Source organism: Sinohyriopsis cumingii, chromosome 1 (assembly GCF_028554795.1).
Source record: "Sinohyriopsis cumingii isolate HCF-2022 chromosome 1, ASM2855479v2, whole genome shotgun sequence".
In the NCBI taxonomy this organism is placed as follows: Eukaryota; Metazoa; Mollusca; class Bivalvia; order Unionida; family Unionidae; genus Sinohyriopsis; species Sinohyriopsis cumingii.
In genome coordinates, this window is record NC_142961.1 from 15,443,610 (window position 1) to 15,731,967 (window position 288,358).

Sequence of the window (288,358 nt, forward strand, 5' to 3'; positions counted from 1 at the left end):
GTTTCAAAATATCGGAAACTTAATTTGGATTTTCATGCTGCCATTGTTAGCGATCGCAAGCATAACATTTTTGTTGTTGCAAATCCAAATCACAATGAAAAATTTAAATTTGTTGCCGACAGCCTTTGATCAGTGATCTTCGGTTTGCTTTGATGAAGGTGCATGTGTTACTGAAGGCACCACTAAAGGCCCTATTTGAAGGACCAAAGAAATTCCCTTTGCTATATAGCTATGGCAGAATCAAATAATTGTAAAGCATTAACTGACAGAATTTTTTATTATTATTTGCTTGGTATATATTCTGAACACTCGATGCTTCAACAATAATCAGCTTTCTTTCAAGTGTCAGCAAAACTATTTTTTTTCCTGGTACACATTTATAAAAATTATTTACATCGTCTGTTCGATTGTTGTCATTCCCATTCTTGTCTTCAAAGGTGGTCGATTGTAGCTAGTCAGGTAGCATGGCTCTTTGGGTTATAGTAAAGCATACACTACTTAGACCAGACATCAGCATAAGCAGATTTTGATACAACAATGCACTGTTAAAATGGTTCGTCAATATGAACAAAGGATTTGTTTATAGAAATTCTAGTGCATTTAAATCCAAGTTTGCAGCTTCCTTTCATGGTGCCTTTGAATTTCATCAATGTAAAGCCAAGACTGTCACAAAAAAATGTAAATGGTGTATTTTGTTGCCAATAAGGGGAGAAAAAAAAATCACGAAGCCCAGCAAGATCCCTTACTGTGCAATTGGGGCAAGGCAGAAAATGTACTAAAAAGACAGCCCCCAAGAGTAGGAGACCAAATTTTGGTCAATAAAATCTATCCACAAAGTTGAATGACTCTCTGGCGAAAGATTCCAGAGAAACCTCAACACAAAATTCAGCAAAGATGCATACATGGGGTGGGGACAGATGGATGAATGGATATGGCAATACTTTCCTCCAACATTTATGACGGTGCATAAATATGGAATAAATCTTGTTTTCTATGCAGTAAAAGAATGGCACAAGACACAGAGTTTCTAGTACAGGCTTTAATGTGATTCAACAGATACACATTTTTGAAGACATGATGTGAAAAATAGTTTATTGACATTTGGAAAGCAAGGAAAACATCTGAAGGGCATACGTTCATTACCTAGAGTTCATGCTTCCACAGCATTCTTGTGTACATAATTTAACACTAAGGAATCCTCCTGCAATCCATCACATGACGGTAACAACCAATACAAAGAATTTAGAAATATACATAATGATGTTTACTCATGCTCTCAATCCCATGCAAGAATTCGGGTAATATACAGGACAACTGATGATTTCGGAGGATGTGATGTAGCCATAAAAACAAAACCACAGAAATTTGTTACACTCCTTCCCCTTTTGATGCTTCATCGAAATTCTCAACCAGATCTGAAAAATGAAATAGGAATAATAATGTAAATTAGCTAAGTATAAGGCAAACTTGATGTCATCTTGATTTTATTCATTTATACCATCTTAAGCAAAAATTCTTTTTAATTAATACTTATGATCTTGCCCATAATCAAAGTCATTCAAGATCTTGATTTCAACCTATATACTAAGATTGATCCAATCAGATCCAAAATGGAATGGTAACAAGCTTAGTCAGTCAATGCAAGATCCCCTAAAAAAATACACTGATCTGGCTTATTATTGACAGTCGAAGATGTTGATCATACAAGCCAATACTCAAAGTTTGGGCTCAATCAGATCCAAAATACTGATTCCCGAGTGGCAGCAGTATCAGAGGATCTTTTCATTAATATGCATGGATTTTGCTCTTTATTTAATTCAAAGATCTGAAAGATATGAGCCCATATTCCAAGTCTGATGAAAATCAGCTCAAAATGTATCACTTTCAGAGTGGCAATAATTCCAGCCATTCTAATTCAAGATCAATCATGATCAAAATTGATGATGATAATAATATAAGCTTATGTTTCCAGTTTGATGGAAATCAATCCAGAAACGGTATCCAGAATTTTTCAACAAGCTCAGTCAATCAGATGCAAACTCATTTATATGCATGGATCATGCTCATCATCTCTACTCATCTGAGATCTTCACGATGTATTCCAACTTTAAGGAAAATAACGCTCTGATGTCCGAAATTAATTTCCAGTAATTCAAGACAGATTTTTAGATCTGTTTTGAAACAATCTCTGACTTTTGAGCCAAAGAATGTTCAAATCAACCACTGTGACAGCCATTATAGACATAAGCAGGACATTAGATCAGCACCGTTTTCATTTAGGACAAACTAAATATGAACGTTTAGAGAAACTACCAATATGGCCATCCATTCAGGAGAATTAGTGAAACAATTTTCAATATTTTGATTGTGGCAACCTTATTGGATGTCTGCCAGGTACCATTTTCATCCAGTGTAAAAATACACATTATATTAAAAGGTCGTTAGTAAAAAAATAAAATAAAAAATAAATTTTAAAAAACCATTTGATAAGAAGATGGTTCTCAAGGAGTAGCATTAACAAGTCATTGAAGCATGAAATACAGTAAAGTAACCTTTGGTTCTAACAAGGTTGTATTATTCACTCTAATGCATGCGCTCACCAAGTTTCATGAATCTTGGTATAACAGTATGTTTATGGGGGGTAATAAAAACATTTTAGGTTACAAGACAAATGCAAAAACACAAGCCATTATCATCATGACCTTGCTTGTTTGTGGTACTAACAGAAACGTGTACAACCATCTACTTTCACTTTCTAACATCAACAAATCTTGAGATATAAACTTGGCCCACAAATTTAATCAAATTAGAGGTTAAAACATAACTCGCTGGGACTTGCTTATATCACATGGGTGCAGTATTCAAATAAATACATCTGGGCATTACAGTATGTATTACAGGGTGCTAAGAACCTAACTGGTCATGAAACAGATACTTATCCTTTGCCAGTAAGTTGTGAAAGGTAATGCAACAGTGTCAACCTTTTATTTGATAAAGGTGTGTTTCGGACAGTTACCTACAACCATCTTGTTTAACAACTCTACTACGAACAGAGCATAGAAACAACCCACAAATGTAACCAAAGCCAGTGAAATAGGAAATATAGGTCAGCGACTTTAGTCATGGGTGTAGCTCTCATGAATATGCATCCCCTACCAATGTTTTGTGAATCCAAGTTTTATAATATAAATATATACAAAGTGTTAAAAACCTTATCTGGTCAAGAACTAAATGCAGGAACATTACATCAGCCAGTAAATTTTGAAATGTAGGTCAGAAATACTTTCCTAGATGTCCAGGGTGAAGTACAAATAGAGATGCATACATAAAATTATTTAGTTTCATGATTCTAGCATTAACATGGCTCAAAAAATAAACTTGTCCACAAATTTTAACCCAAGTCACAGATACAAGAAAAAGATTAAAGTGACCAACTTTACTGATGAGGGTGTATTCATCAAGATGAATCCCATCACCAAGTTTCATTACTCCAGAAGTATTTAGCCAGTGCGACCCGCCCCCACTCCCAGAGCTATATGCAAACACTTGACCTGGGATGTGCAAGTAAGATACAGGAATGTACGATGTTATCACTCTCCTGTTAGATTGGTGCTTTGAAACACTCAAAAGACCTAGGAACAATAATGGTTGACATTCATGGAGTTAAGAACATCTGTATATGCTTTTCTTTGTGCAGTACAACAGCATGTCTCTACTTTTAATAGGTGAGCCACTGACTAATATTGGGAGAAGTCATCTTAAGTTCCACTGCATTTAAAAATTATGAAATGTTCCTTTACTTGACTAATAGTCCATTGTCAATGATCCAGAATCTATTACACTTTCCCATAAACAACATAATGAAGAAACACAAAGGCAGTACTTACTGGTACACCAGTATCATCTACATCACAGCCATCATATTTTTATTACAAGTCAGAAGCATGGGAATTTAATACTGACAATAATGTAGATAAATTGGAACCCTCATCTATGTCATGGACCTTGTTTGCTTATACACCATTAAATTGGGACCCTCATCTATGTCATGGACCTTGTTTGCTTATACACCATTAAATTGGGACCCTCATCTATGTCATGGACCTTGTTTACTTATACACCATTAAATTGGAACCCTCATCTATGTCATGGACCTTGTTTGCTTATACACCATTAAATTGGAACCCTCATCTATGTCATGGACCTTGTTTGCTTATACACCATTAAATTGGGACCCTCATCTGTCATGGACCTTGTTTGCTTATACACCATTAAATTGGAACCCTCATCTATGTCATGGACCTTGTTTGCTTATACACCATTAAATTGGAACCCTCATCTATGTCATGGACCTTGTTTGCTTATACACCATTAAATTGGGACCCTCATCTGTCATGGACCTTGTTTGCTTATACACCATTAAATTGGAACCCTCATCTATGTCATGGACCTTGTTTGCTTATACACCATTAAATTGGAACCCTCATCTATGTCATGGACCTTGTTTGCTTATACACCATTAAATTGGGACCCTCATCTGTCATGGACCTTGTTTGCTTATACACCATTAAATTGGAACCCTCATCTATGTCATGGACCTTGTTTGCTTATACACCATTAAATTGGAACCCTCATCTATGTCATGGACCTTGTTTGCTTATACACCATTAAATTGGGACCCTCATCTGTCATGGACCTTGTTTGCTTATACACCATTAAATTGGGACCCTCATCTATGTCATGGACCTTGTTTGCTTATACACCATTAAATTGGGACCCTCATCTGTCATGGACCTTGTTTGCTTATACACCATTAAATTGGGACCCTCATCTATGTCATGGACCTTGTTTGCTTATACACCATTAAATTGGAACCCTCATCTATGTCATGGACCTTGTTTGCTTATACACCATTAAATTGGGACCCTCATCTATGTCATGGACCTTGTTTGCTTATACACCATTAAATTGGGACCCTCATCTGTCATGGACCTTGTTTGCTTATACACCATTAAATTGGGACCCTCATCTATGTCATGGACCTTGTTGGCTTATACACCATTAAATTGGAACCCTCATCTATGTCATGGACCTTGTTTGCTTATACACCATTAAATTGGAACCCTCATCTATGTCATGGACCTTGTTTGCTTATACACCATTAAATTGGGACCCCCATCTATGTCATGGACCTTGTTTGCTTATACACCATTAAATTGGAACCCTCATCTATGTCATGGACCTTGTTTGCTTATACACCATTAAATTGGAACCCTCATCTATGTCATGGACCTTGTTTGCTTATACACCATTAAATTGGGACCCTGTCATGGACCTTGTTTGCTTATACACCATTAAATTGGGACCCTGTCATGGACCTTGTTTGCTTATACACCATTAAATTGGGACCCTGTCATGGACCTTGTTTGCTTATACACCATTAAATTGGAACCCTCATCTATGTCATGGACCTTGTTTGCTTATACACCATTAAATTGGAACCCTCATCTATGTCATGGACCTTGTTTGCTTATACACCATTAAACTGGAACCCTCATCTATGTCATGGACCTTGTTTGCTTATACACCATTACATCCCCAAAATTACATTTAGCTTACATAGCATTTTTCATACTTTGAAAGAGACAACAATTTCATGTATGAAAAATTTATTAAGTTTTACCTGGTACACCATCATCATCTTCATCTATGTCATCTGTTGAAGGTTTACTCACATCACCGGCTCCTGCTAAGAAAATACACATACATTCAGTTCAAAAGACAGTCCCTTGCAAACTTAAAAGATATACAGGTAAAAAATAAAGTAGCACAGTGGCAACTGTTATGATAAGTGCAGGGTTTGTTACTGATGATAGCACAGATAATCACAATTCTAATATTGTTGGTTGAGAAAGAATTAACTACAATGACTAAATGTTTCTTGCAAAGGATATATTGGAAATGATTTTTGCAAGCTATAAATATTAAAACTATAAAAATTCTGCTGGTAGTGAAAGAAAAGCTCATTCTGAAACCTGCATTATGCATGTTTCATGCCCCAATTGCTTCCTCCGAAAGGTTGACAAACACACTGTAACTAAGCCAACTAAAAATGTTTATGGAATATTGAACTTGGAATAAGTGCAAAATCATGTTCTGTTACAGATGTACTTCAAGTTTTCATTACCTGATGTTAAGTATGAATTGCAAACTTATATAGGGAACCGATACATTCCCTAATTTCAAGATTTTAGAAAAGAAGGCTTTGTTGTTCAACTCTCACCTTTATATATATCAATAACCTGGTCTCAACAGCCATTCCAATTTCTTTCTGGCAAATGTACTATGTAACTGCCATGTATATAATGTTCACCAGAGCTGGGTACTTTTGTACTGTGCTATACCACAGCATTTCAGAATGCAAGAGCATATTTACCACAGTATACAAGGGACCAACAATATATTGCTCGGAGGAAGGGGCCTGACAGTTGTTTTTTTTTGGATATATATATATATATATATATATATATATATATATATATATATATATATATATATATATAGCTGGAAAATACATCTTTCTCTGATTAGTGCAAGTAATGCCATATTATATCCAATGTATTTCAAAGAAAACAAAAGAAATTAACAAAACTAAAATTGCAGCCACGCCCCCATTTTACAAAAATTAAACAGTATATTACCTTGTAGGTTAATTTTGCTATGTGTCTGTTAATTGCTGTACAAGTTGTAATCTAAAAACTTTCACTAACATGGAGTGATTAAACCTACACTATACCCTGTGAAAGGCATTAAGATGATATTAGAGACCCTGTTAACAAGAACAGGAAGTGTTGACAAAGAAGACTGCAATTTACTAGCTACACCACTGATATAGACAGGGATGCCAACACCCAATCAAGAAATTTATCAGACCTCTCTGAATAAACATAACTCTGAGCAAACAAGAAAATATTTAAGACTAGACAATTATGTCAAATTAGAATAGAAAACACCTGCTCTCCTAAAAATCATGGGACAATTTACAAATACATGTACTTAAAACATTAACATATGCTAGTAAATCACGATAAAAGGAACTTTGGTTTGGCCCAACTATCTTTCACAACATTCCATTTCCACGTGTCAAACACGATTTAAAGGATCAAAAATAAAAATCGGTTTACAGTATTAAAAATTAATTTCTGACATCTGTTATGAATTAATTTGTCATGACAAATGAAAATATGCTGTTAATATCATTATATAAATTTGTAACAAGGTTACTCAGGAATTTTAGTACTGAAGGAAACTTCACAAGTACTAGCAGAGTAAGAAATTAATGTGGTACACCACGCATCTCTAATGGTCACATTTTTTTCAATGTCAGTGACCAGATGTTTCATAACTAAACAGTGGTTTATCACTGCTTTCAGCAGTCAATGGAATGTAATAATAGCGACTGCTCATTGTAATCAAAATAAACATTTGCTTCTGTTGGATTGTAAACTTTAGATAAAGGCATATAACGTAAATTGATATGCAAACATTTCTCATTCTGCTTGTATTCACCATACACCAGACACATTGTCAGTGTAACAAAGATCTGTTTGTATTCACCATACACCAGACACATTGTCAGTATAACAAAGATCTGCTTGTATTCACCATACACCAGACACATTGTCAGTGTAACAAAGATCTGTTCGTATGTTAAATTCAAATGCAAGACAATTTTCACCATTAGAGTAGAGGATCAAAGTAATTCGTTTGCTGGATGATGGAAAAACAGTTGCTGTTACAGCATAAATGGGAGTCACTTTTTGTGCCAGTGTGACATGTCTAGTTCATCATCTAACTGCCTGTGAAACAAAGCTTTTCAATGAAAAAGTTCAACTTAGAGGAAAGATAAAAGTTACATCCCTTTTCATTTGGGCCAAAGGTCATTCAATATTTAAACACTGCTGTCCATAAAGGCAGGTGAAGGTCTGGTTCATGAGTTATCAGAAGTAGCCATACAGGGCCATATAATGCTTCCTTTTTTATTCCAATTTATTACTGTCTGATTGCATACCCCGAAAGTCTTGATTTCTGCTCATCTTAGTGTTTTCAGTGTGAACATTTGTTTCTAAGCCTTAATGATACAAACTGATGTAGAACTAATGGTATGTGCAGAAAACAATTTCTCTTTTGACCTGGAGCTTCAATCTTTTGACCACAATATTACAAGCTTCTTCCCCATTTCAGGTACTAGTCCAGGTGTGTTATGTACATGTGTTATTGTGAAAAGTCTTTTTTAATTCTTTTAGGCAGTGACTTCGTCCTTTGACCAGGTTTTTTGTTACACAAAAGCCACCACAAGGTCTAGTAATGAAAGACAGATGGACATCACAATATGCTTGTGGCTTAAGTATAAAAAGTAATCATTTTTCAGATTTCTTCCCTATGCAGGTCACAAACTGAGTCTCCTTTCTATCCAATGACATCTGGAAAAAAACATCTATGGGGAAAAATACTACAACAATCAAATGGATGGAGCAGGAACAGAAAACCAACTTTAGAGCTAAATGACTGCTTAAGTCATATCCATACTATAGCTTCAGCTGACTGGTCAATTCATGATATGAATTTATGAGGTTGGACATGCATGACATAACCAATTTATATTGGTACGATTATTGTCTGAACTTGAAAGAGTTATAAAATTATCAAACAACATGTCTGTATAAATATGTTATGAAAAAAGGGAACAAATAAGTCAGATTTCCTATCTGCGGCGAGCGTCAAACTGTGAATTAAAAAAAATCATCTTTGTATGAAAATGTCTTTGTTCAATAACTTTACTAGTAAACTAGTAAATTAGTCCCTTGTTTATCTGGATAGAAATATCTTGTCAACAGTCATATATTTTATTAAACTGTAATCAATTAGTCAAAATGCAGGTATTTAACGATAGCTGAAGGCGATTTCTCAGTTACTTAGTGAAAAAAATATTATAAATTCTTTTCAACCTTAATTGAACTGAACGTGCAATGAATGACTGTAAAGTACTGATTATCAAGCTTTTCTTAGACCTTTTTTAAATTAACCAATTATCAATGACATTTAATCATCAAGCTTTTTGTCTTGTGGTAACTTTGTTGTTGCACGTTATTTAAATGAATGTCATTTTTTAAAATCTGGCACTGGTGTGTCTAATGATAAAAAGGTTATAATTAAGCTAGTTCTCTCTCTCTCTCTCTCTCTATATATACACACAACTTAACAATGATCTATTCTTTCCAGCAAATTTATTTCCACACTGAACCATAAAAGGTTCAGATATTTTTCATAGTATCTCTAAATTAGTGGAATGAAACAGATATTTATTACTCATCTGTACGTACCTCCTGCCACCGTGGATGCTAGTTTCTTTAAACTACTTAAACTTTCAGCTCCCAACTGGTTCAAGATGCCAGGTAACATTTCTGCTATTTCTGTTCACAAGAAAGAAAAAACAAATATATTTTTAAAGGTGATTAAATGTCTTTATTCATTGAAGAAGCCATTAAAATGAAGAAAATTTTCATACACAATTATATGACACTAAATTTTATAGAAGTCTGAATGCAGACTTTATGTTCCTTTGATTAGGACAAGAAAACAAAGCATAACTTCACAAATGCCAGGCATTGCAGGTCCAAAAATTTGTTGGATTTTTCGTTGATCCAAGGTGGCAGAATAGAGAAAGCATGATAGACAATGCACAGGCCGTTGACTAGTATTCACTGCATTCAATGAAACTGATTAAGTCTTTGTGTGTGTGTGTGTGTGTGTGTGTGTGTGTGTGTGATTTGGATTTTTTATGTAGCTTTAAAAAAAAAAATTCAGTCATATTGCTAAGATGTCTGCAATGTGACAGTTTAATAGTGATGTCTAGTACTGGGACATCATGCCACAGAGGTGTAGCTTGATGTACCACCCAGTCACATTATCCTGACACCAGACTGACCAGTCCAAACACTAACCTTTTAATTTTGAGCGCCAATCAAGGCTGCTGTTAGTACCATTTTTATAAGTCTTTGGTATGACTCAACCAGGATTCGAACGCCTGACCTCCCACATCCAAGGCAGATGATCTGACCACTAGACCGATTAAGTCTTCAGAGTTGGTCTTTTCCTATAATTTAATTAGGCATCATGCATAACATACCAAACACGAGTTTCTCAAAGGGGATGGTCTTCTAGAGAAATACATAGGAATTCAAAATAAGTGTTTCTCCTCTCCTCATATCTCTTTTAATTGCCAAGATTGAAATCATCTCTAATATAACTGAAAAACTCCAAAGCATCAGATTTAATATAAAAAAATATTTTCTTAAATTTTAGAATTAACATGTTCAAGATAAAAATCTTTCTCATGGCCTTTGACCACAACTCACAAAATGACAGTAGAGCCAAAATAGCTGCAATTCTTGTGTGCTTTATTTTCTTAACAGAATAAATATTCCAAGCAATGAAGTTACATACTGCTTCATTGTCTTTAATCCTGAATAAACTTGCCAACACTTGCAAGCAATTTCTCGTCCTTTTTTAAAGGCAGAATCTTTCTCCTTCTCTACCATCATTGAAATAACTATCACTAAACTTTTGTAAAGCACCTAAATATTCTCAAGGGATTCTTCGCTCATGGAATACATGTAAATCTGTTTTTTGAAGCAAAGTCTTTGAACATGGACAGTCAAAAGGTGGATTTTCAATAATCCATGACAGGCTGACTGTACATCTCATCATATTTATATCAGGCAAAGATCACTGATATTTATATAAAGTTTAAATTTAAGATCAGTTTGTTATAGTTGTCATTCATGGGGACAAAATCAAATCTGTCATGAGGGACAGTAAAACATTTAAGAGTGTAAAAATTTCTTATAAAAGTGATCAGTGTCATTCCCCCATCAAGGCAAATTCTTTATCTTATTTGATTGCAGTGATAATATCTGGCATTTCATGCGACAATCACTAAAAGGATCAGGATCATAAACTGTGTATAAATAAATTAAAAATGGTCACAGTAAAAGAGCATGCCGGTCAAATGTGAGCTAGGGGTGAAACAATTCATCGATATACAGATGCATCAATATTTTGCAATACCATTTACATTATATCAATAAAAGAGCTGTAGTAACAATATAAAGCAATGCTTATCCTAGACAAATTATTTTAACATTCAACAGTTATGAACAAGTACGGGTCATTTACCTGTTATTCTTTATATCAGAAATTTATTGGAAAAGACACAGGCACTTTTTTAAAAGCAAAAAAGAAAATCCTATTAACAACTACTGCTCGCATTCAACAAATAAACACAAGGTGATGGGATTTGCAATGCCCGCCTCCTCCCAGCTCATTTCATGCTAATTATCTTATCCCAAATGCATGTTAAGCGTAAAGGAGGCATACCAAACGTGTTCCACAGGTATAACGACATACCTTACTCCCCATATAATAATAACTAGTATTTAAAAAAAGTTTATTTATCTGGACTAGTTGGGTCTAATTTGATGATTACACCACCAGCGTGCCAGGCAGTGAAATAATTCTAATTATGCATGACACACAGGAAGTATTGGCTAAGCAACAACAAAACTTTGCACAAAAGTGTTTTTTAAATGATCTGTCAAGTACTTAAATCGTACATGGCGGGCAAATTTGGAATGTCTCTTTCTACGTTTAGATATTTAATTTAGAGAAGAAAAAAAAAGAATGGGAGTGGGTGTTGTTGAAAGTTTTCCTTCTTCACTAACAAAAACGAGTGCCTTTGCCCATGGCAGTTGTTTTGCATTTTCAGGGAGTACAATGTGATAGATTTTGTTAGTATTCATCCTCACCCCCACAACCAGACTTATTCTACATGAGATTTTCCTTGCAAGAGCAAATGACACTATTTCTTCCATTTTGAAGATAAGGCCATAATTTCTTCAAGTTTAAGACAATATTGGTAACATTTAAGCCATTCCTGCAGTGCAAAACAAAGGCCTTGCATGAATTGACCTAAAACAGACATGATTTTGGTCTGCCATAAAAAAAAATGCTGAAAAAATTTAAAGAGGGGTTTGGGGGTCCTCCCGGAACAGGGTCTTGATGGGCAACGCCCGTTCTAGGGGGCCCCCTGCCAAAAGCTCATAAAAATCTGCCCCTTGTGCAACTTATGATCATACAATAAACCAAAATAATCATATGAAAAATTAAAAAATTTGACTTGAATAATTTCACAATATTTATAGTCACACAAATTTGTTCTCCAATACTATTGATGCTGAAGTTATTTCATGTGCATTTTAATGTTCATATCGTAATTAAGTCAAAATAATTTCTCAATTTTTGCACCAAATATATTATACTTCTCTCTTTTTCATAACAAATCTTAAAATAAACACCCAAGTACATCAACTATATACAAATAATCCCATACATTCACTGGTCTTTTACTCCAAAGGAAAACCTGCTGATATGCCAGTTGAGTTCTTTTTGCAGCTTTGGCAAAGATTTCTTTAACTTTCCTTTTTGTCACCACTGATTTTTCTTTTGCTCAACATGCCCTTGTTTCTTTTCCTTCTCAATGAGAGCCTTTTTCCTTTCAAGCTGGTGCTTGTATTGGCGACATGCAGTGCGCATATTCTGACAGAGGGCTACATCTGTTCTCTCATGAAAGAAATCTTTCTTCTTATAGTAATTAAATGCACTTTTACCAGATGCCTTCTGAGCTTAAATTTTTCGGTATACAGCTTCTTTTTGTAGGTGCTGTTCCCAACTTTTCCAACCGTGATTACCGTAGAACAGAGGCCATAAAATGCCAGTCCTCTAGCATTCAGTTTTCTTATAAACTAAATTTCAGTCAACTTTTCGCTCCAGCCATTCCCATTTCCATACGTTTTTTTAAACATTTATGCTCGAGACACCATGTTTTGAAAGTATGTTTCTTTCCATTGCCATCAGTTTCAATTACATGAAGATTCATTGGATGAATTAAAACCTTTGACCAATGAGAATACTCTTTACAAGAGTGTTAAGTAATATATGGAACGAATAACTTACATTGGTTGTTGCGGAATGGGAGCAGAGAGACAGTTTTTGAAAGTCAGGAGAAAAGCAGAATTCTTCTTAAAATGGAAAAAAATCATGTCTGCTAAAAGGTTGAATTAAAATCAGTCACTAGAAACAGGTAGTCTGTTCAAATCTGGTCATGGACGGGACATATAAATAGATGCCAAATCTATTTCTTTCTCTAATCTGCAAATGAAATGAAAAAATAACCAATATGTCAACATTTAAAGGGGCACTAACGTCCAATAACAGACCTTCTAAAGATGGATAGGTCATCAAACTGATATGTGTATTGATAATGTACCATATAGATGGCTGTGTATTGTGAATTATATCAATATGTGGCACAGGTTTATCATTGCACCCCTACTATGTACCCTTTGATATTTCTTTCTTTTAACCATTTGATCCTGAAAAAAGATATCTCATGTTTCTTGCAAGGTACTGAAAAAGTAGGCGGGAATCACACAATTGCTAGGATGTTTTTGAAAAGTCTACAGTATTTTCACATATGTGATGAGACAACTAGGACTTACGTTTTGTTTCTGCATGTCCTGTTATGGCAAATGTATTTGCTTGTAAGGATGCCTGTACTTTGGGGTTGTTAAAATGGATAACTTGACCATCTTCTTTGATCATATTAACCTAGTATGAAAAGTAAGTAGATCAGACACGTACAAATGTAATTTTAACACAACATTTTAAAACAATAAAAACTATACAGTATTATAAAGAATTTGCACAAACGAAGTTCTTCTACTTTTGTTACTATAGACAAATGAATAGCCAATTTATCGTTGCCCATTATGCCAAAGCGTAGCGATACGACTGAAAAATTGTTAAAGCTATATAAAAAAAATCCCAAACCAACCCGATCACAAGAAAAGATCTCAATTTAGGCCGAGTACAAAAAATTTCCTTTATGGCTGACCAATGGATCAATATGCATGTGTGATTTACATTTTTAATGTTTTAATGTAGCTTTAACAATTTTCCAGTCATATCGCTACGATGTCTGCAGTGTGGCAGTTTAAAAGTGATGTCTAGCACTGGGGCATCATGCTACAGACATGTAGCATGATGTCCCACCTAGTCACATAGTCACATTATCCTGACACCAGGCTGACCAGTCCTAACACTAACCTCTTAATGCTGAGTGCTTAGCAAGGCAGCTGTTAGTAACATTTTTATAAGTCTTTAGTATGACTTGGCTGGGATTCGAACCCATGACCTCCCGCATCCGGGGCGGACACTCTAACCACTAGAGCAGTAGATAAATATGCTACACCCTTTTAGGTGACAATTCAGTCAGAACTCACTGATAGTTTTTCACAAATTCCTAAGTTCTCAATCATATGAGCATTGTATGCACACACTTTGTCTGCCCAAGATATATCAATTGAGATCATGGACAAAAAGATGATGATTCACCAACTAATTATTTCTGATAAAACATTACCTCGTACACAGGACCACATGGAGTAATTTGCACAATCTTTTCCCCTATTTGGTTTTAAAAGTATTACACTTGGTTATGCGAGAATCCCACAATCTTGTTAGTAGGTGGCATATCTGGGTATTCTTTTTAAAATCTATGCAATGCAGAGGCATACCATTATAAACTAAACTACCTTGATTGACTGCCAAAGAAACCTATTGAACAGTCACAGTCGTGAACAAATATATTAAAAGGTATTGTGATTGGCCCAATATTTCTTAAATATACCATGACAACACAAGTTATTTCTTAAATACACCATGAAAACACAAGTTATTTCCTAAATATACCATGACAACACAAGTTATTTCCTAAATATACCATGAGGACACAAGTTATTTCCTAAATATACCATGACGACACAAGTTATTTCTTAAATATACCATGACAACACAAGTTATTTCCTAAATATACCATGACGACACAAGTTATTTCTTAAATATACCATGACGACACAAGTTATTTTATAAATATACCATGACAACACAAGTTATTTCCTAAATATACCATAACACAAGTTATTTCCTAAATATACCATGACAACACAAGTTATTTCCTAAATATACCATGACGACACAAGTTATTTCCTAAATATACCATGACAACACAAGTTATTTCCTAAATATACCATGACAACACAAGTTATTTCCTAAATATACCTTGACAAGTTAGCCTCAGGGAAAATATAAGTGGCCAAATAAACTAAGCATATCACTTGCAACTATCCGGATAAAACACATTTTTAAAGCCTTATTATTTTCATTTTTAAAGCCTATTATTTGCATTTTTACAGCCTTATTATTTGCATTTTTAAAGCCTTTTTATTTTCATTTTTAAAGCCTTATTATTTGCATCCAAGTAAAAAATCAATTTTAAATATGCTAAAGGAGATACCTCTTCAATTCCAGGGATATTATTTACAGACAATTTCTTCAAGGAAGACTGCAGCTTTTTATCGTCTGTGGTGGCTGTCCTATGTACAACCTTCTTCTTTCTTCTGGCTGTACCCTGTGGAAAAATGGATACATACAGAAATGGTACATATAGATGATAGAAAATGTATGCCATGCAACATCGTATAACTGATTTAATATACATTTTCTTGTAAGTACTTTAAGCAATGTCTGTCAGTATTTTTTTAGAAGGCAGGCAGTATTTTCATTCAGTGTTTCTAACATCTTAACAAAGCAAACATCACATGTGAAACAGGGCAGAAACAGTAGACACTATCAATACACTATAATTACCATTATGTAGTAGACACTATCAATACACTACAATTACCATTATGTAGTAGACACTATCAATACACTACAATTACCATTATGTAGCAGACACTATCAATACACTACAATTACCATTATGTAGCAGACACTATCAATACACTACAATTACCATTATGTAGCAGACACTATCAATACACTACAATTACCATTATGTAGCAGACACTATCAATACACTACAATTACCATTATGTAGCAGACACTATCAATACACTACAATTACCATTATGTAGCAGACACTATCAATACACTACAATTACCATTATGTAGCAGACACTATCAATACACTACAATTACCATTATGTAGCAGACACTATCAATACACTACAATTACCATTATGTAGCAGACACTATCAATACACTACAATTACCATTATGTAGCAGACACTATCAATACACTACAATTACCATTATGTAGCAGACACTATCAATACACTATAATTACCATTATGTAGTATTGCACGAGATACTGACTATTCAATATTCTATAAATAGCTCCTAGTTTGTAAAGACGCTGATATTCAGGCAATTTTGCGTTTCTAGGCAAAATCTGCAGAATTTGTCCACTGAATTAAACATCATGTTTCCATTATTGTGATAAAAACCACACAAAATATACCTCCCCACACCCAAATTCTTTCCGTTATTTACCTGTTACTTTATCTAGAAAATCTATTTTCTAAGCTTCACACATCTCTGTAACATTTTAAATAAAGCCAATTCTCTATACACGGTTAAGGAAGACTTGATACAAAACCTTATGATAGACATTGTTATCCACTCAGAAAATAATAACTTCATCTAAATAGGTGAAGGCAGTCTTATTATTTCATAAAATCTAGTATCAGCTTTGTCAACATTCACTAGAATGGATTGTTTCTAAATACCTTTTGTAATTTTGGAATCTGGGAACATATTTTTCATTGCTTCCATTAACTTGTCAGCTGTGCTCAATGACAAATTCATATTTACGATCAACTCACATAGAATCGCCTCAGCATGTGCTAATTGCTTTTGAAATATGTGTTGATCATGGAGTTTCTTTCCCTTCATCATTGACAAAACATTTCTATTTCCCTTCACTAATGATTCCAATTTTGCAAGATTTTCCAATTAACAGTCATTCCTTCCAAAATGTGCACAGGAAAAGTCTAAGTTACAAACAGTGCAGAGCACAAGCTGTTCTCCTTTAGATGATGGTTTAAGGCATGGCCACAGGGTATTATAGACTGGTTTAAGGCATGGCCACAGAGTATTATAGACTGGTTAAAGGCATGGGAACAGAGTATTATAGACTGGTTTAAGGCATGGCCACAGAGTATTATAAACTGATTTAAGGAATGGCCACCGAGTTTTATAAACTGGTTTAAGGCATGGTCACAAGAGTATTATAGACTGGTTTAAGGTATGGCAACAGAGTATTATAAACTGGTAGAAAATGCTTTCTATGTTTAGAGTTTCCATTTTCATCATCAGTTTCATGCTGAAACTTTCTTGTCAGTGGCATTTTCTTTGTTTAAACAACCAGATGTTGAGAATGTTAAAATCAGTGATGTAGCACAGAGTGCAGACATGGACCAAAGAGATGATACAACAAATTGGAATAAAAACCACTTAAAAATTAATTAAAAAATGTAATAAATGCAACCTCAAATCGTAGTTTCAGATCAATGACCATACCGATGGGCTTTATTCCATACAGATACGGTAAAATACGGACAGGCAAACAGGTCTGCTACATCATGTATATTTTTAAAAAATAAACAACGCACTTGTATTTTCTGTTACTGTATAAATTGCGCTTAAGTATGTTTATAAGCCGACCACCCAAACTGAATACAAAAATATTATAAAGGGCATGACCTGCACTTGAGCCAACCCACACAGCAATGACATCACAAGATGCATGCATTAGGTTCTAAATGTGTTTATTTTGGCAAACCATATTATAAAATAAAATATTATCATCATGCCTAATGAAAATGAAGGACAATCATTAATTTTATGTGTGAAATATTTTTGATTTGCAAAACATATAAATGAGCACAACTTTCTATGTTGGATGATAAACTTCTGAAAAGATTTGTTTTCTGTATAACCTTTGTTTGCTGCCTGAGACAGAAACAATACCAGTTCATAAAATGTGATTCAGTTTGCAAAAATATGACTGTGGACATAGTTACACACAAAACCACATATGGCTTTGATTAGAAACCATGACCCTGCTTTATTGCACTAAACAACACTTCCAGAATCGGTATGGATTATTAAATTCATTTGCACTGCGCAACAAAACAAACCCATCACCCTAAGGCATGCAAATAACACAAACCATTACGGACCATCATACTCCAGAGTAACCATCATACATTCATAGTCTCAAAACCAAAATATTTCTGTTACAAATACCTTCAGAATCATAATTCTTACATCTTTTAAATTTATTTTCATATCTTATTAAAATCAAAATAAACCTATCATGTGTTTGTAAGGCACCATCAAGTTTTAATGATCACTAAATAGCCGAGGGTTAAATACTTGATCGAGAGATTAACCGAGACACTGAAACATGAATTTTTGGAACAATCTGACATTAAAATGTTAATTTTTAAACAATACAATGACTTGGTCTTGGATCTAATAGAAGCAAAAGGCTATCATTCATCCATATTCTAGACATTTATTTTTAAACATATTTTCCAATTTCTTGTTATCATTCTTTGTCAAATTATTCAAGGGATATGCTTTGCCAACTTCAATGCCACAAAAGCAGTTGTGGTTCTATTGGTTTAATGCCATTCTCAGCACATATGGAGGAGGAAGAACCTGAGAAAATAACAGGAAAAACAACACGTCAAAGGGAAGCTACAAGCTTTCTCAAATAACCACATTGACCGAGACAAAGATTTCTAAGGACAGAGGTGAGATGGCAATGACTGGCGAGGGTGAGCACCTTTGACCACTTTGCCACCTGTGGTCTCAAACACATGTCAATAACCATCAACAGTGTATACATGCAGCTAGTCATTATCCAAGTTTATCTCAGGTTTCAGGGAATGAATAAATCAAACTTCTACATTTAAACACGCTGGATAGATTTACAAAGGTTTCCTGACTCATTATCAAAATTATCAACCAATCAACGTACCATTGCAAATTTTATAAATATTTACGATAACCAATTCATTATTGTGACGATCATATTCAGGAAGAAACTGGCGGATGTAGACAATGTCTGGTGTCATGTCAAATTTAGTCTCGCCGATTGGTTAATCCAATAGTGTGATTGACAAGTGGCAACAGGTGCCATGCTACTCCAAACAAGTATAAATACAGGACCTGAACTTCAACATGATCAACATCAAGAGAGACAATCAAATCAATATAAGAGAAACAGTAAAGTACTGTTGTACTAATGTAAACAAATAAAAACATCACATAAAATATGACTATCAGTGCATTATCTAAAATGGCAATGTAGTTTTATGATAAAAAGCACAAAGTCTCAATAGACGATATCAAACTCATGTTTGTGGAAGAAATAGTTTTTCCACAACATGCCAAGTCAAAAATCAGAAAGTGCATCATATATCAAAATAAGTATGAGGCTTTATTTTAATTTTTATTTGTTTAGACAATTCACAATTTAGCTTGTTTAAAGACAAAATTTCCCAAATTCAAGGTCCCTCAGTTGTAATTTAAAATTCTATGAAAATCTTTGGATTCCTAATTGTCAGATAGTTCAAAATGACTCAAACTATGGAATTCATTCCTTAATCCTCAGAAAAATACAGCCATGAAAATATTTTCATGAAATCATCAAACGGTAATTCCAAGTTTCATCACAGGATTGGAATGAGCTGTCAAAAAATTAAACTGTAATTGAAAATATTCAAGAGAGAGCAATAATAATGAGGTCACTAATTACTGGCTTCATTAGTAGAAAGCTGGATGAAGAAGTAAAATGTTCAACATAAAACCTAACTGTTCCATGGATACAATGATGTCAACTCCAGCTTTTGGATTGAAAAATGACTAAATATGTAGAGCAAAACATTTGCATACACACCCCTACTGAAAATCTAACATGGGACAATTGCATTAATGTACTTGTTTCCCAACCCAACAGTGTTTCAGTTTATATAATGTAGGCACATTTGATAAACAAGGGTAATATGACTGTTTTGAATTTCTGTTAGTGATCTAGGTTAAAAGCCTTCTATACTGCCATGACTTTGTTCTCACATTACAAGAACTCACTTAACAAAGTTAGAAAGATATGCCATTCAAAAAGAAGTCATGTGGGATAGTAGACCTCAACCAACAAAACCCCCCAGTATAATACTACTTAGCACGTCAATAAGATTGACAAACTCTTTGGATGTGATGAGTACAAATACAGAGGTAAAAGCAAACACGATTACTTTACAATCACTGCATGGCGAACTTACTGACCAGGTACAACATAACTGGTATACAGACAGCCACACCAAGTTGTTTGTGAATTGCCTTAAGTTATGCAGTTAGTTCTTCCTTGGTTCTTAATTCTTCTGTCTTCTATTTGCCTTCCTTTGATTATTATTATTATTTTGTAGTGAAAGTGTCCAGCTACTGTTCACAACATTGCTTTTGAATCTCTTGATTTTTTTAAAATCGAGATCTTATATTTTGTCCTCTTATTTGAAGATCATAAATTGTGGTCTTTAGCTGTTTTTTTAAATATAAAATATGGGCTGTAGAACTTTTTTGTCAATACCAGTTAAATGTAAAATACAAACACTACTTCTTGTTTTCTTACAAAGTGGTCCAAAAACACACAAGTGAGGTTATGGGTTACAATGAGCAAGTGATACCTATCTGCTAGAAATGTAAGTGTAAATTCAGTGTTTTCTTTTATTGTTGTGTGTTTTTAACTAGAACCTGCTGAGATCTGGAATTTACTTGACCATACCTAAGAGGATTACTTTGGGGGGGGGGGGGGGGGCTTTAAAAAAAAAAAAAAAAACATACACAAAGGTAGTTACCTGAAATGTTTATTGGATATTATGTATACTTTGAGTAAAAGACTTGTTTTGGTGCCCTTTTATGGAAAGTCTGAAATTTTGGCACCCATGGCATCCACCCGACACTTGACCTGATCTGGCCCTGCTTCATGCACCAGCTCTCAGTAATAACATACTATTTCTTCTGATTTCCAATCACAGGATTAAAGAACGGTGATTTAAACTAGAGATTTGTATTACAAATAAGACACCATGCCATTCCTTTTATTTGAAATAAATTTATCTTGTGATATCTGGTCAGAAAGAACAATCTAGCCCCATAAATTAAATGACCAGTCCCTTACAGTACATGTTAAGTTAAAATTGAACAAGTATGTATATTCAGCCTTGTGACTAGGTCAATATGTGGTTCATGAATTACAATTTGCTCTTGTTTTTGTTGGGGATTTTTAAAACAAAAGTGGCTGTCAACTGGAATTTAATTGTTCAAACCTTAGAGAAATAATTATCATGTTTAAACAGCAAGTTAAATTAAAGAGAAAATACAGTGTGCCACTCATCAAGTCAGGGCCAAGTTTGTTCAGGTTACTTTGAATAAAGTGAAAGTGTAAACATACTGTAAAAGAAGTACAGAATAAACAAAACTTTTACTCTTTTTTTTTTATCTCCCAATATGATAGAAATTAAGATCACTTGATTCTTGAAATGTTATCTGATTGTAAATAACACATGATGTCTCAGTCTTACAGTGGGTGGTTCTTCATTCATTTTTATATGATTTAAGGTCTTGAGAGAATCATTCACTATCCATTTGGTGAAGCAGTGTGACCAACCATATCAGACATTTCTCAACCTACCAGTACATTTTCATAAACATCACCAATTTGAATTTGATGAATAATCCAAATTCAGTGTTGTCAGCTTTGACACTGGAGCTGATAGCTGTACACTGACACTGGAGCTGATAGCTGTACACTGAAGCCTTCAGTAGTAATTCTACCCATCCAAACGTACATGCTGAACAAATCTGCAGCCTCTATTTTGGAGAAGACTCCAACCTAGGTACTTTAAAAAAGATTATGACCAGATCTTAAATAGAAACCATATGAGGTGACGTAATGGTCTTTTACCTTAATGCCTGTCATTTCTAATGGGAGGTTTTCCCTGAATGTGATACAATGAAAATCAGCTCAAAATTGAATCCTGATTACATTAGGCATCCAAAACATACTCCCATGTGGATGGTGTGCAGGCATCTAAACATGAACATGATTGAAGATATTAATCAGGTATAGACATCCACTAGCGGTTGCAAGAGAATGGGCAGAGGTGTCCAGAAGAGCTTACATGAGGTACAATTAGAATGGCCCAAACTTCAGAACTGGAAAGAAAAACCCTGGCTTCAAAAAGTGAACTTGAAGTTGAATATAATGACATCCAAAATTAATCAAAGTATGGGGTTCATTCCTATATCCTCAGAAAATTACAGCCAATAAAATCTTTTCAAGAAATCATCAAATGGTAATTCCAAGTTTCATCACGGGATTGGAATGAGCCATCCAAGAGCTGCATAGTTGCCAACCCTCCAGGTTGCAATTAGTGAAAATAGTGGTACTATTTTGGTATTTTTATGTTCAAACCTAGTGAATTTTGACATGAATTCATGAAGTAATCTTCGAGACTGGGAATATATGCTGGAACAAATGTTTAGCATGGTCTCCAGCTGATAATAGTAGATCATGTTCAACAAGAAAACTCACAAATGCTTCAGCACTGGTAGTTTGCAGGTCTTCCGTTGATGGCTTAAAATATTCCAGAGCTTAAATCTGCTTGAATTCTTAATTTTCCCAACCGCTATGTGCTTTTTGCTACCAATGTGCTTCCTCACATCATCTCTGCCACCATGCCCAGTGCTAAAATATTTAGGCACACTGCATGCAAAAATCATGATGTATATTGGTGTTTGATGGCTGAATGCACGGCTAAGTTTTGGTAGATCCCAAAACTAAACTTCACTTTTTGTTGCAATACATTTCTTTTTCTTGTTGGAGTGGATATTTTCAAGAAGTGATGCAGAATGGTAATTCAAATTAGTGTTTGTGGCGCATGCATGGAGCAAAATTCCGGTTAGGCCCCAGTTTCTCTCAAAAGCATTTGTAAAACTACTCTAATACATATAGATTAAAATATGCCAAAATGCTTGCTACTGGGCCAACTGTACCAATCAGCTATAGTTCACTAACATCACAACCAGCAGTACTGGACTGTTTCAGCAGCTGCCTATATCATGACTAGCACTTAACAGGAAATTGGTTATTTTTTTTTAAAGATTTAAATTAATTGAGAATTGGGGAATTCGTGATTTTTTCCAGCGTAAAACCGTGAATCGCTGAAAAAGTCATGAAATTCACGCCAAAATTGTGAGGGTTGGCAGATATGGAGATGACATATTCTTCAAGAAGATTCAAGACTGAACAATTGTGTATACAAATTATTGACAAGTCATAGTGACTAATTAGTAGGGTTTAAGAAATCTATCTTTATAGTTGTCTATTTTTCACAGGTAAATTTTTTTAAAGCTTTCAAATCTTGAGAGAACTCGTTCAATGTCAAGTTAGTGAAGCAGTGTGACCAACTGTAGCTGACATTTCTCCACCTCAAAATTTACATTTGTTTTCATCTAAATCGCAAATTCATTCAAATTTGATAAATTATTCATATTCAGCATTGTCTGCATTGAGATTGAAGCCATTATCTGATTTACTGAAGCCTTCATAGTCGTAATTCTAACCATCCAACTTTTTTCACTGAACATAATCCATGGCTTTAAAAAGATTAGGAACAGATCTTAAATAGAAACCATATGATGTGATGAAAAAATAATTTACCTCAATGCCTGCAGTGTCTAATGGAAGTGGTTTCCCCCAAGGTACTAACCAGCTCAAAATGGATGCCATTCAGACATCCTAACATGCTTCTATGTGGAAGATGCAGAGCACCTGTACAAGTATGTGAATCAAGTACAGGCATCCACTAATACTTCCAACAGAATGGGCAGAGGTATCCAAAAGTGCTTATACAAAGTAAAGGTTAAGCACATATTTTCCCAATTACACTGGCCCCAACCTCAGATCTGGAAGTAAAAACCCTAGTTACACAAGATAACTTGGACTCAAGATCAGGTCATCCAAAATAAATCCAAATATGGGGTTCATTCCTATCTCTTCAGAAAATTACAGCCATGACAATATTTTCATGAAATCATCAAATGGTAATTCCAAGTTTCATCACTGGACTGGAATGAGCCGTCAAAGAGATGGCATCTTCTTTAAGAATATCCATGACTGAACAATTATGAGGGCACAAATAATTGACAAGTCAGAGACTTAATCAGAATAGATCAAGAAATCTGATCTTTAAAGTTGTATCTTTTTTTTCATGGAAGATTTTTTTTACATGCTTTAAAATTTTCAAAGAACTTGTTCACGGACCTGCCAACCCTGATGAGTTCGTCTCACTAAGGCAGTAGATTTTTCCCCAAAAGTTTGACCAGTTTTCAGTAAGATTTAACAAAGCATCATAAACTGTTATTGTCAAGCTGGAAAACATAATAAAAAGTTTGATATTCGAAACACGCTGCGATGACAAACATTATGTTCATTTGAAAAGTTTGTAAAGTATGCATAAACTTTATTTACCACTAGTACAGCTGCACAAACTTTAGTTCCAAACCCTATGCAGCTAAATGGCTTGTTGCTGTCTTTCAACTTGACATTTCAATCATATCTCCTGCCAAAGTCATACTCAAATTGGCATATGATGTCCAATACACATAAATTGTGCCCCTTCCTGCTTTATATTCACAAGAATCTGAATATTTCTTTTTATTCTTCTGTGTTGATTATTAACACTTTTCAAGAGGCTTATTTTCTTTTTTGCCTTAAAGCTTGCTGAAAGCCATTTTAAAGAAATGCTATAATCAGCAGGTTGATCATGCAGACGCTTTATAAACAAATAGGTAAATTTTAAAGTATCTGAGGAACTGCTGTAAAGTTAGTCTGGTTCCCTGACCAATTACACTAATTCTAATACAAAACCTGGATCCATATACAATACGGATGAACAAATTTTTCTGGATATTTTGGCAATGATCATTTTTTAAGTAGTTTTTGCTTTTATGTCGCAAGTCCGTATTTTACGGGTAATTTTTGTTAAACTTATGGCAAAATTGTAATGGGTTGCAGGTCTGCATTCATCATCAGGTGTGACCAAATGTAGCCTACATTTCTCAACCTTGTAGATGTACTAGTTCATTTTTATCTATATTACCAATTCACTAGAAATTTGACAAATTATCCAAATTCACTGTTGTCTGCATCAAGATCTGATTCATTATCTAATTATCTGATTTACGGAAGTCTTCATAGTTGTAATTCTAACCATTCAAACTTGTGTGCTGAACAAAATCCATGGCCACCATTTTGGAGAGAGATTCGGACAAAGGTACTTAAAAAAAAGAATATTACCAAGTCTTAAACAGAACCATATGATGTGACAGTTGTCATTTACCTTCATGCACGAAGTGTCAAATGGGAAGGTTTTCCCTGAAGGTGGCACTAACCTGCTCAAAATGGATGCTGTTTAGATGACACATGCTCCCATGTGGATGGTGCAGAGGTGCACAACACACGTGCATGTGTGTGTGTGTATATATATATATATATATCTGTGTGTGTGTATCAGGTGCTGGCATCCACTAGTATTTCCATGAGAACAGGTAGGTGTCCAAAAGTGCTTACCCGAGGAAAAGTGTTCAGCAGTTCAGCACAAATTTGTACAATTTCAATGGTCCCAGCTTCAGACTAGAAGGAAAATCCCTAGCTACAAAAAGAGAACCTGAACTCCAAGCTCAGGTCATCCAAAATAAATCGAAGTATGGAGTTCATTCCTATATCCTCAGGTCATCCAAAATAAATCGAATAATGGAGTTCATTCCTATATCCTCAGGCCATCCAACAATGGAGTTCATTCCTATATCCTCAGGTCATCCAAAATAAATCCAACTATGGAGTTCATTCCTATATCCTCAGAAAATTACAGCCATGACTTTCTTTTCATGAAAGCATCAAATGGTAATTCCAAGTTTCATCACTGGATTGGAATGAGCTGACATCTTTAAGAATGTTCAAAACTGAACAAATGAGGACACAAATTATTGACAAGCCACAGAGATTTAATTAGTAGGGTTTAAGAAATATGGTCTTTATATCTGTATCTTTTTATTTTGCAAGAAGAATTTGTTATATGCTTTAAAATCTTGAGAGAACTCTCCGTCAAGTTAGTGAAGCAATGTGACCAACAATAGCAATATTTCTTAACCTCAAAATATACCAGTTCAATGTGTTCTACATCAGTAAATCATTCCAATTTGATACATCATCCAAAAATCAATGTTGCCTGCATTTACATCAGAGCCTATATCTGACGTGTTTCAGCAATCATACTTGTAATTCTTATCATACAACTTAAGTGCTAAATGAGATCAGCAGCTGGAGTGGAAGAATCCTACCCAGGTAACTTAAATGGAAACTATGTGTTGCAACATAATGGTCCTTTACCTCGACGCCTGCAGTGTTTAATTGGTTGTCCCTGAAGGTAGCAATATGAAAACCAGCTCAAAATGGAAGTTTCCTGCAGGAATCCACCATGCTCCCAATAAGGATGGTACAGAAGTGCCCAAACAGGCTTGTATGCAAATCAGATACAGGCATCCACTAGTGCTTCCACAAGAATGGAGTATGTGTCCAAAAGTGCTTACATGAGGTATAGAGCTAAGCACAAATTTTACTAATTCCAATGGCCCCAACATCAGAACTAGAAGGAAAAGGCTTGGTTACAAATAAGAACTTTTAGATCAGGTCATCCAACATTAATCCAACAATGGAGTTCATTCCTATATCCTCAGGTCATCCAACATTAATCCAACAATGGAGTTCATTCCTATATCCTCAGGTCATCCAACATTAATCCAACAATGGAGTTCATTCCTATATCCTCAGGTCATCCAAAATAAATCCAACAATGGAGTTCATTCCTATATCCTCAGGTCATCCAAAATAAATCCAACTATGGAGTTCATTCCTATATCCTCAGAAAATTACAGCCATGACATTCTTTTCATGAAATCATCAAATGGTAATTCCAAATTTCATCACTGGATTGGAATGAGCTGACATCTTTAAGAATATTCAAGACTGAACAAATGAGGACAAACTATTGACAAGCCAGAGATTTAATTAGTAGGGTTTAAGAAATACGATCTTTATATCTGTATCTTATCTGTAGCAACATTTCTTAACCTCAAAATATACCAGTTCAATGTGTTCTACATCACTAATCATTCCAATTTGCTACACCATCCAAAAATCAATGTTACCTGCATTGATATCATAGCCTATATCTGACTTGTTTAAGCAACCATACTTGTATTTCTTATCATAAAATTTAAGTGCTAAATGAGATCAGCAGCTGGAGTGGAAGAATCCTACCCAGGTAACTTAAATAAGAGATCATAAATGGAAATCATGTGTTGCAACATAATGGTCCTTTACCTCGATGCCTGCAGTGTTTAACTGGTTGTCCCTGAAGGTAGCAATATGAAAACCAGCTCAAAATGGAAGTTTCCTGCAGGCATCCAACATGCTCCCAATATGGATGGTACAGAAGTGCCCAAACAGGCTTGTATGCAAATCAGATACAGGCAGGCATCCACTAGTGATTCCACAAGAATGGAGTAGGTGTCCAAAAGTTCTTACACGAAGGTACAGAGCTAAGGACAAATTTTACGAATTCCAATGGTGCCAACATCAGAACTAGAAGGAAAAGGCTTGGTTAGATCAGGTCCTCCAAAATAAATCCAACTATGGAGTTCATTCCTATATCCTCAAGTCATCCAAAATAAATCCAACAATGGAGTCCGTTCCTATATCCTCAGGTCATCCAAAATAAATGCAACAATGGAGTTCATTCCTATATCTTCAGGTCCTCCAAAATAAATCCAACTATGGAGTTCATTCCTATATCCTCAGGTCATCCAAAATAAATCCAACAGTGGAGTTCATTCCTATATCTTCAGGTCCTCCAAAATAAATCCAACTATGGAGTTCATTCCTATATCCTCAGGTCCTCCAAAATTAATCCAACAATGGAGTTCATTCCTATATCCTCAGGTCCTCCAAAATAAATCCAACAATGGAGTTCATTCCCATATCCTCAGGTCCTCCAAAATAAATCGAAGTATGGAGTTCATTCCTATATCCTCAGGCCATCCAAAATTAATCCAACAGTGGAGTTCATTCCTATATCCTCAGGTCCTCCAAAATAAATCCAACAATGAAGTTCATTCCTATATCCTCAGGCCATCCAACAATGGAGTTCATTCCTATATCCTCAGGTCATCCAAAACAAATCCAACAGTGGAGTTCATTCCTATATCCCCAGGTCATCCAAAATTAATCCAACAGTGGAGTTCATTCCTATATCCTCAGAAAATTACAGCCATGACATTCTTTTCATGAAAGCATCAAATGGTAATTCCAAGTTTCATCACTGGATTGGAATGTGCTGACATCTTTAAGAATGTTCAAAACTGAACAAACGAGGATCAAATTATTGACAAGCCACAGAGATTTAATTAGTAGGGTTTAAGAAATATGATCTTTATATCTGTATCTTTATTTTGCAAAAAGAATTTGTCATATGCTTTAAAATCTTGAGAGAACTCGTCATCAAGTTAGTGAAGCAATGTGACCAACAATAGCAAGATTTCTTAACCTCAGAATATACCAGTTCAATGTGTTCTACATCAGTAAATCATTCCAATTTGATACATAATCCAAAAATCAATGTTGCCTGCATTTACATCAGAGCCTATATCTGACTTGTTTCAGCAATCATACTTGTAATTCTTATCATACAACTTAAGTGCTAAATGAGATCAGCAGCTGGAGTGGAAGAATCCTACCCAGGTAACTTAAATGGAAACTATGTGTTGCAACATAATGGTCCTTTACCTCGATGCCTGCAGTGTTTAACTGGTTGTCCCTGAAGGTAGCAATATGAAAACCAGCTCAAAATGGAAGTTTCCTGCAGGCATCCAACATGCTCCCAATAAGGATGGTACAGAAGTGCCCAAAACAGGCTTGTATGCAAATCAGATACAGGCATCCACTAGTGCTTCCACAAGAATGGAGTAGGTTTTACCACTAGAATTACCAGATCATCCAAAAAGTAATCCAACTACAGTTGTTCATTCCTATATCCTCAGAAAAATACAGCCATGAAAACATTTTCATGAATTCATCAAATGGTAATTCCAAGTTTCATCATTGGACTGGAATGAGCTGTCGAAGAGAGGACAATTTCTAGTCAAGACTGAACAATTATCAGGGCACAAATTACTGACTGTCACAGTGATCTAATAAAATAGAATGAAGAATATAAAGGTTAAATTATAAACTCAACTGTTCATTATCAAGCTTCTGATTGTATCAACAGCAACTTTGATGGTGTACCACCAAAAATACCAATAATGAGAAGACGTTTTAACCAGCAGGAGGAGATTTCAATTAATTCAACAGCGTTCTTTTTAAATGATGCAGGTACTTCTGATAAACAGTTCACAAAAGATGACTAGCAGGAGAAAATTCACAGCTTAGCTTGTTTATTCTAAGTTTTTCTCAATATCATGGTCCTCAGAATTGGTATGAAAATCCATAGCAACAACTAAGACCTTCAACTTCTAGAATTACATACATGCCAACTCCTGACGAGGAAAAAGTGTAATTCAAGTGGACAAAAAGAGAAATTCAAGCAGAAAAAGAGGAATCCACAAATAACATGCTGAAAATTCAATAAATAATGATTTACTTGCCCCTCTCGTCTTTTAACATCATTTACTGCTTAAAGTTTTCATATTTAACACTTTTAGTTTTCGAAAGCAACAGATTTTCATGTTGCATTTTAGAACACTTTGTACCAGCTGAGACCATGGATGTTTTGCACACCAGGAGAACACAAAGTACTGGGTTACAGAGCTTGGATCTGAATTCACTTTTATTTTTGTTAACAATGCTGAACAATCTCTCAGTCAGCATTGGAATGGTAAAGAACCAATATCCCTTTCATAACCTGACAAAGAAGAGGAAATTTATATCTTCCAGTGATTAGGTCTTTTAGCTGCACATCAAATCTAAGTGCATTAAGTATATTGTCAGGTAGAATCCCAACTTTATACTGCAGGAATTCTCCTTCCAGATGAGCCAAGGTAGGCAAAGATGGTAATAGAAAGGGATATCTCTTGACAAAGAATCTAACACTTTTGAAGCTTTTTGACTGTCTCTCATTTACATCAGCAACTGAAGCATTTAAAAGCACTTCATCTCCATATGGGAATTTCTGGAGCATGTAATCACAGGCTGTAGCATAATAATCTCTAACATTATCAAACACCTTCACAACTAGAGTAGAATTGTGTTCTACAAATTCTCTTGCTTCTGCACCAATAGCCAGATCTTCATTATCTTTCTAGAACTCAGTAAATAACACTTCTGCATCAATTTCCGCAATTTAGTTCTGCTGTAGATAAAAGTTACCTTAGTATTGGAGTTCGTAAGACTAGCTAATTCAATGCTTCTTTGTTTTCAAGTGTTTCTCCACTATATAGTACATGTATGAAAGGTAAATTTTAAGCAATGATGCAAGCCCCTGTGCCCGAGAATGGAATGATGTATTATGCTATTCATGTATTCATCTTTGAAGGATTCGTTTTGTTCTTTTTGGTCTTTTTCTGAAATTCTTTGAAAAAATATATGTACTCTAACACAAACATCGACTAGAACACATATGATGACTTTTAGCGCCAAATAGTAAAATTATTTCTACACGGCCTGCAATAGACATCACGTGATGCTGCCTTTCGTGTCCTCATCTTTGTAGGATTCTGTTATTTTATGTTTCATTTATTATTGGCCTTTTTCTAATCAATCTGTGAAATTATCTGAAAGGAGGTATTTTTGCTCTCATACACGCATCGACTAAAATAAATTATACTTTTTAGCACCAAATACCTATAGACTGGTTCTGTACTAAATATAAATTATAAGAAACAAAATCTGCGAGTAAAGATTAAATATTAGAAAACCAGTCTGTTCTCTCCTCACTAAGCCATACAGCTGCTATAAATACAATACAAGGTCGAAAGTTTGAAAGTAGAACCAGCATGTTTCTGGGTAATAGGATAGTTGCTATAAATAGAACATAATACTGTTAGGAAAGTGCACGGACAAGTGTACTCTTATAGTGTAGTTACATAGAAGCCATCTTTTCTAAAATACGGTATGTGGGATTAATGGGATGTTAATAAAAACGAGAAAACAAACAATTTATTTTTTGGGGAAGGTGGATACATCGAAAAAGCGTAATACATACATGTTTACGTGTAATTTAGTTTAAAAAAGCTTAATGATTACGCCAAAAGCGTAATGGTTGGCATGTATGGAATTACAAGGTCATCCAAAACTTAATCCAACAATAGATGTTCATTCCTACATCCTCAGAAAAATACAGCCACAAAAATCTTTTCATGAAATCATCAAACGGTAGTTCCAAGTTTCATCACTGGATTGGAATGAGCTTCATCACCACAAATTCCAACGAATCAATATGTTGTAAGGTGTATTTGTGTTTTGTTAGGTTTTTTTCTCCAGAATATATGCTAAGTATAATTATGCTTTAGACTTGGTCCAAAAAACACGTTCCTTGTCAACCTGACCAGTAATTGTTATTTTTGGTAAACAAATAATACATAGTTAATATTTCCTTATTGGTGTGGGTTAAATATTAGGATCATTATCTTGGTCCGAATCAAAGACATTGTTTACCATGTTCTTCATTATAATTTTAGTAACATATTTTATCTTGTAAACACTGTGTGTTAAAGGATGATAAATTCCACTAAATATAGATTTTTATAAAAATGCTAATTGTGACCTAGGTTAGGTATGAGATTATAATCTTGTTGAGACATTACTCATTCCTGTGACAACATCAGAAGCAGAAATCATTGTGTTCAGTTTTTGATTTGGATCATTTATTCAAATTATTAGTCACTGGAAATATAAAGTCCTCTTAAGTAATATTCTTGGACAAACATTAATTTGAATTCAAACAAGGACATCATGGATTATATTATTGTGATTAACTGGAAGACTGTGAGTACATCATCACACTTCAGCCTACTGGCACATTAGTACATTCAAGACAACAGGCACATCCATGCCTTAAGTGCTGGATCGTATTTCAAACACGACTGTTATTCAATTAAAACCTTATTCATTAAGACGTGATAAAACCTTTTGGCCTATCTGGGATATAATCTGCAATAAAGTTCTTTTTACATTTTCACTTTGTATACTAGTGAAATAAATCATTTGATAATTTTAGAAATCATGTTGGTTTTTTATATTTTTCTATTACTTAGTTTGAGACAATAGAATCATAATGTTTTGACTAAAAGGACAAGATTTAAATTAATTCCCAACCAAAAAAAAATAAATAAAAAATGTAGGAAGACTTGATAAACAGATATATGATCAGCATAACTTGATACCAGTATGCTTCGTTTTCATCTTAAAAATTGTGGTCAACTTCCGTGTGATCTGAATTTTTAATTAAACTTTAGCTATGATGTCTGAAGTGTGGCAGTTTACTGCAGCATCATGCCACGTGAAGATCAAACATCATGTCCCACTTACTAACACCAGGTCAACCAGTCCTAACACTGACCTCTTAATGCTGAGCAATTTGTGAGGCAGCTGTTAGTGACTTTTTGTAAGTCTTTGGCATGACTTGGTCAGGGTTCAATCACACAACCTCCTTCATCTAAAGTAGGTGTTCTAACCACAAGGCCATCACAGCGGTTTGTCATATGTAGGTAAGTATTTTACAATGTTTGTTGTCAAACCTGTCATACTGCCCATGACTGTTTGATAATAAACCATCAAGAAAATATTGAAAACATCAAATGCTTCCATAGAAGGAGACCTTATCTGCTGTAATGCTCAGCCGGACACTCACCTTTCCACCTATTCTAACTTGTTCCTGAAGCAGCTTTAGTTTTTCTGGATTCATTGCTGCTGATTCTGAAAGAAAACAGGCATAATTATTTTCTTTTTTTTGTTGTTGAAAACAGTTCCTACTGTTCAGCCAATCATGTCAGTAGCCTTTCATATTGAGTTTCGAATTCCTAGTGCTTAAGACAAGTAACTATGGAGTTGTAAAGTAAAATTATTTGTGAATTTGGAAATAACAAAACTTGTAAAGATATCTGGCTGGATTAGGTATGAAAATAAAGGTTAAAAATTAAACTGAATGACCAATTCACTACAATTTGCATATCTATTAAAACTGTTAAAATACAGGTGCAAACAGGAAACACATGCTCTTCAACGGTGTCCAAGCTATTTAAGATCGGACATTTTTATAAGACAATGAAACTGTCCACTATGATCCTTAATTCTTTTTTCTTAGGAGTTTTTTTTAATTTGTTCGATGGGTGCCATAAATAAAAACTTTCTTGCACCAAAGTAATATGGATTGCTAGTGCAAGGGTGTAGCCCAAAAACAAACTGTTGATGACCTCACATCTCATCTTATGCCTACAATGTACAAATTTAAGTTTGAAAAGGATGTCAGAGTTAAAAGTGGTTTAAACCCAGTCTTGCCGTGTCAATTTTTTTAAAGAAAAAATTATTCTTATCAATAGAGGAATAATAACTGTTCTGGACCAGCTGGATCCCACACTGCCTACATCCATATAAGCCTAGGTATGGTACAAATTTCAAGTCTGTACTTGTTACAGTACATCAACATTAAACCTCTGCTTTTCATCTGCACTCAAACTTTGTAAAGGTTTCAACAGCTGGGGGTCTTGTGATGGAAGAGGGGCATGTTTGATTTGCTAGCAATAACCTTTCTGATGCAATTAATATGCTCTTTGCTTCAAATGCTATCAGTTGTAAAACTGGATATACATCTGAACAAAGCACTAATGCTTCGCTGAGCCTAGGCACCTTGCCTTGGATATTCCAAGTCTTTGCAGCAAGCATGGGAGGTCCAAATACTGCCATTTTTTGTTATAGTTTGTATCCTTTTAGACCTGATACAATTAAGGCCCTGCAGAGCAATATGTCTTGTAGCAGATGATTTCTCAGTCAGGTTGCAAGATTTGTATAGCCACACGACTTGGAATGCAAATGGCTAGATCCAGGTCAAATTTCAGCAACAATGTACTTTCATCTGTCAGCAGATTAAAGACATGACGAATGCTATGGAAAAAAAATCCTCAATCGGAATTATATAGTAACAGTGCAACTTTATCATGGGTAAATGTTAAGTCAGACATTGCGTGTTCATCATCTCATCTTAAGAGTAAGTTAACAAAATCAACAGCATTTGGATTTAGTTCAAATTCATCAGACAACACAGTCACTGAACCTGATGTTATACCCAACAGTCCAACATCATCTACATGTAGTGATGGTAGTAATTCTTCAAGTGCAACACCATATCATGATGAACGGGTCAAAAGTTCCCAAACATTTCTCGACAGCTGGAAACTTGGTCGTCCATGGCCAAGATATGAAAACAAAGTTAAAGCAGATGTTCTGTGATATATGAATCAAGGCACAAGTCGTCAATTCATTTACAACTGGTTGTGATATTCTGACTAAGGAGTGCGTCACTAAACAAGAATCCAGGCGGGGTAAGTAATATATGTTAATTTTGCTCATTGATCTTTTACTTTTGCTGTCAATCCTGTGTTACTACTCAAGTGACTTAAACTATGCAACAAGAAATAGCGAAAACAAACAAGTTTTGCATAACTGAAAATAATTTCTCGAAATACGGGAGTAAAAGAATTAAATTAACTTACAGCATGGTAAATGAATTCCTATTTCGTGAAAGTCCTTTCAATTCCAATTGTTCCAAGAAATCCGAGTATGTTCCAACGAAAAATGCCCATTCTGTGTCAAAGTTTTAATTGTACAGAAAGATTTCCAAAGAATTCATATAGTTGTTGAATAAATTAAGTTAATACCAATCAGTTACTTTAGCGTGTCATGCAAAAAATAAATCTTTTCAAAAACCAAGTTGAAAATCGGAAAACACGCAGATTAGGATTACCATTGTGAAGTTTTTTGCATCATATTGAAGCATTGTTTTCAATAAATATCCACCAATTTTTCAGTTCCAATACACATCAAATTCTCAAAAGACATGTCGTTTCTCCCTGTGGAGTGTGTTATCCCCCTCCCAATGTGCCCCCATTTCATATTCTGGTCAGCTGTACCCAAGCTGCACAAAGGTTAGGCTCAAGTCTCTTTGACATAGTTTAAAGAAACCCCGTTGTACAGTGAGTGAAAGCACTAGCAACTGATTGACAAATAAACAGTGCCCTTTTTTTGTTATAACTAAAAATGCCTAAAATGGATGCGAATTTATGTTAACAGTTCAAATGTGGTCTCAAGCCACTTTCTTACATCTTATATTCCACCTTATTTCCTTAACTCATATATGCATGTAACACTGCTTACTAAATAACAATTTTATCCTGAATTATGGGGGGAGGGGGCACATATGCTGTGTGATATGTTTCTTCATTCCTTCTTTTAGTTTAATGATGGTACTTAATGCTTACATACACGGTACATTAATGCCAGGTGTTGACACATGTAAGTTTCATTGGTGGGAATGGAGATCCTAGTTTGCTTGTCGAGAAAAAAATCTACAGCATTCAGTGATATTCTTGGGATTTAGGAAGCAATTCACAACAAGTAAAGCATGTAAAGTGTAGCAAAAATAAATTTCTTAACTCTTGGTTGATGGATATGTACTTTGAAGCTAGCTATGAAGGGGGAGGGGCCTTTAATTTCTGAATGTCTAAGGCCCCCCAACCAAAAATGCATTTTACAATCATAAAAAACTGCTCCTCGTGCAACTTATCATCATAATATATAACAAAATATTCATTTGACAAACTAACAATATTTTCAACACGAATAATTTCACAATATTTATTGTCACATGAATTTGTTCTCCAATACTATTGGTGCTAATGTTATTTCATGTGCATGTCAGTGTTCACATCATAAAGTCAAAATAATTTCTCAATTTTTGCAGCAAATATATTATACTTCTCTCTTTTCATAACAAATCTGTAAAATAAACACCCAAGTACATCAACTATATACAAACAATCCCATATTTTCTCTGGTCTTTTTCTCCAATGAACAATCTGTTGATATTCCAGTCAAACTCTTTTTGCGGCTTTGGCAAAGATTTGTTTTGCCTTCCTTTTTGACTGAATTTTTTCGCTCCAGGTGCATTTGTTTCTTTTCCTTTTCCTTCTCAATGACAGCCTTTCTTCCTTTCAAGCTGGTGCATGTATTGGCGTCATACAGTGTGCATATTCTACATTTGTTCTCTCATGCAAGAAATCTTTCTTCTTCCAGATGGCTTCTAAGCTTCAATTTTTCTGTTTGCAGCTTCTTTTGTAGGTGCCCTTCCAAAATCTTCCAATCGCGATTGACGTAGAGCCGAGGTCAGTTTTCTTATAAACTTGGCCAACTAAATTTCGGTCAACTTTTCGCTCCAGCCATTCCCATACATTTTTTAAAACATTTATCTAAACTTCTCGTGTCATGGTCTCTCTCAACAACTCGGGACGCCATTATTTTTGCTGCAAGCACGCCGCTTCTTTCCACTGCCATCAGCTTCCATTACACGAAGATTCATTGGATGAATTTAAACTTTTGACCAATCAAAATACTCTTTATGAGGCGTGGGCTAAATAATGCGTTACAAGGGTCGTTGCAGAATGGAACCGAACAGATCGGGGTTTTTTAACAACGGACTATATCAAGAAAAAATCTGAAGTTACGAGAAAAGTGGATTTCCACTTTAAAAGGGAGAAAAATCACGTCTGATCTACATAATATAGATCTGCTTAATACCAGACATTTTTAAAACCAAAAGAAAGACTGTAGATGTCACGAAAGTAGATATTTTACATTTGATAATACATTTACTTCAGGTGACAACAATCATACCTACGTATTAACGGAGATGTGGGATGGAAAGACCATGGAAGTAGTGCAAAACAGTCATGTAATGATTTATTTTGTAATATTATGGCTGTATTGCTTGTTGTCAATAAATAACCATCCCATCTTCTTCAATTCTCATTGCCTATTACATTAATAGACTTTGAAAATATTCACTACTTGTTCTGGTGACATTTTTTGAAAATTGGCAACAAAATATTGATGTTGGTGATCTTTTTGGTAACAACTTTTTAAAAGCTGGGACCATCCCTGCTGCACCCTAACATTAATGTCCAAATAACAAAAATGCAGTAGCAAGGGTCAGAGGAAACTCGGACTACATATTTCTGTGATAATTGCCCCGTACTATTAAATCTATACTTCAACCCACAGTCGACCATCTAGGACAGTGTTTCCAGGCAGTGCACCCCCAGGGTTATTCCAAAGAGTATGTGACGGACTAAATGTAAGGCACATATACATATGACTGACATCGAAATGAGCATCCCAATTTTCAAGAATTATCTCACACATTTGGAAGTACATATTGAAACTTTCCCACAAATTAAAGTATTGCTGATTTATGGAAACTTTATGCATTTTTTCAAATAAATTGAAATTCTCATGTGCAAATGGACTTGTTTTCAAGTTCCACTGACGGAAGCGGCAAATGTTGAAACGTTTAATGGGTGTTAAATATCTAGAATAAAACAAAGCTATTTAAGCATTTTCTTTAACATTAGTATATTTTTTTGTTCATTTTCTTAAAGACATGTTCTTGAACCCAATCCAATTTTGGCATTCCCAGCTTCCATTGCATTCCAACCAACCAAATGGAACATGAAAAGGCATTCATTTGCTATTCAGATTTTGATTCCATCAGAATAAAGACAGCTAAGTAAGTAAAATCAATTAAATTTAAATTTTTTGAAGAGTGTTTATATGGGCTGCCAAGTGTATGAGATATTCCCGAAAATGTTAACTCTCATTCTTCTGTCAGTCCACTTGGGAACACAATACATAAGACCTTTATATAGGCAGTTAAGACGTAGTTCCAAAACAAAAGTATCATGTGATACATCTTATGCTGAAGGACTACATATATAGCATCCACAGATCCCCTTTTTTTAAAATTTTTAACCCCCTACATATTTAAAAATTGACAAATATAAAGTATATAAAATAAAATCATAAAACTAAATAACACTGTCAACCTGTTCGCATTAAAAGCGCAATGGAAGCTCTTAATGTAAACAAGCAGAATAATCACTTTTTATAACTAGAACAGTCCATTTCGATAAAAACTGTCTAGACTGCATCCAATACTTGCATGTCTAGTTTTAACATTTCGAGCACAAATTGAGCAAATATGAACTCCTGTATATCTGTGTTCAAAGATATGTAATACAAAAATTGACGGAATCACTGAGATTATTCAAGACGGTGAACTATATCACATCTGTTGCTTGAAAACAGACTCACCCAAGCAAATATGGCGACCATGTTACTCCAAGGTTTGATTTAAAACGCCGAGATGATTACCGCTTTTCGAGCTCCTTGTCCATCAATCAGGTTAGAAATTATAAATTGATAAACGAAGTAACTAATTTTTGTTCATTGTTTATATCCTTTATGCACTTTGTTGCTAAATTTGGTAGAGGTACAAACAAACAGGAGGGTGTACGAATACTATGGGATATATTTATAGGATACTTTCTAAGCAACGATGCGACTGAAACCATGGACTAAAAAAGGCAAGTAATTTCAGTTGTTGTGCTAGATTAAAGTTATCATGAATCAAACCTCTCGAACAGAACATACAAAGATTGCAACGTTCCCTCTGTTGACTGGAAACATAAAAAAAACAACAACATGAACAAGCTATGGCAAGATTTGATGAAGTTTGAAATGCTCTCCGATAAAATCAAGGGCACTATTAAACAAAAGGAATATAAAATTTAAATTTATAATTCACGAACGTGAATTAAACTGTTGAACAAATTTCTAAAAGAAATAGTTACTTTATATTTACTTTGTATTTAGTTGGTAAGCATGTGCGATATCCACGAGGTATGATGGCCGCCGGAGAAAAAGACAGAACGTCATCAATTAACGATGAAAACGTTACAAAATTGGCTTATAGCTTTGAAACCAAAGGCTCAAAGTATTGCATGTTAAAAGGTTAACCTATATTGGCAAAGATATGCATGTAGAAATGATTTGTTAAGTTTTATATTTAAAAAAGACTTACATTTAAAATAGAAATATTGCACTAAGAGAACTGTATAGTCATTCTCAAATTATGAGTATCCTTTATTGACGTCATCAAATCTGTTGTGGAAAAAGGAAGGCGCGAAATATTCTCGTGAAATTCGTCGAGTGAGCTAGGAGAATAATTATAAAGATTACAGAAGGATGGCTGCCGAAGTGTGTGCGGGTACATCTTCAACTTCGGACAAAGAGAGGTATTGTACAAAAGATAGAGACATTTAATATTCCGTAAACAATATGAAGGAGACGGGTGCTTGTTTCATGCAATTTTGTTCTGTTGGAAACCAACCGACTGTCAATACAATGTCACTCTTTACTGCAAGATGATGAGCACCATTGTACTATTTGTACAAAATGTTCTTCCCTTCGCTTGTTTTGGAATTGTTTACCCGCTAATGTTCTAATCAAACATTGCCGGTTCAGTAAATGCAGCGTTTACACGAAACCTAACTTGAGAACCAATTTTTTTTTTTACAAATAATGGCCGGTTCTTTGGGATTTTAAATATGGTGGACATGTAGGCGCATCAAGTTTAGCATTAAGTTGGATTATTTATAAATTGTCGGAGCAAAGTAGAATTTTAAAACGGGAGTACAGTACCCTAGTTACGATGTGGTTAGTCCTACAATGCCAGACATAGTACATGTTTTTGTTTTAAGTGCTATGTCTTACTATCAAAAAACGGGCTTGTATAGCGCACAGGGGCTCGTGTCGTTGCAAATTGACCAGTCATACATGTACTATATAATAACTAAAAGGGAGTACACTTCTCAGGCATTCGACTGTGTATCTCTACACAGTTTCATTTAATATCATACCTTTAAGGTATGCCAGATCATTTCCCCATGGTACTGTCCTCTCATTGGTTAAAAGAAAATGACGTCCTGTATTTATTCATTACTTTTTTTCAGTTGGAAAATGAGAAGGTAGTATTTCATTCAGGGCGTTGTTTTTGATAGGATACACAGCTGAATACCTGAGTTAAACATCGATGCAAAATTTATTATGCTACGCGAAATGTGGCTTGAAATAACAGCTTTTATTCCTAAATAGGTCATGCGAAAAAGGAGAGAAGTGTCCTCCCTTGTAATTATTATATTGTACATGTATGACATGCATAGCTGCCAACCCTCACGAATTTGGTGTGAATTTCACGACTTTTTCAGCGATTCACGCCGTAAGACAAAAATTCACGAATTTTCCAATCCTCAATTATTTTAAATCTTTAATAAAATAACCGATTTCCCGTTAAGCGCTAGTCGTGATATTCGCAGTTGCCGAAACGGTCCGGTACTGCTGGTCACGATATTAGTAGATCTACAGCCAATTAGTACAGTTCGCCCGGTAGCAAGCATTTTAGCCTATTTTAATCTATATGTATAAGAGTAGTTTTACAAATGCCTTTGAAAGAAACTGGGGCCTAACAGGAAATTTGCTCCACGCATGCGTCAGAACACTGATTTGAGTTACCGTTCAGCATCACATGTAAGATCTTGAAAATGTCTTCACCACCAAGGAAAAAGAAATGTATTACTCAAAAAGTGATGTTTAATTTGGAATATATAAAAAATTGGCTGTGCATTCTGCCATTAAACATTGATATTCATTCATGCTTTTTGCACTCAGTGTGCCATCGCAGAGACGATGTGTGGTAGCTAGATGTGAGGAAGAATGTCGGTTGCAAAAACTCGTAGAAGTTGGGAAAATTAAGAATTCGCAGATTTCAGCTCTGGAATATTTTAAACCATTGGCGGAAGACCTGCAGACTACCAACGCTGAAGCATTATTTGTGAGTTTTCTTGTCAAACACAGTCTACCTTTTAACCTTTATCAGCTGGAGACCATGCTAAACATTTGTTCTGACAAATCATCAAATGTTCCCGGACTCGAAAATCGCTTCCAAATTTTCCTGTGGAAGAACCAAAAATCTGCACCTCCTGTGCATTCCTCACAGCAACAGTGACAGCGAAAGAGTATTTTCTTTAGTGAGGAAAAATAAGACAGACTTTAGGACCCCCTAGCTGCAGAAAATTTTTCAGCAACTTTAGTCTTCAAGATCAACCAGCAGGCAAGAAATCGGAACTGTTAGAAAACAAATTTACGATCAAGCAGTTGAAGAAGTTCAAGTCTGCCACAGTATCATGTCTTGATAAATATTTCTGCATATATGTAGTGTTTTATTTTTATTTTTCGAACTTGATGTAGTGTAGTATTGACAGTCGGTGTGGATGGAGTGGTCAGAGTGGATGGAGTTATTTTCATGGTATTTTTCACGAATTCATGTCCAAATTCACGACTTTTTATCCCTGTTTTCACTAATTGTGAGCCTGGAAGGTTGGCAGCTATGGACATGTCTATTTTAAGCACATTCGTATTATATTAAAATTCATATGCAAACTTGTCCCCAAAATGACAATAACCGTTTTGCACGCTATTTCTTGTACTTAAAAAAATTCTCCCTAGTACGAGAAAATTACACATGTATTTAAAATTTCAGGAACCACACTACGATCATATTAAATTTGAATTCATGCGTGTGTGAATGAATATACAAAATTTCGGGAGCCATGCCGTGACCGCGTTATAGCGGGGTTGCACTTTAGTTCCATTTTCAAAACAGCTCGATGCACTTCGTTCAATGTGACATAATGGAAAGTGCGATAATTGTTCACCGATTTTGGTAAATTTGGTGCTGATTGCTGGTTATATTGTTGCAGAGTGCATTGTTAACTCGTGAAACATACTTATTGTTGAACCACAGACTCTAGGTTGTTCAGATCTTACCTTTCAGTCAGTGGTGATATCCAAGACTGGGGGAAAGTAAGGGGCATCACAGGGAAAAACGGCATGTCCTTTGTGACTTTCACGCATAATGGACCCGTAAAATCTGTCAATATGTAGTGAAAACAAGGTTTTTAAAATGCCATGAAATATCTTTCGATTTTAGGTCCCAATCTCCTTATTTTCTATTCAGTCTCCCAATTTGGATTTTTGACATGTTTACAGGTATGCCGTACACCTTGTTTTACAAAACAATGGTAATGCTAATATATGATTAACTGGCCTGTATTGCTGTCTGAAAGCATGAGACAAATCAGGCCAACTATCAAGCTTTCCATTGTGTAGAAAATTGTGTTGTTCAGCCAAAACACAAAACTAAAGTAGATTGATTACTTGTTTATAATGAGAATTTTACCTTTTATTATTACCTGTCTTCATGAACATGTAAGTTATGTTGGTTTTGTGCCTTGTACAATTAAACGTGCGTACATTTTCATAAGTATTACTTTAGTTTATAGGATTGCTTATATCATGAAAAACGAGTAGCTTGTGAGCACGTGATTTAACATAAATGAAACAGCTATATTTTTATTATCACTTTTTTTTAATTTCACTCGTATAAATTTAAGAAGGTGGCTACTGTGTAAAAACAATGTAAGAGTACTTTCCTTAGTTGCTATTTATGACAGCTGTATGACCCATTTCCAAGAAAATGAACATGTTTCTTCAAAAGTGAACTTTGCCTAACATATTTATTTTATTCAGAAGCTAGCTAGCTAATTAATGAACCAGTCTGTTTTGAAAGAAAATGGTATCAGATGTTAAGTGACATGCTTTACAGTGTGAGTTGTGAACATTATATTACAGGAAATGTTAGAGCAGATGGATCTTTTCAAACTTCAAAACATGTCAGGTCAGAAAAAGGCACACCACCCTGCAAACTTTAAAATAAGAATATGAGAGTAATATAACCTGGTTCTCAGTAGATTTCAAAACTGACGTATCAATTGACACCCAAATCTCGGAGTCGAAACTGAAATCTCTAATCAGTTCTTTTGGACAGTCATGAGCCAATAGCTCTGATTCCTCATTATTGGTGGAAACAAATGTTTAAGATTTGTTTCGTGCTAAATAATAAATGAGAAATACGTGTACAGTATTTTGTAAGAAACAAATCTGATTTTTGTAAAGGCGCTTCTCTTTAAATGTTTTACTTTGTGTATAATTTGAATACGAAACATACAGGATTATTTTTTATTATATGATCATTTTTTCCCCCCATTAACTTTACATTGTCAGAATTGTGCACTCTTACCGGATACTGATACTGAACCTGCGCGTCAATACATGTATAGCATTCACGTGCATAAAGGAACTACTTTCTGTTGTAAACAAACACTGGTCACAGATGCCAGCACTTTTGATTTGTAAATCATGTACACTCGCGTAAGAGGCGCTTTACGTTGTGGTTGTTTAAATTTGTTTCTGAATGAACTAAAACATGTTTCGTGGACTGCCACATACCAGCTGCTTTGGCACATTCCACGTTGATACAATGTTTTGGAGTTAGACTAGCTACATTATACAACATGTGCAAGAACAGGTCCTTACAAATAACATACAAGTGACTAGTCATATACTGTCTTCTTTAGCTGGTGATAAGAATGGCCAAAAAAATATGCTTAGTTTTACATCCTGAATTTCCTTAAAATGTACTTTTTTAATTCAGCAAATCCAAATTACATTAGCTATGTCGTAGGTTCTCAATCTTGATTACACATTTCGAAATTGTACTATAATTTCGATAAGTGCAATTACATCCTCCTTACTGCACTCAAAATTAAATGAGCATTAAATTCCATAGCGTCTTTTTAATAATTGCAATTGAAAGACTTCATATTTTTCCCCACATTGATTTCAAACATTCAATGACAGAAACAAGTTTGCCAACGTAAACACGCTTCTTCAATACTATGTATTTCATGTGGAATTGTCACATACAGGTCCAGTCCATAATCACGAAATTTTGTAGAATTAAAAAAAATTACCAAAATCTATTCATTCCAGATCAAATGGAAAAGTTGTTGCAATGCACATTCATTGTCAATATGACTCCAAATTTCAATTTTAACTAGACACATCATTTTCTTTCGAAAGTTATGTCGGGTGCGCAAGTAAGTTCAAATTTACAAACACAGATATTTTATCACAAGTGAAAAGTGTCAAAAATATGCATTAAGTTCCATGCCTCCAAACCTGAGGGTACACGGCTCTTGAAAACCCTGATGTAATACAGCACACGGAGCACCTGACCTGACCAGAAACTTCAGAAAGTTCAAAACACGGCTGACGGATCATCCTTAAAATACCGTGATCAGAACACACCACCCCGCTGCTCTGTACCCTACACTGGCTATCCATTTGATCCAGAATCAAACACAAAATTTGTTCTCTGTGCTACATTTCACTAACGGACTCCAGTCCAACATACCTCTCCGACCTCACCCATGTGTACACACCAGCAAGATACCTATGCTCCTCTTCTGACAGTCGTATACTCATTATTTCCACTATGAAAACGACGTCATATGAACAACGTTCTTTTGCATACTAGGGCCCAGCAACGTGGAATGAATTGCCCACTGAACTTAGACACAAAGACAGTGATCCCATTCAAGAATGCTCTTAAAACTCACCTATTTCGTCTGCAAGAACAAACTTAAAGACCTAATAATGTTTCCTACTTTAAATATTTCAGCATGTTTTTATGTTTTCTAATTTCATGGTGTTTGTTTTTTTGTAATCATAATTTTTTATGTTATATATGTTGTCTAATGCTGTAAAGCGCTTAGAGCTTCTAAAGATCAGACGCTATACAAAGTCCTCTTTATTATTATTATTATTATTGCAGGATTCTTGTTCATGGTCATTCAGTGAAAATTATACATGTAGACTAGTTGAAGTGAGTGCTGAATATGAATAATTTTTCAGTACAATTGTATTTGCACTCTGGTTCTAATGCATATTGATTTCATACTTTGTAAGAATTTTGACAAGTTGTAGAGCCAGGTTTATAGTAACAATGTATCTTTCTCAGATGTACTGTAATTTTGGCATGTAATATATAAATTACATTTTTACACCCAAATTGCGTTTTTTTTTTATAGCAAAGACTGGTATAGGGTGTATTTCATGCTATCCATTACACAATACTTGTATCTACATTTATTTGGATTTTAATAATTTTAAAATATTTTGGATATTTTAAATACCATCAATTGAACTTGATTAAACAATGAGGATGAGGTTTTGAACTTTGTACTGTATGTCAGAAACATTTTTGGGATACTGTGAATCACAAAAATGTGGACCTTATTCATAGCTGCCAACCCTCATGAATTTGGTGTGAATTTCACGACTTTTCAGCGATTCACGGATTCACGCCGTAAGACAAATTTTCACGAATTTTCCGATCCTCGATCATTTTGAATCTTTAATAAAATAACCGATTTCTCGTTAAGCGCTAGTCGTGATGTTTGCAGTTGCCAAAACGGTCCGGTACCGCTGGTCACGATATTAGTAGATCTACAGCCGATTAGTGCAGTTGGCCCGGTAGCAAGCGTTTTAGCCTATTTTAATCTATATGTATAAGAGTAGTTTTACAAGTGTTTTTGAGAGAAACTGGGGTCTAACCGAAAATTTGCTCCGCGCATGCGTCAAAACACTGATTCGAGTTACCGTTCAGCATCGCATGTAAGATTTTGAAAATGTCTTCACCACCAAGGAAAAAGAAATGTATTATTAAAAATTTGGAATATATCAAAGATTGGCCGTGCATTCTGCCATTAAACATTTATATTCATTCATGCTTTTTGCACCCAGTGTGCCATCGCAGAGATGATGTGAGGAAGAATGTCGGTTGCAAAAAACACGTAGAAGTTGGGAAAATTAAGAATTCGCAGATTTCAGCTCTGGAATATTTTAAACCATTGGCGGAAGACCCGCAGGCTACCAATGCGCATTATTTGTGAGTTTTCTTGTGTCTAACACAATCTACCTTTATCAGCTGGAGACCATGCTAAACATTTGTTCTGACATGTTCCCGGACTCGAAAATCGCTTCCAAATTTTCCTGTGGAAGAACCAAAAATGCTGCAGATCCTGTGCATTCCTCACAGCAACAGTGACAGCGAAAGAGTATTTTCTTTAGTGAGGAAAAAAAAAGACAGACTTTAGGGTCTCCTTAGCTGCAGAAAATTTGTCAGCAATTTTAGTCCCCAAGATCAACCAGCAGGCAAGAAGTCGGAACTGTTTAGAAAACAAATTTACGTTCAAGCAGTTGAGGAAGTTCAAGTCTGCTACAGTATCATGTCTTGATAAATAAATATTTCTGCATATATGTAGTGTTTTATTTTTATTTTGCGCACTTGATATAGTGTAGTATTGACGGTCGGAGTAGTCAGAGTGGATGGAGTTATTGTCATGGTATTTTCCACTAATTGTGAGCCTGGAAGGTTGGCAGCTATGCTTATTTGTAAGGCATCTGGATTTAACATATTACAGGATATTGTAAATCTAACCATTCAGTACTAATGCCAGTATGTTACCTATAATGAATTTATCAAATAACTGGATTTAAAATGTCAAGTGTTATTGATTTTAATGGTTTTAATTACAACAAATTAAAATTTGTGAATTTGTGACATCTTTCGCTCGATAATAGATTCTATTTAATGCTGGCTTTGTCTTTATTTTTCTTGTCTATCCATCCATCTTGTAATTCCAAAGTGTAACTCGGACTCATGCAGATCTGACTTGTAAAATTGTCCCCAGCTTACATGATTTCTAGACATCAATTACTTTAACAATGAATGGTGAAAAAATTGTTAGCTGGTAGCTTCTGTTAAGACCCATGCTTGTACTGTTAAGACCCACGCTTGTACTGGTGGAAATTTACTGCCATTGGAACATATGATTACTGTTTGTGATTTTAACAATTGCCAGTGCCAACAGTGTTTTCAGAAACAAAGGAGTTAACTTGTCATTTATTGAAACCGTCGTAGCCATATTATGTTAAATTCATTTTCTCTGAAAAACTTTCCTGGATATTTGAAAAAATTCTACCTTTGACCCTGGTAGAGGGTCTAAAATCCAGTTTGTATCCACGAGTCTACTATACCAACTGTTTCTTAGTAATTGCCTATAACCAGCAGGTACATGCCTCCAATTAACCTCAGAACATAAGTTAAACATTGTAATAATGGCTGAAATTTATTTTGTTTCATCTTTTGGTTTTTAGAATGGAAGCAACAGTGACAGCAATGAACATGATCGCTAATGGGAGAAGGAATGTGGTCTGTGGTGAAATCCCAACAGCTGTGAACCAGTTTCAAGAAGCCTGCAAGTTACTGTAAGCTGGCTAAAATGTTCTACATTGTGGATGATAATTATGGTTGTTATAAACATAATTTATTTAATTGATTTTGAAGTATCTTGTTTTAAATGGTTTATTTGAGGTTAATTAAAGTATGGTTGATGTATGTTAATTTAGGCATCCAGAGATATTGCTAGGATTTTAAAACTAGGAGTCCACCAGCAAAAGTTGCAGTACTCTCCCAGAAGCATATTGGGCATTCCTAAAGTGGCTTAATATCCAGATGAAAAGAACCAGTGGTTACCACTGAGTTTAATTGTCAAATTTCTTTACATCACCGACATATAGCTCATTTGTCAACCAGACTGACTGGCTGAATTTTATCAATAGAAGGTCGTATTCCAAACATTAATCCAGACATTATGCACTTTCTTAAACTTGGCTATAGTTCCATCCAAATTATCAGTTCTAGCAACTTAAGCACTCTTCTGAATCTCATTAAATCTGACAATTTCTGTTTACCCCTGAAATATGTATTCAAATTTGCAAACAGCATTTTGTCTTAACCCTTTACCTCATAGAGCAAAGTTACCTGCTCGACTCTTACGCATAGGCCTGCCTGTTAACTGTTAAGCAGTGTAGTGTATGTTATGTTTAACAGCAATTTTAACCATTTTACATTTTTGGTATACATCTATTATGTGTGGAAAAATATAAGAGTAGAGTCCGATTGTTATAGCTGTGTGATTATTTTCCATGGAATAATTTTTATGTGCTTTAAAATCTTGAGAGAACTCGTTTCTTCATCAAGTCAGTGAGACCATGTGACCATCTGTAGCTGCCATTTCTCATACTCGAAATTGACAAGGTTTTTTCTGCGTCTACATCACTAAGTCATCTGAATTTGATAATTTATAAAAACTAATTGCTGCCTACATCAATATCAGAGCCTTTACCTAAGTTATTGAATCTTTCATAGTTGTGATTCTAATCATGAAAACTTCGTACTGAATGAAATCCGTGACCTCCATTTTGGAGAGTGGAGATTACAAACCAGTTACTTTAAATAGATATCGACCAGAGCATAAACAGTGACCACGTGATCTGAGATAATTGTCATTCGCAGAAATGAATGTAGTATTTATTAGGGGGGTTGTCCCCGAAGGTGGCGCTATGAAAACGAGCTTAAAATGGCTGATGTTTACAGCAGACATCAAAAGGCACGTGCATGAGGTAAAGGATTAAGTCTTGACATGTCTTTTTTTAAAAGTCAGATGCACTACTTATTCAGCTATAATTGGAAACGAACACAATAATGAAAGCTAAATTTGTTCATTAGATGTACTCTTATAATGACCACATGTACATCTCGGGGACTTTCTGCTGAGTTCAGTCATTGTTAGCATCAGTACATTTTCCCTCCACTCACCTGTAGTCGAAGCCTTTGAACTTACTGCACAACTACTGCATCATGTTCTATTGATGTACTGTTATAATGACATGTACATCTGGGGTCAACCAGCCACTGAATTCTGTCATTGTAAGTAACAGCATAGCTAAAATGATCAATTGATAAGCATACTTTCCCTCTGAGCAGATGGTACAAGCAAGACTTGAATTTGCCACCCAGCTATTGCCTGTGTACAGAAACTCTTGTGTAAGTGATTTTCTATGTCCCATAAACAAAATTTGTGTCAAAATATACGTAAGCATTTCCAAGAGGAATGGGCATCAGGAAGGGATTCTTGGCTTGAAAATCTTGCTGGTGCTAAAGCCCCCCAAAAGGACAGTCATATTGATATAGGGATTTTCACCAAAAAGACTTCAAATAATGTCTGCTTGGACATAAAAGAAATGATGCCAATCTGACATTCACTATATGCACAGATTGCGCTGGTGGCCTCAGATGCTCGAGGTAGCCAGTTTGAAGCCCAGCTGAGTCATACCAACGACTTTTAAAAATGTTACTAACAGATGCCTTGCTTGGCACTCAGCATAAAAAGAGTGTTAGGACTGATCGGCCTGGTGGCATGATGCCTCAGAGCTAGACATCACTATATATGCTGCAATGCTGCAGCAAGCCACTCGTGCTTGTGCTGTCTGAAATATTTTTGGACCACTGACATTTCTAGTTTTGTTGTTGTGTTTTTTAGGGCTAAGGCTTATGGAGAGACTGCCAAAGAATGTGCCGAAGCATACTTCTATTATGGACAAGCGCTGTTGGACTTGGCTCGCATGGAAACTGGAGTCCTGGGAAATGCTTTGCAGGGTGGTATGGCATTTCATCACTGCTTAATTCTGATACTTCCACAGGGTTGCATCAAGGATGTGCAAAGTTGTGCAGATATTTCCATGAAGAACATTATTTTTACATGTTTTTTGTTTTATTTATTTAAAAGATCCCAGTTGTCACTCAGTAGACATGTTGTCATTGTGTATTTGTGAATCCTGTCACATACATGCATGCTTAAATCTGATTGGTTACTAAGAAGATATGAGATCATGTTTCATGCTCAGTTAGAATCGTGCTTTAAAAATATATAATTTCATTTTGTTCTTGAAAACCTAATGCATGAAGATAAAAACTGAAGACAACCAGGATAATAAAACTAAAAATTTGGAAATGTTAAAAACGAGCTCTACTCCAACCCAACAAATACTTTTTGCAACGGTTGCTTGTTAGTCTAGCCTAGCGGTTGAGAACTGGTTGGAACTTGCAGGTATTTGTTGTTTAATTGTTTATTAAATTGCAATTTATCTTATTTTCATTTTATTTAAAAATAAACACAATGCATTCTTTATCAAATGTTTAATAAATTGTATCTTCACCATAGAGATAATCTAGTAACTATTTTGTTTTGAATAAAAATTAAAACTTCTTTTTTATTTAAATTTAATTTAACTTGTAACCCTAAACCTGTTCAATGGTAAAACTTCTTTTTATGGTGAGTGTATAGTTTAGAAAACATGAGACTGATTTGTGTATAAACTGTTAGGCTTCAGTACACTGAACAAATTTTCAGTGCCCCAATGAGCTTTCATATTTTACTGTAAAATATAAAAAAAATTATAAGTTATTTGGGGATTTTTTTTTCAATTTTAATTGGTACTAAATTAAAATTGAAAGAAACCTAATGATTTTATTTATAGTCTTAAGCAAAATTAATTTCCTCGTACTTGTGTTGTCCTTGCAGATACCCTTTCTACTAAAGACTTGTGTATTTGGTACATTGCATGCTCTTTCTCTGTATCACATCAATTACTTCCAAGCATGGTGCATCTCAGCCTCCATTAGTGTTTTGCAGCCTGAAGGAATGGAGATATATTTGATTTTATCCAGTTAGTTCAAAGCATTGGTTGATTCCTGGTGTTTTGGTTTTGTCGATCCCATCTTTGCATTCACTGTTGTCAGAGGAAACATGGGTGGGGGGGTTTACATGATTCATTTGGAAATATTTCCTGATATCAATGTCCATCTCTGCTTCCCATATCTTTGCAGTTTGCTTAGCATATTTTGTAAAAGTTTCTTCCGCACCAGCCAGCACAATATACACATTAGAAACACAGACAATCAATGGAACTTTAAAGATAGTTTTGGACCACAAGGTTAAGAGGTCATCCAGCAATAATGGTTTCCCACTGGATGTTTTTGGCAAAATGGTTTTGAAAAAAAGAGGTTTACTGTCATTGGTATTGTTCAGGCAACTAATCCCTAATTATTGAGAATTTTATGCCTTGATGGTGATCTTTAAGGTCTTCATTATTACATAAGATTACATGAATAATATTAAATGTTTTGACTCTGACATATGTGGAAAAAGTACATCTTTTATGCTATCGAAATTAATGACAGATGCTAGTAAGGAATAACATAATAACTGTGTGGAAATGAATGTCTATGTATACATGTTTATTTTTTGCAAACAAGTCCACAAAATTAGGTACACACGAATATGTACTTTTCATCCAAACCATCAAATTTGAAACCCAATGAAAATAGTGTTTCACAGTAGTTGCTACAGTCAGCAACCCAGGCTATTGGTACATAAATTAGAATTCAACATTATACTCCTTTCAGTCCATAACCCACCCTCCTTACTGATAAAATAAACTTAATAACTGATAAGTTATGACTGATATTAATGTTGTTTTGTGGAGTAAAACTTTAATTATGCCTCCTACTGCATACATGCCAACCATTACTCTTTTTTTTACACTAAATTACTCCTTGCATGTAAATGTATTCGGATTAAACATTTTTGGTATATCTCCCTCCCAAAAAATTATTTGTTTTCTCATTTTTATTAATACCCCATTAATGCCACAGACTGTGTTCTAGAAAAGACAGCTTCTGTGTAACTATGACATAAGAATACGCTTGTCCATAGACTTGCATGCACTTTCCTAACAATATTATATTCTATTTATAGTAGCTGCCCTATTTCCAAGAAATGTGCTGGTTTCTACTTTTTAACTTCTGACCTCGGTTTCTATTTATAGCAGCTGTATGGCTTAGTTCGGGGAGAACACACCAGTTTTCTAACTTTTAATCATTCCTTGCAGATTCTTTGTTCTAATTCATATGTTACAGAACCAGTTTGTAAGTATTTGGTACTAAAAGTCAAGTCGGATTTATTCTGGTTGATGCGCTTCGTTAGAACAAAAATATTTTAAAAATAATTTCACAGATGGATTAGGAAAAGAAAACAAATGATTCAGAGATGAATACATGAATTACACAATACAGCGTTCCATTCTAGGGCAGCTTCACGCCCCTCGCAGGCTGTGTCTAAAGGATTTTAATATTGGTCATGGTGGTAAAAACAAAGAAACTTGAATTAACTAAATTTACTAACTCCAGTACTAAGGTAACTTTTTTACAGCAGAACTAAATTGTGGACACAAATTTTATAAATGCAGCAGCATTATCTACCAAGTTCTTAAAAGAACACGACTACCCCTGTCATTAGAAGATTACATTGATCAAACAGATGTTTCCTGATTCCAAAATTGCAGAAAATATGTATGAGTAAGAATAAAATTATCTAATATTGTTAGGTGTTTAGCAGTAGAAACTTCACTTAAAATTGCAGAAGCCATGAAAATTGGTCCATTTAATATTGCAACAGACAGGAGTAGTGATTATGACAAAAAGTTTTACCCAGTCTGTGTAAAAGACTTTGACAACAAAAAATGGCAGAGTGAGAGTGCTCTTCTTTCATTACTAGAATTATCAGTAGATTCCATTGGAGAAAATGTTTTTTATTTTATTTATTTTTTGATAATGCTTTGAATAAACCTAAGTTGGCAGAACTGTATGGGGTTTTAGCTGATACTGCATCAGTGATGTCTGAAATTCATAAAGGAGTTGCATTCTATATTTTGAAAAATGTCTCCATTGTACATATTAGGTTGTCTCTGTCATATGATGCACGATGCTGCAGGAATAGCTGCTAATAAACTGAAGTATCAAGCACTCTACCTGATAATGTACTTAGTGTGGACAGGGTTGATTTTTTCCATCTTATTTCTCGGCTAAAAGACTCAATAACTGGAAGATATAAATATCCTCTTCTTTGTCAGGTTATGAAAGGAGTATTGGTTCTTTACCATTCTGATGCTGACTGTAAGAGATTGTTCAGTATTGTTAACAAAAATAATACTGAATTCAGATCCAAGCTCCGTAACAGCTCTTCGTGCTCTACTGGTGTGCAAAACATTCATTGTCTTAGCTGGTACAGTGTTTTGAATGCAGTAAGAGAGTCTGTTGCTTTTTAAAGCTCAAAATGTTAACTACGAAAACTTGAAGAAGTAATTGATGTTAAAAGTCCAGAGGGATAAATAAATCATTTTGTACATGTGCTCATTGAATTTTTATGTTATATGTGGATTACTCTTTTTCTGCTTGCCAGGAGTTGGCATGTTTGCTTCTGAGTTTTAATGTCCTTCATTAGCCAAAGGTCCTGAAAAAGCTCATGGGACAATGTCATCTCAGACTGAGTTGATCTGTGTTGCTCTAAGAAGTCTTTAGAACAAAGAGTTGATGCATATGGGGTATTTCCATTGCAGATCGCTTCGTAATAGTGATAGGACATAATTAGTTTCACTTCCCTCAGTGGTATAGTAAGACACTGGGAAAATACAATGAGATTTATTCTGTATATTATTACACTGGTCAACAGTGAAATCATTACTGACTTGAAAAGGCCCTAATCTGTAGTATTTTGGTGTGCCGAACACGAATATAACCGTGAAAAATTTGTATTGGCTCTCGTTTTGAAGATATTCATATACCTCATTTTCTATGTTTCACTGTGTAAATTTCTCCAGTAGGACTGCAGCAACATCCGGAATAATGATGTAACATTGCATAATACCATCATGCTCACATCATCCACAGTTGATTGCATCATTTTCTGATGCAATGCAATACTAATGCCATGCGGCTGCTGAAGTAAGTTGACGTCAGCAGTGTACTATACATGTGTAGGCCTATTATACTAATGCCAGGCGGCTGCTGAAGCTGACGTAAGCAGTGTACTATATAAAGCCCAATCAGATAGGTTCAGCATTTAAAATATTTTAGACGTTGTGCGAGACAGTTCAAGCTACTGTTACATAAAACTTATTATTTTATCCATTTACGTACAATAAAGAACAGTAATGCCTCGAAAGTGTGTTAATACCGCGGACAATTTTTGCTATATTTGTGGGGAAGTGACATTTGCCAACCAGAAGAAAAGTATCAATTCTCAAGTGAAGAAGGCATATCATCTTTACTTCGGATGCAAGGTTGGTGACCAAGACAAGCCTTGGGCTCCGCATATATGCTGTGCTACATGTACAACACAGCTTTCACAGTGGTTGAATTGCAAAAGGTCATCAATGCCGTTTGCAGTCCCAATGGTGTGGAGAGAGCCAAGCAACCACCTAAATGACTGTTACTTCTGCTTGGTTCCTCCTCTTTCCGGCGGAATAACGAAGCGAAAGAAGTCGAGAATAGTCTACCCAAACATTCCGTCTGCATTGAGACCAGTTCCACATGGTGAGGGACTTCCTATTCCAGAACCTCCAGCAGAATATTCTCTTGATTCATCTGACGAAGACAAAGGTGAGTCGACCTGTTCTTCTCCTGGTCCATCAGCATGCAGTGATCCAGATTTTCACTGTGGTGCATCATCAACCCCACACAGAATAACACAGGAAGAACTAAATGACCTGATTCGTGATTTGGACTTATCAAAGAACAAGGCAGAATTGCTAGGATCAAGACTCCAACAATGGAATCTTCTAGAAGAAGATGTCACAATTACTGCATATCGAAAGCGCCACCAGCAATTGGAGCCTTTCTTCAGAAAGGAAAGTAATCTGATATTCTGTTCCGATATTGAGGGCCTCATGAATGCTTTAAAAATCACTCATGACCCACAAGAATGGAGACTATTTGTGGACTCTTCGAAACTGAGTCTCAAGGCTGTGCTTTTGCACAATGGAAACATTCTTCCATCTATTCCAGTAGCGTATGCTGTCCACATGAAAGAGACATACGATAACTTAAGGCAGCTACTGAATTCCATTGAGTATAACAAGTACAGCTGGCACCTCTGTGGTGATTTGAAGGTAGTTGCCCTTTTAATGGGACTGCAGCAAGGATATACAAAATACATGTGTTTCTTATGCGAGTGGGATAGCCGAGCAAGGGAAATGCACTACATGAGGAAGGAATGGACTCACAGGCAGAATGTAGCCATTGGAGAGAAGAATATCCAACACCCAGCTCTGGTTGAGGCTCAGAAAATCTTGCTACCACCCCTTCACATCAAACTAGGTTTGATGAAGAACTTCGTGAAAGCCATTGACCGGACTTTGCCAGCATTCCGATACCTGCATGAAAAATTCCCTCGACTCAGCGAAGCAAAGATTAAAGAGGGAGTTTTTGTGGGTCCTCAGATTCGAGAGCTTTTCAAAGATGACCGGTTCAACAACTTGCTGGAAGGTGACGCGAAACAAGCATGGAATGCTTTTCGCCTAGTTTCTACAAACTTCCTCGGAAATGTTAGGGCAGAAAACTATAAGGAACTAGTAGAAGACATGTTGATGAAGTATAAGAAACTTGGCTGCAATATGTCTCTAAAGATTCACTTCCTTCATTCCCATTTGGATTTCTTTCCTAGCAACTGTGGTATTGTTAGTGATGAACACGGCGAACGTTTTCATCAAGATATCGCAACAATGGAACAAAGATACCAGGGAAAATGGTCCACTACAATGCTGGCTGACTACTGCTGGACACTCCTCAGAGATGCTCCCGAACAGCTGTACAAGAGACAGGCGAAGAAATCTAAGATGTAGTCAATGACTTGATTTTTTATAGGTAGGCTATTACAGTTGACCTTTTACTATTGGAATGCATTTCGTTATGTAAACATTAATTTCTTGCAGATTACAAAAAAACTAGAGCCAATTTTGCAATTTGACTGTCATATTCGTGTTCAGCACATAAAAATTGATAAGAATTGACTAATTTTATTTCAGTAACATGACTTTTGTAAAAATTTGTTGTCCAGTGTTATTATTAACTTGATTAAATAAACACAGTAACCAGTTGAGGAAAAACAGTGATTTGCTGATCCTTGAATTTTAATTTTAATTCTTTGTGTTTTAGTACCAGACACAGATGAGGATGAGGAAAACAAGAGCAGTGATGATCAATTTGAGAAGGGTGACAGTTTACCAGGTACTTAGTTTTGATATAAAAATGTGTAATGAGACGGGTTTGAAATGGTTTTTGTCACACCATTGAGGCATAGATATCACATTTCTTATATCATTATTATTGGTTGTTGTTGTTGTGGGGTTTAACGCCATTTTTCAGCACGATAGGCTATACATGGCGGCCAGTATTAATGGTGGAGGAAGAACCCGGAAAGAACCACCGACCCACGAGAAGCTACTGGCAAGCTTTCTCACATGCCCACATTGGCTGAATCTTAGACTCGAACCGCCGCAGACAGAGGTGAGATGGCAGTGATCCGTAACGAAGAGCGCTTTAGACCACTCGGCCACTCGGGGCCCCCATTATTATTGGTATTTGGCAGCAAATCATTTGCATTTATTATTAATTTTGATGACAGTGTTGCATATTTGGTCATGATACTTGGTAGGTTTATTCATCATTGAGGGGTACTGATGACATGTAACATTGACCTACTTTTCATGCTCCAGTTATTACTTTTTAGCTCACTTGACTGTAAGGCTGTTATTCGTTAAGGACCCTGCACTCATTGTGAATTGTTCATCATCAGTCCACATGCTATTTTTGACTTCACAAGAAACTGTTGGGCCAAATGGGTAAGAATGTTGCTTATAAAAAAACTATGGGGTGGTGGGAGTGCATTAGTCGTACATTGTAAGACATAGCAAATGTTGGTTTTGTTTTAGTGCTATGTCTTACTATCCAAATAACGAGCTTGTGTAGCGTGTTCCGATATCAACATCGGAACGGTGTCAGAGATTCAGGAATATCTCACACATTCGGTAGCATATATTGACACTCTTCCACTAATTTATGTGTAATTAATATACTTACTGTGCTGTCTTTATCCTGGTGGAATGAAAATATAACACTTGCAAATGGATGCATTTTCATGTTCCGTTGACATACATTTGAATTTGTTGCAATGAGACAGTTGTTGAGGTATGCCAGAGTATGTTTAAGTAAGTTCTTGTGGCGGATATGTTTCCTGAACGAAATGAAACGTTGCTTTACAGTCCCAATATGCATAATATATTTTATTTGTTTTGTTAAAGAATAATTTTTCAACTTAATCCAATTTCTGCATTCCCGACTTTCATCACTTTCCAGTCAACTGAAATGTGGGCCAACGAAACTTGAAAACCAGTCCGTTTCTTTTGTGAGAATTTGAATTTGTTAGAGAAAAGACGTCAGAGTAAGTAAAGTCCAACTAAAACTTTATGACTACTTTGTAGAAAAGTGTCGTTATTTTAGTTGCCAGTTGTGTGAGATATTCCTGGAAATTTTACTCGTTACAGTGTTAGCTGACATCAAAACACTACACAGACCTGTTAGCTAGGCAGTAAGACCCTGACACCCAAAACATAGATATCGCTGTCAAGGTCTTGCATGTAGGACTTAGGGTGCATAACAACCAAAATAGTAAAACTATTTAACTTCTTTGCTAAAGTGACTTAACCATTTTTTATTAGACTAGTAAAGTTTTTTTAAATAATGTTTTATCAAAGTTGCGTCTTGAGTGCCTTCCATGGCAAACTTTATAGGACATAACTCTTTCTTTGTCTATGTTTGATCTGGCTCGGCTATGTTCCACTAGTGCCTTCATAGAGAATCGGGCATATAATGCCCCACTCGTGATGCTTTTGTTGGATTATGCTATGCAATTTGGCAAGTAAATTAGACCAGACCTGCCAACTCTTATGATTTGGACGCAAGTTGTACGAAAATTACCCTTAAAATACATACGGCATACAAGCAAAAACTATGGAAACATGATAGTTGCCCAAAAATCCAAATAATCGGTTCATCCGTGTTAGATATTGATCCGGGTTTCATATTAGGATTAGTGAAATAAGTCAGGGAACCAGACTAACTTTACAGCAGTACCCCAGATGCTTTAAACTGCACCTATTTGTTCATGTGAACTGTATTCATGATCATACTGTTGATTATAGAATTTTTAAAAATGGCATCCAGAAAGTGATGTTTAAGACAAAAGGGATAATAAGCTTCTAGAAAAGTGTTAATAATCAACACAGAAGAATAAAAAATGGTATTCAGATTCTTGTGAATTAAAGCTGAAAAGGACACAATTACGTTTATTGGACATCACATGCCAGTTTGAGTATGTCTCTTGGCAGGAGATATGGTTGCCATCATCATGTGAAATGGAAAAGAATTTCCAAGAATTATGTGAAGTTGAGAGAGAGCAACAAGCCATTGAGCTGCATAGGGTTTGGAACTAGAGTTTGTGCAACTGTACCATAGCTGCCAACCCTCAACGAATTTGGTGTGAATTTCACGACTTTTTCAGCAATTCACGGATTCACGCCACAAGCCAAAATTCACAAATTCTCCAATCCTCAATTATTTTAAATCTTTAATGAAATAACCGATTTCCCGTTAAGCGCTAGTCGTGATATTCGCAGTTGCTGAAACGGTCCGGTACTGCTGGTCGCGATATTAGTAGATCTGCAGCCAATTAGTACAGTTTGCCCGGTTGCAAGCATTTTAGCATATTTTAATCTATTTGTATAAGAGTAGTTTTACAACTGCTTTTGAGAGAAACTGGGGCCTAACTGGAATTTTGCTCCGCACATGCGTCACCAACACTGATTTGAGTTACCATTCAGCATCGCATGTAAGATCTTGAAAATGTCTTCACCATCAAGGAAAAAGAAATGTATTACTCAAAAAGTGAAGTTTAATTTGGAATATATCAAAAAGTGGCCGTGCATTCAGACATTAAACATTGATATTCATCATGCTTTTTGCACTCAGTGTGCCATCACAGAGAAGAATGTGAGGAAGCACGTCGGTTGCGAAAAAAACATGTACCGGAAGAAGTTTGGAAAATTAAGAATTTGCAGATTTCACCTCTGGAATATTTTAAACAGTTGGCAGAAGAAATGCAGGCTACCAACACTGAAGCATTATTTGTGAGTTTTCTTGTCGAACACAATCTACCTTTCTCAGCTGGAGACCATGCTAAACATTTGTTCTGACAAATGTTGCCAGACTCGAAAGTAGCTTCCAAATTTTCCTGTGGAAGAACCAAAAGTGCTGCAGCTCCTGTGCATTCCTCACAGCAACAGTGCAAGCGAAAGTGTATTTTCTCTAGTGAGGAAAAAGAAGACTTTAGGGCCTCCTTAGCTGCAGAAAATTTGTCAGTAATTTTAGTCACCAAGATCAACCAGCCGGCAAGAAGTCTGAACTGTTTAGAAAACAAATTTACGTTCAAGCAATTGAGGAAGTTTATGTCTGCCAGAGTATCATGTCTTGATAAATAAATATTTCTGCATATATATAGTGTTTGTTTTATATTGCGAACTTGATATAGTGTAATATTGACGGTCAGAGTGGATGGAGTGGTCAGAGTCATAGCTGCCAACCCTCACGAATTTGGTGTGAATTTCACGACTTTTTCAGCGATTCACGGATTCATGCCGCAAGCCAAAAATTCACGAATTCTCCAATCCTCAATTATTTTAAATCTTTAATAAAATAACCGATTTCTCGTTAAGCGCTAGTCGTGATATTCGCAGTTGCCGAAACGGTCCGGTACTGCTTGTCATGATATTAGTAGATCTACAGCCGATTAGTACAGTTGGCCTGGCTGCAAGCATTTTAGCCTATTTTAATCTGTATAAGAGTAGTTTTACAAATGCATTTGAGAGAAACTGGGGCCTAACCGGAATTTTGCTCCGCGCATGCGTCACCAACAATGATTTGAGTTACGGTTCAGCATCGCATGTACGATTTTGAAAACGTCTTCACCACTAAGAAAAAAGAACTTTATTACTCAAAAAGTGAAGTTTAATTTGGAATATATCAAAATTTGGCTGTGCATTCTGCCATTAAACATTGATATTCATCATGCTTTTTGCACGCAGTGCGCCATCGCAGAGACGATGTGAGGAAGCACGTCGGTTGCAAAAAACACGTAGAAGTTGGGAAAATTAAGAATTCGCAGATTTCAGCTCCGGAATATTTTAAACAATTGGCGGAAGAAATGCAGGCTACCAACACTGAATCATTATTTGTGAGTTTTCTTGTCGAACACAATCTACCTTTATCAGCTGGAGACCATGCTAAACATTTGTTCTGACAAATGTTGCCGGACTCGAAAATCGATTCCAAATTTTCCTGTGGAAGGACCAAAAGTGCTGCAGCTCCTGTGCATTCCTTACAGCAACAGTGCAAGTGAAAGTGTATTTTCTCTTATGAGGATAAATAAGACTTCAGAGCCTCCTTAGCTGCAGAAAATTTGTCAGTAATTTTAGTCACCAAGATCAACCAGCCGGCAAGAAGTCTGAACTGTTTAGAAAACAAATTTACGATCAAGCATTTGAGGAAGTTCAAGTCTGCCACAGTATCATGTCTTGATAAATAAATATTTCTGCATATATGTAGTGTTTTAGTTTTATATTGCGAACTTGATATAATGTAGTATTGACGGTCGGAGTGGATGGAGTTATTGTCATGGTATTTTTCACGAATTCTTGTCCAAATTCATGACTTTTTATCCCTATTTTCACTAATTGTGAGCCTGGAAGGTTGGCAGCTATGCAGAGTGTATGGAGTTATTGTCATGGTATTTTTCATGAATTCTTGTCCAAATTCACGACTTTTTATCCCTATTTTCACTAATTGTGAGCCTGGAAGGTTGGCAGCTATGCTGTACTAGTGGTAAATAAAGTCTACACATACTTTACAAACTTTCAGTTGAACATAATCTTTATCTTCGCTGCGTCATACCTGTTATTACGTTTTCCAGTTTTACAATAGCAGTTATTGATATTTTATTACACCTTACTGAAAACTGATCAATCTGATGGAAAAAAATCGACTCCATTACTGAAACGGATGTGTCAGGGTTGGCAAGTCTATGAGACACAGGATTTAGTTGTTCTTGCTCTGTCATGAAGGTATGCAGTCTCAAGCCAGTTTGGGCATGTTTTTTTTCTTCATTCCAAGGATGATTTGTAATAGTAATATCCAACATGTTTTATTGTATGACTGCAAAACTTGTGGGTTTTTTTTATTTTATTTAAATGAGATGTATCATTAAGCACACTTGATTAGCTGCAGTCCAGCTAATGTTCATTTTATGCCCTATATCTGAGGCACAAATAGAATGTTGAATGTTATTTCTTCAGAGTAAATGACCTTAAAATGAAAGTCTGAATTAAATTTGCATAAATCCAGCAACACCTGTATACAAAAGAACTTTAGTGAAGGAACTGGCATACCTTGGGGAAGTCAAAAGTGAACTGGCTTTTGTGTTATGGGCACCATCACTTTCAAAATTGTCGGAACTGTATTTTTTTGTTGTTGTATGTGGATCTATTTTTCTCGTGTAAAACATAAAGGCATATAAGTTAAGTCTAATTTTTTGATTATCATTGTGAAATGGATGCGTAACTTCAGCATAAATATTGATTTACAATGATACAAGTCTTAATTTCAACCAAAATTTTTTGCGCATGTAAGGATTTTCTTCCATTTTCGTATTTGTGTATATTCTTCATTGTTTGAATAGTAGTTTTCCAATGAAGCATTCATAATAGATAACAGATATGTTGACATTGTTTCCATGCCATTATTAAAGCCAAAACAAATGTTTCCATTTGGCCAACCATCCCTGTTTCTCACTGCTTACCCTAGCATTTCTCTCTCCCCCCCCACACACACACAGTTTAAAAAAAATAGACCCGCCTACCCTAATTATAAAACCAGTGCAATATGAAACATTTTTTCATTGGCCTAATCAATTAATTCAAAACAAACATTTCTGAGTAAGAGCTTGCAATATGCAAATTTTCTTGGTCAGTATGTAAAGTTAGCTTTTAACCCAGCTGGATCTGAGTTGGGCATGTTCAGCTCTCTGGTCCTGAAATATTACAGCCACTTCAGAGTGGTGCATACAACTTAACCACTACAGAGTGATGCATACAACTTAACCACTACAGAGTGATGCATACAACTTAACCACTACAGAGTGATGCATACAACTTAACCACTACAGAGTGATGCATACAACTTAACCACTACAGAGTGGTGCATACAACTTAACCACTACAGAGTGATGCATACAACTTAACCATTACAGAGTGGTGCATACAACTTAACCACTACAGAGTGATGCATACAACTTAACCACTACAGAGTGATGCATACAACTTAACCACTACAGAGTGATGCATACAACTTAACCACTACAGAGTGATGCATACAACTTAACCACTACAGAGTGGTGCATACAACTTAACCACTACAGAGTGGTGCATACAACTTAACCACTACAGAGTGGTGCATACAACTTAACCACTACAGAGTGGTGCATACAACTTAACCACTACAGAGTGGTGCATACAACTTAACCACTACAGAGTGGTGCATACAACTTAACCACTACAGAGTGGTGCATACAACTTAACCACTACAGAGTGGTGCATACAACTTAACCACTACAGAGTGGTGCATACAACTTAACCACTACAGAGTGGTGCATACAACTTAACCACTACAGAGTGGTGCATACAACTTAAGCATTTTACCAGTTTGTACCAAATCAAGTATGAATTTGAGTAAAATCTATGTCATAAATAAAATGTTGCCATTTGTTTAATTTATTCACAGTGAGGGTAATCAAATGTTTATGGTCTATTGAAACTGCCTCTGTTTATGGCTGATTAGATGAATAGTCCTTTGGGGCGATTAATACCCATATTTTTGTGTAAAAACAGATTTCTTCCATATTGTAATGTGTGTTGAATTTAAATTTAATAACAGTAATACCTTATCTGCTATTATTATTTTGTATCTCTTTTCGTTGCACTCTACTCCAGTCCATAGTAAACCATCCTTCCCACCATTTATTAGAAGCTCTAGAACAATATATAAGAAAAAGTCCCAGTCCTATTCCATGGTCATTTCGATTTATTGGAATACTGAACTCCTATTCCTATTTCATAATAGTTACAAAAATGGTACTAAGAGCTGCCTCACTTGGTGCTCAGCATTAAGAGGTTAGTGTTAGGACTGGTCAGCCTGGTGTCAGGATAATGTGACTGGGTGGGACATAATGCAACATGTCTGCAGTATGATGCCCCAGTGCTAGAATTCACAGTAAACTGCCACACTGGAGACATCATAGCGATATGAGTGAAAAATTGTTAAAAGTTGCGTTAAAAATCCAAATCACACACACACACTCCTCCGATTACATTGTTTTCATGGGTTCTGATTTTTCATTCCACCAACTGTTTTGCCTTTGTTTCTTTCAGTAGTCATTTTTGATCTTTTTGCCCTCTCAATTTTATTTCATTATCAGTGTTCCTTGAAAGTCAGTTTTTTGAATTTATAATGTATCATGTGCATTGTCTAGTTGAAGTGTGTTACCACAATTTTATTACCCTTGTGGGTAGCATTAAGGTTGTTTTCACAGGATTTCTTTCAGCCTTACAATAGCAAGATGACAAATGTGGCTATAAAACTGCAGAGATATCCACCACACTTGTTTACCATGTAGCAAGTGTATACACTTAGATAAACTTTCTGCTCAATATACTTTCTCTGCCTCGTGGGCAGACAAGTTTGATATTTAACTGAAAGCTGTTGTGCTTACAAAGGCCTGGACAAAATCAGTCTCTTCACAGATGAACCCTTTTCATTCCATGGAGGGATCAATGGCACTTCCCATCTCGAGGAGGTAAAAGTTTGGACTTGTCAATCCTACCTCCATAAACATTTATTTCAAATGACTGGGCAGTCACTATAGGCCCTAATCCACATCTTTGTCACCCACAAGAAATTCCAGTGAGTCTGTCTTTAACAAAATGCTTCTTCAATTTCATGCGCTTCCCTTCAGCCTAACTTCCTTGGCCAAGAATTTTTTTACTGCAAAAGTGCTTGTTTGCTTGTTTAATATCACTGAGTTCCTATCCAGTATTTCTGAGACAAATGTCGCTTTGAAGCTGATTTAATCTCAGATTTGGTTAAGTCAGATCCAAGTGCTTGTCAAGACTTAATACATGAAAATAAGTGAATTTCCTTTTAAAAAATCAGGGATAGTTTGTATTCTTCTGACATGACTGCATAGATTTTCCCGTTTCTCATGTCTAGTAGGTCCTAAATAAACATTGTGCAATTTGATGTTCAAAATTCCTGCCATGACAGCCATCTTGAAAATCTTATTTCATCTGAACAGTTGTATCAAGATGGGATTTTCACTAAAAGACACTTTATAATAATTAGAGTCTCCTAAATAGCAACTGTCTAAAAATCTCTTTTGTGCTACTCCTCTTGAATGGAAAGTCATGTTGGCATGGGGATTCTCTAAAAGATATCTGATGTCAGTTGGTAGTTAATAAAAATGTTGACAAGCTGACATCCAGTATGGCCACTGCAGGAGCCATCCTGAAAATTTTGTTGTTGCTTTTCTTCCTAAACAGTAAGTAACATCAGCATGGGTTTTTACAAAAAGACAGGCTGAGTGGTCCATGATATATGTCTTAACAAATCACTCGAGCATCTCACTGCTATCTGTGAGTGTTCAAGTCTCAACTTGGTCAGTATAGGGTATGTTTTAAAGCTTGACTTGAGCTTTCCCTGGGTGGTGGCTCATCCTTGGTTGTTCCTCCACCACATATACTGGCCATAATGTATAGTTTTGTCTGCTAAAAAATGGCATACACCTCACAAAACCAAACTAGATGACTTTTTATGGTGTGTAGTTGGATTTAAATTGGAAATGGTGCCAGTATGACAATCTATTATAGCATTCATCTTGAAAATTTTGTTGCTTATTCTTGTTGACATTGGGTTTTTACCAAAATAATTTTAAATCTAATTCATCCCTTATGAAATATATGCCAATCGGATCACAAATGTACAGGGTCCATAAGGGACAAATTAATTGTTCCTTCAAGGCCTTGAAAACGCACTGAACATTCTAAATATTGTCTGGCTATCTTGAAAAGCCTTGGTTTTCTTGAAACCAAGAGGAATTAATAGTTTGTTTTACAGAATTAGATAAAAAGAAAAGGAAAAAAAGCAAAAAATTAGACAATCTCGCACTTATGAAATTAGTTCAATCCAATTCTGTTTTGGGATTGAATGGAAATAGGACAGACGATAATTGCAATGAACAGGATAAATCTAAAAATATAGAATACATCTAAGCTGAGAGAAATATTAATATATCTAATATGAAATAATTTAAATATCCATACACTGTTTTTAAATAAGCAGTGATATAAAAAAAAATCTTTACTTTTTGTTTTTTGTTTATGGGAATGAGTGAAGAAGAAAAGAAGGTAATGAAAAAAACATTGAGACACTGACAGCTGCTGCTGCTAACTATGCATTGAAAGCAAAGATCCATAGGAAAATTTTCTTTATCATGACATCAAAATAATTTGAGAAAAAGTGAAAAGGCCAAAATCACTGATCTTGGAGCTCTTGAAAACCAGCTTGATGACAAGCTACAAGAACTGAAAAATTCACTCTAAAATGTTTTGGACTTTGTAAATAGTGTAATGTAGATGTAGTAAAATGAACTTTGTTCATTTGCTACATTATTCTAATGCTCAGAAGTAGGATCTTTAATATTAATGGGAAAGATATCAATGATCACACTAGTGACTTAATGGGTTTTTTTTGTTTTTTTAAAAATAAATTTGCAATAAATGTTCCTTGTTTGGAGTAATAGTAAGTATTCATTTATTTATCCTTTAAAATTAATGTATTATTGCACCTTTGAAAACATGATTTGGAAACTTGAAAATTTTTAATGGAATATGCTACTAACCCTGAATGTAGCTGCTACAAGGAACATGTAGATAATCTTGTCACTAATTCTCCTGAATGGATGGGTTTTCACAAATTCTTCAGGTGGTGTTTAGCTTGTTGTGAATAAAGTTGCTGCACATCTTGTATTCACTTTAACAAAGCTGGTTTCAGCAGACAGCAATTACAAAGAAATAATCATTCCTGGAAATTCCTTCTGTCAGTAGAAGATCAGCCCATTTGAGGGACTTGTTGAATGAGTCCTTGACCCCAGCAACTTCAGAAATTGTTGGAGGCTTCTGCTAAGATGTAATGACAGGCTCTTTGAATGTGGATTGCTCTCCCTGTAGAACTTCTCCACCTTTTGAATGTGGATTGCTCTCTGTAGAACTTCTCCACCTTTGAATCTGGATTGCTCTCTCTGTAGAACTTTTCCACCTTTGAATGTGGATTGCTCTCTCTGTAGAACTTCTCCACCTTTGAATGTGGATTGCTCTCTCTGTATAACTTCTCCACATTTGAATGTGGATTGCTCTCTTTATAACTTCTCCACCTCTGTAGAGATGCTATTTTGGAGACTCCAACGATTTTTCTGGCACACAGCAAAAATGTTTAAATGGCTACCCCACTTGTTGTGGAGACACACTGCGGTCTAATTCTATCCCTAACAGCAAGATTCTAGGGATCAGCAATACCGTTGCAGGCTGCTAATTGGTGCCTATTGAAACCAGCCAAGGAGATAAGCAGTTTGTCCTACTTGGGGGTTCGTAGGGACCCTGAAAACCTGTTTAAAAAGCTTAAAATTTTTATAAGAAACTGCACCGGAAATCAACTACAGTAACTTGCACATTCGGTTTATCCTGGCTTGCAGTAATGGCAAGCAAGACATGTTTTCAGATGAGTTTGCTGTCCAAGCCGCAGTACACTCCTTGGTTGGAAAAAAGATGAAGATGTTTTTTCTGCTAGATGTAAATTGTGTTAAAAAATCATTCGGTATTATGAGATTGGGTGAAAGTGGCTTATGAATACACAAAAGGAATAAAACGTCAAGCGAATGAGAACAGCATATCCTCCATATTCGTTTTGAAGAAAGTCTTGACTGTGAGTATAAATATACATTATCTAACTTTTTCTGTGTCTGAATTAGAGTGTCAAAAATTTGCCGAAATCACATTGAATTTGAAGCCGGTCAAACTGTTGACCAGAACAAAGGAAAATACTTGGAGCAAAACTAACGAATGGGTTTAATTTTCTGATTTACTCACTATTTTATTATTTTCATAATATGTATTTATTTTAATTACTCTTTTTTATAAGTTTGCTTTATTATCATCATTATTATCTGTGACTTAAGTAATTGTAAGGGCATTAAAAGGGAAACAACTGTAATAACTGTAACAGTAAGCTTATCTCCTGATTTCAAATTTACAATTTATATATAATTATTCAAGGTATTTACCTTTTATTACTTTTACAGCAGGCTCCATTTAGATTAAAAATGATAAAACTAAATGAAGTTAGAGAAGTGAGTAGAAGTTGCGATGAAACTCTTCCAACAAGCTATACATTGCAGTACATTAAATGCGTAGAAAGTACCAGCAGTATACAAATTATGGCATGAAAAGGGCAGAATTAAAAATTACAATAAAATAATATATAATATATTCTTAATGAAATAAAAATGTAAAGCTTCAGTTTCTTTTCTTTTTCTAGAGTCAGCAGTCTGATTCAGGAAAAGTACTGTTACCACAAAATCTGAATTCTCAACCACCCTGTCTGGTACTGTCTACTACCCTCAGCATCTATGCAAGATCATGTAGCAAAAGAAGATGCAATAAGAGCAGAAATTATTTGGTCATTGCATACAATAGAAAACACTGCAGCTTTTCATCAAATTCCGGAATAAAACGAGTATTCCAGCACGTTTCCTGATAGTGCAGTTGCCAAAAAGTTCAGTCTCAGACGGGAAAACATCATATTTAGCTTCATTTGGATTGTGATAAAATGTGAAGAGTTTGTTTTGCTCTTTGAGAGTATGAATGAACTAAACATGGATTTCCATGTTCGTTTTTGAGATGAGAGCACAGTCAAGAGCAGGTATTTAACATGGAACTTTCTTAGTCATTGTACTGCCTCAGATATGGTCTCAGCATTAGAATCTGTGACAGCAAACCTGAATTTGAACAATTTGATTACGTTCTCTATGGATGGGCCAAATATTAATTGGGCTTTTTATATGATTGATTCAGCTCTGGCTGCTGAACATGTGTCACAGTGTTATATGCAGGAAGTTGTTCACATCACAAGGTCCATGGTGCATGTAAGACAGCAATGGATGCTATTAATTGGAAATTAGATAAAATTCTGAGATCCTTTTCCAGCCTTTTCATGACACCTGCAAGAAGAGATTTTGTTAATGTTATTGGTACTTCCACCTTTCCTCTTCAGTTCTGCAAACATGGGTGGTTAGAGAACATCGTTGCTCAGAGGGCTTTAAATCTGATTAAATCTTTAAAAAAAAATGTTGGTGAGGTAATGAAATAAAGTGTTTCTGACCCAAAGACCTAGTCCTTTAAGATTGTGAAAGAAGCTCCTTTGAAAGATGAATTTTTGGCACCTAAATTGGCATTCTTTATTTCACTTTCCAACCTTACAGAATACCAAAATGATGCACAGATGGTACAGTTTGCTCATCATGATTTAAATGCTATTGACATAAGTCTTCTAAAGAGGTTTGTTATCCCAGAAAAGACTGAGGAAATCAAAACAATAAAGACATGGTTACATTTCAAGTGACTAACCCATTAAATCATGTAACCAGACACAAGGTTGCTGTTGGCTTTGTAGCAGATTTTTTGATTTATGAACTAAAAATGGCCAAAAAAGTGAGTGAGATACTCATCTTAGAATTTAAGGATGCATGTAAAAGTATTCTTGTTTGTTTTGCTGACACATTTCTCACAAAATCTCCACTTCGCTATGGTTTAGTGAAACACATGGCATGCTCTGACTCTGCTGCCATTTTAGAAAGTAAAGCACAAGCAGAGGCTGCCATTTTAGAAAGCAAAGCACAAGCAGAGGCTGCCATTTTAGAAAGCAAAGCACAAGCAGAGGCTGCCATTTTAGAAAGCAAAGCACAAGCAGAGGCTGCCATTTTAGAAAGCAAAACACAAGCAGAGGCTGCCATTTTAGAAAGTAAAGCACAAGCAGAGGCTGCCATTTTAGAAAGTAAAACAAGCAGAGGCTGCCATTTTAGAAAGTAAAACACAAGCAGAGGCTGCAATTTTAGAAAGCAAAGCACAAGCAGAGGCAGCCATTTTAGAAAGTAAAGCACAAGCCATTTTAGAAAGTTTAACACAAGCAGAGGCTGCCATTTTAGAAAGCAAAGCACAAGCAGAGGCTGCCATTTTATAAGGCAAAGCACAAGCAGAGGCTGCCATTTTAGAAAGCAAAGTACAAGCAGAGGCTGCCATTTTAGAAAGCAAAGGATAAATTGAAGAGAATCATGCACTCATTAGTCAGCAAGAGAAAGTTCAATATTAGTTGTTGTGATGCTGCTCTTAACGGGTTTTCAGCATTTGTTGACTCTACCATTAACAGTGGATCACTTGGATCTTTTTCAATCAAGAAAGAACGTATTGACACTTTTCTTTATGACAAGCTTGCTCATCAGCAACAATATTCCAACCTTTGGCAAGTTGTGAAGACCTTGCTTCTCTTGTCACATGGGCAAGCCACTGTTGAGTCTCAGTAAATAAAGAAGTGGAAGAGATAAATAGAGCAGAAAGAACTTTGATTGCCAAAAGGATCATTATTGACACCGTTAGAGCTGCTGGTGGAATCAATAAAGTTGAAATCACCGCAAGGCTGATTATCAGTGCCAGCACAGTGCATAAAGGAGACTGAGACAACAACTAGGAAAAGAAAAGCATTGGACGCAGAATTCATGGATTTGAAAAAGAAAAAATCAGCACTAACTTATATAGAAACAATGAACAGTTTAGCTAATGACTCTGCATTAAAAGCTGAACATCAGAGGAACCTTATTTTCATCGGCACATTAAACAGCTTAAGGACATCTGTGGGATCTGGACAAGCATGTCGGTGATAAACTAGAAGCATTGAAATATGTCTGAATTTTGCATGACACTTTGTGCAGTGTATATTGCTCTCCTTTTGTGTGTGTGTGTGTGTGTATGTATGTATGTGTATATATATATATATATATATATGATATATGATATAACCTTTCAATGCTTTGTTCGTTGTTCATTTAGATCTTACCTTTCTATGGATGTGGAAAACAAGTTACTCTTATTATTAAAATTAATGTAAAATTGATGAGTATGCTATTATTTGTGTGCATGAATGTATGAACACTGCAATTCTTTAAACCTAAAAAATTTCACAAAGGCGTTTTTAAAAAACCTGTTAAAAAAAGCGTATAATTTAGAAATTGCTGCTAACCCTACCTACGGAGTCGCCCTTATTCCAGTGTCAAAGAAGGGCTGATATTAGCTCAGTTTTCTGAGGTTGATTGGATTTCGAATGGGTCTTTTCAGTGGAAAGGGTGGGTTGTCGTCTTCACTAGCAGAACTGTCAACCACTCTGAAAGACTCCCCTTATGTTACTTCGGTCTTGGCTGGTTTCTCTGTCGGAACTTCTATGGTACTTTGGGTATCCATTCTCCACTATGACTGGCTGATGCAGTGTATTTGGAAGTTTTCTTCTGAAGGATTTGTCTTGTCTACCTCTTGGGAGATTACAAGTCAATAAGGCCTAATCAGCAACAAGAAGTTGTATTTAATCCCATCTCATAATTGCCTTTGAATGGGGATCGATTTTCTCATCTGTCAAGGAACAATCTGTTCAAAAGAATTTCAGATACTTGATCTGTTCACAAGAATTGACAAGGGGACATTATTATCTGCTTTCCTATAACCATCCTGCTGATTTGGAATGTAGCAGCAGTGGATATTCAGATCATTGGGGAAAACAACAGGAAGGGTGACAATTATGTTTTGTAGATGTCATGTGTCACATGGTGGGGAAAATGATTGCAGTCATCATGATCCATGTGAAATTTAAATTGTTTTAAGGATTATATCAAGAAGAGAGATAGTAAGAAGCCATTGAAAAATAGACTGCCTTACTAAGAAGGTCTTATAAGGGTTGGCAGGTCTGATCCTCTTTCACACCAGGCTCAAATCGACCTATCCTATTGGACTATTTGAGCAAAATTGCCAGATGCAATGCAGTCAACATAATATTTTATGTCAAGTGGAGAATTTTGTGAATATAATGCAAAAGGAAATGCACTGCAACTGCCTTGTCTTTCCCCCAACAGCAGTTGCAAATAGTTTTCTTTTTTAGCTTTCAAGAAAAGACTGCTCAGCTTCCACTATTAAATGTAGGGCAACCCTATCTAACATGTTTAAGTTCTCTTAGGATTATTGTGTCACCCCCACTTCTTTAAAGACTGTTATGGTACTTGGCTTGGTGACCGTCTCGCTAGACAATGCCAATGTTGTGTGCCTTGCTTGCTATCTTAATACCCATATGAATCTTTGAATGAACTATGTTTGAGAATCCTTTCCTTAAAAGTCTTTCCTTTCCCTTGCATTTGAAATTAAAGTGAAATTCATGCTTAATCAGTGGGAGAAAATTGTTTACATTTCAGTAGTAACTGATTCAATCTAGTCTTTGCTATCTTGGGTTTCTGGTAGCTTCCGTTCCTGTTGAAATTGTTGATGATCAAACCTGTGACAGACTCCTTTCACAAGTTAAGAGATTCATAGTCGTGTCTAGTTAAATGAGGAGGAAAAGAAAGCGTCTCATTAAAAAGTACTTGTGATACTTTGGCAGCCACAATCTCGAGGTTGATTATTCAAACTATTGTCCATTCATGAGAATCAAAATTTAGACCTCTTGGAATTATTCATGTGTGGACGATGTAATGAAAGCTGCGTTTTGATGTTTGCACTCCACTTATAAGTGTACCTTGGTCTAATGGCACATGGTGGTGAATGTATACATGGTTTTGTCCTGGCCCAGCAAGGTATCAAGTCGTCTTCCAGTTAGAAAATCCTACTGCACTGACAAATTAATTAATGCATCTTACTGCTATTAAAATGTTCTTTTTGTTGCGTAAAACTGGAGTACGGAATATCTGGCTTGGACCGGGGACGCACATTCAGGAAAATGGTATAGGTGCAATAGTACCTTGTAAGTATTACATTATTAGAATTGGTTTTACTACACACACACACCACCAGCACCAGCTTCATATTAATGTGAAAGCAGTAAAGTTTATATACCACTCTGAGCATGCCGTTGGGTAACAGGTACCGATCAATTTAGACCTACCAGTATTTCTTATTTTATATATTTTTTTTAAAGTCTTATTCCAAAGAGTTGTAAGAGAATAGTCCCATCAACAGCATGAACAACAAAATGTTCCAAAACAACAAAACTGGTAACTGGGATAACTTGGCCTGTAGCATTAGTTGGCATGTCGGCAACATGTTTCAAGACATTTCATATTGGTCTTTGATAACTCAAATTGGGTATTGTTTCTTTAATAGTGATATTGTTTTTATAAGTAAAACCAAATAATTCTTACAAGTGAGAGTAGTTTGCACTCTACATTTTGGAAGAAAGATGAGAAAGCAGTCATGTCTAGAAAGAAAGAGTAGATACTGGTTTTACAACAAGATGTCTCAGATAGGTATTAACATCAAAGGCTGGTGTCATTGATGTCATGGTAAAGTTGTCATTGGTATAGAAAAGCAAGTAAGGTTTAATTTGTAATGCATTTGTAAAGATTTATTACCATATGTGTATGTTCCTATGATGTCTTTTATGAAGACAATCCAGTTGGTGCGTTGTATGATGGAATTGATTGAGTGGTATATTATGTCACTCTCAAATCCTCTGACCTATAAATAATACAAAACAAATTTTTGGGTGTTTTGAAATAAAGCATGTACAACAAATGAATTACAAAGTGAAATTTCAGTTTAATAATATTCCTGCCATATGCACTCGTCTGATTTTAAAACTAGCTTTCATCTTGATAGTCAGTGATGAACTTTTCCCAGAGCAAAAATTATGTAACATATATATTACAAGTCAAATCAACTGCAAGCGACATAGATCCTGATCTGCCATATGATAATTTACCTGCAGATCTTAGTCTGCATTTAACTCTTCTTCTAAGCAAGTATATACAGTACATTCAAATTTGTCCATTACTAATACTGCAAAGTTACCTATCATAATAACTTAATTTGCAGGAGAGATGAAAGTGTGGCTTTGTAGAGTCAAAACTTGCTCAAATAGCTTAATAGTTTGCCTTTAAATACACAGGCCCTGTGGTATAACTACCGTTCAAAAAATGTTTGATATCCAAAAAAGTTACATAACAGTTTAATTATACTATTTACTACATGATGAACATACAAGGTCCTGTTTGCTCTTGGCTTCAAGTTGAATACGGTTAGAGCAATGAACAGTTGGGTCACCTCACTGCATGTTTAGGTCTGTGATGTCATCATGCAGTAAGGCAGTTCATACTTTAGTTTTTTTATAATGTATATAAAATTTCTGAATAGAAAGTGGATTCTTCAAGATTGTGATGTGGAAAGTTCTATTATAATAATATTGCTTATTGTCTCAGCGGATGAGAGGGAAAAGCTGAGGGACGAGATTTATGAAGCCATGGCTGACCCTAAGGAAGACCAAAGCAAAGCAAAAGATGTGAAGAAAGATGCAGAGCCTGCTTCTGAAGAGACTGTAGAAATGGCAATGGATTTTGATGAAGACAAACCTGTCACAGTGCCAGAGGGAAAAGTGAAAGAGTCTGAAGAACAAGACAAGGCTGAAAAAGAGGAGGGTGAAAAGGACAAGGAGAACAATCGAGATGTTGAAAAGAATGGTAAAGCTGAGAAGCAAGAGGAAGAAACTGTTGACGTCGAAATAGAGGAAGACAATGCTGGTCAAAAAGATAATGAGAAAGAGGATTCCAAGCCTTCTTCTGAGAATGGTAAAAAGAATGATAGTGCAGACATGGAAGAAGGTGATAAGGAGAGTGAGAAAACGTCAGACAAGGAGAAGGAACCAGCTGAGGACAAGGTTGCACCAGAAGACCCAAAAGTAGAGAGAGAGGATGAAACGAAAATTATAAAGTCAGACAAGGATGATGCTGAGGACAAGGATGCACCAAAAGTTGCAGATGAAGAGAAGGAACAGATCAAGTCAGAAGAGAAAGAGGAACAGGTTGATGATGGGGATGAACCACAGGACACGAAAGCAAATGGAGAGGAGAGAAAAAAAGGTGACATTCATCACCACTTTTTCAAGTTCATGGCATGCCCAATTTAACTGTCACTCTTGTTGGCCCAATCAGGGACTTGCATGACACTTATTTTCTGATTATTTTAGCACATGTTGAATTTCTTAACAAAAAGTCTTATTTGACATCGTTGAGTTGTGCATGCTGTTGTTGCTCTGTTTTAATTTTTAACCAGTGGAAGGAAATATAACGACTATGTTTTACAATTTTCATCTAGCAAGTTTTTAAAAGGATATTTTCTGGGAGTCCATTGAAGTTGATAGTGGGCACCTATCCCATTAAATGTCCTGCACAATTCCAAATGTTTTCAAATTCTGACATTGTCTTTAACCATACACACACACACAAAGGGTTGTGGTTCCATTTACAAACACCCTTGAAAAAATTCATTTATTCTATGCTCTACAAATTCAGTGGAAAGCTTTGATTGGTGTTACTGGAATCTTGTTAACAAGACTGTTTTGCAACACCTAATGAGATTTATACCAAGCAAGTTTTTTTATCGTGGTATTCATGGCAAATGGGGTCAAACCTCTTGATTGGTTGACATGCTAGTTGGTGGTGTTAAAATTACTCGCATCTGTGGTGGGGTCATACACATAAACCAAGATTCACACTTTACTGCAGGTTGTATTGACATGACCCTTAAATAGTAGGTTTTGGAATATTAGTAAAAATTGGGAAAATCAGATCAGTGCAAACGAATCAGGGGCTGGCTTGGCTGAAGTAGATCTAGGTTTCATAGTAGGTTCAATAGAGTTGATGAGGGAACTTTTACTGTAGTTTTCTGCTTTAAACTGCCCCCATTTTTCGTGCATAATGCATGCATGATGAAATTGGTGCTTATAGCATTTTGTATGAAAAGTACTGATTGAACAAAAACACTTCAGATGAAAGGGTCAACAAGCCTCTTAAAACTTGTAATCAGCATAGAAGTATGAATGGTATAGGTCTCCACAGAATTGAATGATTTTAACTTAAGCAAATTTAACATGAACATGATTTCATATGAAGTTGTTTTTAATTTAATTTATGCAGTAAAGAAAAAAATGAAAGTATTTGTCTAAAACAGAAACTTTTGGATTCGTAAATGGCCATTGTGAATGGTATTGTAATTGTTATGGATTTTAATGCCATTTTTCAGCACTAGATAGGCTGCACATGGTGGCCAGTATAATTGACTAAAGAAGAACCTACTGTCAAGCTTTCTGTATATCCATCTTTGTGATAGTAAAGTTAATTAAATTTAGGATATTTTACTGACAATTAAAGGAAGTGAAACCAAAAATTTGCATGGACCACTCTTGCAACTACCACACAAATCAGGATTTAGCTGTATTCAGGTTATCACACAAGTAAGGGGTTTAGCTGTATTCAGGTCATCACACAAGTCAGGGGTTAGTTGTATTCAGGTTATCACAAGTCAGGGGTTAGCTGTATTCAGGTTATCATGCAAGTCAGGGGTTACCTATATTCAAATTCATTATCTTTATTGGACCTATGTCATTTTGGTTTGAGTATGTCGTGGCAAGATTGTCATCGCCCACCTGAAATTGAAGAGACAAAATGAAATGAACCAAATGAATGTCAAATTGAGGGGATTATCGTGAATCCTTTCAGATCCATCGCTATAGAACTGCATTTTCTGAAACTTTACTGGAGGTAATTAAGGTCTAAGTGTACTTCGGAAATTTCTTTAGTTGAATTTTACTTTGCCATCACTGCATTAATCCATATCATACGTCAGGACTTTTAAGAGCACCTTTACAACTTTACAGTACATGATATTTTGTTACAACTTACTCAGAAAACCGCCAACTGCATTATGGGGGCCTTGCTAGGTTTGGCAGGTCTGAGTCATGGGGACACAATTTTGTTCAGGTTTTTTAATCACATATTTCTGTTATCGTTTGTCCAACTCACTTGACAATTAGTCCATCTCTCAAGACCACATTTGCCATTCTCCATCCACATGGTGTAGCCATGTGATAAAGAAATAAAATGGGGACACATTTCAGGTGAAGCTTGTGTTTTTGAATACATTTTACATGCATATCTCTCTTGCTCCTGCTGAAGTGTTCTGCCCTGGGTTGGCCATGGGACCAAGAATGATCTTGGACACCACTGGTGGTAAAGTTTCTTGGTGTACGTTATTGTTCCCATCACTAAATTTCCATAACACCTTACCCCAAGTCTCTTCATATTGGAAAATAATAGTGTCACATACTCAGTTTTGCTCAGTATCACACTGCTTTGCATTACAAGGTTAGTGTTAGGACGGGTTGGCCTGGTGTCAAGATAGTGTGACTGAGTGGGACATGTCACTTCTCTGCGGCATGATGCCCCAGTGCAAGACATAACTATAAACTTCCACACTGAAGACATCTTAGTGATATAACTGAAACATTGTTAAAGCTACATTAAAAATCCAAATCACACACACACACTAACAAAATGAGTTGGCATCAAGAAACTTGGTAATGGGAGGTGTGTACCTTGAGTACTGCAGTTTCATCTCAAAATTGGTCACTGTGACCCATATTTCATGCCTCGCCAACTAGAGTTAAGTTGTTTCAAGTTTATTTCTCAAGCTGTGGCTTTCGCCCAGTAAAATTGTGATGGGCAATGTTAATAGCTTATTGAATGGATTTTGACAACCAATATATAAAATTATTAAAAACATTATTTTATCAGTGTTTATATGATAGAATAGAAAAAGATCTTGTTTTATTGTTTTATCTTTTATGTATGTCATGGATGATGTTGGATTTCAGCCTGATGGTAGGTGTATAGTGTCAGTTAAAAGTTAGACATTAAGATGTATGGAGAAAAAAATTGCAAAGGGGCTCCAACATTTTATTGTCTGGAACATATTTTTTTTTGATAATTGATATTTACAGTGGCTACTTGGGTATTGTGTAATCGATTACATTCTGGTTAGCCCATGGCAAAATGGTTTATAAAAGTTTCTACATAACACATATAACCTGTCACTTTTAAAGCATTGTACAACCTTAAACCATTCAGTTTAATGGAATAATCCTTGAAATGTCTTGTAAACACATTGAATTTCAAACAACCTGCTTTTATCATTAAAAGGTCCTTGAAGGACTCGGGGTACTAATTCAGTTCCCATAGTAAACCTGTGCAAACCAGTAACTTAAAATTTCTGAGTGCTCATGATCAAATCTATATTTATCAGTATAGATGAATCCTGGATGTCAGCTTCTATGTAGAGGAAAGGATATGAGCCGAGTCATTTTCTGGACCTGCATGTGTTTGAAACATGTGTTTTCAATTCTGCAGCAGAGTCAGGTGCTATTTTTGTAAGGTGTGTTCCAAACTCAAGACTTAAAGAACTGAAATTCCATCAATAAAACAATGTCTAATTTTTTTTTCTCACTTACAATTAGGATAAGCTCTCAAAAGATTCTTTTTCCTACAACATAACTTACATTATTAACCAATCCTGGTCAGCCTAACCCATATATACTCTATTTTATGTTAACCCATTTCCAGGCTGGTTCCCATTTTTCCATACCATTAGTACCATGTGTCATGAATCTTCTAAAACTTGTTCTTGAATTTAGATCACTTTTAAATTAAGAAATTTTTTTTTTTTTTTTTTTTTATGTATTTCAGAATATAAGGAGGGTGAGATAAAATTGGTGGTTGAAATAACAAGCAACAGCTCACAATGTCATACATCATAAAACTCTTGCTGTAGGAACCATATCTTTTCATTAATTAATAAGTTCTGCTATTTGCTATTGTGTATTGAAAATAAAATTGACCTTGGAGTCATGAATTACAGTGATTACATGTATTGCAGTCCGCCAGTCCATACGATTTGACCCCAAGTTTGATTGAAATGACCCTTAAAGAATGGACTAGGGGAATAATAGCAAACTTAAGAAAATACGATCATTGCCATCAGGTAGTGGTTTGTCCATGTTTGATCCAGATTCAGGTTTCGTACTAGATTCATTTGAGTTGGTAAGGGGACCAATCTAACTTTACATGATTACTAAACACACTTTAATGTATGAAGTTTAAAGTCACCAAATTCAAATATTCCTTGCGTATTTAATTATTTGTGCTTCAACATTGCACATAAATTAAAAAATTAGTGAAACTTTTCCAAAAACTATGATAAACTGCCCATATATTTAATGATGAAGTTGATGCTAGGTTTTGCTAGCAAGGTGTTAAGAGACAATAAGACTCTTAAACTGTTTAAACAATCAACATTGAAGAATAAAACTGAAATAGTTAGATCCCTTGGGGAACAAATTTAGGAAAGGCAACAATTTTTGTCTGTATGATTTATGGTGCAAGTGATAATTACTGTTTCCACTTGAAAATAAAGAGAGAAAAAAAAGCCCTTGAAGAGAGGAGAAAAAAGCCCCAAAGATTGTTTGTTTCAGCAAGAAGCTTCTGAGTAAAATGTGATTTGGATTTGCAATTTCTAGAAATGTACTGGAGGTAACTGAGGTCAGAGTGTACAGTGCAAACTTACTTGCTGCACATAATGATCCCCCTCACTGTGTAGTGTGATCACATGTCTGAACTTTTTAAATGCATGTTTCCAAGTTGGCAAGAGCGGTACATGATATTTGGTTAAACCTTACCTTAAATTGGTCTTTTGGAAAAGTTCTGACTGCATGCTGAGGTCTAGTTAGGGTCGGTAGTTCTCTGTATTGGTTTGTATTTTCATAACCAGTTCACATGACATCATCCTTCAGTTTTCTGTTTAAAACTTTCGTTTCACCTTTGGAGCCATTTGAGATGAAGGGATGAAACTTGGTGGAATTTATATACCATCGCTTGAAGATGTTGTGTACCTCATTGGGGGTTCTAGTGATGGGTGAATGACTGCTTCATATTTTCACATTGGCTTTCAAACTTAACATCTTTTTAATTTCAGATGAAATTTGGTTTACTATTGTATTTTTACCAGAAGATGCATTACAGTCCATGTTTGAGAGCTTATCCTCTAGTTCAAAGTCATTGGACAATATTTTATGATGAAAGCTGTTTGAGATACATGAATGAACCATGGTAAACTTGTGCTTCTCAGTTTTATGGCATCTCTTAACACAGTTTATCTCCAGGGTCACTGATAATTTATTTTGCCACTTTTTTAGCAATTTTTCTCTAATGCTTTTTAAGCAATGAAACATGGTACTGCTGTTTTCAGCCTCCATCTATTGAGTTCATTTGCCTGGTCTTGCCTCTCCGCCTTGGACTCAGGGGATATTGGCTGGAGCCTGGGCATGTCTCCCAGTTAAAACCTCGGAGGCCTTATAACTTTAGGCCAGTTTTCTAATGATCACCTTTAATTCTGAAAAGTTTTAGCTCCTAGTTTATCTTTCTGCTTTGAACAGATTTACTTGGGAATAATGATTCAAGATTGAGACTACTTCCTTGATCAGAAACCCCATAAGGCACCCTGACTCGGCTGTCTTCAGTGATTTTAATAATACATTAGTTCATGTCCCAATCTTTGGAGAAAATGCCTCTGGTTTTGTCTTGACCAGGAGGTATTTTAGTTCTTTTCAGTGTCACCTTAGCACCCAGAGCTTTACCAAGGTCATGGGAAGTGGCAGCTCACTTAAGGTTATTATGATCCCCCTTTCCTTCATTATTTCAATCACTGGTTGATGCACATCTTCCAAAATTCCTTTCTGAGAAACTCTCTTGCTTTTGATCCACATTGTCCCGTCTTTGTCTTAACCAAAACCTAGAATCAGATCTTGTCCCTTCTCAGGACGTCATATATGTGGTGGTGAATTTTCTCACAGCATACAGAGTTATGTTCCTCTGGATCCGATTTTCACCACCACTAGCTCCCTAAATTGGGACCAGATTCTTAGTGGAGCCATAGTTTACTTCATCCCACTTCTTTTTATACACCAGTATATTGGATTTGGGATGGTGTGCTCACCTGGAGCCAGTGGGTGTAGTTCTTTACTGGTTCTGGTCTAAGGAAGAAGCAACCTCTTCATATTAATGACTTGGAAATATGGTCAGTTTTTCTAGCCTTACAGTGTATACTGGCCTCGTAACTCTAACCTTCATTTACAACCTTTTGGAGATACCTCGTATCATCTGCCAGACAAGAGCAATATCCTGGTGAATAGTCCATCCAGAATGGCCACTAAACCAGCAAGTGTGGGGAGACTGGAGTTGACTTGTTCACTACAAGACTCCATTCCCAGATAAGGGGGCCTGGAGGATAGATGCTTTCACTCTAAGTGGGATCAACTTCCCACAATCAAAAATAATGCTGCAAGTATTGCGCCAAGTTTGGCTTGTCCCTTCTACATTTGTATGGGTAGCTCCCGTAGTCTAGACTGTCATGTTTCAATAACCTACTTGACCTGTTGGACAAGCGGGCCCAGGAGATTACCACTGAGGGACCTGCTGTCACAACAAAGATTTTATTTTGCTTCTTCTAAAGAAGCAGGATTTGGAAGTGATTCTACCTACCTCTGGATTCCTCTGATATTTTAGGGAGCCTCAGTAACACAGCAGATAATCAAATTTGTAATCCAAGGATTTGGTAATTCTGCCCAGGTCAGCACAAGATGAATGCCTGATTGTGTTCGTTGGGACAGGCACGTAGCTTCTATTTCTTTGGTATGATATCACCACAACAGTGTTAATAGTACCAACAAGCCACAAAACGAAACATCTCCATTATTTTGGCATCCACTATTTCCTGTTGGGTTGTCCTCAATATTAGGAGAGCTTGTCAGTCCAGTTGGCCTATTTAAATCGCTCCTGAGCGATGTGTGATCTGTGTTCTTGTAGTGTTGCATTACCTTTTACCTTTGATCTTTAGTGCTTGAGGGCAAGATCGTTTTTACCAGTGGGCTTCTGTGGCACAACATATCAGCTTGCTGTTGTGAATACTTCTACTGAAATGTTAAGTACTGTAGTATTCTGAACCAGATTTTTTGAGGCCATCATTATCCCTCCAGACTGGTAAATTCAGCAATTGTAGCAAGTTATGTATTGCTGCAAAATGTGGCACTGGTGTGGAAGACCAATTGTGATAAGTGCTTTTGAGAAATGATGGTATGGGAGGAGTCGGCTAGTATTTTATTTTCACCCACCAAGCATAAAATATAACTGACATCACCCCTCACCTTGAATATGTTTCTTCAACACCATCACATATACAATTTCTGTGTGGATATCAAGCCTAGCATGAAAGCATTTTATTTGTTAAGATGCAAGAAGGTCCCTAGAACAGCTTGGTTTTTATGAAATTTTCAGGATCTAGAGTGTTTATTTACCGAGACAACAAATTTGTTCAAGCCTTCATAGTCGGTTTCCTGTAATGCTTCCCACCCACTTTTGATAATTGGATAGTTAGGGTATAGGGTCAGAAGTTTTAATTTGCCAACAACGCTTGGCGTTGGCATTGTTATGTGTTTAGGCTTTTTCAGATAATAACAAGAAAATAATAATGAATCAAATCCAAAAATAATCCAAGAATTAAAAAATAGAAGTCGTAGTAATAAAAAGTCCTAATGAAACTGAGGTTGAATCCCGATGAAATCCAAAATGGGAGGTGATGATGTATGCTGTGTTCTTCGTTGAATCACAGAAAATAATATTCTAGTGTTTGAATTCTGTGTAAATTTTGATAACTGTATTCGTCCAAGAATTAAGTTAAAGCACAAGTATTTCCATGGAAAAGTAATCTCTTGAAATCCAAGTAATTTGAGGAAAACAAAATAATTAGCAAAAAAAACTGGTCACAACATAAAACACCTGGACATCTCCAGTGTTAAGGTAAGTAATGACTATTCTTTCTCAAAACATCAATAATAAATCTAGCTGTGGTGCAAAACAGATGCCCGGATGTGGATCAGTCCTCTAGAAAAATCTGATATATGTTATTTGTCATGTACTCCAAAGTATGGCCTTGATTTCATTTATGAATCTTACTCTGAGAAATAATTTTAATGTTTTTTAAAAGTTGTTTACTTCAACTCTTAACTGATTTTGAATCAATGTCAGGAACTAGGTCAGCATTATATACAAAGTTTCTATTTTTTATGAAAAACAGGTCAAATAGAACTGAACTGAATTTCTGGAAAATGTAAAATCCAGTAAATAAAGTACATTACAATAGCATGTAATGGAATAATAATAAAAAAATAAACAGACATTTAAATTAAATCAAATATACATAACAGTGTATGGTAGCTGCATATTAGGAGGCCTAGCAAACTTAAAACGAGTTTACATCAAACAAAAGCTGCATCAAATTGATAAGAGGATTTATTTTCTGAGAAATGCGATTATAGCATCTGTTGTGTGTTTAGACAGCTGTGGTTAATATTGTTGGAAATCATAGTAAATGCTGAGTACCAAGTCAGATTTAATCACTGCTACAGCTTCCTTTCATCTCCATCCATTTAACACATAGCATATGCTATACTCAAATTTTCTGAGAAAATAAATCCTATTGAAGGAAGGAATAATATCCAAGGAAAAATATAGCAATACATTAATAGTATAATTAAAATTAATTTTAAAACACATGCACACCCAATATACATTTACTGGATAAAGACAATTTTAGAAAATCATCTTATAGTTGGGACTGTACAAAGATTTATTTTAAGCATAAATATGAATGTTTATTGCAGAAATTAATAAATCAATGATGAGACTGCCTGTAATAAAGTTTCAGGTTCTGAATCAACTGGTACAGGTATTTTGTGATCTCTCTTCCACCCCCACCCCCCACCCCACCCCCCCTTTTTTTTTTTTTTTTTTTTGGTTTGTTTTTCTTCTAAATATCCCACTTTTTGACCTGGTAGTTCTTAAGAAATTTAGAACCAACTTGATCAAACTTGATCGGAATGTTTCTTAGAATGTGATGTATCAAACTATTCTACAGGGGTAATTTCTCTGAAAACATACACTTTTGAGAGTCCATTAGAGGCTAATGCATCATTTCATGTGACATGGGTGATACAACACATTTTGCAGAATATTTGTCTCTGGTTTTCTAAACTACAAGAATTCAGTGCCTACACTCTACAATACCCACAATTGGTTGTGTTAAAACATTGGTGTAACAAACTACTATTTGATGCAGAGTCCAGTGAAGGGTCAGAATCAACAGAGAAAGAGAATGGCACTGAAGAAGAGGAAGGGGAGGAAGAAGAAGGGGAGGAAACTCTGGATGAGGGAGAGACGTCCCAGGATGAGAAGGAACCTAAAGAAGGAGAGGTTGGTGATGTATGTATATGTGGGTGGATTGGAGATGTATTTTTATTTTTAACTGCACTTTCTTTTTACGTATCATTGGCTTTATCATGTTAAGAAGATGTGGGCCAAGTGCCTTTTCCAGGGACACTGCAGTTAATTGGTTCAGGTAAAAGGATAATATTCACAGTTACGATTTATATCCAGTATTTGATCGTTCATTCTCAGAAGATTTGCATCTGTAAAGTGTCGGAGATATTCTGTATTAAAGATGCCAGTACAATACTTTTGTATATTATTTATCCTGAGTCACTAAGCTGATTAACTGTTCAGTAACCATGTTCAGTAAGGATATACGCAGTATTGCATCCATGTTGCATTTCATAGAATTCTCCCATTTTGTGAGCAATTCGTAAAAACATGAGAACTTGACCACTCTTAGATAAAATTTGAAGCTGTTATAATCGGCCTGTATCTAAGAAATTTTGTTTAACACTTCCATTGTGGATAATGCAAAAACTTGAATGTGGTCATGTATATAGGAGTTAGTTTCACAGGATAATAATGTATTTTATATTTAAAAAATAAGCACACAGCATCCTTACTTTTTACATCTTGTTTTGAATTATTGAAATGGCTTTGTTAGTCTTGTATAAATTTCATTATTGGATCACAAAGAGTTCACATTGTTGCTAACATCATTTTAGGACCAAAGTCTCTCTCTCTCTCTCTCTCTCTCTCTCTCTCTCTCTCTCTCATGAAAATGAAAAAAAAACAGTGCAAGTAATGTTTTGTTAATTTATGTATATGTAGAGTGTGATTACTTTACCATGTGTCTTGAGCGATAGACTTGTATCATGTGGTGTTGGTTGGTTGTTTGTGCTTGGATTTTTCATTTATTTGTTATGCAGACATAAAAATAAAATGTTTTTCATGGGACAGAATATAAAAATTTGAAACTGTCCAAAAACTTCCAGAAAATGTGGCAAGATAGACTGAATAAGCAAATTCTGCCTATGAAATTCAGTTAATTAACCTGATACTGCACTTACTAATTAGCTCTACTGGACAGAAAAGCTTATGAAGTGGCTTATCATTTCACCTGTCATCCGTCTATTTGTTTTTTTCCTTTTTGTTTTTTTTTGTTTTTGTTTTTTTTTGCTTCTCCAAAACCACTGCATGGAGTGTCACAGAACCTATTGTCAGAGTTGCTGAGACTGGGAGGAGAAAATTTCCAAAATAATGTTCTTTGTCTGTACATTGACTAAGTGGTTGGGATGACTTGCCTTTAAGATCAGAAAGACACCTATTGATAAGGCAGAACATACCAGTCTTGCAATGCAGTGTTGCCCAGCAGCAGACTTACCAACACTTACGATTTTATAGCAAGTCTTAGAGAAATGACCCATAAAATATGGACTTGTAGAATAGAAGATACAAATTAGAGAAGTATGATTGCTTGCAGTAAAATCCAGTTACTGACTAGTCTGGGTTTAATTCATATTCAGGTTTGGATTCAGTGGAAATGGTCAGTGGACCAGACTAACTTTAAAGGAGTACTTCAGACACTTTCAACACAGGAGAACCTCAGATGCTTTAAACTACATGTGTTTTGTGATGCAAAATGTCTGTATGATCAAGCTGTTGCTTTTTTAAAAGCAACTTTTCAGGCAAAAAGAGACAATAAATTAAGTCACTACAGAAGAATTAAGGAATATTCAGATTCCTGGAGGGAAAAAGCAGGAATGGCAACAAATATGTTTAGTTGACATCTGTTGATTTGAGTGTCACATGGCAGAAAGGTAATGTCACAATGGCCCTAGTTAAATTTAAATTTTTTTCAGTATTACATCATTTTGAGAGATAGCAATAAGCCTTCGAGCTCCTTTGGGTTTGGAACAGCAGTTTGTGAAACTATGGAGGTAATTCAGGTTGAAGTAAACTTTACAAACTTTTTTTAGCTGAACACAATGTTTACCATCCTTGTATCAGTCGTGCATTACACTCGTTGACTTTTAGTGCATGTTTTCATGCTTGACAATAGTACATATTTTGTTACACCATACTGAAAACAGGTCTGACTTGAGGAGAAAAAAATATACTGATTTAATGACGTCTTGTTTGGTTTGGCAGGTCTGTAGTAATAACAAAATTCATGGTTTGATGGGTACCATGTCTTTCAGTACTTGATTATTTGACCAATGATAGAGGGTTGTACATAAAAAGTATAATACTACTATTTACTACATAGTGGGCATTGTGACCACACTGTGACTAGGTTGCAGCCACCTTTAACACTCATCAACAGATACATGCAGTTCAGCATTGAATATTGAAGCAGACTGAAATGACCTGCACCATACAAGTTTGTTACTGCAGTTGCCCACAGGGTAAACAGGAATAAGAGTCTGGAGCATAAAGGTTAAATTTTCCAGACTGGATATATTGCTTTTAACATTTTTCTGTTAAGACATTAGTTTCAAAAACATTATTTTGTACATCAATCCTTCTAGATATTTTTTTTTTCTACCTCATTGGTGGAACATATCTAAGTTTACTTTAGCGTTTCGCTCCAATATGTTAAACCTGGTATGTGCCTTAATTGGAGAGCATATGCTGTTTTGTTGTTTTTTTAATTTAGAGTCTGAACTAATATTAATAATTCTATTAACAGGAAAACGCAGATGATATTTCAAATCTACAGCTAGCCTGGGAGATGTTAGAGTTAGCAAAAGTTATTTACCTCAAGTAAGTTATATTCATGATTAATTAGCTCTACTACCATACTTACCGGCCTATAAGTCGATGCAGAGTATAAGTCAGATGAATCTTGACCCCAAACAGGTGTAAGCTTGGAAAACCTGTCTACAGCTGTAGGATATTTAATTAGCATTTAAATACCACTACGAAATCCACTGTACTTTAAAGAATCAAAGTGAGATCTTTGGATTTTGAGTTGTCCTCCATATACATTTATGTAAATTTGTTAATAGATTGCTACTGGAGTAAAGTAGAACCCTGTTTAGGTTGTCTGCACGATAATTAAAGGTCATGGTAAGTCATTGAAAATTGAACACCTCATTTCAAGGCCTTGAAAGTCGTTGATTTTTAACTTGGGTCATAGAAAATGCATAAAAATAATATATGATAGAAAATTTTACTTTCAAGTCATTAATTTTACATTGCATCTGGATGGAAGTACAGTTTGATTTTCCATCATATGCTAGCCATTCCTTCATTATCAGAATCCACAGGAATTAATCGGATGTCATGCATAGCACACAATTTCATGTGATGTCTTTTAACAGATAAACATTTTCACTTACTGAGTTTCAATTTTCCACCAAGCAAGGACCGTTCATTTTCATCATTTTTTTTAATGAACAGTCATAAGAAAATGCAGATTCAAGGATAGTTTGTTACAAGACAAAGGCTTTATTAAGTGGCTGTGAAAAGATGCACAGAGGGCTTTGCACAGTGTGCAAGAAAAGCAGAATGGGCATTGCAACTCTAAGTGGCCAGGCAAAAAGAAAGAAACACTTGGAATTTAAAAAACCTGAGCCCTCTGTTTCAATGTCAGCACAGAAAAATCTGATTCTTTGTCATTGCTGTTGTCTGCATCAGAAAAGCTGGTTTCATCTTCATCAGCAGGTTTTGCAATATCAACAACTGATGATAGGGGTGCCGTTTCATTGATAGGTTTTATGCCAAGCAATGTGATATGCTTTAGGCTGCAATATTATGGACTTCAAAAGTAGTTAATAGTGATTATTCACCTGCAGTGACAATGGTGCACTTTTTCGGTCACTGTTTCCTGACAGCAAAATTGCTCCACAGTACAGTTGCAGTGACTAGAAAACTGCCTACCTTAATTTTTGGCATCACCCCCTACCACAAAGCCAAGCTTAAGTTGATAACTGTGTATGAAAATTTGAACAAAGATGTGCAGGACAAATGTGCATAATATCTACTCTTCCGTTACCAATTTGCTTGTTATATGAATCATAAAATGGATCTTGTATGTATTTGTTCAGTACAGCCTTATTGGAACAGAGAATCAGCCCCCTGAGTGGGTAACTCCCAACATATATAAAGGTAGCTAACTTTTTTAGCATGTACATGCATATGACATAGTTTATGATTCAGTGGATGTATACGTAATCTTAACCCATATAATTATTTTAATGCAAAGCATGTTTCACATTGAATTTAGTAACTGACTTTCAGGAACATTTATGCTTTTCTTCAAGTCTGCTTTTCTATTTCAGAGAAGATACCAAAGAATCCAAAATTAAAGCTGCAGAAGCCCATTTGAAACTTGGTGAAGTCAGCCTGGAAACAGGTAAGTTGCATGCACTACAGTGATGATATAATGTAATAATCAGATCAACACATTTGTCTTTGAATAGCATGACATATTTTCCAGTGACACTATTTCACAATGGCAACATATCAGTGTTAAGGTGTTGTTTTCAAATTGTTGGTGATGAATATGTAATAAATCAGTGGCTGTATGCAACTTAGATTTTGCTTGAATAGTGCCAACTTTATAGCATGTGTCCTGAAATACTAAGATTACTTTTTTTTGAGAGAAAAATATTTCTTAATAATAAATAAGTCTTATGTGCATTTTGAAAATATCTTTTCAGAGTTAACTTCAAATGCTTGTGTGTCTTAGCAGAAGAAAAAAATTGTATTAGCTTATTCTGACCTGCCACTTATTCCAATTTGCTCTTGATTTTTTTTGTATAAAATGGGAAAATCACAATTTGCCATTTTTTTTCCCCTTCACCAAATCTCAATTTTTTTAAATGTCGGACCTATTCTGGTGTAGATGCAATTGAACAAATTTATTATATCCTTCATCTTCTGACAGATGAAGCTACAGCGTTGCTGAAATTGGACCTACTACTTGTCATTTGTATTGCTATAGTAAAAGACATATAGGTCATGTATGCATTCACTATCTATTATTTCTGTAATGAGTGTCATTTTTTATTTGATTCTACATACCACCATGTCGGCTAATTATGCGCATTGGGTAATTCTGTGTAATGATACATCATTTCTGTAAATATTGGATCACATGTTATTTTTGTTAAAAAAATCTATTTTGTATTGAGAAAGAATGATCGTACTTTAATAAAGGAAAGTGATATTCATAAAGTGTACAAAAATATCTTGCATTTTGACTCTAAATGCATATGAAAATGTGATTTCTAAATGTCAACATGAAGACCCACTCCATGACCTTCTTGAACTGGTAACTCAAAATATCTTTTAGAATCATACAAATAAATGCATTATATAAAAGATGGAAATGTATACCTTAAAACAATACTGCATTTTAATCCAGGTTTCCAATTTTGCAAGTTGTCCCACATGTACAAACTGCCTGCTACCCAACATGTCAACTTGCCACTAGAATATAAAATCTCAAGAAATTCCCCGGCCTATTGTCTGTTTCTAAATTCTTAGTAATTTTTCCCCATCAACACATTGCATCCTATTCTTTGTTCTCTTCCACATAATAGCTTATTTTTTATAAAATGTTGAACTTTACTAACTTTTTTAAAAGATCAATTTAGTTTGAACAATATCTCTTGCCATTTATTGGCATTGTTACATTGAATTTTGTAAAACTAGCTATAAACCTGACCTAATTACTCGACTGAACTGCTGACAGAAACTGTCCAAATTAATGTATTTCAATTATATTTTCCGATGGATACACATTAATCTTTTCAAAGCTGCGCGCAGAATAGGCCAACATATCGCGAGTCAGGAAGATATGGGGGTGGCATCCCCTGTGTCCAAGATTAATATTATTTTGAACAGAATATTCTGGTGACAACTGCCTCTTTTCAAATGGTAAGCATTGCTGTATTTTGGTCAATTGGTCGAATTCGGTATGCATTTTGCTTCAGTATTGGAGATGGAAACTTTAAGTGCGCAGAAATGCTTGACAGCATTGTACCTTTAAAAGGCAATTATTCATTTTATTTGGATCCTCATACAAACATTTTCCTTTTCATTATTTCGACTCCCCAAGAAGTACATGCAACAAAATCAGTGTTAAAAGTACATGGACAAGGCCAACTACAGTTGTGATCCAGTCCAATCTGGATTGAATGTCATGTGATGTCACTGTGAAAACTGCACATGTTGATGAACAAATTCATACTACCCTATATAGTGACAACTAGTCTGCTTTTCTCTGGATTGAATGTCATGTGATGTCACATTGAAAACTGCACATGTTGATGAACAAATTCATGCTACCCTATATAGTAACAACTAGTCTGCTCTTCCCTGGATTGAATGTCATGTGATGTCACATTGAAAACTGCACATGTTGATGAACAAATTCATGCTACCCTATATAATGACGACTGCTTTTCTTCTCTGGATTGAATGCTTTTCTTCTCTGGATTGAATGTCATGTGATGTCACAATGAAAACTGCACATGTTGATGAACAAATTCATACTACCCTATATAGTGACGACTAGTCTGTGCTCTTCTCTTAACCCAATTTTAGTACCTGGCCACCATTTGTAAAAGTCCATAGCTATTGTTAATTTTTGTCTGGAAGTCACTTGGTGACAGTTAAGGTGCAGATCTTTCAGTAAGCAGCATTGAATAGACCTAAGTTAAACAATATAGCAATAAATTTTTAAACAATTTATTTTTTATTTAACAAAAGTAAACAATAACCCATTATGCTTTTCACTTGAAACATTTTCAGATGCCATTACTATTACTAATCCAAATATACAGGCCTTCTAATTTTCAAGGGGGGAAAAAAAAAGTTAATGATATCATGGTTCACATTTGGTAAGGGGGAGGGGTTTAGTAAAAAAAAAAATTCTATCTGACCAACCCAAGTTTATTTTGCATGAAACCAGAAACACAGATAGGCCTAACAGATGAAGTAGCATCTAATTGCTTCAACTTTTCCACTCCAGTTTGAAGAGATATATGAATTTGGTTTCACAAGCTTGTGTATACAAGTTTTCCAAAATAAAAAGAGATGTCTTTTTGGTGTCCCAATGAGACTATCCTACTGTAAATAAGGTTCATTGCTGACATTGAATGATTTATTAGAATGGAAGCATTTGTAGAATATTGTATTTTACCAACACCCACATCCAATTTCCCACAGGTTAATTTTACATCCAAATTACAACTTGGCCACTATTAAATAATAGCTAATTGAAGTTGGCTTTGGTTGCAAATTATTGTCCAGATAGTTTTTAGTAAGGGAAAAAATGCAAGTCACCTGAATGTAAATGATGTCAATCTTCATGCCTGTTTTGATATCCGAAGGTATTTATTTGGCATTTTTATACTTTCTTTCCTTCTAGAGCAATACGAACAAGCAGTTGAAGATTTTAACCAATGCCTGAAAATACAGAAGGAATACATGGAACCTGAAGACCGGGCCTTAGCAGAGACGTATCCTTTCATATTGATTGGCATAAATTTATTGATGTGTATCAAGGTCTATTCAAGGTCCTATGATTGCAGAATTTGACAATATCTTGAAAGCCACACAAACCTCGACTGAAAGCACCCTTATATTTGCAGTCCATTTCCTTCATTTCTTTATTAAATCTCTCCTACGTTAGAAGTTTCAAAGGTCTTTAAATATATGCTGAATTTGTCCTCAAAATTGGTAAGTTCTATTTATGGACCCAGCTTGGAAGAGGGAAAATGATTTTTTTTTTTTTTTTTTTTTTAAATTTATCTGACATAAACCATTAAAATCTTTGAAATAATGAAGATGTTATGTTTAAATGACATTTAGATGTTCAGTTTACAATCAAGATGTTCCATCTCTTAATTCAGTTAGCGAAGTCGCACATAATTCCATTCTTTAAGAAAGTGGGTGAACTGTGTTTACACGAAAACTAAAAACACAGAATGACGAACAATCTAATAATAACGAGATGCAAGCACATTTCATGAATGGATTTGACATAATTTCCGATGTAAAAAAGCCCTTTCATGTGGTATCCAAGCTTACAATCTTAAGATAAATAATTTTGGGCTCTTAACAAGCCATGACATTGTTTTTGAGGTACATGACGTTCACCATAGAATTAATGATGTGATCACTGGTGAATGTATCTGTACAAATTTTTTTTGATAATTACTCAACAACTTGACAAGTATATTGTTTTACATTTAGAACATTTCTAAATATGCTTTTATAATAATCAGTGCAGTCGTGCAGTTTATCCATTTGCTGTTCAAGTTTGCTTTCAACAAGGCAAGATACAAAGCATAGTTTATTCCCATTAACACTCTTAAAAATGGAAAATGCTCCTTATGTAAATGCATTTCCATTTCTTTTCAAATAATTGAAAAAGGAAAAGAATTATCAATAGTAGTGATAAATGCAAAATCAGAATGCATTTCTCAGACTCCGGGAAAAAGGAAGTGAATAGATAATTGAAATGCAAGCATAAATGGAATGCAAGCAAAATGGAGATTTGATAAAATTAATCATTTCAGGATCTGTAAGGGCATATAGTTTTACACTGTCATGTAGCCATCAGTCACATCCTTTTGCATTTAGGCCATTTCAGGCACTTTGGATGGAGGAGAATCTGTGTTAATGCTGATGTATCTGGTTTTGTTTTTATCAAACATTTGCATGAAGATTGGTTCCAGCTGTAACTAGACTTTAGGATATGCATTGAACAATAGCTTTTCATTCTACATGCTATGGGAAAACTGTTCTGTATAGACAAATACACATGCACATTTAGGCCATATATTAGTGGTAATACATTAATATTGACCTTGACCTTTCCTAGATATTATCAACTAGGATTAGCTTTTGGTTTTAATAAACAGTATGATCAAGCCATCGAAAGTTACAAAACAGCAATCAAAACAATTGAAGATAAAATTGGTAAGTAAGATTACGAATAGATTTACTGCAGCTAATATGAATGTCTTTTTAGTTCTGCAGGCATGCTGCTTGGACATCCAGTATGGTAACCACAGTGGCCATCTTGAAAAATCTTGTGACCACTCTTCTTAAATAGATAGTTGTATCAGTATGGGGTTTTCGCTAAAATATGTTATGTCTAGTTGGTTGTAAATGAAAATGGTGCTGATCAGACATCCAAAATGGCCACCATGGCAGCCAGTTTAAAAATCATACTATTCTATTCTCCTGAACAGAAAGTCATATTGACAAATTTTTCATCTGAAGATTTGTTATAATTAGCTGGTCTAGAATGAAAATATGCTAATCAGACATATTGAAAATCTTGTTATCACTACTTGTGTTGAATGGACTGTCATGTCAGCATAGGATTTTTACAGAGAGGTTGTTGTGGTATTGGTAAAGTATGAAAATGGTGATGATCTTATTATGCCCAGTATGGCTGCCACAACAACCATTTTGAAAATCTGTTGTTACTACTTCTGAACAGAAAGTCACATCAGTTTTTCAATAGAAGACTTTTTAAGGTGTCTGGTTGGTCTTAAATGAAACTTGTGCTGACCTGACACATCCCTTTTGAAATTCAGCTCTTGCATAAAAGTCATATCAATATTGGGTTTTCGCCAGAGGTCTTCTTTACGATGTCTTGTAGGTTCTCCTGAAAATTTTCTTGTGGCTACCTCTAATAAATTGAAAGTCTTGTTAATGTGTGGTTTTTACTTGATGGCTTTCTATGGTGTCTGCTTGGTGCTAAATGAAAATGAAGTGGATCTGACTTTCAGTATGGCCACCATAATGACCATAATATAAATCTTGTCACTGCTGTTCCAGAATTGATGTTCATATTGACACAGGGTTTTCACTATCAGATTGGCTAGGCTTGCTTGTTTGTATTTTATTTTTCATGGTAGCTTATACTGTGTCAGTTTCTTTTATCTAGCCAGGAAAATGTGAGATATTTCTGTATTAGTAATGCTAAGATTCTTGGTTCAGATTTTGGATGTCGTACAATTTCTGCATCAGGGGCTTTATCTTTGGTATGATATTTTTTTGCATGATGTTTGTGTCCTAAGCAAAATTGTAGTGGCATTTATAGGAGAAACACAGCTTCAGCATAACCCTTATTATCTGGGAAAAACTTGATTAAATATTTTATTGTCTTGTAGATTTTTTGTTAGTTTTATTTGATATACTTTGACACTGTTGCATGTTTTTCTTTTTGGTAGGGGGGATTGTTAACATGCAGTGTATACTGCATACAAGTTTGGTACAATTACATAGATGCAGATCTGCTCTCATATTGTGACAGCAAATCTGGGTGCATGTAATTTGGACTAGAATATAAATGGTACATAACCTGATTATGATATGACGTTCCCAAGTTGGAAGTCAGATATGTGGTAATCCATTTGGTAATGGCAGGGATTGGTGACAAATCCTGTGTATCATCAGTTACTTCTTCACTAATGCCAGGTCAGCATACTGACATTGACACCTTCCAAAGACACACACTCCTTGCCCTTTCATCAGCTGAACGATTTCGTAGTGTTTCTCACCTTTGGGAAGTAAATATTTTTTTCATCATAAATATGTATGTTGTCTATCCTCATGATACGATGATCTAGATTGTGCTACCTTAATCTCCTGTCCGATGGTATATTGTATGGAGTGGAATTCAGACTATGAATGTTATGTGCAGAGACTACTTACAAGGTCATTGGAAGGATCCCGTGGGGGCTGTGAAGTGGTACCTGAAGTGAAATGGGTTGATCAGAAGAGGGAGATCACTCCTGTTAAATCAGGAAAAAGGGATGATGTTTCCCCTGGCACCTCTAATCCTGCGTACAGTGGATTGTCCTCTAAGCCCAGAAAGAACTAACCCAAACCAGATGATTTCCTTGCATGCAGTGGCTAGTATGGGAAGGGTGATTACCACAGGCATTGCACAACTTCTCCCTAACTGATGTCATCCAAGCCTAGAGATGGACCTCCAGAATTAGATTCTCTAGGTTTTTTGACACGAACGTTTCATCCTGGTGTGATCACTTTCGCTCCATAGAATGTTATCAGCTGCAAATGGATAACCTTCCCAGACATTGAAGCAGCCTCATAACATTACTTCTGCTGGATTATATGAGAATAAATTTCTCCATAGATGACATGCTTATCCTTGCTGCAAAGCAAGAAGACCAGAAATTGAGCAGTGGCTTTGGGATGCAGCTTGCTTCCTTATCTATTTTCCTAATATATTTTGTTATAATGTATTTGAAGAAGCCAGACATCTCAAACATTTTTTTCTTCTCAGTAGTTACCAATTTATAGTAATCCTGGAAGGGGATTTGTCACCACGACTCTGAGGAGAGACCACTATAGTGTGACTTCTGCCTTGGCCAGTACCTAGGTTGTTAAGCTTTTAAGATGGGATGGGTATTTTAAGTGCTATCAAAGAAACATATTTTACTCTGAAATTGTTTTTATTTATACAATACAGTTGAAGTAGTTGGTAGTGTTTAAAATCTTGTTTTATAACACTTTTGTTTTCTTAAATATTCTTTAAAGACATTATCCATCAGTTAATTATGAATCCAGATGACACTGAGACCAGTCTTATTATCTTTCAGCAAAGCTTACACAATTTATTGAAGAGAAGTCCGCAGAGAAAGGAAAAGGTAATTCTTGATATTGTTGTTTTTAGTTCTACTGGTCATAGACCAGAAGAGCTTTTGGGATGACCCGTTACTACAACTAATCGTATTTTTATTGCTAAGATGCTGCCAGAGTGCATACGTGTGCAGATTGCATAAAACCTGTACAGATTTGCACACTTGGATAGCATTGATGTGCAACAACTCTTGCAAATGTATAGCATAATTTTTTCAATGCAGCTTCACTTTTAGTTATCTAATAGACGAGAGGAGCTTAATTATATGGCCTGTTGTCTGTCCTCAGTCTTTTTGTTGGTGCAAGTTTATTATTGATACTTCTTCTCAACTACTTGGAGTATTATCTTCAGGGTTCCCACGCTACCGGGAAATCGGGAGAAATGTTAATTTTTTTTCCCAACTGTGAAAAGTCCTTGAATTTTGCAGATATTGATGAAAGTCTAGAAAAACTCAGGAATTTTCCTCCACAACTTAATGCCCGAAACAATTACATAATAGTCATAACTGAACTGATTGTGAGTTAAATTTATCGATTTCTAACCAGAATATTAGAAGGTTACAGTATGGATCATTTGGGTACTTGCCATAAATAAATTTGTTGAGACAATCCAAACGCTCAGTGGATTAGATTCATCTGGTAGACTTTTTGTTTCACAGACAGCTTGATATCCGTTTCTTTTTTTTATATGGAAGGTATGAAAACCAGTCTTGCAGCACAGGAGGCCAACATGGTGGCATTAAAGCATAGCAGATTGGCTAGCAAACTTTAACATTGTTAAATCGAGTTATACCTGGATGAAAATGATATGAACATTATTTTCTCAGAAATGGCGATAGTATTAAAATCTTTGTCTTTAATCAGCTGAAAGACGATGAAACTAATGCGTTAATGAAATTTGAGCTGGTACTAGCATGTTGCACAAGTACACAGAATCTCACAACCGTCACTTTCAGATATTGTAGAAATTTTTTAAAATTAAATTCCTATACTGGTTGTAATAATACAAAAACAAAAGAGCACAACATTCTCTATATTTATTCCAAGACCAACATCAGAGTTTTGTTGCATCACGTGACTACCACGTTGACGTGCTCTCTGATGTAGGGAGCATATGAAGCAGGGGACCCAGACTACTCTGCTTGTTGAATCAGACTGGCTTATTGTAGTTGTTCTCGAAATAAATATGTTGAGAATTATATGTTCTTTCTGGTTTTTAAGAAAGGTATCAGATTTTCATTTAATGTTATTGAAATTTTGTACAGCATTAAAAAGGAGTTTGTTGTTGATATCACATGACTATTGAACTTCCGATGTCATTGAGATTTGTGAAGTAATGTGATCGTTAACGCAAATGGGGAGTAGTGGGTCAGGTTTTTTCTTTACTGAGTTTCATCTAGTCTGTCAGCAGAATAAAGACCTAACATTTATACTACTTGCCATTATTGAGAAAATAAATAATTTTCCTATTGATAAGTCGATATAACCTAGTTTAAATTTGCTAGGCCCACTAGTAAGCTATCTTACAGTGGTGGCAGATTCCAGATTTTTTATATGTAATTGCTCTGAACCCACACTCCATCCAAAATGTCCAAATGTGAAAAATGAGGTTGGAATATTCGGCGGAAACCCGGATTAGAAAAATTGTATCTCTGAGCTGAACTTTGGTGTGAAACTATTACACAGGTACATGTAGCTTGAAGCATTGGTTTCAGATCTTAAATGAAACGCATGAGAAATGGGAAATTGTCTTCCCTTTTATTATATATTAAGAAACTATAAGAGCTCATGTATCAATACAGGTTTGGGGACTGGTTTATTGAACAACAAGAAGACAAGTTGATTTTGCAGAAAATTCAGTCCTTGTTTATACAACAATATGTAAGTTTGAAGGTCTTTTGTCTAAATTTAAATCAACCCATTGTAAATGTCTTTAAATGATGGAATTTTAACCAAATAGTCTTAAGGAGTTTAGGTTGGTTGAAAAATCTTGCGATTTTATTGGCACAAGTAATTTCAGGGTTAAACTTTTTTGTAACAAGATAAGATTCTAAAACTTTGCATTTATTGGGGTTTTACATACTGTAATAGGAAATGTTTACTTTGTATAACATGCACACATATTGCTCCTTCTTTGGAATTAAAGGTTTGAAAGGAAACGAAACAATTTATGCTCATTATGTTGTTTCCATGTAGCAACATAATGCAGGTCAGCAAAGTTAGAATTTGTATTCTGTACATTGAAATGGCTTTAAATGCCAACTTATGGGAATATAGTCAGATTTGTTTCGTGTGACTCATCTTGTGGTTTTGAACATGATCGTCTTTTCTGACGTATGTTTTGGAGAGTCTTGAAAGAGAAACATCTTCAGATTTGGAAAATTAATGTTTTATAATCTAAAATGTTCTTTAATTCCATTCATTAATGGTCGTATGTCAACCTTGAAAAAATTAATTTCATCCTAGAAAAGACCTGGAAATTTATATTTAGAAAAGCATGGGAACCATGTATCTTGAATCTGTATACACACATTCTTTCATAGGTCCACTTCATCTTAAATGAAAACGCTGCTGCTCAGTTAGTTATCACAACTACTTCTAAACGGATGGTCATATCAGCATGGTGTTTTCACTGAAAGATTTCTTGTGATGTGTAGTTGGGCCTATGGCAATTTGACTTGCAGTATGACAGCTATCTTGTAAATCTTGCTCATGCTATTGATGAATGGATAGTCATGTCAACATGGGGTTTTTATCAAAAGACTTAATATGATGTTTGGTTGCTCCTAAATGGAAATGGTTCCCCTTGATGTCCAGCATGGCCACAACAGCAGCCATCTCTAACATGTTCTAAACAATTGACTCAGAATTGTCACTAGAATACGTTTATGTATAATTTGTCCTCTGAAAATAGTTCTTTTCAAAAAGCTAGTATCGCAAACACAGTGGAAAAATGTTTTTGAATGGATTGTGATATCAGCATGGGATTTTCACCAAAGGACACTTATCGCGTTGGTCTTTAATGAAAATGGTGCTGATCTGACTTCAAATAAGGGCATTTGGAAAATCTTATAATTTCTTCTGAACAGAAAGTCTGGTTGGCTCTAAATGAAAAGAGTGCCTCTAGGACATCCAATATGGCCACCATCCACCTTGAAAATCTTAATTGTTACTCCACCTGAATGGATAATCATGTCAATGTGGGGATTTCACTAGGACTTACTACGATATATGGTTTGTCCTAAATGAAAATTGTGCCATATCAGCATTGAATATGTCATCACAGCAACCATCTTGAAGTTCTTTAAGGCAACTCTTCCGGAACAGAAAGTCCCTTCAGTATAGGGTTTTCATGAGAAGCCTTTAAATGGCATCTAGTTGGTCTTCAATAGAAATTGAAATTGCGCACATCTAAGCTTCTACAATAAACATTGAAAATGGTCAAAGCAATGTAGGTTTTTTCACCAAAATTCTTCTAATATTGTTTAGTTTGTCGATATGAAAATGCTGCAATCTGACATCCAATATGACTGACACATTGGCTAAGGAAGATAGTCTTTTCATGAAATCTTAAGACAGTATTGTCAGTCCGTTGGAAGAACTATTTAACTTTTCCTTTGGGGATACAGGGTTTTATTCATTAAAGCAAATTGCTCACCATTCCTGACTTTTTTTTCTCTTTTTTTTCTTCCAGTAAATATTCCAACTTTTTAACCTGACATCTATTTTCTTTGAAGAAAGCTAGAGCAGGGTAGCAATAGAAACAATTCATGATAATGGTTATAACCATAGTGTTTGTACCCAGTGTTAGATCCAACCAAGTAAACAGAAGATCAGTTGAATGCTCTCCTCCCACACTTTTCTGTCCCTCACTACTAATTTTCAATTCAAATATTGCAAATATACTTGTGTAATTTCAGAGCCAGTCGACTTTGATGACCCAGTAACTCAAGCCATACAAGAGGTCAAAGATCTAAAGGATATCTTACCAGATATATGTACAAAAATTGAAGATATAGAGGAAGAGAAGAGACAGGTTGATGAACTTAAAGCTGCTGCCAAAGAAGTCATTGGATTTGTGAGTATTTATGAATGTCTTTCCACTTTTAGATACTGTGCTTACACATTTGAAACTAGTTTTAATGGTCTTGGAACAGGAGACCGTATGTGTTGGCCTGTCATTCATCATTTAATGTCTTCTTACCTCTGTCTGTCCGTAGACACAAGTTTGTTGTTGCTTTTCATCCTAGGCTACTTGGAGGATTACCATGGAACTTGACAGATACTTTCGTCTAAAGGTCTAGTTAGTCCTAAATGAAAAAGGTGCGGCTTGGAAATACAGTATGGCAGTAACAATAGCCCGCTTGAAAATTTTGCTATCACTACTCTTGAATGGATTGAATCTGAAGATGAATGTTTGGAGTCGGCCAGTTTGGTGTTGTACGTAGCCTATATTTTAAACATGCCACACTGCAGACATCTTAGCGATATGACTGAAAAATTGTTAAAGCGGCGTTAAAAGTCCAAATCACACACATATAGCATTGAGACAGAGAAGAAATCGGGCATAATAACTGGTAAAGCACCAGTTTCAGAAAGTGAAACTTGGCAGAGCTTATGTTAGGGAAAAATACTATTTTGTAGCAGAAATGTATTCAAAAGATAATACCTATGACTTGTACATACCAGTGTCAATGAACAATGAACAGTTTCCCAACTAGTGCAAGCTGACTAAGCTAGTTATGTATATTTCCATTCAGACATAAGACTGAAGGGGGAATCTTGGCACGGAACAATATTAAATCACAGGTAAGGCACAGATTAAGCTTAGAAACAATCCAGAGTAATGCTTGTACATCTAGAAGTGTCATGTTTGAAAGATTTTGATGTCAGTAGAGCTCTAACAGTGGAGCAGGAAGAAAGATGTTGAAATGTTGTGTAATTATTAAACTATGGCTATTTCCTCCTCCCACCCGCCTCTTTTTTTCCCCACTCATCTCATTTTGTGACTAGGAGGGAGCTCCCCACTTTAGATAAGACGTGCGTTTTCTCACCAGAAGACTATTTATGATATCTAGTTAATCTCAGATGTGTATTCAGGATAAACAGCATACAATATAGTATTGAAGCACATACCAGCATGATGGACTTTTCACCTGTTACTGGTAGGATGAGCAATGACACCTAGCACATTGATAGCAATGGCATAACTCCAACTGAAAAGAGAAAAATTCTAACACTGGAGGAAAGAATTAATGTGATTCAGAGAAGTGAAATGAGGAGACCACTTGCAAAATAGCAGTTTAAACATTGGTAAAACAAATTCAGGGTGTTGTAAAGGATTGGAGTAAATGAGAAACAATGGTCAAACAAATATGATTCGTGATTAATGATAGATGTACATTTTTATCACTATATAATTTTGTTTTCAGAAGAAGGATTGCAATATTTTAACAAGAACTATGAACAAAGAATAGAATATATGTACAGTGATTGTGATTATTTTTCCTTTAACAGGGCCAAGTTTAACCTTGGAAAGTGGTCTTTTTATACAAACCTGTTACAAGAGACCACCTGTTTAGAGAGACTATTTTTATGTTGATAGAAGAGTCATCAGTCTCAAGATAGGTTTTACTGTATCATGGTTTACATGTAGGATTATCCATTCTACAATACCCTTGTAGTATTGTAATATTTCCAGTATGGTAAGCCATGTACAGTTGTTGTACTTTATAGAATATATGTATTAAGATGCTTTCCACAAAGTCTTTGTATTGTAATCTTACCCGTGTGGCAAGCCATGTACAGTTGTTGTACTTTATAGAATACATGTATTAAGATGCTTTCCACAAAGTCCTTGTATTGTAATCTTGCCAGTGTGGCAAGCCATGTACAGTTGTTGTACTTTATAGAATATATGTATTAAGATGCTTTCCACAAAGTCCTTGTATTGTAATCTTGCCAGTGTCGCAAGCCATGTACAGTTGTTTTACTTTATAGAATTCATGTATTAAGATGCTTTCCACAAAGTCCTTGTATTGTAATCTTGCCACTGTGGCAAGCCATGTACAGTTGTTGTACTTGGTAATACACATGTAGAATGATGCTTTCAACCAAACCATTCTGTTGTAATCTTAACTGTGGCAAGCCATGTTCGCGAGTTGTACTTGGTAGTCAGTGTTCCCTTTTACACACATTTGTGTGTCGGGTATGCACATTGGAGAAAATTGACACCCATTTTGTTGCCATGCGTTTTTATGGGGTTTTTTTTACACAGAAGATTCACATAAATCGATCATGATTTATTTAATATCCATTATTTTGGATGAGGGATGGCATCGTGTATACTTTGAGCATAGGCATAGTCTGATTCCCTGCTTCGTATGCTCCCTGTGTTGCTCTCCGCTATTCGTATATCAGAGTGCAATGCAGAGAGCATACAAAATGGGGAACCAGACAAGCATAGGCAATGTTATGATGGAGTAGCTTTCCCTAATCTCACGAGCTCTCATGCAACTTCCTTTGAACTCATCAAGATGTCATCCACATGTTTAACATCAATACTTGTTTTACTAGAAAGTGATCACCAGGTTAAAACAGCTTGGACTAAGAATCATTAGTGAAGAAAGTGAAAGAAGCAGAACACAAAGAGTGGATCCAACTTTAATGAAAAATGGAGGAAATAATTCCCTTGACTGGAATACGACACATCCATTAGGATTATCAGTGACTTCTGATCACATGATTTCAAAAGTGAATAATCCTTTCATGACAGGGTTTAAGAATTTTTTGCAAATCTGCAGTTTGTTCGCCACAAGATATCTGGAGAACACATTATCACCCAATACATTCTTCACAACAAAGAAATTAGTAAACTTGCTGAGACAGATGTGTTATTAGCATTATAAAGTCAGGGTGTCATTGCAGATTTTGTTGGTTTGTAACTTGCTGCAATAAAAAAAAGTTCAAGTGTAACTTATTAGAAACAATATGAATCATTAGCCTCCTTGATTTTTGGATAAATTTGTTCTAGGACGAAGTACAATGAAACCGATGATAGTACACATTTTATGACAGGCAGTAAATTAACTGCCATTTGGTTAAAAAGATTTAATTGGCTTTTGTATTGGCTTATCTGTAATGTGTTGGTCTATAATATTGCTACAAAAAGATTATAAGAAGACTTTAAACTAGAAGAAAAATGAACAATTAAAATTCTTTGAATGGACAGTGTATTTGTTTGTTAATTGTGCATGTTGGTTTAATTGTATTTTTAGAGAGAGTGAGAGTATGTTGTGCAAGTTGCAACATCCTATTTGAAGCTGAAAAAGTTCGGGTCAGATGAAAATATGTCACTACATCTTTGACCCCCACATTTTTTTTTTTTTTCACCCCCAGTTCTGACACCAAGGTTGCTTTTTTTACCCTCAATTTTACATCCCTGGGGGATACACTGATAGTACACATGTAGAATGATGCTTTCTGCAGAACTCTTATTGTATGCAAGTGACATTGTCGTACATTTTTCTTCTCGGAAGCGGAAGGCCGTGGGTTTGAACTCTGGCCGAGTCCTACCAAATACTGGTACTAAGTGGTACTTACAGAGACTTAAAAATGATACTAACAGCTGCCACAGGCGCTCAGCATTAAGAGGTTAGTGTTAGGACTGGTCGGGGTGATCTGACTGGGTGGGACATTGTTTTGTTTGAAAATTAATTTATTTGATTTATTTAATGCAAGTACATAAGTTTTCCGGTTTTTTTTAGAATATTTTGTGCTTGTAATGTTGAAACCTTCATTATTAAAATTATCATTCATTGAGGTCTGCTGTATTGGATCTTTAATCCCAGGTTTGCTTTAATATTTAAACATTTTATACACTTCACCCTCTTCCTTTTTTGTCTTCAGACATCAAGTAGTGTCTCTATGGGTCAGACGATGGAAACCTCTTCTGCAACAAAGGTATGACATTCATTTTTATTTCAAAAACACAGTAAACATATACTGCCATTTCTGAAGTTATTTCAAACTAATTCCAAGAGATTAATCAGCCTCAAGTAATATTCCCTTGGTCCATCTTCAAAAATTAACACTAAATATACCTTGGAAAAATGGAAATATTGGAAAATAACTTTCCACGGTAACGCCTTCAAAGTAATCAGCACCCAACAGTGTTTATGCAGTTGTATTGATTAGACCTTGGGCAAGTTTAGTTTTCAGTATTCTGTGCCATCATTGTTTTTATCAGTGATGTACATTTCCTGATGAAATCAAGACAAATTGGTTTTTAATGTTGGACCATGTTTAGTTTGTAAGTTTTACATTGACTGTTTTAGACCAGAAGAGCTTAAGCAATTGTTTCTCATGTGTCACACATCCATTAGTACAAGTTTGTTACCACTAATCCTAATCTACTACTTGAAACTTCACATTGATCACATGATCTGGTTAGTCCAGATTAAAATAGTACCACTAGGATATTCAATATGGCTGCTACAGGAACCATATTGAAAATCTTGTCACTATTCCTCCTCAACTGATGTTTCATATCAACATGGGGATTTTGCTAAAATTGGTGTTAAATGAAAATTGTTTTGATCTTGTTGCTACTTCTCCTGAACAAAAAGTCTTAACATCAGGTTTTCACCAGAAGAGCTATGATGTGTACTAAATGAAAATGGTGCTCATCTGATATCCAAGATGGCCACAACGAATGGTCCTTTTTAAAAATCTTCAAAATACTCCTGAATGAAAGATCATATCATCATGAAGTTTTCTCTGAAATACATTAAATGCCGCCAATGTGACCACCACAAGGGTTGTAGATAGTTTTATCATTGTTACAGATATTTGGTCAAATCAAGATTGTGCTTGCACTAGAAGACTTGTTATGATGTCTGGTTTTGAGTGAATGGAAATGGTGTGTATCTGATACCCAGACTTCTTATGATGTCTAGTTTTTAGTGAATGGAAATGGTGTGTATCTAATACCCAGACTTCTTTTGATGTCTAGTTTTTAGTGAATGGAAATGGTGTGCATCTGATACCGAGACTTCGTATGATGTCTAGTTTTTAGTGAATGGAAATGGTGTCCATCTGATACCCAGACTTCTTATGATGTCTAGTTTTTAGTGAATGGAAATGGTGTCCATCTGATACCCAGACTTCTTATGTCTAGTTTTTAGTGAATGGCAATGGTGTCCATCTGATACCCAGAATAACCACCGTAGCTGCTGTCTTAAAAATAAACAGAAAGTCATCTTGGTGTGGAGATTTCATTAGAAGACTTCTTATAATGTCTTGTTAGTTTTAAATTAATATGGTGCTGATCTGACATCCAGTATAGCCAGAACGATGGTCAGCTGGAAAATCTTGATTTTGTTACTCTTACATGGAAATTCATTTGACATGGATTTTTCATTAAAGAGTTGCTTTGGTGTCAGGTTGGTCCTAAATGAAAATGATGCAAATTGACCATGGTGGCCTTCTTGAAAATATTTGTATTGTTACTTCCAAATAGATGGTTATATCAGCTTTGGATTTTAACCAGGAGCTTAGTCCCAAATGACAATGGTGCCAATCATACATTCAGTATGGTGGCCACAATGGTTGTAATTTCTCCCCTTGAATGGATGACCAAGACCTGCCAACTCTTATGATTTTGCCATAAGTCTTACAAAAATGACCCATAAAATACGGACTTAGGCATACTAGCAAAAACTACGAATAAATGATCATTGCTGGAAAAATCCGGATAATTGGTTCATCCATGTTTTATTTGGATCCTGGTTTCATCATAGAATTGGTGAAATTAGTCAGGGAACCAGACTAACTTTACAGCAGCACCAAAAGATGCTTTAAACTGCACCTATTTGTTCACGCGAAGTGTCTGCATGATCAAACTGTTGACTATAGAATTTTTCAAATTGGCAACCAGAAAGCGATGCGTGTTTAAGACGAAAGGGAAAATAAGCTTCTAGAAAAATGTTAATAATCAACACAGAAGGATAAGCACAAGTATTCAGATTCTTGTGAATAAAAGCTGGAAAGGACACCTTACTGAAAACTGGTCACTCATACGGGGAAAAAATCAACTGCCTTACTGAGACTCGTCAGGGTTGGCAGGTTTGATGACCACATGGAATGTTTACCTTCCAATGATGACTCATTAATATTGACATATTATATATATATATTTCGTATAGCAATTGAGTTTCGTGAAATGGCCCAGGAAAAGTCATGGTATTTGTTTTTGTTAAGTCTGCAGGAACCCTGACATTAAGTGAAAACTAATACAGTATAGAGGTATGTACTAGCACATGTACTTAAAGAGAGAAAAAAACTATGCTAAAATGACAATTGTTGATTTTTTTAAAATTATGTGGCCCCAATGGGGTCATTTGTTGGCAGAACACACACACACACACATATATATATATATATATATATATATATATATATATATATATATATATACACACATACATACATACATACATACATACATACACACACACATACAAACACGCACATGCAAATACAGGCTCTAGATAGATATGGGTTATTGAGGTTATAGCTCTATTTTGGCATGAACAAACACTATTTTAGATGTGGCAAAAACTCTCCTGTATTTTTTTATTTTATTATCACTTGGACTGTTCAAGTAAAAAATACCCAAGACTCGGGGAAGGCACTTTTAATGTGGGGTTCTCAGACATAGATGCAATTTAGAATTGTTTTATTTTTCCTATAACTCGTTGAAATGAAAGTACCCTGGCGTATATTTTTTTAAAAACTGCCTTCCCTGGGTACCATGTATGGAACAGCCCTTAGTGGATATTTAAAATTGTGTTATGATCAAAATGCATAAAATTCTGAATGCTTTACAGGGTTTGCATCCTTATAACCTGACTTGGTGTGACTGCTCAGTTTTCCAGCCCTGTGCTTATGTTGTACATATTTTGAGCTTTTCTTTTGCAGAGCGATGTAAAAGTAACAGATATCAGCCATTTAATTAAAAGAAAGGTAAGTAAACAACATATTTAGTTCCATAATAGAGATTCTCTTTTAGTTTCTTAAAATTTTACACCACACAATATTTCATGCATTCATTGTAATCATTTGCAGGTTCTGATAAGCAGAGTCATTATGTACATTTTATAATGAGCATTCCTTCCTGCCTGCCCACCCACACAAGTGTAATATGTGTGATACAGTTAATATTACAGCTTTGTGTGTCTGTCTTTAATCCATCAGTCTGTAAACTTTTATTTTTGGAGCATAACTCTCGATAGATAAAAAATATCACTATGAAAATTACATATTTTAGAATTGTGGTTAATTTTTTGTTCATCTATCCATTATTACCACTTTCATTTCAAGGACACAATTCCAAAACTGTTTTTAAGATATGTTGGTGAAATTTGGTATTTGACCAGTGAATAAAGTGCATTTTGCTATTGACAATTCTTCAGTTTCACTAGTTTTATTCATTTGTTTGCCCATCCATCATGCACACTTTTGAATGTCCTCGTGGCCAAATGGTCCAAAGCACCTGCCTTTACTGATCATTTGCAACTAACCTTTGTTTGCATGTGTTCAAGTTTTGTCTCAGCCATAGTGGGTATGTGAGAAAGCTTGCCATTAGCTTCCTGCGAATCAGTGGCTCTTTGATTTCTTAAACCACCAAATATCTTATTGCTTTCTTCCACCACCAAATATACTGGCAGCCTATCATACACTGAAAAATGGATTTAAACCCCACACTTTTGTCTGTTGAGCGTGCAGAACTCCAAATCCATACAAGATATCTCTGTGAAATAGGTACACATTATATTTGTGGTCTACATGTACCTTATTATTTTCAGTTCTCTTCATTTTCAGTATATATAATGTTTTGACTAGTTGTCTTCCCAATCATTCATCCATTATCGACTTTTTGTTTCTGGACAAAGCTTCAAAAATCTTGAGCTGACTCTTGCAGAAAAAAGAAGATCCTCAATCCTCAGAATTGCTTCTTCTCTTGTACATTTTAACGTCATTTTGTAATGGAGAAGGGACATTCAGTTTGTGGGGGCCCCAAGTGGTCTAAAGCGCTCACCATTAGGAATTGTTGACATCTTTTCTTGGGTTCTTCCTTCACCATTTATACTGGCCACCATGTATATCCTTTCTTGTGCTGAAAAATGGCGTTAAACACTATAACAACAACATTCAGTTTGCACAACTGTGCTTGTTTTTACGCCATCACTGGTGCATTGTGCCGTGACTTGTACGCAGCTTGCATTGGTGCATTCATGCACATCTCATTGCTTACCCAGAAAGCATGGTTTATGCCATAACCTCAGGAACTCGTATATGCTGTAAATCGAACATCACCTGTAGATATTTATACATTTTTAGAAGTAAGCCATTTTGACCTACTGCTACTTAGTCAGGGTGAGGACCAACTTGTCATTCTTTATATAGCAGGGCAGTCATGATGTATGAACAGTAGAATGCATTATTGAATTAGTTCCTTTATTGGATAATATAATCTGATTCTCAGAGAAAGCCTGAAGAAGAGGAGGAGCCTGGAGAGGAGGTAAAAGAGCTGAAGAAGACCAGACAGGAGGATGGATCTGGAGATGCTACAACCAAGGAAAATGGAAATGACCATCCATCAGAAAAAGATCAGGTAGCTGTCAGATGCCCCCAAATGCACCTTTTTTTAAAAAATATTGTAGGCGTTAACTTTTATTTCTTTTAGATGTTCTGCTGACAATGACAAATGCAATATGCTTTTGATAGAATTCCCAGTTGTATACAAGTCTGATCCAATTGCAGGCAGTATCGACCATGACAATGACAAATGCAATATGCTTTTGATAGAATTCCCAGTTGTATACAAGTCCGGTCCAATTGCAAGCAGTATCGACCATGACAATGACAAATACAATATGCTTTTGACAGAATTCCCAGTTGTATATAAGTCAGGTCCAATTGCAAGCAGTATCGACAATGACAATGACAAATACAATATGCTTTTGATAGAATTCCCAGTTGTATCGACCCTGATCTTGTTTTTTAAAAAATGGGAGTTTCAATGTTGGGTGGGTGGTGCTTGAAATAAATGTGCCTACCTTTTGAAGAAAAAAAAGGAATTCTTGGGGTTTTTTTTGTGAATCAGCAGTAACTGAAACATCTACATTTTGGAAGATAACATATAAGTATGTTAAAACTTATTAGGGTCATGTTTTTAATGAACTTTGAATGGATGGTTCTCTTGAAAATAAATGTATACAAAGAAGCAATAAAAGCATTTATTGACACTTGTTCACACACATGCATCCATCTTGTCTTCTCGTTGTTGTTGTCTAGCTAGGATGGTATTCACATCATTTTTCAGAGGTCCCTCTGGAACTTGTGCCTGCACTGATTCCTGCAGTATGTTTTTGGTCCTTGTTAAGTTATTGACGGAGAGGTCTATATCATAAATGTAACTGTTAATTTATTCTGCTGCATATATGTTTAGTTTGCATAGAAACAACTGGTCAGGTATATCCAAACATATATATAGCAGTCATGCTTTGAGGATTTTTTTATTTTTTTTACTAACTGGAAAGTAATCTGTGATGCATCCTCAACTACAAGATTCCATTCCATTATTTTTGTTTAGAAATTATTAAACTTACTACTTGATGTCACACAAAGAATGGTGACATCACATTGTCAACATTAAGTGTCTAATAGATATTACTTAATACTTGTGTTGTGACTCTATGGTCTAAAACTAATAGAAGAGAGAAAAAAACTAACAGGTTTGATAAATACTTTCCCTAGAATACTAAGTCAATTTTTTATATATTTTTTTTTTACAGTATTGTGAATTAAATCCCTAATAATCCACAAAGCTATATCACACCGATCCTAGTGAAAATAAAGTTCTAATTAAATTCCTGTGGTGTTCAAAATAAAGTCCAATGGTGAAGGTGTGAATATGCCTGTAGTCTTGAATGCACTAAAGTACTGTTGGCCTGAAGTGTTGTGTAAACAGCCTTTTGATGACTCAAAAAAATGTAATGCAAGATGGCCTTGTCTGAATTCACTATAAATCCAAGTTAATGTCACTGTCCAAGAATATTGTTAAGCTCTTTGTAATTCCAGAGAATAATTTGAATAAATAATTCTACCTAAATCAAAAACGGAACACTGCAATATAAATGATTCTGCTTGTGATGTTATCACAGGAATAATTTTTCAAGTAGACAATATTATATAGAAACTAAGACACCAAATTAGAGCAAGAATGTAGGTCCAAAGTTCCTTCTAAATAAGTTGTAAACTGATAAAATTTGTTCCAAAAATTACAATAAAGAACACTGGAACATCAGGTAGAGCAGGGTGTTCATAATTGAATTCCAGTATCCTAGACCCAGGCCCAAATCACTAGGTTTTCCTCTATTGATAATGATCCTGATATTTAAGGATACTTTAGGAGAAATTACTAGTTATGTCTTATTTGTTTGCAAAATTAAAAGCTACTGGACAGGTAATAAATGAACTTAATTTTGGACATGGTCAAGTCCATAATATAATTATACATACCATACAATCATAGAGGGAAAAAAATAAATTAAAAACATTAAAATATACTTGATGAATTAAAAAGCATTTTACTTTACTTCATTAATACAGTTGCACAATTGTAGCTACTCTGATTAATATATTCTGAACATTCCAGCCTCAGGATGTTCCCATGGAGGAAGCCAATCCAGCAGAAGTTACAGCCTCGTGAGCAGTGGACTGCAACATATAATGAAATTCAGTTCTACAGGATTTTTGCTGTACAAAATATTCTCCTTGCAGTGTAGGCCATTCACTCCTAAATAAACTTGTGCTTATTGACAATTTTCAATGAGGAGGAAAACCAGGAAAAGATGTGTTGAATGATGTTCAGGTGTTATCAAATGTAACGTTCAAGTGTTATCAAATGTCGAATATCTACTCAGCATTTAAAAATACATAGATGAAATCTAAATTGAGCAGATTATAAACACTGTTCTTATTAAAACATGCACAAAAGAATTTACAGTGTGAAACTAGACTGTGTTACTTACAAGTTGACTCATTCGACATTAAATTTTTGCATTTATGTTGTTTTGTTATTGAATTTCCTCACCAGTATTTTTTCTCACTATTAAATGTTTATTTATACATTACCTTCATTAAGGCCTAGTTCATAATTGTACTTGGCTTCAAAATAACTGCTTTAAATGCATCATTTTATCTCCTGATTTTGACCCCATTTCAGTTGCCATTTTTCCTTCGTATCCTTGAAATCTCTAAAATTTGGCAAAGCAAATAAGGCTTCCTTTAGCAGCAGTTTATAATAAGGAACCTAACAAAAAGAGTTCATTAGATATTTCATTATGAAAGAAATTGAGTTCCATAGTCAAACAAATACTTCCAAAGGGTTTAAAAAGCACACATACCTCTATTGGGTCAAAGATCTTTTTAAAAAAATACGTTGACATTTTCATCCCAGCATGCCACAAGGGATGCAGCTGCTTGAAGTTGCCAGAAACACTGATTTTCTTTGCACTTATTACCATGGTCTTCTTGGAACCTACTACCATGGTTTTCTTCGCTCTTACTACCATGCATGCCTTGTAACCTCTTGCACCTTTTAGCTCACCTGGCCACAGCATAAGCTTATGACATGGTCCTGTATCAGTAATACTTCTTCAACAATTACTATTTTAAACTTATGACATGGTCCTGTATCAGTAATACTTCTTCAACAATTACTATTTTAAACTTATGTCACGGTCCTGTATCAGTAATACTTCTTCAACAATTACTATTTTAAACTTATGTCACGGTCCTGTATCAGTAATACTTCTTCAACAATTACTATTTTAAACTTATGACACGGTCCTGTATCAGTAATACTTCTTCAACAATTACTATTTTAAACTTATGTCACGGTCCTGTATCAGTAATACTTCTTCAACAATTACTATTTTAAACTTATGACACGGTCCTGTATCAGTAATACTTCTTCAACAATTACTATTTTAAACTTATGACATGGTCCTGTATCAGTAATACTTCTTCAACAATTACTATTTTAAACTTATGTCACGGTCCTGTATCAGTAATACTTCTTCAACAATTACTATTTTAAACTTATGTCACGGTCCTGTATCAGTAATACTTCTTCAACAATTACTATTTTAAACTTATGACACGGTCCTGTATCAGTAATACTTCTTCAACAATTACTATTTTAAACTTATGTCACGGTCCTGTATCAGTAATACTTCTTCAACAATTACTATTTTAAACTTATGACACGGTCCTGTATCAGTAATACTTCTTCAACAATTACTATTTTAAACTTATGTCACGGTCCTGTATCAGTAATACTTCTTCAACAATTACTATTTTAAACTTATGTCACGGTCCTGTATCAGTAATACTTCTTCAACAATTACTATTTTAAACTTATGACACGGTCATGTATCAGTAATACTTCTTTAACAATTACGATTTTAAACTTATCACATGGTCATGTATCAGTAATACTTCTTCAACAATTACTATTTTAAACTTATCACATGGTCCCGTATCAGTAATGCTTCTTCAACAATTACGATTTTAAACTTACGGCACAGTCCTGTATCAGTAATATTTCTTCAACAATTACGATTTTAAACTTATCACATGGTCATGTATCAGTAATACTTCTTCAACAATTACTATTTTAAACTTCTCAAAATAAATACTGGACTTTACTGAATTAAGCCATACATCAGATTTTGTTTTTCCAAGATGTAACTACTGTAATGTTTTGATTTAGACAAGGGTATTATTAGTCTTGCAACATGATATGTGGAAAACCGCATTACTGTTCTATTTATATATGATTAACACAGAACGGACAAATTGATGGTTGGAATGCTACTTATGGAGAATATAAAGACAGATTTTTTTGTAAAGATAATTAGATGATTATGATGAATTTAAAAAAATAATTTTATTGCACAATAGTAACAAAAGCAACTGCAGTTAAACCATTAAAGCACTTTATGTTCCCTGGTTCTTCTGCACTGAATTATTTACACTGATTATATATGCCCTCCAGTGGCTTCTTCTCTGCACACGTACACCTTCCAATGGCTCCATAGTGTAGGTGCACCCTCCTATGGCTTCTCCACTGTGTAGTGAATTATAGGGTAGTTCTTGTAACTGAGGCTCCCATGTCCCAACGTTCTTAGGATGTCCCAGGTGTGTCAGCCGTTGTGGCAGGATTCCCTGGTTCGCACAATTCATTTTAACAGTCTCTCCAACTGGTCCCAACTAAGCAATTCATGTGATGGGGGATCCCATGCCCTGATGTGGTTGGAAGTGGCTTAGTCTGGCCACTCTAAATGTCCGGGTTTTAGCTCCTTTCCATAGTAATTGTACATGTGACAGCCAAAGTTTTACGCTGCATATGGTCATGTTTTACAGGTATCATGCAGTAAATGCGCTTCTCACCTGGTGATAACTATTATGCCACTATCATGATCATATTACTAACATGAGTTTTGTATTCTACATTAAACTTCAAATAATGCGTTTTAGCACAGTCGACTTCAGATAATATATTTTCAGGTCCTTATTATACAGAGAATCTAAACTTATTTAATGCATAAAATAAAAGAAAGAAATAATTTCAAGTCAGTTTTTGACAATGAGTGATATGTTCTGTTGTTGGACTACCGTGTGTGTGTGTAGATATGGAAGAGCAAGAAGTTCAAATTATATTTTCAGTCTGTATTTAACAAAACTTGTTTCTTAATAGTTTATTTTAAAAGCTTCTTCAACATTTCTTATTATCAGGTGCAGTTCTTATTTGTGTCGTATATTAATGAAATCTTCTGATTGGTTGGGCCTGTATTTTCAATATCTGGAGACTGTCATCCATTTTCTGTCAAACTTGGTAAAACAGTTTATATTCGTTTTGATCTTGGATGAGTTAAGATATGAGGAAAAAGACTACATATTAAGGATGCCATTATTTTTGTAAAGAATTTTTATCACATTATAAAATAGGTAAATTCGACCTGATACAAAGTTTCTGAGATAGTTTGTATAGGTTGTCATTATACTACATAACCCTGATTTGTGAAATGGTAATGTGTAAAAGTTATATAAGCCATTAGAGTATAGATGTTAATGGTTACAAAGTTGGTAACCATGTGAATGAAGGTGGTTGTCAAGAGATGCAGGAACTGCACTTAACCTGTCGTAAGAAATTGTTGTATGCAGCCCTGGTATATTCCTCAGTGTTTACTAATACAGTATCTGTTACATCTATAAAAAAAAATATAAAGTGCTTCAAAGTGGTCAATTCTGGCCTCAAGAAGGAGGAGAGAGTTCAGTGCAATCTCTTCCAAGTTATACTGGTTTTAAGAAAGAGTATGTTGTGGTGTACATTGCCACTGACCTACATTACATATAGGTGTTAGCTAAGTTGTGGTGTACATTGCCACTGACCTACATTACATATAGGTGTTAGCTAAGTTGTGGTGTACATTGCCACTGACCTACATTACATATAGGTGTTAGCTAAGTTGTGGTGTACATTGCCACTGACCTACATTACATATAGGTGTTAGCTAAGTTGTGGTGTACATTGCCACTGACCTACATTGCATATAGGTGTTAGCTAAGTTGTGGTGTACATTGCCACTGACCTACATTACATATAGGTGTTAGCTAAGAAACTCTGATGGGAAAGATTAAGAAATTGTGTTTTGATTCTGATTTAACAGCACCACTGTGATTACTGTATAACACTGCACACATTTAAAGAATTTTTGAAATATGCAGTGTTGGAGGTGAGTGACAGAAGCAGCACTTCAGCCTCTTGTTATGACATGATGATGCAAATAAAGACAAATGAAATGATGATAAAAGTTCTGAGGTTGATGAAATATTTAGTAGTGGTCAGTCTGCTGGCTGAGTTGTTTGTTAATATAGCTATTACACCATGAATTGGAATTCTAAGTAGAAGCACGCATTATAACTTTGACCCTTCCAATATGTCCAGATCCTCCGGGTCCACAAAGAGGGTCACTTGGGGGCTACAACCTGAAAACAAAGTTTAATAGCGGTATTACAATACCTACGATTTTTTGAGGATGCATGTACCCAGTCCAAGCTTAATATTCTGTCTGCCTACTACAGTTGGAGGGCCAGAATGCATAAACATGATACCAGTCTGATTCCTTAACATACATGTGAACCTCTCTTGCACGGGAGGTTTTTCTTCTTAGTTTAAGGGTGTCTCCCCATCCCTCCCATCATGCACTGAAATCTAATGTGTATGCAAACTTTTTTGTGAATTTTTTCCCCCTCATTTTCACAATTGGGTTTCAGTACAGTGTGTTTAGAGTAATAATAACTGATCAAGAAACCAACAGGTTGTGCTTGAAGGCCTGTCATATTCATCAGCCCCATCACTTCAGGTATTCCCCAAGAAACGGTCATGGGTCCTCTGCAGTTCTCGATCTACTTGAATGATTTGCCTTTTGGAGCTGAATCCTATATTAGCCTTTTTACCAATGACAGCTTGCTGTACAATGTAACAGACCCGTTAACCCGTCCATATTTTACCGTATTTGAACGGAATAAAGCCCATTGGTAAGGTCATTGATCTGAAAATACGATTTTTAAAATTAATTTTTAAGTGGTTTTATTTTGTTTTGATTCATTGTATCATCTCTTCGGTTTAAACAAAGAAAATGCCGCTGACAAGAAAGTTTCAGCATGAAACTAATGATGAAAATGGAAAGTCTAAGCATAGAAACCAGCATTTTTTACCAGTTTATAATACTGTGGCCATTCCTTAAATCAGTCTATAATACTCTGTGGTCATGCCTTAAACCAGTCTATAATACTCTGTGGCCATGACTTAAACCAGTCTCTAATACTCTGTGGCCATGCTTTTAACCAGTCTTTAATACTCTGTGGCCATGCCTTAAACCAGTTTATAATACTCTATGGCCATGCTTTAAACCATCATCTGATGGAGAACATTTTGTGCTCTGCATTGTTTGTAACTTAGACATTTCCTGTGCACATTTTATAAGGAATGACTGTTCACGAAACGAAGAAGTGGAAAATCATGCAAAATTGGAATCCTTTGTGAAGGGAAATAGAAATGTTTTGTCAATGATAAAGGGAAAGGAAGTCCATGATCAACAGCATTCAAAAGCAAATAACACGTGCTGAGGCAATTCTATGTGAGTTGATTATAAATGAATTTGTCATTGAGCACTGCAGACAAGTTAACTGAAGCAATGATAAATATGTGCCCAGATTCCAAAATTGCACAAGGTATTTAGAAACAGTAAATTCTAGTGAATGTTGACAAAGCTGATACTAGATTTTATGAAAGAATAAGACTGCTTTCACCTATCTAGATGAAGTTATTATCTTCTGAGTGAATAACAATGTCTGTCATAATGTTTTTTATCAAGTCTTCCTTAACTGTGTATAATGTAGAGATTTGGCTTTACTTAAAATGTTACTGATACGTGTGAAGATGATAAAACAGATTTTTTAGAGAAAGTAACAGAGGTAAATAACGAAAATTTGGGTGTCAATTTATTCTTTTCTGGTTGTTATCACTATAATATAAACATGATGTTTAAGTCAGTGGTCAATTTCAGCATCTTGATAAACTAGGAGTTATTTTCAGAATATTGTATTGTCAGTATGTGGTGTAATACTACATAATAATAATAATAACGAGGACTTTGTATAGCACCTAATCTTTAGAAGTTCTAAGTGCTTTGCAACATTAGACAACACCTATAAGATAAAAAACATATAATGATATGATTACAAAAACAAACACCATGAAATTAGAAAACAAAAACATGCTGAGAATATTTAAGGTAGGAAACATTAGGTTTTTAAGTTTGTTCTTGCAGGCAAAATAAGTGAGTTTTGAGAGCACTCTTGAATGGGATCACTGTGTCTAAGTTCAGTGGGCAATTCATTCCACGTTGCTGGGCCCTGGTATGCAAAAGAACGCTGTCCATGTGACTTTGTTTTCATAGTGGGAATAATGAGTATACGATTGTCAGAAGAGGAGCATAAGTATCTTTCTGGTGTGTACACATCGGTGAGGTCGGATAGGTATGTTGGACTAGAGTCCGTCAGTGAAACGTAGCACAGAGAACAAATAATTTGTGTTTGATTCTGGATCGAATGGATTGCCAGTGTAGGGTACAGAGCAGCGGAGAGGTGTGCTCTGATCGTGATACTCTAAGTATGATCTGAGCAGCTGTGTTTTGAACTTTTTGGAGTAGATATTGAGATGAACCAGACAGAATTGAGTTACAGTAGTCCAGTCTCGAAAGTACTAATGAACACAAGTGTTTCAGTGGCATCAGCTGAAAGATATTTGCAAATGGAGCTGATGCATCTCAGCTCAAGATATGCAGCCTTGCATATGTTCATGATATGCTGGTGCAATGTGAGAGTACTGTCCAGAGTAACACCTAGGTTTCGTACTGATTGTGCGAATTTAATGTTGGGTTGCTGATATTTATTGTTTGAGGTAAAGGATGTGAATGAGAAAGTCTGTTGTAATCCGAATGGCCTCAGTTTTATCATCATTCATCTGCAGCTTGTTACATGTCATCCATGATTTCACATCAGAAATGCACCTCACTACACCTTGGATGGTAGCATCAACTTCAGTTGGGTGGCTAGATTTGTATATTTGGGTGTCATCAGCATACAATTGGTGAGACATTGGATGATGATCTATGACACTTGAGAGCAGCTGAGTGTATAGAATGAAGAGAACAGGTCCAAGAACAGACCCCTGTGGAACACCACAACACAGATCAACTGGGCTGGAGTGTATTCCATTTGCAGATACAATTTGTGTCCTGCTGACCAAGTAGGACTTGAACCACAGTAAGGCTGTATCATGAATGCCAAATACATGCTGGAGATGGTGAAGTAATATATCATGGTCTATTGTGTCAAATGCTGCAGACAAATCAAGGAGGGTGAGGACTAATATTTCCACAATCCAAAGCAGAGAGACTGTCATTAACTACTTTTAGAAGAGTAGTTTCAGTACTGTGGCAAGGGCGATATGCAGATTGTACATTGCTAAAGAGACTGTTTGAATTCAGGGGATAGAACAACATTTTCTAAGATTTTTTATATGAATGGGAGATTAGAAACTGGGTGGTAGTTCTTTAAATCGTTATGATCTAGTGTTGGTTTCTTCAGCAGAGGCTTTACAGTGTATCTACTGTTTGTGCCGTGGCCCCGAATGGTCTAAAGCGCTCACCGTTATGGATCACTGCCATCTCAACTGTCTGCGTGGGTGCAAGTCTCGGGCTTAGCCAATGTGGGTAAGTGGGAAAGCTTGCCAGTAGCTTCTCATGGGTCGGTGGTTCTTCCAGTGTTTTCCCTGGGTTCTTCCTCCACCATTTTTACTGGCCGCCATGTATACCCTATCCTGTGCTGAAAAATGGCATTAAACCCTACAACAATAACTATTTGTGCCATGTTTCATAGGTGATGTGTGCTGTGTTAAGATGTTAGAAACACTGAATGCAAATACTGCCTGCTTTCTAAAAACACTGACAGATAATGCTTAAAATACTGACAAGAAAATGTATGGGTAAACATGTCTGGTGTAATCAACTTGGACCAGGATGAAGGACTGTTACAAGCAGATCCAGACCGGCTACAGCTATGGGAAAAGGACTGGCAAATGGAGTTCAGTCCTGACAAATGTGAGGTCATCCTTTGTAGAAACCTATTCACGCGCTTGGAACAAGTAAAATGTATGTGTTACAAATCCTTAGTATGTCCACATTTCCAGTATGCATCGACAGTATTGTGAGATTTTAAGAAATTGCTGTTATGTTTATCAGCAGCTGTCTTGATCATTACCTTTTCTCTTCATTGCTTTGGTAATCCTAAATTCTTTCAAATTTTATTATAATTCAGTTATATTTGGGTTTTTTCCCTTAATCTTAGGTATTGTTTTCCCATTCACCTCAAGATTTGCTTGTTACTGCCTTTTCAGTCTACATTTAATTAGTGAACATCTGGCTTGAGGAATCAATGACTAATGCTTTATGTTTAGTTTTAGCCTCACAGAAGGGGGTCACGCACAATCAATTTTTCTTCCATTATTATGTTTAAGTGATTGATCATCATTTATTTTCAGTTAGAGTGAGCCGAATTGCATTTTGATACTTTTGGTCATCGATATTCAGGTTAAGTATTGTTGTTAGTTTGTATCAGCACACCATTCATCTACTGTTGGTTGGACTAGCACTCCATCATTCCTATTCATTATAAAATATTGTGTGTTGCAGATTTCACTAACGTTTGATGGTGTTTGACCAGCAGTCTTGTACCACCTATCATTATCATTAATATCATATGAGATGGGTAAGGTATTACTGTTATTACACTGCATTTGACTTCTGGTCTTGTGCCTTAAAAAATGTATTATTATCATGTTTTTTTAATGATTGTTCCTTGTTTTTCAAGATCTATTTTGAAGTTGCATCTCACAGAGTGTGAGTAAATGTGGGCATAACTCCCATGGAGTTCACATTCCACCTGACTTGGTTATACTGTTTGCCAACTCCTAGATAGGTGTTTATTTTACTGCTTATAGTCGGACAATGGGGGTGGGGGAGGGCTTCGTCTAGTTCTATAAAATTCTTGTCAGTGGTGGGGTGCTGGACACTGAGCAGAGTTCACCAATCACTGGTCTGTGAGTATTGGTCATGAGTCATTAGAGCCCCACTGTTGGGGACTGGAAGTCAGCACTCATGATCCCAACTAAGGAGGGGGATCAAATCAGCTTCCCCACTCCTCAATTCTTTTTAATATCTACAGGAAATCCATTTCAGGTCTTATGTTACGTGTTTAGGCTCGAATAAACAGTAACACAAGAAAGAGTGAAAATTAACGAGCTTTTAAAAATATAATAATTTATTTACCTGGAAAAGTACTGTAAAAATGAAAAAATATGAACTTACATTTTAAAAATCAAATCCAATTATAATCCAAGAATAATCCATGAATAAAATTTTAGAAGTCCCAGAGCTGCTCTAAGTCTTAACAAAAATTACCCTTAAAATACAGACTTAAGCATACTAGAAAAAACTACGGGAAAATGATCGTTGCTGAAAAGTCTGGATAATTCTTTCATTCGTGTTTTTTTTGGATATGGGTTTCATCTTAAAATTAGTAAAATTAGTCCGGGAACGAGACTATCATTACAAAAACACCCCAGATGCTTTAAACTGCACCTATTTGTTCATGTGAAGCGTCTGCATGATCAAACTGTTGATTATAGAATTTTTTAAAATGGCGTCCAGAAAGCAATGCATGTTTAATGGGAAAATAAGTTTCTAGAAAAGTGTTACTAATCAACACAGAAGAATGAAAAGGAGTACATTTACTCAAACTTTTTAAAATAAAAGCTGGAAAAGAAACAAAAGAAAATTGGACATCACATGCCAGTTTGAGTATGTCTCATGGCGGGGAGATATGATTGCCATTGTCATGTGAAATGGAAAACATTTTCCAAGAATTATGTCAAGTTGAGAGATAGAAACAAGCCATTGAGCTGCATAGGGTTTAGAACTAGAGGTTGTGCAACTGTGCTAGTGGTAAATAAAGTCTATGCGTACTTTAAAAACTTTTCAGTTGAACATAATGTTTATCGTCAATGCGTCATACTTTTAATTATGTTTTCCAGCTTTACAATAGCAGTTATTGATATTTTGTTACACCTTACTGAAAACTGGTCAATCTTACGGAAAAAATTGACTGCCTTACTGAGACTGACTCATCGGGTTTGGCAGGTCTGAAGTCCTAATAATAAAATGTTCTAATGATTTCAAGTTCGAGTCCTGACGAAGAATGGAAGATGATGATGTATGCTGTAACTTGTAGTGTGTTGAAGTCTGCAGTTCCTTGTAGCAACAAGAAATATCACTCTAGTTTTGGAAATCTGAATAAAATCTTATACAAGCTGTCTTTGTTCAAGAATTTCATATGAGCACACGTATTTTCCAGGGTAAAAATAAAATCCTTTTGAATCCAAGTAATTGAAATAACTCCAAATAACAACTTTCCAGTGTAAAGAAAAATGCCCAGCTGAGAATATTTCTCTAAAACACAGGTTATATTGTATTCTAAAACAGTTTCGAAAATCCCGAAGTTGCAAAATTGAAAAAGATGGGAGGTCACATGATCATGTTTATATCACGTACTCATAACATGCCCCTGACGAAAACCAATCATTTTACTCTAAAAAATAAAATAAAAATATTGTTTACTTAATCACATAGTCTCATCATGACCTTGACAACAACCAATCATTTTAAAATAAAAATAGAACTTATTTACGTGACTGCTACTAATTTGGAATCAAGTTCAGGATCTTGATCAACATTTGATGTTTACTAAAATGAAGTCAAGGTAAAACTATTTTCTGGAAAAACTATCATCTCCAGTTAATAAATTTACATTACAATAGAATGTAATGGGGGAAAAAAAATAATTTAAAACTGATGAATAAACAATTAAATTAAAATAAATACATATTAAATCCAATATAATTCAAATACATAACCGGGATGTGAAACCTCGTTCCCATTTATGCCACTATAGATATCAGGGCCTGGGTTTCATAGCAAGGTTGATGTGGTCATCTGCTTATAAAGTGGACACAAAAAGGAAGGAGTGAGCAGGTTTTCTCCCCCCAAACATCCAAGAAAGGTCAAGAGTCATTATCATCCTTGTTAAATGTGTCACTAGGAACAGTCCCCTCACTCCATATGAAGTGTGAGAGGAAGAGGCTTCCCAACACCAGGTATCCCGGCATCAGAGAGACATGGGGTCACAAAGTCCTGCCTCTCAGACATGTGAGCAGAATGAAGATGTCTGCTCAGTCTTATTGGACTCAAATGAGTGCACAACTGAACACATTTAGACGGCATCTTTTCCACCCATCATGTCCCCTGCCTCCTCCCACCCATCAACTCAGTTGATTGAGGAGGAAGAGATCTGGTATTTTTATAAGGTGGTTAACAAAATATGTCTGTCCCAAACCTTCAGGCTCAGAGCCCAAAAAAACGTCTCTACAGTGGAGACTGCAAAACTAGCTCATGACCAGATCACCATTTACTTCCCCATTTGGCTTTGGTCAGTGAGATTTTTCAAAGGCATGTAGGAGTCAAGAGTTTGCATACACTATAAGAGTAGTCAGTCCCCCCATCTATGATGAGACCTCTGATCTCAGTCTCCAGCTACTGGACACACTTCCTCATCTGACCACTTAATCCATGCTTACATGCTGAGGCATCACAAGTGCACATTTTCACAGGGACCATAGACTTGCATGCTGATAGTTTCTCAGCAGCCTCCTTCAGCCTTTGGATGGAGAAATCTTGGTATTCAGCTGCGTTTCAGCACTTGCTTGAGGTGGTTGCCAAAAACTCAAGGCATGCTTTATCCATGTCTTTGTCCTTCTCAGTGGAACTGTTTCACCTCCACACTGAAGTTGCTCTGGTCGTGTCTAAAGTCTTACTGGAGCACACCATAAACCTTCTTCAGGCCACACCTCCGGATACAGAGTACATCTTTGGATGATTCATTCCCTCCATAGCATTCCTCGGGCTGTCAGTAAAGATCTTGAAATAGATTCATCTCCCTTTCCTAAGGAGGGTTTGTGGAGAGGCAGCCCTAGGGAAATGCTCCCTCTTTTGTATCTTTATTCCAGTAATTACCATCGGTGCTTGACTAACCCTTTATGCAGATATCTAGTCGAGCATAATGGACAATAAGTGTGTCCTGTTTATTATAAGTGGAGAATACCAGCTTCAATTCCAGGAACATCCCACTCTGGCAAGAAACTTTGGCTGTCCCACCAGTCAGCCCTGGTGTGGTTAAAGAAAAATGTGCACTCATTTCTACAGAAGATGCAGTATAGTAAGTGTTGAATGACAACTCTCTGGAATTCTACAACCAGATTCTTCTGGTATGTAAAACAAGGTGGAATGTTATGGTTAATTATTGACATTTCTTAAATTCTATCTTAAACACAATACTGCGTGATGAGCCATTGAAGATGGAGAAAACCATTACAACCACGAATGCTATAAGGCACAACAACTGGATGGTCTCCATTGACATCCTGGATGTATACCTTCACAACCCGATATTTTATCTGCACCAGGACGTTTTTCAGTTTTGGGCTCAGTCTTTTGGCCTCTGCACCCAGAGCTTTTACAAGAGCTATGGGAGAAGTTGCCACCCACCCAAGGTCACTGGATACCCCTATCATCCAGTATTTAAACTGCTGGTTGATCCACAGTGGCTTCTTAGAGTCCCTTAGACAAGAGCTGTATTGCTCCTGGCCCATAGTTACCTGGCTGGGTTTTATAATAAATAATTGACAAATCAGATCTAGTTCAATCTTAGGCGCTCATATACATAGGATGAATTTCCTCACAAAGAGGGGATTAGTTTTTGGCCAACTGGACAGAGTAGACAGAATTCTGGCCCTTTTGAGGGATAGTGAAACCCAATATTTTGGTGTTGGTTCGCCATCACTTCTGGGGACCTTGAACTCTTTTGTGGACATTGTTCCCCTGGGAAAACTGCATTGCACCCCCTCCAGTTTCTCCTTCTGGTGAACTGGAAATGACGTGGGGATCCCCCGACACCTCAGATTTCTCTAATAACCTATTTACACCACCTCTTGAATTGGTGGGCTAGTTGGGACCAGTGACCCCATTCAAACCCTCAAATCCCATTTCTATCTTTTCATGATGTGTGAGATTCAGAGTTGGGTGCTCACTTGAAGCCAGAAAAGTTAGTTCTTCAGGGCTTGTTGTCCTAGGAGAAGCTGACCCTATAAAGGAATAACTTGGAAATGAGAGCAGTATTTGTAATCCTAATGAGTTGCATCAACAAATAAGGGAGCTGCTGCATGATGGTTTTGTCTGACAACACACAAGTTGTAGCATACCTCAAGTAGCAAGGAGGTCCAGGTGCCTCTTCTCTATGTGTGGAGGTTTGGAATCTCCTTGTTTAGTAATCTCGGACAGAATTACCCTCCGTGTTTGTCATATCCCTGGCAAGAATATTTTTGGTGGCAGGCTGTCCAGGAGAGGCAAGGTAGCCCTCACAGAATGGCCTCTGCACAAATCTGTAGAGTTCCTGTTCAGCCAGTGAAGAAGACCCTCAGTGGACTTGTTTGCAACAAGGCTAAAAAGCAATATCACCTTTATCATTCCCCAGAGCCAGAGCAGAGGGCAATGGCAGTAGATGCATTCAGTCTAAAGTGGAATCAACTGTTTAATTACACCTTCCCACCATTCAGAATGATTTTATGAGTGCTCCACAAAGTCAGGATCTCGATTGCTCAGCTTAATTTCATGGACTGTCTGTGGCCCAAATGATAATTATAAATGATTTTCTCAACCTGTTGGTAGACCATCTCAGAGAAGGGACCTTCTCTCAAAGGCTCTTTTCTGCATGAGACCCCACAGAATATAAACCTTTACAGTTTGCTCATCTCAAGTGATCTATCCACCATGATAAGTTTTTGAGCAAAGTTGCCATGTGCATTGTTCAGGCCAGGAAACATCACATCCAAAGTCTATGATGCCAAGTAGAGAATCTTTTGTGATTAGTGTGACTGGAAACTCTTTGGTCCAAGTTGTACCTCTATTAGTGCAGTGGCCAATTCAATTCTCTTACTTTTTGGAGAGGAAATATTCAGTTTCTAATATGAAGAGTTAATGGGCAGCCCTATCCAGCATGTTCACATTTTTTCAATAGGCCTGGTTATTGTTTCAGGCTTTCATATTTCTCACCTTATCAGGTATTTTGAGCTGCTGAAACTGGTGTCTTACTCACTAATACCCAGATGGAATCTCTTGTGAATCTTGTGGTCTTTAACAAAACCACCATATAACTTTGGGAGAAGCTTCTTCTGAGAAACTTACCCTTAAGACTTTCTTTGTTCTCCTTAGTATCTGTGAATTAAAAGTCATTTTTTTATTCCGCCAACCAGGATATTTAGCAGCAGACTAGCTTCTTTCTGTAGCTCCACTCCCTATTGAGATTTCATTCTCAGTCATAGCTGTGCTTGTAATATAGTCTGTGTCCGTAAAAAGAGTGATGTCTATCATGCCAGGGTTTACAGCGTGGGGGAACAGACTGGGTCTGTATTCTAGTAGGTCTGAATGTCCTAGAATTTACCATGATACAGGAGGCTGGAGTTTGTTATATGGAAAATTGTAATTTACGTTCAGAAATCTAAATTATGCAATAGCAACAGGTTACATCTGTGAAATTAGTTTTACTTCCCCACCAAACAAAAGACTCTTCACCTGAATCATGTATTATTATTGCAAGATTCTCTCTTCCCACCCAACTCTGATATCCTTTGATCTCTGCCCAAGTACAAAGAGGAAGATGCTGCACAAGTTGGATATGACTAAGGAATCAGACTGGGATTTTGTTATTTGTATTATTGGCCTACAATGAGTAATTGGAGGCGGGAATATTATGCATGGATTGGGATCTAGCATCCTGAAAGAAAGATAGCAATACAGTAAATAGCAGGTACATATTAGATATACAAAATTAGTTGTATCCCCTCCCCAACACACACACACAAAATACATATTAATGAGTAACAAATTCATCAAGAATGATGAGCCGTACAAACAATATTTCTGAAGTATTAATTGTGATCAGGGTCACATCTTCTGTTATAATTATTATTCCTGGCAGTATTGATTTGAAGTCATTTTATTTTTCTCTCCCTTTTCCCTTCTTTCAGATGAAAAATTAATTAAAGCAAACTCTATTACTCATTAGCAAACCATTTTAGAGTTTTCTCCAAAGACATGTGAGTATAAACTGTACATGGAATGGTCAGTGGTGATCAGATATATAACAATATGCTTGAAAAAAATTGAGGGGGGCGGGGGGCTTACATCTCATTTCTTACAAACACATTCAGCATCAATATTCTTGAATAAAATGACATAACTGAAATTCACTTTATTGAATCGGGAAAAGATTATTTGCTAGATTAAATACGTCAAAGCTGCACAAGTTGTGTTACATTGTACATGTTCAGACTGTGTCCATTATCATACCTGGCACACATGAGTACTGCTCCATGTCTTTGACTCCAGCTCCCCTTAGTACATGTTCATCTATTGCGAAATTCCCAGTGTAAGATTTGCTGTTCTTACACAGCATGACATATGCAGCATCAGCCATGATGTCTGGCTTCCTACAAATCATCTCTACATTTCTGTTGGATGCAAAATTGGTCACAGCTGCAGTCAGAATAGCTGTTATGAAAAAAATGAAATTTTTTATCATGCATGAGATTTGGTATGCATATTAGGCAGATGATGTAGTTACGTTTTTTGCTATTTGCAATTCTTCAGTTTCAATATTTTTAATGTTTTGTCTGTTCACCATCCATCCACCATTTACACTTTTGTTTCTGGAGCAAAACTTGTGATGCCTGACACTTCCTTGTATAATTTATACATATGAACTATTAGATATGAAATCATCATATTATTTTGTCTCCTAGCAGACGGCACTTTATTCACATATCAGGCAGGTTGCATAGAGGTGTCTTTTCATACTTGGAATTTTCAGCATTCAGTATCCTTTGTTACCATGACAACTGTTTAGTATATGAACTAAGAGTGCTGGACTATGGGATACTTTCAGGAGGGGTCTTTACATAACTGGGGGACTTGAGAGATAGGTCATCCTAGATGACTGTTGTTTATGTTAGAGATAAGTGAACTAAAAAGGCTTTGTTTGCAGTTAGCAGTAGCAGCATGTATTTAGTACAATATTAGCCTTGATGAATCCTGATTATTGCTATATTTTTTAAGAAATAAACTTTGCTTTCAAAAGCAAATGATTCCCTTCATTTGTCGATGTGTCTCACCATGTGTTTTCTTCCTTCCAGCCTTTGGCTGTATCACATAGTTCAGTGGACTTAATGACACAAACCTTGCAGTGAAGGTTCATTTTTGGATGAAGATATGGGGCACCAAAACTAGATGACTGATCTTCTATTCAGGATCTTTTCAACCAAAACTTAAAATACATGATCACCTTTTGAAATTTGTACTATCTTGCCATAAACAGGATTGGAAACCAAGACTGTCACTGTGACCTACTTTCCATGGTTTACTGAACATCAGTTCAACATCTGACTTTAATTCTTCAACTGTACTAGTACTACTGTATGAATATCTTGGCATACATTTTTGTGTACTATGACCCTCTTTATAGGGTTTTATTATTATTATTTACAATGCATGTTCAAATAACCGATGCCACAGAATTAGTGGTATGTGTTTTGCTTAATTTACCAGTAAATGCTGTCCTGGCAAATAATACTTGCTTGTGATTGGCCAAAGAGCATTAACTGCTATTCCCTGAGACTCAAATTCCCTGGACATGCCCAGTACACACATTGACATTCCATACTTTGCCATGGTATAGGCTGTAATTAAAAGTTGTGAAAAATATAATTGCTTGCTTTTCATGTGCATTACCATATAACAGGAAATATTTATTATATTTATATATTTATTAATTTGTTGTATGAATAAGACTGAAATTGAATGATTGGATTTATTTTATCTGTTATGATACTGTTTATTTGAGTCTTCCAATATCAAATTTGTTGGCAAGAGCTCTTGAACTCTCTCCATTGTCATTTAGTTTAATAGCTTTTACTTTTTCTTCTTGGAAGCGGGAGGTCGTGGGTTCAAACCCCAGCCGAGTCATACCAAAGACTTACAGTCATACCAAAGACTTACAGAAATGGTACTAACAGCTTCCTCAGATGCTCAGCATTAAGAGGTTAGTGTTAGGACTGGTCGGCCTGGTGTCAGGATAATGTGACTGGGTGGGACATCATGCTACATGTCTGTGGCATGATGCCCCAGTGCTAGACATCACTATAAACTGCCACACTGCAGACATCATAGTGATATAACTAAAAAAAATTTAAAGCTACGTTAAAAATCCAAATCACAGACTAAAGTACTAAGGCGATATTGCAGTATACATTTTTCTTTGTGCTCACTTCTTTCTAATTGGAAAGGTCTTATTTTTTACCTACAAGAATGCATGTGCCCATCAGTTATGTAAATACCATTTTTTTTCTTCTTCTAATTTGGGAAAGATTACATTGTTTTCTAGTAAAGAAAAATGATAGCTGATGTATGATAGAAAATTGGACATTACTTTTAACCTCTTCCCTTAATATTGTTGTTAGTTACCGTATATACCCAACTGCAAACTGCGCAGATCTAAATCTGCCGTCACATAATGCACCAGAAGATCTGGATCTATGCACAGTGTGAAGGAGTAATAAGTAGAACAAGCAACATATATCCTGATCTGCAGGAACATTATGCAATGGCAAATCAAGATCAATGTTGTTTGGAGTTGGACCTGTCTTATAAGGAAGTATAGATTGTAAATCAACATTTACTATCATCACACCAAACAGGCAAAAGTGCAACTGAAGAGAACAATTTTCCACTTCAGACAATTATGAAAATGGCTTACCAACATGCCCCTGGAACCACTTCGGCTTTAGATTAAGTGGTGGGCTGATGGTCAGTATGTGTGGATTTTGACTTTTCGCAAGATATGGTATACAAATCTTTGAGCTGAAAATACAGTTGATTATAGATAAGAACTGAGCTGACTGTGACAGTATGTTGTTACGTACATGGCTTTCACATGACTTGTGAGGAGGCAGAAATGATATTGCTGCTTCATTGGTAGGAATGAGCTTTAATTTGCTGAAATATTGAATAAATCTATAATGTGTGTATGTGATATAGAAGAAACGATATTGGAATTAAAGCCCATATACAGTTTATATGCATGTTTAATAATCCCTACAAATAATCAGTGACCCTGTTTTGCTGTGCATAATACCAAAATAGACCCACTTAGGTTTAGGTTTATTGAAATAATTTACAGCAGAGATAAGGAGGACAGAATGATGATTCATAAGTATCACCTGCTGCTTTATGGCAGAGTATCAACATCTCAGGACCATAGTATATATATCTTAGGATTATGGTGGTATCAATATATGAGGACCAGGGTGGAGTCAATATCTGGTCTCAGGATCTGAGGACCAGTACTTGAGGATCAGGGCAGTATCAGTATCTGAGGACCAGGTTAGTGTCAGTACCTTGAGGATCAGGGCAGTATCAGTATCTGTGGACCAGGTTAGTGTCAGTACTTAAGGATCAGGGCAGTATCAGTATCTGAGGACTGGGATAGTGTCAGTACCTGAGGTTCAGGGCAGTATCAGTATCTGAGGACTGGGTTCGTGTCAGTACTTGAGGATCAGGGCAGTATCAGTATATGTGGACTGGGTTAGTGTCAGTACTTGTGGATCAGGGCAGTATCAGTAAATGTGGACCAGGATAGTGTCAGTACTTGAGGATCAGGGCAGTATCAGTATGTGGACCGGGTTAGTGTCAGTACTTGAGGATCAGGACAGTATCAGTATGTATGGACCAGGTTAGTGTCAGTACTTGAGGATCAGGGCAGTATCAGTATCTGAGGACCGGGATAGTGTCAGTACCTGAGGTTCAGGGCAGTATCAGTATCTGAGGACCAGGTTAGTGTCAGTACTTGATGATCAGGGCAATATCAGTATGTGGACTGGGTTAGTGTCAGTACTTGAGGATCAGGGCAGTATCAGTATATACGGACTGGGTTAGTGTCAGTACTTGAGGATCAGGGCAGTATCAGTATCTGAGGACCAGGTTAGTGTCAGTATCTTGAAGATCAGGGCAGTATCAGTATCTGTGGACCAGGTTAGTGTCAGTACTTAAGGATCAGGGCAGTATCAGTATCTGAGGACTGGGATAGTGTCAGTACCTGAGGATCAGGGCAGTATCAGTATCTGTGGACCAGGTTAATGTCAGTACTTGAGGATCAGATCAGTATCTGTGGTCCAGGTTAGTGTCAGTACTTAAGGATCAGGGCAGTATCAGTATCTGAGGACTGGGTTAGTGTCAGTACCTTGACGATCAGGGCAGTATCAGTATATGTGGACCGGGTTACTGTCAGTACCTGAGAATCAGGGCAGTATCCGTATCTGTGGACCAGGTTAGTGTCAGTACTTAAGGATCAGGGCAGTATCAGTCTCTGTGGACCAGGTTAGTGCCAGTACTTAAGGATCAGGGCAGTATCAGCATATGTGGACCGGGTTAGTGTCAATACTTGAGGATCAGAGCAGTATCAGTATATGTGGACCGGGTTAGTGTCAGTACTTGAGGATCAGATCAGTATCTGTGGACCAGGTTAGTGTCAGTACTTAAGGATCAGGGCAGTATCAGTATCTGAGGACTGGGATAGTGTCAGTACCTGAGGATCAGGGCAGTATCAGTATATGTGGACTGGGTTAGTGTCAGTACCTGAGGATCAGGGCAGTGTCAGTATCTGTGGACCAGGTTAGTGTCAGTACTTGAGGATCAGGGCAGTATCAGTATCTGTGGACCAGGTTAGTGTAAGTACTTAAGGATCAGGGCAGTATCAGTATATGTGGACCGGGTTAGTGTCAATACTTGAGGATCAGAGCAGTATCAGTATATGTGGACCAGGATAGTGTCAGTACCTGAGGATCAGGGCAGTATCCGTATCTGTGGACCAGGTTAGTGTCAGTACTTAAGGATCAGGGCAGTATCAGTCTCTGTGGACCAGGTTAGTGTAAGTACTTGATGATCAGGGCAGTATCAGTTTGTGTGGACCGGGTCAGTGTCAGTACTTGAGGATCAGGGCAGTATCAGTTTATGTAAACCAGGATAGTGTCAGTACCTGAGGATCAGATCAGTATCAGTATATGTGGACCAGGTTAGTGTCAGTACTTAAGGATCAGGGCAGTATCAGTCTCTGTGGACCAGGTTAGTGTAAGTACTTGAGGATCAGGGCAGTACCAGTATCTGAGGACCAGGTTAGTGTCAGTACTTGATGATCAGGGCAGTATCAGTTTGTGTGGACCGGGTCAGTGTCAGTACTTGAGGATCAGGGCAGTATCAGTTTATGTGAACCAGGATAGTGTCAGTACCTGAGGATTAGATCAGTATCAGTATATGTGGACCAGGTTAGTGTCAGTACTTAAGGATCAGGGCAATATCAGTATATGTGGACCAGGTTAGTGTCAGTACTTGAGGATCAGGGCAGTATCAGTATCTGAGGACCAGGTTAGTGTCAGTACTTGAGGATCAGGGCAGTATTAGTATATGTGGACCGGGTTAGTGTCAGTACCTGAGGATCAGGGCAGTATCAGTATCTGAGGACCAGGTTAGTGTCAGTACTTGAGGATCAGGTCAGTATCAGTATATGTGGACCAGGTTAGTGTCAGTACTTGAGGATCAGGTCAGTATCAGTATATGTGGACCAGGTTAGTGTCAGTACTTAAGGATCAGGGCAGTATTAGTATATGTGGACCGGGTTAGTGTCAGTACCTGAGGATCAGGGCAGTATCAGTATCTGAGGACCAGGTTAGTGTCAGTACTTGAGAATCAGGGCAGTATCCATATCTGTGGACCAGGTTAGTGTCAGTACTTAAGGATCAGGGCAGTATCAGTCTCTGTGGACCAGGTTAGTGCCAGTACTTAAGGATCAGGGCAGTATCAGCATCTGTGGACCGGGTTAGTGTCAATACTTGAGGATCAGAGCAGTATCAGTATATGTGGACTGGGTTAGTGTCAGTACTTGAGGATCAGATCAGTATCTGTGGACCAGGTTAGTGTCAGTACTTAAGGATCAGGGCAGTATCAGTATCTGAGGACTGGGATAGTGTCAGTACCTGAGGATCAGGGCAGTATCAGTATCTGTGGACTGGGTTAGTGTCAGTACCTGAGGATCAGGGCAGTGTCAGTATCTGTGGACCAGGTTAGTGTCAGTACTTGAGGATCAGGGCAGTATCAGTATCTGTGGACCAGGTTAGTGTCAGTACTTAAGGATCAGGGCAGTATCAGTATATGTGGACCGGGTTAGTGTCAATACTTGAGGATCAGAGCAGTATCAGTATATGTGGACCAGGATAGTGTCAGTACCTGAGGATCAGGGCAGTATCTGTATCTGTGGACCAGGTTAGTGTCAGTACTTAAGGATCAGGGCAGTATCAGTCTCTGTGGACCAGGTTAGTGTAAGTACTTGATGATCAGGGCAGTATCAGTTTGTGTGGACCGGGTCAGTGTCAGTACTTGAGGATCAGGGCAGTATCAGTTTATGTAAACCAGGATAGTGTCAGTACCTGAGGATCAGATCAGTATCAGTATATGTGGACCAGGTTAGTGTCAGTACTTAAGGATCAGGGCAATATCAGTATATGTGGACCAGGTTAGTGTCAGTACTTGAGGATCAGGGCAGTATCAGTATCTGAGGACCAGGTTAGTGTCAGTACTTGAGGATCAGGGCAGTATTAGTATATGTGGACCGGGTTAGTGTCAGTACCTGAGGATCAGGGCAGTATCAGTATCTGAGGACCAGGTTAGTGTCAGTACTTGAGGATCAGGTCAGTATCAGTATATGTGGACCAGGTTAGTGTCAGTACTTGAGGATCAGGTCAGTATCAGTATATGTGGACCAGGTTAGTGTCAGTACTTAAGGATCAGGGCAGTATTAGTATATGTGGACCGGGTTAGTGTCAGTACCTGAGGATCAGGGCAGTATCAGTATCTGAGGACCAGGTTAGTGTCAGTACTTGAGGATCAGGTCAGTATCAGTATATGTGGACCAGGTTAGTGTCAGTACTTAAGGATCAGGGCAGTATTAGTATATGTGGACCAGGTTAGTGTCAGGACTTGAGGATCAGGGCAGTATAAGTATCTGTGGACCAGGTTAGTGTCAGTACTTAAGGATCAGGTCAGTATCAGTATATGTGGACCAGGTTAGTGTCAGTACTTAAGGATCAGGGCAGTATTAGTATATGTGGACCGAGTTAGTGTCAGTACTTGAGGATCAGGGCAGTATAAGTATCTGTGGACCAGGTTAGTGTCAGTACTTAAGGATCAGGGCAGTATTAGTATATGTGGACCGAGTTAGTGTCAGTACTTGAGGATCAGGGCAGTATAAGTATATGTGGACCAGGATAGTGTCAGTACTTGAGGATCAGGGCAGTATTAGTATATGTGGACCAGGTTAGTGTCAGTACCTGAGGATCAGGGCAGTATAAGTATATGTGGCCAGGATAGTGTCAGTACTTAAGGATCAGGGCAGTATTAGTATATATGGACCGGGTTAGTGTCAGTACTTGAGGATCAGGGCAGTATTAGTATATGTGGACCAGGTTAGTGTCAGTACTTGAGGATCAGGGCAGTATAAGTATATGTGGACCAGGATAGTGTCAGTACTTGAGGATCAGGGCAGTATTAGTATATGTGGACCAGGTTAGTGTCAGTAACTGAGAACCAAATGTATTCTCAACAAAACTGTAATTCACAAGTTTAATTTGGCACTTTAGTCCACAATCCTGAATTGTATAATTGTATAGTACTCTGAAATAAAATTGTATTCAGAAAATCAGATTGATTAGAGACTATGTACAAAAATCCGAATGCACCATGCAGTGATGAAACTCACTGTATTTGATGTGAAAAAAACTTAATACAAAAGTTTAATATACAATCTTGACACCAATTAAGCTGCTACTGTTTCCACCACCACCATCACTTGCAGAAATTTAATAGTTGTATCTCACCAAGTTAGATAAATAAGACTGGGTCTTATTTTTAACAAATAAAAGTCTTTTGCAAAGATTAATACATTACAAATAAATTTGGCTCCCTTTACTGATTCAAATGTATTTTCATATGTACAAAATTACTCAAAAATAAAGTTGTGCATATTTGTGCTTTATTCATTTATTTAAATCATCCTATTACAAATGTGAACTGGAGCCCGTTAGATATAAGCATCTGTTAGAGACATGCACCAACACTACATTCTGAACATGGCCTCTGGTTAGTTTTGTCTGACATTCATATCAAGTACCTGCATTGAATTTCAAGCAAATTTGGCATGTAGCTTTTTAATGATCAGTCCCTGAATGGGCTGGTCTTCCAGCATCCACATTATCATTCAGAAGTTTTATGGCTCCTGATTACCCATCCTCCTAAACTTTAGTTTTGATAGTATGCTTGTTTTTGTAGTGGGTTTATCAACATTTTTCAGCACACAATAGGCCAAACATGGCAGCCAGTATAATGGTGGAGGAAGAACCCAGGAAATCCCTAGTAAGAACCACCGAGGGATAGGTAACTCCTGACAAGCTTTCTCACATACACAAATTAGCTGAGCCTGAGACTTGAATCAACAGGTGAGATGGCAGTGATCACTAAAAGTGAGTGCTTTAGAGCACTTGGCCACCCGCTGCCCCATTTCCAAAGTGTAACTGTACCCCAGTTATTGTTGATTTTGGTATGCAGCTGAATACTAACAATAACTTAGATGAGTTAGGCACCAGCTTTCTACACCATGAATCAAGAGTTGGGATCATGGATTCCTGTCTCCTGAACATTGGTTTTCACAGCGTACCTTCACCTAGGGATGTTACATTTCAACCAAATTTGGCGTGCAGCTTTATAATGTTAAAATCTTGGTGTTTAATTTTCAGCCTCCTACTTCCTTTGAGACAACAAGATAAAGATTATAAGGATACAATATTAATTAGCAAAGTGATGGCCCATTACGATACCAAAAATCACTTGATTTCAAGCATATTTTCTTTGCAGCTTTATTCTGTGGAATGTCTGCATGAGTTTTATGGCTGTCATTTTACATCATGATTTTTTTAATAGAAGTTATGGCCAATTAATTCTGGCTAAACCCCCTTTTATTCCTGTAAAGTTTTCTTTTTTAAGTGCCTTCTGAGGAAAATTCTGGCAGCTGCCATATCAACCGCACATATTTCCAAAACCCTTTGAAAGATTCTTGTCATAGTTGGCATGATTCATTATGAAGCTAAGACAATTCATCCTGCATCATACTTGCTTGCCCCTTTTCCTTAAAATCAAGGTCATATTAGGATCAAGGTCACAGTCACAGAAAACTTGCTTTAAGTGTTTGGTTCAGATTTGTCATTTGCTTATATTTTGTAAACACCTTGATGGAATGGTTTCATACACGAGATGAATAGTTATGAAATAATTTATTCTCCAATGTGTTTGCTTTCCCAGTTAATCATGTGTTCAAGGTCACATCAGAAAATTTGTGTTTAAGTTAAGTTTTGATTCAGATTTTGTAATTTGTTTATATTTCTGTATAGATTTTTGTTCATATTTTAAATGGCTCATCATGAAGCTGATACTATTTTTCAACACATTCATGCATCCATTTGACCTTGGGGACAAGGTCACAGTAAGAAAATTTGCATTCAGGATTGGGATAAAGTTTTTTTATTTGCTTATATTTCCCAAGAACCTTGATGGGTTTTTCCATACTTAAAATGCATCTGAGGCAATTCAGTATCTGATATGCTTGCTCATCCTTTGGAGCCTGAGGTCAAGGTCACACATTTACAACAATACTTAAATCATGTGCTTGACATGCATGTCCTGAATTTTCTGTTTATAATGCACTAGATTCCTTAAATGCATCTGAACTTAGAGATGGTACAAATGATGAGACGCATGATTTCTTGAAATTATGAGTTGTTGACAAGATGCTTACCAAAGATAAGTGCCCCTTACATTGATGCCCATCATCAAGTCATATTTCTTCATGGATGTTTGAAGTGTCCCAGTCAAACTAATAGCACTGGCATTGTTAACAAGGATGTCAATTCCTCCAAACCTCTTGACTGCTGATTCCACTGCAGCCTTGACCTGATCTTCAAAGCGAATATCCACAATACAGGGCAGACACTTCCCACCAGCATCTTCAACTGGAAAAATTGCATTTAAAAAACATTATTCATAGATCACTCTTTTGGATGACCCCTGGTCAAGAAAGATGATATTTTTTGTGCATAGATCAGTGTTTTATATCATGCATTATCTTCTAATAAGAAACTGCATGTCTTAAGAGATCGATTTCTGTAGGCAGAAGTAGCTATCTCCCTTTAAAATAGGTTTAATTGTAATTATCTGTCATCGTTCCATTAAAAGCAGTTAAGAAGGAATTTCAAACTGCTCTATCATAAAGTACAGTACTTATATGCATAACAAGCTATACATTTTTCAGAGGAAACAAAATGCAGTAAGCCTGAAGAAACACACTTAAAAATATCTTTAATCATAAATGGGTGTTTGGAGTTAGAACTAAGCGTAAGTGACCATTGTAAATATACAATAATTCTTATATGTTAAACCCAATCTTGCTAAGGTATTCTCCTATTTTTGTCAGGCCTGCCATGGCTGAAGGTCAACTTGGTGATCACTAATAAGCTATATTTCTATTTTTGTCAAGCATGTCATAGCTGAAACTTAATGAAGTGATCACTAATAATCAATTACCCTATTTTTGTCAAGCCTGTCACAGCTGAAGCTCGATGATCACTAATAATCAATTACTCTATTTTTATCAATCCTGTCACAGCTAGCTTGATGATCACTAATAATCAATCACCCTATTTTTGTAAAGCCTGTCACAGCTGAAACTTGATGAAGTGATGACTAATAATCAATTACCCTATTTTTGTCAATCCTGTCACAGCTGAAGCTCAATGATCACTAATAATCAATTACCTATTTTTGTCAAGCCTGTCACAGCTGAAGCTCGATGATCACTAATAATCAATTACTCTATTTTTGTCAATCCTGTCACAGCTAGCTCGATGATTACTAATAATCAATTACCCTATTTTTGTCAAGCCTGTCACAGCTGAAGCTCGATGATCACTAATAATCAATTACCCTATTTTTGTCAAGCCTGTCACAGCTGAAGCTTGATGAAGTGATCACTAATAATCAATTACCCTATTTTTATCCATCCTGTCATAGCTAGCTTGATGATCACTAATAATTAATTACCCTATTTTTGGCAATCCTGTCACAGCTAGCTCGATGATCACTAATAATCACCCTATTTTTGTCAAGCCTGTCACAGCTGAAACTTAATGAAGTGATCACTAATAATCAATTACCCTATTTTTGTCAATCCTGTCACAGCTAGCTCGATGATCACTAATAATTACCCTATTTTTGTCAATCCTGTCACAGCTGAAGCTTGATGATCACTAATAATCAATTACCCTATTTTTGTCAAGTCTGTCACAGCTGAAACATAATGAAGTGATCACTAATAATCAATTACCCTATTTTTGTCAAGCCTGTCACAGCGGAAGCTCGATGAAGTAATCACTGATAATTAGTTACCTAATTTTTGTCAAGCCAGTAACAGCTGAAGCTTGATTAAGTGATCATTAATAAGTTACTCGCCTATTTCTATAACATCTGTCTCATCTGACATCCATCGAGTACATCACTTTAACAGAGTGAATTTTGCAAATGTCATTTGTAAAATATAGCAATTTTAAATTAATGCATGTGATATTGCACAGGATTAAATCTGTGGCATGTTTAAGGAGTACGTCTGGTTGCAATCTGATTGATTATTATTAATGAGGTCCCATTTGGTAACTATGTCAGGCAAAACTGGACAGTGTTGAAGATTGGGTTTTGATTATCAAAATGGCCAAGGGATGAAATGTTGTAGAAGCAGCGTTTATACATACTGAAATATTTGTCATAAGTTGAAACTTTGCTGTATTTTGTTGTATCCAGTTGATTAAATTGTTTTATTCTGTATTCGTATGGGTTGTTCTATTCAATATCTCTGCACAGATCTAAGTTTATTCCATTCATTCATTTTATTTAATATTCACTCGATCTGGACTATAACATGGGGGTTGATCATCCTCTAAGCATCAATAACGACCAAAGCAGACTTTGGCTTATGTGTATCTTGTCTATCAACACCCTAAATTAATGGTAGTGTTAAAGATTTTTGCTTTCCTTTTACTTCAATACCAATTTATGTCACCTACTTCAGATTAAGAATATTGCTTAAGTATGCACTTTTTTTAATGTAGTTAAATGCATGACCTCATTATCAAAGCTTTGGGTGGGTCAGCTTCTTGCTATCGAACTGGGAACTTTTTATGAGTTTATTTTCATGATAAGCATACCATCTTTCCAGAATTGCAAGGAAAATAGAGTGGCCTATCAAATGAGAAATATTCACTTGACAATTATTTGTACAGAAGTGAGTGTATGGCTATATATATATATATATATATATATATATATATATATATATATATATATATATATATATATATATATATATATATATATATATATATATATATATATAATTCAAAATAGGGAGGTTTTAAAGTTTATGTTTCAATTTTTCTAAAGTGTTTGACAAGACCAACCATGCCAAATTATGTAAGTGTCTCGCTACAAAAGGTATCAGTGAGAAAAATTTAGCCTTTTAAAATTCAGTGTACTCTAACTTCCAGTCATGTGTAAAGGCAAGTTATGGTTTAACCAAATACTTTGTATGATGGGGACTAGACAAGGTTATTTTCTTCAAAAAATCAGTTTGAAACCATAAATGAACCTGACATGGGAAATAATGGGGGACATCATTGATTGTGGGAAGTAACACTTTTTTTTAGATTGCCAGGATTCAATTAAAAGCAGATTGCCAGGATTCAATTAAAAGCAAGCATACACATGCACATGTTTCTTGCTTGCTCCTATTTCTTCCTGTTCAGTGTCACTTCTCCCAGTTCTGTCCAAAAGGAGAAGTAAACTTTTCCCTAAAATTGAAGTCTACATCCTACTACAATGTATACATCATTACCTAGAATATTGTTGTTGTATATGAGGTAATAGTAGTACAGAAAATCAAGAAAGATTACTGAACTTTCAAAAAAGAGCAGCTAGAGTTGTTCTTGATGCCGATTCAGATACACCATCAACAAATCTTTTTAAAACCCTAAAGTGGCTTCCATTTCAGCAAAGAACTCATTTTCAAAAGGGTTTACTTGTTATAAATCCTTACATGGATGGGCTCTTGATTAAATGTATGAACTAAGATCCATCTCAAACAACAATTTATATTTACCTTATTAAAACCAAATTTAGAGTTTTAAAAGAAGAGTTTTGCTTTTTCTAGACCCAAACTATGAAATTTCATACTACCTTATATAAAGTCAGCTGACTTGAGCCAAGCTTTTGAAAAGCCGCTTAGTGAACATCTTCAGAAACTTGTATGATTTTGTTTCATTCAGTACAACGTTGCTGTCAGAAATTGTAATATCATGTACTTACCAATGATGTTTTATATGTGTTCACTATTTGTATGAATCCTGTATGTACTCATTCCTAATACAATGTGCAGATTTTATTGTAGCGGTATATATATATATATATATATATATATATATATATATATATATATATATATATATATATATATATATATATATATATATATATATATATATAATTGTAGAAGACATCATGAAAGAATGGTCAGTTGATCTAAGATTTTTCTATAAATAAAGTCATTATTATTATTATTATTATTATTATTATTAGTGCTTCAGTTGATATTTTGTCCTTGTATATACTATTGATTTATGGGCTCATGGCATGGATTACCAATCAAAGAAATTGAATTTTGAATCATAGGAGAAGTACTGTAAAAGTGGGCCTGGCATGCAGCCAAGTGTAGCAGATTTGCTTCTACAGGTACTGGGTCATATATAAAAATATAAAAACTAAGTGTGAGAGATGGGTCTGTAAAAAATAAACACCAATAAATCCGAGATGAATCATGAGGGCATTGGTTTGCCATTAGTGTACCACAACATGACATTCTCAGCATGGAAGAAAGCTTGTACAGTGTTTGATAAAATTCTTACTCATTTTTCATTTGAATGAAAAGTATTACAATAAATGCATAGGAGTAAACATTTATAAAGAAAACACTTCATATCAATGTTTCATAGCACAAACAATTTTGAGAAACATAATTCTTAAGTAAAAATTTGAACAATTGAAGCTTAATATAAAAATAGATTTTTTTATCTGCCTGCATGCTTACTTTGAAAAGAAACAAACAAGTTCATTGCACTACTGATATGTAAATTTTACAAATGAATGGACAGATTAGATCTTTTCCAATTTATCTTTGTGTTCATATTGTCCAAGAATCTTCCAGTCTACCCTTGTGTTTATATTGTACCTAAATATTCCAGTTTACCCTTGTGTTCACACTGTACCTTCATCCTCCAGTTTGCCTTTGTGTTTATATTGACCTAAATCTTCCAGTTTCCTCTTTTGTTCATATCATACCTAAATATTCCAGTTTACCCTTGTGTTCACACTGTACCTAAATATTCCAGTTTACCCTTGTGTTCATGCTGTACCTAAATATTCCAGTTTACCCTTGTGTTCACACTGTACCTAAATATTCCAGTTTACTCTTGTGTTCACACTGTACCTTTACCCTTGTGTTCACACAGTACCTAAATATTCCAGTTTACCCTTGTGTTCACACTGTACTTAAATATTCCAGTTCACCCTTGTATTCATATTGTGTATGAATCTTCCAGTTTACCTTTAAATCCATATGGTACCTAAGACTTCCAGTTTACCCTTGTGTTCACACTGTACCTAAATATTCCAGTTTACCCTTGTGTTCACACTGTACCTAAATATTCCAGTTTACCCTTGTGTTCACACTGTACCTAAATATTCCAGTTCACCCTTGTATTCATATTGTGTATGAATCTTCCAGTTTACCTTTAAATCCATATGGTACCTAAGACTTCCAGTTTACCCTTGTGTTCACACTGTACCTAAATATTCCAGTTTACCCTTGTGTTCACACTGTACCTAAATATTCCAGTTTACCCTTGTGTTCACACTGTACCTAAATATTCCAGTTCACCCTTGTATTCATATTGTGTATGAATCTTCCAGTTTACCTTTAAATCCATATGGTACCTAAGACTTCCAGTTTACCTGTGTGTTCATAGTGTACCTAAATCATCCAATTAATCCTTGTGCTCATTATGTGCCTAAATACTATATCTTTATAAAATGCCTTGACCCATTCCTACGCTTCAGTTTGGAGGCATTACACTGCCCAGTTTGCATAGAATTTACCTTGACCCATTCCTACGCTTCAGTTTGGAGGCATTACACTGCCCAGTTTGCATAGAATTTACCTTGACCCATTCCTACGCTTCAGTTTGGAGGCATTACACTGCCCAGTTTGCATAGAATTTACCTTGACCCATTCCTATGCTTCAGTTTGGAGGCATTACACTGCCCAGTTTGCATAGAATTTACCTTGACCCATTCCTATGCTTCAGTTTGGAGGCATTACACTGCCCAGTTTGCATAGAATTTACCTTGACCCATTCCTACGCTTCAGTTTGGAGGCATTACACTGCCCAGTTTGCATAGAATTTACCTTGACCCATTCCTATGCTTCAGTTTGGAGGCATTACACTGCATATAAGTCAGAGAATTAGAAAAACTAGGTTTTCTCAATTATAAATGAGAAAACTCAAAATCTGATCTGGAAAGAAAGATGAAAAGTCAGTATAAAAGAGCATCAGAAGTCAAACATAATGTCACAAATTCTTGGCAGGATTTGATTGGCAACCCACTATGCCATGTCTGGCATGTTGAAATAAAGCATTCCCAATATGTTTTTAAACAAATTGCTGACTTTTTGGATAAATTCTATGCAAACTGGGCAGCGTAATGCCTCCAAACTGAAGCGTAGGAATGGGTCAAGGTAAATTCTATGCAAATTGGTCAGTGTAATGCCTCCAAACTGAAGCATAGGAATGGGTCAAGTTAAATTCTATGCAAACTGGGCAGTGTAATGCCTCCAAACTGAAGCATAGGAATGGGTCAAGTTAAATTCTATGCAAACTGGGCAGTGTAATATTCTGTAGGTATAGCAGGTGATTTGCTTTCACTGAAGTGATAAGATCAAGAACATAAGGTTAATATATTTTTGGCTTTATATTTTGTGTTTGTATCTTTCTTTAATATACTCACAGGGTCTTAAACATTTACAAAAGAAAAAGTATTTGGTCTAAAAATTAAATTTGTTAAAATCTGTTGTAAAAATCTTTGTTACTATGGGGACAGTTTTAAAATGCAGCAATAATATTCAAGTATTGAAGCCATTTCTCCCAATTACAGAACTTTCTGTTGTGTTTATATGAAGGCCTTTGTTTAAGTTCATAAAAGCACATAGAGAAAACGACTATAATGAGCCATATGCATGTATTAAGGTAATGTGTTATTTTGATCCAGAGAAGTGAAATATACTACCAGTAGGATGACCACTGATAATGAAATGATCCAGATTAAAACATGTTTAGGAGCCATCCATTTAGTATATACTCAATAATCTGGCAAAGCTTGACACCCCACCCCATGTACACCTGCATAATGTTTTAAACACCCCCCACCTGCATACATACACCTGATGCATCCCCCCACCCCCAAATTCTGTAGAACAGCCTATATTTAATCCACACAGAAACGACCAAGGATTAATAATATTTACGTGTTTTCTAAAACAAAGTTCACTGACATTGAATGTCTGGCTGCATCAAAAGAAATAAGCTGTGTAACTTAAAATGTTTGTCTAGTGTCCACTATAATTCAAATGCCAACTGTCCACAGTCCAACAGGTTGTGTATTAGACAAATTATTATCACAGTTTCACACACACACAAGCGTATGCATTTGGGTTAATCCCCCCTCCATGCATGCATACTAAATAGACGGTCCCTTACAAGATTTTCCTGTTGATGCAAACTTGAAATAAGTGGAAATTATTGTATGTATTCATCGATTTATCATATTGTGTCATGAATGCAAAAATATTATATGTTATATGGTGGCAGCTTGAAGTTTACCAACATGGGTTTTGATTCATTCAACAATCATCAAAATCAAAGTATACTCCTTTCAGATCTGTTGTTCATGCTTCAGAAATGATAACATTATGACTGAACCCATCCCATCATATTCAAAATTAAATGTAATTAAATCTAATTACTGAAGCCAACACACTTTATTTCTGCTGTTCCATCAGATTTTTCTCTATGCAGTTTTTCACAAGATTGATTTATTTAAAAGTTTAATGTTGTTTTTCTGAGTTTATCATGGTATAAACTGTGAGTTGCCGAATCACACAGCAAATACTGCCCGAAGGATTAAACATTAATCTCTTACAACTGCAACTGTTTATACTTTTTTTTGTTTTTTTTTAAAGATAATTCCTATCAGTTTTAGAGCCTGTTTAAGTACATGAATTCTCATTGAGAACATTTGCTATGTAGCCATTTATAGAACAGGGAATTCTCCATCTGCAGCATAATAGCTATATCAGTATCAAACAAAAGATTAAACCAATGGTAGGCAATCTAATTTTATGTCATAATTAACTCAGGATAGCATCAACTTAAAGAGTCATTCATATGTCAAACAAAACCCATCCCTTGCTTTGAATATTGAACGTCTACTCAGAAAACAAGTCAATCTAGATAAAAGATTAAGACCATGCTGTGGAATGTTCAAAATATTAGATAAATTAAGCATAAAATTGTATATTAACACAGCATCATGTATAGTTATTAATAAAGTATACAACTGTATATCAATTAACACAGCATACAATTGTATTGTAATTAATACAGCAAACAATTGTGGAGTAATTAACAGCATGCAGCCATATAGTAATTAACATAGCATACAGCTGCATAGTAATTAACAAAACAGAATTGTATAGCAATTAACAAAGTATACAATGGTATAGTAATTAACACAGCATACAATTATATAGCAATTAATCAAGCATACAGTTGTAGAGTAATTAGCAAAGCATACAGTTATACAGCAATTAAAAAAGCATGCAATTGTATAGTAATTAGCAAAGCATACAGTTGTATAGTAATTAACAAACTATACAATGGTATAGTAATTAACACACCATACAATTATATAGCAATTAACCAATCATACAGTTGTATAGTAATTAACAAATTAAAATTTCAGATTATGTGAATAAAAAGATTGAAATAGAATTAAAATACAAATCTGAACTGTTAATTAGTACTTTTAATATTATATAGCAAGCAGGTATGAAAAATATCATAGTAAATGTGTTTCCATAGTTCATCAGAACATGATTGTAATATTTATGTTTAAGACAAAATATAGTCAGCAATATATATCTATTTACTCTTAAGACTTTTGGATTTTTAACTTTTTTTTGAAAGATTGGCTGTCAAAAGAACTGTCGTTAGTTGATGAAATAAATCGATGTATCTCAATATTTGTTAATCTATGTGTATATAATTGTACATATAACTTAGTGAAAAGCTTTTCCTTTTAACTTTGATTATGTAAGTTATACAGAAATGAAACATTTCAGGAACATGTCTTAAAAACCATAATGTACCAGTACTCTGCAATGCCTATTTACAGAAAAGTTGGCAACTTGGAAACCTTTCACCCCAAGAGCATGTTTTTGGGTGAAGGAGCACTTTTTTAGAATAGAAAGATCAAACTACAGTATTAAAGAACCTACTTACTTTCTTTAGCAGCAGTGTAAATGGTCCCTGAGAGCTTTGGGTGTGGCTCAGCTGTTTTGGCTGCTATAATGATATTGGCCCCATCTCTAGCAGCTTTCAGGGCTATGGCCTTCCCAATGCCTCGACTGGCCCCAGTAATGAAAAGGGTCTTGCCACATAAGTTTCTTGAATGTAAACAATGAGTATGAGAAGTGAGCAAATATACACAAATGTTTATGAAATTATTCTTTATCATTGAAGTGATCTGCAGAGTATATGACACTGCTAAAGTGTTTGAAAGTTTCCTTTGGTTTTACATTTATTGAAATAATACTGTAAATCAGTTAAAATATTAGACTGGAGGGTTATTTAGCATAATCCTTTTTAAACTGAGTGAGCATGTGTAAAAAATAATTATCTGATAAAACTTAAGATCTGTGTTGTGTAATCATTTATTTATTTGTTTCCAAATGATCAATTATTTTTTATCAAGATTTTTTAAAGTGTTTTAATCTCTAAGTAAGACTTTCACTCATCATTTGACCATATTATGTCTATACCTTTCACATACTTCGATAACATAAAATTGTAGGGATCTGTTGTATAATTTATTTATAAGAAATTTTCATTTTCTTTCTAACCATGGACTTTCCACTTCTCTGATATGGCATTTTGTATAACATGATTCTATTAATGATATTTTGTATCACATGACACCACTGATGACATTTTGTGTCACTTGATACAATATTTACATTTTGTATCACATTATTCTATTATTATAACATTTTGTATCACAAGATATCACTGATATAACATTTTGTGTCAAATCATGTGACATTTTGAATCACATGATACCACTGATTGTGTCACATGATACCACTGACATGATATTTTGTATCACTTGAATTCACTGACATGACATTTCATATCACATTATGCCAATGATTTGACATTTTGTGTCACATGACACCATTGACATAACACTTTATAAGTCTATGTTATTTATTAAATATTCAGATATGTGATGCATCCAAAATACATGACCATGAGATTCAGACAAATATTATGCAATAATAAACAAAATTCTGTGAAAGATGATGTTTTTTTCAAGGTCATCCATTTGTTTTGCTGCAATATTCAAAGTATTCTTGGGTTCCCTTTTAATAAGTTGTGTGCTACGCAGATTATACACCTAATCATGGCTAATTGTTTCACTCCATCTAATCATGACTATTTGTTTCACTCCATCTAATCACGACTAATTGTTTCACTCCATCTAATCATGACTATTTGTTTCACTCCATTTTATCATGCTAATTGTTTCACTCCATCTAATGATGACTAATTGTTTCACTCCATCTAATCATGACTAATTGTTTCACTCCATTTAATCATGCTAATTGTTTCACTCCATCTAATCACGACTAATTGTTTCACTCCATCTAATCATGACTATTTGTTTCACTCCATCTAATCACAACTAATTGTTTCACTCCATCTAATCATGACTAATTGTTTCACTCCATCTAATCATGACTATTTGTTTCACTCCATTTAATCATGCTAATTGTTTCACTCCATCTAATCATGACTAATTGTTTCACTCCATCTAATCACGACTAATTGTTTCACTCCATCTAATCACAACTAATTGTTTCACTCCATCTAATCACAACTAATTGTTTCACTCCATCTAATCACGACTAATTGTTTCACTCCATCTAATCATGACTATTTGTTTGACTCCATTTAATCATGCTAATTCTTTCACTCCATCTAATCATGACTAGTAAACAATGTTTCACTTTATCTACAGATTTATTCCAACATGCAATTTGTTATGAAAACACCTACATGGATCAGGTATGAACTATCGTTTTAAAATACCACCAGGACATTGTGAAAATTTTTGTCAAAAATGTATTTTTCTGTGAATTACCTTGAGGAGTGAGACTGAGATGGTGCAAGATTTTCTTTGTGATGTCAAAGGTATGAATATTTGATCATTTCATACTAGTATTCTGCTATTCATATATGTAGATCTCAGAATGATGATATTTTTTTGTGATGTCAAAGGTATGAATATTTTATCATTTCATACTAGTATTCTGCTATTCATATATGTAGATCTCAGAATGATGATATTTTTGTGATGTCAAAGGTATGAATATTTCATCATTTCATACTAGTATTCTGCTATTCATATATGTAGATCTCAAAATGTGATGTCAAAGGTATGAATATTTGATCATTTCATACTAGTATTCTGCTATTCATATATGTAGATTTCAGAATGATGATACTTTTTATGTCAAAGGTATGAATGTTTGATCATTTCATACTATTATTCTGCTATTCATATATGTAGATCTCAGAATGATGATATTTTTTGTGATGTCAAAGGTATGAATATTTCCTCATTTCATACTAGTATTCTGCTATTCATATATGTAGATCTCTGAATGTGATGTCAAAGGTATGAATATTTGATCATTTCATACTAGTATTCTGCTATTCATATATGTAGCTCTCAGAATGATGATATATTTTCGTGATGTCAAAGGTATGAATATTTTATCATTTCATACTAGTATTCTGCTATTCATACAGTAGATCTCAGAATGATGATATTTTTTTGTGATGTCAAAGGTATGAATATTTCATCATTTCATACTAGTATTCTGCTATTCATATATGTAGATCTCAGAATGGTGATATTTTTTTGTGATGTCAAAGGTATGAATATTTGATCATTTCATACTAGTATTCTGCTATTCATATATGCAGATCTCAAAATGATGATATTTTTTGTGATGTCAAAGGTATGAGTATTTCATCATTTCATACTAGTATTCTGCTATTCACATTCTGCTATTCATATATGTAGATCTCAGAATGATGATATTTTTTTGTGATGTCAAAGGTATGAATATTTGATTATTTCATACTAGTATTCTGCTATTCATATATGTAGATCTCTGAATGTGATGTCAAAGGTGTGAATATTTGATCATTTCATACTAGTATTCTGCTATTCATATAGTAGATCTCAGAATGATGATATTTTTTTGTGATGTCAAAGGTATGAATATTTCATCATTTCATACTAGTATTCTGCTATTCATATAGTAGATCTCAGAATGATGATATATTTTTGTGATGTCAAAGGTATGACTGTTTGATCATTTCATACTAGTATTCTGCTATTCATATATGTAGATCGCAGAATGATGATATTTTTTTGTGATGTCAAAGGTATGAATATATGATCATTTCATACTAGTATTCTGCTATTCATATATGTAGATCTCAGAATGATGATATTTTTTGTGATGTCAAAGGTATGAATATTTCATCATTTCATACTAGTATTCTGCTATTCATATATGTAGATCTCAAAATGTGATGTCAAAGGTATGAATATTTGATCATTTCATAACTAGTATTCTGCTATTCATATATGTAAATCTCAGAATGATGATATTTTTTTATGTCAAAGGTATGAATGTTTGATCATTTCATACTAGTATTCTGCTATTCATATATGTAGATCTCAGAATGATGATATTTTTTTGTGATGTCAAAGGTATGAATATTTCATCATTTCATACAAGTATTCTGCTATTCATATAGTAGATCTCAGAATGATGATATATTTTCGTGATGTCAAAGGTATGAATATTTGATCATTTCATACTAGTATTCTGCTATTCATATATGTAGATCTCAGAATGATATTTTTTGTGATGTCAAAGGTATGAATATTTCATCATTTCATACTAGTATTCTGCTATTCATATATGTAGATCTCAGAATGATGATATATTTTTGTGATGTCAAAGGTATGAATATTTGATCATTTCATACTAGTATTCTGCTATTCATATATGTAGATCTCAGAATGATGATATTTTTTTGTGATGTCAAAGGTATGAATATTTGATCATTTCATACTAGTATTCTGCTATTCGTATATGTAGATCTCAGAATCTTGTATACAGGAGTGACCAGATAGAATAGAGTACTATATGTCATTAATAGTACATGTAAATCTCAGAATCATGTATACAAGGGTGACCAGACAGAAAAAAGTGCTGTCATTGATGATTCATGTAGATCTTAAAATCTTGTATATAAGAGTGACCAAATAAAAAAAAAGTACTCTGTCATTGATAGTTCATGTAGATCTGAAAATCATATATATGGGGATGACCAGATATAAAAAAGGACACTCATTTATAGTAGATGTGCAGGAAAATCACCAAATATGAAAACCTCAGTATGCAAAAATTCCCTTGAAACTTAGTCATATTTTTAGTCAGAACTTTTTCCAGCCTAAATTTGAATGAACACTGTAAATCTGATCCCCAACTTGGACAATTTAAAGAAATTATCAGTTTCAAATGGCAATTGTACGCTAAATATAACCCCATATCAGCGAAAAACTGAACCCTTCTAAAAACATGATAGAATACAGCTGTATGGAAACAGCTAAGGTCATGTAAAGTACAAAGAAATCTAAGTTAGGAAAAAACACACAGAGATCCAATTAAATAGTATTTATCACATTTGTGTATCTATTTTTGTAAATTGAGTGGTTATTGATGTTTTTTCCAACTTTACCTGTAACTTGTATTTCAGAGAACAGTTTCATCTCAATTTTATGTGACACAGAAGTCATCATTGTGTGAAAAACACTTTCAAACAGAACATTTAATGGTATCAGTCAGGAAGGTTATCTGTTTTGAGAGGTTTACAAAAACAATTTAGCCTTACCCACCACCACCACCACCAGATATCTCTCAATTATGATCATTTTTTACTCACGGGGAGTGGGTGGGGTCTACCTTATAAAAGGGGGACCACTCTGTATGCATAACAAATTTAATGGAATGCTTTCTTTGCTCTCTTTTTCTTGTTGATCAAAGAATCTGAAACAAAAATATCTCTTAATAGCAAAAAGAACAAAGAATTTGCTTTACCCTGTATTTTCAGCCATTCATCAACTGTTAGTGTGTCTTCTGGCGTCTAAAATGACAATAATAAGGTGTCCTACTTCTTGACCACAATCTCTTGTACTAAGTTTTCTTCTGCACACAGTGAACATGTATAATAATTCAAAATTGAGAAAATAATTAAATTGGTTGATTATGGACTGTATGCATGGCAAACACCACAACATAAATAGTATATACCCCTACTAATGGACAGAACTGGGTCAGATAGCATTAGACAGACATTCAGGTACATACATAGGTAAATTATCAATGAGGAGTTACATATAATCACTGCTGTAAAACTTGTAAAATTCAAACATCAAGAATTACTTAGTTGCTATATATATGTTCATACCTGTAGATGAGCATGCAGATTGAAACAGACCATAGTTTCCCTGCACATAATTACTGCTGATACCTATGAAAATTATTTTAACATTAAAGTAAAACAATTAAAATATAAATGAGATGTTTCCTAATTCATTAAATGCTAATTCAGTTAGAGCCCATTAATTAATGTTATCTGATACAATTTTTTATTTTCAGTTGAAGCATCTTACATTATAATGCAAAATGAGATATCATTGGTTAACATTGAGACTACTAAGTTTAGTTTATATTACACTACACAATCCATTGCACTTTGTTAGTAGGGGCCCCGAGTGGCCAAGTGGTCTAACACGCTCTCCGTTACGGATCATTGCCATCTCACCTCTGTCTGTGTGGGTTCGAGTCTCGGATTCAGCCTATGTGGGTATGTGAGAAAGCTTGTCAGTAGCTTCTCATGGGTTGGTGGTTCTTTCTGGGGTTTTCCTGGGTTCTTCCTCCACCATTAATACTGGCTGCCATGTATATCCTATCGTGTGCTGAAAAATGGCGTTAAACCCTACAACAACAGCAACAACAACAACTTTGTTGGTTGCACCTTATTATTATGTTTGAAGGATTTTCGTATTCTTTTACTTGTATATATTATAGTAGTAATACAATACATCATTACCAGCTATTGTTGTGTTACTATATCAGTATATTCTTTTACTTGTATATATTATAGTAGTAATACAATACATCATTACCAGCTATTGTTGTGTTACTATATCAGTATGAGAGTATCCAATTAGTACTTAGAGTTCTAGAATCTGTCAGATACCTAGGTCAACTTCCATCAGAATATTGTCATCTTTTCCTTGGAATTCTTGCAGTTCTTGTGTGTCTCCTGAGAGCTTAACATTTCACATTTTGGATTGCAGTTAAATTCCACTCAGGCTTGGCTAATGTGGGTATGTGAGAAAGCTTGCAGTAACTTCTTGTGGGTTGGTGGTTCTTCCTGTGGTTTTCCAGGGTTCTTCCTCCACCAGTTATACTGGCCGCCTATCTTGTACTGAAAATTGGCATTAAATCCTACAACAACAACAACAACTCCACCCATCTCTAATTGAATTTGCATAACATATGATCATGCTCCTCAGAACTCGGCAATGGTATTCTACAAACTTCATTCATCATATACATCATTTATCTCTATAATGAGTTTGTTCATTAATGTGTGAAACATTTTCAGGTCATTGATATTGTTGGTAAGCAAACGCTGTCAAATCAATATGGTCCCATTGATTACTTCTGGCACATTGTTACCAGTGTGAACCAACCGCATGAGTGTTTCCAACTGGTTCACGAGTTCATGGACCTGTTCCTGGTCTAAAGACACACGTAAACCCTGAGCATCCACCAAGACCTTTTCCACTGGGAATCTTCCTCAGGAGGCAGTATAGCTGGGTCTCTTTTGCATCCATTTTTCTATAGAGATTAACGATCCTTATAAAATCCTGCCACATAGGATAATCAGTGGTTATTTTGTCAATTTCAACCCACTTCTGAAATACCCATTCAGTGGGCCATGCAGCTTTGATGGAACCTTGTTGCACATCCTTGGTATTTTGTGCTGCAACATAACTTTCTCATGTTTTCATAGTTGTTTTTTTTTTTGGCGCAGCAAATCATAGGGTATTTTAAAGAGTTATTTGGCATGCCAGCTCAATAATGTTTTGAGGTTTTGTTGGTAACTGTGTTATGCACCCGAGTGGTTGTTAATGTAAAAGATTCTCATTTGTCTCACAGATGTTTTTTGCGACCACCCCTACATAATTTTGTGTGCCATCTGTGGTATCTTTGGTTTAATCTAGTCCTTTTTGGAATTTAACAATTTGATGGTTGCTGCATTTTCTCTAGTGGCTTTCTTGATAATCCTGGATGTGTTTTGCTATCTTGGAAACAGGACCAGGTTGCATCTCTATTATCATCATCTTTGTTACTTGTTCAGCAGTTTTTGTGTGGGCTTTATCAATAATGCAAACGTTTGTTCAAAATCAGCTGCGAGGTCTTCCTGTGGGATTCAATCCATGAAACATCTTGATCAAGTGTAACGCTCTGACCAGTTAGGGCATTTGTAAAAGAAGACGACAAGTGGTTGGGTCCAGAAGAACTTAACTCTGATCAGTAGCCAAACTCTAAATCAATTATGATAAGGTTTACTCACCCAGTTATTGTGCTTAGCTTAGCATGCCCTGCATATTTAGACATGGACACTTGTCCTTTTTGTTGCCGTTGGCCTGATGAGGTATGGGACTTAGTAGAAAGTTCAGTTGCCTTTATGGCCAGGAAGACAGCACCTGCTTGTATCCCTTTGTCACTGGAAAACACACATCTCTTCATTCTTAGGAGCAATTTGAGGGAAGTCACCACTTACCTTATGGAAGGGGTCCATAACACTTTCTGGGGTACAGAAATTAGCTGCCTCCACAACAGTGAGATCACTGACACATGGAAGGAAGTTGTCAGCTCCCATGAAGGAGAATCCTCAGAACTTACCAGTGGAGTTTAGTCATCATCACTCCCTAATGAACCCTGCTTTTCCAAATCAATGGAAGTGCAATTTCCTTTTCATATAAGTGAACCTATTTTTAAATCAAAGAAACCTTATTTGTCGAAGTCAGGAGAAGAAAGAGGGATCTTTACACCTTGTCAGTAGAATAGGTTTGTTTATGGTTCAATGGTAACTGATTATTTGCCAAGCTGAGTTTCTAGCCAATAATCTGTTACTTTTCATAGCTCCTGTTCCTTCTAAAACACTTATATGTATTTTCCTCTCTCTCAAAAAGGTAACTCTGGTATTTTGGAGCTATATTATCGAGGTTTTTTATTTAGACGAATATCATATCAATCTCTCACCTAGACAGATATTTCTTTCATGAGAATCAAATCCCATACAGTCAGGGCTATAGCTGCATCTAGAGTCGTTCTTAACCATTCTTCTTTGCATGGTGCCATGATAGTCACATTTTGGAGATCTCATTTGCAAGATTTCAAAGGTCAGTAACACCAATGAACTGACACAAAAAATACCCCATTCCACAAGGTCCACACATATCCACCTAAACGTTTAAAGCAGGGTCACAAGCAGAACATCCATACCTTATTTACAACTCCTTTCCACCTGACTGTAAAGCCCCCCTCCCCTTTGTAAAGGGTGAGGGTTGATTGGCAGATTGTACATTCTTTCAAGTGTCCGCTTTAATCACTTTTCGTTATCTAGGAGATGATCGCCCTCGGTGTTATTGCCCGGATGGTGTAAACTTATAGGCAGAATAAATAGAAATCTGAGCAGATATATAGTGCAGAACACCTCAAGCCCCCATACATTAAAATTAAAATTTAATCAATTACATAAGCAATGGTGATAATACAATACATTAGGAAGATACACTACTTTTTGGAATAAATCTTTCACCGAATTTCAAAACACAAATATATTTATAAAAATAGCCAATCCGTTGTACTGATAAAATTAGTTTGTCATACGATCGAGTGAACAATCGAAGTCGTTGCCTTGTACAATTGCATAACCTGCTTATCTCTGGTTCACTCCAATTTCACTGTAGCTATTCTCTGTCCTTTTGCCTTTTTCCTTTTTTTTCTCTCCTAACTTCCCTACTGTCTTGCCTCCTTTTAGCCCTCAAACTTTGTGTGGGTAGGTGGATATGTAAGCATGTAGATACATCAGTGCATATGTACATCTGAGGACACATCTGGGAATACGTCTAAAGAGCTATTTTCCCCTTTGAAAACAAACAAAGAACAACCCAAATGTCCTGTCTGTTATCCTACTAGGGATAGAACATTATTCTCCTCTCGTTATCGGATCTTACTATTGGTATTAAAACAGATACCAAAGGCTATTTAATCGGGCCAAGCATGGTAGACCAAAACAAACCTAGTTTCATAAGATTAATGTATTTCCCAATGGTTAATTCATCACTTCACAATAACACATGAGACTTAGAAACTCTGCTCTCGTCTCACTTACACAAATGAATGAATGAAATTCACTACCTCAGGCTTTAAGTTATGTTCAGCAAATACACACATTCAAGTCTTTAGCATACATGAAATCACACTGCATGGCCTAACAACGTTAAATTTCAGTCAATATGTACTCAGGTCTTTATCATGCGTGAAATTACCTGAGATCGGTGAATTCACACGGATTCTCATAACTCATATTAACTAAAGTAATACAGGAAATTCTTAGAACCTAACTCTTATAAAAACAAGACAACTAATTCAAACAATTCAGCAACCTTATATAAAGAAGATTATTGTACAAATTCATATCTATCTCTCTCTCTCTCTCTCTCTCTCTCTCTCTCTATATATATATATATATATATATATATATATATATATATATATATATATATATATATATATATATATATATATATATATATATATGTATATATATATATATAAACTCAACACAGTTATACTCACATCAAGAGAATTGATCTACGAATTTAAACAATTAAATTCATGCACATATCAAATAATTCAAAGCAAAACATTATGTTGGTATCAAGGAATCTCATGAATTTGGCGCAAATACCTTTTGTGCTTTCAAGCATTCATTTATACTGACAAAATTGTGTCCGTTGACCTTCCAGACATCCGGTCCCTTGGACAAATGTTTACAAGAGAATTTCTTCCAAATTGACTCTCGGAGTTCCCTGTACTTTTGCTCTTGCAGCAAAGCTTAGACTAATTAGATTTTTTGATTGGGGGGGGGGGGAATATTTACAGCTAGGAAATTTAGTATGGGAAACATGCCCCTATTTAGTGTAACCAGTCAGGATGAAATATATTTACCGCCTTTTATCTAGGCACCAAAATTGGGGTCAATTTGACCTTCCAGGTTTTCTACTAACAGTTTCTGGAATTTGTCTAGTTCGACAATTCCACTATGAAATCGAAGTTAGCCGTGTACCTAATAGTCTGTCTCGTGGTTTAGTCAACGAATGCTTAATTTAAAAATCTCTACCTCTACCAACCAGACATTATGAATAGCTGCAGTATAGCGATTTAGCAAGCACCTGTCCTCATAAATCTAATTAATTGTTCTCTGGCCCAAACTAATGTGCTTTTCGTAGATCGACAGAAATTTGCCCCCTCATACTGACTTTCTCAATGGAAGGTTGCTGGACAAGGGACAAAGTCTATGGACCCTCCTCCTTTGCTAAGGAGGGAGGCAGTCATCCCTAGTAAGTCGTACCCTCTCCTGCCAAGCCTCCCCAACCAAGTACAGTGGTTCCTAACCCCCAGATCTCAATTCAAATCAAGGTCACAAGGATGTTCTAGAGAGTTTGAGAGGGTCTCTAGGACTTTTTTGAGGGTGGCAAAATGTATCAAAACGTGGAAAGGGGTCATGAAGCTAAAAACATTTTTTAGGATCATTGCCAAGAAAGACTGAGAACCACTGCTTTACACCAGTGTCTCAGATTCAAACATGTTTGTTCACCTAGTCCTGTAAAGCCTTTGGTCTCAGGGAAAATTTACCTTTCATATCAACAATCGAGCACATTAACGGTGTATCAACCACATAAGACATTGCTGCATCATGGCTGCTACTGACAGTATATTGCTTGTGCCATGCCTTAGACTTTAAGAGGTCACTCATGCATCTTCTTGCTTTTTGTAGGTCTGGAACTCCATTTGATATCTTCACTTTTTCATCTTTATGTCTTTCCGATGTCTGACCAGAGGGCATGGGTAGTGGACACCTTCAGTTTTGTAGTTACATAGCCATGACTCTCATTTGCCTTCAAGATCTCACAACAACCAGCCAAGTATTGTAATAATACCATATATACTCACTTATAAGAAGAGTGCAACTGCACAAACCCAGATCTGCCATCGCAGTATGCACCGGCAGATCTGGATCTGTGCAGTTCATTAGGATTAATCAGCAGAACAATCAACATAGACCCTGGTCTCAAAGTGCATTATGCTATGGCAGATCAGGATCTTGCAGTTTGATTCAACCTATATGTGAGTATATATGGTAATAATAATAATATTTTATAGATTAACCATCTACATTACGATGCTACTCTCCCTTCAGACCTGCTTCATGTGGAAAATTGATATACATTATTATAACTGAAAGTGTCTGTTTATTATGACAATAATCAGATGTTGCTAAACATGTAAGAAAAGCACTTTTTTAAAAATAACTCTAGATTATCACCTTTTTTTCCCCATATGATGAATACTGTTAAATTTAAAAGCACTTATATATTACAGAGACATTTTGACTTCGGAAGTCAAAGATTCCCATAATTACTAGCTCTTGATCCATATTCAAAAGAGTTAGTAATGAATAATTCTTGATTTTGGAACATTTTCTTTAAGAGACTAGTACACTAAAATGCTTTTTAATTAATCAAATGTTCTAGAACATCTAGCCATTTAAATTCATGGAATAGAGGTTTGCTTGCAGATGCCTCAAATGATTTTTCAATTACAACTGATGCTGCTATATTATGTACTTTTGAAAGTTTGTTGATATTGATACAATACTTTTTTTTATATCAACCATCTAGCATTTAAGGGTACATCAACAATAAAGACATACAATACATTGGTCATAGCATACCTTAGATTTCAAGGGGGTATTCATGCCCCCTTCTCTCTACCTGTAATTCTTGACCTTCCTCCATTGGACTGCTTCAGAGGAAATCATTCTCAGAGTCCACCACATTCTGGGTAAGAGAAATACTGTCAAACATCCTGTCCAGACAGAGAGAATTGGTCCTCATGGGCTTGTCTGAACACCATATCATTTTTGCGACACCAATTTTTGATTTTTGTTTAAGTTGAATTGCACAACATTATAGAGGATCCATATGAATTAAGTGAAGAATCATCAGCAAAAACATAAAAGGCCAACATTTGATACACTTGCAATAAGGGTGGATCATTTATGATAACAAGAAATAAGAGAAGTCTGAGGAGTGGTTCTTGAGGAACACCAGCTTTCACATGTTCTGGTTGTGATTTTGTTCTTCCTATACAAACCTGCTGTATTAACCACTGGTTAGTGCTGTCATGAAATCTTTAGCATTTCAAATTGATAGCACGATGGAATGATTAATGAAACAAAAGTCTTTTTAAAATCTGAGTGAACATTTCTAGTTAGCTTTCCTTTCCTTATTTCATTCAACTGTTAGTTAGAGCTGTTTGGCAAAAGCTTAAATGTTGAATTACTGATTGTTCCTTATGTACAAGTATATATATTTTTTTAAATATACAGAATTTGCTAAAGATTTTTCTGCTACATTAGAAAGAATGGGTAGTGTGATATTGGTCTGTAAAAAATTTCTGGTTTTCCCTCACATTTCTTAAAAATATGTGTCAGTTTCATAATTTTAAGCAGATTGGGATATTCATTTGTTGCAATACTGATTATATGAGTAATTGTCTTAGTTACCACTGGTGCAGACAATTTGAGAATTCAGGGTCCAGTAAGATCCAATCCTGTAGCTTTGTTTACATTTAGGTTTTCCAATATTTTTAAAACTTCATGCTATCTAACATGCTCCAATATAAATGGTGTTATATTTTGTAGTTTCTCACTTTGGTTCTCACTTAGATCCGTAGAATCAAAGTTTTCACTTTTACCATTTGCAATCGGAGACACTATGAAAATACTTGCTCAGTGAATCTACATTACTCTGCATAAAAGTCACTGTATGACCATTATAATGTATTACTCGGAGGAACATGCAACTTTTTGATATTTAGTTTGTTTCAATATTTCCATACAGTACTAGATTTTTCATTCTCCTCAGTGGCTTATTTGTAGTATGTCTTTTGGACTATTCCAATCATATCTGTAACTGCATTCCTCCATAGGGGCCCCAAGTGGCCGAGTGGTCTAAAGCGCTCTCCGTTACAGATCACTGCCATCTCACCTCTGTCAGCGTGGGTTCGAGTCTCGGATTCAGCCTATGTGGGTATGTGAGAAAGCTTGCCAGTAGCTTCTTGTGGGTCGGTGGTTCTTTCTGGGGTTTTCCCGGGTTCTTCCTCCACCATTAATACTGGCCGCCATGTATAGCCTATCATGTGCTGAAAAATGGCGTTAAACCCTAAAACAACAACAACAACAACAACAGCAGCATTCCTCCATTCCTTGTAGTTTTCCCTGTCTTTGAGTTTATTAAATTTGTATCATGTGCACAGCAGTAATTACATCATTTCGGTTTCATTTGCCATTTTAGTCACTTTGTTTTTAGTAGTGTGTGAATATTCAATATTTTGTTTTCCACAGCATCATTACAGTTGTTAATATTTTCTAAACTGTCAAATGATTCTTGTCATAGGTCATTTAGGAATTCTTCATTAAATCTTTTGAAGTCTCTTTATGCAATTTCCAAATGTTTATGCGTGTTTTGTTTTGGATGGTGGTCACTAACCACATACATTGGTGCAGTTTTCAGACCTATTTTTATAACTGTGATTAATAAGGGTTTCAAAGTCAGTAGCAATACGTGTTGCCTAGGATATAACCTGTTCAAAATTGTATAATTCATAACGATCTTTCCATTTTTGAGGTTCTTATTTCAGAAAGTCTGTGTTCATATATCCAGCAATAATTATTTCAATATTTTCCTGGGTTTGCTCTGACCACTTCAATTTTGAACTTGTCAATCCAATCACTTCTTTGTTTTTTTGTTTGGTTATATGTACAATAAACAGGATAGGATAGGCTTTGAGTGTGGTAAATTGATTTGGATACAAACACTTTAAAAAAATTCAGGACTGTAACACTGCATACTAGTTGATTGCATTTGATACATGAGAATACATGAACTTCACCATCTTATAGGATTAAACTATCCTTACAGGTTAAAGTTTGTCTGATCAAAGTGGTGCCAAAGCCAATGCTGAAAAACTAGAGGAATAATTTGGCACAGGAACATTATGAATTGTATGGTGTATTTAATGAAACATTATGGATTATCAATCAGCATTCTAATATTACAGTTATAAAGTATCTTATCCCTTAAATGTTCCTTGTAACTGTTTTTCTTTGTGGAACAGCTGTAATTATGTGACCAGGTGTGGTTTTCAGATGGAATGTAGGAATGTCTGTTGCTACGTTTTCATTAAATGTTAAACTGAAACAGCTTTCCTAAAATTTTGCACTATTATAAGCACATACATGTACACTGATGTTCTCTCAAAATTACATTCTTTCTCTCTCTCTCCCTCCCTCCCTCTCTCACACATTAAAAAAAAAACACATAAAAAGATACACATTTCACATTTTCAAAACCCTCAGTAAACCAAAATATTATCCAAAAGAAAATTAAATCTGGTTGCAAGAGTTTTGGTTTTGAGGTGCTACTGTTAAATAACAGTTAATTTCTACATATGTGGCTTTTCAGTATAGGTGGTTGCTAAGTAAAAAGAAGACATGACTGTAATTAAACAAGGTATCTGCAATAAAACTGCAGCATACTTGAGGTTTTCTCAATATCATATTCCCTTGCTCCCCAGCCTCCATCTCCTGCACATCAAGCAAACACTACACCTATTAGGCCTATCCTGACAGCAGGTTCAATTATCATCACATCAAGCAAACACTACACCTATTAGGCCTACCCTGACAGCAGGTTCAATGACCATCACATCAAACAAACACTACATCTATTAGGCCTACCCTGACAGCAGGTTCAATGATCATCACATCAAGCAAACACTACATTAGGCCTACCCTGACAGCAGGTTCAATGATCATCACATCAAACAAACACTACACCTATCAGGCCTACCCTGACAGCAGATTCAATGACCATCACATCAAACAAACACTACACCTATCAGGCCTACCCTGACAGCAGGTTCAATGACCATCACATCAAGCAAACACTACATTAGGCCTACCCTGACAGCAGGTTCAATGATCATCACATCAAACAAACACTACACCTATCAGGCCTACAATGACAGCAGGTTCAATGACCATCACATCAAGCAAACACTACACCTATCAGGCCTACCCTGACAGCAGGTTCAGTGATCATCACATCAAGCAAACACTACATTAGGCCTACCCTGACAGCAGGTTCAATGACCATCACATGAAGCAAACACTACATCTATCAGGCCTACCCTGACAGCAGGTTCAATGATCATCACATCAAGCAAACACTACATTAGGCCTACCCTGACAGCAGGTTCAATGACCATCACATCAAGCAAACACTACACCTATCAGGCCTACCCTGACAGCAGGTTCAATGATCATCACATCAAGCAAACACTACATTAGGCCTACCCTGACAGCAGGTTCAATGACCATCACATGAAGCAAACACTACATCTATTAGGCCTACCCTGACAGCAGGTTCAATGATCATCACATCAAGCAAACACTACACCTATTAGGCCTACCCTGACAGCAGGTTCAATGACCATCACATCAAACAAACACTACACCTATCAGGCCTACCCAGACAGCAGGTTCAATTATCATCACATCAAGCAAACACTACACCTATTAGGCCTATCCTGACAGAAGGTTCAATGACCATCACATCAAACAAACACTACACCTATCAGGCCTACCCTGACAGCAGGTTCAATGATCATCACATCAAGCAAACACTACACCTATTAGGCCTACCCTGACAGCAGGTTCAATGACCATCACATCAAGCAAACACTACACCTATTAGGCCTACCCTGACAGCAGGTTCAATGACCATCACATCACACAAACACTACATCTATTAGGCCTACCCTGACAGCAGGTTCAATGATCATCACATCAAGCAAAACACTACACCTATTAGGCCTACCCTGACAGCAGGTTCAATGACCATCACATCAAACAAACACTACACCTATCAGGCCTACCCTGACAGCAGGTTCAATGACCATCACATCAAGCAAACACTACACCTATTAGGCCTACTCTGACAGCAGGTTCAATGACCATCACATCAAGCAAACACTACACCTATTAGGCCTACCCTGACAGCAGGTTCAATGATCATCACATCAAACAAACACTACACCTATTAGGCCTACTCTGACAGCAGGTTCAATGACCATCACATCAAGCAAACACTACACCTATTAGGCCTACCCTGACAGCAGGTTCAGTGATCATCACATCAAGCAAACACTACACCTATCAGGCCTACCCTGACAGCAGGTTCAATGACCATCACATCAAGCAAACACTACACCTATTAGGCCTACCCTGACAGCAGGTTCAGTGATCATCACATCAAGCAAACACTACACCTATCAGGCCTACCCTGACAGCAGGTTCAATGATCATCACATCAAGCAAACACTACACCTATTAGGCCTACCCTGACAGCAGGTTCAATGATCATCACATCAAGCAAACACTACACCTATCAGGCCTACCCTGACAGCAGGTTCAATGATCATCACATCAAGCAAACACTAAACCTATCAGGCCTACCCTGACAGCAGGTTCAATGACCATCACATCAAACAAACACTACACCTATTAGGCCTACCCTGACAGCAGGTTCAATGATCATCACATCAAACAAACACTACATCTATTAGGCCTACCCTGACAGAAGGTTCAATTATCATCACATCACACAAACACTACATCTATTAGGCCTACCCTGACAGCAGGTTCAATGATCATCACATCAAGCAAACACTACAATCATGTTAAAAGGTGTCACGTTGCCATCTCAAGCATTACAGGGGGTGCTGCTATACATTATGTGTACTTAAACATGGAATTTCACATACATCTAGAGGCTGAACTTTAAGATCCCAAGATTTCTTCTGAAGAGAATGGGAAAAACGTACAGCAAGCATCAGTTTCATTCTGAAGAAAACTACATGTATTAATTTCTAAAAGATCAAATAAAAACAAAAAAGAACTATGGTTCTTTAACTTTATTACAAAAAATATAGTATCTACTGTACAAATCCATATGCAAACTGCACAGACCCAGATCTGCCATTGCATAGTGCAGTTTGTTAGGATTAATCAGTACAACAAACAAGATATACTCTGATCTGCAGGTGCTATGGTGGATTAGGATCTATGCTGACTAGTTGGATTTGACTTATAAGCAAGTATATATGGTAGGTATTCCCTGTACATGGCAAGTTTATCTTCAACTGAAGAGCGAGTCATTTATTTCTGTGAAGCACCTGCAGCTTCACATATTCTTTTAAGTCTCCTTGAAGTAGCTGTGCTCAAAAATATTTTCAGAGATTACTCAAATCATTTCCATTCACAAATTACTCAAGCTGCAAGAAGCTGAAGAAATGATCATTGTAAATACAAAAGTGATAAAAAAAGCATGGAATCACCAAACTAGTTTTGTCTTAGTGCTAAAAATATATCTACAACAAATGTTTTATGCAAAACTAAAAATGATGATACATGTGTACTAAACATAACGGAAGTCTCTCAGTTTCACCATCTGACCCTATTGGTAATGTTTGTTTGAAAATGAAAAAGTTTCATAAACTAATTAGAAAACTTCCTCAGTCTTATGCCATATCACTGATCTTGGTGTCCAAACACTGTATTAGTCTGAAAGCAGTGCTTCTTTAAATCATGCAGAAACCATTATTTTCTTGTTAGACTTATCATGACTGACCTCTGACGTTTAGCTACAGAATCTAAAGATTCCTTTATTACCTTATAAGCAAGTCATACACAATGTTTGACCCTGAGATATGCTTCCTCCTTAACCCATGTGCTAGCCATCCAAATGTCTGATCCATGTCTGTAATGCAGAACTAATGTTACTGCGTAAAAATCACATATTTTTTTCTTTCAGTCACAATGACCCTGACCTTTGACCCCAACATCAATTGACTTCTTCCTCAACCCAAATGCAAGTCTTTCACAAACTTTGGTCCACGTCTATGATGCAGAACTAATGTTATTGTGTAGAAACCATGTCTCTTTATCAGTCACAGTGACTCAAACCTTCAACCCAGACATTCGTCTTCCTTATCTCAAGTGATAGCCATCCACAAAGCTGGGTAACTGTAGAGAACTTGAGCGATTGTGCAGAAACAAAACTGGTAACACATACATGTGACAGAACCAGAAGAACAAATGAGTACACCAGTAGATTAGCTTCTAAACCAGTCAAATATTTCGTATCAATATTAATTTTACGTTTTATGGGGATTGGAAACAAAAAAAGTACATTTTTCCATAATATGTATTGATGACATTCGCTGTGACTATTAAGTTTTACAGGCTCTGGTGCAGATTTACCTTGAATCACTTTGTATCTAGCGAAGAATGGTGCATGACCTTTCTATATTAGCATTAGAATGTGACAATGACAAAACAACCATGCTCAGCATGCAAAGAAGTTAAATCTTTGTTTTGGCAGTGTTTTATGTTTGCCAACTGCTCTCCAATACTCCTCCAAGCTAAGTTCACCATGATGAAGTTTCTCAGCTAGACCTAAGATATATTCCTCAGTACACCATGAGGAAGTTCCTCAGCTAGACCTAAAATATATTCCTCAGTACACCATGAGGAAGTTCCTCAGCTAGACCTAAGATATATTAATCAGTACACCATGAGGAAGTTCCTCAGCTACACCTAAGATATATTCCTCAGTACACCATGAGGAAGTTCCTCAGCTACACCTAAGATATATTCCTCAGTACACCATGAAGAAGTTCCTCAGCTACACCTAAGATATATTCCTCAGTACACCATGAGGAAGCTCCTCAGCTACACCTAAGATATATTCCTCAGTACACCATGAGGAAGTTCCTCAACTAGACCTAAGATATATTCCTCAGTATCTTAGCCAGTAGTGTTTTCTATTTTTACATTGGAAGAGTGCACATTTCAGCAGAACTGAACTACCTTTAAATATTCATCTTAAAACATCTTGTACAATGCAATAACAATTTAAACAAGACAAAAAATAATCAATATACTTAGAACATGCAAATTCCCTACACTATAATCTATAAGTTAGTAAGTTCTTTATGTAGGTCACTTCTGCATACATAGCTAGAGAAGGTAAAGACTGCACCAATGCATGGGAGGGTAATTCATTTAAATCCAGTTATCTGTAATTGATGCAATACAGTTTTATAATAACAGTGAATATGGGATTATCAGGCATGGAAGATTCATAAATAAGTTTAAAGAGAAACTACCGTATTGCTATTGACCTTTAATTTCAAAAAATAAACTTTCATCATAAACAGGTGCATATTTAGGAAATGCAATCATTGAAAATTTATTGGAAAAATATATGTTTTATAAATATATACCAAGTCAGATAAATTTAACAGTCAAGATTTTACAATACACACAGTTTAACTGCATACTTTAGAAGACCTCCAAACCTTTATGATTTGACTTCAGTCTTACTGAAATGACGATTAAATTGTGGACTTGTGTAATAATAGCAAAACATATGAAAATACAATCATTGCATTCAAATATGGATACCAGCTTGTGCAGGTTTGGTCTGGACTGTGATTTTCATACTGGATTCATTGGAGTTGGCCAGAGAACCAGACTAACTTCACAAGAGTACCTCAGATGCTTTAATTTGCTCATGATCAGATTTTGCTTGTATGTTATAGATTTATCTAGAAATGATATCCAACAAATGAAAACATGTTGAAGGCAAAAAGGAGAATCAGCACTTCTAAAATTTAAAACAATAAGCACAGAAGCATAAAAAGGAATATTCAGATTCTTGTTTATGCTTCCCATAAAAAGCAGGAAAGGTAGCAATTATTATTGGACATCATATTGTTTTGATTTTCGTGTTGCTCAAATTAAAAGAGACAAAGATTATGTTGAGTTGAGAGATCTAACAAGGGGCCATTAGTGTTACACATAAGGGCATGGGACAATACATCTCCCAATCTCCAAATTTGGGAGATACAAAACATTTTGACAGCAAAAAGGAAAATAATACATAATGCACTAGAAGCGCTAAAGAAAATGAGATATTTTTATTTGTTTTGACAGTTTGCCACCTTATTTATACTGAAATATCATATTTTCCTTGGACACTTACATTACTGCAATAAGTGTTTTTTCATGTAACTCATGAAAATGTAAACATGTCGGAATATCTGGTTTACCTGAAAGGAGCTAAGCCATAGAATTTTCCGTCCCAGATCTTGTACTCATTTAATTAACACTAGTATTAGCAATTATTATAATAAATACCAATTTGTTTACGAATTACTAAATCAATAATTTAAAAACTTTTGTATTTTCACAAATTTAGTCTCTTTGCCATTAATTTGACCTCAAAATAAATCAAATTTTTGTGGGTAAATGTGTGACTCAAACCTTGAAAATACATTACACTAGCAGCTGTTTAAGACTTTACATTGCAAATGGAATGACCACCAAAAATCCTGAATGTTTTCATTGCCATTGTTTTAACATGGACATTAATCATCATCTTAGGTTTTATCACCTTTAGCAACATTGGCCATTGCTAGCATTAACACATACATAGATGGACATCCACCAAAGAAAAGTTGTAGGAATATTTTTTTAATAATTTCCTGACAAAAAATTACACCCTGGGGACACAATGGGTCAAGATTTAGGGGATATCAAACAAAAAATTGTTGGAAACCTGCAATCCTGTGCTCAAGGAGCAACACTACACTAAACGCCACTAGGAATGAAATTGAACTGGAGGTCATTAAGGTCTAAGTGTACTTCATGAACTTTTAGTTGGACATAATCTTGCCTTTGCTGAATCAGACCACACTTCTTCACTTTTCAAATACTACTTTTCCAAGTCAACAACAGCAGTATATGATATTTTATTACATCTTATTGAAAATTTGCTCGAACTTATGAAAATACTGACTGCCTAACTGAGAAGGGGTCATGTTAGGTAGGGTTGACAAGATCGCTTTCTGCAAAAATCTAAATTTCCTTCCAAAAAATAACATTTACATCTCGTTAGCAGATAGATACTGCCTGAACACCTTATGTATGCTAAATTTATCCAAAGCTCACACTATGTGATTAACTTTCAAAGAGCAATTCTGTAATTTTGGACAAGTCTATCGACACATATACACCTACATAATTAATACTTCCACATGTACACGTCTACAAAACTCTGATGCAGCTTGTGTATAAAAATGTGACTGGGGTTAATACATACACCACCCTATCAACAGTAATCTTTGCAGAAGCATCAATAGTACTGTTGTACAATGCATCAGTTTTTAGTCATCAATTTTGTTATATATTTTTTCAAAAGGGGAAAATGTGTGAGATATATTAAATTTATTTATACATTAATACCCCACAAATACATGTTAGCATTTCATTTCAATTTTTTTTGATCAAACAATAAGTGCATATGTCAAAAATATCTTGCATACTTCATGATGAATAAATATTTGTATAAGTAACTATTACTGGAGCATGTAAGTAAGAATAATTAAACACCACAAGTTTTAACTAATTCAGTAAAATCACTATTCCTCCCAAACAGGCTATTCTGATGCAAAGTAGAAGAACAGCTATGAATGACAAGAGATATCCGCTTCTCGAGGTAATATTCCCATAAATGTTCAACAATATTAACTTAATATTCACATTCACATCAATATAAAAGTACTCTGAAATCCATCCTTATATATGAATGCAAACAACCTTAAATCACTAGTAAGGCCTTGTGTCATGAAACTGTACATAACTATTGTAATTACCATATATACACGCTTATAAGACAAGTCCAACTCCAAACTGCACAGACCCAGATCTGCTGTTGCATAATGTGTTGGCAGATCTGGGTCTGTGCAGTTTGTTAGGAATAAATCAGATGAACAAAACAACAGAGACACAGATCTGCAGATGCATTATGCTATGACATATCAGGATCTTTGTTGTTTGCGGTTTGACTCAACATATAAGTAAGTATATATGGTAGGGGTTATTACAATAGCAACATCAATAACTGTTTTACATTTATTTTCAGTAAAGGTAAAATAGACACTATGACCCAAAACATAACACACATATAACTGTAATAATTGTTTACAAGTGAATTTAACTTTGTCACTGTCTTGACTTGTATTATTAACTAATGTCTATAGCTTGGACTTCATTTTCCCCATCAGTTTTTCAAGTTTCATAGCCAGTCCCATGTCACCTTTGATCTTCAGTTTTCCTAGCATGAAGGCAGTTGTAGGTTTAAGCTTTCCTGTGAACATCTTGGTGAAATCCTCACTGTCCATTATCATGGTGCACTGAGCAGGCTCTGAAGCTTCGCCCTGACCAACAGAACCACAGCCATTCTTGAGGTCCATGTACCATGTGCCAGCATCCTGACCTACAAGCACAAAATGAAGGCATAACATTTCTTTATATAGATGTTAATAATTGTTTACCTGTTGAAGATTGAGTCTATTGGTGATGTGTAAGTAGGGACAGTAAAGACACAAGTATTCTAAAATCCTTAAATACTTGATGGTCATCCCCATTGTACTACTAATACTAGTTTTATGCAGAAATGCTTGAATAGTTACTCTATTTAGAACAAAGTCACAAGAACTATCATGACACCAGAGTACTGTTGACCTTTCATTATCATAACCCAAAACTTAATGTTTGACTACTTAGATTGTGCATTACATGTATTATATTCTTACAAATAAAAAATAAGAAAAATCCTTTTGTACAAAATTACCCATTACCCATTTTGAATAATTCTGGTATTCACATTTATGATTATTTACCTGAAATTAAATGATTGCATTGAAATCATCTAGATCCTACCATGGTAAATATCTCTGTTTCTCTCTCTCTCTCTCTCTCTCTCTCTCTCTCTCTCTCTCTCTCTATATATATATATATATATATATATATATATATATACTCATTAAACCAAGGACAAAGTAAACCCACTTGTTCTTGTTGTAGGGTTTAATGCCATTTTTCAGCACAGGATAGGCTATACATGGCGGCCAGTATTAATGGTGGAGGAAGAACCTGGAAAAACCCCGGAAAGAACCACCGACCCACAAGAAGCTACTGGCAAGCTTTCTCACATACCCACATTAGCCGAATCCCAAAACCCACTTGTAGTGTAAAGACTATGAAAAGTGACAAACATTGCCTACATTTCGTAATAAAATCTCAGTCATGCAAAGCGAAGACAACCAAAACGTTCTCTTACAACACAGTTTAAAAGCTATATAAACTAAATGTCAGAAACAAGCTAATCATTTGGTGATACGGTGGGAAGGAGTGGATTGTAAACTAACATTTTGCAAATACAACTTCATGATGAAACAAATAAAAACATACAAACAAAAACTGATTCTACAAGAAACATCCATGAAATAGAAAAGCAATCTTAGCAAATAATGTTGATAAAATAGACTAGATTGACTGCCAGGCATGTTTTCATAAATAATTTATTAGTCAAATATAATAACCTAATATCTTCAAAATAACTGCACAGCAATATTGGAAATTACAGATGCAGGGCATTTAAAATTATTAGTCCAAAATATTTTTCCATGTTTGAATTTTTACTAGGTTCAAATCTGTATAGGATATACTGTAACTATTTCAGTGATTGTGACATCAGCCTAACCCTTTCATGAAGTAAAAGCACTGAATACAATGGTGAATTCTGAACATTAAATTTAGTTTGGCACAAACAAAAATTAATACATGTATTCCACAAACAAGTACATATATACAGTTATTAACTCACACACACAAGTTGGGTGTTGCAACTAAAAATGACTGCCCTGTTAAAACAGCAGATTAGCAAAAGGACTATGATTGTAACCTTACTGCCACATTTGTCAGTCTCCCATTCAAGATGATGAGCATGCTGCATTGTCGATATTTTCAAGTTTACTTATAACTTACTCTCACTACCTTTCAATACACTGCTCTGGTGGCCTAGTGGTTAGAGTGTCTCGTCTTGGAAGCGGGAGCTTGTGGGTTTGATCCCCAGCCAAGTTATACCAAAGACTTACAAAAATGGTACTAACAGCTGCCTTGCTTGGCGCTCAGCATTAAGAGTTTAGTGTTAGGACTGGTCGGCCTAGTGTCAGGATAATGTGATTGGGTGGGACATCATGCTACATGTCTGTGGCATGATGCCCCAGTGCTGAACATCACTATAAACTGCCACACTGCAGACATCATAGCGATATGACTGAAAATTTTTAAAAATCTGTGTTAAAAATTCTAATCACACACACACACACCTTTTAATACTTTGTGAAATAAATGAAAATAGAACCATTTGTAAATCTGATTACATGATAAACTATGCCAATGTGTTAATAAAGGCCTGTAAATGTCTTAAAATACCAAACACACTCAATAAACCACAATCAAAACAGTTTACTTTATTATAACAATAATAAAACTCAGTGTACTCTGGAATTTGGCATGTGACCATTTGATACTATAATCAGTCTACCATGCTTGTACAAACTGACTGATAAGGCAGTGTGCACACTAGCAAATTAAGCACTATGCATACTGACTGATAAAGATTGGCACACACAGACTGAAAAATCAGGGTGCAACACTAACTGAGAAAGCAGGATGCACACTGACTGATAGAGCATGGTGCACATGGACTGATAAAGGGTGAACATTGATGAAATATGGTGTACTCTGACTAATAAATCATGGTGTACACTGACTAATAAATCATGGTGTACACTGACTGATGAAGCATGGTATACACTAATAAAGCATGGTGCACATTGATAAAGCATGGTGCACACATACTGATAAAGAATGGTGTATACTGATAAAGCATGGTGTACACTGACTGACAAAGAACTACACATTGATAAAGCATGGTGTACACTAACTGATAAAGCATGGTGTATGATGATGAAGCATGGTGTACACTGACTGATAAAGCATGGTGTATGCAGACTGATAAAGCATGGTGCACATTGATAAAGCATGATGTACAGTGATAAAGCATGGTGCACATTGATAAAGCATGGTGTACACCGATGAAGCATGGTGTACACTGATGAAGCATGGTGTACACTGATGAACCATGGTGTACACTGACTAACAAAGCATGGTGTACATTGACAAAGTAATGTGCACATTGACAGAGCATGGTGCACACTGATAAAGCATGGTGCACACTGACAAAGCATGGTGTACACTGATAAAGTATGGGGTACACTGACTGATAAAGCATGGTGCACAATGACTAACAAAGAATGGTGCACACTGATAAAACATGGTGTACACTGACTGATAAATCATGGTTCACACTGACAAAACATGGTGCACACTGATAAAGCAGGGTGCACACTGAACTGATAGGGTAGGGTGCAAACTAATAAAACGGGCTGCACACTATTTGATGAGGCAGGGTCTACACTGAGTGAAAAGATAGGGTGCATGCTAACTAATAAAGTAGGGTGCACACTAACTGCAAAACCTGGGTGCACACTGCTTATTAAAGAAGAGTGCAAAAAGTAAATTTTTCCAATCATCCTGATTTAGTAATGATTAGACAAAGGCAAGCACTTTTTTAAATGGAAAAAAAAAATAATCACAGTAAAAGTATAATATCTTGCATTACATGAAAAACAGTCATTTGAAATTTTCTTTTGAAACCTGTACATAGATAAAGCCATCTTGGAATATAATACACAGGCAAGTATTCCCAGATGTGCAGGAGGTGGGTTTTTGTCTCATCTAAAGTATATACTGTGTCAGTATCTCCCCCCCTCCATTCTTTAACACTAAAAAGCATTTCACACTAATTAAAAAGATGGCAGTATTAATCTCTGCTCCAGCATTCACCTTGTCACACTATCTTGCAACAGTGATGATGAATTACTATTTTTATATGCATTAAGCAAAATGAAAATTAAATAAAGTTCAAACAGTATAATATAGACAATGCCAACTTCCCTTCCTTCCAAGCAGACACACATGAAGGCTTTTACCTGTTAGGTTGAACTGAAAAACTCCCCCAATGGATTTGATCATCTCTTCTCCCAGCAATTTTTCAATCTCATGGAAAGTTTTGGCAGGCCCATCAGCAGAAGAGTCATTACCAAAGGCAGGTTTTGAACCCTGCTGCTCCATTTGTTGTTTAAGTGCCTCTGGACTCTGAGACTCATCCAGGAAAAAGTCTGGCAGAAGAGTTGACCCTACAAGAAAATAATAAGAAATGAAAACTTAATATTAACAAAAACACTCAATCAAACACAAATAAAATTAAAGCTCTTTACCACAAACCACAAAGGAATTGGGAACCATGAAATGTGTTTTTGTAATAAATAGGACTTTGCTATGACAATGAAAACAGGATTTTGCTATGACCATTAAAAGTGTTTGTTATAAACAGGATTTTGCTATGACCAATGTAAATGTTTTTTATAAACAGAATTTTGCTTGACTATTAAAAGTGTTTGTTATAAACACAATTTTGCTGTTACCTATGAAAATGTTTGTTATAAACAGGATTTGGCTATGACCATTAAAAGTGTTTCTTATAAACAGGATTTTACTCTGACCATGAAAAGTACCTATCATATAACACAGTTCTTGGACATAACATTTTGGCAATTTAGTTAAAAATGAGGGGTTTAATGTTGGCAAGTTATTTTTTAGCAACTGTAGCTACAATGAGACTTTCATTTTAACAGTGACAACCGGTAATACTATCTACCACTAACATAGTTTGTCTTAAGACTGGTAGTACTATCTACCACTAACATAGTTTGTCTTAAGACCGGTAGTATTATCTACCACTAACATAGTTTGTCTTAAGACCGGTAGTACTATCTACCACTAACATAGTTTGTCTTAAGACCAGTAGTACTATCTACCACTAACTTAGTCTGTCTTAAGACTGGTAATACTATCTACCACTAACATAGTTTGTCTTAAGCTGAACTACTCATAACTACACTGCACACTGTACAGGATAGTATCCAAATTACTCAGCTCTCCACAACAGAAAAATACAAAATAAAATGTATGCAATCATGCCAATTTTAATTGACATGACAGACTACAGTACAATGGTTGACTGTCAATCTCAGCTGTTGGCTACGACTAATAAAAGAATAGTCCCTGCTCTCTGTTATAGACTGGCTACTGTGAGCTCACAACTATCATCAAAGAAATTTCCAGATCAGTTGCATTTAATCTGATTTCTTATGCACGTTATGATTGATAATATCTTATGAATAATATATAACTTATGCCTTCTCTCTCTATTAACGTATCCAGATTTTATTCCAGAAACAAAAATTTAGAGGAGAAATGTCTCCAGCATGTGAACAAAACGGGATAAATATAGTGGGTATTCAAAGAAATAAAAAAATGGATCTTGCAAATATGACGTGCAACTGTTGCCTATTCTTTTTATTATTTTCTGCAGTGTATAAGAAATTAGTGTAAATGATGCAATCTTGCTAAAATAGACTATGTGCATCTATTCATTTTTACAAAATCATCTCTAGATTGTAGTGTCAATATTTGTTTGTTTTTTTGTTCCTCACCAGGAACACAGGAATATTGGTCCAAATTGGTCACACCAGCCTCTCTCAGAACCTCATCGTCTATGGCAAAGTTGCCGGTGTAAGATCGACTATCTTTACAAAGCAAGATATATGCAGCATCTGCCATGATCTCAGGCTTTCGACACTGGCTGCCTATAGACCCTCCACCTCCAATCATCTCCATGGCCGCTGTTAAAATGGCTGTTAAAAGAGATTTAAACAACCAAAGTCATTCATTACTAAGTTTGAAAAGCAAAAAGAATATTAACTAGTATTAAATCTGAGGGTTTATTTGTGTGTATGTGGGGGGGGGGAATATTTACAAATTTATAAGTCAAGGGTAGGAAAATCATTTGCGCAACTGCCTAAAATAAATATCAGGTCCTTTTTCGCCATTTCATAAAAAGCTGTATTCCAGACAAGAAGACTATGTAAGGATTTTTCAAACATTATTTTAAAAAGGCCAAAGTAAGATATACACATATATACACATTGAAATCTATGTTCAGTGATACTGCAGCATCAGAGCAGAGTCACCTTTGAAAAAAGGTGACTTCTTAATACATATTTTATTTTTAATAATGAATGTTAAAAATGGCAACTCATGATAGGTTGTTGATGAAAAATGACCAATTCATGACAGGTGGTTGATGAAAATATGACAATTCATGATAGGCGTTGATGAAAAAATGACCAATTCATGACAGGTGTTGATGAAAAAATGGCAATTCATGACAGGTGGTTGATGAAAAAATGGCAATTCATGACAGGTGTTGATGAAAAAATGGCAATTCATGACAAGTGCTTGCTGAAAAGTATGCCTCTCTTACAGCTCTGTCTGTAATACTTTGTACTAAATGAAATAGACGGAATGGCAATTGTTTTACACTGCTCAGTTTGAAAGATAATTAAAAACATAATGAAAGATTACTGAAAAAACTTCTCAGTGTTAGATGGAACTAACAATAGACTTATCATCAACATCACTGAAAACTGAGGATTGCTTTCATGACAGAAGAAAGATCAAAGGCCTTAGTAATATTCTGTAGGTTTTGGTTTACCTGTCTGTCATATAGCTATAATTAAGGATTTAACAGAGGGATATTCACACATGCCAAGAAAGGTATCCACACATACCAAGAGTATCCACACATGAAAAGAGGGATATCCACACATGCCAAGAGGTGCATCTACTCATGCCAATCTCGACTGTTCCTAAAAATAATTAACTGACAAGACATATATGTTGTACTGAATACTATAAACTCACTTGCACCCATAGGGTACTAATTTCTGTGGATTTCATGGTTGCTATAGTATTAAGTTATTCACTTTTGTATGGGGAGGCAACTCAGTTTCCCAGAGATTATATCTGGTGTGGATTTTCCATTGCATAGTGGTGAAAGCTAAAGTATGTGGGGTGAACCAAAAATGACAACATGCATGGTAAATAGTATGCAGGGTGGGCTGAGACAAAACAATACTTAGTAAATAGCATGCAGGGTACGCAAAGACAATGCGTGTTTGTTATTTGGATTTTAAACATAGCTTAAAAAAAATTCAGTCATATCGCTATGATGTCTGCAGTGTGTCAGCTTATAATAACTCTAAAGCATCATGCCGCAGACATGTAGTATCATGTCCCACCAAGTCACATTATCCTGACACCAGGCTGACCAGTCTCCTAGGCAGCTGAAAGTACCATTTTTATAACTCTTTGGTATGACTTGGTCAGGAACTGAACCAGTGACTTTCCACATCCAAGGCAGACACTCTTACCACTTAGTCCACCAGAGGTGGCGCTCTACAGTTTCATATTTTGCATAGAATTTTAAAGAAAAAGAATTTCCCCGGCTTTCCTCACTGGTTATACTGGTTATTTAAAAAAGACATTGTATATCTTAAGTATAGTTCAAAGAACCGTTAATTCCCTTTATTTTGATGTATGACTGATGGGTGTAATATGGTTTATAGAGTATACAGCTTGGCCTTACTCCAGATGTGCACCTTTCAAAAAAGTGCTAGCTCCACTTGGTCATGTTGATTTCCTGCACTTCAGAGGTAAATTGTATAAAAAAGAGCCAATAACTTTTTTTTACATTTTACATAGTTGGTAATTCATTAATTGCACTTTCAATAGCTGGTATTGTCTAGTCTGGCAAAATTAATTTTCCCTATTTTAATAGCTGCTATGGATAGTGTACTTTAGGCTAATTCAGGCTGATTTTTTTAGCACAAGGGATCAGGCATTTTAGTTAGCAGTGTGCTTAGATCATGTTCAATTTCCAAAAGTACAATATCCAAAGAAATATCATCCACATTACATTAATGTAGCATAGAGGTATGCCAATATTCTCTCCACTGTGCATGTTTTAAATGCAACCAACTTCACCTTACATACGTCACTTTCTCAAAAGTACACAATAATTGGTGAGCTCCCCCGGAGTGGTGATACATACAATAAGATACATAGCACATATCATGCCAGGTGACCAAAGACAATCATGTATAGAGCAAATGGTATGCTGATTGACTGCTGATAATAGCATCCATAGTAAATTGTATGATGGATGACTAATAACATCCATAGTAAATAGTATGGTGGATGACTAATAACATCCATAGTAAATAGTATCATGGATGACTAATAACATCCATAGTAAATAGTATGATGAATGACTAATAACATCCACAATAAATAGTATGATGGATGACGAATAACATCCATAGTAAATAGTATGGTGGATGACTAATAACATCCATAGTAAATAGTATGATGGATGACTAATAACATCCATAGTAAATAGTATGATGGATGACTAATAACATCCATAGTAAATTGTATGGTGGATGACTAATAACATCCATAGTAAATAGTATGATGGATGACTAATAACATCCATAGTAAATTGTATGGTGGATGACTAATAACATCCATAGTAAATTGCATGGTGGATGACTAATAACATCCATAGTAAATTGTATGGTGGATGACTAATAACATCCATAGTAAATAGTATGATGGATGACTAATAACACAGTAAATAGAATGATTTTGATCAAGTTTAACAACTACTCCACAAGGATAAAGTTTCATCACTGCTTCTTTCAATAATCTTAACAAGTTTAATTAAATTCTGAAAAACAGTGGATGAGTTCTGTCTTGGCTAATGGTTACATGAATGGTCTTCAGTCATGTGGACAAACTTTTAAACTAGTATAAATAATGCCTTTGAATAAAAAGACACATACATATTTTTTCTGGGAAACCTGCATAATTATTGCTTACATCCCACGCCCTTATGAAGTCATTAATAAAAAACATTCAGCAACGAAAAGTAAAATATACAAGATAAAAACTGGAATACTTTCATAGAAGCATTATCTCCCTTTATCCCCACCTGTTCTTGGCCACAAGGCATTTACAGCAACTCCTTCCGACTTAAACTCCTCTGACATACCCAGAACACACATGGACATCCCATACTTAGCCATTGTGTAAGCTGAAAATACAAAAGAAGCAACTAAATCTACCTTATTATCATCAATAAGCACCTTCTCTCTGATGGCCATTTATAGTTTTTGTACTAAATGTATACATGGCACCTATGACTTACAGTGACTGAATAAAGTAGGCATCACCATTAGCTGTAATTCCTTTCCAGCATATATAGGGGTGCTAATTATCTAAATGCATTAAAATATAATCCTGTTAATTTATAATTCTTGAATATTTTATGAATATTTTATGACTATGAATATGTATTCCAGGTAATAATAATTTCAAATCACAAAACATAGAATAGGCTTTCAAGGAAAGATCCAATAATAAGCAATAACATTAATATGATAATCACTGAAACCATACACATACACACACACACACACACACACACACACACACACACACATATATATATATATATATATATATATATATATATATATATATATATATATATATATATATATATATATATATATATATATATATATATATATATATATATATATATATATATATGCATATGCAGCATGAGCAACCATGCACACAAGTCATCAAGCACTTGCTCTTTCAAAATGGACAAAATGTAATGGCTAAGAAAAGATTGTTTATCATTTTTCAAAATTGCTTATGTTCAATATATCCTGAACTATTTAATCCAAAACAAGAATACAAATAAATCAATCATAATTATTTCTACACAAGCTGATTAAGATATTTTTGAGCTGAAAAGGAAGTGAACATGACAGGTCATATTTAATACACCTTCAGATCCCAAATGAACCAACTAACTTACCCACGTGCCCTTTGAACCACCTGTTATTCATGTTAAGGGGAGGACTGATGTTCAGTATATGAGGGTTTTTACTCTTCATCAGGTGGGGAAGACAAACTCTAGAGCTGTAACGAATTAATAATCAGTTTATTACTAATAGCTTCTTTTTCTGCAAAGACATTTAAGGTAGAACAGCCACATTTTGTGCTAAAGATCATTTTGATTTTAAAAAGTCTATTTCTGTACAGAATCTGTAAATCTGAAAATGAAAGTCTGAAGAAATGCATCAGAGGACCATTAGTTGTTATTTGTATGTGTCTGTTTTCTTCTGAAGCAGCTTTGTGAACAATGACATTTTCCTTGATACAGTACCTATATTCATAGATTTAGTATGAGGTGATATTGTTTCCACACACACACAAGATCACTGTTCCTTGATACAGTACTTATATTCATAGACTTAGTATGAGGTGATATTGTTTCCACACACACACAAGATCACTGTTCCTTGATACAGTACTTATATTCATAGATTTAGTATAAGGTGACAGTTTCCACACACACACAAGATCACTGTTCCTTGATACAGTACTTATATTCATAGATTTAGTATGAGGTGACAGTTTCCACACACACACAAGATCACTGTTCCTTGATACAGTATTTATATTCATAGATTTAGTATGAGGTGACAGTTTCCACGCACACACCAGATCACTGTTCCTTGCTGGGGTATTACATTTATTGACTGTATCATCTTTGAGATCCACAAAATCTGATAGCCCTTGAAAAGTAGTGAATTGACATCCTTGTTGTTTGTAGTTTGATTCAACTGATAAGTGAGTATATATGGTAAATTTAGTTCAGCTATTTTTCCCCATTTATTTTAACTTTTCTTCTGTACAACAGAACAATTATTACCATATTTTCCAAGTTATATGGCAAAGTGTCCACCCATAACATGTGGAACATTACCCTTAGGCATCCCTCTCAGATACACTAACAAATGGCTGGACTATTTGTCAAATAGCCTAACAACAAGGGCAGTAATTGTATACTGTAACAGTTACAGAATTCATATACCATGTATACTTGCTTATGAATCAAGTCAAACTGCAAACAACAAAGATCCTGATCTGTTATAGTATAATGTACCTGCAGATCAGGGTTCATTTTGTTTGTTCTACTAATTACTCGCCCAAAAAGTGCACAGACCCAGATTTGCCAGCACATTATGTGCCAGAAGATCCGGGTTTGTGTAGTCTGCAAATTGGACTCAACTTAAAAGCATAGTCTAGTTACAACATTCTCATTCTGCACCTTTGTTGGTATAGTGACCTGTGTCAATTGCATCTTTGTTGGTATAGTGACCTGTGTCATTTGCATCTTTGTTGGTATAGTGACCTGTGTCATTTGCATCTTTGTGGTCCCTAGTTCAAAGCCTGGTTCTGAACCAATCAAAGTTTTGTGATAAATCTTCCATATTTGGTCACTGTCTTCAAGTTCTCAGGTTTCTAACAAATCATAGACCATACTACATAGACATGTAAGTTGACTGAGTACATAAACATCAGAATCATCAAGACCACATCATACAAGCATCTGGGTCATCAAGACTCCATTACATAAATATCTAAGTCATCAAGACACCATCTCAGTCATTAAGGACACAATACATAAGCATTTGAGTCATCAAGACTACAAAATCATCACAGTCATCAAGACAATAATACATAAGAATTTGAGTCATCAAGACTATATTACATAAACACATGAGTCATCATGATTATGTAAGTTCTCAGAACTTGTTATTCAGTTAAGTACAAAAATAAAATCAAATAGAAATAGAAACTCCATGTACCATAAGTAAGTCCCTCTTCCATTTATGCCCATCATTAAGTCATATTTCTTCACTGGAGTTTGAAGTGTCCCAGTCAAACTGATAGCACTGGCATTGTTAACAAGGATGTCAATTCCTCCAAATTTCTGGATGGCTGACTGGACAGCTGCCTCAACTTGATCCTCAAAACGAATGTCAACAATACAAGGCAGGCACTTGCCACCAGCCTCTTCAACTGTGTAAAACAAATGAATAAAAATTCAGAAACAAGTCTTATTACAAGTAAGAAAATAAACGTGTACTTGAAGTGCTCAATATAAGATAAAAAAAAGACTTGCATACTAACTAAACATGATTTGCTTACTAATTGTACAAAAATATTAGTTTAATGGCTAGCAACAAATGCTGTGACTTTGACCTCTGATCTATTCTACACTGAAAAAGAAACTTTAACATCATTAAATAAGCTATGCCAAGTACACAGAAAATCTGCTGAACATAATTATAGAGAAATGAAGTAATTACAAACAAGTAAACAAGGAAGAAATAATAAATAAACATAAACTTTAAGAAGAATGTAAAGGATAGCACAAAGAATGAGTGGAGAAAATAATGTATATCCTCACTTATAAGTCATGATCTTGGTTGCTTGCAATATTACTTGACTTATAAGTGAGTAAATATAGCATATATTTCTTCTTTGTATCATCATTCTGAAACAAAACAGATATATAATTTGTGCACTAATTTTACAACTGCATGTGGCAAAACATGAGGAAGCCCTAATTAGTTTTATTTGAGGTAAGTTGGTAAATTTTTAGAGTAAAGACATTCATGCTTCAGTGATCTCCACAAAGCAATGTACTGTATTGGTCCCACTACAATTTCATATCAAATCAGAAATTGCCAATAAATCTTGCAAGCTCTTCTATTCTTTCATAATGAATCCCAATACAGCTTGAAACAATAATCATGTATGGTACCTCCCGGTGCTGTCCCATAGATGACCCTATGTATTTACATACATAGCCCAGTTAATCTTGAGTATACACTGTACATGTATCTGTCACTAACCATAAAGATGTGCATGGTTGCACCACATACTGGCAAAAGGCATGTGGCTCAGTTTTGATTGGAATAAACATAAAATCTACAATTTTGGTGGCATTTCTTGTTCTGCTTATGACACTAATATATTACTTTCCAGTCTGGTTAAATGCAATAATTCAATACAGAATCTAACAATTAGATTTTAAAATGCAACTAAAATGCATCTTCATTCAATGACCTTCACCTTCTAACATGATTTAAGACCAAGATATAACCTCAACAAGAGAAGGCATAAGAGACCCAAAACAGGCTCATTACTCATCTGGCTCATATACAAAGTGATTAATATGCACAGATGTCACTCATGATCAGACTCACTTAAGATTTTGATGAAAAAGACATATATATACACACGTTTAATCAAGAGTGCTAACGACCTCAGCTAATCAGATGACAAAATCATTTATAAGGCATATACTGCTCCCAATCACATTTATCCAAAATTATTTTTATGCAAGCATATAACCAAATCTGATCAAAATATGATTAGAAATAAAGATTCTGGAGTGTTAACAAACTCAGAACACCTCAATAATATGTACAGTTTTCACTAATAATGATACAGCAATAATCAAGCTCTACAAGTTTGCATACAAACTTTAATCAAAATATGATCCAAAATAAAAAAATTGGCCTCTAACGTTGAAGCAAGTTGAACAAATCAGATGCAAATGTGCCATATTTATAAGTGTGGATGTTGCTCATCATCAAATTCATCCAATATCTTTCTGATATAAACCAATGTAATCAGTTTGACCAAATTATGTTAAAGAATACAACTTCCAGAGCAGTAACAAGCTTGGCAAGTCAGGGGGAAGAAACCCTCATTAATATGCATGGATACTGCTCATCGTCACGGTGTAAGCTTGATCTTAAGTGTTATATCTATAGTCAAAACAATCTCAGTCAATCAGACACAAGATCAACTCAATAACATGCACAGATCTCATTAATTATCGAACTTCCCAATGAGCTTAATGCTATTAGGTTACATACCAAGTCTGATCAAATCTGATTAGGACAATGACCTCAAGATTGGTTAAAAGGCCAGCCTCTCTAATACAAGGTCAAGACAGACAATGATGGCACTCATCACTGAAGTTATCTAGCAAGATTTTAATCACATCAGCCAATCACAATACACCAATTCTGTTGAAAAGTAATAACAGATAACAGATCACTTCAATAATATAATGTGGATGTTGCTAACAAATGAATCCATCTGAGGTCCTGATGATATATGCTTACATACCAAGTTTGATCACAATATGATCATAACAAGAAGCCCTTAGAGTGTTCAAAAACAAGTGTTGATGGACAGACAATTCCATAATGAAGGTTATCATTAAGGTGAGCTGGCCTTCATGAGAATTTATCAGTAGTTTTGATAATATGCAGTTAGAATCTGACATTCACTGTCAAAAGATATCTGTAAATGCAAAGAGAGAAAACCTGCATTTCTATTTCAATACATGAGCAATATGCAGTCAATTACAGAAAAGGGGAGTGAATGAATAATCAGAAAAATAAATTGCAAAATAGAAACTATGTACAGCAACAATTTTAAGTATTTAATTCCTTGCAAATATATCTGATTTTTGTAAACAATTATGTCATTATATATATGATACTCAACTTTAAATAATAAACAAGAATAAAGAATAAATAAAAATAATAAAAAAATAAAAATAAAGAATAAAGAATCCCTGACCATATTTATACTCTTCATCATAATAATTTCAAGAATGCACAATTACATGTTGTATGCACCGGGGGATTTTGAGTGCAGGAACACATTTGTGTTAGCCATATTTTAGATAAAGTTATGGCCCACAATGTGTATGAGCAGTTATCATTTTTTTCCAAGGTCAGTTTTTAACCATTTTTGGGGAAATGTTCATAGCCAGTTATTTTGTCCTAAATCTGTCCATTAATGGTTCACTTCCTCTTCATTAAAGTAATACCTGGGATAGTCACATGTTAAGTATGTCTGACTTTGTACAGTTACATCAGTACAGGTTCTTTACAGGGTTAAAATTCATGAGTTTCAGGAATTTTGCACATTTTAGGGAGGGGGCTTATAGTCTAAAGGGATAATCACAGAAGGATCAGCTAAGATCAACTGATTCAGTTTCTCAGTTCTCTTACAAGTTTACAAATGTATATAAGTAGATAGTTATAAAAATATTTTGACAGCTGGTGGCTTCAATGGTAAAGAATCCCTGACCATAGCCACAAACATTTTACTACATGAATTTCAAAATTAGTATTCATTAAAAAAATTCTGAAATCTGACCCACCCACCCTCCCCCCAAAAAGGCATCTGCATAGTTACATAAGAATAATGTCAAAGTGGTTTTAAATTAACTGTAACAAAAACTCACTCTCTTTAGCTGCAGTGTATATGGTTCCTGGGAGTTTTGGATGTGGCTCAGCTGTTTTGGCTGCTATAACAATGTTGGCCCCATCTCTGGCCGCTTTTAGGGCTATGGCTTTCCCAATACCTCGACTAGCCCCCGTTACAAAAATGGTCTTTCCAGCCAACCTTCTAAAAACAGAGAATATTACATGCAATATACGAGTTATTTTAAAAGCATGAATTAATCTGTATGTTCCTTCCACTCACACTGTCTGCTCGGAATACTTCAATTAATATATATTGAATTGCAAGAAGTTTAATTCACCCTATTTACAAATTAGATTTGTATTTGTAAAACATCTATATCCACACTGCAGACCAAAAATACTAAATAAACAAAACATTCAAAACATTATAAACATTTTAACATTTTTGAAATACCCTAATTAGGTTTGGCTTCATTGTGTTAGCAAGATCATCATAAAAGTGTAAAGGCTCAAAAAGTTCCCAAATCTTGTGTTAAACATGGTAAAACTGTATAATGGTCTGAAAATCCAATCACGTAATCTACATTTTACAAATAAATATGTCTGTTACATTTCATTTGTCCAGGTTGAAGGTGTTTTGTATAGTCATGGTTAGGTGCTTCTCATGATGGACAAAAGGATGAATAAAACTAAATCAAGCTGGCTCTACCGCTAGCAGCATCAGGGCATACAAATGTGAACACTCAGGGAAAACAATGCAAATTTTCTATAAGCCTAGAATTTTAACTTTTAAGACACTGTACAAAATTGATATATTATTTTTATAATTAATATAAAATTCTGGGGATAGCTTGTTTTTTTCAAGCCCATCACTTTTCAACTTGTCTACAGCTACCAAGTAAAGCATGGAAAACCTGAACCATTTGGAATAAAAGTACTGTGAACAGCACCTACCCCATGTTTAACAGTCCTCTGTGTATTAACTAATAGGATATGGTTGACACTGGAAATTACTGACAAATAGGCCTCAAAGATTTCAATGTAAAATATTTACAAAACTGCTTGGGGAGTCATGTCAGACAAAAATCTGACAGATTATTGTTCTAAGAAACATTCCTGCCAGATTTTTATTGATTGACTGGTTGGTCTTAGCCCACTTTTAACACATCTATATCTTGCCCAGGAAATGGGAGGCAAGTGCCCTTCCCCTAGAACACACTAAGATGGTCAAGCTAAGTTGACCTGGGCCGGTATCAAACCTGTGACCCTTGGATTATAAGTCCAACATTCTACCAACTGAGATACCACGAATCTTAGGTCTGACAGAAATTGCATCAGCCTTTCAAGCATACAAGCTGAAAATGGTTTTCCATATCATTGCTATGAAAGCCACATAGCTGCATGGAAAGCAACCCAAGCATAATTTTGATAGAACATGTACTTACAATCATGGTCAAAACTAACTCAACCAATCCAGAGATAAGTCAAACAGGTGTTCCAGATGGTTGCCATGGAAGACAATGTTACTAGGCAAGCCAATCTTAAACAACATTTTGATAAAGTGTGTCCTCAGAAACACTCCTACAAGGTTTAATCAATTCATTAAACAGCACTTTGAACACACTACTGGCAGTATCACACCTAGAAAGCAGCTAAATGACTTCCCTAAAAATACAACAAGGCAGTCAACTGGCCTAGACAGGATCAAACCTGCAACCCTTGAATTTTAAGTCTACCAACTGTGCTACCATGGCTTTAAGGTTTGAGTTAAATTGTCACAACTGCTTTAAATAACAGTTTAAACATGGGTTTTCCATATGGTTGCAATGGAAGTCAATTGTTGCAAAGAAAGCCACCCCAAACATAATTTTCTTAGTTCCTGTCCTCAAAAATATGATGCCAAAATAGGTTGTAAGCCACAGTGCTCTTATGAAAGCAATGCCAAACACAATTTTGAAAGGACATGTCCAAAGAACATTTCCTGCTAAGTTTGATCAAATTTTGCTGAGCATTTTGGGAGAAGGTGAAAGTAGGTTTTCCATAGGTTAATGTTGAAACCACAATGCTACTCTTTAGCATCGCCCAGGACAAAATTTTGATAAATAATGTTCTAAGACATACTCCTACCAAGTTTTATAGAGAACGGTTCAGCCTTTCAAATGAAGAAGTAAATAAGAAATAATTTTTCCACCCAGTTGCTATGGCTGCCATACAATTTTAGGGAGCTACCTAGGGGAAAAATTCATGTCCTAACAAACATTCCTACCATATAAGATGGATCAGCTTGATATAAGATGGATCAGCTTGATATAAGATGGATCAGCTTGATATAAGATGGATCAGCCTTAATAGATAAAAAGTTGAAAATATATGTTCCACCTAGTTGCTAAGGAAGCCATACCATTACTGAAACAATTCTGATAAAACATGTTCTAAAAAACACTCCTACCATGACTTATGGATACTGTCTGTGCTAGAGAAGAAGTCAAAACTACATTTTCCAACTGGTTGCTATGGAACATGTACAACGGTAAACAAAACATATCAAGATATTCAAGGTGGGTTTTAACAGTTGTTACCATTCCATGATCTATGCAAGGATTAGGAAATGTGTGATCTGACCAAAAAGAGGCATGTGCAAATATAAAGTTGAATACAGTATATAAATTCCAAAAAGTTAACACAATTTAAATAAATACTCTCTATGTATTCCCACACACATACACAAACACACACAGTTCTATCATTTCAGCATGCCATGATAACATGCAAACCCATTTATAAAAATGGTGCAGGTGTGGATCCCAGTATTTCTTCTTCAACTAAATGGAAAAAGGTTCCTATCTGCATAAAATTAATAGACCACAATCAAAATTGGTAAATGAAAGCATAGTATACTTGTCATTTTACCATGGAAAACAATGGTCAGTGCACTAAAATTTGAAATTAATGTAAATCTCAAATAATATATCATATAGTCTGTAAGAATTATAACAAAAATATTGCTAACATTTTTATATGAATTCAAACTTCTGGTACTTATGGGGGAGATTTTTTGTGACCTATTGATATGTAGCTTCTCTTCTTGCATGTGTATATGTAAAACATGGTAAGCATTAATTTTGCATCATTTCTTTACATTGTTTGAAAGCTGTAAATTGTTTGAATGCTGTAAATTAAACAAATAATAAATATTCTAGCAAATTCATGTACAGATGGGTATGTTGAGACTATGTTCAGTACAATGTTTTGTATGATTGCCATTATATGCCATGTTTGATGTATTTTACAATGCCCACCATCTAATTTTCCCAGACCACCATCTTCATTTAGAGGACAATGTTTTCTGTCATACATATTACATAATGAGTTTAGTGTTTGGTCATATATTGCAATTAAAAGTGTAATACTATAATTAGCATTCAATATTTGTCTTCAAACCCAATATTTTACAGATATTTAATATCTATTGTCTTAAATACCTGTTAGCATTATGCACTATTTTTTGAAGAGATTTACATGGTGTAATGCAACTAAAGGTTATAAATCAGGGTGTTGTTTTAACACCAGTCAGTTTTCTTTCAACCAACATTGGGTTTGTATGCAAATGCAATATATATTGTATCAGCTTCCAAAAGTGATAGGGAATGTTAGCATTCTCCAGACAAAATTGAATTTAAAGTAATCAAATTAAAAAAATATACATTTATTTCTGGAATATAAATATTTAGTATATTTTGGTATTATAGAAAATCAAAACCAAAGATATTATAGCGTAGAATACTTGTACATAGGAATATTGGGCCTTCATAAAACCTACACTGTTTTAGTACTCTGCATGATTATATTTTTATTGTAACAGAAATGATCATCTGTTTCACATGAGGATTCTATTTATTTCAATTTGTTTGTTATTGGGATTTTAATATTATTCTTAAATTTTAATATCATATTCTTTGTGATCAATACCATTAGTTAAACAAGTTGATAAGATTGCTGGTTATTATGACATGTAATGAAATAGAGGGGACATAATGAAAGAACATGTAAATTCTGTTCTATTAATTTATTTACTGACAAATATGTTAAAATGTGAATAATCCTTTATATTTCTCATTCGGAGTTTCCGTTGGCTATATAGTTAAGAAGATATATAGTTTCTTGACATATAAATAGCTAATGAAATCAGATATAATTTCTGCAGGGACTACATCTGTTATTGGACGACTCTATATACTGCATCCTAATATTGCAACCAACTCAAGGTTTCAATTCTAAGATTGCTTAAGTCCAGAGACAGGAAGTAACTCTCTAAATATAAGTGAGCTTGCACTGGAAATTAAACCTGTGTGAGCACATTACAATATTTTCCCCAAAAAAACAGCACAAGCTATATGTCAACAAGGTCATACTGGTACATTCACTCAAATTAAATATGCATTATTATTCCAAAATGTAATACTAATATAGTTTAACCAAAGTCTAATCAATCCTGTTGAATGCTCTGCACATTTAATGTTATCAAAAATTGTCCAGATAAAAATTATTGAAAGTATGGACTTTACGTTGGTGACCAGGAACTAACAAGGAGTTTAGAAAATATTTTTTTCAACATGCACAGCTTTCACTGCGACATCACAGCATGCAACATTCAACCTGGTTTGTATTGGATTACACCTTCATGTTGACCTTGTCCAAAACTTTCCACATACTTTTGTTAACACTGATTATTTCTCAGGATGCATAAAGAATGACTTTCCAAAATATACCAGAATGCTATGGTATCATGAGTCTTAAAGTTTATGATCAACAAATAAGCAAATAAAAACAATGACCTTCAAGATATTATATGTCTATTTATTGTTCTTTGCTCTATATTAACATGCATTTAATTTCCAGTTTAAAATCAGAAGAATGCAGGAAACAAATAATAAACAGGCACCATGTAGATACCAGGTTATTCAAGGGGAATTAATCTGGCATCGGGGTAATACTGAAAAATTATATTAATGATGGCATGTCCTAATGTTGGGAACTTTATGTATATATTGCACAATGTGTAAATCAACTTGAAAAATGGATGTTACTTTCATGGCACTCATTCTGCCACCTCTTCCATCCAATGGAACATGTCAGAGAGAATTAAAGAAATGCATCTGTAACCACCTGTGACAGGGAGAGTAATGCTGGGATTGTTGCTAAGAATGGATATGAGTATGAGAGTACTTGTCAACCACAGACTGTTTAAACAACTCCCAGTATTCCAGTGAAAAGTAATAAATCACGTACAACAAAGTTTTGAAGTCAACACCGGTCAATTGCAAAAGCACCAGAAAATGACCATCCATATTTAAAATATCTGACTCCTAGATGCTACTATAGATTTAATCTCTTGATTCTTTACAAAGATGGTAATCATGTGATCTAACTCTTGCATAGTATCATTAGACATTGTCAGATGACAAACAGGTTAACTAATATTTTACAGAGACAGTGATTTTAAGATGATATAGTTTGTATCTGAGAACAGGGGGTAAGGGCAGGATTTGGAAATGATAGATGGCACAATGCAGAAAAAATACCGAAAACTTCAAATACAGCAAGACAATAGAACCCATAGGAGGCTACCATAATATGGAGTATGAGGAATCAAATAAATAATTGTCTTTTAAAGGTCTGTGCAATGAAATTCTATATATAAAAAAATGGCACCCATTACTGAAAGAGTACTTAACACCTACATGACCTGTATGATTTGTACTATAAAATAAATCAGGCATGTGTTCTGTTCTTTTTCTTTTAATAATATTTCACCTGGTCTGAATCATCTCTTAATCTGGTCTGATTTAACAACATTCACTGATAAGATCACGAGTGTTTTTTTTTTTTACTCACATATACTCAAAAACATCTTTTTTTAATATTAAAAGTATATTTATATTGTGTATTAAAACAAAAATTAAGTTATATTTTGTGATGTGATGTGATTTTTATTTTTAACGTAGCTTTAACAATTTTTCAGTCATATCGCTACGATGTCTGCAATGTGGCAGTTTATAGTGATGTCTAGCACTGGGGCATCATGCCGCAGACATGTAGCATGATGTCCCACCCAGTCACATTATCCTGACACCAGGCCAACCAGTCCTAACACTAACCTCTTAATGCTGAACGCCAAGCGAGGCAGCTGTTAGTACCATTTTTTAAGTCTCTGGTATGACTCGGCCGGGGATCGAACCCACGACCTCCCGCATCCGAGGCGGACGCTCTAACCACTAGGCCACCGGAGCGGTCTATATACTTTGTAAAATATTATTAATATATATTAATAATAATCTGTAACTTTCAGTGTTTTATTGATCTTGTTACTATGCCTGCAGTTATCAAATTAAACATAATTTAAACCTGCAGCTGAATCCACATGAACTGATTTCACTATTTAATACTTTTGTATTTTTCTACAGGTTTATATTTTTTTATATTCTTTATGTTTATCAAAAACACATTGGCATTATTTACACATTGGCATTAGAGTTTTATTGTTATGTGTATATGCATATTTATCATGGGGTTAAGCTGACATAGTCCTACAACGCGTCGTCCCCAAAAATACACAAATATCAAGAGAGGCGTATTACATGGTCGGACTACGGTTGAAACAGCGAACAGATTTTCGTGCAGCTTACGCAAGCCTGTTACATTGCATCAATATATTTATATCGTGCAAACTTGTATTTAATGGCGAAAAAGTGATGTACCCTGTATTTGCTGCCATATTTCGTTCAAAACAACCTTTTGACCGGCACAACCGATTTCTGTTCCAATGGGTGGAATTGTGAGGATAAAAACGAGGTTGTTACTATTTAACTATTTCACATGAAATCTGTTCAACGAAATCAATTTTATTTAATCTAAAAATGGTATAAAATATTTAGAAATTACTTAAATCGATGCTTTAAAGAAATTAATATAAATAATTACACTGTTATCAATGTTTCTATAATATTCTTAACAAATAAAACTGATACCATTATTTAAATATTTCGTTTCAATATTCACCTTACCCAAGAAACAAAACGTTGATAACAGAGGTCAAAATCTGTCACGTTAGAGGCTGTAGCCGTCTATCGAAATGTCGGCTTGTTAACTAACGTTAGAAACGTTATGTCACCAGTGTATATGCATATCACATGTAGAAGTTAATATTTTCTCTTGGTTTGTTTGTTTGTTTATTGTTTGTTTTATGAGTACTGCATAGACCAACAAGTTCTTCTGCGCCTTTTTGTTTATACTGCTTTTTGTTCTTTCTGAAACGCCACCAGTCATGTCGGAAAATAAAGATGTAGAACAATTTGTTGGTCTTTCTCTTTCCCTGAGGAAGAGTTTGTTTAAAGTGTTATGTAAACCCACCAAACCAAAAGACGTTTACCCATAGAATCGTTTGGTTAGTGCTCAGAAAATATTAAATTGCCTTGTTTAATAACATACTTTGGTAACTAACATGGGCTGATCCGATGGTAGGATTCAAACCCACACCCTTTTAATCACGAGTCTGGCACGCTAACCACTTAGCTACCTTGGTTCCTACCTCCTTCGTTGTATGACATATAAGAGTACATCTGGCTTGTTCTGCATTCTCAAGCCCACATGAGTAGACATAATGGAACAAATCACTAATTTAAAAAATATGCATGATTTATGAGTTAATTATGATGAGAATGATTTCTGGGTGTGATTATTAACAGTTGTAATCTCCATGTCTTCATGATTAATAAGGATTTGGTTCCATGAAACATGGGCAAAATCTGCTCCATTAACTTCACTGGGGCTGCAAGATATTTGGCTTAATAGAGGCAGGAATATATGTGAAATTTAATTATATTTTATTGCCTTATTTTTTATATCATGAAATAGCATCTAGAAAAAGATGACTTCAGCCAGAAGAGTATTTGTTGTGGGAGTTGGTCAGACCAAGTTTCACAAACCACAGACCCAGCCATGGGACTACCCAGAAATGGCTAGAGAGGCAGGTATGTCAAAATTAAAAGAAAATATGGACTTACTTTCATGCTACATGTATGTGGTCTACAAATAAAATCTCTCTGGCATGAATCAAAATCATAAAAATGTATGGCAGTTAATTATTCATTCAGTAAGTAACATTTAAGTACTGAATTCACTTTTAACTTTGAGTATAGTATATTGTGAAAAAAATGTTTGAGCAAATACTTGCATATTTTAACAATTTTTATCCTTTGTTTAAAAATATAAATAACATTTTAGTGAAGTGAAGAATACAATGTATGTTAAGCACTGAGATTACACTATAGCTGTTCCAAAATCAATCTTTGCAACTATAATAATGGAATGAGTGAGAAAATAACATTGGGTTGTTAATAAATTTAGAGTTCACAATTTTGGAATGTAACTTTAAAAAGAAAGAATATATAGATACCATTGCATGTAATAGGTAGGTGGTTATCAGTAGGATATCAACTATTAAATGGTCTCATAATTAGAGAAGGGATCAACTGAAAAGAAATATGCATTTTAAAATATTAATAGTTGATTGTTTCAATATTGATCTAAACATAAAGGTCAGGCTGCTCTGAGAGATGCAGGCCTCTCTTATGAGAAGACCCAAGCTGTTGTGGCCAGTTACTGTTATGGAGAGCCAACCAGTGGCCAGCGGGCAGTGTATGAGCTTGGCCTGACAGGTGTACCTGTGTACAATGTTAATAACAACTGCTCATCAGGTTCCAGTGCTTTGATGTTGACAAGACGACTGGTTCAGAGTGGAATGGAGGAGTGTGTCATGGCTTTGGGTATGGATATAAAAAAATCAAACTTTATTTGTTTGATGAATATTGGTCAGAAAGATGTTACTGATCATGACTGTCAATTGTGATACAGTGTATACTTTTAAATGGCAGAATCAATTAATCAGTAATAGTGCCTAGGTGGACACTTGAATTGTGGCAGATACTGCATCAATATTTGTAGTTTTGATATGTAAGGGTATATATTTCAGTATAGTGGGCTGATATAAAATAATGAAATTTGCATCACTATATCATATTTGAAATGTTCCTTGAGTTAAAAAACCAATGATTCATCTAATAAATATAGTGCTTTCCCTATTAAATACATGTATTTCTCAGATTCTATTTGAGGAAAAACAAAGGATAACATAGTGCACTCGTTATAATTGTTTTATTAAGTAGACAATGAACTTCATTGTTTAAATTCTTTGAGCATGACTAATTGTTTTATCCTCCCCAAAAAGATAATTGTCAACATTTTAAAGTAGCGATTAATGTTGAGAGGGCTTATGGAATTAGAATATGTGCAGTGTGCTCCCTTGTATGTCTTAAGTGGTAACTAATACAGCAGGAAAGATCATACTGGCTCAGTGGTTAGTGTGCAAGACTGATGACCAAAAAAGGGTACAGGTTCAGATCCTACCAATGAGTTAGCTATCATGGTGTGCGTGCTCTACAGCAAGGCACTTTACTCCATTGCCCTGGCATTATATAACCTACCTGTGTTGCTGTGCCATATTGAAACCAGTCGATTTTTAGAGGTAGATGACTAGTGATTGAATTTTTAATAGTTGTCTGCATCTGTAATTATAATAAGATATAAATAATTGGATATATGCACACTCCAAAGTTCTTTTCTTTACAATAATCTGCATTGGATTTGGACTGCAACATCATGTCTTTTGAAGGTTTTGAAAAGATGGAGCGAGGGTTATCTGAGAGGTACACTGACAGGACATCGCCTGTCAAACGTCACATGGATCATATGGTAAACATTGGAGCAGACCCAAAGATCATTCAGCCATACATGAACAACATGACTTCTGATGTTATTAAGCTATTTGCTTATGCAGCCAGAGAATATCTTGAAAAATACCCAAATGCAAAGTCTGAAGATTTTGTTGAAATTGCATTTAAAAATCACAAACAGAGTGTTAATAATTTAAATGCTTCAATTTCTCGAGAGATTCCACGGGACCAAATCAGAAGTAAGATGATGTTATGTTCGCCAATCACATTCTGGATGTCTGCCCCCACAGCTGATGGTAGTGCCGCTGCCATTGTATGCAGTGAGGACTTTATGAAGAGACACAATTTGCAGAGCCGAGCAGTGGAGATAATTGCTCAGCACATGGTGACAGACATGCCCTCTTCCTTTGGCAATAGCTTCTTGAATCTTTCAGGTCTGTACTTCCATGAAACTTGACTTATTCATTAGAAATTGTTTCTAATAAACTCCAATTGTTACTAGTCATGTAAAGTTTTACAAAGACAACGGTTTGCGGTTTGCCTATTTATTTGTTTGTCTTGTCTATAGTTTGTATTTGCCTTTGAAATAGACTCATTAAGAGTCAAAAGCACTTAGGCTAGCGATATACTTGTTTTGCACTGTTCGTAGTCAGTTTATTATATATATTGCACTTAAATGGTTTATATTTAACATCATTTGGCATGTTTCAGAATGAGAAATATATATATATATATATATATATATATATATATATATATATATATATATATATATATATATATATATATATATATATCGCACTTAAATGGTTTATATTTAACATTGTTTGGCTTGTTTCAGAATGAGAAATATTGAGAACATATAGAAGTATTTGGAATATTTAATTTGTTGCCTCTGATGCATGTAAATAAAAGACAAGAAGGTTTTTATGTAGATAAAATGTAAGATTCGGATAACATGTAGATAAAATGTAAGATTCAGATAACATGTAGATAAAATGTAAGATTCAGATAACATGTAGATAAAATGTAAGATTCAGATAACATGTAGATAAAATGTAAGATTCAGATAACATGTAGAAAAAATGTAAGATTCAGATATCATGTAGATAAAATGTAAGATTCAGATAACATGTAGATAAAATGTAAGATTCAGATATCATGTAGATAAAATGTAAGATTCAGATAACATGTAGATAAAATGTAAGATTCAGATAACATGTAGATAAAATGTAAGATTCAGATAACATGTAGATAAAATGTAAGATTCAGATAACATGTAGATAAAATGTAAGATTCAGATATCATGTAGATAAAATGTAAGATTCAGATAACATGTAGATAAAATGTAAGATTCAGATAACATGTAGATAAAATGTAAGATTCAGATAACATGTAGATAAAATGTAAGATTCAGATAACATGTAGATAAAATGTAAGATTCAGATATCATGTAGATAAAATGTAAGATTCAGATAACATGTAGATAAAATGTAAGATTCAGATAACATGTAGATAAAATGTAAGATTCAGATATCATGTAGATAAAATGTAAGATTCAGATAACATGTAGATAAAATGTAAGATTCAGATATCATGTAGATAAAATGTAAGATTCAGATAACATGTAGATAAGATGTAAGATTCAGATAACATGTAGAGTACTTTTAATATGTTGCAGCTCACAATATTTTCATGCCTATTGTGTCATTTGGAAATTCTTTCTTTTAGGACATAAGTTTGACAAAATCTTTTTTCTTGTCTCTAGGCTACCATATGGCCAAAGAGGCAGCACGTAAATGTTATGCTGACAGTGGTCTGATGGCTAGAGACATAGATGTATTAGAGGTCCATGACTGTTTTTCCTGCAATGAACTATTTATGTATGAAGCTCTTCAGCTTGCTGAGGAAGGGAAAGGGGTTGAGCTCATCCATGGCAGTCAGTGGCAAAAGAACAGGGCTGGTGGGGAGCTGTGCTATCTTGGCAACAGATGGGTTGTCAATCCATCTGGGGGACTGGAATCCAAAGGGCATCCTATAGGGGCAACAGGTATGTTATAATATTTAACTTTATTTTATGTGCAGCTTACATATCTAATACTCTTAGAGTTCTGACATTGGTTAGGGTTGGTCTTTGATGTAGAAGGAACTGATAAATTGAAGAAAAAAAAGAGTCAACATTTGATAGACAACCACACAAACACACACATTTGTGCTGTTGAAACCAGGAATCAAACTCAAGGCTGCAGACGCATGAAACAGCTGTGTTACCATTGTTTAATACAAGTCCCCTATTTGGTATATCATCTGGAGAATTACAAGAGAGCTTACTTCTGATTTGTCACATGAGAGTCATGTAAAGCGGCTAAAATAATCTTTAGTTTCAATTGTGTCACATGTTAAAGGCAATTTCTATACCATTTCACTCCCAGGTGGCAGAGTAGTCTAAAGCGTTTGCTTATGCTGATCACTGCTGACTCATCTCTGTCTTTGTTTGATTGAGTCTCAGCTTGACAAATGTGGGTATGTGACAAAGTTTGAAAGGAGCTTCCTGTGGGTGGGTGGGTGGTTCTGAACAAGGTTTTCCTGGTTTCTTCTTCCACCAGTTATACTGGGGGCAGTGTATAGCCTATCTTGTGCTGAGAAATGGCATTAAACATGAAAAAACAACAGCAATTTAATTTCAGTGATCAGTCTTTTATATGCTTTTGCTGCTAGTATAGGTGAATATTTGTTATGTCATGAGAGTGTCTCCTTTTGACATGACATTATCATCAGGACATGAAAGATCCGAGATCAAAGAGACAAAAGATATCAGGTGATTTGTAACAGATGAGATGATGAACATGGCTTTTAGTTGTGTTTTGTGTTATTTTTCTTTTTGGTTTATAATGGCACTTTCAACACATCATTGGCTATATTATGCCTTTCCTAAAACCACAATGAGGCAGCTGACCCAGACTGGCCTGGATAAAACTTGACAAAATTGGTTTAATGAGTCCAACTCTCTATCAACTGAGCTAGGATTGTCCTTTGGTTTTTAGATACATAATGTAGGTTAATCAGTACATACATGTATGTAGCCCATTTGATAACATTAGCCAAAATTATGCATAAACAGTTTCAAATTCCAAAGCAAATGTTTTTTTCCTGCGTAAAATGTTAAACATGTTAGGTATAACTATGTTGTAACAGTAGCAGTTTAAAAACTGCAGTCATGGGTAAATTGTCATCACAAATAGATCATATATGTTTTTAGGTTAGGTTTGAAAGAGTTATAAAGTATATTTGAGCAACAATCAAAGGGGGCATCTTGTAGAACTCTGCAGATTTTTTAGTTTGGTTTCCTGTGGTGAATTTTAATAAATCATTTGTGGTGAATTATCTAGATTATCTACTATAGTCTCTTGTGCTGGAAAACTAACAAATGTAAAGGATTGAAAAGATAGTTTAAAGGTCACTGTTATTATTATTATTATTATTATTATTATGATCATTACTTTTTTCCACCGAGGTATGGGGCCATCCATTTAGTACGTACACATGGAGGGGGGTGGGGGCTAACCAAAATGCATAAGCTTGCATATGGGGGGGGGGTCTACTGATAATTATGTATGCTTAGGAAAAGGGGTGGGTGTAACCTGGATAATATGTAACCTGTTGGACTGGGTTCAGTCAGCATTTGAATTTTAGAAGACACTAGACAAAACTTTTAAACTTATGCAGCTTGTTTCTTTGATGCAGCCAGACATTCAACATGGGTCGACTATCTGTTTTATTAAACATGTTAATATTATTAATTCTTGATCGTTTCTGCATGGATTAAATATAAGCCTTTCTGTAGAATTGGGTGGTGGTGTTAAGCATATGTATGCAGGTGGGGGGGTGTAAAAATGTATGCATGTGTACAGGGAGGGGTGAGGGGTCAAGCTTTGCCCGATTTTTGCATACATACTAAATAGATGGCCTCTATACATGATTTTTATTTTTTAACCACCTCATTACAAATGCAATTCCAGACTTTTATCATAAATGCATAATAAATATATTTTGCAGAGTTTGCTTTTGTTTTCTTCTCAACCAATCATTCACTGTATAAGGTTATATTTATATCATCATCATCATCATCATCATCATCATCATCATCATCATCATAATCATCCATTCTCCTAACCTTTTTTCAGGTTTAGCTCAGTGTTGTGAGCTGGTGACCCAATTACGTGGTGAGGCCAACAAGAGGCAGGTGGATGGAGCCAAGGTGGCATTACAGCACAACTTTGGTATTGGGGGTGCTGCTGTAGTCACTATGTACAAGAAATATGAGCCGCAACAGCATGTCAACTTTCCAGCCAAGTTGTAATTCTTTGTGATAGGAAATACAAAATATTCTATGCATGTCAATATGTAGTATATTATTATTTGAGATATTAAAGAATTGGGGAGGAGTCCTATTACAGAAGGATCATAGTTTAAAGCAACTATAAAATCCATGAAAATTGGTGCACCACGGTAAATAGTCAATTCACTTTTTATTACTAGTAAATTTGTATGTATTAGATGCTCTGCATTTTGACACATAGCGATTAGATATTGTACGTATTGTACATATTGCTATGTAAATTTAATTTGCATTGTTTTTTTATTTCTTTATATACTGTTGTAATGTAACATTGTATGTTGGACTTAACCGTGTCTAAAAACAGGTTTATTGTTTACATGACCTGAATTATAATGTTTTGATTTTATTCTGTAAACAACTAATGCATAGCTAAAATATTATCAGTGTATATGGATTTAATATCAGGATCATTATTAATAGAAGTTAATATGTTTATTTTGGTCCAGTTGGAGGTTATTGGAATTCCCCTACAAATTACTTGGTGTACCTGTATGATAATTTTAGTAACAGACTTTCTAATAATAACTAACATTTTATTTTGTAAACATTAAAAACGTTCTTCTAGGTTATTTTCCATCTGACAGGTAATGTTTTTGTTTTAGAAAATGTTAATTGTGACCTGAGGTCATGTAGAGGACTAAATAATCTTGTCACTGGAAAGATTATTCAATCGTGCTTAAGACCTACCAGAATCAGTTTGTATTATAGTTGTGTCCAGTAGTTCATTTGGAATGGAATTTGTTTCTTCAGATTGTTCAAGTAAATTTTCTCTGGAAATACAGGGTGCTCATTAAAAATTAATCTTCTTGGACAGAGACATTCACTGTTATTTATTGTGAAATAAAACCTGGAATTATATTACTATGTTTTAACAACAGACTGTTGGTACAACAACACAATACAGGCTGCCACAGACACATCAACACCTTCAGCATTGGACTTAATTTGGATTTCTATTACAAAGTTGAAATTATTAGGAATTGTGTCTGTGATTCTAGGATTATTCTGGGATTGAATTTGCAATACCAAAGATTCTTGTTTCATTTTCACTTTTGTATTTTAGGGAAATAAATTATTTGGTTTTTTTTTTTTTTACAAATCTTGTCCCCGAGTGGCCGAGTGGTCTAAAGCACTCTTCGTTACGGATCACTGCCATCTCACCTCTGTCTGCGGCAGTTCGAGTCTAAGATTCAGCCAATGTGGGTATGTGAGAAAGCTTGCCAGTAGCTTCTCGAGGGTCGGTGGTTCTTTCCGGGGTTTTCCCGGGTTCTTCCTCCACCATTAATACTGGCTGCCATGTATAGCCTATCGTGTGCTGAAAAATGGTGTTAAACCCCACAACAACAACAACAACAACAACAAATCTTGTTGCTTTTCACTCTTTTCTGTTAATTGTTTTAAGAGCATAGAAAATCTTTTTTTAAACTCACAAGCCCTGACTGAAATTCCTCAAGCCCAGATTTCGAATTTCCACATGTCCAAAATTTCCTCTTTTTAATATTGTCACACAACATTCCAGTATCTTCAATTCTAATATGATACCCCAGTGCTAGAAATCACTATAAACTGCCACACTGCAGACATCATAGCGTTAGGACTGAAAAATTGTGAAAGCTGGAAAACATTTTTAGACAGACTGCCATGCTACACAAATATGGGAATCATGCAAAATTTGTACAATTTCATGCACTTGGAAAACAGTGTTGCATAAGAATTATTGCAGATTAGTTTAAAGTCACACGTAAAATTTTACTCTGTGCAGAATACATTTATTACATTTATATTTAACTGTTAACTCTTAAAGAGACATGACATAAGTGATGCTGCCAGTAGAAGTATCATAGCATTTGTCATGACAACTGTATCTTTTCTGGTTGGCAACTGTTTACACATCTGAATTCTTCAGAATGACATCAGTGGTTGTTAACCAAATTTGATTGGCATGTTGATTCTGGAACGAAGATTCTATTGTAGTTTAAACCTTGCAGCAAGGAAGTTCACAAATGCATGTGTAAAACACAGGCTATCTAGAACACCAAAATGGCTGATTCACAGTGAGATTGATCTTCAGCGGAGGATTTCATTTTGCAATTACTGGTTGATGATAGTTGACGCTATTTTAAAATTCTGAACTAATTCAGATTATTGGAGCTAGGAAAGTCTTAAACCCAGAAATGATGTTACATATTTGTTTGATGTACATGCTGGATCAACAAAAACAGCAGGCAGGTCTTTCAAAAGCATTTCAAAATTTGATGTAGAAAAGGCAAAATACCATCCATAATTAAAATACAGAGAATTTAAAATTAGAGTGCAATTTTCATTTCTTTTCTCAAACATTTTATCTCTGCGGGTTTTTGTGCTGCAAAACTAAACTAAATAGTCGTACAAGATTTAAGATAAATTGAATAAATAAAAATGTACAATGAAACTATAAGGTAAAGATTTTTTTAATCATATGCCACTAATCAATTTTACATTTTTAAAAGGGATGGAACAGGTCAAGTTCAGAAAGGTCAAAAGACAGATGGGAAGAAGTTTGCTAATATATGGTACAAATGGGTATATTATGTTTGACAAGCAATTGATGTACAAAAAGTGAAGCAGAGTCATCACCTGGTTAAATAGTCAAATGTCATTCAGACAAATCAGCATGACTCGTCTGTCATTGAATTTAGATAATCATGACTTTCGTGTCTCATTCTTATGTAAGAATGGTATAAGTAAATTTGACAATTTATGTATATTCCAGTAAGTATAAAATAAAAACTTAAGTTATATCCATGAATTGACAACATCATGCATGTACACGCTCTTTTTTCTTAAATTATTTGTGACCCAGTTATACATACACCTCTCCCTCGATAACTCGGGGTCCAAAAACATCGAGCACCGCACTTAAGTGAGGTGTGAGTTAGGCACAAGTTATAGAGGGACCTATAAAAAAAATCCAAAACAAAGGGATCAACATAAAGGCAAAAGAGGGGATGGGGGTTGGCAGGTTATAGTGTTGAATACTCAATTTATAATCATGCTGAGATTAACTGTGAATAAATCTCTCTTCATAACGGTGTACTTTATTTTTTCCTCATAGAGCAACATTAATTTCAAGATAAATTACAGTATATTGAGGAGATCATCAAAAACATTCCACATGGTTTCTGTTCACTTAACACGTGTACCACATCACACATTGTGCACTACGTCACTAAATTATGTGTTGAATTGGATACATTCTAGTTTTATTGTTTGATCCAAATTAGACGTTTTTTTTTTAATATAAAAGATCAACACTTTTCAAGAAACATTGTTGATCAAATGAATGATAGAGAGATAGATATATAGATTTATTTATTTATTTGATTGTGGTAGAAGTAAAATGAAAAAAAATCACAAGGGTTAACATGAATTGAATTGGTCAACAAATTTAAAACAACGTAAATTTGAACACGATAATACTTGCCGTTTGTGACACGCTTGACAAGTATAACTTCACATTTTGAAAAAATCAGTTAATTTTTTTGTGTTACTCCTTGATTTCTCTGCCTCTGAGCAAAATCCCACAGATTTCTCAACTGTATGATCTTTACATAGTCAACATTTTGTGTCTCCAGCCACCATATAAAAATGTGAAACCGTTTTTGATTGGTCAAATAAAATGAATTTTGATAACGGTAGTGACTACAAGAACTTATGCTCAGATTTGCATGCCTTTGAATTTTTTCTTTGTACCTTCCTTGCTTGATTTGATACAAAAGACATATTCAAAGTGATAAAACAACACAAGTCTCTTAATTTTTTTTAATGCAACAAACACTTCCCCAAGTTGTTGATCAAAACAAAGCCGGCATACAATTAGGTTCTCACATAAGTACTCACAGGTTTTGATGTGATGATTGATTGACTCTTTTCATGTTTTCATAGAACAGAATATGTTGCAATTATAATGTTTACAATGAAATGGAATTAAAGGATTAGAATATGACATTCACATAGCAGGACATATAATTGGTGTTTATTTAATTCTATGTTGTCACCTGTTAGCATTTACCTGAAGTTTTCATTGATTGCTATTTCACCAGACTGTTTATTTGCACCGTATTGACAACTATTTATTAAAAAAACTTACATAATTTATGATATCTTATTTAGAACTTGCAAATTTCGCAATATGGATTCTATCTTTATGGGCATTAATCACCATTTTCGATGATAAAACGAGCAATGTATCAAGGTTTTATTTACCAATTCTTATCGTAATTGTTTCACGTTCAGCTATTTTAAAGATATTTAAAATATATTTTCTTTGGAAAAAATCGGAAGCCACGCAAGACACCACATTGTAAGCGGGACCGTGAGTTATCCGGGTGCGAGTTATCGAGGGAGTGGTGTATATGAAAATGAATATGCACTGACATGTTTTGTTGAGGTCAAATAAAAATCTTTCAACTGAATTTAAATTGTATAGATTTTATTAGCATGATGGCTACTTTTCTATCTGATAATAGTAGAGCTGTGGTGTGACTGCTTTAGATGCACTGGAACTAATGCATTGCAATAAGTACAAAGATGTAACAAAAAGCTATATTGTAAAGTATTTATTGATTAAGGTAGAAACAAAACCATTTTATCTAATCATGCATTAAGTAAGTAAAAAATACATTAAAAATTTCATAACTATGCAGTCAAAAACTAACAACTAGAGACAGTACCTTGCCATCTTGGCATACAAATGCTGCATGATCATCTCATATCATTATGTGATTACTAACACAATCATATTGTCTGAATAGGACAATTTTTTCAACAAGAAAATCAAATTTGATTTACTTTTCTATATAGCGGTCAACACAACCCTCACATGAGTCTTCACAGAATTTTTCACAACAATGAACTAGTATTAAAAGGAGATGGAGGGCAGCTAAAATTTGGTGCTTTAAACAAAAGCCTGATGAAAAAATACATTTGTTTCATTTCTTCAATAGAATAATCTTTTCATGTTTCAGAAAACATGCAAAATTAACAAATCTGGCACTTTTAAAATTTTAGAAAATTCTAAATTACAGGTAATAAAGAGTGATCATTTCTACTTTTCCACAGAAATAAGGCAGCATTTTCAAAGTTAACTTCCTGGTGCAATTAGCTTGCCAAGAAACAGTCCTATGTCATTTTCTCACATGGCTCCACACAATACTCAACTTTTTGTCTAATATAGTATATGGGAATGTGTGGAGAAACTTGTTGAGAATAATATAAATCTTTTCATTAGTGTTTCCTATGATACAGTATCCAATATCTGAAATACAATATAAATTTTCAATGCCTATACTACAGTTAACAGAAATCTGCCTGCAACAAAAAACATTTTCTGGTCCCAAATTATTCCATCATAACTTTCAATAACTTGAATTCAGTCAACCAAAACACCTAATCTGAAAATTGAAATAATTTTTATGTCCCTAGAATAAATTTTGTACTAAAATGAACCCCAAGAAACTGAAGCTAATGGTCTTTATACAACCTAGAACAATTCCGAGTTAACTAAAAGCCATCCTAGAAATACAGATACAATGATATAACTTTCATAGATATATATTTTGAAAACTTTACTGATAATTGACATATCTAGAATATTCTGTGCAGTTTTCCCCAATTATTTCCCCAGATACACCTGCTATATAAAAATCATGTTTATTAGCGTCATATTGCCACATCATAAATACTGTATGTTACACTGCTACAGTACACTTAGCAAGACCACACTTCAAGGCTACAAAGCAATGCAAAGTTGCAATGTCACATGGCAAGGCAACTAAATAATGCAAAGTCATGCAGCAAGGCTATTTAGTAATGCAAAGTCATGCAGCAAGGCTATTTAGTAATGCAAAGTCAATGTCATACAGCAGCTGTTGAGCAAAACAAACAACATCACACAGCATGGCTATAGAGCAAAGTCTCAAGGTCACACAGCAATTATACTGTACATTGCAAAGTCTCAGTGTCACATGGCAAGGATACTGAGCAAAGCCAAGTCTCAGTGTCACATGGCAAGGATACTGAGCAATGCAAAGTCTAAGTATCACATGGCAAGGATACTCAGCAATGCCAAGACTCAGTGTCACATGGCAAGGATACTCAGCATTGAAAAGTCTCAATGTCACATGGCAAGCATACTCAGCAATGCCAAGTCTCAATGTCACATGGCAAGGTTACTGAGCAAAGCCAAGTCTCAGTGTCACATGGCAAGAATACTCAGCAATGCAAAGTCAATGTCACATGGCAAGGATACTGAGCAAAGCCAAGTCTCAGTGTCACATGGCAAGGATACTGAACAATGCCAAGTCTCAACATCACATTGCAAGGCAAACAGTGTCACATCCAGAAATTAAATGATTTTATTATACCACAGCAAATATTTGTCATATCCAGAAACTATAACATGTAATGATGATATATTGGGATTTCAAGATATCTGCAGCAGTAGATATAAAACATGTCTACAGCAGTACACATCAAAGCTTAAATATCACAGAATGTGTTATGCTTGAATTGAAATAAATAATTTTATCACAGAAATATATTTCACAAAACACTATAAATACATGTAACTACACTTATTAACACATACTTCATACATATATGAATACATTAAAAGCAACATATTAAAATAAAATTAAAAAAAGAATATTTCTGTAATAAAAACATTATTAGGACTTGTAAGCTATCTATACAGTGTACAAAAAAATATGTATTCCAAAGGCCTCCATAACCAGCCTAGGGTCAAGGGTGTCAAAAAACTACTTTCATTCAGCTCAACACTTCACAAATACTATAGACAACTGGCTTTTTCAATCACATATCAACTATATCAGTGTTATAATTTCTATCTATGGAGTATCAATTGTGTGGGTGATCAACAAATGTAACCATCAAATATTTCAAATATCAACATATACCATCATAAATGCCATCAAATTTCCTATATATATCAGTATTCACAGTACGGTTCAAGGCTTGCATTCTTCATCACAAATATAACAACGTTTTTCACCAGACATTTTTCAAGTATAATGTCAAACAAAAACTCTAAGAATCACTTTATAAATATTCCAATTCTTTTGACCTCCATTCATAACAGATCCTTATACCAGCCATCAAATAATGACAGGGTTAAAGGTTGGAACAGATAATTAATAGATTTAATTTTTTGACATAATTACATTTTTGTCTTTCATCCTTATCTTTAAGGCTTTTAGCTGACTGCTTCCATGCATACACCATACAAAATGAGTTCCATTTAGAATCAACTAATTTAGTTTTATCTTTACTGGCATTCAGAAATGGGGGTGTGCTTTTAATTGGTCCAGCCTTTCCTCAAATCACTCAACTGACTGACATCAGCCTAATAACTAAATGCAAGAACTGCTGGTCAAAATATCTGAGTCTGTGGGATGCTTATGTAGAAATATATTCCAATGCTACTGATTGTTTTAACAACAGATTTTTCTCTGTTGTTTTATCATCATCCATATTTGATGCATAATTTGCTAACAGTAAAAGACTGCTATGCCATGACAATGGTGCTCAAATTCCGAGCAGTTTCTGAGACGTATCTAAATATTTTTTCTATTTTTAGTAACAGTGAACATATTTGATGGCAAAATGACAGCATTTTTACAACTTTAAATCCCTTGATATCATAGTGATTTCTGTCAAATTTGGTAAAATTCTGAAAAGTGCTTTTCTGCATAATCATTTAAAAGTTTTTCCATTTTTTTGGGAATGGCGGCCATATATGATGATGGAGAGGTATCATTTGTACCATGTATATTTGTTTATAAAATGAGTCCAACTGCTGTTCCATATTGTGCTGGCAGATCTGAGTTTGTGCAGTTTGTTAGGAATAATCAGTATAACAAACTGTATAGATTTTGATCTGCAAGCACATTGCGCTAAGGCAAATCAGGATCTTTGTATTTTGGACTTTGGCTTGACTTATAAGCAAGAATAATGGTAACAATATGAAGGCACCTGATGTCATTCTGTCAAATCTGGCAGAATTCTGTTGAAAAGTCTTTAAGTCTTTCTCTATTATCAATAATACCCATATCTGATACAAGATCAGCATAATTTGTATAAAACCAAAAATCCTTTATGCCAGGTTTTTTTCTGTCAGATCTGGAACACGACTGTTAAAAGGTTTTTGAGAAAAACTTGGTAAACCTTGTCTGTTTCTTTTGTAACAGTGGCTATATCTGGATTTGTAAAATATTGAAAGACTTTCATGCCAGGATGCCTTCTGTCAAATTTGGTCAATTTCTGTTCATCAGTATTTTAGAAGTTAAATTTTTCCATTTTTATTAATGACTGCAGATCATCACCATTTATATAAACTTGAAAGGCCTTCACACCAGATGTATTTAGTTGAAATTAATCCAGTGGTTTTTGAAATGGCAACTGTGGACAGACAGTCCAAGGCATATCCTAACACAGTTCCACACCGTCAGATCACTTGGCCTACCATATATACTAGCTTATAAGTCGGGTCCAACTGCAAATTGCACAGACTCAGATCTGTTGTTGCATAATAGGCCAGTAGATCTGGGTCTGTGGAGTTTGTTAGGAGTAATCAGTACAATAAACAACAAGGACCCGACCTGCAGGTGCATTATGCTATGCAGGTCAGGATCTTGGTTTTTTGCAGTTTGTCTTATAGGTGAGTATACATTTTATAATAGCCTAGGTGAGCAAAACATTAGCCATTCCAATAGCAAAGGATAGGCTTATTACCAAATTGCCATTCCAATAGCAAAGATTAGGCTTATTACCAAATTGCCATTCCAATAGCAAAGGATAGGCTTATTACCAAACTGCCATTCCAATAGCAAAGAATAGGCTTATTACCAAATTGCCATTCCAACAGCAAAGATTAGGCTTATTACCAAATTGCCATTCCAACAGCAAAGATTAGGCTTATTACCAAATTGCCATTCCAATAGCAAAGGATAGGCTTATTACCAAACTGCCATTCCAATAGCAAAGAATAGGCTTATTACCAAATTGCCATTCTAATATCAAAGATTAGGCTTATTACCAAATTGCCATTCCAATAGCAAAGGATAGGCTTATTACCAAATTGCCATTCCAATAGCAAAGAATAGGCTTATTACCAAACTGCCATTCCAATAGCAAAGGATAGGCTTATTACCAAATTGCCATTCCAACAGCAAAGATTAGGCTTATTACCAAATTGCCATTACAACAGCAAAGGATAGGCTTATTACCAAATTGCCATTCCAGTAGCAAAGATTAGGCTTATTACCAAATTGTCATTCCAATAGCAAAGATTAGGCTTATTACCAATTTGCCATTCCAATAGCAAAGATTAGGCTTATTACCAAATTGCCATTCCAATAGCAAAGATTAGGCTTATTACCAATTAACAGATTGTCATCTGAGAAACACTGTATTTAATCCATATCCATTTTAACAGTTTCATTCTTTAAAGATATTATGGTATACACAAATTAAGAATATTATGGTGCTAATGTAAATAGATGTTAAATATTAGTAAAGTTGCCTCCCTTTTAAAATGTTAATCTGAACATTAAAATATATGTAAATTATATTATCAAAATATTTCTCTGATTACTTACTGATTTTTATTTAACATAAACAACATGTTTGTAGATTTTTCATTATACAGATAATTTTCTTTCTGTCATATCAATCAACAGATTTAAGAACTTTATGAACTACAACCACAGGCAAACAGACTTTTTGTACAAGTAAATCAGATGTCATTATAAAATAATATACTGTATGGGTAATTTTATTTAATTAATGTGGAGATCAGTGAGGATGGGATATAAAAATGAGAATAACTTTTAAATTAAGCAATATTTTACAATGTTCTGAAATACTAAAATACCCTATACCTCCTAAGAAACAAATATGCAATGAATTATTCAGTGGAAATTAAAAACAAACGTCTCTCTATTCTAGGACCTTATTCTTCAATTGACACTCATTTTCTTTCAAAATCATGCCCCTAAAAATCAATTAAATGAACGAAAATATCTGCAAGCCCTACCTTGCTTTGTTTTTATTATTTACTTGGATAAATTGCCCCTATACACTGTATTTAGAAAATGTCCTGTTTCAAATAGAAAGGAAATACCCCCACCTGTGACCCTGATAAACACATATAAACATACAACCTAAAATATTCATGCTAGGAAAATAAAGTATGGCCTGCTTCTACTAGGTTGGCATTAGAATGTCCCAAGTAGTTACCACATTTTGCCCTGAAAAATACTAATGTACAGTTATTTAGTGTCAGAAATGGACTTACAATTTGGAATCTTCCATTCTAGATCTGGTTTCTACTGACAATTACTCATTACTAATTTATTAACCATTATTTCCTTCCTTATTCCTTGTCTTCCTGAAAGTTTTCTTTTCAGATTAATAATAGTTTGATTTATTGCTGAATAAGGCATTTCTGAAAGTTTGTTTGTAATGAAATTTAATTTATTACATTTATTCAACAATGAAAATCCATTATGCTAGCAGATATAAGCGACTTTAAGATGAAAAACTACAGAACAGCACAAGTCCCATAATTTTCAAATACCGAATGCTTTGTTTTTACTGATATGAATCACCGTCTGAGAATATTATTGCCATTGGCGATTCTAGAAATTGCTAGCATCAACATATTTCTATAATTTCTAAATAAGATTTATCACATTCAGCTGCAAACGATGTACTCAGCTGTAAACAGCATAGATCTAGATTAGCTGCCGAATGATGTGATAAAAATTCAAGGACTACAATGTTCATTTTAATCCTAATATGAGAGAAACAACACACTTTAATCTGCTGGCCCATCATGTAACATGAGACCTGGATCTATGCTGTTCACTTTTTTGTGCTTGGTATACATGGGTATCTACAGTATGGTTAAATTGTCTGGACACATCTGGCATGAGACTGAGCTTTTACTACTAGCCAATCAGAATGAAGCTTTCAAAAGCTTTCAAATGTTACATTATTTCTGATTGGTTATTTTAAAAAATGGTCAGACTTGAGAGTTTTATGATTTCTGGGCTAGATATTAAAGTTTCAAACTTACTATGCATGATAACTACTAAATATGGAAAATCTTATAAAATTTTAATGCTCCATAAAATTTCTCTTCTGGAAACTCAGCTGGTTGCTTTTATTTTAAAAACAGTCAGAACAGAAAATCAATACTGCATGATTAATGTTTAATTTGTAATCCTTTTTCTAAATAGATTGAGTGTTTATTGATATTAATAGTTTATCCTAGATGAAGATGATAGAAGAACTGTCACAGAACAACAGTGAGCAACATTACTTTAGCTAAAGTAAAAATAGGCAAATTCAAAAGTATTTTTTTTCAGTTAAAACAAAATATAGTCATAAAATAACAATGAAAGGATCTATTGGCACTGAAACAACCACAACAGCAGAGATGCCAAACAATGACCGTGCTTGTATTAGGAATCCAAGTATCATCTAATTAGCCCATCCAGAATGGATAACCCATTCATTAAAAAACATAAACTTCTGTATAATCAACTGGTACACAGTCACTATCAATTAAGGTCCCATAAATGGTGCATCCATTCCTCTGATTCCAGAACCTTGAATCCCTTCAATGTTTTTGGTCAAAACCAAAAGAATAAACATTAATTTCCTTTTTGAATTATCTGCATCATTCATTTCTCTAATATCTGTGACCCAACCATTGGTGACTTATATACAGTCTAACTGACTCATTTTGTAATGTACATTTGGATTATTAATTTGAGAAGCTAAATTGTGTGTTCTGAATTAGTGCTAAAGTGCTTTTTGTCCTATCTGTGTCCATAAAGAAAATTCATTCAAAATGTTTATAAGGATACAATTTTAATATTACAGAATTCTTGTCAACATAACTTGGAATGGAGAATTTTCATTCGAAATTCATAATAATTCTCCCAAACTCAGGAAGGGTCTGGCATCTCTGCAATAGACCCAGTTGGCGGTGTAAAAATATGTCAGTAAATCAGGTCTGGGTTCATAACATTTTATTCTAATAAGATGAAATGGAGTGGACCCAGATCTACCAGCCTATCCACTCTGTCCATTTTGTTAATAGTAATGTAACATCAAGCATACACCATTTTTGGAACTTATTTAATGAAAACCAAGTCTTACTTTACACAATGGTCACTACGGTAAACATGGTTTCTATGACATTTGCCATGAAATATGGTTTAAGACTAATTGGGGTTAAAATGTTCAGTCAGCTGTGCATGTTTGATTTATATGGATAATTCTATTACATAATAACATGGACTTTCATAGTGCAATGGTATTTTAATTGTATGAAGCATAGCATAGCTACAGCCATTCATGGTGCACTTAGGTATTCTAGTCTTACAAAAATCTGCATCAAGTTAATGTAAATCAGTCTGGCTTGTACCAATTGATCATTTTTACTCACCCAGTCAAGCTAGAACTAATCATTTCACTTGCCCAGTTTTGCAAACCCAGAATAAACTCTTACTCAATCAGCATCAGCTATTGTAGACATTGAAAAGCTGACATGTTCATGACCGAAATTCAATAATGTTAAAAAGTTCTTTTGTCATAAATTTAGTTTGTAACTCTTTTAATAACAGCTTTAAGTAATTACAAACTGTGACCAGTCTTTTCGCACTCACTATTTCAAAATGACTGAATTTTCAACCCCGGAGTGGTCCAGCAAATGTATGCATACAGAAAGCCTTTTGTTATTTTTACAAGATAAATTCAAAACTGACTATTATTTACAACTTGCCTCCCAAAAAGTAATTATTTGAATAATAAAAATTACTAAAGCACTTCATGCAGTTCCAAAGTCTCAGTTTAGCAAAGGTTAAAAATAAATTCATGCATAACACTAGCTGACCCTCCAAAATTTCTCAGTCTACAGTATTTCAATAGTACCCCACCCCCTGCCACCGGCTATCTTTTTGATGTGGCCAGAATCCCATGTCACAAATGAGTTTGTGTCTAAAAATACCCCCCCCCATGTTGCCAGCAGCCAACATATTAGTGCAAATACTTGAATTTCCTCCTTACAAGTAGCCACATAACAAGGTTTATAGACAGAAATCTTACAAATATCAATCAATATCTAAAATTCAGCACCACATTGAAATTTGTACCTACATTCCAATAAAGTATACCCAACTTTAATCCATACAATGGTGTAATTAATGAATCTGTATTGCTTTGTGTTCCTTAGATGTTTGATTTTGTCACTTTGATAATTACTGGCTATCTATACCACTGATAATTACTGGCTATCTATACCACTGATAATTACTGGCTATCTATACCACTGATAATTACTGGCTATCTATACCACTGATAATTATCAAGAAGACAAAGCTAACAGCTTAGATGCACAGTATTGTTCAGCTCAGGTCGGTGTGACATCCAGTCTGTATTGGTTTTGATGGTTTTTCTCTCATAGCAAAATGTATTTGAAAGAATAACCGACTAAAACCACTCATTAACATAACAAGCTCACATCCTTCGTAAACACTGAGCATGTCCTGTTACAACTGCATCATATCTATGGAGTGATCAATTGTTGCAAAAATGGTGTCAAACATCAGATCTGAAGCATTTTTCTAAACGAAAAAGGAAGAGTCCTTTGAACACAGATGAGGAATTTGATGTCAGAAAGATTCAAGTAAACATCCTTAGTTAGACACTTAACAGAAGTGGGAGAATGGAAAGGACAGACATTGAAAGTTACAGCCAAACGTCTGTACCCTGATTTTATTGACAATGTGGTTTTGCATCACACCTGATGACTAATCATAATTATTTTTAAATAACATTAAACTAACTTTTATCACAATGATTCCATAACATGATTTATAAATAAAAATAAAAATATTTTTAAAAAAATAGTTACACCTTTCTACTTTACATGTAATTATTACTCACGTCTGTGTCATCCCCCTTTGAAATGACAACCATCTTACAAGTCCATATCCCTGCTACTAAAGAGGTGACCTTTAGTAATAGGCATATATTTACCCTAACGATCAAAAAATGTATTTTATAAAATCATATTTAAAGCATTGTACAACTTCTATATGTATATATTCCTTAATGTGTATGGTTTGGATCAGCCTGTCATAATTACAAGTCATATAGTTATATCTATATATATGATGCATTCTCACAATTTTGATATTGTGGCATTTCACACACATGTACAAAATGGAAAGTTCAAGACTGGTTGTAATTCTTGACTTATAAAAAATTACAAAATATTTTCATTTTTATAATTGATAATAACTACTACTATCATGGGTATATATATGTTTTGGTCCCTGTGTTATTCATTAAGTTTCCTTTGACAACAAGAAGGAAAAGTGGTTTCGAAAAAGCAAGAATGGTAAATTAATATAATGATTGCACAATTCAACTGGCTGGACTGCATCATGAGACTTGACTCTCAGGTCGTGGTTGTTGGTACAGCTTGGAGTATCGCTGACTAAGGGTCTGTGTGTTGGGAGGTATCAGGGATGACTTATTTTCACGACTGAAAAGAAAAATGGAAGAATTATGTCAATAGCTCAACAATATCTACTGTAATAAAAGATATGTTTCCATACGTTTGACCTATTTTTAATAAAGTGTAATGAGATATCACATTCTGCTGTTGATCACTTGGAAAACATGCATATTAAAAGTTAAAAAGTATGGTCTGATGCAGACAAGGCATTATTTATGTTCAAACTGAATTGTGGTCTGACGCAGACAGGGCATTATTTATGTTCAAACTGAATTGTGGTCTAATGCTGACAAGGCATTATTTATGTTCAAACTGAATTGTGGTCTGATGCAGACAGGGCATTATTTATGTTCAAACTGAATCGTGGTCTGACGCAGACAGGGCATTATTTATGTTCAAACTGAATTGTGGTCTGATGCTGACAAGGCATTATTTATGCTTTAAAAATAATAGATATTTGATGCCAATTAAAAGTAAGGTTTTCAAAATAACAGATATTCAATGCCAATTAAATGTAAGGTTTTCAAAATAATAGATGTTTGATGCCAATTAAATGTAAGGTTTTCAAAATAATAGATATTTGATGCCAATTAAATGTTAGGTTTTAAAAATCTAAAAATGAAGAAATACTCTAAAAACATTCGCAAGATAAACCCTTCCAATAAATGTGTGCAGTACAACAAGTTAAAGACAAAAGATAAATATGTTAAAATTCTGTAACATATAAAATAAAAAGATAAAACATAAAGTCCTTAAAATATTGGGTTAATGTCTGTTATGTACATGGCACTCTTCCACAAAATTTAGGATCTGATTTTGTGATGCATCATCCAAAAGATTCTTCACTGGCGTCAGATCAAGCACTTCTGTCTCACTGGCTTCAGATCAAACACTTCTGTCTCACAGGATGAAAGCAGATTGACTAAAATGTGCTCCATTTTCAGTGTACACTGACAAAGTATGCACTCTGGTGAAGGTTCACGCTTCAGTGGTTATGTACAAGTCAGGTGAACAGCATTATAGAGCTAGACCCTGTCTCTTGTTCAGTCTCATGACCTCACATCAGGCTGAAATTTGTCTGGAGAAGACAAAGAGCTGACACGTGTACTTTAAAGATGGACTTTCTCTTTACAAATTGCAGCTAAGGTATTATGCTAATTGTGTAATACAGCTTTATTATGCAAATGTTTTAACAGAACTGTGCAAATAACTCCATATTCCCAACCCCTTCCCCCTGGGGGCTGCATGTATTTACATCCTTGTCTTGTTCAAAAAGCAAACTTAATAAAAAAAATTCAATATTTTGTTAGATAAATATGGTACACTACCTTGACTGTGGGTTGGAATGATCACTGTCCAGAGCAGACGGCATTCCATGTGAAGCATTTTTCGCCTCTGAGGCAAACTGGTAAACAATCAACAAGCAGTCTTTACACAGCTGGACAATCCGTCTACAACAATTTAACTCGTCCTCTGCAATGTTTTCTGAACTTTTGCTGAATATTGTCTCCCAGCTAGCTACTCCACTAAAACAATATACACAAAGAGTAAATATTAGGTATTGCTCTGCTCCTTCAATGTGATCCTTATTACAGGTAAGATAAGTATTATTCTCTACAGGTAAGATAAGTATTATTCTCTACAGGTAAGATAAGTATTATTCTCTACAGGTAAGATAAGTATTATTCTCTACAGGTAAGATAAGTATTAAGGTTAAAATAATTAATTTATTAGCTTAATTTTGTATGATTTCATTGATAGGGTCACTCGAGTGATAGTTTATCAGAGAGCGACTATTACCAGTCTAACATTTTATAAAAATCACAAACTCAACAATGTTAGTATCAAATGGAACAATCCTGATACCAAGATGGAATTGAGGGTTAAAAAGAAATTTGGAGGAAGCAAAATGAATGCTGCTTACTGTATTTACTTGTGTGTAATGTGTACTTATCTGTGTGTAACATGTACTCACATGTCTGTAAATTATGCTCAGATAAAAATATCACAGACCAAGATCAGCCATCAAATAATGCATCAACAGATCTGGGCCTACTTTGTTTGTTCCAGATTATACATAGAACCACATGAGTTTCACCTTTCATCCATAATGATAATAATAATAATAATAATAATAATGAGGACTTTGTATAGCACCTAATCTTTAGAAGCTCTAAGTGCTTTACAAAATTAGACAACACCTATAAGATAAAAAACATATAATGATATGATTACAAAAACAAACACCGTGAAATTAGAAAACAAAAAACATGCTGAGAATATTTAAGGTAGGAAACATTATTAGGTCTTTAAGTTTGTTCTTGCAGTCGAAATAAGTGAGTTTTGAGAGCACTCTTGAATGGGATTACTGTGTCTTTGTGTCTAAGTTCAGTGGGCAATTCATTCCATGTTGCTGGGCCCTGCTATGCAAAAGAACGCTGTCCATATGACTTTGTTTTTATAGTGGGAATAATGAGTATGCGATTGTCAGAAGAGGAGTGTAAGTATCTTGCTGGTGTATACACATGGGTGAGGTCAGATAGGTATGTTGGACTAGAGTCCGACAGTGAAACGTAGCACAGAGAACAAATTTTGTGCTTGATTCTGGATCGAATGGATAGCCAGTGTAGGGTACAGAGCAGTGGGGAGGTGTGCTCTGATCGTGATACTCTAAGTATGATCCGAGCAGCTGTGTTTTGAACTTTTTGAAGTTTCTGGAGAGATATTGAGATGAACCAGACAGAATTGAATCACAATAGTTCAGTCTTGAAAGTACTAATGAACACACAAGTGTTTTAGTGGCATCAACTGAAAGATATTTGCAAAGTGAGCTGATGCGTCTCAGCTCAAGATATGCAGCCTTGCATATGTTCATGACATGTTGGTGCAATGTGAGAGTACTGTTCAGAGTAACACCTAGGTTTCGTACTGACTGTGTGAATTTAATGTTGGTGTTGCTGATATTTATTGTCTGAGGTAAAGTTTTTAAAAAAATTATAAGTGTATGTATACAATAAATATATATGTCCATTTAATTTTTGTCCAAACTTGCCACAGTTTTTTCGAGATAAAAACTTAACTACTAAGTCAGCACTCAGTGCATTATGATCATTAGTAAGCATGTAGAATATATGTAAATGGTCTACTTCCATGACATAGGCTTTTATATAGGAACTGATATGTCAGATTAGAACGGATCCTGGTCACAAGACTTGCTTACACTCCATGTGTATATTTAAAGCATAGGTACTGGTATAATTTGGTTTTGTTCTCACTTTCATTATTTTTCTAATGGTAGAATCAACATTAAAGAACATGATTTGTTGACACATTATGGGCCAGTGCTGTTCACACTTGGTTCTGCATTATACATGAGCCAAACCTTGTGTCAGAAGAATACAAATAAAAAACTTGTTGGAGCTGGAATGTACAAGTAGTAAAATATTTCTTATTTGTATGAACTCAGATACACAGATTTCATCAGCTCTGTGGTAAGTAAAAAAAATAGACTTAGCTGAAACATTATTTGTCCAGATTAACAAAGTCTGGAAATCAAAATATAGACATTTGGTGTTCAACTGTAAAAAGATTCAGCCAAATAAGAGTGATTGCTGAATCATAGGCACACAAGATTGATCCAAGACAATGTTTATTTACCCTGAAGAGGAGAAGCAGTTCCAAAGCCCCTGACCATGACTCCACAGGAGCCTATTGAAGACACGGCTGAAGATCCTAGACAGTCGCAGGTTATCCACATCACTGACTCGCCATGTCCTCTGTAAAACTGCCCGAACATTGGACTTGACAATATCTACTACCTTCCTGCGCTTGATGGAGTCCAACTTGACCAGCCAGTAGGAAGCTATCCTGGGCTTGTGGAATTTCCAGTTTTCATGAAGCTGGAAAAAAACAAAGCAGAAACATTATCATAGCTGATACCATATAATTTGTTTGTTTTGGGGGAGCATGAGCATGTATAAAAATCTGCGCTCCTGAAATTTGAATGGCTCTTGGCATATAAATTCCTAAAAAGCTGAATATTCAACAAAAAGGCAACACCCTTGTTACTATGTTTGACAAAGTGTCAGACTTGGCAAAACTCTTGTTACTGTGTTTGACTAAGTGTCAGACTTGGCGACACCCTTGTTACTATGTTTTACAAAGGCTCAGACTTGGCAACACCCTTGTTACTATGTTTGACAAAGTGTCAGACTTGGCAATACTCTTGTTACTGTGTTTGACTAAGTGTCAGACTTGGTGACACCCTTGTTACTATGTTTTACAAAGGCTCAGACTTGGCAACACCCTTGTTACTATGTTTTACAAAGGCTCAGACTTGGCAATGCCCTTGTTACTTTGTCTGACAAAGTCTCAAACTTGGTAAAACCCTTGTTACTATTTTTGACAAAGTCTCAGACTTGGCAGATGAAGCTATGACAATGCTATTTCAAAAATGAGCTGTCAGCTTGATGAATTTTAAAATTTTCTGCTTAACAATTACCAGACTCTAAAAGAAAACCACTTTTTCATGTCAAATGTTTAAATTATAAAACCACTCTTTCATGTCGATTTTGCAAATTATAAAAACCACTTGTTCATGCTGAATGTGCATATTATAATAACCACTTTAGTGTCACATGTTATAAGTTTGACATTCAATTCATCGATACAGCAATCACAAGTTCCAGCTTTTCAAGTTAAAAATATAAAGGATACCATACTTACATACTTGTTTAATGGATGTATATCAATTATGTTTCAGTTTCATTATGTTTACAATGCATTTCAGTAATGTTTTAGTTTTTTTAATATTCAATATTGTTTTAAAATTCACAATTTCTATGAGTTTTGACTTCATTATGTTTACAGATGTATTTCTGTAATGTTTTGATTTCATTATGTTTATGAGTGTATTTACATATTGTTTCAGTTTCATTATGTTTATGAGTGTATTTACATAATGTTTTGGTTTCATTATGTTTATGAGTGTATTTACATAATGTCTTAGTTTCATTATGTTTATGAGTGTATTTACATAATGTTTTAGTTTCATTATATTTATGAGTGTATTTAGATAATGTTTTAGTTTCATTATGTTTATGAGTGTATTTAGATAATGTTTTAGTTTCATTACATTTATGAGTGTATTTACATAATGTTTTAGTTTCATTGTGTTTATGAGTGTATTTACATAATGTTTTAGTTTCATTATGTTTATGAGTGTATTTACATAATGTTTTGGTTTCATTATGTTTATGAGTGTATTTACATAATGTTTTAGTTTCATTATGTTTATGAGTGTATTTACATAATGTTTTGGTTTCATTATGTTTATGAGTGTATTTACATAATGTTTTAGTTTCATTATGTTTATGAGTGTATTTACATAATGTTTTAGTTTCATTATGTTTATGAGTGTGTTTACATAATGTTTTAGTTTCATTATGTTTATGAGTGTATTTACATAATGTTTTAGTTTCATTATGTTTATGAGTGTATTTTAGTCATGTTTTAGTTTCATTATGTTTATGAGTGTATTTACATAATGTTTTAGTTTCATTGTGTTTATGAGTGTATTTACATAATGTTTTAGTTTCATTATGTTTATGAGTGTATTTACATAATGTTTTAGTTTCATTATGTTTATGAGTGTATTTACATAATGTTTTGGTTTCATTATGTTTATGAGTGTATTTACATAATGTTTTGGTTTCATTATGTTTATGAGTGTATTTACATAATGTTTTAGTTTCATTATGTTTATGAGTGTATTTACATAATGTTTTAGTTTCATTATGTTTATGAGTGTATTTACATAATGTTTTAGTTTCATTGTGTTTATGAGTGTATTTACATAATGTTTTAGTTTCATTGTGTTTATGAGTGTATTTACATAATGTTTTAGTTTCATTGTGTTTATGAGTGTATTTACATAATGTTTTAGTTTCATTGTGTTTATGAGTGTATTTACATAATGTTTTAGTTTCATTGTGTTTATGAGTGTATTTACATAATGTTTTAGTTTCATTATGTTTATGAGTGTATTTACATAATGTTTTAGTTTCATTATGTTTATGAGTGTATTTACATAATGTTTTAGTTTCATTATGTTTATGAGTGTATTTACATAATGTTTTAGTTTCATTATGTTTATGAGTGTATTTCAGTCATGTTTTAGTTTCGTTATGGATTAAAATGACAAAAACTGTATATAACTACTGTTATACAGTTGATCTGAACTTTAATAAGTTCAAGCTAGATTGCAAATTCATCCTCAGCTGCTGACAACAATTAAATGTCTTACACATATCAAAACTATTCCAGACCTCTGCTATCTATCCAAGTGCATATTATTCATCCATTTGCTTATTGTAGGAAGTTATATATATATATATGAAACTGCTAAGTTGTTTACCAGCTTTAACTACCCCATTTAGACATATAAGCTTTGCTTTAACACTTATTTATTTATCTACCATATATATTGGTAAGTCAAGTCCAACTGTAAATAATATTGACCCTGATCTGGCACTGCATAATGTACTGGCAGATCATGGTCCATATTGTTTAACTACTCCTAACTAACAGCACAGACCAAAATTTGACAGCATATTATGTGATGGCAAATCTGGGTCTATGCAGTTTGTAATTGGATCAGAATATGTTAGTAGAAATGGTACCAATTACCAACGGGAGGACCATCAACATTGGTCTGGTGTGAGTATGTATTATCATGTTGTACATTGTGGGTCAACATGTGGACAATGTGGAAACAACTTGGATTAAAGTATTGAAAATAAATAGTAACTCTGCACCTCAGAAACTAATGCTGTGATTTTACTAAAATTTGAAACCAGCCTTTCATTTAATTTATATAGTAAGTGTGTATACAATTTGGAATTATGTAATGGATTAGGAAAGTCTTTCTTGGGATGGGGTGATAATTAGAAAGGTCCATTTTCATTGAAAGTGTGTTAAATTCTTTAAAAAAACAAGTATTTATTAGATTTTTTTCGAAAATGAATTTCCATTCATTTTCTGCAGGTTTGTAGGACTTGATAACTTGTTTCCAATTCTACAAAGTAAAACTCAATTTCAAATGTCCACATTTAATGTATGAACAACAATGAATTGTAAATGTTTTAAAAAAATGAAGAAATTTAAAAATAAGAAAGCACATATGTAACTGACAACATTTTCTTTAATCAAGAAATTACTGATACAATTTACATACAATGCTATATGTGACTTGTTTGACCTGGCTGCATTGGTAACTCGTTTAAAGGTAGTTTTGTACTTTAAGGGACAATATTACCTCTAGGATTTTTCAAGTTAGGCCAAACTCCTTCATCCATTTTCCAAAAGTGGACTAATTCTAAACTGAATGGGACAAATTTGGTTCTCTTACATTAGAAGTGTGGACCACACAGAAGGATGTAATTCAAGTGATTGGGGTATCCTCAAAACAGCCAAGCAAATGTTTCCAGTCAGATTTCTTATATCTAAGCAATTTTACATTGTATACATAATCTTTGACTTTAAAAGTATTTACGATTGCTAATGTATACAAAGTTACTTTCTTTGGTTCAATGCACTAACCCCTCTGAGACAAAAAAATATACATATTTTAAGTTAAGGAAAATAAAACACCACTGTCTAGAATGTTGGTAGGTAAGGTTCCATTGCATTTGCATTTCAAATATTTAAATTCAAAGTAGGTTTCTGGAAAATGTTGAATCATGCAGTACCAAACCCATATTACGGATATTTAGAAGAACTGAACTACCTTCCCTGTTTTGAATATGGTGACTAAATTTATCACCTGCAAACTTCACCAGTAAACTTAAGTGACAGCAATGCAGCAATATAACCTATTAATAAAGTGTCCACAATGCAGTAATATAACCTGCTAATCAAGTGTCCACAATGCAGCAATATAACCTTTTAATGAAATGTCCACAATGCAGCAATATAACCTTTTAATGAAGTGTCCACAATGCAGCAATATAACCTGCTAATCAAGTGTCCACAATGCAGCAATATAACCTGCTGATGAAGTGTCCACAATATAGTAATATAACCTACTAAATAAGTGTCCACAATGCAGCAATATAGCTTCTTAATGAAATGTCCACATCACAGCAATATAGCCTATTAATGAGGTGTCCAAAATGCAGCAATATAGTCTATTAATGATGTGTCCACAATGTAGCAATACAACTTATTAATGAAGTGTCCACAATGCAGCAATATAACCTTTTAATCAAGTGTCCACAATACAGCAATACAACCTGTTAATCAAATGTTCACAATGCAGCAATATAACCTGTTAATCAATTGTTCACATTCAGCAGTATAGTCTGCTAATCAAGTGTCCACAATACAGCAATATAACCTTCCAATCAAGTGTCCACAATGCAGTTATATAATTTTGTATGAAGTGTCCATAATGCAGCAATATAACCTTTTAATGAAGTGTCCACAATGCAGCAATATAACCTTTTAATGAAGTGTCCACAATGCAGCAATATAACCTTTTAATGAAGTGTCCACAATGCAGCAATATAACCTTTTAATGAAGTGTCCATAATGCAGCAATATAACCTTTTAATGAAGTGTCCACAATGCAGCAATATAACCTTTTAATGAAGTGTCCATAATACAGCAATATAACCTTTTAATGAAGTGTCCACAATGCAGCAATATAACCTTTTAATGAAATGTCCATAATGCAGCAATATAACCTTTTAATGAAGTGTCAGCAATGCAGCAATATAACCTTTTAATGAAGTGTCCACAATGCAGCAATATAACCTTTTAATGAAGTGTCAACAATGCAACAATATAACCTTTTAATGAAATGTCCATGAAGCAGTAATATAACCTGCTAATTAAGTGTCCATAATGCAGCAATATAACCTTTTAATGAAGAGTCCACAATGCAGCAAAATAACCTGTTACTCAAGTGTCCACAATGCAGCAATATAACCTGCTAATGAAATTATAAAAAGGCTTTTCCTGACTATATCTGTATACCCATAAAACAGCACACTATGCAACATATCAAAATAAGCAGCTGATTATTACACACAAATTTAATTCACATGGTTGCTGATCTGGTGTTCAATACAGATATGCAATAATAATAATAATAATGACTTTGTATAGCACATAATCTTTAGAAGCTCTAAGTGCTTTACAACATTAGACATATCACACACCCACACTGTCACTATAAAGGTGTTTTCACTAGCAACAGTGCATCAATAATCTCTGAAACACCAAATGAAACTTTTATAAATCTCAATTCAGTTTTGAATTTCATTTACGCTATAAAACTATATATATTCAGGAAGTGTAAAGGAGGGAGCTGCATTAAATGCAAAATGCATTTGTATTTTGTTTGGATTCAGGGAAAGAACTCTTTCATCTGACATATATGTCTAAGCCTGAAGAACTTGATGTATCCCATTGCCATATCAAATTCAATTTTAATAAGACAAGAAAAAAATACCTGTCTGTTTTAGTGTATGCATGGCATAGTAAACAAAACACCTGTCTGTTTTAGTGTATGAATGGTACAGTAAAAAATACACCTGTCTGTTTTAGTATATGTATAGTACAGTAAACAATACACCTGTCTGTTTTAGTATATGTATGGTATAGTAAACAAAACACCTGTCTGTTTTAGTGTATGTATGGTATAGTAAATAAAACACATGTCTATTTTAGTGTATGTATCGTACAGTAAACAAAACACCTGTCTGTTGTATGGTACAGTAAACAATACACCTGTCTGTTTTAGTGTATGTATGGTATAGTAAACAAAACACCTGTCTGTTTTAGTGTATGTATGGTATAATAAACAATACACCTGTCTGTTTTAGTGTATGTATGGTATAGTAAACAATACACCTGTCTGTTTTAGTGTATGTATGGTACAGTAAACAATACACCTGTCTGTTTTAGTGTATGTATGGTACAGTAAACAATATACCTGTTTTAGTGTATGTATGGTATAGTAAACAAAACACCTGTCAGTTTTAGTGTATGTATGGTATAGTAAACAAAACATCTGTCAGTTTTAGTGTATGTATGGTATAGTAAACAAAACATCTGTCAGTTTTAGTGTATGTATGGTACAGTAAACAATACACCTGTTTGTTTTAGTGTATGTATGGTACAGTAAACAATACACCTCTCTGTTTTAGAGTATGTATGGTACAGTAAACAATACACCTGTTTGTTTTAGTGTATGTATGGTACAGTAAACAATACACCTGTCTGTTTTAGTGTATGTATGGTATAGTAAACAATACACCTCTCTGTTTTAGTGTATGTATGGTACAGTAAACAATACACCTGTTTGTTTTAGTGTATGTATGGTACAGTAAACAATACACCTGTCTGTTTTAGTGTATGTATGGTATAGTAAATGTACCTTATCTAGAATAATGTCCGCCTCTTGATCCGACTTCCCTGGGAACTTGATTCTCATGTCATTCAGTGATTGTTTTGTCCGTCTTGTCAGCTCTTCCTCTCTTTCCTTCACCACACTTGTCAGGAAATTGTCATCCTAAAAATATATTTGTTTATTGTTGTATTTATAGCAGTAGTGAGTTAGTGAATGCTATTATCTATAAGTTAGATAAGATGAGATGTGTTTTAAAATAATCAACAAAACTTGCGTTTCTTAAAATCTGACATTAAAATTAGTCTTTTCTATGTTTCTTTCCCTTTTGGTGTCAAAGCTAAAATAAACTGAACCTTTAAACAGTACTTTTGCAAAAGAAATCCAAACAACATAAACTGAGCAAGATGTGATAGCAACACGTTTGAAGCCATAAACTATAAACAAAAGGTATTTTGAAGTATATTTGATAATTTCCAAAAAATATCAATACTAAATCTTACCAATGATGACCTCTGTAGACCTGTCAGCTTCCCTGTATTGTTTCCAAACCTTGTGAGTGATTTAGATCTTCCATTTGATGCAGTGCTCTGGGGTCGTCCTGCTGACCTCTGGGTCATTGAGCCAAGAGCAGAGTTGGGTCGTGAATTGAGACCAATGTTAGAGTCATTATTACTTAACCTGCTGTCAACCCGTGCAGCAGTAGATCCAGGACGTCCTCGGTGACCTACAAATGGGGAACCAGGGGAAAATGTTCCATCACTGTCTTCCTCCTCCTCTTCCTCTTCGTCATCTGTCTCCTTTGAGGCTGGTTCAATGACTGGCATGCTCTGCAGAGGCTATTGGAAAAAAAACCCACAAAGAACTGAATAAAAGACATCCTCATTATTTTCATTTAACTGAACTATTTACTTCATCGGCTATGACAGAGACTAAATACAAAATACCAACAAAGTGGTCACTCTCTTATCATGGCACACTTTCCACCATGTAAATATGACATTGTAAGACGGGTGGTGGTGGGGAAGTGAGGAGAAAAAAAAGAAAAAGGTAATTACAGACTAACATGGTGCAGAATATGGTTGCCACTCTTCAGGGATATTTCTCTTGAGGGGTAACCACTTTATTCCTAAATACCCTTGCCTGAATCTTAGTTGGAACAATATTTTCAGTGATTTTCAGAATAATATGTTTTATTTTTTAAACATATACATTTAAATTTAGAAACATCAAATTTAGTCAGTCACTCTGTAGTAAACAATGCCTGAAAATGGTCACAAGAATTCAACTGAAGTCATGGTGACTAGATTTTAGCTGCACTTAGAGACATAAAATGTCATAATTATACAGGAAACAGTGGCTATTATTATACAGTACATGTAACATAAAACAATGTTGATACAACCATGAATTAAGAGTGTCAGTGACTTACTTCTGACCTGGCATTATTAATTATTACTTTAGCCTCTGATCTGGATTCATAAATGAAAATATTTATATGTTACAACTGACCCAATTTCTCATATGAATATATTACTACTGACCCAATTTCTTAGATGTATATATTACAACTGACCCAATTTCTTATATGTATATGTTACACCTGACCCAATTGCTCAGATGTATATGTCACACCTGACCCAATTTCTCAGATGTATATGTTACACCTGACCCAATTTCTTATATGTATATGTTACACCTGACCCAATTTCTCAGATGTATATGTTACACCTGACACAATTTCTTATATGTATATGTTACACCTGACCCAATTTTTCAGATGTACATGTTACACCTGACCCAATTTCTTATATGTATATGTTACACCTGACCCAGTTTCTCAGATGTATATGTTACAACTGACCCAACTTCTCAGATGTATTTGTTACAACTGACCGAATTTCTCAAATGCTTATATTACAACTAACCCTTTTTCTCAGATGTATATGTTACAACTGACCAAATTTCTCAAATGCATATATTACAACTGACTCTTTTTCTCAGATGTATGTTACAACTGACTGAATTTCTCACATGTACATGTTACAACTGACCCTTTTTCTCGTATGTACATGTTACTACTGACCCAATTTCTCAGATGTATAAGTTACAATCAACCCAATTTCTCAGATGTATAAGTTACAATCAACCCAGTTTCTCAGATGTATAAGTTACAATTGACCCAATTCCTCAGATGTAGCATAAAGAGAAGAAAAAAGTATACAATTACAAACCCTGAAAGTTGCATGTAACCATCTTCAAAATTTCACTGGCCATTGAAGGAATTTATGCTAATGAGAACATTTCATTCAAAATCCAGAAAGATGAGAAGATGACGAGAGCTTAAAGTACCAACACTCAGTATCAAGCCATAAACAACAATTTGTTCAAAATGTCCCCTCTGTTGTTATCTCAACACTGACTTCAAAATGTCCCCACTGTTGTTATCTCAACACCGACTTCAAAATGTCCCCACTGTTGTTATCTCAACATTGACTGTGAATATTGGTAATCCAACCAGACAAAATTAATATTGCTTAACAAACAGGACAAACAAGTTACAATCTTCAGAGAGACAAGCAGACTTGTACATAAGATTTTGGAAATAAAAGTCCAGGATCATATTTCTTCCAAGCCTGAGGGCCCAGCATATAGAAATCCAAAGGACAATCTCTGAAAACAAATATCCAGAAGAAGAAACCAGAAATCCTGTAAGCAGGGACTCTCACAACAAAGAGTTCTGTTAAATACCATGGTTGAAACAATCCAAGAAATGATGGAATTAGCAAGTTGAAAATAGCTAAAAGTCAGATGCATGCACCTGAATTAATAAGGCAAATGAATTCAAATTAACATGCGATACCCATAGTTTGAATCTATTTCTCCATCAGAGTATTTTATATCATAATGCATGTTTGCACACAAATTAAAGACAGCTGAAATAATACAAAATATTCTGAAGAAAAAAATCTTAAAGCCTTCATAGATAAATTAGCCTTATTAATTCATGTTTATTTTTTAGCTAATTTCCACATGTCATTTTGTGCACTGTAACCAGTTTACAGAGTACAGGTATTACAAGTGTCCTACATATTACAAGTGTCCTACATATTACAAGTGTCCTACATATACCTGTGCATTGGTGTATCACCACAGTGTCTGGCTTGCTTCAATTTTAACATGCTTGACAACATCACTGTTGCTGTTACCACCAGAACTATATATTAAACAATCCTAATCATGGTGAGACAAAACAAATTTGAGAGTAGTCTTCTCTATACCTGAATATAAATTAAGGGACCAAGTCTACACAATCTTAATTAATTAGCAAGCAGAGTGATTAAACAAAAATGCACTAAAGTAATTAAATGTGTTATTTCACAAACATTTACAGTTAATGGATGTTATTGTTATTGTTGCTCATAATAATGAAAAGAACAAAAATAACTGTTCGTTCATAAAATGATAAGAAACAATCAAAGCCAAAATAAAATTCAGTTTGTATAACATTTTCCGACTGGATTAATTATTGTACACTTGTATAGAGTGCAAAAGGGTGTATACTTCTTAAAATAGAATAATAATATATTGACCCATTCACAATCATATGTAACAAACCTTTGCATGGACCAGATCTGACTCCTATTTGTACATTTTTGTATGTTTTTACAACATTAGAAGCTATAATATCAAACAATACTAAAATGTAAGAAAAATGAACAATTATGTACATATAGTACAATGGAATCTGTGTAATACAGCCCCAAATAAATCCAAAATTATATATAGTACAATGGAATCTGTGAAATACAGCCCCAAATAAATCCACAATTATATATAGTACAATGGAATCTGTGTAATACAGACCCAAATAAAACAGCAAGTTTCATTGGGTAGAAAGTTAGAATGCTTAATATCCAATTCATCAAAATTAAGGATTGACTGCTGAAATTATCAGGCCCCAAAAGGGCTAGGATCTATCCCAGAATAATGGAATAACTTTAATGATTAACAGGAATATGAATTAACATTATTAACATCATCTCCATGCAAACGTTCAACATTACAGAATACACAGTCATATTTCTTTCTATGGCAATGCTTGTTTACTTATGTAACCAGCTTGGTCTACCTGGAGTCACTGTCTGGGTCATTAAGAATTTTTAAAATAAGAAAGTCCCAAGTGGGCATGAGATCACTCATCTGGCTGACATCTACCTAACAACCAACTGCAAGAGCAAATAGCTAAGAAATCATGGTCAGCATGATGCATTCTGTTGAAATTACTTCAAATCCTGTTGAGTAAATATGTTAAGAAAACAAATGTTTCAAGGTTTCTCTATATTTTGTATCTTGATCCATGTTTGATGGCACATCAGCACTGTTTGTCTAATAGTAAAACAACCTTGTGCCAGGATGCTTGCCATCAAAGTTTGTAAAATGCTGCTTAGCAGTTTTTGTGGCAAAGTTGTTTAAATGTTTTTCTACTGTTGGTGAAGTGCCCATATTTGATAGAGAAACAGCATCAGCTACATAAATTTGAAAGGATTCTTACTGTCTAATTTGATACAATTCTGTTGAACAACTTCTGAGAAAAGTCTTTTTTTTACAAGTTTTAATACTTTTAGCAATGCAGCCACACTGGATGGCAGATTGGAAATATATATATATATAAAAATGAAAGCACCCCTTATGCCAAGATGATTTCTGTCCAATTTGGTAAAATTCAGATGAATGGTTTTTGAGAGGACATTTGAAGATTTTTCTACTTTTTAATCATGGCAACCATTATTAAAGGTGGTTCAGCATCATCTGCAAAAGAAAGGGAATTAACTCTTCACGTTACTATACTTTTATAAAATTTAGTCCAAATGTGTTTTTTGAAAAGGAATTTAACGATTTTTTAACAGTTTTAGTAATAGTGGTCATCTCTGAAGGCAGATTAATATTATTTGTACAAATTTGAAATCTCATTATGCCAGGATGCTTTGGTTCAAACTGGTCCAGTGGATTCTAAAAAGAGGTTTAGAACAGTAAATGTTGATTGATAACAGGTTATGACTGCAGAACCACCTCATAAGCTTATCTTACATCCAGATAAGCTGAAACAAAAATAAAGGAACTGAATTTTTCTATAAAATATACTTGATGATATTTTACAATATGAACAATAAATGTACTTCGAGAGGACTGATTATTTATATTGTTTAAAAAATAAAAACATCACAGATGACAAAATGTGCAGCTCAGACTCATGAACCAATGATTCTCTTTATCCTAACTGAGTGCTCCACTAACTGTATTGCCCAGGCATTGTACATAAGCATTTATTAGGTGGATCCAACTTCAAACTGAATAGACCCAGATCTACCATCATATAATGCACCAGTAGATCTGGATCTACACAATAAGGACTAGAACAAACACAGACACTGATCTGCCAGGACATTATACAGTGTTGTTTGCAGCTTAAGCTATCCTTTAGGTGAGTATATACAGTTACCACACAGCAGGAAGTTTTTGGTTAATGAATTATTTTTAATGATTCAGGGTTTAATAAAATAAATCAATAAAAATTTACACATTCTAATTTGGTTATCCTTTTTAATCCCCAATCACTAAAATGTAAGTAACCAAAATTAAAATTCTTTTTTGAAAAAAATTACCAAACTTTTCATTCACCTATATTTACCTGCTATACAGTGCATGCAAAAGCAATCTCTCTCAGATATGATTGTTCTCTTTGATGCAATTAATATTCTTTACCTTGCACAAAATGACTCAACCTGGTATATTCCATCTGTTTGCTTTTCAAAACAACAGCTACTTTAATTACAAAATCTCAAAAGCAGAAAGTATGAATTATCAGACCCTGACTCTACCTTTCAGTGTAATTATCGTTAATGTGATATGCCCTACTGTATTCAAATGTGAAAAATGTCAATCTACCATCACTGCTGTGTCCATGGATATTTCTGTAAGTACCTAATTAACTGCTGACTGCATTTTGATCTCTAATTTGAGGACATACAGTGTATTTGTTGTATTGTTACACTCAATTAAATGCAGACCCGCATTAAATACATCTTTTGTATCAAATCAAATAAAGGGAAAGAATAAAAAAAAAAATTAAAAGGATTTCTCTGTAAGACCTAGCATCACAGTTGAGTATCAGGTAGACTCATTTCAATTGACCATTTGTACACTGCTATAAGTATTACTGTGTAAGTAACAATTAAACTACTGTAATTTATTCTAGTCACTCACAAATGTGATGAAAGATAACAAGGCAACCGAGCAATAACAACAACAAGCTATAGCATAATGTCAGCATGCTGTCTTTCAAGCATCAGCTATAGTGTAATGTCAGCATGCTGTCTTTCATAGTATCAGCTATAGTGTAATGTCAGCATGATGTCTTTCACAGTATCAGCTAAAGTGTAATGTCAGCACAATGTCTTTCATAGTATCAGCTATAGTGTAATGTCAGCATGATGTCTTTCACAGTATCAACTATAGTGTGATGTCAGCATGATGTCTTTCATAGTATCAACTATAGTGTGATGTCAGTATGATGTCTTTCATAGTATCAGCTATAGTGTAATGCCAGCAAGATGTCTCTCATAGTATCAGCTATAGTGTAATGTCAGCACAATGTCTTTCATAGTATCAGCTATAGTGTAATGTCAGCATGATGTCTTTCACAGTATCAGCTAAAGTGTAATGTCAGCACGATGTCTTTCATAGTATCAGCTAAAGTGTAATGTCAGCAAGATGTCTTTCACAGTATCAGTTGCAGTGTAATGTCAGCATGATGTCTTTCACAGTATCAGTTGTAGTGTAATGTCAGCACAATGTCTTTCATAGTATCAGCTATAGTGTAATGTCAGCAAGATGTCTTTCACAGTATCAGCTATAGTGTAATGTCAGCAAGATGTCTTTCACAGTATCAGTTGTAGTGTAATGTCAGCATGATGTCCTTCACAGTATCAGTTGTAGTGTAATGTCAGCACAATGTCTTTCATAGTATCAGCTATAGTGTAATGTCAGCATGATGTCTTTCACAGTATCACCTATAGTGTAATGTCAGCATGATGTCTTTCACAGTATCAGTTGTAGTGTAATGTCAGCACAATGTCTTTCATAGTATCAGCTATAGTGTAATGTCAGCAAGATGTCTTTCATAGTATCAGCTATAGTGTAATGTCAGCACAATGTCTTTCATAGTATCAGCTATAGTGTAATGTCAGCAAGATGTCTTTCACAGTATCAGCTATACTGTAATGTCAGCATGATGTCTTTCACAGTATCAGTTGTAGTGTAATGTCAGCACAATGTCTTTCATAGTCTCAGCTATAGTGTAATGTCAGCATGATGTCTTTCACAGTATCAGCTAAAGTGTAATGTCAGCACGATGTCTTTCATAGTATCAGCTATAGTGTAATGTCAGCAAGATGTCTTTCACAGTATCAGTTGTAGTGTAATGTCAGCATGATGTCTTTCACAGTATCAGTTGTAGTGTAATGTCAGCACAATGTCTTTCATAGTATCAGCTATAGTGTAATGTCAGCAAGATGTCTTTCCTAGTATCAGCTATAGTGTAATGTCAGCAAGATGTCTTTCACAGTATCAGCTATAGTGTAATGTCAGCAAGATGTCTTTCACAGTATCAGTTGTAGTGTAATGTCAGCATGATGTCTTTCACAGTATCAGTTGTAGTGTAATGTCAGCATGATGTCTTTCACAGAATCAGTTGCAGTGTAATGTCAGCACAATGTCTTTCATAGTATCAGCTATAGTGTAATGTCAGCAAGATGTCTTTCATAGTATCAGCTATAGTGTAATGTCAGCACAATGTCTTTCATAGTATCAGCTATAGTGTAATGTCAGCAAGATGTCTTTCACAGTATCAGTTGTAGTGTAATGTCAGCATGATGTCTTTCACAGTATCAGTTGTAGTGTAATGTCAGCATGATGTCTTTCACAGTATCAGCTATAGTGTAATGTCAGCATGCTGTCTTTCACAGTATCAGCTATAGTGTAATGTCAGCATGATGTCTTTCACAGTATCAGTTGTAGTGTAATGTCAGCACAATGTCTTTCATAGTATCAGCTATAGTGTAATGTCAGCAAGATGTCTTTCATAGTATCAGCTATAGTGTAATGTCAGCACAATGTCTTTCATAGTATCAGCTATAGTGTAATGTCAGCAAGATGTCTTTCACAGTATCAGCTATACTGTAATGTCAGCATGATGTCTTTCACAGTATCAGTTGTAGTGTAATGTCAGCACAATGTCTTTCATAGTATCAGCTATAGTGTAATGTCAGCATGATGTCTTTCACAGTATCAGCTAAAGTGTAATGTCAGCACGATGTCTTTCATAGTATCAGCTATAGTGTAATGTCAGCAAGATGTCTTTCACAGTATCAGTTGTAGTGTAATGTCAGCATGATGTCTTTCACAGTATCAGTTGTAGTGTAATGTCAGCACAATGTCTTTCATAGTATCAGCTATAGTGTAATGTCAGCAAGATGTCTTTCATAGTATCAGCTATAGTGTAATGTCAACACAATGTCTTTCATAGTATCAGCTATAGTGTAATGTCAGCAAGATGTCTTTCACAGTATCAGCTATAGTGTAATGTCAGCAAGATGTCTTTCACAGTATCAGTTGTAGTGTAATGTCAGCATGATGTCTCTCATAGTATCAGCTATAGTGTAATGTCAGCAAGATGTCTTTCACAGTATCAGTTGTAGTGTAATATCAGCATGATGTCTTCCACAGTATCAGTTGTAGTGTAATGTCAGCACAATGTCTTTCATAGTATCAGCTATAGTGTAATGTCAGCATGATGTCTTTCACAGTATCAGCTAAAGTGTAATGTCAGCACGATGTCTTTCATAGTATCAGCTATAGTGTAATGTCAGCAAGATGTCTTTCACAGTATCAGTTGTAGTGTAATGTCAGCATGATGTCTTTCACAGTATCAGTTGTAGTGCAATGTCAGCATGATGTCTTTCACAGTATCAGTTGTAGTGTAATGTCAGCATGATGTCTTTCACAGTATCAGTTGTAGTGCAATGTCAGCATGATGTCTTTCACAGTATCAGTTGTAGTGTAATGTCAGCATGATGTCTTTCACAGTATCAGTTGTAGTGTAATGTCAGCATGATGTCCTTCATAGTATCAGCTATAGTGTAATGTCAGCACAATGTCTTTCACAGTATCAGTTGTAGTGTAATGTCAGCACAATGTCTTTCATAGTATCAGCTATAGTGTAATGTCATCATGATGTCTTTCACACTATCAGCTATAGTGTAATGTCAGCATGATGTCTTTCACAGTATCAGTTGTAGTGTAATGTCAGCACAATGTCTTTCATAGTACCAGCTATAGTGTAATGTCAGCATGATGTCTTTCACAGTATCAGTTGTAGTGCAATGTCAGCATGATGTCTTTCATAGTATCAGCTATAGTGTAATGTCAGCATGATGTCTTTCACAGTATCAGTTGTAGTGTAATGTCAGCACGATGTCTTTCATAGTATCAGTTGTAGTGCAATGTCAGCATGATGTCTTTCATAGTATCAGCTATAGTGTAATGTCAGCAAGATGTCTTTCACAGTATCAACTATAGTGTAATGTCAGCAAGATGTCTTTCATAGTATCAGCTATACTGTAATGTCAGCATGATGTCTTTCACAGTATCAGTTGTAGTGTAATGTCAGCAAAATGTCTTTCACAGTATCAGCTATAGTGTAATGTCAGCACAATGTCTTTCATAGTATCAGCTATAGTGTAATGTCAGCAAGATGTCTTTCACAGTATCAGTTCTAGTGTAATGTCAGCATGATGTCTTTCACAGTATCAGTTGTAGTGTAATGTCAGCACAATGTCTATCATAGTATCAGCTATAGTGTAATGTCAGCATGATGTCTTTCACAGTATCAGCTAAAGTGTAATGTCAGCACGATGTCTTTCATAGTATCAGCTATAGTGTAATGTCAGCAAGATGTCTTTCACAGTATCAGTTGTAGTGTAATGTCAGCATGATGTCTTTCACAGTATCAGTTGTAGTGTAATGTCAGCACAATGTCTTTCATAGTATCAGCTATAGTGTAATGTCAGCACAATGTCTTTCATAGTATCAGCTATAGTGTAATGTCAACAAGATGTCTTTCACAGTATCAGCTATAGTGTAATGTCAGCAAGATGTCTTTCACAGTATCAGTTGCAGTGTAATGTCAGCATGATGTCTTTCACAGTATCAGTTGTAGTGTAATGTCAGCACAATGTCTTTCATAGTATCAGCTATAGTGTAATGTCAGCAAGATGTCTTTCATAGTATCAGCTATAGTGTAATGTCAGCACAATGTCTTTCATAGTATCAGCTATAGTGTAATGTCAGCAAGATGTCTTTCACAGTATCAGCTATAGTGTAATGTCAGCAAGATGTCTTTCACAGTATCAGTTGTAGTGTAATGTCAGCATGATGTCTTTCATAGTATCAGCTATAGTGTAATGTCAGCAAGATGTCTTTCACAGTATCAGTTGTAGTGTAATGTCAGCATGATGTCTTTCACAGTATCAGCTATAGTGTAATGTCAGCAAGATGTCTTTCACAGTATCAGTTGTAGTGCAATGTCAGCAAGATGTCTTTCACAGTATCAGTTCTAGTGTAATGTCAGCACAATGTCTTTCATAGTATCAGCTATACTGTAATGTCAGCATGATGTCTTTCACAGTATCAGCTAAAGTGTAATGTCAGCACGATGTCTTTCATAGTATCAGCTATAGTGTAATGTCAGCAAGATGTCTTTCACAGTATCAGTTGTAGTGTAATGTCAGCATGATGTCTTTCACAGTATCAGTTGTAGTGCAATGTCAGCATGATGTCTTTCACAGTATCAGTTGTAGTGTAATGTCAGCATGATGTCTTTCACAGTATCAGTTGTAGTGCAATGTCAGCATGATGTCTTTCACAGTATCAGTTGTAGTGTAATGTCAGCATGATGTCTTTCACAGTATCAGTTGTAGTGTAATGTCAGCATGATGTCTTTCACAGTATCAGTTGTAGTGCAATGTCAGCATGATGTCTTTCACAGTATCAGTTGTAGTGTAATGTCAGCATGATGTCTTTCACAGTATCAGTTGTAGTGTAATGTCAGCATGATGTCTTTCACAGTATCAGTTGTAGTGTAATGTCAGCATTATGTCTTTCATAGTATCAGCTATAGTGTAATGTCAGCATGATGTCTTTCACAGTATGAGTTGTAGTGTAATGTCAGCATGATGTCTTTCATAGTATCAGCTATAGTGTAATGTCAGCACAATGTCTTTCACAGTATCAGTTGTAGTGTAATGTCAGCACAATGTCTTTCATAGTATCAGCTATAGTGTAATGTCAGCATGATGTCTTTCACAGTATCAGCTATAGTGTAATGTCAGCATGATGTCTTTCACAGTATCAGTTGTAGTGTAATGTCAGCACAATGTCTTTCATAGTATCAGCTATAGTGTAATGTCAGCATGATGTCTTTCACAGTATCAGTTGTAGTGCAATGTCAGCACAATGTCTTTCATAGTATCAGCTATAGTGTAATGTCAGCATGATGTCTTTCACAGTATCAGTTGTAGTGTAATGTCAGCACGATGTCTTTCATAGTATCAGTTGTAGTGCAATGTCAGCATGATGTCTTTCATAGTATCAGCGATAGTGTAATGTCAGCAAGATGTCTTTCACAGTATCAACTATAGTGTAATGTCAGCAAGATGTCTTTCATAGTATCAGCTATACTGTAATGTCAGCATGATGTCTTTCACAGTATCAGTTGTAGTGTAATGTCAGCAAAATGTCTTTCACAGTATCAGCTATAGAGTAATGTCAGCATGATGTCTTTCATAGTATCAGCTATAGTGTAATGTCAGCATGATGTCTTTCACAGTATCAGTTGTAGTGTAATGTCAGCACAATGTCTTTCATAGTATCAGCTATAGTGTAATGTCAGCATGATGTCTTTCACAGTATCAGTTGTAGTGTAATGTCAGCACAATGTCTTTCATAGTATCAGCTATACTGTAATGTCAGCATGATGTCTTTCACAGTATCAGTTGTAGTGCAATGTCAGCATGATGTTTTTCACAGTATCAGTTGTAGTGTAATGTCAGCACAATGTCTTTCATAGTATCAGCTATAGTGTAATGTCAGCATGATGTCTTTCACAGTATCAGTTGTAGTGTAATGTCAGCACAATGTCTTTCATAGTATCAGCTATAGTGTAATGTCAGCATGATGTCTTTCATAGTATCAGCTATAGTGTAATGTCAGCAAGATGTCTTTCACAGTATCAACTATAGTGTAATGTCAGCAAGATGTCTTTCATAGTATCAGCTATACTGTAATGTCAGCATGATGTCTTTCACAGTATCAGTTGTAGTGTAATGTCAGCAAGATGTCTTTCACAGTATCAGCCATAGTGTAATGTCAGCATGATGTCTTTCATAGTATCAGCTATAGTGTAATGTCAGCATGATGTCTATCACAGTATCAGTTGTAGTGTAATGTCAGCACAATGTCTTTCATAGTATCAGCTATAGTGTAATGTCAGCATGATGTCTTTCACAGTATCAGTTGTAGTGTAATGTCAGCACAATGTCTTTCATAGTATCAGCTATACTGTAATGTCAGCATGATGTCTTTCACAGTATCAGTTGTAGTGCAATGTCAGCATGATGTCTTTCACAGTATCAGTTGTAGTGTAATCTCAGCACAATGTCTTTCATAGTATCAGCTATAGTGTAATGTCAGCATGATGTCTTTCACAGTATCAGTTGTAGTGTAATGTCAGCAAGATGTCTTTCACAGTATCAGTTGTAGTGTAATGTCAGCATGATGTCTTTCACAGTATCAGTTGTAGTGCAATGTCAGCATGATGTCTTTCATAGTATCAGCTATAGTGCAATGTCAGCATGATGTCTTTCACAGTATCAGTTGTAGTGTAATGTCAGCACAATGTCTTTCATAGTATCAGCTATAGTGTAATGTCAGCATGATGTCTCTCATAGTATCAGCTATACTGTAATGTCAGCATGATGTCTCTCACAGTATCAGTTGTAGTGTAATGTCAGCAAGATGTCTTTCACAGGATCGGCTATAGTGTAATGTCAGCATGATGTCTTTCATAGTATCAGCTATAGTGTAATGTCAGCATGATGTCTTTCACAGTATCAGTTGTAGTGTAATGTCAGCACAATGTCTTTCATAGTATCAGCTATACTGTAATGTCAGCATGATGTCTTTCACAGTATCAGTTGTAGTGCAATGTCAGCATGATGTCTTTCACAGTATCAGTTGTAGTGTAATGTCAGCACAATGTCTTTCATAGTATCAGCTATACTGTAATGTCAGCATGATGTCTTTCACAGTATCAGTTGTAGTGCAATGTCAGCATGATGTCTTTCACAGTATCAGTTGTAGTGCAATGTCAGCATGATGTCTTTCACAGTATCAGTTGTAGTGTAATGTCAGCATGATGTCTTTCACAGTATCAGTTGTAGTGTAATGTCAGCATGATGTCTTTCATAGTATCAGCTATAGTGTAATGTCAGCATGATGTCTTTCACAGTATCAGTTGTAGTGCAATGTCAGCATGATGTCTTTCATAGTATCAGCTATAGTGTAATGTCAGCATGATGTCTTTCACAGTATCAGTTGTAGTGTAATGTCAGCACGATGTCTTTCATAGTATCAGTTGTAGTGCAATGTCAGCATGATGTCTTTCATAGTATCAGCTATACTGTAATGTCAGCATGATGTCTTACATAGTATCAGCTATAGTGTAATGTCAGCATGATGTCTTTCACAGTATCAGTTGTAGTGCAATGTCAGCATGATGTCTTTCATAGTATCAGCTATAGTGTAATGTCAGCATGATGTCTTTCACAGTATCAGTTGTAGTGTAATGTCAGCACGATGTCTTTCATAGTATCAGTTGTAGTGCAATGTCAGCATGATGTCTTTCATAGTATCAGCTATAGTGTAATGTCAGCAAGATGTCTTTCACAGTATCAACTATAGTGTAATGTCAACAAGATGTCTTTCATAGTATCAGCTATACTGTAATGTCAGCATGATGTCTTTCACAGTATCAGTTGTAGTGTAAAGTCAGCAAGATGTCTTTCACAGTATCAGCTATAGTGTAATGTCAGCATAATGTCTTTCATAGTATCAGCTATAGTGTAATGTCAGCATGATGTCTTTCACAGTAGCAGTTGTAGTGTAATGTCAGCACAATGTCTTTCATAGTATCAGCTATAGTGTAATGTCAGCATGATGTCTTTCACAGTATCAGTTGTAGTGTAATGTCAGCACAATGTCTTTCATAGTATCAGCTATACTGTAATGTCAGCATGATGTCTTTCACAGTATCAGTTGTAGTGCAATGTCAGCATGATGTCTTTCACAGTATCAGTTGTAGTGTAATGTCAGCACAATGTCTTTCATAGTATCAGCTATAGTGTAATGTCAGCATGATGTCTTTCACAGTATCAGTTGTAGTGTAATGTCAGCAAGATGTCCTTCACAGTATCAGTTGTAGTGTAATGTCAGCATGATGTCATTCACAGTATCAGTTGTAGTGCAATGTCAGCATGATGTCTTTCACAGTATCAGTTGTAGTGCAATGTCAGCATGATGTCTTTCATAGTATCAGCTATAGTGCAATGTCAGCATGATGTCTTTCACAGTATCAGGTGTAGTGTAATGTCAGCAAGATGTCTTTCACAGTATCAGCTATAGTGTAATGTCAGCATGATGTCTTTCATAGTATCAGCTATAGTGTAATGTCAGCAAGATGTCTTTCACAGTATCAGTTGTAGTGTAATGTCAGCACAATGTCTTTCATAGTATCAGCTATAGTGTAATGTCAGCATGATCTCTTTCACAGTATCAGCTATAGTGTAATGTCAGCATGATGTCTTTCACAGTATCAGTTGTAGTGTAATGTCAGCACAATGTCTTTCATAGTATCAGCTATAGTGTAATGTCAGCATGATGTCTTTCACAGTATCAGTTGTAGTGCAATGTCAGCATGATGTCTTTCATAGTATCAGCTATAGTGTAATGTCAGCATGATGTCTTTCACAGTATCAGTTGAAGTGTAATGTCAGCACGATGTCTTTCATAGTATCAGTTGTAGTGCAATGTCAGCATGATGTCTTTCATAGTATCAGCTATAGTGTAATGTCAGCAAGATGTCTTTCACAGTATCAACTATAGTGTAATGTCAGCAAGATGTCTTTCATAGTATCAGCTATACTGTAATGTCAGCATGATGTCTTTCACAGTATCAGTTGTAGTGTAATGTCAGCAAAATGTCTTTCACAGTATCAGCTATAGTGTAATGTCAGCACAATGTCTTTCATAGTATCAGCTATAGTGTAATGTCAGCAAGATGTCTTTCACAGTATCAGTTGTAGTGTAATGTCAGCATGATGTCTTTCACAGTATCAGTTGTAGTGTAATGTCAGCACAATGTCTATCATAGTATCAGCTATAGTGTAATGTCAGCATGATGTCTTTCACAGTATCAGCTAAAGTGTAATGTCAGCACGATGTCTTTCATAGTATCAGCTATAGTATAATGTCAGCATGATGTCTTTCACAGTATCAGTTGTAGTGTAATGTCAGCATGATGTCTTTCACAGTATCAGTTCTAGTGTAATGTCAGCACAATGTCTTTCATAGTATCAGCTATAGTGTAATGTCAGCACAATGTCTTTCATAGTATCAGCTATAGTGTAATGTCAGCAAGATGTCTTTCACAGTATCAGCTATAGTGTAATGTCAGCAAGATGTCTTTCACAGTATCAGTTGTAGTGTAATGTCAGCATGATGTCTTTCACAGTATCAGTTGTAGTGTAATGTCAGCACAATGTCTTTCATAGTATCAGCTATAGTGTAATGTCAGCAAGATGTCTTTCATAGTATCAGCTATAGTGTAATGTCAGCACAATGTCTTTCATAGTATCAGCTATAGTGTAATGTCAGCAAGATGTCTTTCACAGTATCAGCTATAGTGTAATGTCAGGAAGATGTCTTTCACAGTATCAGTTGTAGTGTAATGTCAGCATGATGTCTTTCATAGTATCAGCTATAGTGTAATGTCAGCAAGATGTCTTTCACAGTATCAGTTGTAGCGTAATGTCAGCATGATGTCTTTCACAGTATCAGCTATAGTGTAATGTCAGCAAGATGTCTTTCACAGTATCAGTTGTAGTGCAATGTCAGCAACATGTCTTTCACAGTATCAGTTGTAGTGTAATGTCAGCACAATGTCTTTCATAGTATCAGCTATAGTGTAATGTCAGCATGATGTCTTTCACAGTATCAGCTAAAGTGTAATGTCAGCACGATGTCTTTCATAGTGTCAGCTATAGTGTAATGTCAGCAAGATGTCTTTCACAGTATCAGTTGTAGTGTAATGTCAGCATGATGTCTTTCACAGTATCAGTTGTAGTGCAATGTCAGCATGATGTCTTTCACAGTATCTGTTGTAGTGCAATGTCAGCATGATGTCTTTCACAGTATCAGTTGTAGTGCAATGTCAGCATGATGTCTTTCACAGTATCAGTTGTAGTGTAATGTCAGCATGATGTCTTTCACAGTATCAGTTGTAGTGTAATGTCAGCATGATGTCTTTCACAGTATCAGTTGTAGTGCAATGTCAGCATGATGTCTTTCACAGTATCAGTTGTAGTGCAATGTCAGCATGATGTCTTTCATAGTATCAGCTATAGTGTAATGTCAGCATGATGTCTTTCACAGTATAAGTTGTAGTGTAATGTCAGCACAATGTCTTTCATAGTATCAGCTATAGTGTAATGTCACATTGATGTCTTTCACAGTATCAGTTGTAGTGTAATGTCAGCACAATGTCTTTCATAGTATCAGCTATAGTGTAATGTCAGCATGATGTCTTTCATAGTATCAGCTATAGTGTAATGTCAGCATGATGTCTTTCACAGTATCAGTTGTAGTGTAATGTCAGCACAATGTCTTTCATAGTATCAGCTATAGTGTAATGTCAGCATGATGTCTTTCACAGTATCAGCTATAGTGTAATGTCAGCATGATGTCTTTCAGAGTATCAGTTGTAGTGTAATGTCAGCACAATGTCTTTCATAGTATCAGCTATAGTGTAATGTCAGCATGATGTCTTTCACAGTATCAGCTAAAGTGTAATGTCAGCACGATGTCTTTCATAGTATCAGCTATAGTGTAATGTCAGCAAGATGTCTTTCACAGTATCAGTTGTAGTGTAATGTCAGCATGATGTCTTTCACAGTATCAGTTGTAGTGTAATGTCAGCACAATGTCTTTCATAGTATCAGCTATAGTGTAATGTCAGCACAATGTCTTTCATAGTATCAGCTATAGTGTAATGTCAACAAGATGTCTTTCACAGTATCAGCTATAGTGTAATGTCAGCAAGATGTCTTTCACAGTATCAGTTGTAGTGTAATGTCAGCATGATGTCTTTCACAGTATCAGTTGTAGTGTAATGTCAGCACAATGTCTTTCATAGTATCAGCTATAGTGTAATGTCAGCAAGATGTCTTTCATAGTATCAGCTATAGTGTAATGTCAGCACAATGTCTTTCATAGTATCAGCTATAGTGTAATGTCAGCAAGATGTCTTTCACAGTATCAGCTATAGTGTAATGTCAGCAAGATGTCTTTCACAGTATCAGTTGTAGTGTAATGTCAGCATGATGTCTCTCATAGTATCAGCTATAGTGTAATGTCAGCAAGATGTCTTTCACAGTATCAGTTGTAGTGTAATGTCAGCATGATGTCTTTCACAGTATCAGCTATAGTGTAATGTCAGCAAGATGTCTTTCACAGTATCAGTTGTAGTGCAATGTCAGCAAGATGTCTTTCACAGTATCAGTTCTAGTGTAATGTCAGCACAATGTCTTTCATAGTATCAGCTATACTGTAATGTCAGCATGATGTCTTTCACAGTATCAGCTAAAGTGTAATGTCAGCACGATGTCTTTCATAGTATCAGCTATAGTGTAATGTCAGCAAGATGTCTTTCACAGTATCAGTTGTAGTGTAATGTCAGCATGATGTCTTTCACAGTATCAGTTGTAGTGCAATGTCAGCATGATGTCTTTCACAGTATCAGTTGAAGTGTAATGTCAGCATGATGTCTTTCACAGTATCAGTTGTAGTGCAATGTCAGCATGATGTCTTTCACAGTATCAGTTGTAGTGTAATGTCAGCATGATGTCTTTCACAGTATCAGTTGTAGTGTAATGTCAGCATGATGTCTTTCACAGTATCAGTTGTAGTGCAATGTCAGCATGATGTCTTTCACAGTATCAGTTGTAGTGTAATGTCAGCATGATGTCTTTCACAGTATCAGTTGTAGTGTAATGTCAGCATGATGTCTTTCACAGTATCAGTTGTAGTGTAATGTCAGCATTATGTCTTTCATAGTATCAGCTATAGTGTAATGTCAGCATGATGTCTTTCACAGTATCAGTTGTAGTGTAATGTCAGCATGATGTCTTTCATAGTATCAGCTATAGTGTAATGTCAGCACAATGTCTTTCACAGTATCAGTTGTAGTGTAATGTCAGCACAATGTCTTTCATAGTATCAGCTATAGTGTAATGTCAGCATGATGTCTTTCACAGTATCAGCTATAGTGTAATGTCAGCATGATGTCTTTCACAGTATCAGTTGTAGTGTAATGTCAGCACAATGTCTTTCATAGTATCAGCTATAGTGTAATGTCAGCATGATGTCTTTCACAGTATCAGTTGTAGTGCAATGTCAGCATGATGTCTTTCATAGTATCAGCTATAGTGTAATGTCAGCATGATGTCTTTCACAGTATCAGTTGTAGTGTAATGTCAGCACGATGTCTTTCATAGTATCAGTTGTAGTGCAATGTCAGCATGATCTCTTTCATAGTATCAGCGATAGTGTAATGTCAGCAAGATGTCTTTCACAGTATCAACTATAGTGTAATGTCAGCAAGATGTCTTTCATAGTATCAGCTATACTGTAATGTCAGCATGATGTCTTTCACAGTATCAGTTGTAGTGTAATGTCAGCAAAATGTCTTTCACAGTATCAGCTATAGAGTAATGTCAGCATGATGTCTTTCATAGTATCAGCTATAGTGTAATGTCAGCATGATGTCTTTCACAGTATCAGTTGTAGTGTAATGTCAGCACAATGTCTTTCATAGTATCAGCTATAGTGTAATGTAAGCATGATGTCTTTCACAGTATCAGTTGTAGTGTAATGTCAGCACAATGTCTTTCATAGTATCAGCTATACTGTAATGTCAGCATGATGTCTTTCACAGTATCAGTTGTAGTGCAATGTCAGCATGATGTTTTTCACAGTATCAGTTGTAGTGTAATGTCAGCACAATGTCTTTCATAGTATCAGCTATAGTGTAATGTCAGCATGATGTCTTTCACAGTATCAGTTGTAGTGTAATGTCAGCACAATGTCTTTCATAGTATCAGCTATAGTGTAATGTCAGCATGATGTCTTTCATAGTATCAGCTATAGTGTAATGTCAGCATGATGTCTTTCACAGTATCAGTTGTAGTGTAATGTCAGCACAATGTCTTTCATAGTATCAGCTATAGTGTAATGTCAGCATGATGTCTTTCACAGTATCAGCTATAGGGTAATGTCAGCATGATGTCTTTCAGAGTATCAGTTGTAGTGTAATGTCAGCACAATGTCTTTCATAGTATCAGCTATAGTGTAATGTCAGCATGATGTCTTTCACAGTATCAGTTGTAGTGCAATCTCAGCATGATGTCTTTCATAGTATCAGCTATAGTGTAATGTCAGCATGATGTCTTTCACAGTATCAGTTGTAGTGTAATGTCAAGCAGCAGAGGGGGCGAATCGGACATTTTGTCCAATCGTTATTTTGCTTAATTATTACTTTCTGCACTCAACGATCTAGTGTCGTCAGCGCCTGGTAAAAAAAAAACGACGTCGTCGTTGGGGGATCGTCCAAACGTCATTTGGTTTAATTAACACCTTCTGCGCGCCGATCCCCAGCGTCGTCAGCGTCCGGTAAGCACATCGACGACCGCGTCGATGTCATCGCCCCCTCTGCTGCTAAGTGGTTATTTACAATGAAAATTATTTACAATTTAACCGAATATTTGGTCAAGTCCGATACGATATCGTGTCCGAGGATCATGTAAATTTATCGTTACGAATCCATGTGGGGTCGACTGAGCATGACTAAAAAAGTTTCGAAAACCATTAAAGTCCATGTCACCGCCGCACCATGTCTGCCAAATATTTCGTAGCGTGTGTGTATCAACGCCGTTGAATGCAGCAAGAATATTACAGTTGTCTCTGATTACTTTTGGAATCTGAGTGTATCGTTGAGTGACATATATCACGTCGGTGTTTTTATGCCTGCCTCTGGAAAATATCCTAGCTGGGTTTTTTTGATTGTCTAACATAACATCATCGTACACGACTAGATTGTTAACGTCGCCATCAATATCATCAATACCCGGTGCATCATTGATATCTGTAATAAACTCAATAACATTTTTTTCAGCGATCGCTGATGCATTCTCGTTAAAATCTTTCAACACCTCGTAGCATCGTTGATCATCTACGCTAGGGGCGATTAAATACAACTTATCCCACTTCATCCATCTCATTATTAAATTGAGTAACAATTGCGTCTTGCCGGATCCAGATGGTCCGATGATAATCATCCGGATCGAGTTTGGTAACGCTGCAACATGCTTAACTGGTTCTCTCGTTTTAGTCGCCGAAAAATCAATTATATTCATATCTCTATACTTAAATTATGGATCTATATTGTGTGAAGTGTAGAGTGCGTACTGGCACAAATGATATGACAACCGCTACAACAAGAAATAACAGATCGGCCCTTACTGGCAAGTGTGTACAATGCGGTACAAAGAAATTTAGATTTATTTCTATTAGACCCGGAGATGTTTTAAAAAAAAGCGAGGAGGTGACATCGCAGCCAAGTTATCAAAACTCCCCGGAACATCGTGGGCAAAGTATCCAGGAGAAAAGCACCTCCCAGGATATAGCTACTGTGGCCCCGGAACACGATTAGATATCAGACTCGATGATCAAAATCAGCCCAAACCCGGTGAGTATCCAATAAACGCTATCGATAAAGCGTGTCATGCTCATGATGTTGCTTACAAAAGTAGCGATCTGCAACAGCGTCATATCGCGGATGTAAAATTAATTCACGCGCTAAATGCTATTCCTGATAAATCCTTCAAAGAAAAATTGGCTTCATGGTTGGTAAAATCGGCTATGAAAGGTAAATTAATGATTGGAAGCGGAGCTTCTGGCGCTGGTAATTGAAAACGATAGCGTTTATAATAACAACATGGAATCCATCTATTATTCTCCGAGAGGATACTGGAAGGGGAAGGCCGCAATTGGTAAGCTTGCAAGCGCTGCAAAGGTAACAAAGACCACTGCGGCTAATTGGTTATCCAAACAGGCTATATGGCAAATCTATCTACCACCGCCTAAACAAATCAACTTCTCGCGCTTTGATGTCAGCGTACCTAATGAAGTTCATCAGGCTGATATACTATTTTTGCCGCATGACAACGGTTACAAATACGCGCTAACCGTAGTTGATGTTGCGAGTCGATACAAACAAGCGGAGCCGTTAAAAACAAAGTCGGCAACTGAAGTAGCCGCTGCGTTTGAAAGAATTTATCGAAGAGGCCCTCTGCGCTGGCCAAATCTATTACAAGTTGATCCCGGTAGTGAATTTCGCGGCGCTGTTTTATCAACGCTGAAACATCATAGCGTCGCGATACGACGAGGTCATACTGCGCTACATCGTGATCAGGCAATTGTTGAACGATTCAATCGGACTCTTGCTGAACGGTTATTTGGATATCAATACGCGAAGGAATTCATCCAAGAAAAACGATCTCGTGAATGGGTTAAAAGGTTGCCAGGCGTAATTGCAGCGTTAAATAACGAGATTACCCGAGCAATCAACATGAAACCCAGCGACGCGATTAAATACGAGTATATACCCGGAAAATCAAAAATAAATAGCGTTTCCAAGCCGATTCTCGGCGATGTTACCGTGAGATATCTATATGAACCAGGAGAGCTTGAAGGCGGTAAAAAAAGAGCTACTGATCCTATTTGGAGTGTTACCACACATAACATATCAACGATAACACGATCAACTGGTAGACCACCGATCTATAGACTGGATTCAACTGCTCCTCAGCGCGGATTTACACGCGAGCAACTACAAGTGATACCTAACGATACTCAATTACCCCCACGTGGTCTTAACTAGCGCCGTTGCGTCTATTGCACTCAAGACAGGTCAACCTCACATTGTTTTTGACATGACCGAGACTGTTATCGATCCTATCCACGGTAAATTGGCGAGTGTCTTTATCCGAATAACGCCAACTCATTATACAATTGCAACTCGCGCAGTGATTATTCTGTTGTTGTCGTAGCGAGATTATTAATTCGGCATCAATATCAAAACGCCGCTGTTTTTTTTTATCCTGTTGGCGGTAACCCGAGAGTTTTCTATCAATGACGCTTGCATCGATGGTGACTTTGTCGCCGGCTTCGTCAGTGACTCCGTCACCGGCTCCGTCAATAACAATTCTTCGAAGCTGATTTATCCTTCGTACTCTGGACACTGCAAGATAGACTAGATTCGACCATTCGATGCGATTATCAACTATCCAAACAATTGTGTCCGTGATGGTTAGTCCCTGCGAGGAATGTATTGTTGTTGCGTATCCTAGCGTCCACGGGGATTTATCAGCACGTAGCGCGTCTTCGACGACGCTGATATCAACGAGCACAATATCATTCAGCACAAGAATTTGTTTTTTTGTCCCTGACGCTGTCGGGGCCGGGATTTCAACTTCAATGTTCTGCCGCCGTGTGTCCGCGGGTCTATAACACAACGGCACTGGACGCGTTGGAAACTTTTCCTTATGCAACGCAAACAATTTCCGCTGAAGTGTGTCTCTGACTATCTTTCTACTCGCTACAATCAAATCGTTTGGTCTCCATGTTTCCCAGAATTCATTTAACGGCGTTTCCGGAATCACCTCGCGGATTATTTCACATTGAACTCTATCCGGCTGTAATCTGATTAATTTTTTAACCTCGCGCAGTTGTTCATCAAGTGCTCGGTAATCAGTATCGGTTTCTTCATAATAGTCCACGAACCCGCTCAACCAATCATGTGGACCCTCGCCGACAAATGGTGGTGGTTGGCCATGGTCGCCACACATGATTACCGCTGTATTCGCGCGCAGCAACCACTCAAGAAACATTTGTAAAGTATCTAACGAAACAGTACATATCTCATCCCAGATGATAATATCGGGAATAAATTTTTCACCCATTCGATCAGGAGTCCACTCACCGCCGCTGTATCGAAAAAAGCTGTGATAAGTAACGGCGTCAACATTTCGTTGTTTTATCTCTCGCGCTAGTCTATGGGTCGGTGTAAGCACGATTATACTTGCCCGCGTTCGAAATAATTCAATTGCCCGAGTCGTCTTTCCTGACCCGCCACAGCCGCTTAAATAAACCGTCTTGTGTCTACAAATTGGATCAGAACACGATGGTGCATTAGACCATTCTGACAATTTATCACCGCGTAAGTAGTTGTTCTCAACGGTGACATCTGCTGACGGGGAATAATCGCGTCGTATTTCATTTTTAATTCTCCATGTACCCCAACTCTCGTCCGGACTAGTAAACTCGGCTATGTTTCCCTTATACTTTACGTCTATATAAAACGAATCAACGGCTACTCTAACCGCGGTATCGGGGAATCTATTTATCATCGAGAATAAATTGATAGCGGCATAACCCAGCATAGACGCCCTCAAATGTGGATACGCCGGGCTGTCTCCATCGCTGTAGGTAACAACTGTACCCAACCTTGTTCCATTGGACAAGAAAGCTGTTTTGCAGTTCACGTATCTATTTTTTGCCACTGCGTCCTTGATTACGAAATCATATTCTGCGTCATCTATAATCAGCCGTGAGCAATATCGTTTGTAGTCGTGGTTTTTTCCACCTTGTGTGAACTTACCAATTATTCTTCTACCGAGATCTTTTGCCTCTCTGTTTCGTTGGTTAAATATCCTCCTGGACCATTCGATGATATATTCCTCGTCGGCATCAATGTGTGCTCTGGACTCGTCAATTATGCTATCTAGACGCTCCGGTTCTGGTAACCAGACTTCAGTCTGTGCCCGGTATGATATAATCGCGTCACTGACAATCAACGATACAAGCATGCTACAATCAATCATATACCGTAGCAGCGCTATTGGCAGCCACTTCTTTTCAGCCATGTGTCTACCGATCCAAATATAACAACAGCGATGAAGTCCTGCCGCGAATTCAAATGATACTATGCGAGCGAATCCGGTTAAATCAAAATCAGGCAGTGGTCCATTAATAGCAACACGAGTCATTTCATGTCTGGGGTGTCCAAATCGTTTGAAATACTCAGCGGCGGATCCATACCCGAGAAAACTCGCTGGATAACAGGCAACCATATCAACCGAGATCATAGCGTCGCGGTTGTATTCAGTGTTCCATAGTCCACCGTGATAGTATTCCAAACAACTGGATTGTACATCCGGTAGAAATTCCTTGCGCGTTGGTCTCCACGCATTTTTCCTTGCTGCAACATGAGCTACAACCGATGGAATCGTAAAACAATTTGTTAGCAGTTGTTCATCATGCTCTTCAAATTCCATGGCGGTTTTTTTCATCCTGTTGTGAAACGCTTCAGTGCGATATAATTCACCGTTTGGTCTTACAAACTGATCAAAGGTATCCGCATCGTTTTCAGCGCTGCGAAGTAACCACACTGATACAGGGTCGTTTTTACACAAGTAGGCAATAGCATCAAATAGTTTCCTCTCCGCGAGAAAACCATCCCTGGAGAATTGTTCTCCCAGGAATTCCCCCGGGATATACTTTACTGTTCTATCCCGTGGAAATATTGTGATCGCGGGCGTCCACGCGTGTTCGTTATGATCAATAATTTTGATTGGGGCTCCCTTCGATTTGTACTTCGATTCGTATAATACTTCACCGGTTATCGTTGTAACGGTTATTGGAAATCTCAGCGATGTTTCTAATCTCGCTATGTCGCTGATGGTTGCTCCACGCTCTTTTACGGTTAGTTCCCACTGGTTGATTTTGCTGCGTCGTAAATCAGTCAATTTGTTTCCTCGACATGCATTTGTAAAATGCTCTATTATTCGTTCTGCTACACAATTTATCCCAGTTGACTGTTTCATCGGTTTCAGTTTTCCGATATCAGGTTTCTTATTTAACGGGTATATTCCATAAACAACTGCTGTTTCAGGATACGCTCGTTCATAGTATGGTCTGTCAATTCCGGTTAACAACCCCGGCTTGGAGTCGCGGCTGACAGTGACTGTTTTCATGTCGCTGAGAACTGGTTCAAATTTATCACGCATGATCCAATCGCCTGATTCCACCCGGACAATGAATTTTACTCTGAAGAAATACCTTTTACTGTCAAGTTGTGATATTATCATTGCTGCGCGGTTGTCGTTCATGGTAGCATCAACAACGCCATCAATTCGAAATGTTGACCAACTATGAGATGCACCATCACGCTTGAATTCATTGATACAATCGCGTATTTTACTCAACAGGGTTCTATCGTTTATTAACGCTTTTGGTGTGTCCTTGAGGACTCTATCGAGATTGAATTTAATATTTTTCCAGGGCTTAATTGCTGCCAATCTCTCGAACTCATCCATATAATTAAAACAAGTATTTAAATGAAAGAATATAGTATAATGAATCACTGCAAATGGTTGATGATTGGGTCGATAACCCCGTGCAATAAATCATGTAGAGGTGAATTCTGCGGATATCATTTACAAAGCGTTCGTAATGGTTCTCTTGGCCCCCTCCCGTGCTTGGTTTGTCACGTTGGTGTAAGAGGAAAATCGCAGTTGTGTATTAATTGTGGCGGAAAGCGATACAGGGAACTAAAACGCTATTATGACAAGCGAATTAAAAACGCCGTCATTGACCCCACCGCAGACTTCGTCATCAAAACCCCCCAAGACTACGTTGAAAGATTTATAATTAAACCAAATAATAAATTAGACAAGTAGTATTATTATACAAATGGACCAAGAATTTCAGCCGCATCCCGTGCTCGTTAATTACGAGGCATCTCGCGACGGTATTGTTAGAAACCGCAAACTGAAGAAGCCGGTTGGTACCGTGAATAATCGGGGGTATTTAATGTTTGGTGCCGGAAAGAAGAAGTATTATGTTCATAGGGCGGTATTTGAGGTATTCAACGGATTAATCGAAAATGGACTTGTGATTGATCATATTAATAATAATAAGACTGATAATTCTCTTATAAACTTGCAAGCCATCTCTCAGAGCGAAAATATTAAAAAAGGCCAAACCGGTAAATACCCAAAGAAAGCAAAAGGTGTCAAATCGTTTAATACATCAACGCACGAGGAAAAAACATTTCACTCCATGTATACGGCAGGAAAATACTTTGACATTTGTAAGGCCTCAATACGAAGAGTAGCAGAAGGAATACAGAATTCAGCGATTTCAAAAAAGACGGATCACAGAATTCGATTTTCATATATAACAGAAATCAATGAGTGACAAGGTCACCAGCGCCTATGGCGCTGACAAGGTCACCGTGACAAATTGTCTGTTTAATACTTAACACACCTTCGGAATTGATACACGGGGTTTCATTTTTTTTATTTAAAAACAAGATGTTTTATAAGAATAATGAATATCGAAGACATCAATAATATATTAGCCGAGATTTCAAAATTAAAAAATCAAGGAATTGAATTATCTGATGGTCTTGACAGTGAAAAAATATTATCCGATTATGAGATTATTAACGAACAGTCGAAACGGGGGCGTTTTACCCTGGCCCGCGAGTACTTTTTTATAAAACGATTACAATATACGATCAATGAAAACTTGTACCACAATGACGCAAATGCATTCATTGGACTATTTACTGCCGTTGAAATAATACGAAAAAAACTCGGGCGTGTTTATGAACGACGTCGAGAAATCTCTAATAAAATTAAAAACATTAGAAGGATTATAGACGAAAACTCCGTGGAACCCCCGATGGTACACTCGGCGGAAAATTAGAAATTACGGAGCAATTACAATAATGGTAGGTGAATCACTTACTACTCGGCTAGCCAGAGAGCGGCTAGCAGCGCTTAAAAAGTTCATACCGTTACGAGACAGGGTGAGAGAGAAACTTCAAACGCGACAACAAATGCAAACTGATTTTGCTGTTGGAAGTGAACAGTTATTTGCCCCGGTAACTAAAGCGACTAAGGATGTTACGGCGGTAACTGTACCCGTTCTTGGTGCGCTTGAAAAGATAGCGGCAGAGACAAAACAAACAAAAAGGTCTTTAGAAACACTCCCTGCAAAAATAGCGGCTGCTACAACACGGAGGCCACCACCACTCGCTATAACCGAACCACAAGAACCTTATGTTACAATGGCCGACGAGGAAGAACTAGGCGCTACTGCGAAAGAACCAGAAGAAGAAATACCAGAAGAAGAAATACCGGAAGAAGAAATACCGGAAGAAAAAGAAGGGAATATACCCCGTATTGTACTCAAGAAGAGCACAATAGATCAAATTAGAGACTTCAGCAACAGGGAAGAATTAATTAATTTTACTGCCAACAATTTTGCTAAGAACATACGAGATAAGAAGCATATCAATAGCGGTTACGAGAAAAATATAAAGTCGTTAAAGGACTGGGCAAGAATAGTGTATTTAGCAAGTAAACATAAAGATGCATTACCCCATCGTAGTAAATCCGATTACGATGCATTCCACAAGGAAGTTAAGAGTATAACACCAAAAAAAGGAAAAGGATACTCTGTTGGTAAAGAATCCTACGGCGTTACCTGTCCTAATAGTGTTCTCAGTGATATATCACGGCTGGAAGTACTAATCGGAGGAAAACGAGCCGGAAATAACTCTACGGAAATAATCAATGAGGCCGCTGATATTTGCAAGCGGTTATTTGCAGGCGGTATTATGGACATTAATGCATATCGAACGCTCATAGACGAACTCGTGGATGATTAATTGGAAAACTGGTGTTTTTAATAAGGATGATCATACACTACAACCATGATAAACCAGTACTCGTCTACGTGGTAAACTCGCGATTGCCTGTTTACCGTGCGTACTATGGAGATGGTCTCGGTAGCACCATTGCGGGGTTATTTACAAGAATGGCTCCAAAAGTAGCGCCGTTAGCCAAACAATTAGGAATGAAGGCTATTGATGTTATTCGTGATAAGGGAATCAGCGCTATTGGAGATGTTGCCGGAAAGGCGCTTTCAGCCGCGCGGGACAAACTAATGTCGTTGGTGAAATCCAAGAGATTTTCAAAAAGAAAACAGAAACCACCGGTAATGCCATCAACGACAGTGATGCCTGCAAATGTCAGTAAAGTAATAAATAACGCCGTGGAAGAAAAATTAGAGTCGTTGGCGACGACTCAGTCGTTGGCGACTTCGCCATCCGCCGATGCGGCAACCAACGCGCTCATGAACGCGATAGCGGGAAGTGGTTTAAATTCAAAGAATTTACGACGAAAAAATCGCAATTGAAAACATCAACATGATAAATAATAGAATGTTTGCGCGAACCGCTGATCCCGCGTTTGATATGGACGCCCCAGTGCGCAGGGATGATTCTGTCCGTGATTATCAATATTATTCTTATTATGCAGCGCAACCCGACCTACGATCGCGAATTGAACTTCAAGTCCAAGATACCAGTAAATATTTTTTGCCGTGTGAAGCGTTTATCGAAATTGAGGGAGAACTCGTGACAAATGCCGCCGATAATGCACCATACGCAGATGACCATCGTGTTCGAGTTGGCTTCGTCAACAACGGTATCATGGCGTTATTTGAGAGCGCCAGATATCTTATTGACGGGCGAGAAATTGAATCAATAGAACGCGAGGTTGATGTTGCAACAACGATAATTGGGTTGGCGAGATACTCGGATGATTATACAAGATCGGCGGGCCCATCTATGATGTTTGCGAAGGACACCACTAATAACGCTGATCATCTTCAGTACGTTAACTTGCTGGTGGAAAAAGATACCGCAATTGATCAGGCTGAAGCAGCCAATCCAGACCGCAGAGCAAGACCAGGCGCTAATTTCAATATTATAAAAAGCACCAACAATGATTACAATCTAGGATTCGCAGCACGAGTAGGAATGTTGCAAGGACCACGCCGACAGTTTTCATGCGCGATTCCACTCCATCACATATTTGGATTCTGCAGAAATGTCAGAAAAGTTGTCTATGGGGCTAAGCATACAATCGCGCTGACGCGAAGGGGCGATGATAACAATGCAATATGGCATGCTGCTGGCGTCGCTGCCGGTAAAGTCATTTTAACTAAAATGGCATTGTGGATGCCGGTGCTGACTCCATCAGTTACCACGGAAGCACGATTGTTAGCATTTATGGAACAGGGAGGAAAATCGTTGTTGAGTTGGCTAGCGGTAACAACTGATGCTAAAGAGGATAACGTCGCCGATACGTTTACATGGCACCTAGCATCAAAACAAGGTGTTTCAGCCCCGCGTCATATATTCATAGCGCTGCAGAATAGGGAACGATTGGGTAGTCAAGAACGCAGCCATATGATATTTGATCAATTAGGAGTCAGGGATGTTTCGCTGAGAATAAACGGACAACAGGAACCATCCGAGGATATACAGCTTAATTACGGTGATAACCATATTGCACGTGTATACCATCGATTGCTGTCGTATATGAGCCGTGATCAAAACGTCGACACCGGTTTGCAAATATCACAACTTGATTTTAAAAACCTGTATCCGATTTATTACTTTTCGTTGGAACATCTTGATTTAACGAGACAATCCGTCGTTGATATACACTTCCGAGCTCGTATAGCCCCGGCTGGTGCCAATTATAGAGCGGTTGCTGTCATTCTCAGCGATAAATCAATGCTGCTAGAAGGCGTTGGTGGACGAATGAGAATCGTTGATGCGCCAGTGGAAAACATGTAATTGAAAGCACAAAACGCGTTTACAATAAAATGTCGTATAGTGTCGTCAGTGTAGAGTTGACTGATGGTCAAGTCAAGAAATTACGATCAAAGTCGGCTAAACAATGCGGGACCACAATAACGCTGAAGCCGTCACAGATGGCGGGTGGTAATCATAAGATATCGTTGACGGCGCGTCAAATAAAACATTTCAATGATGCGATGAAGAATAAAAAGGGTGTTCAAATAGATTTTTCGGCCGCAGCAATTAAAAACATGGAAAAGACCGGTGGGATATTTCCGCTGTTAGCTGCGATTCCAGCGTTGATTGCCGCGGCCGCACCAGCAGTGGCTAAGGCGGCGGCGTTAGGAGCCGTTGGTACCGCGGCGGGGATGGCATTGAAGAAGGCAACCGGGAAAGGCTACAAAAAAAAACGACCCGTGGCCGGAAAGGGTCTAAGACTACCGGGAACCCCGTATTCATGGTACTCGGGAAAGGGTCTAAGACTACCGGGAACCCCGTATTCATGGTACTCGGGAAAGGGTCTAAGACTACCGGGAACCGTTTATTAACGCAAGAGTCTATGACTCCTGAGTCAATGACTCCTGAGTCTATGACTCCAATGTCTAATTTTGATTTAATAGACGCCGCAAACGCGCTAGCGATAAAAAACTTCAGAGGTGTTTTTATGAGGGATCAATTACCGGCGGCACCAAGGAATATTGAAACCGGCATAATTAACCTCGATGGGTCCTCCGGAGCGGGAACTCATTGGGTTGCGTACGCGATTGATCCGCGCGCGATCGTCTATTTTGATTCATACGGGTTAGCCCCGCCGAAAGAGTTCATGCGGTATATCCGGGCGTGTTCAGCCCGGGTTTTTTATTCCACGCTGCCAACACAGCAATTGAGTGACCCACCGATATGTGGCCGTGAGGTATTGAACGTACTCGCGGCGATTTCATCATCGCGGAAACCACCTCATGTGGTTGTAAACGAATACACTAGTGGGGTCGTAGAAGCTCAACGGATTTTAGAGAATAACATTTACAATAACGATGATTGATATTTGGGGACGACCGGTTTCGGCGCTGAAAGAATCCACGGAAACGGCCGCCGCCGACATAAAAAAACTAATTGAGGATGAAATCGCTGATACGTTGAACTTAACCAGTGTTGACCCAGATGAAATAGTTGTATTTCAAGACCGCCAGGGTAAATTGAAATCCGGTAATGTGTCGCTAAATGACGTTTTATTACGACAGCGTGATGCCGCCGAGAACACCATCGCGTTGTATACCGGCGACGGACTACTCAAACCGGGTAGACATATAGTGGAGATAGAGAATACGATAGAATTAATCCAAGACGGTGTTATAAGGTTGAATAGATCAATAATCGAACTCGAAGGGCATATGAAAGCAACTATCGATAGATTTTTTGGGTACCCGATAGTATTCGAACCAAATCTTGCAACAATAAAAAATACTATTTTGGAGTTTACGACGCTGTCGGGCCAATTTTACACGTTACGAAAAAATGTTAACAGGATCGATGACAACTTTGATAAATTCCTTGGTAAAAAAAATACCAAGCCGGATGAAATCACAATAACTATAAATGATATCACTGCGTATGGACAGAGAATAGAAACAATCAAAACTGATGTTGCAACGAACAAAAGGAGTGTAGACGCGCATGAACGGGAAATAGAAATAATCGGCGCTAATGTTGCAACGATCATAAATAATGTAGACTCGCATGGACGGAAAATAGAAACAATCAAAACTGATGTTACAACGATCATAAATAATATGGACGCGCATACACAGGAAATAGGAACAATCAAAACTGATGTTGAAGCGAACAAAAAGGGTGTGGACGCGCATACACAGGAAATAGGAACAATCAAAACTGATGTTGAAGCGAACAAAAAAAATGTAGACGCGTATTGGCGGGGAATAGGATTAATCAAAACTGATGTTGCAGCGAACAAAAAAGGTATAGACGTACATACATATGAAATAGGAACAATCAAACTTGATGTTGCAGCGAACAAAAAAAGTATGACCGAGAATACACGGGAAATAGAAACAATCAAAACTAATGTTGCAGCGAACAAGAATAATATAGACGCGCATTGGCAGGAAGTAGGAATAATCAGAACTGATGTTGAAGCGATTAAAGACGGGCTACCGAGAGTAGCAGAGCAATTTGAAAAAATAAAAATCCCTCATGAGAACATCATCAACACAGTATACACAATTCGGCATGGATCATTCGATTGGACTCCTACACAGAATACAGTAAATATCACCGCAACTGTTAAGGGCATTTATCGATTGACACTGATTTCAATGATGCAGTTTAATATACTATCGTCGAGTTCATCCGGGTTTAACAATACAATATCAACAATTATAGACAGGAACGCAACTGAACAGTTTACAATTTATGCCGTTGATGGAAATTTAGCCCGGGCAAACATCACATGGTATGTGGAATTTGTAGCGAATCTAAGTAATTAAAAACACTAGCTCTTTTAGAATAAAATGACCACCAAGGAAGTTGAATCAGAGGTATCACCGACGTCACATCAATATCGATTCGATACCGCAAAAGAATTTTCCGCGAACTTGAAAACGCTTTCCGAACAATACCGTGTAAAAATAAAAAAATACCGTCGTAAAATAACCGCCATCGACGCGGTCGTGTACTCGGTGTCGGGTATAGTAGCTGGCGCCGGTGTTATTTTATCCACGGTGACCACGATAACCCCGATCGCTGTTCCAATCGCTGTCTCCGCAATGACAACAGTTGCTGGAGTTGCCAACGCAATCACTAGGAAGATATCATCGTGTTTTCAGAAAAAACTCAACGAGTATACAGTAAAACATCAAATAGTATCCGACGCATACTCGAAATTATCCGGGTTGATCTCGTTATCGATTGATAATTTGTTCGTATCCGATGTTGAATTCTCCACGATGGTCCAGTTATATAGCTCCGCGATGTCAAAAATCGAGGATTTTCAACTGGAAGCCGAAACCACCTGGTTGTTAAAATTAGACACTAAAAACAACGAATAATAATAATGTCGCTGAACCCCGAAGGGTCTCAATTACTTCAGCGGATCGCGGAGAACACCACTCCGGTACAAACAAGTATGATATCGATAACATCAACGAAGCCAGAATTCAGTGTGAACTTCCCATCACCGGTTCCAGTAAAGGAAATAGCGCTGGCAAAATTGCGAGTATATCACAGTTGGCCTAATATTCGAGCGGACGCATTTAACGGACAACAACCTAATAACTCGCTGGTTTTTGCACGGAAAAATAAACCCGATGGGACCCCAGACTGGGAGGAGGTTACAATACCAACTGGGTCATACCAAATAGAGCAAATCAATAAAGAATTTCAACGCAGAATAAAATCGATCACAGGAAAGGAATCAAAAATCGCTATTACGGTTCATGAACCGACGTTATCGTCGACGATTGAAATAAGCACACCGGGGTATATGGTTGATATTTATAACAGTTCAATAAGAACCATACTAGGATGGCCTGAGAATCCACCCGCGGACACCCCCCCATCAACTATCCTCAGACACGATAACGGAGATGGTGGTAGGCATATTGCTCCATACAACGTAAATATCGCATCAGTGATAGCGATCAATCTAGTGTGTGATGTTATCGAAGGGAGTTATCAGGTGGATACCAAGCAATCAAATCAAGCTCAACAGGGGTATATCCTTTATTCGTTTTCACCAACAGCCCCTCCGGGATTTTTGATCATTGAGAGTCCGATTAATCCGGTCTATATGCGATGCCATGATCGGTTTTTAACGAGAATTAATTTCAGACTTACCGATCAGTCAAATAACCTAATTGATCTGCAAGAGGAGGAGTTAGTGATCACTCTGTTTGTAAGATCATAGCAGCAGAGGGGGCGATGACATCGACGCGGTCGTCGATGTGCTTACCGGACGCTGACGACGCTGGGGATCGGCGCGCAGAAGGTGTTAATTAAACCAAATGACGTTTGGACGATCCCCCAACGACGACGTCGTTTTTTTTTTACCAGGCGCTGACGACACTAGATCGTTGAGTGCAGAAAGTAATAATTAAGCAAAATAACGATTGGACAAAATGTCCGATTCGCCCCCTCTGCTGCTTGTCAGCACGATGTCTTTCATAGTATCAGTTGTAGTGCAATGTCAGCATGATGTCTTTCATAGTATCAGCTATAGTGTAATGTCAGCAAGATGTCTTTCACAGTATCAACTATAGTGTAATGTCAGCAAGATGTCTTTCATAGTATCAGCTATACTGTAATGTCAGCATGATGTCTTTCACAGTATCAGTTGTAGTGTAATGTCAGCAAGATGTCTTTCACAGTATCAGCCATAGTGTAATGTCAGCATCATGTCTTTCATAGTATCAGCTATAGTGTAATGTCAGCATGATGTCTTTCACAGTATCAGTTGTAGTGTAATGTCAGCACAATGTCTTTCATAGTATCAGCTATAGTGTAATGTCAGCATGATGTCTTTCACAGTATCAGTTGTAGTGTAATGTCAGCACAATGTCTTTCATAGTATCAGCTATACTGTAATGTCAGCATGATGTCTTTCACAGTATCAGTTGTAGTGCAATGTCAGCATGATGTCTTTCACAGTATCAGTTGTAGTGTAATGTCAGCACAATGTCTTTCATAGTATCAGCTATAGTGTAATGTCAGCATGATGTCTTTCACAGTATCAGTTGTAGTGTAATGTCAGCAAGATGTCTTTCACAGTATCAGTTGTAGTGTAATGTCAGCATGATGTCTTTCACAGTATCAGTTGTAGTGCAATGTCAGCATGATGTCTTTCATAGTATCAGCTATAGTGCAATGTCAGCATGATGTCTTTCACAGTATCAGTTGTAGTGTAATGTCAGCACAATGTCTTTCATAGTATCAGCTATAGTGTAATGTCAGCATGATGTGTTTCATAGTATCAGCTATACTGTAATGTCAGCATGATGTCTTTCGCAGTATCAGTTGTAGTGTAATGTCAGCAAGATGTCTTTCACAGTATCAGCTATAGTGTAATGTCAGCATGATGTCTTTCATAGTATCAGCTATAGTGTAATGTCAGCATGATGTCTTTCACAGTATCAGTTGTAGTGTAATGTCAGCACAATGTCTTTCATAGTATCAGCTATACTGTAATGTCAGCATGATGTCTTTCACAGTATCAGTTGTAGTGCAATGTCAGCATGATGTCTTTCACAGTATCAGTTGTAGTGTAATGTCAGCACAATGTCTTTCATAGTATCAGCTATACTGTAATGTCAGCATGATGTCTTTCACAGTATCAGTTGTAGTGCAATGTCAGCATGATGTCTTTCACAGTATCAGTTGTAGTGCAATGTCAGCATGATGTCTTTCACAGTATCAGTTGTAGTGTAATGTCAGCATGATGTCTTTCACAGTATCAGTTGTAGTGTAATGTCAGCATGATGTCTTTCATAGTATCAGCTATAGTGTAATGTCAGCATGATGTCTTTCACAGTATCAGTTGTAGTGCAATGTCAGCATGATGTCTTTCATAGTATCAGCTATAGTGTAATGTCAGCATGATGTCTTTCACAGTATCAGTTGTAGTGTAATGTCAGCACGATGTCTTTCATAGTATCAGTTGTAGTGCAATGTCAGCATGATGTCTTTCATAGTATCAGCTATACTGTAATGTCAGCATGATGTCTTACATAGTATCAGCTATAGTGTAATGTCAGCATGATGTCTTTCACAGTATCAGTTGTAGTGCAATGTCAGCATGATGTCTTTCATAGTATCAGCTATAGTGTAATGTCAGCATGATGTCTTTCACAGTATCAGTTGTAGTGTAATGTCAGCACGATGTCTTTCATAGTATCAGTTGTAGTGCAATGTCAGCATGATGTCTTTCATAGTATCAGCTATAGTGTAATGTCAGCAAGATGTCTTTCACAGTATCAACTATAGTGTAATGTCAGCAAGATGTCTTTCATAGTATCAGCTATACTGTAATGTCAGCATGATGTCTTTCACAGTATCAGTTGTAGTGTAAAGTCAGCAAGATGTCTTTCACAGTATCAGCTATAGTGTAATGTCAGCATAATGTCTTTCATAGTATCAGCTATAGTGTAATGTCAGCATGATGTCTTTCACAGTATCAGTTGTAGTGTAATGTCAGCACAATGTCTTTCATAGTATCAGCTATAGTGTAATGTCAGCATGATGTCTTTCACAGTATCAGCTGTAGTGTAATGTCAGCACAATGTCTTTCATAGTATCAGCTATACTGTAATGTCAGCATGATGTCTTTCACAGTATCAGTTGTAGTGCAATGTCAGCATGATGTCTTTCACAGTATCAGTTGTAGTGTAATGTCAGCACAATGTCTTTCATAGTATCAGCTATAGTGTAATGTCAGCATGATGTCTTTCACAGTATCAGTTGTAGTGTAATGTCAGCAAGATGTCCTTCACATTATCAGTTGTAGTGTAATGTCAGCATGATGTCATTCACAGTATCAGTTGTAGTGCAATGTCAGCATGATGTCTTTCACAGTATCAGTTGTAGTGCAATGTCAGCATGATGTCTTTCATAGTATCAGCTATAGTGCAATGTCAGCATGATGTCTTTCACAGTATCAGTTGTAGTGTAATGTCAGCAAGATGTCTTTCACAGTATCAGCTATAGTGTAATGTCAGCATGATGTCTTTCATAGTATCAGCTATAGTGTAATGTCAGCAAGATGTCTTTCACAGTATCAGTTGTAGTGTAATGTCAGCACAATGTCTTTCATAGTATCAGCTATAGTGTAATGTCAGCATGATGTCTTTCACAGTATCAGCTATAGTGTAATGTCAGCATGATGTCTTTCACAGTATCAGTTGTAGTGTAATGTCAGCACAATGTCTTTCATAGTATCAGCTATAGTGTAATGTCAGCATGATGTCTTTCACAGTATCAGTTGTAGTGCAATGTCAGCATGATGTCTTTCATAGTATCAGCTATAGTGTAATGTCAGCATGATGTCTTTCACAGTATCAGTTGTAGTGTAATGTCAGCACGATGTCTTTCATAGTATCAGTTGTAGTGCAATGTCAGCATGATGTCTTTCATAGTATCAGCTATAGTGTAATGTCAGCAAGATGTCTTTCACAGTATCAACTATAGTGTAATGTCAGCAAGATGTCTTTCATAGTATCAGCTATACTGTAATGTCAGCATGATGTCTTTCACAGTATCAGTTGTAGTGTAATGTCAGCAAAATGTCTTCCACAGTATCAGCTATAGTGTAATGTCAGCACAATGTCTTTCATAGTATCAGCTATAGTGTAATGTCAGCAAGATGTCTTTCACAGTATCAGTTGTAGTGTACTGTCAGCATGATGTCTTTCACAGTATCAGTTGTAGTGTAATGTCAGCACAATGTCTATCATAGTATCAGCTATAGTGTAATGTCAGCATGATGTCTTTCACAGTATCAGCTAAAGTGTAATGTCAGCACGATGTCTTTCATAGTATCAGCTATAGTATAATGTCAGCATGATGTCTTTCACAGTATCAGTTGTAGTGTAATGTCAGCATGATGTCTTTCACAGTATCAGTTGTAGTGTAATGTCAGCACAATGTCTTTCATAGTATCAGCTATAGTGTAATGTCAGCACAATGTCTTTCATAGTATCAGCTATAGTGTAATGTCAGCAAGATGTCTTTCACAGTATCAGCTATAGTGTAATGTCAGCAAGATGTCTTTCACAGTATCAGTTGTAGTGTAATGTCAGCATGATGTCTTTCACAGTATCAGTTGTAGTGTAATGTCAGCACAATGTCTTTCATAGTATCAGCTATAGTGTAATGTCAGCAAGATGTCTTTCATAGTATCAGCTATAGTGTAATGTCAGCACAATGTCTTTCATAGTATCAGCTATAGTGTAATGTCAGCAAGATGTCTTTCACAGTATCAGCTATAGTGTAATGTCAGGAAGATGTCTTTCACAGTATCAGTTGTAGTGTAATGTCAGCATGATGTCTTTCATAGTATCAGCTATAGTGTAATGTCAGCAAGATATCTTTCACAGTATCAGTTGTAGTGTAATGTCAGCATGATGTCTTTCACAGTATCAACTATAGTGTAATGTCAGCAAAATGTCTTTCACAGTATCAGTTGTAGTGCAATGTCAGCAAGATGTCTTTCACAGTATCAGTTGTAGTGTAATGTCAGCACAATGTCTTTCATAGTATCAGCTATAGTGTAATGTCAGCATGATGTCTTTCACAGTATCAGCTAAAGTGTAATGTCAGCACGATGTCTTTCATAGTGTCAGCTATAGTGTAATGCCAGCAAGATGTCTTTCACAGTATCAGTTGTAGTGTAATGTCAGCATGATGTCTTTCACAGTATCAGTTGTAGTGCAATGTCAGCATGATGTCTTTCACAGTATCTGTTGTAGTGCAATGTCAGCATGATGTCTTTCACAGTATCAGTTGTAGTGCAATGTCAGCATGATGTCTTTCACAGTATCAGTTGTAGTGTAATGTCAGCATGATGTCTTTCACAGTATCAGTTGTAGTGTAATGTCAGCATGATGTCTTTCACAGTATCAGTTGTAGTGCAATGTCAGCATGATGTCTTTCACAGTATCAGTTGTAGTGCAATGTCAGCATGATGTCTTTCATAGTATCAGCTATAGTGTAATGTCAGCATGATGTCTTTCACAGTATAAGTTGTAGTGTAATGTCAGCACAATGTCTTTCATAGTATCAGCTATAGTGTAATGTCAGCATGATGTCTTTCACAGTATCAGTTGTAGTGTAATGTCAGCACAATGTCTTTCATAGTATCAGCTATACTGTAATGTCAGCATGATGTCTTTCACAGTATCAGTTGTAGTGCAATGTCAGCATGATGTTTTTCACAGTATCAGTTGTAGTGTAATGTCAGCACAATGTCTTTCATAGTATCAGCTATAGTGTAATGTCAGCATGATGTCTTTCACAGTATCAGTTGTAGTGTAATGTCAGCACAATGTCTTTCATAGTATCAGCTATAGTGTAATGTCAGCATGATGTCTTTCATAGTATCAGCTATAGTGTAATGTCAGCATGATGTCTTTCACAGTATCAGTTGTAGTGTAATGTCAGCACAATGTCTTTCATAGTATCAGCTATAGTGTAATGTCAGCATGATGTCTTTCACAGTATCAGCTATAGTGTAATGTCAGCATGATGTCTTTCAGAGTATCAGTTGTAGTGTAATGTCAGCACAATGTCTTTCATAGTATCAGCTATAGTGTAATGTCAGCATGATGTCTTTCACAGTATCAGTTGTAGTGCAATCTCAACATGATGTCTTTCATAGTATCAGCTATAGTGTAATGTCAGCATGATGTCTTTCACAGTATCAGTTGTAGTGTAATGTCAGCACGATGTCTTTCATAGTATCAGTTGTAGTGCAATGTCAGCATGATGTCTTTCATAGTATCAGCTATAGTGTAATGTCAGCAAGATGTCTTTCACAGTATCAACTATAGTGTAATGTCAGCAAGATCTCTTTCATAGTATCAGCTATACTGTAATGTCAGCATGATGTCTTTCACAGTATCAGTTGTAGTGTAATGTCAGCAAGATGTCTTTCACAGTATCAGCTATAGTGTAATGTCAGCATGATGTCTTTCATAGTATCAGCTATAGTGTAATGTCAGCATGATGTCTTTCACAGTATCAGTTGTAGTGTAATGTCAGCACAATGTCTTTCATAGTATCATCTATAGTGTAATGTCAGCATGATGTCTTTCACAGTATCAGTTGTAGTGTAATGTCAGCACAATGTCTTTCATAGTATCAGCTATACTGTAATGTCAGCGTGATGTCTTTCACAGTATCAGTTGTAGTGCAATGTCAGCATGATGTCTTTCACAGTATCAGTTGTAGTGTAATGTCAGCACAATGTCTTTCATAGTATCAGCTATAGTGTAATGTCAGCATGATGTCTTTCACAGTATCAGTTGTAGTGTAATGTCAGCAAGATGTCTTTCACAGTATCAGTTGTAGTGTAATGTCAGCATGATGTCTTTCACAGTATCAGTTGTAGTGCAATGTCAGCACGATGTCTTTCACAGTATCAGTTGTAGTGCAATGTCAGCATGATGTCTTTCATAGTATCAGCTATAGTGTATTGTCAGCATGATGTCTTTCATAGTATCAGCTATACTGTAATGTCAGCATGATGTCTTTCACAGTATCAGTTGTAGTGTAATGTCAGCAAGATGTCTTTCACAGTATCAGCTATAGTGTAATGTCAGCATGATGTCTTTCATAGTATCAGCTATAGTGTAATGTCAGCATGATGTCTTTCACAGTATCAGTTGTAGTGTAATGTCAGCACAATGTCTTTCATAGTATCAGCTATACTGTAATGTCAGCATGATGTCTTTCACAGTATCAGTTGTAGTGCAATGTCAGCATGATGTCTTTCACAGTATCAGTTGTAGTGTAATGTCAGCACAATGTCTTTCATAGTATCAGCTATAGTGTAATGTCAGCATGATGTCTTTCACAGTATCAGTTGTAGTGTAATGTCAGCAAGATGTCTTTCACAGTATCAGTTGTAGTGCAATGTCAGCATGATGTCTTTCACAGTATCAGTTGTAGTGTAATGTCAGCACAATGTCTTTCATAGTATCAGCTATAGTGTAATGTCAGCATGATGTCTTTCACAGTATTAGCTAATGTGTAATGTCAGCACGATGTCTTTCATAGTATCAGCTATAGTGTAATGTCAGCAAGATGTCTTTCACAGTATCAGTTGTAGTGTAATGTCAGCATGATGTCTTTCATAGTATCAGCTATAGTGTAATGTCAGCATGATGTCTTTCACAGTATCAGTTGTAGTGCAATGTCAGCATGATGTCTTTCATAGTATCAGCTATAGTGTAATGTCAGCATGATGTCTTTCACAGTATCAGTTGTAGTGTAATGTCAGCACGATGTCTTTCATAGTATCAGTTGTAGTGCAATGTCAGCATGATGTCTTTCATAGTATCAGCTATACTGTAATGTCAGCATGATGTCTTACATAGTATCAGCTATAGTGTAATGTCAGCATGATGTCTTTCACAGTATCAGTTGTAGTGCAATGTCAGCATGATGTCTTTCATAGTATCAGCTATAGTGTAATGTCAGCATGATGTCTTTCACAGTATCAGTTGTAGTGTAATGTCAGCACGATGTCTTTCATAGTATCAGTTGTAGTGCAATGTCAGCATGATGTCTTTCATAGTATCAGCTATAGTGTAATGTCAGCAAGATGTTTTTCACAGTATCAACTATAGTGTAATGTCAGCAAGATGTCTTTCATAGTATCAGCTATAGTGTAATGTCAGCATGATGTCTTTCACAGTATCAGTTGTAGTGTAATGTCAGCACAATGTCTTTCATAGTATCAGCTATAGTGTAATGTCAGCATGATGTCTTTCACAGTATCAGTTGTAGTGTAATGTCAGCACAATGTCTTTCATAGTATCAGCTATACTGTAATGTCAGCATGATGTCTTTCACAGTATCAGTTGTAGTGCAATGTCAGCATGATGTCTTTCACAGTATCAGTTGTAGTGTAATGTCAGCACAATGTCTTTCATAGTATCAGCTATAGTGTAATGTCAGCATGATGTCTTTCACAGTATCAGTTGTAGTGTAATGTCAGCAAGATGTCTTTCACAGTATCAGTTGTAGTGTAATGTCAGCATGATGTCTTTCACAGTATCTGTTGTAGTGCAATGTCAGCATGATGTCTTTCACAGTATCAGTTGTAGTGCAATGTCAGCATGATGTCTTTCATAGTATCAGCTATAGTGCAATGTCAGCATGATGTCTTTCACAGTATCAGTTGTAGTGTAATGTCAGCAAGATGTCTTTCACAGTATCAGCTATAGTGTAATGTCAGCATGATGTCTTTCATAGTATCAGCTATAGTGTAATGTCAGCAAGATGTCTTTCACAGTATCAGTTGTAGTGTAATGTCAGCACAATGTCTTTCATAGTATCAGCTATACTGTAATGTCAGCATGATGTCTTTCACAGTATCAGTTGTAGTGCAATGTCAGCATGATGTCTTTCACAGTATCAGTTGTAGTGTAATGTCAGCACAATGTCTTTCATAGTATCAGCTATAGTGTAATGTCAGCATGATGTCTTTCACAGTATCAGTTGTAGTGTAATGTCAGCAAGATGTCTTTCACAGTATCAGTTGTAGTGCAATGTCAGCATGATGTCTTTCACAGTATCAGTTGTAGTGTAATGTCAGCACAATGTCTTTCATAGTATCAGCTATAGTGTAATGTCAGCATGATGTCTTTCACAGTATCAGCTAAAGTGTAATGTCAGCACGATGTCTTTCATAGTATCAGCTATAGTGTAATGTCAGCAGGATGTCTTTCATAGTATCAGCTATAGTGTAATGTCAGCATGATGTCTTTCACAGTATCAGTTGTAGTGTAATGTCAGCATGATGTCTTTCACAGTATCAGTTGTAGTGTAATGTCAGCACAATGTCTTTCATAGTATCAGCTATAGTGTAATGTCACCATGATGTCTTTCACAGTATCAGTTGTAGTGTAATGTCAGCATGATGTCTTTCATAGTATCAGCTATAGTGTAATGTCAGCATGATGTCTTTCACAGTATCAGTTGTAGTGCAATGTCAGCATGATGTCTTTCATAGTATCAGCTATAGTGTAATGTCAGCATGATGTCTTTCACAGTATCAGTTGTAGTGTAATGTCAGCACGATGTCTTTCATAGTATCAGTTGTAGTGCAATGTCAGCATGATGTCTTTCATAGTATCAGCTATACTGTAATGTCAGCATGATGTCTTTCACGGTATCAGCTCTAGTGTAATGTCAGCATGATGTCTTTCACAGTATCAGCTATAGTGTAATGTCAGCATGATGTCTTTCAGAGTATCAGCTATACTGTAATGTCAGCATGATGTCTTTCACAGTATCAGCTCTAGTGTAATGTCAGCATGATGTCTTTCACAGTATCAGCTATAGTGTAATGTCAGCATGATGTCTTTCATAGTATCAGCTATACTGTAATGTCAGCATGATGTCTTTCACAGTATCAGCTATAGTGTAATGTCAGCAAGATGTCTTTCATAGTATCAGCTATACTGTAATGTCAGCATGATGTCTTTCACAGTATCAGTTGTAGTGTAATGTCAGCATGATGTCTTTCACAGTATCAGCTATAGTGTAATGTCAGCATGGTGTCTTTCATAGTATCAGCTATAGTGTAATGTCAGCATGATGTCTTTCACAGTATCAGTTGTAGTGTAATGTCAGTACAATGTCTTTCATAGTATCAGCTATAGTGTAATGTTAGCATGATGTCTTTCACAGTATCAGTTGTAGTGTAATGTCAGCATGATGTCTTTCACAGTATCAGTTGTAGTGTAATGTCAGCAAGATGTCTTTCACAGTATCAGTTGTAGTGCAATGTCAGCATGATGTCTTTCATAGTATCAGCTATAGTGTAATGTCAGCAAGATGTCTTTCATAGTATCAGCTATAGTGTAATGTCAGCATGATGTCTTTCACAGTATCAGCTATAGTGTAATGTCAGCATGATGTCTTTCATAGTATCAGCTATAGTGTAATGTCAGCATGATGTCTTTCACAGTATCAGTTGTAGTGTAATGTCAGCACAATGTCTTTCATAGTATCAGCTATACTGTAATGTTAGCATGATGTCTTTCACAGTATCAGTTGTAGTGTAATGTCAGCATGATGTCTTTCACAGTATCAGTTGTAGTGCAATGTCAGCATGATGTCTTTCATAGTATCAGCTATAGTGTAATGTCAGCAAGATGTCTTTCACAGTATCAACTATAGTGTAATGTCAGCAAGATGTCTTTCACAGTATCAGTTGTAGTGTAATGTCAGCATGATGTCTTTCACAGTATCAGCTATAGTGTAATGTCAGCATGATGTCTTTCATAGTATCAGCTATACTGTAATGTTAGCATGATGTCTTTCACAGTATCAGTTGTAGTGCAATGTCAGCATGATGTCTTTCATAGTATCAGCTATAGTGTAATGTCAGCAAGATGTCTTTCACAGTATCAACTATAGTGTAATGTCAGCAAGATGTCTTTCATAGTATCAGCTATACTGTAATGTCAGCATGATGTCTTTCACAGTATCAGTTGTAGTGTAATGTCAGCATGATGTCTTTCACAGTATCAGCTATAGCGTAATGTCAGCATGATGTCTTTCATAGTATCAACTATAGTGTGATGTCAGCATGATGTCTTTCATAGTATCAGCTATAGTGTAATGTCAGCATGATGTCTTTCACAGTATCAGTTGTAGTGTAATGTCAGCATGATGTCTTTCACAGTATCAGCTATAGTGTAATGTCAGCATGATGTCTTTCATAGTATCAGCTATACTGTAATGTTAGCATGATGTCTTTCACAGTATCAGTTGTAGTGCAATGTCAGCATGATGTCTTTCATAGTATCAGCTATAGTGTAATGTCAGCAAGATGTCTTTCACAGTATCAACTATAGTGTAATGTCAGCAAGATGTCTTTCATAGTATCAGCTATACTGTTATGTCAGCATGATGTCTTTCACAGTATCAGTTGTAGTGTAATGTCAGCATGATGTCTTTCACAGTATCAGCTATAGCGTAATGTCAGCATGATGTCTCTCATAGTATCAACTATAGTGTGATGTCAGCATGATGTCTTTCATAGTATCAGCTATAGTGTAATGTCAGCATGATGTCTTTCACAGTATCAGCTCTAGTGTAATGTCAGCATGATGTCTTTCATAGTATCAGCTATAGTGTAATGTCAGCAAGATGTCTTTCACAGTATCAACTATAGTGTAATGTCAGCAAGATGTCTTTCATAGTATCAGCTATACTGTAATGTCAGCATGATGTCTTTCACAGTATCAGTTGTAGTGTAATGTCAGCAATATGTCTTTCATAGTATCAGCTATACTGTAATGTCAGCATGATGTCTTTCACAGTATCAGTTGTAGTGTAATGTCAGCAATATGTCTTTCATAGTATCAGCTCTAGTGTAAGGTCAGCATGATGTCTTTCACAGTATCAGCTATAGCGTAATGTCAGCATGATGTCTTTCATAGTATCAGCTATACTGTAATGTCAGCATGTCTTTCACAGTATCAGTTGTAGTGCAATGTCAGCATGATGTCTTTCATAGTATCAGCTAAGTGTAATGTCAGCAATATGTCTTTCATAGTATCAGCTATACTGTAATGTCAGCATGATGTCTTTCACAGTATCAGCTCTAGTGTAATGTCAGCATGATGTCTTTCACAGTATCAGCTATAGTGCAATGTCAGCACGATGTCTTTCATAGTATCAGCTATAGTGTAATGTCAGCATGATGTCTTTCATAGTATCAGCTATAGTGTAATGTCAGCACGATGTCTTTCACAGTATCAGCTATAGCGTAATGTCAGCATGGTGTTTTTCACAGTATCAGCTGTGGTGTGATGTCAGCACAACATCTTTTCCAGTATCAGCTATAGCGTAATGTCAGCATGATGTCATTCATAGTACATGTATCAGTTTTAGTGTAATGTCAGCATGATGTCTTTCACAGTATCAACTATAGTGTAATGTCAGCATGATGTCTTTCACAGTACATGTATCAGTTTTAGTGTAATGTCAGCATGATGTCTTTCACAGTACATGTATCAGTTTTAGTGTAATGTCAGCATGATGTCTTTCACAGTATCAGTTGTAGTGCAATGTCAGCATGATGTCTTTCATAGTATCAGCTATAGTGTAATGTCAGCATGATGTCTTTCACAGTATCGGCTATAGTGTAATGTCAGCATCATGTCTTTCACAGTATCAGCTATACTGTAATGTCAGCACGATGTCATTCACAGTATCAGCTATAGTGTAATGTCAGCATGATGTCTTTCACAGAGCAATGAATTGTTTCCAGCTACTGAAAGGCCCATGCCCCAGAGCAATAAATTGTTCCAGCCATTGACAGGCCCATGACATTGACAGGCCCATGCTTCAGAGCAATGAATTGTTCCAGCTATTGACAGGCCCATGCCCCAGAGCAATGAATTGTTTCAGCTACTGACAAGCCCATGCCCCAGAGCAATGAATTGTTTCCAGCTATTGAAAGGCCCATGCCCCAGAGCAATAAATTGTTCCAGCCATTGACAGGCCCATGCCCCAGAGCAATGAATTGTTCCAGCTATTGACAGGCCCATACCCAGAGCAATGAAATGTTTCCAGCTATTGAAAGGCCCATGCCCCAGAGCAATGAATTGTTTCCAGCTATTGAAAGGCCCATGCCCCAGAGCAATAAATTGTTCCAGCCATTGACAGGCCCATGCCCCAGAGCAATGAATTGTTCCAGCTATTGACAGGCCCATACCCAGAGCAATGAAATGTTTCCAGCTATTGAAAGGCCCATGCCCCAGAGCAATGAATTGTTTCCAGCTATTGAAAGGCCCATGCCCCAGAGCAATAAATTGTTCCAGCCATTGACAGGCCCATGCCCCAGAGCAATGAATTGTTCCAGCTATTGACAGGCCCATACCCAGAGCAATGAAATGTTTCCAGCTATTGAAAGGCCCATGCCCCAGAGCAATAAATTGTTCCAGCCATTGACAGGCCCATGCCCCAGAGCAATGAATTGTTCCAGCTATTGACAGGCCCATACCCAGAGCAATGAAATGTTTCCAGCTATTGAAAGGCCCATGCACCAGAGCAATGAATTGTTCATCCCTAATATAATTGCAGTATATCATGGTATAGTACATTCACTACAGTGTAAAATTATTTTTGGTTCATAGCTCTCCCCAAAAATGAGCAATCTTATTAGAAAAAGCTGTTTATTGACGATTATTCCCAGCATAATTTTAAAATGAGTTTTCAGTCATTAACAGCATGATTACCCCCTCCCTCTTCCACTGTCTTCTTGATATCTAGCTGGGATGGCAACCCCATCTTTGTTTTTCTGAGGTCCCTCAGTAACCCACACCCTCACTTATAGTGCAGTCTATGTCTTTGGCCACTGTTGTGTGCAAGTTATTGAGGAACTGGTGTAGAAAGGAAAAATTAAAGAATACTTTTCTTTTTCATTGGTTCAGAAATTCAGCTTTAAGAACGAAATGTCATCTGTATATTTCTTAATCTGGACAAATAAAGTGTCAGTTAATGAGTTATATACGTTTAGTAGATCCGCATGACATTAAAATGGATTGTCAGATGAGGGATTTGAAGAAAAACATGACATTATTGAGAAAATGATCTGAAACTGAAAAAGCAGATATATAAACAGTCACATTGCTTGAAAACATTCTGTAATTATAGCAAACAGATACACACAAGTGCAGTCTAAGATGGAACAATTCTACTATAGATACACAAAGTGTCAAATATGACAGAATAAACAATTCTACTAACTATAAGTATTTATGAGAACCTTCTGTAAACCAACAATTTTCTCCACTTATTTACTCTCACATATTGCATGGGTAAATAAGCTAGACAAGTAAATAATCAAAATCCCAGAAATAAAATTATTTTGACTGAGCAAAATTCATACTTTTTTGTTTATGTTTTGCAAATTTCCATTATGTTCCTGTATTTAAATTACTGTATTTTAATCTGGAAATTTGTAGCCAGATAATTAAAAAAAGATAAAAATTAAGCTACTTTAAAAATATACAGGAGTTTGAATTTTATAAAACACTTATTCATCAAGGTTTTAAATTCCATGTCAGTAGTGTTATTAAACAAATGTCTTTGATAATAACATCAAAAAAGTACTGTAATGAATATTATTTTTTGGTTTTACAGTGGTTGCCATAGCAACAGAGACAAATCTGAAGTAATCAAATGCATATGTACTTATTGCCAATGAAATGGCTCTAAGCTAAACAGGTGATAGAAAACTGCAACAAACAGTGATCTTTGTGTCAGAGTGCATTTCAAAGATGAATAAAAAAAATGAGCAGAACCTTAGGCCCTCTGGGGAATTTGGCTCCCCCGCCATACAATCGTCCCTGTTGCTCGTCCATCTCACACTCTGCTAGCATGTCCAGGATATCATCCTCCTAGTGGAACAAACAAAATAATACAACCAATACCTACTTACATGTATAGAAGTGATATATGTACACCTTATATATATGTACAGGGCAGTCTTTCCAGCAACTCTCTATGTAAAATCAGGGATAAAGAATGGCTCTTTTAAACAAATGTTTTAAAAAAAACTCACATACAAAAGTATATTTTATGAAGAAAAGCTGCATGGAATTTATGTGATTTAGTGAAAAATAAAATCTTAATTTGACGTAACTTCATAAACCTGATCAAATACATGGTTTTAATACACTAATTGCCTCTTTAATCCAGGCTCTCTCTATTTTCATAAACCCAATCAAATACATGGTCTTAATACACTAATTGTCTCTTTAATCCAGTCTGTCTCTATTTTTATAAACCTGATCAAATACATGGTCTTAATACACTAATTGTCTCTTTAATCCAGTCTGTCTCTATTTTTATAAACCTGACCAAATACATGGTCTTAATACACTAATTGTCTCTTTAATCCAGGCTGTCTCTATTTTCATAAACCTGATCAAATACAAGGTCTTAATACACTGTCTCTTAATCCAGGCTGTCTCTATTTTCATAACCCCAATTAAATACATGGTCTCAATACACTAATTGTCTCTTAAATCTAGGCTGTCTCTATTTTCATAAACCCAATCAAATACATGGTCTTAATACACTAATTGTCTCTTTAATCTAGGCTGTCTCTATTTTCATAAACCCAATCAAATACATGGTCTTAATACACTAATTGTCTCTTTAATCTAGGCTCTCTCTATTTTCATAAACCCAATCAAATACATGGTCTAAATACACTAATTGTCTCTTTAATCCAGGCTGTCTCTATTTTCATAAACCCAATCAAATACATGGTCTTAATACACTAATTGTCTCTTTAATCTAGGCTGTCTCTATTTTCATAAACCCAATCAAATACATGGTCTTAATACACTAACTGTCTCTTTAATTTAGGCTGTCTCTATTTTCATAAGCCTGATCAAATACATGGTCTTAATATACTAACTGTCTCTTAATCCAGGCTGTCTCTATTTTCATAAACCCAATCAAATACATGGTCTTAATACGCTAATTGTCTCTTTAATCTAGGCTGTCTCTATTTTCATAAACCCAATCAAATACATGGTCTTAATACACTAATTGTCTCTTTAATCCAGGCTGTCTCTATTTTCATAAACCCAATCAAATACATGGTCTTAATACACTAATTGTCTCTTTAATCTAGGCTGTCTCTATTTTCATAAACCCAATCAAATACATGGTCTTAATACACTAACTGTCTCTTTAATCTAGGCTGTCTCTATTTTCATAAACCCAATCAAATACATGGTCTTAATACACTAACCGTCTCTTTAATTTAGGCTGTCTCTATTTTCATAAGCCTGATCAAATACATGGTCTTAATACACTAACTGTCCCTTTAATCCAGGCTGTCTCTATTTTCATAAACCCAATCAAATACATGGTCTTAATACACTAATTGTCTCTTTAATCCAGGCTGTCTCTTTTTTCATGAACCCAATCAAATACATGGTCTTAATACACTAATTGTCTCTTTAATCTAGGCTGTCTCTATTTTCATAAACCCAATCAAATACATGGTCTTAATACACTAACTGTCTCTTTAATCTAGGCTGTCTCTATTTTCATAAACCCAATCAAATACATGGTCTTAATACACTAACTGTGTCTTTAATTTAGGCTGTCTCTATTTTCATAAGCCTGATCAAATACATGGTCTTAATACACTAACTGTCCCTTTAATCCAGGCTGTCTCTATTTTCATAAGCCTGATCAAATACATGGTCTTAATACACTAACTGTCTCTTTAATTTAGACTGTCTCTATTTTCATAAGCCTGATCAAATACATGGTCTTAATACACTAACTGTCCCTTTAATCCAGGCTGTCTCTTTTTTCATGAATGCTCAGCCCACTTCACAGAGACTCTACCTCAATCCACTTTGCTATGGCTGTTCATGCATTGTGTAATTGATTTTTCACAACAAAATTAAATAAGAGGATTTAAGAGCTAATTTAAAAAAGTAAGAAAAAAATAGGGATTCCAACAAAAAGTTGGATTTAGTAGGAAAAGTTGGGAAAACCTGGGCTGCTGGAAAGACTGACAGTGGGAATTATCACAATCAGATTTTAGTGACAAACTGTAAATATATTTACCGTCAAACCAAAAGTGTAACAACTATTCAGGGAACCATTCAAGTGTAATAATGATAATATTTCTGAGATGGACATCACGGTTGTCATGTTCAATATCATATTCACACCATTTTCATTAAAATGACCTTTAACTCCTAAGAAATCTTTTTGCTGAAACACCATGTCAATATGATCATCTGTTCAGCAGAGCAGCAAAAACAAGATTTTCAAAATGGATGCCATGGTAGCCATGCTGAATATCAGATCAGCATAATTTTCATTTAGAACCACCTACAAGTAATAAGATGCTTTGCAGTGAAAACGTAATGTTGATAAGATAATCCATTGTGAAGAAGTAGCAATAACAAGATTTTAAAGATGGCCTCCATGGTTTCCATGTTGGATGTCCAATTGACACCAATTTACTTTACACCCATTTAAAGGTTATACAAAATATTTGTAAGTAAAAGCTCGTATTGATATGACAATCCATTAAAGAGAAGTAGTGATAAGAAGACTTCAAAAGATGGCAGCTAAATTGGATATAATTTAATTGGGCAATGTTTTCATCCCTGACCAACTAAACTCCAAGATAAAACTATGATCCAAGTTTCATGAATTTACACCAAGTAATTTAGGAGAAGAAACAATAAAAAATAATGGTAAATGGATGATAGACAATGGATATACAACAGACACAGGCCCAAGAAATAAACACTTCTGGTTTTTGATTAGTATAGCTATAAAAAAAATCAAAAGGTGAAAACTTTCTTGAATTTGTGGAATACATATTACAAAAAAAATTGTTAAGAGATGCTTTGTGACATTACAAAATCTTTCTTCATTTGATCTCTTGTGGTTGCAAGTTAGTTGTTAGACCAAATTTAACACAAACCTCATCTCAAAAATAACAAATGGTCTGAAATTCAGGTTCAGTCTAACAAAGCCTTCCAAAGCAAGGGAGATAACTCTTGTCAAAATACGCCCATTTAAAAAAATCTTAGTAAAGCTCTTGAAAATCATTTTATTTCTAAATTCTGGAGCTAAAACTAAAAATGTCATTAATTCATTTACCAAATTTCTAACGATAAGTATTTATGTCAAATTAAACCGGTACTTTAGTCTCCTTTTGATCCATTATGAATAATAACCCACCTCTTGTCTTCGCTTAAGTGAGTTAACTCATGTTTAACATCCCACCAACACATAAATGTTGTATGTAAAATTTCATCCTGCCTTTTGAAAGAGTTTACCTGGCACAATTATGATGTAGCTGAAGTTTATATAATCCCTTCAAACCTTACAAATTTAAAAAAAACTTTGTTCTGTCAGTGGAAACCTTTTTTAATTTGGAAAAATGAAGTCTTCATTGGCGAGTGCAATGTTAAATAAATGCTATTTTTAGCAGATTGAGCTGCATGATATAAATTTCATGGCGCATAGATGTGATGTAGATTCTTGTGCAGGTAAAATGAAAGTCAGTACATCTATAGTGTATACATCCAACGATTACAACCAGCAACATTATAATAAAACTGTATGAAACTACAGTGACAAAACTCTCTGAATTATAAAAATATAATGCAAGTAGACTTTATCAGTTTTTGTTATTATATGTTAATCATTCTAGAATAATGCAGTCTGAATATAAAAAAAATTTGTTTAACATTTTTCATATTTGTAAAATTCATAATTAAGTATTGTCAGTGTTTTGACTATATTGAAAAGAGCAAGAAATGTATCCATTATTATTATCATTATTATTAATATAAAAGAACCAAATACATAAGCATGCAGAATCAAATTAATAATTAAAATAATCAGATTACAACCAATTTTTTTACCAGATCAATGATGTAAACAAATAAAATATAATTAATAGTGTAAAAAATGGCTGGTAGTTTTTATATATAATTAACAAAAAAAATGATAAAGTCTACATTCTACTTATAATATTATGATTCACTGTTGTTTCATCCTTTAATTTTAATTTTATCAGTTGGTATCTTGAATGTTGTATACAGTGACTGACTTTTTTTTTACCTGCACAAGCATCCACAACACAACCATGTACCTTATAATACATATTAAGCTGCTCCATCCACTAATAAAAGTATTTCTTTAACATTGAACTAGCTGTAGACGAGTTTATTTTTCCAAAAGTACAAAAGTATGTGTTACAAGAACAAGGTTTGGTTTGAAATTTGTACAGTTTGAATGGATGAATTAATCCTCAGCTATATCCAAATTATGCAAGGTAAATACTTTTGAAGACAAGAGACCCGTTTCTGTATAACCTTTCTGTTTTGGTGGGATGTTCAACACAAGTTCACTCACTCACTCGAATACAGGAGGAGGGTTACTAGTCTAGGATGTAACTGTGTCAGAAAAATACTTTCAAAAACAGGAGGTGGATTATGATTCATAATGGACTGGAGGCAGACTATCACTGAACCTGTGAAGGATTTCTAACTTTTTGTTATCAAAGTTAAAAATTTAATATCTTAAATCATTTCAACATTCCAAACATTTTGATGACTCATAGCACAGAAAAATAAATAATTTTTAAAAAGCTATCACATTTTAAAGCTTCAAGGACTTGTTTACAACTGAACCATCATTTAAGAGCAACAATCATGCTAAACATGCATTTCCTGTCCCGCTGTTATCTAACAACCTTGATTTTGTTGCCATACATCAACTGTATCTCTTTCTGCATGCTGCTTCCCCGTGCTGACATGAATGTATTAAATGCCTGCATCATCAAGTTGATGTAACGGTCCATGCGTGCTTTGTCATCAACTGGGAAAATTCGTCGGAAACGGCCACTGTTACGGTTTTCAAACTCCTCCCTAGCAGCAGCTTTCTTCACCCTGGCTAACATGTCCTTCTACAATTTGAATGTGAACAACTTTTAAGTCTTATAAACAACTAGAACAATGATAATGAAGATGATGTTGATGAATCATCATCAAAAGATTTTAATTAATTCTTACAATAGACCCCATTGTTAGGACTATAAGCCTCATAAACATGCAGTTGCAGAAGAGATGATGATATTGATGACTATAAATACCAGAACAAAATGTCAACTTTGCTTCGATTTTATGTTAAAGTTGAAGACAAATCAACAACATCCAAGGTTTTACGCATGAAGCTAATTCTGAGGTCAATAACTATTATTAACGGTTTTCTAAACCAGAGTGTGCTACAACGAAACAACTACAACTGGACTAAAATTGATTTTAATTTAGATTGAGTAATCACTCATGTCAAACCTTCTGATCTTTATAAAAGATGATAAATTAGAACTAGATGAAATCACACCTACAATATAAATTCATACCCAAAGAACTTTGCTGAAATCTCTAATTAGTCACTTCTGATCTCTGAATGTCAAATATTATGTGGAATATGCACACAATAATAACCAACATGATGCATGCTATGAAAACATTTCTAGGGTAGGGGCTTTAAGTTTGAGAACAAAGTTTTAAAAATATTTTTGTCTAAAAATTTAAACCAGCGATTGTGAGATTAGAAATTTCCTTACAGCGTGAGATATCACAGGTATGTGCCAAAACAGTAAGGTTTATTAATCTGGACTGTGTCTATTAAAGTATGCACAATTGCTTCATTCATGCTATTTTGTTAAAAAATAGCACATCCTATTTTTAGGTCCTTTTTTCAAATTAAGAGGGCAACATCTCACATAAATTAAGTTCTAGAATAGATCCTGAACTAGACTCTGTTATCAAAGACTGATTTCCTCAATAATTCCTTGAAGCTTTTCATTTGCTAGGATTTTTCCAGTAATCTGTGCAAAAAATGGCATGGGAAGAAAAGCATTTGAATGAACAGGATTTGACAGATTCATGTGGTTATTCTGAGAAAAAAGCTCAAGTTTTAACATTTTACTATGATGAAATACTTCTGGAGCCTTTACATTTAAGCAGTGTTATGATAAATTGCATATCAGCATAGCTATAACAAAATGCTTATGGAAACTGCATTTTAAGCAGTACTTTGACAAAATACTTATGGAAACTGCATTTTAAGCAGTACTTTGACAAAATGCTTATGGAAACTGTATTTTAAGCAGTACTTTGACAAAATACTTATGGAAACTGCATTTTAAGCAGTACTTTGACAAAATACTTATGGAAACTGCATTTTAAGCAATGCTATGATGAAATGCTTATGGAAACTTTACATTTAAGCAGTTTTATGACAAAAGTTCTAGAAAATATATTTAAGCAGTACATGTTCTATGACAAAATGCTTACCAGTTCTTCCCTCCTCTTCTCAATGCTCTGTCGTTTTTTTTCCAGCTCGGCTGTGTCCATTGTCTCTGAGACTCTCTTGGTTGGGCGGAATAGTCGCTTCTGGGCTTCTGCTTTCTGTGCAGCTATGTTCTTCCTCTTGTCACTTAATCTATACAATTTATTTTTATTATTATTTATTTTTATTATTAATGATTAGGATAAGCTGCAAAAGCCCAGTCATAAGAATGAGTCAACTATTATATACACTAAAGATTGCTCCTTCTATGGCATAAATTCCCAAGATACAAGACTGTTTTAAAAATATTACATTATTGATGATTGCTGGAATATACTGAAAACAAAACAACAAATAGTATTACTAAATACAAACTATATTTGATTACAATGCATCCAGTCATTTTGAAATTATTTAGAGGAGCTGGACAAGGGTCTGTGTCACTACTAAGGTCTGAATTGACAAGGGTCTGTATCAAAGGGCAATTACTGTCAGTAATTCAAGAGCATTTCTTTAACATTCTGTTGATGGTCTTCTAAAATTACAATACATCAAACAAACATCTATCAATGAACCACTTCATAAATAAGGGTAGAAAATCAACAAAATTCAGTGGGGCATAAACTTACTTAATATTGAGAAGTCGGATTGAATCTTCTAATAATGCCGATTTGATCTCATGGTCAATATTCTCATCTGTTCCAAAGCTTGGAGAACGATTTATCTGAAATGAAATAATAATTCTTGTCAAGATCTCATTAAAATTTTACTCTTAAAAATTATTACAGTAAATATGCCAGCATCATTATCAGCCAATCAGAATGACCTTTTTTCAGAACCATTCATTATAAGCCAATCAGAATGGCTTGTCATAAGAACCATTCATTATAAGCAAATCAGAATTATCTGTCTTTTGAGCCTTCCATTATAAGCCAATCAGAATTACATCTTTTGAACCTTTCATCATAAGCCAATCAGAATGACTTGTCCTTTGAACCTTTCAGTTGAAAATTCATTCAGCCCTGGTCAACATAAAAACAAAACACTGTGTAACAATTTTTTTTGTTGTTCCTTAGTAGTAAGTGTTATTTCCTAATTGCTTATGCCTCAAAAGTATAGAAAATGGCTATTATTCACAACAAACTTTGCTTTTGTGACCAGGACAGTTGTATTTTTAAATTTACCTATTTTCCAGAACATCCCAGATAGATTCAGTGCTGAGCAAACTTGTGTTAACGTCTAGAATTTTCTAGTAATATAAATACATGTAGTTGTATAAATAAAGGGGCCTTAAGCCCACCAGTCAGTTTAGTTCCAGCTGCCTAAGTGGATACAAATCTGCATCTTTCTGAGATGGCATCAAAAGGCTGCAAACATCCGGCAGATGCATTTTGCTGTCTGTGGCCAATTTATCAAGACAAGAGCAAAAATGTACTCTGTGGAAGCATCTGCTAAGATGTGTGAGGCCTACAAGGCATATTTTGGCATGCCTGTTGGGGAGCAAGACAATCCCTGGGGACCTCATTTCACCTGCGAGCACTGCAAAAAAAAACTCTGGAAGGTAAGATGGACAATTGTTGCTCGGAATTTTATGTTATAAAATTTGTTAAAACTTTTAAGATTGTAAAAGTTTTTAATTTTAAAATGTTTTACAATATTCATTGTTATTGAACAAATATATCATATATGAAAAATGTTGCAAGAATCTCTTACACATTTGTCATGGGTGAAATAAATGTATTTTTGTAGGATGGAAGAGGGAAAAAGAGAGCCATGAAGTTCACTATCCTAAGAATTTTGCAGGAACCCACTGACCACTCAAGCAACTGCTACTTCTGCATGGTGGACCCTTCCAAACATTGGACTGGCAAGAATGCACCTGCTATCACATATATGGACCTTCCTTCATCCATCTCCCCGGTGCCACAATGCCCTGAGCTCCCTGTACCCACTCCTCTGGAGAGAGAGCAGCCATCTCTAGAAGAGGACAGCAAGTCAGAGAGCTAGGAAGATGATGTAGATCCAGATGACAATTTCAGAGGTGGAGCTGAGGAGAGAAACCCATACTACCCCAACCAAAAAGACTTCAATAACTTGATCAGAGATCTTGGTCTGACCAAGTCCAATGCTGAGCTTTTGACATCTAGGCTCAAGCAGTGGAACTTGTTGGATGAAAGTGTGCAAGTTGCAGATCAGAGGAAGCATCAACAAGCTTTTTCCAGCTTCTTCACTCATCAAGATGGGCTCTGCTACTGCTACAATGTGACCAGTCTGTTTGAAGCAATCAAAATCACCTGTAACCAGATTGGTGCCTCTTCATTGACAGCTAATCCAGGAGCCTAAAAGCCATGCTGCTCCAAGATGGGAACAAGTAACCGTCTCTTCCCCTGGCTCACTCGGTGCACCTCAAAGAGGATTACAACAGTTCAAGACCTTGCTGGATGCATTAAAGTATGATGAGTACAGCTGGGAGATCATTGGAGACTTCAAAATGGTGGCATTTCTGATGGGTCTCCAAGGCAGTTTTACCAAATTTCCCTGCTATCTTTGCTTTTGGGACAGCAGGGACACCAAGGCGCACTACCACAGGCAGGATGGGCTATAGTGGACTAAGTTCTCTGTGGGGAGGAACAACATCAAGTTGGAGCCACTGGTGGACCTCCGGAAGGTGCTGATGACACCAATGCACATCAACTTGGGCCTTATGAAACAATTTGTCAGAGCTCAAGATAAGGAGTTGGCAACCTTCAAGTACCTTCAAGACTTCTTCCCTAAGCTGTCTGAGGCAAAGGTCAAAGCTGGTGTCTTCGTCAGACAACATATAAAGAAGATACTGGAGTGCAATGAATTCCCCAAGAAGCTCACTAGTAAGGAGAAAGCAGTTTGGAACAGCTTTGTCGCAGTGGTTTGGGGCTTCTTGGGCAATCACAAGGCCAAAAACTATGTGGAGCTGATTAAGACTCTGGTTAATAACTATGGCATAATGGGCTGCAGGATGTCCCTCAAAGTCCATATCCTTAATGCTCATCTTGATAAATTCAAGGAGAACAGGGGAGCGTACTCAGAGTACCAAGGCAAGTGCTTCCACCAGGATATACTGGACTTTGAATGCTGATACCATGGACAGTATAACAAGAACAGGATGAGAATTCACATTTAGGGGCTTATTTGTAAAAATGATTTACAGTATAATCATTAATCTCAAAAAGCTGCTCACTTCTACATCTTTTATGGTCATTTTTGTATTACTTTAGTATAAATACATGTTAATTTTGATTCATATGTTGCTGTTTTTATCCTGACTTTATGTGAGCAAAAAGACACAAATTCACCTGTTTTCTTATTGGAAATTGGTAAATTTTAAAATATCACTGTCTTGATCACAAAAGCAAAGTTTGTGGGGAATGATAGCCATTTTCTATATTTTTTAGGCATAAGCAATTACAAAATAACACTTACTACCCAGGAACAAAAACTGTTACATAGTGAAAAAGCTATTGCAGTCCGATCTATTTTTCATTGGTTAATAACAATTTTTACAGGACCTACTGCTTCAATTTTTTTACCTGAAAATTATCAGCATTAAAAATGTGGACAGCAGGTATTAATTCTGAACTAATTGCAGAGCTTGTATTTTGCATACCTGACTTGCAGGAACTAACAAGTCAAAGAGATGGGTTACGTTGTTTGGGCTACCAGTACATTTAACAAGCAATAATAATAATAATAATAATAATAATAATTAACTGACATTTTTTACACAAATTTATATTAAATGCAAATCTTGGTAAACTCCTTAATCTTGATTAGTTATACATAAGTTTCTCATCAAAAGACTTTCCAAGTCACTTGAGTCAATTTCAGTTTCAGCCTGTGATTTACCATCAATTTTTAATGTAAGGTGCACTCTCAATATGTAATAAAAGCCACTTATGTCTTTTTGAGGGTCAAAAGTTTCTTCATAAAAATGATATATCCATCACATCCTAACTTAATAAGAACATAGAGTAACACTAGGGCCAGCTGGGATTTCCCCTGAATTAGAAAACCACTGATTAACACTAGGGCCAAGTTTCAGCTGGGATTTCCCCTGAATTAGAAAACCACTGATTAACACTAGGGCCTAGTTTCAACTAGGATTTCCCCTGAATTAGAAAACCACTGATTAACACTAAGGCCAAGTTTCAGCTGGGATTTCCCTTGAATTAGAAAACCACTGATTAACACTAGGGCCTAGTTTCAGCTGGGATTTCCCCTGAATTAGAAAACCACTGATTAACACTAGGGCCAAGTTTCAGCTGGGATTTCCCCTGAATTAGAAAACCACTGATTAACACTAGGGCCAAGTTTCAGCTGGGACTTCCCCTGAATTAGAAAACCACTGATTAACACTAGGGCCTAGCTTCAACTAGGATTTCCCCTGAATTAGAAAACCACTGATTAACACTAGGGCCAAGTTTCAGCTGGGATTTTCCCTAAATTAAAAAACCACTGATTAACACTAGGGCCAAGTTTCAGCTGGGATTTCCCCTGAATTAGAAAACCACTGATTAACACTAGGTCCAAGTTTCAGCTGGGATTTCCCCTAAATTAGAAAACCACTGATTAACACTAGGGCCAAGTTTCAGCTGGGATTTCCCCAAAATTAGAAAACCACTGATCACTCTAAATGAAACACACTGACCCGCTTTTTGCCTATACAAAGCTATTTAAAACTGAGCAAACAATGGTTAGTTGTAAATTTTAGGGGCCAGTATGAATATGAATTAAGTCAAGCAAACTTAATGTTGTACTTCAAGTGAAACAAAAATGCCATAACTAAATTGGTCATACAGGAATCTTATATAATAAAATATCTTCAGTTTAACTCAATCCACCATACTTTTCTTTGCTCAATGATCATGGCCCTTGCAAATGATATCACTGTTTTAATAGGAGTTATTTGACTTTAAGAATACAATGATGTCTCCAATTGATGTAGCTCACACTAAATCTCTATCTCAAATCATTTCCTGAGTACTGCTGAGTGGGGTGTTCTTATGATATCTTTGTAGAGATTCAAAGCAGTTTAACACAGGTAAGACACTGAAATGTAATGATCTGGTTAGCTCCCCCTCAATGAAAAAGTTTGGATGTCAGCCAGCTATAAAGAAAGGTCATCTGATAATCCAGAACATGATCTTTCTATCAAAGGATCTAAAATATTTGAGTACTCTATTATCAACATAAACCATGAATGATGTAGCCATTTGACAAATTGGAAAATACGACTATATTGTCAGCTGAGAACTGCCTAACCTGCTGTGTCAACTACATTAAGATTTTATTCAACTCATGAATGATGTAGCCATTTGACAAATTGGACAATACGACTATATTGTTGGTTGAGAACTGCCTAACCTGCTCTGTGTCAACTACATTAAGGTTTTATTCAACTCAAGTAAGCATGATCTTAAATACTGTCCCAAAATTGATGTTATTGCACTTGACAAGTTTCTGAACCATAGAAAAGAGAAAATAGGCAAATATACCATAAATTTATATAAAATAATGGTCATAAAAAAAGGATAAAACATGCCTAGCTCTGTAAGAAGGTCATGATGTAACACGGGACTAAGACAGCATCTTCTATAAAAATAATCACAACAACAACAATAATAATAATGATAATAATAACAATAATAACATATAAACAGTCCTTAATGAAGTGATGATCACAGTTTGTAAATAATATTATCTTGTGACCCTCTACTACAATCTACAAGATTGACAATTCTACACCTTATTTTTAAAACAAAAATGAAAATGATCACACACACACACACCATACACACTAAAATTCGGCATCTGAATCATCAAAAGTATGATCATCTATCTCTTTCTCTGTTTCTCCATTGCTTGGCTAGGTAATTTCAGATTTTTATGAAGATCTTAACTTATGGACTGAATTAGCATGATGAAAATTTTTTGATAAATATACAAGAAAGTTTTCCATCAATACATATTTTCAAAATTACTGTTTTCTGATTCCCCACCTTTTTCAAAATGTAAGCCAGTTAGGTTTGGAAAAATCCATATCAGCCAGGGCATTAAGTATGATTCATACATTTTTTTCTGGAAGATTAGTAACAAGATCAAATTGGTGCTTGGCAGAGTCTTTCAATATCACAGGAGTCTATAACTGGTAAATGCATTAACATTCAATATGTGTCAGGCTAGAGATAAATATTTGTTGAGTCTTCTAAATTTTTTGATAAAAGAGTTGCATAAAATATCCCATGTTGAGGTGATTGAGTGGAGTGGTTGTAAATGATCCTTCAGATCTTGGGAAGCCATGACAGGAACGAGTCCTCAAAAAGGGTCTCTGCTTCTAAAGGAGCAGCCCTGAGGTCATTCCTGTGATTAAGTAACTCTGAGTTGGGATGAAACACCTGCCATCATAATTGCTTAACACAGATGGGGGAATAACTCTATTGCAAGATTGATGAAGTTGGTCCAACATTTTGTGTGTGTTCATTCCAATCCACAGAAAGAGTATCAATTATCCAGGCCTTCTGAATCTGGGACTGGTGAGACAAAGATTGGGATTTTCCGTTCCACCTTGCTGCCAATAGGTATATCACAAGTCAATCCCATCAAGCATCTATTGGGTGGAAGCTGAGGGATGAAGAGACCATTCCATTCCTTCTTGCAGGACATGTCAAACTTGGACATGGATTTTGTCATGGAGTACACCGCTTTAGAAATCTCAAACAAGAAGACAAAGGTCTTGGGACTTGGTTCCACTTTGCTGTTTGAGATGTTACCACAGTGTAGTTGTCAGACAGAATGAGAACTATGTTTCGATGTCAGTTCTCTTGGCATATGTCCATCTACGTGAGACAATGGTGTAGCTCTAGACTAAATTGTTGTTTCTCCTTCTTTCTAGCTCTCTTTTCAGCTCGCTTTATGTTCCTGTCCTCCTCAGCTTTTTGAACGCCCTATCTGATAGCTAGGCACTAGGTGGAACAGTCGTTAGCACAGCTTTCCCAGTCGCTGTCATTGATGCTGGCCATCTTCATGTCCTTCTTGCAAATATCTTTGTGGCACAGACGTGGTCATCTAGTCGGTCGTGTGCCTTCTGCTAACTCCCTGTATAACAGGTCCTTGGGAATGCGGCCTGGGTTCATTCTCTTGACATGGCCAAGCCAGTGAAGGCGCCTCTCGCTGAGAATGGAGAACATGCTTCATGTAGGCGCGTTCCAGAACCTGTGTTGGGTACTTTGTCCTGCCATTGGATGTGCAGAATGTGCCGCAGGCATCTGGAAACTGTTGAGTTTCCTCTCGTGTCTCGCATAGGTGGTCCATGTTTTGCTGCTGTAGAGGAGTGTGCTGAGCACACAGGCCTGGTAGATGTGCAGTTTGGTCCTCTGTGAGGGTGGGGTTGTTCCAGACCCTCTGGTTCAGTCTGGCTATCACTGCTGCTGCCTTGGCAATCCTGCCGTTCACCTCAGAATCAATGGAGAATGAGCTGGAGATGGTGGACCCGAGGTATGTGAAGTTCTCAACAACTTCCAAGTTGTACCCATTGATGGTGATGAAGGGAGGGGAGTCTGCATCCTGCGCCATGACGTTCGTATTCTTCAAACTGATGGTCAGTCCAAACTCCTTACAGGCATGGGAGAGACGGCATACCAACTGCTGCAGTCCATCTTCCGTGAATATCTCTGTAAATAAAATCCTTTTGGGGTCATACTCTTATGGCTTTTGGAGACTTGCTCCCCCAGTCCTCTGTGTTTGTATCTGTACAAATCGTGTTTGCCAGAGATTGTGTGTGTGTGTGTATATATATATATATATATATATATATATATATATATATATATATATATATATATATATATATATATATATATATATATATATATATGATGCTTAAAAATTAAAAACCTACTACTACCTACAATTTTTTTTAAACCAGTACAACAGAAAGCGCTTATGGAGTGTGTGCTAAATATCACTTTAAGGTGATTTGTCGAGTAGTCTTCACAGGTTTTATTGCATTTCCTTGACACATATGTGTATTATTATCTGCCACGCATTTACAGATTGGAATGATCAATTCAGTAACTGTATTGCCAGGCATGTGCAAACTGGTATTATCAATTCAATAGCTGTATTGCCAGGCATTTGTGTTCTTGCATTATCAATTCAATAACTGTATTGGTATTATCAATTCAATAGCTGTATAAACATTTTACAATGAACAGCCCAATAACATTGTTGACTCAAACATTTTTTACAACTGAAAAAATAAATAATTTTGAAACTGATTTGGAATACTTAAGTAACTGATACTATTAAGATCACATCCTATGTCCATATGTACATTTTACTATGACAAATTTATACACACAACTGTCACTGACCTGAAGGTCTATCTCTACTTTAGATTTACTATGACAAATTTATACACACAACTGTCACTGACAGACCTGAAGGTCCATCTCTACTTCAGAGTCTTAGTTCCATGGGTGTAACTTGGAAACTAGTGAGATCTCCATGCTATAATCCATTATATATCTACACAGCATAGAAAAGATGAATTCAGACAACTAAAATTTACCCCAGGACCTATTCTTATCTCCCTGTGACCTAAAATGACAGACTTGGAGGTGGGGCATTGGGACAAATGATGGGAACATCAGGATATGTTTTTTACAAATTGTTAAGCTTGAACTTGATCCTACCACTGATTATTACCGTATAAATCATATTGGCAGAGTCTACAAGAGAGTCTTATTCTCATATGTTCCATATTTACCATATATGTTGGGACACCATAAATTAATTTTTAAAGTAATTTTTTTGTGCACTGTATATTCTGGGACACATTGGTGTTTTTTGATTAGTAAGTTGTGGGACACCTTATAAATTATTTGAAAATTACATGTCGGAAAATGCACTCCAACTGAAATTTTATTTAAAAAAATATAAAACCTTACTTGAGATAAAACTCTTTAATCCAAGGCAGCAGCGTCTCAGCAAAACCCTTCTTGTGTACACATACAACCCTTCTTGTACAACCCTTCTTGTGCACACATACAACCCTTCTTGTGCACACATACAACCGTTCTTGTGCACACATACAACCCTTCTTGTGCACACATACAACCCTTCTTGTGCACACATACAACCCTTCTTGTGCACACATACAATCCCTTCTTGTGCACACATACAACCCTTCTTGTGCACACATACAACCCTTCTTGTGTACACATACAACCCTTCTTGTGCACACATACAACCCTTCTTGTGCACACATACAACCCTTCTTGTGCACACATACAATCCATTCTTTCAGTGCATGAATATGTACTTGTTCATGCAGTGAAAAATTATCACTGGAGGCAACATATCTCCTGAAGTAGAAACTGCACTGACTAAAGTAAGATTTTTAAAATCTGCACCAGTTGTGCTAATTCTCACATTATTACAACCCAACCCTCCCCATCATCAGACCACCCATCAGTGAGATCAACGTACACTAGAATTCCATCCATGTTAATGATCATATTGTCAGTGAAATCATCTTCTTCTCTTCTGGCCTTCATGAATTCATCAAATGATTTCATTTTCTCCAAATCTTCTGAGCAATGATGGGTCATTGATATCTGTGCACATTCCCTTGTTTCAACTGATTTTCAAAATTCATGTGTATACTAGTGAAAAGGGACCATAGTTAGCTTCCATGTCTCAGCTGACTTTGTATATTCAAAAAACAAATCGTCACGCTTAAAAGAATCCAAAATCAGCTTCAAAGGTCAGCTTTCTTTGTAATAAAATAACCTTTGTCTTTGATGTCCTGTTGGTAAGTTCAAACAATGAGCTTATTGCTCAGTGCCAGTCATATTTATTCTCCAACCTGGGCTTCTATTTGCTTGGCATCTGTAGTTATAATTAATATGAATGGGCATTGATGTTTGCAGGTAAATAGTATACACAGCAATAATTTGCTTTAATAGTGATTTGTGTAACCCATGCTAGTGAAAAGGTTGTCACTTGCACCCAAGTAAGTTTATTTTCAAATATTGATTTTTACATTGTGAGATACTATCATATAGCTGACCTGGATATAATGCAACCTTGGTTATTTTACACCTAACACCATGTCATGTGTGAATGGAAGATGTCTTCAAGCAATCAGTTAATTATTTCCCTCTTGCTTGCAATTTTCTTGGATCCAGTTTTCAGTTGGATAACATATTCAAACCTTTGAGTACAAACAAACACAATTTGTTTCTCAATGTTCACATCAGTGAACAATATGTCATATGTTATCGGACATAAGCAATACAGTATGGATGCATACGCTACATATACGACAGTTCATGGATATATTTTATTCTTTAATGCTCATGAAGAAGAAAATGAGGAATTAATGATAACAATACAAGGTAAATTTTTGTTATTTTATTATCAAATAAGCTTTTTGTTTGTCTATTTTATTGCAATGTGCAGTGGGGGAGGCAGCAAAACTTCAACACAAATTTATTTCATTTTTTAAGTCTTCAGACATGACTTGAAAAAAATAATTATTTTAATCTGTCCCAATATATATGATAAATACGGTAACAGAATATAGAAAGCTTGCTATTAAAATATGCCAACCAAGATTGTTAGAAAAAAATTAAAGTAGCCTTTATATCACCTCTTTATGTAAATAACATCTTTGCTAATCCTAAAGACAAAATATCAAACAATATTATTTAGAAACTTTCTGTGTTCATTTATTTGTGTTTCACTGTGTCAATAAACTTGATGCATTTTGTAGCATCTTTGACCTTCATGCTTACCTCAAGCAACCATGGTTTCAACTTCCAGTCTATCAATACGTCAAATCCGAGAATTTCAAAACACACACTGTCACTGCCAGGGGGTGCCCCTGGTCGACACATCCTGTATGCATGTAGAACATGTGGCTCAGCCACAATTAATGTCTTCACAATCATGTCCGAAATGTTCCGCCATAGTAATGCAACATCACGATCATTTCTACGTAAATATTCATTGAATGCCTTGATTGAGCGTTTACTTCCAGTGTCATTGGATGTGCCTTTCTCATAGTATTCATTGTGTTTGTTGACTGAATAGTTGGTTAAATGCATGAAAAGGTGTGACTGAAAAGAAAATGAATCATGATATGTGAAGAACAAAAAACAAAACACAAATCTGAAATGCTCAAATTTAATTTGACAAACTTTAAATTATATCTCATTATCCTTTCTCAATATAAATTTTACATTTCTGAAAACCAGTTGATAAAGATATTGCAGTTTTAGGCAGACCAAACATGTGAAGTAATTATCTCCCATACATACACACTTATAAGTCAAGTTAAAGTGCAAACAACAAAGAGCCACAGCATAATGCCTTCACAGAGTCTATGTTATTTGTTCTTAGTCTGATTATTCCTAACAAATGCACAAACCCAGACCTGTTGGTACATTTTGCAACAGCAGATCTGGGTCTGTAAAGGGTTGCACCTGGACACATAAGCTAGTAAATACGGTACTTTAAATCATTTAAAGTTTTAGTACTTTTAATCTGTTATAGCACTCTCCAGAGGAAAATGTTCTTTAGTGCTGTCTGGTGGGCCACGGCACTCAAGCCAAAAGCTAGTGCACTATATTCTGCAAAACAACCCTGTAAGAGGACAGTTCCCAAGGCAGATGGCAAGACCAGGTTTTGTACATCACATGATGTCAGCAGTGCTGTATATCAGTCAGAGTTGCTAAATTTAAACTGACTGGGATATATTTGATGTAAAACATCCCTAGATATTTGTGTATAACATGCACCAACTGTAAAAAAGAAAGACAGAACCAGCTTCCTCCATCATAAACTTTAGTTGATTCTGAGTGTTACTCAAAAATACTCTGACCAAATGAAAGACTGCTTTGGTACTTTTAAAATAATACTTCCAGGTCAGGAGTAACATTTATTACTCGAAACATTGAGTAAAGCTATACGACTGAGGGGTTAAAAATAGAGTCAAAGAATATGCCAGCACACGAGTCAACAGGATGGAGTACATCCATAAAAGGACTGTATGGTTAAAAAAACTTCTTCATAATTGCGTTTCCCAAAAAACACCATTTTTCTAAAGTGCCTATATCAAAAGATCAAAAGTTTCAACCTATACTGCTTTCCATCATGCATCAACTGACTTCGGACTCCAAAAGATTCTAATCTGAGGTACTTGTAGTTCCTCATAGTTTTTAATTTTGGGACATGCTGACAGTATACCATGCCAGACCTGGGTCTACACTGTTTATAAGTACACAAAACAATGTAAACTTGGATCTATTGACACATGCCATGCCAGACCTGGGTCTATACTGTTTATAAGTACAAAAAACAATGTAAACTTGGATCTATTGACACATGCCATGCCAGACCTGGGTCTATACTGTTTATAAGTACACAAAACAATGTAAACTTGGATCTATTGACACATGCCATGCCAGACCTGGGTCTATACTGTTTATAAGTACACAAAACAATGTAAACTTGGGTCTATTGACACATGCCATGCCAGACCTGGGTCTACAATGTTTATAAGTACACAAAACAATGTAAACTTGGATCTATTGATACATGCCATGCCAGACCTGGGTCTATACTGTTTATAAGTACACAAAACAAGGTAAACTTGGATCTATTGATACATGCCATGCCAGACCTGGGCCTACAATCTCTATAAGTACACAAAACAATGTAAACTTGGATCTATTGATACATGCCATGCCAGACCTGGGTCTACAATCTCTATAAGTACACAAAACAATGTAAACTTGGATCTATTGACACATTATGCCATGCCAGACCTGGGTCTACACTGTTTATAAGTACACAAAACAATGTA

At 35.6% G+C, this 288,358-nt stretch overlaps 6 protein-coding genes across 11 annotated transcripts in view; 2 read left to right on the forward strand and 4 right to left on the reverse strand.

The window, feature by feature from the left end:
- Window positions 1–1,024: 1,024 nt before the first annotated feature.
- On the reverse strand, window positions 1,025–39,159 carry LOC149806448 (transcription factor BTF3 homolog 4-like). Of its 3 annotated transcripts, none has more exons than XM_089953474.1 (7): window positions 39,063–39,159; window positions 33,003–33,067; window positions 15,476–15,589; window positions 13,620–13,728; window positions 9,384–9,473; window positions 5,684–5,746; window positions 1,025–1,415 (listed from the first exon to the last, which is right to left on the reverse strand). In XM_089953474.1, exons 2-7 carry the CDS (start codon window positions 33,054–33,056, stop codon window positions 1,369–1,371), a joined length of 477 nt encoding a protein of 158 aa, XP_089809600.1. In that variant the 5' UTR covers window positions 33,057–33,067; window positions 39,063–39,159; the 3' UTR covers window positions 1,025–1,368. The 3 variants fall into 3 exon arrangements, with proteins under 3 accessions (XP_089809600.1, XP_089809584.1, XP_089809591.1); XM_089953458.1 differs by having other exon boundaries at window positions 5,684–5,749; XM_089953465.1 differs by having other exon boundaries at window positions 5,684–5,749; window positions 39,052–39,131.
- A 178-nt stretch (window positions 39,160–39,337) lies between these two features.
- On the forward strand, window positions 39,338–110,344 carry LOC149806449 (protein HGV2-like). Of its 3 annotated transcripts, none has more exons than XM_089953487.1 (16): window positions 39,338–39,495; window positions 47,381–47,491; window positions 49,609–49,727; window positions 56,121–56,192; window positions 73,681–74,337; window positions 83,480–83,622; window positions 86,264–86,337; window positions 87,858–87,931; window positions 90,956–91,046; window positions 92,414–92,511; window positions 95,172–95,219; window positions 99,132–99,289; window positions 103,120–103,173; window positions 106,192–106,236; window positions 107,759–107,887; window positions 109,934–110,344. In XM_089953487.1, the coding sequence occupies exons 1-16, from the start codon at window positions 39,446–39,448 to the stop codon at window positions 109,985–109,987; spliced, it is 1,977 nt and encodes a 658-aa protein (XP_089809613.1). In that variant the 5' UTR covers window positions 39,338–39,445; the 3' UTR covers window positions 109,988–110,344. The 3 variants fall into 3 exon arrangements, with proteins under 3 accessions (XP_089809613.1, XP_089809628.1, XP_089809619.1); XM_089953502.1 differs by having other exon boundaries at window positions 83,480–83,613; XM_089953493.1 differs by having other exon boundaries at window positions 49,609–49,724.
- Window positions 110,345–112,212: 1,868 nt separating this feature from the next.
- On the reverse strand, window positions 112,213–149,126 carry LOC149806450 (hydroxysteroid dehydrogenase-like protein 2). The gene is made up of 7 exons (XM_089953516.1): window positions 148,912–149,126; window positions 143,948–144,111; window positions 135,028–135,241; window positions 127,891–127,994; window positions 126,713–126,814; window positions 125,430–125,630; window positions 112,213–114,333 (listed from the first exon to the last, which is right to left on the reverse strand). Exons 1-7 carry the CDS (start codon window positions 148,926–148,928, stop codon window positions 114,263–114,265), a joined length of 873 nt encoding a protein of 290 aa, XP_089809642.1. The 5' UTR covers window positions 148,929–149,126; the 3' UTR covers window positions 112,213–114,262.
- A 12,079-nt stretch (window positions 149,127–161,205) lies between these two features.
- LOC149806451 (hydroxysteroid dehydrogenase-like protein 2) lies at window positions 161,206–188,262 on the reverse strand. Its single transcript, XM_089953527.1, has 8 exons — window positions 188,175–188,262; window positions 181,455–181,618; window positions 177,982–178,195; window positions 176,142–176,245; window positions 175,242–175,343; window positions 171,841–172,041; window positions 170,275–170,481; window positions 161,206–166,649 (listed from the first exon to the last, which is right to left on the reverse strand). The coding sequence occupies exons 1-8, from the start codon at window positions 188,189–188,191 to the stop codon at window positions 166,408–166,410; spliced, it is 1,251 nt and encodes a 416-aa protein (XP_089809653.1). The 5' UTR covers window positions 188,192–188,262; the 3' UTR covers window positions 161,206–166,407.
- Window positions 188,263–188,516: 254 nt separating this feature from the next.
- Window positions 188,517–200,060, forward strand: LOC149806452 (sterol carrier protein 2-like). Of its 2 annotated transcripts, none has more exons than XM_089953553.1 (6): window positions 188,517–188,631; window positions 189,331–189,446; window positions 190,014–190,241; window positions 191,147–191,641; window positions 192,976–193,257; window positions 195,392–200,060. In XM_089953553.1, the coding sequence occupies exons 2-6, from the start codon at window positions 189,344–189,346 to the stop codon at window positions 195,565–195,567; spliced, it is 1,284 nt and encodes a 427-aa protein (XP_089809679.1). In that variant the 5' UTR covers window positions 188,517–188,631; window positions 189,331–189,343; the 3' UTR covers window positions 195,568–200,060. The 2 variants fall into 2 exon arrangements, with proteins under 2 accessions (XP_089809679.1, XP_089809688.1); XM_089953562.1 differs by having other exon boundaries at window positions 188,517–188,614.
- A 129-nt stretch (window positions 200,061–200,189) lies between these two features.
- Window positions 200,190–288,358, reverse strand: part of LOC149806453 (tubulin polyglutamylase TTLL7-like) — a 162,319-nt gene continuing 74,150 nt past the window's right edge. The window contains exons 8-17 of the mRNA XM_089953540.1: window positions 286,287–286,610; window positions 276,081–276,175; window positions 275,457–275,604; window positions 273,848–274,060; window positions 268,896–268,991; window positions 221,114–221,449; window positions 220,641–220,775; window positions 213,857–214,098; window positions 211,528–211,725; window positions 200,190–210,226 (exon numbers count right to left, since the gene is read on the reverse strand). Coding sequence (XP_089809666.1) covers window positions 210,124–210,226; window positions 211,528–211,725; window positions 213,857–214,098; window positions 220,641–220,775; window positions 221,114–221,449; window positions 268,896–268,991; window positions 273,848–274,060; window positions 275,457–275,604; window positions 276,081–276,175; window positions 286,287–286,610 — 1,890 coding nt within the window. The 3' untranslated portion in view covers window positions 200,190–210,123. The remainder of the gene's footprint in view (window positions 210,227–211,527; window positions 211,726–213,856; window positions 214,099–220,640; window positions 220,776–221,113; window positions 221,450–268,895; window positions 268,992–273,847; window positions 274,061–275,456; window positions 275,605–276,080; window positions 276,176–286,286; window positions 286,611–288,358) is intronic.

Bases quoted from the DNA above. Each gene is read 5' to 3' on its own strand.
- LOC149806449 (XM_089953487.1), top strand. From the start codon at position 39,446: ATGGCTGCCGAAGTGTGTGCGGGTACATCTTCAACTTCGGACAAAGAG. The intron at 99,290-103,119 runs GTGAGTATTTAT...TTTTGTCTTCAG, and splicing joins CCAAAGAAGTCATTGGATTT to ACATCAAGTAGTGTCTCTAT. The intron at 106,237-107,758 runs GTAAGTAAACAA...TCTGATTCTCAG, and splicing joins GCCATTTAATTAAAAGAAAG to AGAAAGCCTGAAGAAGAGGA.
- LOC149806452 (XM_089953553.1), top strand. From the start codon at position 189,344: ATGACTTCAGCCAGAAGAGTATTTGTTGTGGGAGTTGGTCAGACCAAG. The intron at 189,447-190,013 runs GTATGTCAAAAT...CTAAACATAAAG, and splicing joins AGAAATGGCTAGAGAGGCAG to GTCAGGCTGCTCTGAGAGAT. The intron at 191,642-192,975 runs GTCTGTACTTCC...TCTTGTCTCTAG, and splicing joins TAGCTTCTTGAATCTTTCAG to GCTACCATATGGCCAAAGAG.
- LOC149806451 (XM_089953527.1), bottom strand. The intron at 176,246-177,981 runs GTACATGGAGTT...AATTCGTTACAG, and splicing joins GGAAGAGGGACTTACTTATG to CTCTAGAGTTTGTCTTCCCC. The intron at 170,482-171,840 runs GTGAGGAACAAA...ATTTTCTTGTAG, and splicing joins CCAATATTCCTGTGTTCCTG to GGTCAACTCTTCTGCCAGAC.
- LOC149806448 (XM_089953458.1), bottom strand. From the start codon at position 33,056: ATGAATCCAGAAAAACTAAAGCTGCTTCAGGAACAAGTTAGAATAGGT. The intron at 5,750-9,383 runs GTACGTACAGAT...GTATTTTCTTAG, and splicing joins AGCATCCACGGTGGCAGGAG to CAGGAGCCGGTGATGTGAGT. The intron at 1,416-5,683 runs GTAAAACTTAAT...TTCATTTTTCAG, and splicing joins AGATGATGATGGTGTACCAG to ATCTGGTTGAGAATTTCGAT.
- LOC149806450 (XM_089953516.1), bottom strand. The intron at 126,815-127,890 runs GTAAGCCATTTT...TTTTAATTACAG, and splicing joins GTGGTTCCAGGGGCATGTTG to CCTATACCATGGCAAAGTAT. The intron at 114,334-125,429 runs GTATGATAATGG...CTTTGTTTTCAG, and splicing joins GCAGTACTCATGTGTGCCAG to GTTGTAGCCCCCAAGTGACC.